At 37.1% G+C, this 284,854-nt stretch overlaps 28 protein-coding genes across 37 annotated transcripts; 16 read left to right on the top strand and 12 right to left on the bottom strand.

Moving 5' to 3' along the window:
* On the top strand, positions 307-4,042 carry LOC18785271. The gene is made up of 6 exons (XM_007217880.2): positions 307-920; positions 1,328-1,545; positions 1,768-1,944; positions 2,027-2,182; positions 2,604-2,880; positions 3,434-4,042. Exons 1-6 carry the CDS (start codon positions 536-538, stop codon positions 3,664-3,666), a joined length of 1,446 nt encoding a protein of 481 aa, XP_007217942.1. The 5' UTR covers positions 307-535; the 3' UTR covers positions 3,667-4,042.
* LOC18786023 (protein BPS1, chloroplastic) lies at positions 8,476-9,420 on the top strand. Its single transcript, XM_007218647.2, has one exon. It carries the CDS (start codon positions 8,476-8,478, stop codon positions 9,418-9,420), a length of 945 nt encoding a protein of 314 aa, XP_007218709.1.
* On the bottom strand, positions 9,643-15,452 carry LOC18787465 (agamous-like MADS-box protein AGL15). Its single transcript, XM_007219412.2, has 8 exons — positions 14,680-15,452; positions 12,915-12,990; positions 12,110-12,174; positions 11,928-12,027; positions 11,751-11,792; positions 11,242-11,283; positions 10,955-11,127; positions 9,643-10,074 (listed from the first exon to the last, which is right to left on the bottom strand). The coding sequence occupies exons 1-8, from the start codon at positions 14,859-14,861 to the stop codon at positions 9,990-9,992; spliced, it is 765 nt and encodes a 254-aa protein (XP_007219474.2). The 5' UTR covers positions 14,862-15,452; the 3' UTR covers positions 9,643-9,989.
* Positions 19,416-22,514, bottom strand: LOC18786153 (methyltransferase-like protein 13). 4 transcript variants are annotated; one of them, XM_020558623.1, is made up of 8 exons: positions 22,200-22,514; positions 21,243-21,356; positions 21,074-21,142; positions 20,930-20,949; positions 20,790-20,842; positions 20,618-20,648; positions 20,436-20,520; positions 19,416-20,103 (listed from the first exon to the last, which is right to left on the bottom strand). In XM_020558623.1, the coding sequence occupies exons 1-8, from the start codon at positions 22,381-22,383 to the stop codon at positions 19,898-19,900; spliced, it is 762 nt and encodes a 253-aa protein (XP_020414212.1). In that variant the 5' UTR covers positions 22,384-22,514; the 3' UTR covers positions 19,416-19,897. The 4 variants fall into 4 exon arrangements, with proteins under 4 accessions (XP_020414212.1, XP_007220926.2, XP_020414214.1 ...); XM_007220864.2 differs by having other exon boundaries at positions 20,436-20,517; XM_020558625.1 differs by lacking the exon at positions 20,618-20,648 and having other exon boundaries at positions 20,798-20,842.
* Positions 43,080-50,146, top strand: LOC18786304 (putative disease resistance RPP13-like protein 1). Its single transcript, XM_020556905.1, is given in 5 exon segments — positions 43,080-43,399; positions 43,888-46,239; positions 46,242-48,232; positions 48,766-49,095; positions 49,582-50,146. Coding segments are annotated over 2 exon segments (4,224 nt in total). The 5' UTR covers positions 43,080-43,399; positions 43,888-43,928; the 3' UTR covers positions 48,155-48,232; positions 48,766-49,095; positions 49,582-50,146.
* LOC109947194 lies at positions 50,268-59,592 on the bottom strand. The gene is made up of 4 exons (XM_020556908.1): positions 59,087-59,592; positions 51,577-51,701; positions 50,630-50,755; positions 50,268-50,542 (listed from the first exon to the last, which is right to left on the bottom strand). Exons 1-4 carry the CDS (start codon positions 59,129-59,131, stop codon positions 50,494-50,496), a joined length of 345 nt encoding a protein of 114 aa, XP_020412497.1. The 5' UTR covers positions 59,132-59,592; the 3' UTR covers positions 50,268-50,493.
* LOC18785694 (S-adenosylmethionine synthase) lies at positions 63,794-65,559 on the top strand. The gene has a single exon (XM_020556907.1). The coding sequence runs from the start codon at positions 64,587-64,589 to the stop codon at positions 65,394-65,396; it is 810 nt and encodes a 269-aa protein (XP_020412496.1). The 5' UTR covers positions 63,794-64,586; the 3' UTR covers positions 65,397-65,559.
* On the top strand, positions 70,221-75,708 carry LOC18786853 (putative disease resistance RPP13-like protein 1). The gene is made up of 4 exons (XM_020556904.1): positions 70,221-70,579; positions 70,693-74,971; positions 75,047-75,121; positions 75,398-75,708. Exons 2-4 carry the CDS (start codon positions 70,734-70,736, stop codon positions 75,444-75,446), a joined length of 4,362 nt encoding a protein of 1,453 aa, XP_020412493.1. The 5' UTR covers positions 70,221-70,579; positions 70,693-70,733; the 3' UTR covers positions 75,447-75,708.
* Positions 77,959-83,389, top strand: LOC18784747 (putative disease resistance RPP13-like protein 1). Of its 2 annotated transcripts, XR_002270140.1 has the most exons (3): positions 77,959-78,269; positions 78,464-82,770; positions 82,995-83,389. XR_002270140.1 is itself a non-coding variant. In XM_007220245.2 (2 exons), the coding sequence occupies exon 2, from the start codon at positions 78,469-78,471 to the stop codon at positions 82,690-82,692; it is 4,224 nt and encodes a 1,407-aa protein (XP_007220307.1). In that variant the 5' UTR covers positions 77,959-78,269; positions 78,464-78,468; the 3' UTR covers positions 82,693-83,389. The 2 variants fall into 2 exon arrangements, 1 of the variants encoding a protein (XP_007220307.1); XM_007220245.2 differs by having other exon boundaries at positions 78,464-83,389.
* Positions 83,662-88,469, bottom strand: LOC18785843 (protein RETICULATA-RELATED 4, chloroplastic). The gene is made up of 8 exons (XM_020556906.1): positions 87,618-88,469; positions 87,313-87,381; positions 86,130-86,261; positions 85,989-86,042; positions 85,855-85,899; positions 84,706-84,845; positions 83,939-84,064; positions 83,662-83,850 (listed from the first exon to the last, which is right to left on the bottom strand). Exons 1-8 carry the CDS (start codon positions 88,176-88,178, stop codon positions 83,802-83,804), a joined length of 1,176 nt encoding a protein of 391 aa, XP_020412495.1. The 5' UTR covers positions 88,179-88,469; the 3' UTR covers positions 83,662-83,801.
* LOC109947081 lies at positions 95,728-98,858 on the top strand. Its single transcript, XM_020556493.1, has one exon. The coding sequence runs from the start codon at positions 96,324-96,326 to the stop codon at positions 96,924-96,926; it is 603 nt and encodes a 200-aa protein (XP_020412082.1). The 5' UTR covers positions 95,728-96,323; the 3' UTR covers positions 96,927-98,858.
* Positions 101,875-106,374, top strand: LOC18787128 (50S ribosomal protein L1, chloroplastic). Its single transcript, XM_007218145.2, has 7 exons — positions 101,875-102,404; positions 103,009-103,188; positions 103,288-103,342; positions 104,611-104,738; positions 105,525-105,608; positions 105,729-105,854; positions 105,941-106,374. Exons 1-7 carry the CDS (start codon positions 102,045-102,047, stop codon positions 106,073-106,075), a joined length of 1,068 nt encoding a protein of 355 aa, XP_007218207.1. The 5' UTR covers positions 101,875-102,044; the 3' UTR covers positions 106,076-106,374.
* LOC18785750 (structural maintenance of chromosomes protein 5) lies at positions 107,265-124,277 on the bottom strand. Its single transcript, XM_007220526.2, has 30 exons — positions 124,072-124,277; positions 123,345-123,522; positions 123,106-123,259; positions 122,258-122,331; positions 120,908-121,057; positions 120,725-120,829; positions 120,065-120,210; positions 118,607-118,718; positions 118,342-118,497; positions 117,870-117,991; positions 117,639-117,783; positions 117,485-117,550; positions 116,019-116,147; positions 115,830-115,928; positions 114,316-114,481; positions 114,081-114,226; positions 113,781-113,844; positions 113,561-113,685; positions 113,336-113,413; positions 112,099-112,171; positions 111,740-111,843; positions 110,534-110,650; positions 110,370-110,447; positions 109,457-109,556; positions 109,298-109,352; positions 108,720-108,768; positions 108,549-108,636; positions 108,379-108,451; positions 107,794-107,897; positions 107,265-107,694 (listed from the first exon to the last, which is right to left on the bottom strand). The coding sequence occupies exons 1-30, from the start codon at positions 124,107-124,109 to the stop codon at positions 107,633-107,635; spliced, it is 3,156 nt and encodes a 1,051-aa protein (XP_007220588.1). The 5' UTR covers positions 124,110-124,277; the 3' UTR covers positions 107,265-107,632.
* LOC18786154 (RNA polymerase sigma factor sigD, chloroplastic) lies at positions 126,696-130,346 on the top strand. The gene is made up of 5 exons (XM_007219139.2): positions 126,696-127,544; positions 128,100-128,330; positions 128,397-128,537; positions 129,107-129,307; positions 129,983-130,346. The coding sequence occupies exons 1-5, from the start codon at positions 127,074-127,076 to the stop codon at positions 130,259-130,261; spliced, it is 1,323 nt and encodes a 440-aa protein (XP_007219201.1). The 5' UTR covers positions 126,696-127,073; the 3' UTR covers positions 130,262-130,346.
* On the bottom strand, positions 142,579-146,231 carry LOC18787370. Its single transcript, XM_007218730.2, has 6 exons — positions 145,815-146,231; positions 144,495-144,572; positions 144,304-144,403; positions 143,852-143,994; positions 143,130-143,329; positions 142,579-142,704 (listed from the first exon to the last, which is right to left on the bottom strand). Exons 1-6 carry the CDS (start codon positions 146,124-146,126, stop codon positions 142,686-142,688), a joined length of 852 nt encoding a protein of 283 aa, XP_007218792.2. The 5' UTR covers positions 146,127-146,231; the 3' UTR covers positions 142,579-142,685.
* On the top strand, positions 148,009-151,943 carry LOC18785250 (receptor-like protein 12). Its single transcript, XM_020556484.1, has 2 exons — positions 148,009-151,526; positions 151,609-151,943. The coding sequence occupies exon 1, from the start codon at positions 148,029-148,031 to the stop codon at positions 151,224-151,226; it is 3,198 nt and encodes a 1,065-aa protein (XP_020412073.1). The 5' UTR covers positions 148,009-148,028; the 3' UTR covers positions 151,227-151,526; positions 151,609-151,943.
* LOC18786085 (cinnamoyl-CoA reductase 1) lies at positions 154,490-158,150 on the top strand. The gene is made up of 6 exons (XM_007218621.2): positions 154,490-154,696; positions 155,204-155,373; positions 155,751-155,942; positions 156,419-156,581; positions 157,306-157,492; positions 157,772-158,150. Exons 1-6 carry the CDS (start codon positions 154,579-154,581, stop codon positions 157,908-157,910), a joined length of 969 nt encoding a protein of 322 aa, XP_007218683.1. The 5' UTR covers positions 154,490-154,578; the 3' UTR covers positions 157,911-158,150.
* On the top strand, positions 169,549-173,126 carry LOC18785930 (cinnamoyl-CoA reductase 1). Its single transcript, XM_007218284.2, has 6 exons — positions 169,549-169,806; positions 170,197-170,366; positions 171,028-171,219; positions 171,798-171,960; positions 172,160-172,343; positions 172,702-173,126. Exons 1-6 carry the CDS (start codon positions 169,689-169,691, stop codon positions 172,844-172,846), a joined length of 972 nt encoding a protein of 323 aa, XP_007218346.1. The 5' UTR covers positions 169,549-169,688; the 3' UTR covers positions 172,847-173,126.
* Positions 179,611-182,320, top strand: LOC18787580 (tetraketide alpha-pyrone reductase 1). 2 transcript variants are annotated; one of them, XM_020556492.1, is made up of 6 exons: positions 179,611-179,769; positions 180,021-180,190; positions 180,347-180,538; positions 180,688-180,850; positions 181,169-181,355; positions 181,893-182,320. In XM_020556492.1, the coding sequence occupies exons 1-6, from the start codon at positions 179,652-179,654 to the stop codon at positions 182,038-182,040; spliced, it is 978 nt and encodes a 325-aa protein (XP_020412081.1). In that variant the 5' UTR covers positions 179,611-179,651; the 3' UTR covers positions 182,041-182,320. The 2 variants fall into 2 exon arrangements, with proteins under 2 accessions (XP_020412081.1, XP_007219354.1); XM_007219292.2 differs by having other exon boundaries at positions 179,612-179,769; positions 181,896-182,320.
* Positions 182,975-198,987, top strand: LOC18786067. Its single transcript, XM_007218219.2, has 12 exons — positions 182,975-183,123; positions 193,246-193,415; positions 193,501-193,692; positions 193,847-194,009; positions 194,133-194,319; positions 194,521-194,659; positions 196,209-196,401; positions 196,853-197,022; positions 197,497-197,688; positions 198,130-198,292; positions 198,555-198,741; positions 198,843-198,987. The coding sequence occupies exons 1-12, from the start codon at positions 183,006-183,008 to the stop codon at positions 198,985-198,987; spliced, it is 2,019 nt and encodes a 672-aa protein (XP_007218281.2). The 5' UTR covers positions 182,975-183,005.
* Positions 186,766-192,858, bottom strand: LOC18786176. 4 transcript variants are annotated; one of them, XM_020556486.1, is made up of 4 exons: positions 191,806-192,858; positions 190,853-190,916; positions 189,932-189,997; positions 186,766-189,478 (listed from the first exon to the last, which is right to left on the bottom strand). In XM_020556486.1, the coding sequence occupies exon 4, from the start codon at positions 189,472-189,474 to the stop codon at positions 187,876-187,878; it is 1,599 nt and encodes a 532-aa protein (XP_020412075.1). In that variant the 5' UTR covers positions 189,475-189,478; positions 189,932-189,997; positions 190,853-190,916; positions 191,806-192,858; the 3' UTR covers positions 186,766-187,875. The 4 variants fall into 4 exon arrangements, with proteins under 4 accessions (XP_020412075.1, XP_020412076.1, XP_020412077.1 ...); XM_020556487.1 differs by lacking the exon at positions 189,932-189,997; XM_020556488.1 differs by lacking the exons at positions 190,853-190,916; positions 191,806-192,858 and adding an exon at positions 190,290-190,840.
* Positions 205,676-211,767, top strand: LOC18785533 (tetraketide alpha-pyrone reductase 1). 2 transcript variants are annotated; one of them, XM_007221029.2, is made up of 6 exons: positions 205,676-205,840; positions 209,844-210,013; positions 210,094-210,285; positions 210,718-210,886; positions 211,139-211,325; positions 211,427-211,767. In XM_007221029.2, exons 1-6 carry the CDS (start codon positions 205,723-205,725, stop codon positions 211,569-211,571), a joined length of 981 nt encoding a protein of 326 aa, XP_007221091.2. In that variant the 5' UTR covers positions 205,676-205,722; the 3' UTR covers positions 211,572-211,767. The 2 variants fall into 2 exon arrangements, with proteins under 2 accessions (XP_007221091.2, XP_020412080.1); XM_020556491.1 differs by having other exon boundaries at positions 205,677-205,827.
* Positions 211,840-216,675, bottom strand: LOC18784578 (pentatricopeptide repeat-containing protein At3g46790, chloroplastic). Its single transcript, XM_020556485.1, has 7 exons — positions 216,219-216,675; positions 215,295-215,408; positions 215,044-215,181; positions 214,610-214,714; positions 214,402-214,524; positions 214,140-214,235; positions 211,840-213,988 (listed from the first exon to the last, which is right to left on the bottom strand). Exons 1-7 carry the CDS (start codon positions 216,477-216,479, stop codon positions 212,111-212,113), a joined length of 2,715 nt encoding a protein of 904 aa, XP_020412074.1. The 5' UTR covers positions 216,480-216,675; the 3' UTR covers positions 211,840-212,110.
* LOC18786774 (notchless protein homolog) lies at positions 217,753-226,348 on the bottom strand. Its single transcript, XM_007217891.2, has 13 exons — positions 226,036-226,348; positions 225,385-225,466; positions 225,159-225,248; positions 224,635-224,760; positions 223,904-224,031; positions 223,544-223,743; positions 223,109-223,172; positions 222,030-222,140; positions 221,159-221,296; positions 219,946-220,088; positions 219,813-219,867; positions 219,143-219,199; positions 217,753-218,454 (listed from the first exon to the last, which is right to left on the bottom strand). Exons 1-13 carry the CDS (start codon positions 226,180-226,182, stop codon positions 218,371-218,373), a joined length of 1,425 nt encoding a protein of 474 aa, XP_007217953.1. The 5' UTR covers positions 226,183-226,348; the 3' UTR covers positions 217,753-218,370.
* On the bottom strand, positions 234,099-238,318 carry LOC18785478 (bZIP transcription factor 17). The gene is made up of 2 exons (XM_020556892.1): positions 236,114-238,318; positions 234,099-234,883 (listed from the first exon to the last, which is right to left on the bottom strand). Exons 1-2 carry the CDS (start codon positions 237,963-237,965, stop codon positions 234,438-234,440), a joined length of 2,298 nt encoding a protein of 765 aa, XP_020412481.1. The 5' UTR covers positions 237,966-238,318; the 3' UTR covers positions 234,099-234,437.
* Positions 252,136-262,578, top strand: LOC18786791 (alpha-N-acetylglucosaminidase). Its single transcript, XM_007218861.2, has 19 exons — positions 252,136-252,707; positions 253,576-253,649; positions 254,408-254,619; positions 255,000-255,121; positions 255,746-255,831; positions 255,956-256,050; positions 256,252-256,333; positions 256,625-256,731; positions 257,750-257,780; positions 258,243-258,360; positions 258,831-258,881; positions 258,990-259,099; positions 259,265-259,367; positions 259,611-259,709; positions 260,020-260,130; positions 260,710-260,957; positions 261,294-261,531; positions 261,893-261,971; positions 262,086-262,578. The coding sequence occupies exons 1-19, from the start codon at positions 252,498-252,500 to the stop codon at positions 262,319-262,321; spliced, it is 2,412 nt and encodes an 803-aa protein (XP_007218923.1). The 5' UTR covers positions 252,136-252,497; the 3' UTR covers positions 262,322-262,578.
* On the bottom strand, positions 263,211-266,682 carry LOC18785582 (probable glycosyltransferase STELLO1). Its single transcript, XM_007220181.2, has 3 exons — positions 264,775-266,682; positions 264,067-264,193; positions 263,211-263,988 (listed from the first exon to the last, which is right to left on the bottom strand). Exons 1-3 carry the CDS (start codon positions 266,463-266,465, stop codon positions 263,515-263,517), a joined length of 2,292 nt encoding a protein of 763 aa, XP_007220243.2. The 5' UTR covers positions 266,466-266,682; the 3' UTR covers positions 263,211-263,514.
* Positions 267,925-275,771, bottom strand: LOC18785878 (polyamine oxidase 1). Its single transcript, XM_007218970.2, has 10 exons — positions 275,144-275,771; positions 274,808-275,057; positions 274,321-274,458; positions 273,980-274,041; positions 273,667-273,821; positions 271,891-272,034; positions 270,723-270,872; positions 269,408-269,662; positions 268,720-268,801; positions 267,925-268,600 (listed from the first exon to the last, which is right to left on the bottom strand). The coding sequence occupies exons 1-10, from the start codon at positions 275,193-275,195 to the stop codon at positions 268,371-268,373; spliced, it is 1,518 nt and encodes a 505-aa protein (XP_007219032.1). The 5' UTR covers positions 275,196-275,771; the 3' UTR covers positions 267,925-268,370.

Below are 284,854 nucleotides of genomic sequence, written 5' to 3'. Positions count from 1 at the left end.
GTTGGTTTTGAGACCTATTGTGGAGGTGATGAAATATAACCGTCCAAAAGTATTTATGTGTTCAAATATACACTGTTCTTCTCGGTGTTGGTATGATGTAAGTGCAGGTAGATGATTCTATTAATTATAAAATTATAAAATGTTTCGGATTTTAGAAGTTTTAGATTAAAATATTTAGAAAATTAAATCACGAGAGTCCAGTAATACATAAATAGTTGTATTTTGAATGGTAGAAATTTTAGTTTAGTATGGTCGGAGATGGCCTAAAAGTTGGATACTTTTATCTAATTTACCCAAAATTAATTGATCCCTTCTCCTATCTGGCTGGGCAAGGGAGATGTCAAAAATATCAAACATTAAACTGTATGTCCGACCCATTCCCGTCGGCTCAACTTTCTAACGCTGAAACTACACAGGAGAACAAAGGAAGCTCAAAACTTAAATCAGTTCAATCTGAAAATCCCTAATCTCCCCAAATTTCAGTTCCAATTCCAATCTTTACTTACCCAATTCTCGCAATCAACGCCATTGTCAAATGTTCAACAACAACAGCATATCAATCTCAGTCTCCGATGACGAACCGGACGAACTCGGCAGGATGCGAGTCCGAGTTAGAAGGAAGCGCAAGAAACCCGGCCACCGACTCAAGAACGAGTTCTTGCACCGAGTCGTTCGGAAGCTCGTCAGATACTGGGCTCTTCTAATCTTTCTCCCAGCCCTTGGGTTGCTCCTCTACGAGGCATCGAGGATCGGGAGGAAGCCGAGGTCGGTGGCCAACACAGAACTCGGTGCATCAGAAAAGTCGACCTTGGTGGACTCGGAACTCAGTAACGTCACGAACCCGAGTTTGGAGAAGAAATCGGACGGGAATTTGAATCGGCTTGATGCTACGACTCGCGTTGTAGGAGGCGTTAGGCAACGTAAGTCCTCAGTCTTTTGTTTTTTTTAATTATATTCGTTTTTCAATTGTAAGATGCGTAAACGAAATTGTGCTAAGAACAAGATTTTTTTTTTTTTTTGGGGGGGTTCTTTTAGAATATGATGAACGATTCTGCAATCTGCATACTGTTATGAGTTAGTTTCTCTGTTTTCCTACTGAAGTTGTAAGTTTCAGTTAGTGTAAGCTAGAATGGTGCCTTTTAGATTAATTTGATTGTTAATTATCATCACTTACTTGATACCGACATCAGTTTAGGATTGGGAGAGGCTGTGTTTTAGTGGAACTGATAATTGGGTTGTGTATTTTACTGTGATGGAAATTTAATTTAGCCAAAATTGGAATATTCAAGCAGTTCGATATGTGATGCAAATTTGTGGATAATATTAGGTTGCTTGAAGATCCTATCTCCTGAAGAACTTGAGCATCTGGAAATTCCTGTGCGTGAAGAGGCCAATAGTCCTGTTAGTAAAGTGTTATACATATCAGAGAACGATACTCCATTCTTAGGAGGGAACAGCACTCTGTCTCAAGAGCACACAGATGCCACAAGATTTAATTTATTTACTGGAAGTCAAACTCTAGATCAAAGATCGAAAACGTTTAAGGTTATAAGCTGCATCTTTGTTTCTAATCCTTGAACTGGTTTAGTAGTATATTTGGTCATTGTCATCTTAAGGATAAAGGTTCACAACAAGGCAACTTCTTTCTTTGGATTTTGATATGGTGCTATTTTCATTTTGAAGCATGTCAAGGCCTGATTTTAAACAACAAGATAATATTTTGTACCATCAAGCAGTGTTCATATTTTAGAAATTTGTTGCTCACAGGTAAATGAAACTGTTAGTATGAACTGTGGTTTCTACAGTGAAAATGGAGGGTTTAAGATCTCAAATGAAGATAAAGACTACATGCAAAGTTGCAAGGTTGTAGTGTCCACATGTGCATTTGGTGGTGGAGATGATCTTTATCAGCCTATTGGAATGTCAGAGGAATCACTTCGAAAGGTTTTTTTTTTGCCCTTTTCAGTAAAATATTACTGCTTGCTATAGAAGTTCTCTGTTTTTATAAGGTAATGAATGAATGCAGGTTTGCTATGTCGCATTTTGGGATGAAGTTACTCTAAGTTCACAGGAATCAGCTGAACATAGAATTGATGGCTATGGATTTATTGGAAAATGGCGCATTGTGGTTGTTAGGGATCTTCCCTTCGCGGACCAAAGGTTAAATGGAAAAATCCCAAAGGTAACAACTTTTAGAGTTGGCCTATATTATTATCTTTTCACTCTATTATCACTCAGTGTGCTTTTGGTTCTATTTAACACAATATATCCTGATCATGCTACTCTCTTTTCATGTGTCATTTTCTTTTTTGTTTTTGGCAAAAAATTGTGTTTTTCATTATTCATTATCTTTTCACGTGTGACCTATTTTCTGTAATTGCTAGCTTTGTTCTGTGTTCTGTGCATTAGCGAAGTCGAGTCAATTATGTTAATTTAAGCAGAAGAATATTAATCAAAGAGACGCTGATCTGTTCTTCATAGTACAATCAGTTTAAGCTGAATGTCAAATATCCTTGAATTCTTATTACAAGTACTAGTCTAATATCACATATAGGTGTGTGTGAATATCTATCTGAGACTTCATGTATTTTTTCTGGTGTTAGATGTTGGCCCATCGTCTTTTTCCTCATGCAAAGTATTCCATTTGGGTAGATTCAAAATCCCAATTTAGGAGAGACCCCTTAGGGGTGCTTGAAGCCCTTCTTTGGCGTTCAAATTCTGTACTCGCAATCTCAGAACATGGAGCTCGCAGTAGCGTTTATGATGAGGCGAAGGCTGTTGTCAAGAAAAACAAGGCCAAACCAGAAGAAGTTGAGGTGCAGTTGAGTCAGTACCGCCATGATGGCTTACCAGAAGACAAGAGGTTCAACGGAAAGAAGGGTATGCTTCTCATTCCTTTGACTTGCGTAGACATCATCTCTCTAATGAAATATTGATATTTATGATCCTTCATAATTGTATTAAGCTCTTTTGCTTCTTTGTTGACTGTTTTATTTTGAAATAGGAGTAGTTTAGCCTACTGCCTACCTAATTCTGCATAAAAAGTTTACTGTCTGTTGGGTTTTATTGAGTGCAAATGTCTTAAAATGTTTGAGAAGTAAAAATCAAACTTTCAAATCAATGTAATTATTTAATTTCTGTTATCAGTTCTGTTTTTAAATTTTGTATTCGACCTTTCATCATAGTCATAAACTGATGCCAGTCTGCCATCCTTGACATCAGTCCACTTCTGATTCATGTTTGCCCAATCTGTGAAAGTGGGTTATGAGCCCTTGCCCGCAGTCTGCTGCCGCCATTCTTATTTAGATACTTGAGTTAAGAAATAACCATTCTTAAATATGAAAAACTCCATATCTATGGCATGCAGAAGCCTATGATCTCAATGTACTGCATTTTGTTCCGATGCTGAATCATATATTGATGACCTGTGCAGCTTTAGCCGAAGCATCTGTTATTGTGAGGGAGCATACATCATTGACTAATATGTTCATGTGCCTCTGGTTCAATGAGGTGGTTCGTTTCACTTCTCGTGATCAGCTGAGTTTCCCATATGTATTATGGCGGTTGAAAGTGCTCAAGAACATCAACATGTTCCCTGTATGCACCCGGAAAGATCTTGTTAATAGTATGGGCCACATACGAAAGGCTAAGCCACTAAGAAGTTGATGGTAATTGGGTAGTACTTCGACTTCTCAATTATTGAATAGGGGTGTGCTGGGGCGGTCAGGCACTAGTAAATTCCTTCATTTGTTTGTAATGTCAATTGGTCGCTTACATATTTGAATTTCTGTTCATAAAATTTTACAGGAAAAATGGATTTTAGCTTTACCATTGGTTGTGTAGGACTTGCATGGACTTGAATGCCTGAGTTGTGCTTTATGGGTCTTAAGGTTAGCGTTTGAACATCTATTTTTCTCTTTCCACATGACATGGTCTTGGTAGGGAATATGTTTTGAATTGTAGGTGTAAAGGGTACGGAACCTACCCCGACAATCCATAGTGAAAAAGAACAAATATTTTGTCTTGCAAAATGCCACATTGTTCATTTCCTTTTCAAGTTCGAAAAGGCTCTGAATTGCCCTAATTGTTGTAGCCAAATCACACCAATGAAATTATGAAATATTTGTTGTTCATAATCTCTGTGTGCTAAATCGGCATAGACTTGTACATTTGGGAGGAACACTTCGGATTTCTGGGATTCATAAAGTCGTTCTCGTGAGGGTTGCTTTGGAGGCCAATATGAGGGACAAGAAGTCAATAAACTAAAAGAACTCAGCATTGAATCTTACTTAGGTACAAAATTTCCAGGCTGGTTAGGACATCAATCTTCCTCTAATCTAGTGTCTTCAACTTCTCCACAGCAAAAATTGTCGGTTCTTGTCATCACTGGGGTAGCTACACTTCCTCAAAGAGCTTACTTATTTACGGGTTAAATGGAGTGGAGTCAATTGGTCCCGAGGTTTTCGGTAACGGTACCTGCACATTTGAACCATTCAGATCTCTTCAAGTTTTGAGCTTCTACAAAATGGAGTGGCAAAAGTTCATATATGGATGTCGGTAACAAAGAAGGTAGAGCTTTTCTTAATCTTTCTAGGCTGTGTCTGGCAAATTGTCCCAAACTAATCAGGACATTACCATTAGCCCACTTCCCAAATCGTTAAGAGCTCAAACTGAGTAACTCTAGGATTATGGACTCCCTTACTATTTCACAAAAACCTACATGCCCGAAACTCCATTGGCTCAGTTTCTTGGAGATATCTCTGTGTCCCATGTTTCGAGTGTTTTCCCTGAGGGAGGGCTGCATGCGCTCAACTTGACAACCTTAAACATTTCTGGACGCAAGATGTTGAGATCACTGCCACAAAAGATGCACATCCTTCTTCCATCTCTTGAGTCTATGCGCATACAAGATTGTCCAGAACTGGAGTCATTTCCTGAACGAGGACTGCCACCAAACTTAGAATCACTTTGCCACTACAATCTTTCGAGTCTTAAGACTATAGATGGCGAGGAGTTTCGACGCCTCAACTCTCTTAAAACATTGTAGAATTGTGAGATGCCCTAAGCTCCAGTGCTTGCCAGAAGCAGGGCTGCCCGCATCTCTTTGGCTATGTAAAACTTCGCAAACGTCCTTCACTGCAACAACGTTGCGAAAGAGAGAAAGGGGGGACCTGACCAAAACTATATGCGATCAGGATCTGATTTGACATGCTAATGTCGAGCACTTGTTCTGTGGTATGTGCTAGAATATAGAGGAAAATGAGAGTGAGAATGAGAGTGAGTGTGAGATTGAGAGAGAGGATAAGAGGGAAGGATGGGAGGAAGGAGTAACAAAAGTGAAAACAAAAACTTGAAAGTAAAAATAATTTCAAATAGATTTCAGTTTTTAATTTTCGTTTTCACTTTTGTTACTCATTCCTCCCATCCTCCCATCTCATGATCCACGTCATGTTATTAAGGAAATTGGCATGTTATTAAGGAAATTGGCTTTTGATTTGGTTCATTATACTCATTTGAATGCATTAGCTTTATATGAAGTGGGATAATGAAGTTTAAAAAAAAAAAGTGGGCATCCTTCCACTTCCCCAAATAATTTATATAAAAAATTAACGAAACATATGCTTCTTATGTAGTTTTAGGACTATGACACGCTATTTTTGCAAGTAGCATTTTCCTGTTATAATATATAATTCTTTTTATTATTATTTAATATAAGTGATAGTTTGAACTACAAGAAGGAGGGGTTTCTCTCACATACTTTTAAAATTTCATGAGGATTTGAACATGAAATCACTAATCTGTAAGTCAATGTCATTTTTCACTCGACTCGTTGACTTGTTTGGTCTGATAATACACACTGTTTGGATATGGTTAGAAATGTAATCTAGATCTTTTGGGTAATGACAGGGATTAGGTTTAGTTATAATATTTGTTCGTTGTTTGGATGTTTTTTTTCAAGCCATTTAATTTTAGAACTCAACTTGGACCCAATTAATGTAAAAAGGCATGGGATTGGTGCTAGTAGAAAATACAATTTGGGATTGGCCCCTACAAATAGTGGCAGGCAGTTCATTTAGATGAGTAATAAAATAATTAATCTTTTTATAAAATAAAATAAAATAAAATAAAAAGTTCCGAAAAATATCAAAATAGAAGATAAAATGCATTTTGACTAGTCAGAAATTGCAAATTCGAGGAGACCACTAGTGCAAGCTACGTTTGTTACGGTATGGATGTGGCAAGAGTGCACGTCTGCACGCTCCTCTTCCTCCGGTGACTGCAGCGACCAGAAACAATACAAAACCGCGTTGTTGACAATTTGAATTACATAGGGCCTGGCTGGATTCTGGAAACTCCTCGAGAGTTTGTAGCCCGCACGTGTTTTTATAGGTGTACGTAGTTCACTATAATGTTTCTATAGTTGACCACATTTGCTACCAATCTGACCAACACTACATCCACATATCATGTAGTGTATTTTCACACAAACTATCAAGATGCTATGTGGGTTCAAACTTAAGATTATTAGTCTGTAAATTAATATCGTTTTTTACTTGATTGGACTTCGTTGACTCATGTAATGTATATCTTAATTGCAGTGGCAGAGCTCGTAGCTTGTCTTTAGGGGGGCCAATACTGTAGTTTCAAGGTTTTTTAGCTTTATATTTCAACTGATATAGCAGCAAGTATTTAAGAGTTATTGATTTTTTTATGGAGTTTGGGGGAGCCACGGCCACTGCAAGCCTGTATGTGGCTCCGCTCTTGCTTAGTTGCATAAGATACGTGTATTATATATGTATGTATGTATTTTCATATATATTTTAATAATACATATAATATTCATATATTATACACGTATTTTCATATATTATTAAAATAAAGACTATAAACTACAAATTGCAAACAAATATTAAAATATATAACGGCTGAATTTTTCACAGTATTATTTTCCAAAATTTTGTCAAATAATACACGTGTGTATTTTCTTCGAACTGTTCTCATGGTTTTTATCATCTACGCCTGAAACTTTTCCTAGGGTAGTAACAAAATCGTACATCTAGACAAACCGGAAATGGGTGGGGAAAAAAAAAAAAAAAAAAAAAGATGCCCCCAAGCCGAGGATGTTTTACTCACCAGCTAAAGTGCAACAAAAGATGGATGACAAACAACAGAAACGACCTGTACAAAGTAAACACATTATTTTGACCCCAACAAAAAAAGTCGTACCGTTTCATGGCCAATGTTTTTGTTTTTACAAACAAGACCACGTACGTACGTAGTTTTGAAAATAAAAAAGACAATGACGGTGTGAATTTGCTGATCATGATTTGAGACAGGGGTGCCCAAAGCACTATTCTAAGGCATTTACGGTATCCAAAACCTTATCATATTGCCAGACTAAAAATTCTCTTTCTATCTTAAAAGAAAAAGTGGAAAATAAGCATAGGATTCTTGTTGATGTTGTCTGTGCTAATACTGAATCTGTGTCCAAAAATGATGTCATTTCCAGATATTTATGTCATTTGAGTTTACTTTAGAGTTTATATGGAAAAGATAATACTTAAATAAAGGGTTTATTATATAAAACCCTTAAATTTAAGGGTCATTTCAAATTGGTGTAGACTTTCCTTTTAGGTTTGTCATGAGTTTGTATATGATTTTATTGGATATCAATTTAAAATGACTCTCATAGTTTGGGAGATTTTAGGTAATTAACTCTTAAATAAAAGTTAAGAGAAAAACATAGAATCACACACCAATAGAGCTATCAATGGGTCGGATCCGGATATGAATTTAGTTATTAACATTTCGTTGGATTATCGAATCGGATCAGATTTAAATTATTTTTTTTGTATCGGATCGGATCGGCTATACACAAACTTGTCTAGTTGTATTTGTCTTTAGTTAATTGGAGGAAATATCATGTTCGATTCACATAAATGGTGAGGAAGATATGTATTTGTGATGATTTCAATATTTAGTTAGTTGGATAACAACCGTTATAAGAGTATTTTGTAAATATCCCATCATTTGTCAAAAAATTAAGAAAAAAAGGATTTAATTTTAGTCATAGATAATGCAACAATGCATAAAATAAAAGCAGAGAATCTGAACTGCATTTGTTCATCCTTGTTTACGCAGCTTACAGTTGTAGGCAACAAGGCCCAAGTGGACCCAATTGCCCACAAACGTGTATATCAAGCACCCAGGAAAGTACACAATTAGATAAGCACATTTGACCGCCGACATTCCCCCCGTTTTTTAATTTTCAATTGGGCATGGTGGAGGATGCTTTGCTTTGTCTTGCACACGCACCTGGTTTTGCTACTCTCTGTGTCTATCTATTAAGCTAACGCTAACACGCCATGCGGACTTTTTCAAACCAAACCAAACTTGTATATAAAGCAAAAGTCTCCAAAACAGAACACAAAACAAACTTCCAATTCCAAAGCTCCTCATTGTATTGCATTTGCAATGATTCTTTTGGTGCAAAAGTTTGATAAATTTTACTCTAAACTGGAGAATTTCCATCACCAAAAACACAACCACCAATCACAAGCCTTAACAGCATCTCTGGAGGCTTTCAAATCCCATGTTTCAAATTGCTTGAACAAATTGTCTTTAAGTTCAAAATCTGGCTTAGAAATCCCATCTTTTTCATGGATTCAACAGTGTTTTGAGCTCCTACCCATTATCAACCATGCTTTTGCCAAGCTAGTTGTGGCCATAGACTATCCTGTGAGCAAATGGGAAGCTGCTTCTGTGGATGAGTATCTCAAATACAGTTTGAATTTGTTGGAGCTTTGCAATTCCATTAGTTCCTCTTTGTCTCATCTTGGGAAGGCTAGGCTTTCACTAGCTCATGCTTTGAGCCTTGTGGAGAATTCATCACTTTCTTTGGCTTTAAAGCATCTGAAGCCAATCCAACCAAAGGGTTTGAACAAGGAACTCAGATTCCAAGGAAATGAAGAGATTGGGAAACCAAGGTGTCCCAATATTAGCAAGCAAGCTGTTATTGATCAAGCTTTGGTGGTTATGCAGGGTATGGTATTTTGGGTATGTGGGATTTTGATGTCTGGCTTAGTTGGGGAAGCCAAGCCATACTTGGAGATGAGAAGTTCAGGTGGAAGGTTTGTTGATTCATGGCTTCCTGGATTGGATTTGAGAGCAAGTGAAGTAATTGTGGAGAGAAATGGTGTTTTGAAAGAGGTGAAACAGCTTGATGATGCAGTGGCTGGCCTTGCTGCTGCTATTGGAACTGGAAAAAGCAGTGATGAAGCAGCTGAGGAATTAAAGAGAAGATTAGAGGTGTTTGAGAAGTTGGTGGAGGGTTTTGGGAAAGAGGTGGATTGTCTCTTCAACAAGGTTTTGGCTGGGAGAAATCAATTGCTCAATGGCCTTGGACAGCAAAAGCAGTAGAGAACAATTGTATAATTTAGTCTGTACAGAATATTGTTGTATGTTTATTGATTTTACCTTTTTTTTTTTAATCATTGTAATCATGTATTCTTTTTCCACATAAAAACATTTTGAAAAACCAGAGTTTGTTTTGTATATAGCAAAAATAAATTAAAAGACTTAACCTTGCTGCATAATTTGAACCTTTCACTTTCAAAACAATGGCTGAGATTTAACGAACTTCCAAAAGTACTCTAGGTACTCTAAAATCCGACCAAGGAGAGCTACAATTTGTAAATATCCAAAACAGATTACATTTTCATATTATTTTTTTTAATTTTCAGGCCTCAAAGCAAATTACAAAGGAAACAAGTATAACTAACTAGAGCAGCTTCCTCTCCATAAGCCAAACCTCCCAAGAAAGGAACTTCTATGTCTTCACATTGATGATTTCGGGTCACCTACGGATTCTACCTTCTCTTTTACAAGTTACTGACCTTTCGACGAAAGCTAATAAGCTACACTCTCAACTGTATGAAATTCATCTCTAGCATCTGTTGATTCTATGGCAAAGAGAACCTCAGAAACAATTACAGGGCTAATTGGCTCCCTGAGTCATTGGAGTGAGCTTCTCTTTCTGGAGCCTTCCTCTTGCCATAAACATCACTTGGCAGCCTGGCAAAAGGACAGTAGATGTACAACCAACAGAATATGATAACAATGTTAATTTTCACTTGAGAAACTTGTTTTACATCAACTGTAAAACAAGAAATCATAGGAGCAAATAAATTTAAAGTTTTCTTAACAGGGCTGGGGTATATTTTGGCTGGCCCATCCTAACCACAATCCATCCCCAAAATTTATTTGAGGCCTTTTAGTCTCAATTGTACAGTTGGGCATATTTATTTACTTATATTTTTTATTTATATAAAACCTCGACGATACGAAGAAATTTGTTGAAATAGATAAAGGATACATGAAGAAAGAGGAACAAAAAGGACAAAACCCCTCTAAGAGAAGCTAAATAAGATCATAGCAAAATAAAAGGCTACAAAATCAAGTTAACCTATAGCTAGGGAGCCCTGTAAGGTCCTGTGAAAAGGCTGTAGTTGCAAAAGAAGGAACAGAATCCCTCCTGTGGGAGCCAGATTAGTCCACCCTGTAATCAGCCAAACAATATGACTGTTTTGTCATAGATGAGTTCTACTCTTTGAAAGAACATCAAGCACATCTAAAAGATACTATATAGTTTGACCATATTGAAATTAACATTTGAGTTGTTTACATTAGTTTTCTAGTAGTAATCAATTTTACTTGCAGTATGGATGAGTACTATATATTTATTTCACCAGTAATAAACTTTTAACACTTTACTTTGCTTCCCTCTACCTCTCCCTAAAATTTTCCATGCTCTGCCACTGCTGAGCAATGGGCTAGGCAACTAGGAAATATTATCTAAATCTATTAAGTAGCCTAGGATGCACAAGAAACAATAAGCAACAACAGTTTTTCAGTTTATTTGAAGGTTATTTTGTTAATAAGGAAAGAATAGTACCCTAAATGCAAGGTGATGTCAGAATCTCCATTCTCAAATGCAAAATTGCTGACCAAATCTGGGCTTGTGACACCATGGTGTACAAGGGATTTCTCTTTTTCCACAGGATAATATTCCAGATAAGATGGGACTGCACGGTCAGTTTGTGGAAATAAACACCGAAGCTCCTCAACCTACAATATAAGAATAGGCCATAACAGATACATTACATAATATACAAATCACTCACAGGGAAGTAAATGTCAGAAACTGATCAAATTTTCATTAGCAGGAAGAATGTTGTTTACCTGTCTGCGCAACGTTTCATTCTCAAGTATAGCACGCTGTTCCTGGAGGAAACAAATAGCTGAAAATTAAATACCGGGTAAAAGTGTGCAACTTAGTCTTTTCTATACATACGAGTGTAGATGCAAGGTCATTGTGCAACTTATACCTTAAAGCCAAGCTTTTAAAACCAGAACATAAGTATATAAGGAAAAACTTTACATTATAGATTAGTCACTCTCTTCCTTTTCCTGTCACTTTTCATTGTCATATCCCTTTCTCTTTTTCTTTTTTCTTTCCTTTTGCTCTAAATCATTGTGATTATCCATACTTCAAAGTAAAAGTAGCTTAATCGAAACAAAATAGTATCTTTAGTAAACTTCAAGAAAAATTGCAGCTTTCATATGTTTGCAGAAATGAATTTTCTTCTTTAGTTCTTTAGAAAGTGATACTTCAGCATAAACTACGCAGTGCTGCTACTACAGCTTTAACTTTAAAAAAGACTAAAAAATTGGGTTGTGCTTCCATGTACCTGTACTCTTGATTGCTCTAGTTGCTCCACTAGTAATTGCTCCTGAAATAGTAGAATATATATTCAGGCCTTTCAGATTGCAGGAATTAGTACATGTTACAATCTGCAACATAATCTGGCATCTCTACTGAATATCTGAAAGGAAAAAAAAAATGAAAAAGGAAAATATAATAGAACCTTCCTCTCCTTCACTGACAATAATCCTTCATTTAATTGCTGTTCTAGTTGCTGCAATTCTTTCAAGCTCAAACCAGTCAAGTCCTTACCCAATAGCCTTCTACACATTCAGAAAAAATATAATTATTACGTGTAAGGATCTCACAGTATTCCAAAAATAGAAGAATTGAGTAAATACATACACTTGTTTCTTTTGTAGCTTTGCAAATTCATCCTTTAGAACATCCAGCTCCTTGGAGTCTTGCTTCTGAAAAGAAAGATAGAATTATCAATAGAATGCTGAATCCTCAAAACTATGATCGTGGAAAGAAAAAAAAAAAAACAAAGTATGACAAACAGAAAAGGTTCTCAAGGAAGCAATTAAAACTGTCCTAGGTACTGTTCAGACTTGAATCTCAACTAAAATCATCTCATGCAGACCAAAACTTCATAAAATGAACATTGTGTGTCAATAATCTTTTTCTAATATACTTCATTGTTTTCACAACTACTGCAAAAACAGGGTATTACTCATACACTATTTACATCCTTCTGTCGTTTTATGAAATTACAGTAACTATGTCGCTTCACTCTTTATATATGTCACTATATTTAAAACTCATATGATCAGCATCACTATTTCTAATACCTATACAAAACTAAATGTCATTGCCAGCAACCGGACAATTCTTAAAACCTTTCATAGCGTTATATCTCCAATACAATCCACGAAGGTCAGAATAACTTCTGGAAATATTATGGGAGGTCCTTGCTCCAAGTGAGGTTAACATAATTTACCTAGGGAAAAGAACAATTTTGAACATATTAAACATATTCACTAACATATATTTCGCTTTGTCCATACAGGTAAGACTGACATGCAACAGGAGGAAGAACAAATTACCACAGGAAGAACCAACAAATTAACAAACTTGTCCATCTTAAAATTTGTGTTACAACATAAAAAATCAACAAGTGTCGAGTATATAAACTTGTTGAGCAGAATACCTCTGCCTTGCATTCTTCTGCTGCATCCTCTGAAGAATCTAAGCACTTGTTATACCTTGAAAGAGTTCGCTTCATACTACAAAAGTACGAACAGATCAACATCAGCAGTGTTCCACTCAGACGAACAGAGAAAATTTAATTTCAACTTGCTTTATCACTTCATTTACAGCAATACTTCTAAGTTGTTTTTTGGTCCAAGGAACTGGTAATAAACCACTGAGTTAATGCTTCTTCTCAAGCTAGACGCAATATCCAAAATGCTTTTGCCAAAAAAACTAAAATATTGTAGAAAGACAAAAATGGGTCCATAGAAACCAGAAACAATATCCATATTGTAATCCAATCAGTTAACAAAAGTTAGTTGAGTCTTTAATTCATGTTTGGAGAAAAAGTGTAGGTCATCTCCAGCGGAAGAGCAAAGGCTTACAAGAGTAGAGATAGAAAATTTCCAAAATGTAATTACACATGAGGACTATTAACTTTCATTCAAGTGATCACCTTCTATACAATTAAGGACTGTCAAACAGAGAGAGAAAGAGAGGAGACTTGCTTCTGCAAAGTTAGCAGGGCATTAGAGAATACAGACAAATTGAAACAAAGGATCATGTATTCTTTTTTGGTCAATTCCTACATTTGGGGGAGGAAAAATTTGAACTATGGATTCTAGAGAGGAATGACACCAATTGGCATTTGACTTCTGCTTAATACGGAGTCATCAATTGGTATAAAGAAGGACACAAGACAAACTAAATTCAAGCCTTTTGATAATACCCCATGCCCACTGGCTTTCAGGTATTTCCACCACGCCAAGACTTCAGAAGTCATTCTAATATCCCATTATGGAACAATCTAGCTGACCTTGCCTTGGACAAGAGAAAAGAGCATCTGAATATTCCAATCCCTACAATCAACCACTGTCCAGCTTAACAAGATGCACAAAGGAGCAACAACCAAACAGGGGAGTTCCAAGAAATGGCATTTCCTTTTAAATGCAGTGGAGTGTTTATGATTCTGCTAAGGGTGTGAGTACTAGAGCGACCAGAGTTATCAGTAATATAAGCTGAAATTGGTCTTCTGATAGTTCTGACTGATCAACTGGTTCTGAATTAAGCACCAGCAGCACTAGTAGCTTACCAAGGTTCATTTCAGAGTCAATTAAGCATCAGCAATACTAAAAGAGTCGAAAAAGAAATCGATCCAACATCATAAAAGTTAGAACAAAAACCACTTAAAATATACTTCCAAACATGAACATGTTATCAAGAAACTCAATTATTTGCATAATTACTTCAAAAGTTACTCATGAGAAGACCACATCATAGGTGAAATCGCCCCCAACTTAATAATTATAAATAAACAAATTGGCACACAACGTGGAGAACATTTTATATAAAAAAGAAAAAAAGGAAAATGAAGTACATACCTAAAAAAGAATAAGAGGAAACGGAAACATGAGCATCCGCTAGTTTGTAAAATAAAATAAAAACAATAAAAAAAATGAAGAAAAAAATGTAATAGACATTGAAATTTTTGAAGCCAAATAAAAAAGGGAAAACCCAAAACCCCAGATAAATTCCTAAAAAGTATGCAGTCATGAGGAAATTAGGTGAACCAACTAAGGACAAAAGCTTTATCAAGCTTTATCAATAAACCATCACAGAAAATCAGAAGAAACACATGCATGAACCTCAAAATTTCAGAAGAAAGAAAAAAAAATTGGTAATTTGTGCCCAAAAGAAAGAAGTATAAAAATTCAGATACATACCCAGCACTGGAAAACTCAAAAAGCTTTCCAGTATTAGAGAAGATAATAACAGCAACCTCAGCATCACAAAGAATAGCCAATTCTTGAGCCTTTTTGAGCAACCCAGCACGTCTCTTTGAGAATGTGACTTGTCTGCTATTAGCATTCTCAATCCTCTTGATCTCAATCTTCCCCCTACCCATCTCTCAGAACCCCAAACCCAAACTACCCAAATGCTCAAAACCCACAAAGGAACCAACCACAGCCGAAAAACTTAAATTCCAATTCAAAGTCTTTCTGGGTTTTCTCTGTGTCGGTCTCCCTCTCTCTCTCTAAAAGAGTGCTATTTCCCTCTCTAGCCGTTCTGAGGGTCCTTGGGAAAGAGACGGGTTGCCAAAATTAGATTGGGGAGAAGATAAAGGGGCGTGTGTGAGAGAAAAGAAAGCGTTTTTGCCCCAAATGGCGAAAGCTCGGAAACGGCAAGTTTGCATGGCTCTGTTTACTATTTAGAGTGGTTGCATGACTCTGTTTTGCCACATTTGGAGTGTTTTGGGTGTTAATGGGTCTCTTTGTGGGACCCACTTTTCCTTCCTTTTTAAAATTGTATTTGAGTTTCTTTTAGTCAGTCTGGCTTTTGTGGGTCCCACTTTTACATTTCAAAATTATTTTTATTTTATTTTTCTATTTTCCTTTATTTTATTTTATTTATTTATGATTATCTATGTGCTATAAACATGGTAGTTTAATGTTGCTGCTAGGTATAGTAAATCAAGTGGCCAAAATTAGAGAGAGAGAGAGAGAGAGAGAGGCAGGCAGTAGGCTTATTTTGTGTTCTTTTCTGTTTCCACATTTAGAGTCCCATTGGCAATTTTTGCAATGGGTCTGTTGTGAAACCCACTTGCCCTTGGGCATCTAATTCTCTCTTCTTTCAATTTGCCACATTAAGAAGTTTCTGGTTACATTTAAGTGATACATTTAGTAAAGCCACTGCCAATTTTAGACAAGGGCATTGCCTAATTTGTAAAAGCACTTTTGCTGTTTTTGGAAGGAATGTCAGGACTATTGACTCTTCTTTGCTGTCATGAGCAAATTGGGAAGGGTCTCATGACTCATTTGGGCTGCAAAAGATTTTTTTCCTTCCCATAATTAAAGTGATTTTATTGCTATATATAGGTTAGGCCTAGAGAAGGGTTGTCAAAAACTATTCCATATTTGTATGTAGGTAGATAGGGTATGACTGTAAATTTGCTTGAGGAAGAGTGCACCATTTATGTCTTGGAATACAGGTGAAATGGCTCTTCTAAGCCATGATTCATAGTGACCCACATTTTTAAGAAAGAAAGATATTGAATTTGGATTGGTTCCTCAACCTCAAAGTAAACTTGCACATATCCATAATGGAATTATTTTTACCATTTAAAGAAAAGTTATCAAGAATGTCTTCCACTTTTATTTTTTAAAATTAGGAGTGTATGATAACTATTTTGGAGTACCAACAACAATTTCTTAAAATCTATTTAAGTATCCAACTTTGATAGGTCTTAATTTAATTCTTGGCTTGAGATTCATCACTTAAGATGGCGATTACCGAGTAAAAAAATCCTCTAATATACGGCGATTACTGAGTTAAAAAATCCTCTAATATCTAATTATGGACACTCACGCATAGAAATTACCAAATTTAGCAACTTAGGCTTGAAGGTCTAAGAACAAATATTTGATGACTAGGTCTAAAGCGGACGATAATATCAAATCACAAAAATAAACAAGATCAAATCTTAATATTAAGAAAAGAGTTGGCCAACGGGCCAAATGAAAAATGACATTGACTTGTAGTGTGTGTGTGAGAAAGCCCCCTCTCCTTGTAGTTTAGGAAAAACACTTGCATGAAACAAGGACAGCAACTGTGTTATCTCTAGCTAATAACGTTATGACACACATAATAACTTTTCCACGTGGCATAGCATTATTGGTCAGAAATAACAAAATAGTCATATCCCCAATGCAACCAAGTTTTTCTCGTAATCTAAACTTTCAGTTCTATTCAAAATATTAAGAGAAGAGTTGTGATGATGATATTGCCTAATAATATATCAAGTCTGAGACCATCCCCCAATAAATTCACATTTACTTTTTGTATTTATCTATAGTTTATTAACTTGTATTATTATGATAACATTTGCTGTTAATCATCATATAATTAACATTAATCATACACTCATTGCTTTAAACAATTTGTAATAAATCTAAAAATTAAATATAATGTGGTTTATTAGTGGGAGTTTATAGTGATTAAGAACATTTATAATAGATCTAGGCCATTATGGTTAAATTTTCCAATAACCCAAAATTACCCTCATTAAGGAAAAAACTTTCAACACAACTATCTCATGTTAAGAGGACAAATTTGTAAAACAATAGCATATTAAAATGCAAATGATTACAAAATTTAAAAGAAATAAAAGTTCATGGCCAACAAAATTTCAGCCAATCTTATTCATATTGTTTCATAGAAAAACTTGGTTTACAAAGACGTTGGGTTAAAATGATCCAAGACGTAAACTTTAGAAGAAAAGATTCTAGGTATCAAGTTGGGTTACTTTCCATTTCTTTCTTCTCTTCCCGCTTTGCTAGCCACCTACTTCATAGACCCATTTCTTTCTTCTTTTTTCAAAGAAGCATTTTCTCATTTAATCATCAAGATATAAATAGCAATCATATTTCTCATTTAAGTTGTTAGTTGAAAATAGAGATAAAAAAATTTTAAAAAAATTTTAAAAAAAAACGCAAAGAGAGAGAGAGAGCTTCAAAGGATCCCGTCGGATTCTCGGTGTTATATGACTTTTGGTGGATCTATGTCAATTTACACTGCTCATGGTAGATCCACTGCTCATTGATGTGTTGAGGCCTTGGAGTAACTAGATGACACTCTCTATGTCATGTCCCTAAGGAAGATTAGTGGTGCTTGGTTACCCTTTTGCTTTACTGATGCTGTTTCGGCTTTTTAATTTTGGTTTAATTTGTTCAATAAAGTTCAAAAACTCTATGAGTTGTCGGTATTATTTTTCTTTCATAATTCCAAAAATTCTATGAGCTGTCGGTTAGTGGCTAGTTTTATCTTTGATGTAATTAGACTAGATTCAAGACAACTATAGCGGTAAATAAGGGTTCTAGAAAAGTTTATTTTGGGAGTGATTCTCTCCATATCAGTTTCACTGGGACTGTTTTGCCCATGTCGTCGTCCTAATATTGGGATGGCCCCCTTTACAGTCTTTCCCTTTGTACTCTTTGGGGTCATTTGGCAGGGCAGAGTGTCATGGACTGGACTAAATCTTGGGACTGTTTCGGATTAGCTTGGATTGGCCTAAGTTGGATTAAGTACGGACTTACATTTGGTGTTGTGTCGGACTAAAAAATAATTCTTATAATATTTAAATTTAATTGGGGGTTTTGACCTAAAAGATAAATAAATGCTACAAAGAAACCCAATTCAAAGATTTATAACAATATTTGGCAACAACCAAAAAAAGGATTTAAAACAATAATAAAAAGAAAACAAATAAAATTCCGTTTTATTTTTTTTATTTTTATGAAGAAAAAAATTATGAAAAAAATTAAAAAAATTAAAAATATATATATAGTCCCCTTCTATTGAGGGATCACTCAAATAATTTTATTTGAGGGACGTCCTTTAGGGTACCCTACAATTTTTTTTTTCCAATGATCCAAACCATCTATTTTTTAGGTCTTCATTCATAGATCATCCTTACAAAAAATTAGACAAATTGGAAACCGTTTTGACATCCAATTGTGTCCTACAAAATCAATGAACATGGTGCTTCAAGAAAGTACTAAAATTTCAATAACTCAATTGAATGGTCAAATGATATCGGATTCAAGTGATTTTTTGTAGAGATGATCTTTGAACGTGTATCTACAAAATAGATGGTTTGGATTACTGAAATACAATCTGGAGTGGACCCTACAAGAGGTGTCCCTCAAATATGATCCCTCAAATATATATATGTATAATTTTTGTATATTTGACTTTTGACTTCAAACTCCAAAATATAATTTGACAAGTAAAAATTGCTTGTGATAAAGAAAGCATCACATCATGAATTATTAAACTTGTTTCAATATCAAAAAAATATCAAACATTTGTAAATTACTATAGTTGATTTTCCAAATGCAATATCAAATAATTATTGTAATATTTAAATTTAATTAAGGATTTTTATCTTAAAAAAATAAATGTTGCAAAAAAAAAAAAAAAAAACACCCCATTCAAAGATCTAAAACAATAATTTTAAAAAAACAAATAAAATTCTGATATTTTTTAAAGAGAGCGTTGGACTCACGTATTCTATTTAGTGAGCATGCTATTTAGTGAACCACCTTTTAGGCTCACTGTATTAGACGAGCGAGTGAAGCGCTTTTTTTTTTCACTATTGGACTATACAATCTCATTTAAGTTACTTCCGTCTCTTACAAAACAAGGATTTCGAGTACTATTTAACCAAATCCAGCCAAGTGAGGCGTACTAAACATGGCCTTTTTGTCCATTTGAACTAATAAACTTCTATCGCTTTTTATCAACCAAAAAAAAAAAAAAAAAAGTTTCTGCTTTGTAACCTCCGTTTCAGACAATACGTTTGGGCTTGATGCCGGCTGGCATCATAAGCCCTCCCCTATCCAATGCCAACGTTTTCTCCATTCACATGAACAAATGTATCAAACCAACAAACACAAATACGTGCAGGGGCAACCACCTTCAGTGGAGCATACAAGCTAATGTTTCAATCTCCTATGCCCTTCATTCCGAGCATCCTGATTGATATACAAGCAAGTCCACGATTGGAAGAATTTTCAATAAAAACTGGTTGTAAACTTGAACAAACTGGAGGATCGACACAACAATGCATTCTAGCAACCACTGACCAGCACGCCAAAACAACCATCACATACTCGTACAAGGGGGCTGAGCAAGAATGTTCCATGAACTTAATATCACACTTCTATTTTTGTAATTGTTTTGGTAGCTACTTACTGATACAATAAAAGAAATCAAAGATGGGGATAATGTGTCTATGGTTTCTCAGGAGGATTTTATTTTATTGGGTTTTTTGTTTTAGATTTTCATCCCAAAAATCCAGGCAGATACATTGAACAGAATCCTTTATCTGTCAGACACCCAAGGATGACCGTTATACCTTCATTGGTGCTTCACTCCAAGTAGCTACTGTAAGAGATCAACTGTCAATCCATAAGTTGTTGCACTACTTAGCTCCATATCATCCTTTTTACACACATATATAAAGTGACAATCTGGATCTTCCAAAACAAACTCAGCTGGAAGTAAGCCCTTCTCGGTGATAGGAATAGGTTCCAAATACGACTTTATTGATGAACTACAACCTTCAGGCCTTTGGAATCCTGGTCTGGCTGTGAAAAGATAGTCAAAAGGATAACAAAACAAATAAGGCGCCTCAATCATCAATTGTAACAACAATTAATGAATTAAAAGAAAACGTACAAGAAACAGGAGCAAGCAAAATCATAGCATCATCGTCTCTGTTGATTATCCAAAACAAGATCCCCCAAAGGTGGGTAGAAACATAGTTTAGAATGGACAAAAATCAACAACTTCAAAAGATTTTATGTGTGAATCAAATAACAAGGTGGAAGCAAAATCACTTCTGGAAAATGAATTGACAAATGATAGATATTTGAACAGGAAAATGGACGAACTAATATGACATGAAAACTAAACTTACGTATAATGTACAAATTAACTTTCCAATTGTACACTGGCCGGATCAAATGAGGCATCCTTACTGTAGGATCACCATAGGTTATCTGCTATGTGGCAGGTTAAGAACAGATTATGTATTTTGAGATTTCAACAAAAGAAAGAACAACGTAAAATATAAAGGCACATCTAAGGGTGCACAGTTACCAACAAATAGATCCCTCCAGGTTTAAGAAGCCTACAAGCAAAATAACAACTGTGATTAGTGACGGAATATAAAAGTAAACAATAATGAATAAATTTTAAAAAGAAAACAATTGTGTACTGATCCAGTAATATAAAAAATTGCAGCTGTCAATTGAGTCTTAAAGTCTACAACCTACTCACTTCCCCTAGCATTTGAGCAGCACTAATTGGAGCATCATTGCCACACTAGAAATATAAGAACAAATAAGAGATTAGAGTGTGTTTAAGTAATGACTACGAGGAGTCATAAGAACATCACAACAGACATCATACCATCAGTGAATCAAGAGTTCCTTTGACAGACCACAGGTGCAAAAAAGTGGTGACAGCAACACAGTTTTATTAAGACAAAAAAGAAAAAATTAGTCTACAGTATTGTGTATTCTAAAATGACTAAAACAAAGAAATGATACATACCTTTATCAATGACACCTTCAAATGATTCATCTGGGAAGACACTCATATCCCTAACATCCATTTGCATGTCTAATTGTATAGGAAACATGCCTAGAGTCTGCAATATTTACTAAAGATAATGCAGTACAAAATTGTACTGGTTTAATGAAGTAAGTTTTCAAAAGGATACATTTCAGCTGAGGTATGTGCTCATATTTTCTTTTCATCATGTCAATGGCCACTGATGAAATGTCAACGTTCATTATGTCTTCATATCCATCCGCAACCATGTCCTCAGACATAACTACAAGAGAAGATTTTTCCATCAGAATTTCACTCAACAAGTAGATAGTAAATATCTAAATCCAATGAAAATATAGATGTTATGACCTTCCTGATTAGAAAATGAATCATTTTTACATCAACAGTTCTTCGTCTATAGATGGCAAGGGCAATGCCATGTTTAGGGACGCCAAAGCACCCTAATTGCATCAGGTATATTATTACTTTTGACATCAATTGTCTAATTAGTGTGAGAGCAAATGATAAATTGTTACTTTTAGTTTCATTCCAGGGCCTAGACAGAACGCATCCCCTCTGGTGATTCATGTATCCATATACCAAAACGGATGGAACTATCAGAGAGAATGCGGGCAGGAGTAAAAGAGAACCTTAATTTGGGGAATTCAAGCTCAAGCACAACTGCCCAGAAATAACAGGGGGGAAATTGGAGTAGAACAAGGTCCAACCACTAAACCAGCAATAACCCTAAAACCCAATTTCTTTGATTTTGTCACAACTTCTCCATATTTCAAACACAGGTCAAAATTACCAAAAAGTAGCTAAAATTAAATGATGAACGTTCAAAACCACTGAAGTTTTGGGAACCAATTATACCCTAACAGAACAAACCGAAAAGGGCCCGGTTGTCAATGAAAAATATAAGAATGATTATCCAAAAAGCCCAACATCCCAAATCAAAAAATTTATTTTCCATCTTTTTTCTAAGAATTTCTTTCAAACCAAACAGAGCACTAATGCAGAGAAAGAAAGAAGCTCTAGAACCTGCGGATTAAAACTCTCAAAAGGGAATAGCTTTACAAACAAACAATGAAGAAAAGAGCAACGGAGAAAGAGGGTAAATTACCAGCATTGCCACAGCCGACCATGAGAACCCGAGAGGAGGTTGGTATGTAGTTTCGGACAAAAGGGCGGAGAGAAGAGTAGCGCTGGTACCAGTCGAAGGAGCCTCCTTCTTCGACATAGCGGGCGTCCCAATAGAGGGCGTCGCCATAGTTGTAGGTGTTGCAGCTCGACACGTCCTTGAACATCGTCTCTTCTCTTTCTGCTGCTGGTGACGACTGTGGTGATTTGCGTTCAGTTGGGTACAGTCGGCGATATGAAATTACGAAAGAGAGAGAGGGAGAGAAACGAAGGGGCAGGCAAGTAAGGGGGGGTTTTAGAAGGCTATTTTGGGATAAATAAGTCCTGTAGATTTTGAAAGACTATTTAAGAATGTAACGACTTATAAAATTTTTTTAAAAGATTTTTTATACTCAGGAATTTTTATGTTTGGATTTTAAAGATTTATATCATAAGAATTTATAAGATTTGAAAGGACCACATGAATTTTTTATTTGTACGGTGCTAACCAACTAACTTAGTTGGATGATGAGCAATGTCTAGTTCAATGGTGCACGAATTCTTTAGGAACAGCCTCTACAACCCAAGCTTTCTAAATGATGGTGGAATTTATCCTTCGCAAGGGTTTTATGATAGGTATGAAGTTATTAGGCTGCAGACACTTGGTTCAAACAATGGAATGGAGCCATAAATAAAAAGCCAATGAAAGTCAATTGCTTAAAGTTGTGGGCACTTGCATCAGCAATAACATAAACGGGATCAAATAGAATGGAACAATAAATAAAAGCAAACATTCAAAGTTACAAGAGTCAATGAAAAAGATAACAAAGGAATACAATTTTAACAAAGAAAAGTAAAATTCAATAAAGTTTTCCCAATCTTTTAATAGCCAATTTGATGTAGCTTCATGTCCTCCTAAGTAGCATTTCTCCACATATCTAAAGCTATGGTAGCCCTCCATGCATTAGCATTTTCTCTTTGCTTCTCTTGGGTTTGAACAATAGGTTCCAAATTCTCTTCTTCATGAACTGGTAATACTGAAGATGAAGAAGATTCGTCTATTGGTTCAATTGGAAATTCATCAGAACGACACTCTTTGCGAAGAAAGTTATGTAGTGCTACACATGCTAACACAAGCTCTGCTTGTGTCTTAAATGGAAATGGAGGCGCTGAATTAAAAATTGTGAACTGTGATTTAAAAATGCCAAATATCCTCTCGATCACATTCCTCAATGACGCATGGCGAAGATTGAACAATTCATTTTCATTTTGAGGGTCATTACCATGACCTGCAAAATCTTGGAGATGATATTGCACACCTCGAAATGGAGCTAAAAATTGACGCCGATTAGGAAATCCACAATCCACTAGGAAATATTTACCTAATTATATATACAATACATATAAAATTAGTATGAAAAGTTAAAAATATATATATTTATCATTTAAAATAAGTACTTACCTTGGGGCACTTTAAGTTCATTCCTCCTTGATAAAGCATCATTTAGTAGCTTTGAATCATGAGCTGAAGCCTCCCACCCGCTAAGAACGTACATGAATTCCAAATCAAAGTTACAAGCAGCTAATTCATTTTGTGATATCTTTCCATGACGATTACGATAACTACTTACATCTCGTCCCCTCACCATTGCCGGAATATGTGTACCATCAATAGCTCCAATGCAATCCTAAAATTATTCATATATCACAATAACCATATTATGAAAAATATATATTATAATAATAATATTATTATAATTAGATAATTATCACATACCTTGAAATAAGGGTAAAACCTTGTGCTTTCCCTTATTTTAGATGGCACAGTCGGTCCTGGTTTAGCCACCCAATCAAATGCTATTGAATTCAAGGCCTTCAAAATCTTGTGAAAATTTTCACTTGCAACGAATTGTGATCGACCAAATGTATTACGAATGACACAATATCGAGTATTTGGCCAACGATTTGTAGGAATGATGCAAGCATTTCTTCAACACAAATAAATCTTGTATCCTCCAAAAGTGTTTTTTCTCTAAGAATTGTGCATAACTTCCGGAATACATCTGGATACATTCTATATACTTGTCGGAAGATTGCAGGATCATCGTTCAATGCTTGATGTATATAGTCATATCCACTGCTAGTAATTCGTCGCCGAGTTAATGGACGTTCAATATATTCACCACGCATTATATTCAAAAACTGGTTTAGCACATGCATTACTGCATAAATTGCCATCACTGAATTGTAAATGGCTTCATAAAACTCATCATCTATATCTTCGTCATCCATTTCTTCTTCCTCTATGTCATTACCTTCATATATGTTCGGTTGTGACATTATGCGTATATAAAAAAATATACGAGACTGCAAAACAATAAAAAGAAGAAAATAGTACACATTACAATATAATAATTGCATAAAAAAGTGAAAGCCAAGAAGGAAGATATTGATGACATAAAAAAGTAAAAGCAAAGAAAGAAGGAATATTCTCTACTCCGGTAGTATTGTAAATAATAAATTGGGGTCCAATTTCAAGGTCTGTATATGGAGGCAATTCTGCTAAGCACAATATAAACAGGAAGGACAAAACAATATGTATGGGGCCATGACACAATAAAGTGGGATCAAAACAGGAAGGATCCGAAAATCAACAAAGGCAATAAGGCCATGACAAATAATTAATTCAAACCATCTAATGGTGCAAATGCCAATTTTGAATAACAAAATACCATATTCAAGTTTCATTGGAAGGCTATCCTATCAGGTAATAGGTTAGAAGAATCAAGAAAGGGACAGTATGATTATAAGTTTTAAACCACTTATTCAAGAAAGAGAATATATTCAAGTTTCAAACCGTTGACATCTTGTTATATTGCTTCTTAAACCACTTTATTCGGCTCAAATAATGATTATAAGTTTTAGGGAACCTAATTTTTGCATTAAGACGAGGAAGTATCACTCTTTCTACATTTTGCTTGCTAAGTGACCCATTAGCATCACGCAATCCACTATTGATAGCATCCACCAAGAGATGCAATAACTCATTGGTATCGTCCATGGTCCAAGATTCATAGTTCTCTTTCTCTTTGCCCTTTCCTTTGTTATTTCCTTGTTGTGAATCCCCCATTAAATTACTACTACAACATATGTAAGAAATTTATTAGTTATTTCACAAGAATACATATCATACCAAACAAGAAAACAAAAGAAAAGAATTTCACTCATGTTTCCTATTTTCTATTTCCTTTCTAACTTTGATAAACATTAATGGCAAATCAGTTGATAAATAATAATTGTCCATGTGTATGTGTGTCGGGTGTTATATCCATAAACGAAAACTGTTGTTATCAATTTTTTTAACTGTTGTTATATTCCTAAACGAAAAAAAATTGCTTTCAGGTACAACAATAATAAGCATATTGATTTCAACTAACTGCTTATTTTATTTCATTCTTGAGTGCTATTTTATTATTACAGTCATTGAAGAAATACAAACTATTATATATATTAGTTGGATACCAAGAATGAAAAGGAGTTCTGGAAAGTGTGTGTCCACATGTATTAAACCTAATTGTTACAGACAATAAACGGAAGATGCCAAAATCTAAAGTCTTCTCGCTGCAAGATGTCAGCATGGTTAATGGAAGTAGAAGTCTATAAAGTCAATCTCTTGGTCCTCGATACAGTTATAGAAAACGAATACAAAAATTTACCAGCAAAGAAAAAAACAAAGACAAAAACAAGACACAACATATAAACAATTTTTCTGTTCTGTACATAAAAACAGAAAGATGCCAATTGTTACAGACAATAAACGCAAGAAGACATAGCACAGACCATATACAAGCATGGCATATATTTGATACATACAATAAACGCAAGAAGACATAGCACGAGAAGGAAGCAATACCTTATTCATGAAGAGCTGTTTATCTTCACGAAGAATTGTTCATCTTCTCTCGCAGAGAGAAAAAAATCTCACATGAAAAGTCTGTTGGGTTATGGTGAAATTTTTTTTAGGGTTTGGTATTTATATACCTCACACTAAAAAGTCACACAAATTCCTTCTTTAAAAAAAATCCTTCGAAATTAGCAAGTTTTTGAATACCAAAAAACTTTTTGTTACTTGTTTAAAGTCTTGATTGAATACCACTAGATTTGGACACCCTCTTTAAAAAATCCTAATAGTCCTTATTGAATACCACAAGACTTGTTTAGATTATTTAAAAGTCTTAATTGAATACCACAAGACTTATCTATCCCAAAATAGTCTTTTAAAATCCTAATTGAATACAACCCCCCTAAGTGCGCTCTGTTTCGTGTTGGTTTTCAAGGCCGAGGGCTTTTGGGCCCTTTTGGTCCGTACAGTGTAAGTGGTGTCCGAATGAGAAATTCTCTAGGCACCCAAAAATGTTCTACTTTTTATTTAGGACAAACTACATAAAACCCTCTAATTTATATGGTCATTTTTAAGTTGATACCCGATTTTATAGAGATTTACCAGTACATACTCAACCTCATGGAAATCCTACAATTTCCCCCTTCCGTTAGCCAAACTGTTAGTGAGTCTGTTAAATGCTGATGTGTCAAAAGTGGGATCCATTTTTTGATGACGTGGACTTCCACATGGACCAAAAATTAATTAAAAAAATTATTTTACTGTTTAAATTATTTAAAAAATCTCTTTCTCTCTCTCTCTCTCAGAACCCAGAAACATCCCAACCATAACCTCACCCCCATCTCCAGCCATCATCGTCGCAACTCACGAACCCAGCCTCGTCGGAACCCCAGCCACCTCACAATCCACGAGCCAAGCCTCACAAGCCGTCTTTGTACCAGTTACATAATCAATCACCTCATCAGAGAGAGTTGTAAGGAGCAAACTTAGTAACGCCGTATCAATTTTGAGCCACTCCTGATAAGCTACAGTAATTTGAGAGGAAACACCCCATATAGCAAGAAGTGCAAATTTGGGAGGAAGAACAATAGAGCCATCAAAATACCCAAATAAATTGAATCCTTGCAGAACTGATTCAATATGACATCTCCATTTCATGAAATCAGCATCACTCAATTGCATAGTAATCAAGCCGAGAAGACCTCAATTTTGATTGAAGAGGAAGACGCCATTGTTGAGTTTAGAAGAAGGGCATTAAAAAAAAATTAGGGTTTTCAAACAGAAATTAAGAACGCAGAAATCTAAAGAGGAATAAGAAGAAATCAAAGAAGAAGAAGAAGAAGAAGAAGAACTGAAGTTACAAAAGAATGCAAAGCGAAAAATTAGGAATGGATCGAAAGTGGAAGAACCAAAATACGGGGAGTGGCCAGATAATCCTTACTATTTTCATAGTAGAGGTTATCTTAACCCGTCTCACCTGCTTTCTGTATTGCATAAGGGCATAAGCGAAGTTAAGGAATTTCCTTCTAACTAGTTGTTTGGGGGTGGTCAAAATTCATCCAATCTGGCAAGGAGGAATTCCTAGCGGCCGAAGAATTCTTAATAGCCGAGAATTCTTAGCCGCTGAAGAATTCCTAGCGACCGAGGTGCTTTCTCAAAAAGGTGGTCAAGGTCTTTTCTTCAAAGGCCATAGTGCCTTCTCAAAAAGGTGGTCGAGGTCTTTTCTTCAAAAGTCATGGTGTCTTCTCAAAAATGCGGCCGATGTGTTTTCTTCAAAGGCCATGGTGCCTTCTCAAAAATGCGGCTGAGGTGTTTTCTTTAAAAGCCGCGGTGCCTTCTCAAAAATATGTCCGGGCACTTCCTTTTGCAAAAATGGCCAGGCACTTCCCTTTGCAAAAGTGGTTGGGCGTATCCTTACAAAAGTAGCTCGGCGTATCCTTTGCAAAATTGGCCGAATGCTTCCTTTTGAAAAAGTTAGGCTCGGCACTCCTTAAATACCTTGGTGGGCCACTCTTTCTACAAAAAGCTGGGCCGGGGCGGATTTTCTCCTTAGGCACTTTGGCACCCTCCTAGCAACACTTAGGCAAGCAAAGTTGGGCTGAGGGAGTTGAAGTTCGGCATGAGGTATTTCCACCGGGGGAGTTGGAGTTCGGCGAGAGGTATGTCCGCCAAGTTCTCAATATTCGAATATTTGAGAACTCAAATATAGTCCAACGTAGGGCCAAGCCTAACATCCAAATATTTGGAGTTCCCATACCACCCATCTTGGCGGATGGTTAGCAAACTCTAGAATTCTAAAAACTCAAGGGGCACGAGGTTCCACTAGATGTCAAGATGAAATCTCCTAGGTCACGACCCAAGCCACGGATTCATGCCTAAGATTTTCGGAGGTCAATGTGCATGTGACTTAGGCCTCACAAGGAAATAAATCAAGGAGATTGTTGATAGTTCAGCGTATTCCAAAACAAAAGAGAATCAAGCAATTAGAATAATTCCACTAATGTGATCTCACGGATTCAAAGGGCTTCAAAAGGAAAGAATTTTAAAAGAATTGATACTTGGCCATTCAATGGCCAGCCCATGGGCCAACAGACGCCCTATATAAACTTCACCAAACGAAGGCAGAAGACACAACATCAAACAGACAAACCTACTTTTTCTCTCGCACTTTTCTTTTCCTAGACTTAGGATTTTATTTTCAAGCATTTAGTGTAGCAAGTTCTTCTTTTTTCTAGTGTAAATTTACTTTCTTGCAATTTAAATTATCTTGCCCTTCAAATTCAAGTCTATTTCAATTGCTTTACTTTTCATTGTTATTGAATTTTCTTTAAATTTAAATTCAAGTTTAATTTAGTTTATCGTTCTTATTTCGTTCTTGTTTATTTATCCCTTTGATCTATTTTATTACACTTTTATTCTTGTCTTTACATTTTACGCACTTACTTTAGGCATTTATCTTTAAATTATATTTAAATTTAAGCACCTTTACTTTACGCACTTATTCTTTGTTTCATTACGTTTTACCTTCAATCTTCATCTCCACCCAATCCACATAATTTGGTTGCTCACATAAAGCCTTGACCCCGAGATAGTGAAAGAACCTAGGCCGTGAGGAGGTTCCTTGCTCGGTCTAACAATCGTTTGATTAAAGTCTGATCTCGAACGCAACATATCCATCTACTCACATTCCATTCAAGTCCAAATTCTTGGCTTGGTGGTGGCACGCCCCGCACTCAAAAGAAGAAGGAAACACTAGTGGCTAAGAGTAAGCAAGTTGTCTTCATTTAACATATTTGTGGTTAAAGCGAGATTGCCGCCCAATAGAAATAGAGGCGAAATGAACAATGATAAGATCCAGTTAGAAAAGGAAATCCAATTAGAGATAAGCTGCCCGTGAGCATCATGGCATAGGTAAAAGGGACACTAAGCTCAATTTCCTGAGTTGCAGCGAGGCTGGGTTCGTGGATTGTGGGGTGCCTGGGGTTGCGATGGGGTTGGGATGGTTCTGGGTTCTGTGAGAGAGATATATATATATATATATTATAAAAAAATTAAACAGTAAAATAATTTTTCATTAATTTTTGGTTTACGTGGAAGTCCACATCATCAAAAAAGGGTCCCACTTTTGACACATCAACATTTAACAGACTCACTAACAGTTTGGCTAATGAAGGGGGGCAAATTGTAGGGTTTCCGTGAGGTTGAGTATGTAGTGGCTAAGAGTAAGCAAGTTGTCTTTATTCAACATATTTGTGGTTAAAGCGAGATTGCCGCCCAATAGAAATAGAGGCGAAATGAACAATGATAAGATCCAGTTAGAAAAGGAAATCCAATTAGAGATAAGTTGCCCGTGAGCATCATGGCATAGGTAAAAGGGACACTAAGCTCAATTTCCTGAGTTGCAGCGAGGCTGGGTTCGTGGATTGTGGGGTGGCTGGGGTTGCGATGGGGTTGGGATGGTTCTGGGTTCTGTGAGAGAGAGAGATATATATATATATATATATTATAAAAAAATTAAACAGTAAAATAATTTTTCATTAAGTTTTGGTTTACGTGGAAGTCCACATCATCAAAAAAGGGTCCCACTTTTGACACGTCAACATTTAACAGACTCACTAACAGTTTGGCTAATGGATGGGGGGCAAATTGTAGGGTTTCCGTGAGGTTGAGTATGTAGTGGCTAAGAGTAAGCAAGTTGTCTTCATTCAACATATTTGTGGTTAAAGCGAGATTGCCGCCCAATAGAAATAGAGGCGAAATGAACAATGATAAGATCCAGTTAGAAAAGGAAACCCAATTAGAGATAAGCTGCCCGTGAGCATCATGGCATAGGTAAAAGGGACACTAAGCTCAATTTCCTGAGTTGCAGCGAGGCTGGGTTCGTGGATTGTGGGGTGGCTGGGGTTGCGATGGGGTTGGGATGGTTCTGGGTTCTGTGAGAGAGAGAGATATATATATATATATATTATAAAAAAATTAAACAGTAAAATAATTTTTCATTAATTTTTGGTTTACGTGGAAGTCCACATCATCAAAAAAGGGTCCCACTTTTGACACGTCAACATTTAACAGACTCACTAACAATTTGGCTAATGGAGGGGGGCAAATTGTAGGGTTTCGTGAGGTTGAGTATGTATTGGTAAATGTCCCTAAAATCGGGTATGAACTTGAAAATGACCTTATAGATTGGGTAGTTTGTCCTTTTATTTATTTATTATTACTAGAAATACAAAGTATATTACTATGGAAAAAAAAAAAAGTCCCAACGGATATTAAAACCAAAAAACTAAGGGCCCGTTTGATAACTAATTTTATTTTAGTTTTTAGTTTTCATTTTTTGTGCCAAAGTATAGAAGAAAATGAGACTGAAGATGAGATTGAGAGAGAAGATGAGAGGGGAGGATGAGAAGAAGTAGTAACCAAAGTGAAAACAAAAATTAAAAACTGAAATATATTTGAAATTGTTTTCACTTTCAAGTTTTGTTTTCACTTTTATTACTTTTCTCTCCCATCGTCCCCTCTCATCCTCTCTCTCAATCTCATCCTAACTCTCATTTTCTTTTATACTGTAATACAAAAAATAAAAACTAAAAACTAAAGCTGAAATGGTTATCAAACGAACCTTAAAATTTTAATCAATATGACACAGGATAAGGGAAGTACCCAAATACAAATATGATTAAGAGTATGTCTTAAATTTACTAGAACGTCTGCTACCATAATGATTTCTCGAAGATTATGTGTGATTCTAACTGCTTAAAAGTTGGAAAAATGAACTTAAGTTCTTAGGCCCCATTTGATAACCATTTCAATTTTAGTTTTTAGTTTTCATTTTTTGTGCTAAAGTATAGAGGAAAATGAGAGTGAGAATGGGAGTGAGGTTGAGATTGAGAGAGAGAATGGTTGGGAGGATGCGAGGGAGGAGTAACAAAAATTATATTTTTTAAAAAAAAAAACTTGAAAGTGAAAATAATTTCACATAGATTTCAGTTTTTAGTTTTAGTTTTCACTTTTGTTACTCCTCCCTCCCATCCTCTCCTCTCATCTTCCCTCTTAATCTAATCTTTATTCTTGTACACCCTCTTTTCATCCTACACTTTAACATAAAAAATAAACACTAAAAATTAAAATTGAAATAGTTATCAAATGGGTTATTAAATACTTGAATGCAATCTTGAGGGAACTGAAGTTTGACATTGTAGAATTTGGATCAGATTTTTAGAATAGCCTTTAATTTCCATTTTTGGGAGGTGTCGTCGCTAAGCCCATTAAAGTGTTGCCCATAATGCTAAAACATTTAGGCAGCCAAAGTAAATATTTCTATGAAAAAAAAGTTAGTAACACTCAATTACTATTAGATGTTTGATTTTTCAATCAAGATACATAATAGTACTTGATAATTTGTTTTTCAACAAAAAATGAGTTTGTAACATATAGGATTATGTGTGTAATAGACACAAGTTTGCTAAATACTTACAACTTTCTCTTGTCCGAATCTAAAACCGAAACCACTATAAGGGGGAGGTGGTTCCTCACACACACAAACTACTAAGGTGTCATAGGGGTTCGGATTTGAGATCAATAATCTACAATTCAATGTCATTTTTCATTGGGGTAGACTTTTTGGCCAGCTTATATGCATTCTATAAATTTTAAAGATGTACTAGCAAATTTTAAACGAGGTCTTCCTTTATTATTAGGAAGCAAAAAAAATATTACATTTTTTTTAAAATTTTTCTTAATTACTTAAAATGACATGTATTTTACGGAAAACTATATAAAAAATACAAAATTAACTCAAATGTCTATGCCACTACTCGTGATGCATAGAAATTATACTAGACTTCATTGAAAACTCACTTTTCAGTTTTCTTATATTTTTTTTAGTGCTGCTAAATGAACTATAAAATTTATTGAGTACACAATCTAAGTACATCCTAATATTTTAATGGAAATGTATAATTAACTAAGTACACCCTATTTAACTACCAAAAATACCCTGATATACCCTAATACACTATCCCGGAAGTTATGGATCACATGCCTAATAGTAACAGGTTAGCAATGATGGTACTTTATTCTCTAAAAAAATTTCCACGTAGTTGCTGAACTACAGAAATTGTTGTTTGAAACTAGTCATATTGATTCACCTTGTGTGTGTTGTTTTGAGAATTATAACCATCCACTTTACCTGAATACAAACTGGAAAAGAAAAATTAATACTGTTATAAAGAAGGGCTACAATAATGTTTTTTTATTTATCAGGAAAATGAAATAAACTACAACCGGAGACTACGAGGGCACGCAGGCCCCACCAAGTCAAAATAAAACGAAACCGAACAACTTAGAGGAAGCCCACGATCCCACAGCCGGGAAGGGGCAAGATTATGGCCTAAACTAGCAACATCATCTGCAGTAAAATTAGCCTCCCGAAAGATGTGCTGAAAAGAAATATCCTCGCAATAAGAACTCAGCACCCAAATGTCTTGCACAAGGAGACTGATGCTCCAAGGAACCGAAACCACATTGTTGACATAATCAATGATAAGCTTTGAATCGCCTTCCACCAGGATCTTCCTCCAACCATTATGAATGGCATGGGCCAGGCCATCCCGAAGAGCTAAACACTCCGCAACTGTAATTGACACTTGACCTGAGTTTTTAGCGCCAGCTAATCGAACATTACCATTCTAGTCACGAATCACAAAACCCGTTGCAGCCAAATTACCACGCACCGAACCATCAAAATTCACTTTAATCCAGTCCAGAGGTGGAGGCTGCCACTTTATGTTAATTAACCCATTGGACTTCCGAGGAGGACATGAATTAATCTTCCAGTAATCCAACCCAATGCGCCTAGCCACAAGAAGGGCTCTAGCTGGGTGCGGCACAATATCTTTAAAAATACAATTGTTTCTAGCTTCCTAGATCTGCCAGCAAAGAAGGAGAACTTTGGATAGAACATTAGGGCCATCTGAAGCCTTGGTATGAGGTAGCAGTGTCACATCCCAGGATCGGCTCCGCCATAGCACGATGTTGTCCGCTTTGGGCCCCTCTTTCTACCCTCACGGTTTTGTTCATGGGAACTTACGAGCAACTTCCCAATGAGTCACCCATCCTGGGATTGCTCTAGCCCCCAACTTGCTTAACTTCGGAGTTTCCATAACTCCGAAGCCAGTGAGCTCCCAAAAGGCCTCGTGCTAGATGGAGGCGGGCATGTACATATAAGGTACATTACCCCCTTTCCGTTGGTCGATGTGGGATATTACAATCCACCTCCTTTAGGGGCCCGACGTCCTCGTCAACACACTCGCACCATAAGGCAGAGTGGCTCTGATACCAAATTGTCACATCCCGGGATCAGCTCTGCCTTAGCACGATATTGTCCTCTTTGGACCCCCATCTCTGCCCTTATGGTTTTGTTTATGGGAACTCACGAGCAACTTCCTAGTGGGTCACCTATCCTGGGATTGCTCTAGCCCCCAACTCGCTTAACTTCGGAGTTCCCATGACTCCGAAGCCAGTGAGCTCTTAAAAGGCCTCATGCTAGATGAAGGCGGGCATGTACATATAAGGCACATTACCCCCTCTCTGTTGGTCGATGTGGGATGTTACAAGCAGAGCCAACCACTCAATGCCATCAAAATTCTATTGAGCATCTTTGGGGAAAAAATGCATGCATCTCCAAATGTTCATTGCAAACTGACATTCAAAAATTAAGTGGTTAATAGTCTCCATATGATTCTTACACAGAGGGCATTCTAGATTGATATTAGGCAAATATTTGTATAGATGGCTTCAAACTTGTAGTCTTTTCTTGATAAGAAGCCATGCAAAAATCTTGACTTTGGGGGGGAGAGTTAAACTCCACATTTTCTTCAAAATGGGGGACTTTGGGTGACTATGCTTACCCTGCAATTGTAAATTGTAAGCAGATTTTATAGAGAACTTTCCATTAGGGTCAGGCCCCCAAATTAACTTGTCCTGCAAAGGGGCTAAGGGCAAAGGAATGGTTAAATTTTTTTCTATAATATCATCATCGGTCACTTGAGTAAGCTTGTCTTGTTGCCAAACCTGGTATTGAATAAAATCTGACACTTTAGCATTCAAATTATGATTATTTCTGAGAAAAACAGGAATTAAATCTAATAAAGGAAAAAGAAAGACCCAATTAGCAGTCCAGAAAGGGATGGATTGACCATTACCTACAATCCATCTTATACCTTTGTGAAGCACAGAGCGCGCATCAAGGATGGCTTTCCAAGTTGCCGAATGCACAGTCTTTTTAGCAACATCAAGAAACCCATCCTTCTTAAGGTACTTCTTAGTCACAATCTAAGCCCACCAATGTGAAGAATCAGTTAAACAGATCTAGCCTAATTTTGCTAAAGCGGCTTGATTAAAGAGGTCCGCAGATCGGACCTCAAGCCCTCCCAAATTTTAAGGCAAACAGATGTCTTTCCAAGCAACAGGGGGGACTTTAGTATTATTGCCCCATAAGAAAAGTCTACAACATGAGTTCATTTCCTTACAGACTTGCTTAGGACACTTAAAACACGAAAGCATGTGGTTGGGGACACCCGTAATACTAGCCTTAATTAAGGTTAGCCACCCCGCCCTAGATAAAGAATGAGCCTTCCAGCCGGCAAGTTTGGACCGAATTCTATCTATCATCATCTTGGCATTAGTAGGATCTTTCCAAAAAACAATATTATGAATGCCCAGATAACGACCAAGGGTGGTTTTATGTTGAATCTGCAAGAGGTTGCTCATAGCATTTCGAGCTTGAGAAAGGACATTACCAGAAAAAAAAGATGGTTGACTTATGCAGATTTATTTGCTGCCCTGACACTTTAGAAAAATTATCCAACAAGTGATTGATATTTCTAGCAGTGACAGCCGTGGACCTGGCAAAAATGAGACACTTATCAACAAAAACCAGGTTAGAGGAGAGAGGAGACCTACATTAGATTTAGGATTCTGAGCTAGCAAATTAAAGTGCCTTATAAAAGGCTCCATGCAAAGTATAAAGATGTAAGGAGATAGAGGATCGCCTTGACAAATTCCTCTAGAAGCCTTAAAATGGCCATAAGGAGATCCATTAATCAACATAGAAAAAGAAGTATTTGAAACACAATTCATAATCCGACCACACCAATTAATACTAAAACCAAATTGAGCCAGGAACCCTCTAATATACTCCAAATCAAGTAAATCATAGGCTTTTCCAAGGTCAAGTTTAACAGCCATAGCACCCCTAGAGCCTTTCTTATGCTTAAAATCATGGAACAATTCATGAGCAATAAGAATGTTGTCAAAAATGGATCTTCCGTGGCAAAGGCACCTTGGTTTTTGGATATGCACTTCGAAAGAATAGGCCTAAGCTGACTAACAAGGACTTTTAGTTATGATCTTGTAAGAGACATTGCATAAACTATTCGGTCTAAACTGGTTAACCGACTCTGGAGAGGCTACTTTGGGAATGAGGGCTATGTTAGTATGGTTAATGTCCTGTAAGGGAATGTTGTTTGAAATAAAATCATTGATTAGACTTTTCACCAAATGTTTAGTATTGTCCCAACAATTCTGGTAGAAAATAGCTTGTAAACCATATGGCCCAAGAGCTTTAAGAGGGCCAATACTTTTTATAGCACATTCTAATTCAAAATCTGAGACGGGAGCCAAGAGATTCTCATTATCTGAATTAGTGACACAAGGCTCAATCACTTGGAGAAACTCCGACATCAAGTGACGATTCAGGGGCTGCTCAGCCGTAAATCTAGTTTTAAAAGCTTGAATGAAAGCATCCAGAAGGGTTTCACCTTCAACCCAAAGGCCATTCAGATCCCTAATTTAAGAAATTGATTGCGTTTTCTCCTTATGAGGGCTTGGGTGTGAAAATATTTGGTATTTTTGTGCCCCAACTGGAGCCAGTTAGCTCTAGCGTTTTGGGCATAGAAAACCTCTTCCTGTTCAAGCAGAAGTTTCAACTCAGTGTTTAAGTTTAAGTCTTGGTCTAAGAGGAAAGGGTTAAAGGGATTTTGAGCCAATTGCTCTTGGATTATTAAAGCTAAGTTGTCTTGGGTGATTCTAAGTTTATGTAACATGTCTCCAAACACACTTCTATTCCAAGTTTTAAGTTGGTGCTTGAAGGTATTACAGCAGGTTCGAATCTGCTGGGCAGCATCTCCAACATAGGAGCAATTCCAACCTTGGGAAACGACTTGATCAAAATCCTTGTGGGCTAGTCACATGGTTCAAACTTAAAATCTTTAGGGATTCTTTTAGAGGAACGGTTACACTTTAGGAAAATGGGACCATGGTCAGATCTCACAATGGGTAAGTTTTGGAGTTCAGAATGAGGGTGAAGTCTCAACCAATCCGGGTTAGCAAGAGCACCGGTCTAATCTTTTGTAAATAATGGTATTGTCACGATGACCATTACACCAAGTAAAAGGAACACCAAAAGCAGTCATGGAAAACACTTCACAATCATCTATAAACTTATTGAAATTTCTTATGGCTTGAGAATTTGCAAGAGAACCACCCACCTTTTAATTTGAAGAGCAAATGTTGTTAAAATCACCAAGCAAAAGCCAAGGGTGATTAAACACTAGTTTTAAAGAAATAATATATCTCCACAGATTAATCTGTTTGGTTTTTTGAGGGTAAGCATAGATGAAAGTTGTGGTCCAACTTTTATTGGTAGTTAAATCTTGTAGCTCACAGTTTATGTAATGCTCATAATAATTCAAAATACTTTATTAAAGATAGTAAGATTCCACATCAAGATAATCCCCCTACATTGGCCACTAGAGGGGATACAAAAATTACAGCTAAAACCCAACCTCTGGACCAAGCGATCAGCCTGATCCTGAGAGGCCCTGGAATCTAAAATACATAAAACATCTAAGCAAAGAATACTAATATAAAATAGGGTTTGGATAATAAAGCCATGTCAGGCACTACCTCGGCTATTCCAGACTAACAGCTTCATGGATTGGGAGTGTAATCTTCACGGTCAGCTGGGCGAAAAACACCGAGAATTTTGACACTTGGCTTTGACTCCTCCGAAACTTCTTCAAAGAGCTCTCTAGCTCTCTTTTTAGGGCTCTTAAAAGCCTTACAATTGGAAGAGCTATGCTCCTCCAGAGAAAGGCTCGGCTCCGAAATCACCAACTTTCCTTTATCTACCCCACTAGGCCCCTCGCCTTTAAAGTGGACTTTGGGGAATGGAACAGAGTTCTCATCAGCAATTCTAATACCTTTCGCCACTTCCTTAAAGGATCTGTCATCCCTTATGGCTCCTTTGCCTTTTCCTTTTTGACTAGACACCACAGTCCAACCCACCTTTCTTTCCTCAGTATTCTGCATGTTACCTTCCTCTACTTCCTCATCATTCTCATTCTTATGAATGTCTTCTACTATAATGGGTTGAGGAAAAACAAAGATCACATCGTCTTGCAGATCCCTCCTATCTTCCTCATCCAACACCAAGTCCCTTGGAAAGAAACTAGGTTCATTGCTCAGCTTCTCCACTTAGAGGCAATTTTTGTTGGAAGTCTTGACAAGGCACACATAACCCGGACTTTTTTTTTTTGCTACAATAAAAACAGATTGCAAACAGGACCTCATAACTGATGTATATACGAGTTTCTTTTGGGTCATCTCCCAGAATAAGACACATCTTTAAGGGCATAGTTAAATCAGCCAGACACGAACAAACATACTTTGTTTTCCCATCATGGAAGCTTGGTCAATGCAAATAGGGGTCCCAAGGATGGAGACCAAATCACTTAAAACTTCAGGATCTTTATAATGTAACGGCGAGAAAGGAATTCTCGCCCAACAAACAATAGAATCAATAGAAGCATGAAATGGAGAGAAGTCAGGTCTCCACCTTTGTAACGCAAAAATTTGACCTTGGACAAACCAGGGTCTATGCTTAAGCCCAAACTAAAGATCCTCCTCAGCACCAAACTCAATCTTATACCAGTCTCTACCAATGTGGTCAACAGAGACTTCTTTTTGCAGGTCTTTCAAGTAGCTTTTCAACCTATTCCTAATGGCCCTCCCAGGAACAGGGACGCCAAAGACTTTCCCAACAAAACAGAGAGCTTCAAAATGACTATGCACACTAAAAGCTAGAGCAGTGGTGGATACCCTAGTTTCGTTATTTTCCATGGTGAAGGTAAAAAGACCTTTGTGAATTATGGAAGGCTTACGGGGAGGAGTTCTCCTAAGGTTAAAAGGGGATCGAGGACTGGTACTACGAGACCTAGTGTGAGAAGAGCTGACAGTCAGTTGGGGATTCATAGTGACACAAGAACACAACTTAAAGCAGAGATTGTAGAAGCAATGAGAGACTTGAAAGCAGATAAGCAAACTCTTCCAAACAACAGTATAAATAGGGAATGTACGTAGGTAATAATGATTAACCCAAAGAAAAAACCACCAATGCATGTAAGGGATTATAAGTGAAGAAGAAGGAACTTCCCCCAATTCTTGAGACCTCCACCTGGCAGCAGTGCATGCCTCAAATCTCCGCTGGGTAAGCTCAAAACACTGGCTCTTGATGTTCTCCATATAATCCTGACCAATAAATTAGGCTACCATTAGCTTAAGCATGCAAGAGTAATGATTAATCATTTTTATCAAATAATTCAAATAAGAGACATGATTGTTTCCTTTCTGAGTGTGAGTCCTCCAATCGTAGCTTCAGACTATTCCTCTTCTCCTTTCTACGTCTTTTTCTTTTTCTTTCTTTCCAGATCCCCAAATTTTTTGGTCCTAACCATGCCCTAGTTTCTTTGCCTTATTTTCCTCTCTAGTGCGTCTCGGCTACAACAATGTTGAAAACTCATCTCTTTCATTGGAAAAATGCTCACCATTTATCTATTGGAGACAAAAATTTGAACCGTTGCCCAACCAATGCCTCAGCCTTCTTACTATTGCCTACATAATTAATACAAAAGTGTTTATTAATTATGCTTATTCTTACTGTCAGGCTGCAAGGGCCCTTCAGCTTCACTCTGGGGCGATTGGAATGCTCCACATTAATGCTTTTATTAAAATTAATGACCCCTCTTTGCACCTATGCCAATGAGTTCAGTTTTCCTATTACCATTTTCCTGTGCCACCCTGTTTCTTCCTTATTTTTGTGACACCTGTCCTCTCTCACTTACCATTAAACTAACTCTGTTAACTTATCATTGAATTAAAAAACATTGAAACTACAAAAGCAAAAACCCAGCAGCCCAGCAGCCAACGACAAATCACCCACCCAACTCAAACAGCTGGTCACCACAACCTTCCCACGTTCTCCACCCAACCCGGGGCCCCCCGCGCCCGCGCCGCCCCCCCCCCTCCCCTCCCTCCTCTTCTCTCTCTATCTGTTATGGTGAAGATGAGCCCAGCAGCCAACGACAAATCACCCACCCAACTCAAACAGCTGGTCACCACAACCTTCCCACGTTCTCCACCCAACCCGGGGCCCCCCGCGCCCGCGCCCCCCCCCCCCCCTCCCCTCCCCTCCCTCCTCTTCTTTCTCTGTCTGTTATGGTGAAGATGATTTGAGGAGAATCAATTGTTTGTTTTTGGGAGGAAACGACTCTGGCAAACATCCAAAGGCTCCAAGGCTGAAAATTTGAAGAACTGAAAGACCTAAAAAAGAGACCTTTCAAGATTTTCCAGTATCGTTGAGGCGGAGAGGATGTGGTCGTTTGGAGAGAAAATTTTGATTTGGTGAGGAAGGGAAAGCAAGGGTCACGGTTGATAATGCACTCGAAGTGGAGATTAGGTGGCTTAATTCAACAATCTTGATCTGGTTTGGCAATTTTAAGAGAGATAAAGGGAGGCTTGGGATGGTGGGTGCAAAGGAGGTTTCCGCTGGGTTGTAGAGAAGATGAAGACTTAACAGAGTTAGGTTAATGGTAAGTGAGAGAGGACAGGTGTCACAAAAATAAGGAAGAAACAGGGTGGCACAGGGAAAATGGTAACAGGAAAACTGAATGCTCGCTGCATTGTTCGCCGTGGGTGCCAAACAATACTAAAACTTCTCTATATTTAATTATGGTTGAATATGGTGAGTAGGGGTACTTATTAAAATTATATTTTTTTCAACAATTTAATATATCTTTTTTGGTCATTTTATATGAGGGTAAATTAGTAATTCAATAAATAGATTGGTAATAAAGTGTACTCAATTAATTTTAAGGTTTGTTTAGCAGCACTTTTTTTTTTCTTTTTTTTTAAAATGTAGGCAACTTCCTATGGCTCTCTACCGGGTTGAAAAAGGACCATCAATGCTCGTAAAATATTGCTTCTAAATCTCCAAATTCATCATAAATATCTTATTATTTTTTCAGATATTCTTGTTTTCTTCAATTTAGTTGGATTTTACAACAATGTATGTTTCCCAGGTGGGTCTCTTTTTCATCTACAGTTGCTTCAAGAGAGAATCCCCCAAGCTAAACGACAACGATTTATTGTGTACATGGTAAATCCATCTTTATTTCCCTTTATGATATATTTTAAATTCAGGAAATGGGAAGACTTAAAAAGGCTCTTCCTTAATAGGCACTTGCAAACATGCGATCGAAGTTTAGTAAAAGAAAGTACTTCATTTCTCACTTGGTTTGCCGTGTAATATTTTGTCATCTCTCTGCTCAGAAAACTTTTAGCCATATTTTTCTTTCTTTTGTTCGCTTGACTTCAATGTCTTTCCAAATTCTTTGTGATGTAGGAGGAGATCTGGAGCAATTATAGTGGGAAGAATTTCACATATAGGAATTATAAACAATTACTTTTATTATAATTGATTTGTAATTATAGGAATACCGGTTTGACCGGGATTATTTATTTTCTTTTTACTTATTGTAATTACTTCCTAGATAGGCTTGTATTTGTATCACTATAAATACTTATAAGAAGAATAGAAATATACTTAATTATTCATAACCCTAAATTCTATTTGAGTGATATATCATTGAGATTTTTGGGTTGCTTGATTAAGTTTGAAGCACAGAGGATTATTTGCCAGATTTATATTAATTTATATTTTTTTAAAAATAAGTAGGATATTATTTTCTTGATATGATTTTAACTATAATTTTTATTATTTTATTGTTTGCTAAGTTGTAAGAATATTCTAGAACTAAGGCTTCCTACATATCATTTCCTTTCTATTCAAACCCACTCACAATCAAGGTTGAAATGAGTAAGTTCCATAACCCTCCGTTTGGATGAAGGAAATATCAATTTCTACTCTTCAATTCCCGACTTTGAGCTAAATCTCAAGTTATTTTCCTCTATCCAAACATAAGGTAAGAGAAATGTATTTATCTTAGTTCTACTTCTACTACAACCGTTCTACTTTAAACCATAAAATAGGTGATGTTTTATGCAAGGTCCTTATTTTGCTGGACATCTTGCATCCATATTTGTAATAATGGTGGTATGTGATGCTTCACATAAATAACTGTTGTTGGAGACTATATATGATGAAAAGCTTCTCCATACCCAGAAAGGCTACAAATGGTTGTTTTTTTCCCAGAAATTGTAATCAGTCATATTGACACCACCAAACGGCTACTAATATTTCTTGCTTTTACTTATTTGTGTTATCCATACGTACTTTACTTTGGAGGAGACTTGGTGGACTAAAACGATATTAATTATGAGGAAATTCATGCACAGTGCTCTTAGGGCCCGTTTGAACTTCCATGAGATGAGAGTAAGGGAGAACGCAAATATGTGGCTGGACAAAAGCAAGTGTGTGTGAGTGAGTTTAAAAAAAAACCATGTCAGGATCAAACATAATCAGACAGAAGGAGGCAGCATGAGCTGGGGCTGGGCCATTAGAATAGACTAGACACACTATTGATTCAAAACTCAATTATCAACTTCTACTTTTCTATGTAGTGTGCTAATTACATTCATACCCACTTGATTCAGAGTGGATCATTCATTCCCACAGCATCGCTAATTATAACCTATAAGATCGCACATTGAAAAGGAATCGATTTGGAAATTATGAAGAGAATGAATGATTTTGTGACTTGATCAAAGTCAATGTGAAAGTCAAATGTCAAATGTCAAAGGTAAAACGGTTGACCCGATACTTGACACGGTCAACCAAGAATGACCGGGACCAACACTCGTTAGACGAGTGAGTGATTGAATTAGTCAAGTCACTAGAATCATTAAATTGATTAGATTAATTTAATTATTCAATTAAAGTTATGAAACTTTAATTAAAGGTCCCATATGACTTAGAAATTCAAAAGGGATTTGACCATATAGACTTAGACACATATGTGACACATTATAGGATTAATGTGTTGAACCAAGATAGCAAAATATAACAAAATTTTCTTATAAGTAAATTAAGGGTGGACATTAATGTCATAGCCTTTATGACTATATAATTAAACAATGGAAAGCACGACTGTGTGAATCGTTATGGTAGTGATCCAGAATGCAAATAATCAAACACAGAAATTTCTCTAACTTTGTTGTGGCATCAGATGACGAACTTTATCTTCTTCTTTTGTTTTGTAGCGCAGACTTTGTTTCAGAGTCTTTTCCATCGTAACATCTCATACTCAAAATTCTCAAACCCATAAGTTTCATCCATCCCCTTTCATATATATTATGTCTTGGTTCTGGCTCTCTTGATCCCTTTGGTTCTAAACTTGTGTTACTGTGTATTGCCTTTGAATTTTCCTTCTTGTGCATTGCGACACCTTCGGTATTTGGTAATTCGTGAAGAAATCTGCTGCTGATATATACTTAAACGGCAGGTACTTCTGATTTATTCTGTTTGGTGCCTTTCGTTTTTTGTTTCTTGTATTTTATTTTATCTGCTCAGAATTCCTGTTTTCACGACAACAGAGATTTTTATTCTTTTTTTCCAAACCGATTTATGATTTTTATTAAATAAAAAAGGCTCCCTGTCATCGACGGTGGCAATATAAAGCCCCAAGCCACACTGGCAAAGTTGTTTTATTTGGGTTTGCTTAGATACATGAATCAGCATGTTGATCAATTCTCTTCCTATGTAAATTGAATTACCCTTTATATTTTTCATTTTATTTTAGGAATTGAAACCATCTTTCTAACAAAAGGAAAAGAAAAAATGAGAACCTGAATTGTTCTGGCCAAAATAAATAAATAAAATGAAAAAGGAGCACCTAGTATTTCTGTGATTTTTCCAAACGTATGTGCATGAATATAAATCAGAGACGTGGACATCTCCTTACGTTTTCTTTGATTGCTTGTTTCTGTTCAGAACTCTTTCAGTGCTTCGTCTCCCTGCTAATTCAAGAAACAATGGGGGAGGCTTATCTTGTGGCATTGCTTCAAGTGCTGGTTGACAAGTTGGCGCATCGTGAGGTGTTCAAGTACTTTGGACTCATAAAGGGCGTCGACCAAAAGCTGCAGAAATGGACTGCCACCTTGTCTGCAATTGGAGCTATTCTGAATGACGCGGAGGAGAGGCAACTAATTACCGAGAGCAAGCCGCTGAAGCTTTGGCTGGATGATCTCAGGTACTTAGCTTATGACGTGGAAGACGTATTGGACAAATATGCTACTAAAATGCTCAAACGGGAGATAGAGCTAGGACATTATGCCGGCACCGCAAGAAGGGTCTGGAACTCAGTTCCTAATGGTGTTTTCAACTACAAAATGAACTCAGAAATACAGAAGATTACTGAGCGTTTACAAGAGATATCTCACCGAAAGGACCAGCTTAGTTTGAATATCATTACTGGGATGACGTCGTCCACTAAGGCACGTCAAAATTTACCTCCCAGTTCCAGTCAACCAGATGGACCTGTGATTGGAAGGGACGAAGACAAAAGGCAGGTCGTGGAATTTCTGTCGAAACAAGAGCGTGGTGCCGTCAATTTCGATGTAGTTGCCATTGTTGGTATGGCTGGAGTCGGAAAGACAACACTTGCTGCACAAGTGTTCAATGAAATTGATGCAACCCAGCAATTTGAACCGGCTGCTTGGGTATGCGTGTCTGATGACTTCAACCTAGAAAGAGTGACAAAGAAAATTTTCGAATCAGTCACATCCCGGCACTGTCCTACAGAAGATTTCAATCAGGTTCAACAGTATCTGCATAAGGAATTAGCTGGGAAGAAGTTTTTTATTGTTTTGGATGATGTTTGGGGCACATGTAGCTATGGTCTATGGATGAAACTGCAGTCCCCATTTCGCGATGGAGCAGCAGGAAGCAAGATAATTGTGACAACGCGTGACGCAGAAGTTTCGAAAATGATGGGAGCTGGCACTCTAGTTCATAATTTGGAGCCTATGTCAAATGACGTTTGTTTTGAAGTATTTGAGCAGCATGCATTCAGGAATGTTAACAGAGATATACCACCAAATTTCGAGTCACTCAAGGAGAAAATTGTTGCAAGATGCAGTGGATTGCCTTTGGCTGCTAGGACTCTTGGCGGCCTTTTACTTCGTAAAGAGATGAATGAATGGGAGGAAATATTGAACAACAAATTATGGAGTCTATCAAATGAGTGTGACATACTTCCGGTATTAAGATTAAGCTATCACTATCTTCCTTCACATTTGAAAAGATGCTTTGCCTATTGTTCGATACTTCCAAATGACTATCAATTTAGTGAGCAGCAATTGATCCTTCTGTGGATGGCAGAGGGTTTGATTCAACCACAACCAGAACATAATAAGCAAATGGAAGATTTAGGAACTGACTATTTTCAGGAGCTCTTATCGAGGTCATTATTTCAGAAATCAAGCAAAAACAATTCAAAATATGTAATGCATGACCTCATTGTTGGTTTGGCACAGTGGGCAGCAGGAGATATTTGTTTTAGATGGGAGGATAAGCAGAATAGCGATCATGTACAACTTGGATGTTTTCCAAAGGCCCGCCATGCGTCCTACATTTGTGGTGACTATGACTATGATGTGGTTAAAAGATTTGAGGCATTTTCTGAAGTGAAACATTTGCGGACCTTCCTGCCTCTTTCTCATGGTTATCCTTGCCATTGTCTAAGTCGTACGGATCCTTTTGTTTTGTTGCCAAAATTGCAATACTTGCGGGTGCTTTCTCTCAATGGCGATAATGTAACAACCCTCTATCTCATCAATATTGGTAAATTGAAGTATCTGCGGTATCTTGATCTCTCTCACACACAGATAACAAGTTTGCCTAAATCAACTACCTCTCTTTACAACTTACAGACATTGTTATTGGAAGGTTGTCATTATTTGAAGGCACTACCTAGAAACTTAGGGAATCTAGTGAATCTGCGTCATCTCAATAACTCAGATGTAGGTTCACTGAAAGCAATGCCTCCGCAACTAGGTCGGTTGACGAATCTACGAGCTTTGTCTAATTTTGTGGTGGGTAAAGGTAGTGATCAATCGGGTATAAGAGAGATAGGGTCCCTATTCCATCTCCGAGGGACATTGCGCCTCTCAAGATTAGAGAATGTGATTGATGCTGAGGATGCACGGAGGGCCAACTTAAAATGCAAGGACAGACTTGATGAATTGGTGCTAGAATGGTCGAGTGACACACAAGAAACACAATTAGGTGTGCTTGACAGATTAGAACCTCATAGAATGCTCAAAATTCTCAGAATTAGGGGTTATGAGGAGCTCGTTTATTCTCTACTATGGTTGATGTAAGGTTAAACAACTGTGAGAAGTGCAAAATCTTGCCACCACTTGGACAATTGGCTTCACTCAAAATGCTTTATATTAGAGGAATGACTGCAGTGGAAAATGTTGGTCCTGAGTTTTATGGAGAGAGTAGCTTGCCTTTTCCAGTACTAGAGGATCTTAAGTTTTCAGATATGCACAACTGGAAGAAATGGCTTCCTTTCGCACAAGATCAGGTTTTCCCTTGCTTGAAGTTGCTTTCTATCACAAATTGCCCTCAATTGGAGGGTAAGTTGCCCGAGAACCTTGATTCATTAGCAACACTTGAAATTATTAAATGCGAGGAATTGGTGATTTCAATTTCCAACTATAAACAAATTGGTGCATTAAAAATCGACAGTTGCAAAGCGGTGGTGAAGACAAGTGGCGTTGAGTTTGAGTTATTAAATTCCTTGGAACTTTCAAATATTTCAGAGCTGAGGTTCCAAACAGGGGAGTTCACCAAAGGATTAAGGAAGGTTGCAAAATTGAGGATTGGCGGATGTGAGGAGCTGACATCTTCACTGAAGAATGAGGATAGAGTATTGCAACACTTGATTTCTCTTCATCGTTTGGTTATTGAAGGAAACTCTTCCCTCCTTGAAAAGCTGGGAAAAGAAGCAGAGGAGTTGCTGCAATTGCAAATATTGACTTGCAAGCTTAAATATCTAGAATTAAACAAGTGTGCAAGTCTTTCGAAGGTACCAGAAGGGTTGCATCACCTAACGGCTCTTCAAGACCTTGAAATAGTTGGATGCTCAAGTCTGGTTTCTTTTCCAGATGTTGGTCTGCCTCCTTCCCTTGAAGTCATAAGCATTCGGATGTGTGATTTGTTGCTGTATTTCGCAAAATACCAGATTCCCCCAAATCTAAGAAGAATAGAGATAAGGAGGTGTAAAAGTTTGAAATCATTAGTAGAGAAAGAGGAGGATAGTTCTTCGTCTTCCTCTTCTTCTCATATTTCTCTTGAGCACTTGGAAATAGGGGGATGTGAATCTCTAACGTCGTTATCATTGAGAGCCCAGTTGTTTCCCAGGGCGCTTAAATGCCTTGACATATCCGATTGTGGAGAGCTGCAGTTAATAACATCCGATGGGTTCTCCCACGACAACACTAATTATTGTCTTGAATATATTAGCATCAGTTTTTGCCAAAATCTGAAATCCTTACCGGAGGGCCTATGCCACCTCACAAATCTTCGAACTTTATATATTCATGATTGTGGGAATCTGGTTTCCATCTCGAGCCTGAGTGGTGAGGGTTTGCTTTCGCCAACAACAACAGCCGCCTCCAGCCTGAGACAAATCAACATCGAAAATTGCAACAAATTGGACATGTTACCGGACATGCTCAATCTCAATTGTCTTCAGCAATTTTCTATTGATTACGGTGAAGGTTTAGATTTCACTTCCTTTCCCCCCAACCTAACATCACTTGAAATCAGCGGAATCAAGAATTGTAAGCCACTGTGGGAGTTGTTGCACAGGCTCACCTCTCTTACATACTTGGGGGTCGATGGCGAAGACCCATATGTTGTGTCGTTTCCACCCGAAGGTGATACGGATATGGATATGGAGATGCTGCTCCCCGAATCTCTCACTCATCTCTCAATTGGGGGCTTCCCAAATCTGAAGAAACTGAGCAGCAAGGCCTTTCAATTCCTCACCTCTCTTCAATATCTTCGACTGCAGAATTGTCAAAAGCTGGCATCCATTCCAGAGGAGGGGCCTATTTCACTGAGGGAACTTCATATCATTAGGTGTCCTCTGCTAAAAGATAAATGCCCTAATTATATCATTGGGTTTGAAATTGAAGGACGATACCTGCCCAATTTATCCCACATCCCCCGCATACATATAATTTAGATTAGAAGAAGGTTTGAAGATGATGAGAACCCATACCTACACATGGACATGGTCAACTCCGACTCTCACTCTCCCCAGGTACTTCAAATTTCAAACACTATCAACACTTTCCCTTTACTCTTTATGGTGAGACTCCTTTTCTGGCATATTATTGCGAGTAGTTTATAATTTTTTTAATGTCGGGGGATCCCTGTACTCAGATTGTTATAGCTCAGATTAAAAAAATATAATTGTACAAAAAAGAAAAAAGAAAAAGAAACAACATTGTTATAGCTCAAATTAATATATATATATATATATGAGAGTTAAATAATCGTACTGTTAATTATAGGGTTCATTTGGACAGGAATTTGGGAAGATAGAAGTGTTGAGGCTGGAATTAATATATAACATGAAGAAGAGGAAGAGGAAGTATAATTTATATAAAATATCAAAATCAACAGCACCAATTGGTGGTTTTATTTATTAAAAAAAAAAAATGAGTAATTTACTTATTTGCTGGTTCTGGTTCTTGCTTTGTGCTATTGTACACTCTTGACTTCTTCAATCACTATAATGTTCATTTTCTCACTAAGGCATGACCATGACACATTGCTATTTTGGTATTTCAGAACTTAGTTTCTCATCCATAAGAATAAATACAGGAAGTGCATTTAAGCCAGATTAGATCAACAAATTCACATCACTTCAAGATGACCGTCTCCCATCCTGACTGGGGATTCCCCAACCTCCCACTGCGATTTACTCTTTTTAAGGCCTCGATAAAATTGGGTGGAAAATATTTATCCTGGACCCAGTCCTCGCATGATGTCTGGTCCAGTGTGAGAGGGTTGAAAGAAGGGACTGCCTCTCTTACTTCCGGAGCTGCAGGGTGAAGAGCTGTGAAAAGGACTGGATAGCAACAAGGTCATTTCATATCGTGGTAACATCAACTGAAGATGGTAAATCACTACCTTTCTGTTGCAAGTTTCAGATGTTTAATATTTTGCCATTTGGTTTGCCTTGTAATATTTTGCCATCTCTCTGCTGAGAAAACTTTTACCCATATTTTTCTTTCTTTTGTTTGGTTGTATACAATGTTTATGTTTTTCATAATTCTCTGCCTTTTATTCAACTTGTTAGGTTTCTTAATCTTAACTTAAGATTTGAACCCTGACCCCTGTACAATCTTTAGAGGACTTGTAGAGCTAGCAGTTTTTAAAGGACATCAAGTAACCAAGTGTTGTTCTTTGTTCTTTTAAATAGAAATATCGACTGAACCTGCCAGATACTTGTGACAAATTCTTGATATTTGCACTGAGATATTATATGTGCAACGAAGCTTCATCTTTATTTTGATGATTTACCAAATTATCTTTTGAATCATGCTGAAAAATACAAGTGAGGTTGCCGTGTTCTGTTTAAAGAATGTGCTTCTGAATTGGCAGGAACGCTTTCAATATTCAGATGCTATATACAGCTTACGGAAGCCGATGTTGTGTTGTGCCTGAATAGTCTTCAAACTCCCATCCCTTCAAGCTTCTCAAGAAACTGCTGCCGGGGTTTTCTCTCCAGATGTTTTGCTTGCTCCTTGATTCGAGTGTGACGCCTACAATGGTATTGTCCTCTTTGCAGAAAGAGTTGAAACCACCCATTGCTACTTTCAGCAGCAATGAGATATTACATATTCATATACAGAATTCTTATTCCATCCTCAATCAAATAAGATATGCACCCTTGCTTAGGCACTGAATTGTTGATGACCAATTTGGTTGTGCTGACATCTTCATTGTTTGTTGTTTTCTTTGTTTCTTTTGGCTCATTAGGAATTACTTATATTCTTTGGTGTTTGCATGTCATCTCAATTATGTTGGGTCTTAGACTCTTAGCCGATTCTGAATTTTTGTTCTCTATAGGATTATATGTTGAGCTGAGTTGACATGTTTATGCATGTCCTAACCATTTTTATGAGTGACATTCACCAGTAACAGTTAATCAATAAGATATTTTATATATGATGAATGAATCTACGGCCATCTGGATTTCAAATGGGGATAATATGACATTCTAAGAGTTCAATTATCTGTCTAGACTATTATAATCTATATATGCCAATATTTAAACAAAAATGAAATAAAGAAAACAAATGGGTTAATTGGCGAAGACCATGCTTGGGCTGATTGTCCACCCCACCAGGATGGAAGCATACAGGCGATATCTCTTGGTTGCTAGTTTATTTTCTAAATGCCCATCTCTTGCATTTTTATCGGAAGGTTACCGCACTATAATTTCATAAACAAAATCAATATCCACACAAAAAATAAAATTACTTACAACAATCATGTAATCTACCCTATGCTCTAATCTCGTATCTTTTGAATTCCAACCCACCTTGCATAATCAACCCAGCTGTTCCACAATATAAAGAATTATGAGATTTGAAGAGTAAAGCACACCAACTAACATGGTGAAATTGAAGGAGAACTCAGATCTTACATCAAGGACCCCAAGAATGTATTGCCAGTTCGAACAGCAAAGCAAATTGCACTGAGGATAATCTTGTGTTGGTATAGCAAGGGTTGTAGAATTCGTTGTTCGATTACTCCAGCGAGAACTTGGTACCTTTAAAACAAAAGGCATATTGAAAACGAAATGTAGACTTTTGTTAAAAAAGTAATCCCCACTTTTACGAACATAGAAAAATCTTGAATAATATAGAATAGTCTAGAATAATTGAGAATGAACAAACCAACTTAACAAAGTCGGTTGACTCCAAAATATCTTGATATCAAAAGCATGCTTTAGTATAAACTAATCAAAGTATTGTAATATAATAAACTAACCGACATAGCTGTAAAATAATAAACTAACCGACATAACTGTATACAAAGTCCGTGATTCTTCCCTCTTTTTTTTTATTTTTTTTGGGTCAACAAAGATACCATAAAAGTTAACCGGCAAAGGCCCAAAGGGGAGCCAAACCCAACCAAACAAACAGAACAGACATACCAAACCAAAGAACTAAAACAAGCCAAAAGAACTAAACAAACGAAAAACCACACAACAAAAGATTAAGCATCAAGCGGAGGGCAAGGAAGACTATCTCGAGATAAAATATGAACCAGAGAGAATGGAGGTCACACAAGCCACAACTCCAAGCACATCCCCTTCTTGGCAAGCGAGACAACGGCATTCGCAGACTGGTTCGCTTCACGGAGCACCCATGCCCAATTCAGATTTGTGAAATAGGCTTTAATAAACCTAATATCCTTAATGACAGGATGCAACTCCCAATTAAAGGAAGAAACATCCCTCTGAACAGAATTAATAGCCACTTGAGAATTAGATTCCACCACAACATTAACCAAATTCAACTCTTTAGCTCTCAAAAGACCATGTTTTAGGGCCAAAACTTCAACCATAAGTGGAGATTGGGCACGCACCTGAGCAACAAGACCCCCAATACAAGAACCAGCAATCTTCCGAATAATAACTCCAACTCCAGCCATAGCAGAAGCAGACTTCCAAGACCCATCAGTATTAATCTTAACATAAGAAGAAATGGGGGGTAGCCAATAAGAAGGATATGAAGAGAAGAAATTTGAATAGGCATACCCACTGACCCAAGAACTAGCTTCTTTGTAACATTCCAAAATTCTGACACCGCCAAACAAGCACGAGATCTAGTAGCTGCAGGCACAATTGGGATATCATTGTAAACAAATTTACATCGATCCTTCCAAATATGCCAACAAGTGAAAGCAACAACCGACAAAAGAGACTGCCCATCGATCCTTCCACATAGAATTGGGTGAGAACATACTCTCCCATGTCAAGAGACTGCCCAACCATCTATCCAAAGAAGTAAAACTTTGCAAATCCACACGATAGCCAATTGCACTTCCAAACCAAACAGACGCTATCCAAGGACAAAGGACTAGCATATATTCAATTGATTCAGGACTCTCCAAACAAATAGGACATAAATACGAAGAGGACAACTTACGCTTATAGAGATTTAAGAAGGAAGGGAGACTATTAGAGACCGCTCGCCAAAGAAATTTTTAGTCAGGGTTCTTTCAAAACTAGTAACATGGAAGGAACACAACAAAAATGGAGTGGTTGGTGTATTGCATAGTTGTAGAGATTGGATTTCACTCAAAACCCACAAAATGACTCCTTCCACCATATTATGACGTTCCCCAAGTTTCAAACTCAATCTGATATCGATTGGTCCACGAAATTGAACAATTTAGGTTCGTATGAACTTCGTTCTGAAATGGAATGCTTGGTGTATTGCATAGATCTGGAGATTGGATTTCCCTCAACACCCACCAAATGACTCCTCCCACCATATTACGATGTTCCACAAGTTTTGGACTCAATCCGATATCGATTGGTCCATGAAATTGGACAATTCAGGATCGTACGAAGTTCGTTATGAAATGTAGTGGTTGGTGTATTGCATAGCTATAGAGATTGGATTTCACTCAAAACCAACCAAATGACTCCTCCCACCGTATTATGATGTTCCCCAAGTTTTGGAATAGAATAACCCCATGTCTGTTGTCCCACGAAGGTATCGTAGAACATGTTTGATGCCGGTCCAGTGTCGCCTTGTTGGAGCAGAACTGTACCTTGCTAACAGATTTACTGAGAATGATATGTCTGGTCTGGTACATTGTGCTAGGTACAATAAAGCACCTATTGCACTAAGATATGGTACTTCTGGACCAAGGACCATTTCATCATTCTCTTTTGGACGATATGGGTCTTTCTTAGTGTCAAGCGATCGAACGACCATTGGAGTGCTAAGTGGATGGGCTTTATCCATGCCAAACCGTTCCAATACTTTCTCAGTATAAGTTGATTGATGCACCAAAATTCCATTAGCACTGTGCTCAATCTGCAAGCCAAGACAATATTTTGTCTTTCCAAGGTCCTTCATCTCAAATTCACGTTTGAGATAATCAACAGTCTTTTGAAGCTCTTCAGAAGTTCCAATTAGATTCATGTCGTCGACATATACTGCCACTATCGCAAATCCAGACTCTGATTTCTTAATAAACACACATGGGCAAATAGGATCATTTGTGTATCCTTCCTTCAATAAATACTTACTGAGACGATTGTACCACATTCGTCCAGATTGTTTTAGCCCATATAATGATTTTCTCAATTTAACTGAGAACATGTCCCGTGGTTTGTTTCTGGCTGCTTCAGGCAACCTGAATCCTTCTGGAACTTTCATGTATATATCTGTATCCAATTCTCCATACAAATATGCGGTAATGACATCCAGGAGTCTCATTTCAAGTTTTTCTGAAACCGCCAAACTTATTAGGTAACGGAATGTAATTGTGTCCATTACTGGAGAGTATGTTTCCACATAATCAATTCCAGGCCTTTGTGAAAAACCTTGCGCAACGAGTCGCGCTTTATACCTTGAGATCTCATTTTTCTCATTGCGCTTTCTTGTAAATACCCACTTGTAACCTACAGGGTTCACATTGGGTGGAGTTGGACTAATATGTCCAAAAACACTCCTTTTTTCCAAAGAATTTAATTCTGCCTGGATTGCATCTTTCCACTTGGGCCAATCTTGCCTCTGTGTACATTCATTAATAGAGCACGGCTCAATATCATCATCTTTTATGATCTTAGCAGCCACTGAGAATGCAAATATATCATCGATGATCATCTCATTTCTACTCCACAATTCATCAGTGGACGTATAATTTATGGAGATTTCTTGACTTTCAGGTACGGTTGCCACTCCAGGGGCACTTGTCTCACCAATGACGTTTTCCTTGTCAAGAAGTACATGTCCCTCTTTGGGGGCATTTGAATTATGAATTGTGGGCTCTCTATTTATTTCATTTGGATTCATTTTGTCCATCAACTTCCTCTTTCGAGGAATTGAATCCTTTGAGCCTAGTGGTCTGCCACGTTTTAGGCGTGCAGCAGATGAACCATTTGCTGGGACATTGCTTTGTCCATTATGGACATCAATCCGTGCGGGTGCATTTGCAGCTGGGATATGAGATTTCGTCACCTTTGCTGCATCATTAAATGCATCTGGCATCTGATTGGCAATACTTTGGAGGTGAACGATCCTTCTCACTTCATTTTCGCATTGAGCAGTATGAGGATCGAGATGAGACAATGTGGATACATTCCAGGATAATTCATGTCGTTTTTCAGGAATGAGTTTGCCTTGTTCTTTAGACACAGATTTTTCTCCCCCTAATGGTGGGAAGATTGTCTCATCAAAATCACAATCCGCAAATCGTGCGGTAAAAATATCACCCGTCAGGGGTGCCAAGTATCTGATGATAGATGGTGAATCAAAACCAATATAAATTCCCAATCTGCTTTGAGGGCCCATCTTAGTACGTTGCGGTGGTGCAATGGGCACATATACCGCACACCCAAAAATTCTTAAATGTGAAATGTTTGGTTGATTTCCCAATACGAGTTGTATTGGAGAACATTGATTGTTGGTGACGGGCCTCAATCGCACAAGCGATGCTGCATGTAAAATGGCATATCCCCAAGCAGAAACTGGCAACTTTGTTTTCATTAGCAAAGTGCGTGCTATCAATTGAAGGCGTTTAATTAAAGCTTCTGCCAAGCCATTTTGAGTATGCACATGGGGAACAGGATGTTCAATATCAATGCCTAGTGACATGCAGTAGTCATCAAAAGTCTGAGATGTAAATTCACCAGCATTATCGAGTCTGATTGACTTAATGGGATAATCTGAGAATTGGGCTCGTAATTTAATTATCTGAGCCAAAAGCCTAGCAAATGCCATATTCCGAGTAGATAAAAGACAAACATGTGACCATCGGGTAGATGCGTCTACCAAGACCATAAAGTATCGAAATGGTCCACATGGGGGATGAATGGGTCCACAAATGTCCCCTTGAATTCTCTGCAAAAATGATGGAGACTCAACATCAACCTTTGGTTGTGATGGTCTGATCACCAACTTCCCTTGTGAACAAGCTTGGCAAAAGATGTCGCTTGATAACATAATGTGTTTAGTCAACAAGGGATGTCCTTTAGAGTTGGTGATGATCCTGCGCATCATGGTGGATCCAGGATGACCCAACCTGTCATGCCAAAGCTTAAAAGCATTTGAGTCAGTGGACTCTTGGTCCATGACACTATGTGCCTCAATTGTCCGTATGGTTGTGTAATACAACCCTGATGAGAGCTCACAAAGCTTTTCCAGTATATGCTTTTGAGTATCACTGGAGGTAATACAAAGATATTCCATGTTTTCCTCTTTCTTTGTTTCAACATGGTAGCCATTCAAACGTATATCTTTGAAACTCAACAGATTCCTTCTGGAGTTAGGTGAATACAAAGCATCTGGAATGGACAGTATTGTTCCATTCGGTAACATAATTTGGGCTATTCCTGAACCTTCAATCAGATCTGCAGGACCTGATATGGTTGTTACCTTTACTTTTGTAAGCATTAATTTTGAGAAATACTTCCGATCTTGAAAGATCATATGAGTAGTTGCGCTGTCTGCGAGACAAATATCTCTGTCATAGCCTTCGTTTTGAGGGCATCCATAATTTGCATCCATGCCACCAAATAAGTAAAATAAGCTGGATTAATAAAGAAGAAAACATTACCACTTTTATTGTATTGAAATTTAAACAACACTTCAGCTAATACAAGTAGTATATTAAGGAATTTAATCTAATTCGGACACATAACCTTCATTCCCTCTTTCAGTAACAAAATCAGAAACACCTAGATGCGTCTTGTTTAGCTGACGTGATATTTCTGATGAGCCATCTGTGGCTGGCGGAGCATGATCAATGTAATTTATCTCCACTTTCCAGTTCTTAAGTGAAGCTTGATAGAGATCCGCCAAATGCCTGGGCGTACGACATGCGCGCATCCAATGTCCCTTTGCACCACATCTGTGACAAGGGCTTTCAACATTTCTAGGCACATGGCTCATATGTGCCTTTCCCTTATTACGGGATGCATTTTTGCCATTCGTGGATGGACCGCTCCTTGGACCTAAGCCCTCTGAACGAGCACCACGATTTTTTCTACTTCCTTACCAGTGGCCATGCTTGCCCCCTCGCCCACGTTTGTGGATACTGCCACGAGATGAAGTGGCATTCACTTCCTGAGATGCAGCATTTATTTCAGGAAGTGGTGCTGAGCCCGTTGGGCGAGATTGGTGATTCTTTAATAAGAGCTCATTATTCTGCTCACCTAACAAGAGGCAAGATACAAGTTCCGAGTACTTCTTGAAACCGCTATGTCTGTATTGCTGCTGAAGGAGGACATTTGAAGCATGAAAAGTGCTCAGAGTTTTTTCGAGCATATCCTCATCAGATATATTTTCCCCACATAGCCTCATTAATGAGGTAATTCTGTGCATAGCAGAGTTATACTCGGACACTGACTTGAAATCTTGAAATCTCAAGTGGGTCCATTCGTATCTAGCTCTTGGGAGAGTCATCGTCTTCTGGTGATCGTATCTTTCACCTAGAGCTTTCCACAGAACCAACGGTTCATCAACCACCACATATTCGCTCTTCAGCGCTTCATGGATGTGGCGGCGAAGAAAGATCATGGCCTTCGCATTCTCTTCAGGCGAAGCATCATTCTCATCTACAATTGTTTGTCCGAGGCCATTGGCTCGTAGATGAATTTTGGCATCCAGGACCCATGATAAATAGTTGTCCCCGGAAAGGTCCAAGGCAGCAAACTCTAGTTTTGCCAAATTTGCCATCCAAAACTTTAGGCTCGAGATCTGGGATATTAAGCCACTTATTAATAGGAATTTCAGGTCCTCATTATTCAGGTATATTAATTGATGATAAAAGTAAAGTGTTATGAATTTGCTGGTATGGACGATAAACCCGCACCACACTTTAAATAAATGTAAATGTGCGGTTAAGTAAATTCATAAAGTAAAAGTGCTTGTATGGGCATTAATTCTGCTCCATACATTTAAATAAAAGTAAAGGCGTGGACGATAAACCCGCACCACCCTTTTAAATAAATGTAAATGTGCGGTAAATTAAATTCATAAATTAAATTGCTTGCTGTATGGACGTTAATCCCGCACCATACTTTAAATAAATGTAAATGTGCGGTTAAGTAAATTCATAAAGTAAAAGTGCTTGTATGGGCATTAATTCTGCTCCATACATTTAAATAAAAGTAAATACTGTTGTATGGGTAATAAACCTACACCATACAGTAAATAAAATAAATATGAGGTAAAATAAATTTGCGATAAAGTAAAGGTGCATGTATGGGTAATAAACCTACACCATACAGTAAATAAATGTGGGGTTAAAACCACCACCGAATAAAATAAGAAAAAGTTAGTATTAGTAACGGTCTCCCACTGATAATATGTTTAGTATTACCAAGGGTCCATTTTTGTTAATGGTTAGTAATAGAGAAGCAGATAGATATAGTATATTATATAGTGTTGAGTTGGAAAAATTTCAGAAATAAAAGGAGAGACTATCGTGCTGATAACGTGTTATGAAATAACCTGGGATATGTGCGAATTCTGAGCTGCACGTAAAGTAGATGAGACACAGTATTTAACGAGGTTCGGCTACGCCTACGTCCTCGGAGAGCAGCAACAGTAACCTTTCACTATATAATAATATGACTACAATAGTGTTTACAATATGTGTGACTCACTGAATTTTCTCTCTGCTTACTTACCCTCTTATTTTCTCTTCTTCTTCTCTCTTCTTTTCTCTTCTCCCTTTTCTTTCTTTTCTCCGTTGGTTGCTCTTTCCATTGCAAGTGATATGCCTATTTATAGGCTAAGGTTTTGGTAAAATACAGGGAAGGAAAGTTCCTGGAAGATGCAAGGAAACTTCCTGAATTGATAAATACAGGGAAGGAAAGTTCCTGGAAGATGCAAGGAAACTTCCTCTGTGGGCTCCACCTTCAAACTTTTACAACAGGCATATCAAATATGACTTGATTCTTTCCTTTAACAAAAGGTATATCATTGTAGACAGCAATTGAAAACGAAATGTAGACTTCTGTTAAAAAAGTAATCCCCACTTATACCTTGAAGAACATAGAAAAATCTTGAATAATATAGAATAGTCTAGAATAATTGAGAATGAACAAACCAACTTAACAAAGTCGGTTGACTCCAAAATATCTTGATATCAAAAGCATGCTTTAGTATAAAATAATCAAAGTATTGTAATATAATAAACTAACCGACATAGCTGTAAAATAATAAACTAACCGACATAACTGTATACAAAGTCCGTGATTCTTCCCTCTCTTTTTTTATTTTTTTTGGGTCAACAAAGATGTCATAAAAGTTAACCGGCAAAGGCCCAAAAGGGAGCCAAACCCAACCAAACAAACAGAACAGACATACCAAACCAAAGAACTAAAACAAGCCAAAAGAACTAAACAAACGAAAAACCACACAACAAAAGATTAAGCATCAAGCGGAGGGCAAGGAAGACTATCTCGAGATAAAATATGAACCAGAGAGAATGGAGGTCACACAAGCCACAACTCCAAGCACATCCCCTTCTTGGCAAGTGAGGCAACGGCATCCGCAGACTGGTTCGCTTCACGGAGCACCCATGCCCAATTCAGATTTGTGAAATAGGCTTTAATAAACCTAATATCCTTAATGACAGGATGCAACTCCCAATTAAAGGAAGAAACATCCCTCTGAACAGAATTAATAGCCACTTGAGAATTAGATTCCACCACAACATTAACCAAATTCAACTCTTTAGCTCTCAAAAGACCATGTTTCAGGGCCAAAACTTCAACCATAAGTGGAGATTGGGCACGCACCTGAGCAACAAGACCCCCAATACAAGAACCAGCAATCTTCCGAATAATAACTCCAACTCCAGCCATAGCAGAAGCAGACTTCCAAGACCCATCAGTAAGAAATGGGGGGTAGCCAATAAGAAGGATATGAGGAGAAGAAATTTGAATAGGCATACCCACTGACCCAAGAACTAGCTTCTTTGTAACATTCCAAAATTCTGACACCGCCAAACAAGCACGAGATCTAGTAGCTGCAGGCACAATTGGGATATCATTGTAAACAAATTTACATCGATCCTTCCAAATATGCCAACAAGTGAAAGCAACAACCGACAAAAGAGACTGCCCATCGATCCTTCCACATAGAATTGGGTGAGAACATACTCTCCCATGTCAAGAGACTGCCCAACCATCTATCCAAAGAAGTAAAACTTTGCAAATCCACACGATAGCCAATTGCACTTCCAAACCAAACAGACGCTATCCAAGGACAAAGGACTAGCATATATTCAATTGATTCAGGACTCTCCAAACAAATAGGACATAAATACGAAGAGGACAACTTACGCTTATAGAGATTTAAGAAGGAAGGGAGACTATTAGAGACCGCTCGCCAAAGAAATTGTTTCACTTTCAGAAGGGTGGTGACTCTCCTATATATATATATATATATATATACACGCTTGTTACCTTGCAGCTTTGTAACTTTCCTCCTCCATTCAAATAAAATTTCCTTGTTACTCTTTCAAAAAAATTTCCATTCCGCATCAATCTATTGTCCTAAATACTAAAACAAACCATTCTCTAAACTCCTTCTCCTTTAAACTAACAACTTTCAATGGCAATAAAGCACACTAGAGCCTCAGAATTCATTTATAAGACTGGTTGGAGAGAAGCTTGTGCCTTTGTATATTATTCGGAGAAAAAAATTTACATCTCTATTATTGTTGAATGTTGATACAAAATTCAAATCAATGTAGATCTACCAAGCTCAAACAACCAAAGGATCGCTCCGTAAAGAAAGATCATTTTGATAGACATGGACATTTTCCTACGTGTGTTCAGTACAATTTGCTACTAGAGTTAGTTTTTCCCGCATGGCATGATGCTTCAGGGCCTTAAATAAGGAACCGCAAGCAGTGAGGTGTTACATATTCATATACATAATTTTTTTTTTATTTTTACCTCAATCCTCAGTTGGTTAGGCACTGAATTGTATATACCAATTTGATTGCGCTGACATCTTCATCGTTTGTTTTCTTTTTATTTCTTTTAACTCTGAATTTTTTATGTTCTTTTGGTGTTGGCATGTCACCCCATTGTTTTTAGGTCTTACGACTGGACTCTTAACTTTTGTTACCTAGAGGATTCTATGTTCAGTTGAGTTGACAGGGTTTATACAATATAGACATTCTTCTTCTGAAGTAGACATTCTTTATTTATAGAGGCGGAAAGAGCCTGTAATGATGGAAACTGCAACAAGACCTTTGGCTTGTGGTTCAAGGTCAACTGCTTGTTTGTTGATCTTAACCAGTTCATAGAGGGAATGATGGAAGGCTTCTGGCAAGAACCATCAGTTTTTCTTGCAAACCTCTCTTGATTTGACTCCTTTGTACTTGAAGACTTGGTTGGCAATTTGATCCTTCTCTGGATTCGGAGGCTTCAATACGGCTTGTTTTCTTGCTGGGAGATGAGGAGGTCAAGTCGTCATTAAATGTGATAATCCCATTCAGCCTCTCACGTGGGCGTAGAAAACACGTTTACCGATTTTTTAACCTGTAGTGCGAAACAAGGCTCTGATTTTTACAATTTGGGCATTCTTATTAATTTATTCAAAAAGGCCCGTTAGGAAGAGGATGACCTTTATAGAAAAGACAAATGCTAATGGTCCTGGCTTTATTTTTAAAATATTCTTTTAGCCATTTAGACAATTTTTGATCCATTTACCAAAACTGGGTATAAACACTTACAACAATCATGAACTGTGTTCATCTACCTGATCCTCTAATCTCGTATCTTCCCTTAAAAGGAATCTCCATATTGTACATTCTGCAATGCAAAACTTTTGACACGAGACAAACAATCTAGTGATGTACTAATAATAGTCCCATTTCTCTCACTGAACATATAATATTATAGAGTTTAAGATGAAATATACTTTCAATGGTAATAAAGCACACTAGAGCCTCAGAGCGGCAGAATAAATTTATTTATTATTTGGCAAACACTACTGAGTAAAGAAAGATCATTCTGACATGTTAAATAGTGTAGGTGATGCAATTACACACTTGGTTTGCCTTGTAATATTATTCCTAAGGCTATAATGTTGGCCCACTACGACTTTAATTTTGGATATGTAAAAATCAGGCCTAAAAAGGATATTTAATTTTGGATATGATGAGGGTGTCACATATAGATCATTGATGTGGACTTTTATATTTATCATATAATTCATCTGAATAGTAACTTTATTTAAGTTCAATTAAAATGATCATGTGACTGATATAAAAGTTCACGTCAAAGTTCCATATATGACATTCTTATTATAAAATTTCGTGGTAAACAAAACTAGGCTCAAACATGTTCATATATTGCCCATACAATTCGGTAATAAATTTATTGGCGAATTCAGAACGTGGTAGTTGGACAAAAGCAAGTGCGAATGAGTTGAAAAAAAATACCATTTCATTATCCAAAAGAGTCGGAAAGAAGCAACTGGAGTAGGGCCACTTGATTGAAAACTAAGTCATCAGTTTTCTACTTTTTTTGTGGTCCTTTTTTTTAATGTAGGGCCATTAGAGTAGTGATGGCAGTGATGCAGAATGCAAAATAATCATATACAGTAATTTCTTTAACTTCGGGGTCGGTAGGATAAAAAGTCTTGGGGAATGACTTTGTTTCAGAGTCTTTTCCATTGACCGAAAAGAAAAAGAAAAATGATATTTTCTCATCATAACATCTCATACTCAAAATACTCAAACCCATAATTGGTTTCTCTCACATAAGTTTCATCCATCTTCCACACTCATCCATCTTCATATATATTATGTCTTGGTTTTTGCTCATAATCAAGGTTGAAATGAGCAAATTCATAAACTTCCTTTTGGATGAAGACTTTGAGCTAAATCCCGAATTATTTCTTCTTTTCAATTCCCGACTTTAAACTAAATCCCGAGTTATTTTCATATATCCAAATGTAAGATAAGAGAATTTATAACCATTGATGTATTTATCTTAGTTCTACTTCGATTACAACCGTTGTGCTTTAAACCATAAAATAGGTCATGTTTTATGCTAGGTCCTTATTTTGCTCGACAGCTTGCATCTATATATGTCATGATTTGAGAGGTTAAAGCAATGCAAAACTTATGACACGACACGAGACAAACAATCTAATAATGTACTAATAATACTCCAATTTCTCTCACTAAATGCATATAATATTGTAGAGTTTAAAATGAAATGTACTTTCAATGGCAATAAAGCAGACTAGAGAGCCTCAGAGTGGCGGAATAAATTTATAAGACCGGTTGGAAAAGCTTGTGCCTTTATATATTATTTGGCAATGGTACACTATCATTAAATTAGAAACAGTCAAGGATTATAATTCTGAGTAAAGAAAGATCATTCTGACATGTTAAATAGTTTAGGTGTTGCAATTACACACTGGGTTTGGGTTTACCTTGTAATATTATTCCTCAGGCTATAACATTGGCCCAGTACGACTTCAATTCTGGATATGTAAAAATTAGGCACAAATAGGATATTTAATTCCGGATATGTAAATAAAGAGTTGTTTTACGGTGATGATACTATATATAGATCATAGATGTGGATCTTCATATTACTCACATGATTCATCTTAATAGTAACTTCACTTAAATTTAATGAAATAATCATGTGACCAATATAAAGATCCATATTATGAATTTTGCGCTGAAGAAAATTGGGCTCAAACAAGTTGATTTATCGCTCATACATTTAGGCAATGAATTTATCGGTGAATTCATAACGTGGTTGGACAAAAGCAAGTGTGAATGAGTTGAAAAAAGACCATTTCATTATCAAACAAAATGATAAGGAAGCAACTGGAGCAGGGCCATTAGACAAGCACTGGACTTGATTGAAAACTCAGTTCTATATTTTTTTTCCTTTATTTTTTTAATGTAGAAAACTTCCTATGTTTGTCTAGCGTGTTGAAAAAGGACAATCAGTGCTTGTAAAATCTTGTTCATATTTAATCTAATAAAAATCTCTATACCTCTTGAAAATATTGCTCCTAATTTCCAAATGGATCATTAATATCTAAACTAACCAAATGTAAGGGAATGATGAATTTATTGCCCTTGATGTATTTATCTCATGAATATCACTTTGTCATAAATATCTAAACTAACTAAATATCAATTTCACGGTCGTTGTCGTCCAAAGAAAGGGTTCATATATTCAGAATTGTTGTAAATCAGTTGCGAAGCTTCCCCCCTAGGAAGCTTCCTCTTGTATCATAGCGGTATGATGGAGCCCAACCAAATGCCTTCAAATAGGCTTCTTCATCCTTGTAAATATACACATTCAGAACAGATAGAACATTCAGTGAAGAGAGAAAAGATTCATCTCTCTTTCTCTCAATTCTCTCCTCAAATTCCTCTTTAGTTTATAACACGTTATCAGCACGAGTCTTTAACCGGCTGAGTTCTCTGATGAAACTCTTTTAGATAAACCAACAGCAGCAAGCAACAAATATCAAAATCACATCACCAGCTCTGATCAGTATTTTCAGAATCTCTAATTTCTTGATCCCAGAAATTGATCAAGACACCCAGTTCGAAACCAAGCCCCAAATTGCTCACCCAAAACCAACCCAGTTTTGTACAGAGCCACACGGATTGCTTGCCAGCGTCCTGCCATGCCACCACAGTGAGGCCCTCGACAGCAAAAGCGCCAAGCGCACCCAGCAAAGAGACCAAAGGGCATGATCAATTCATAGTCTCTGCATATTCTTGCGTCTCCCGTGCTCAAGATTCAGAGTGAATGGGGTGGACTATGAAGGAAGCTTGTTTTGTGTTGGAAATATGTTGATGTCAGTGCAAGATCACCAGCGCCCAGATCATCAAAACCAGCAACAACAACACCGGCGGGCAGAGACCACAACTCCCTCCTCTGCTACTCCATTGAAGACGACCTCACCTGCCTTGAGGGACTTGGGCAACAGCCACACCAACGATCCGCAGAAGAAAAGGCCACAAACCGATCTTTGACATCCGACCAAGCCATGAGCATGCACTTCTCACGTGACTGCGACTCCTGCGATGATGACGGTTTCGAGTTCGTCTCGTTTCAAAGTTCCGGAAGCCAGGAGGAGGAGGATGAAGACGATGCTGATGCTCTGCCGTCATCGTCGTCCTCCGACATGGGGATGAAGACGATACTGATGCTCTGCCATCATCGTCGTCCTCTGACGTGGATGTTCTTGAGGCAGAGTTGGCGGATCAGCTGGAGAAGACGAGCTGTGATGGTGACCTTGTGGACGGTGACATGCTCGACCTCCTGCACGCCGCATCTCCTTGAAAACCATCACCACCTCTAGCTGCGAGGACATCACCCTCGCCGGAAAACCTCCGCAGGCGATATGGCCGCCGAGTTCTCCAGCTGCGTCGAGTACGACCTCGGGCTCTCGAAGCGGGTGTTCTACGGCAAAGAGTCGGTTCCAGACCCGTCGGCGATGACCAGGTCATCGGAGTCGTACTTGCCGGAGGATCCGATGGTATACGCGGTCGTACCCGACCCCTCAGTCGTGGATAATCCGGACATTCCGAGCTACCAGCCGTACGTTCACGGCATGTGTGAGCCGCCGGCTTTGATACCTCTGCATATGCATGGGATAGCTATGGAAATCGAGAGCTATTTGGACACTTTCCTGTTTACTTCTGAGTCTGTGAATGAGGGACACCCTGATAAACTCTGTGATCAGATTTCTGATGCAGTTCTTGATGCCTGCCTTGAGCAAGATCCCGACAGCAAAGTTGCCTGTGAGACTTGCACCAAGACCAACATGGTCATGGTCTTTGGAGAGATTACAACCAAAGCCAAAGTGGACTATGAGAAAATTGTACGTGACACCTGCCGTACGATTGGATTTGTTCCAGATCATGTTGGCCTTGATGCTGACAACTGCAAGGTCTTGGTTAACATTGAGCATCAGAGCCCTGATATCGCTCAGGGTGTCCATGGCCACCTCACCAAGAGGCCTGAGGAAATTGGTGCTGGAGACCAGGGTCACATGTTTGGTTATGCCACTGATGAGACCACTGAGCTTATGCCTCTGGTTTGGTGCGACTGTGCTGAATGGATGTATCCCATATCTTCTTTAAAGATATTGACAGCACTTGTTCCACTCAAATTTGCTGTCTTGGTGTCTGTCCTCAGTGGAAGACAATGATGAAATTGATGTCTTTCCGCTCTAGCAGGCATGCCTAAAAAAAGTGATCAGCTTAGTGGAAAGCTTGTGAAAACCCACCGAAAAAAAAAAAAGAAAAAGAAAAAAAGAATCACTCAGCAAGGGCATAAGTGAAAGAATAAACGATAAGATTTCTGCTCCCTTATCTTTCCTATTATTTCCTATTATATTTATCTGCTTTTCTTTTACTAACTATTAACAAAAATGGACCCTTGGTAATACTAAACATATTATCAGTGGGAGACCGTTACTAATACTAACAATTTAATTTATGAATTTAATTTACTGCGAATTTACTTTACCGCACATTTATTTTATTTACTGTATGGTGTAGGTTTATTACCCATACAACAGTATTTATTTAAAAGGGTGGTGCGGGTTTATCGTCCACGCCTTTACTTTTATTTAAATGTATGGAGCAGAATTAGTGCCCATACAAGCACGTTTAATTTACTGCAAATTTACTTTACCGCACATTTATTTTATTTACTGTATGGTGTAGGATTATTACCCATACGACAGTATTTATTTAAAAGGGTGGTGCGGGTTTATCGTCCACGCCTTTGCTTTTATTTAAATGTATGGAGCAGAATTAGTGCCCATACAAGCACGTTTACTTTACCGCACATTTACATTTATTTAAGGTATGGTGCGGGATTAACGTCCATACAGCAAGCAATTTAATTTATGAATTTAAAGTTCGATTTTGTTATAATCGACACTTCAAGGAAGAAATATATTTTGTGAATTCCAGTTGTTAAGAATACACCGCGAAATGGATAATATCAATATAAACCTCAAATAATGAATTGAGGCTCCCCACATATTTTGTTATATCTGGGCCGGAAGCCCATGGATCCAAATATATGAGAGATCCTAAACTTGAAGTTGTGGGTATATAGTAGTTAATGCTCTTCACTATTATATTGCGATATTATCATGGCTTTTACTCAATTCACATTTCATGTCCATTTGAAAAGGGCAAATAAATTCTGAGTTTGTGCCCAGGCCAAAAGTTCCGGGCTACCATGCGATAAAATATGAAATTTGGGAGAGACAATGTGGTTATTTGAACCTATAAGGCATAAGGTTCCAAACCGTCATTTTGAAAAGACGTAAAAACCACAGGTGCAAGTTTAAGAATATGTGCCATTATTATAACAGGAACATACAACAGATAGATTTTTTCCACCTGCAATGAAGGTGCAGGCCCTGTAAAATCTATAAAAATACATTATGTTCTGGAAGCCTCTGAAGGAAGTTGAGTTGAAACGCAGTTGCTCCAATCAAGTTTTGCAAAGGCAATATCTATAAAAGGAAATATGGCTACTATTTTTCAGGATCCCAATATCTTCTCGGATCCCCATATTTCTCTTTTTCTTTCCTAGAGTCCAAAACTTCACGTGGCCTCTAATAATGCCTGTCGGCACTTTCGGCGTTTTCAAGTATTATTTTCAACGCCGATCTTGCTTTACGGATTTCACGGAACTACTTTTTCAAAGGTATCCTGAGAATCTCGCAATTTTCCTATGGTTAATTTGAAATTCACCGGTTCTACCTATTCATTGTATTTGTGTATAAATGTGTTACTAACGAAATTTTCTTTGTAAAAGACATCCAGTTTACTCCATACCTGGTGATGCGATATCTACTTGTTTTTCTTATCAGTAAGCACTTAATATGCCTGAGAAGCAAGACTATCTCTGATCATCCATTCAGGAAGCAAGACTATCCCTGATCATGTTTCTGCAAGATCAGGGAATTGTAAAGGCGGCCTTATGCTCTAATCTCCTGAGGTTCTTCTAGACTAGGAGATATGAGAGCTTATTGTCTGCTCCCACCAGCTTCCTTCCCTGATTGCTTACCTTCTCTTGCAATCAATATCACATTATTTTTGCATTTTTTCTCTTTTTATAACTCTCTGTTCATAAGAGATTTTATTTCTTTAGAATGAACATCTGAAGAATGAATCCATGAAGTAATCCTAACTATGAGGGTTATTTGTTTTGACAGAGGCAAAAGAGTTGTGATTTTTGCTCTTGCAGGATATAACTAGATCATCAAGCGCTACATTATATTTACTGGGCTGATATGAGCTTGAATGATACTTGAGAAAAAGTTTCTCCCACCTAAGGATGTAAGCAATACTTGTGTTATTTTATGCTTATATACCTATTTGATATTTTATCTTGAAAGGTAACCAAATGGGGAGATAAGTCCGTTCCAAAAGAATGGCTTGTATGTATCCATGAATTATTAACGCAAATTTTACAGATTGCAAGTTGGATACATTGATAATACACTGCACAGATTAAAGTCCCATAAGAACATAACATGGGTATAGCAGTGATCAATATGATGCACGCCTGTTGCAAATGATGTGAATTGAAGTCCCGAAAGGACAATCCTTTGACATGTCAATATTGATATTATGCACGCCTAATGCGTAGCAAATTATATGGGTTAAAGTCCCATAATATGGGTTAAAGTCCCATAAATTAATTGACATGTATGTATTAATCTGTGGCATGCCTGTAGCATGACAGATATATGGGTTCTAAATGTTCCAACTCCCTAAATGGAGATTTTCCACGCCCTACTATAAAATAACGCTCCATTGGAGGTTATAATCCACATTCTCACATAATAAAAGCCCTCTGCAGTGGCTTGGGTACCCAAAAGCAAAGAAATGCTTATAATTGATGCATGTGCATGCAAACGAGAATGGTGGGATCATGAATTGATGAATGACAATTTTTGGTTTTGGAGTAGCTACTCAAATCATCAATGGGCTGTGTTGATTGGAACCACGTTCAATTATTAAATGTCGACAATATCATTGGCCAAAATGGAACGAGGTAATTCCATTATAAATGAGAATGAACGTGAAAGAATAAACCCACAGTACGAACCCCAAATTTGTCAATACTGAAAGTTATACTTGGGTGTTCGGAATAAAAGGGAATATACCTACTTTGTATGACACAATGTTTCTGGCAGAAACAAGGAATGTTGGGTTTTCTCCATATTTATAGATTCAATTGTGCCCCTTTATTGCACATTTACGGAGACCAACATGTTATCTTTAAGGGTTATTAAATGCACGGAGCATATCGCCAGAAGCGATTCCCTAAAAGATGTATAAATAGATGGGTTAAAGCTATATAATGTGTCATAAAGCTTAATCCTTTTTAGACAAAATCCGTTGAGAGGATTGATATTGCATAGAGCAAGTCCCTAAAGGACATGTGCTTGAAGCACAAAATTTGTACTCAATATTAATATGCATAAATTACCTCAGTGAGTACATTGATTATCATGTGATTGCAACACATTAAAGCTTCTGCAAAATTCACGAAATATTTGTCTCGACTTAAGGATCGAGCATTGTGCCAACGAGATTCTTGCTTATACTAAGAAAGTATTGAAGCATTTTTATGAGGATTATCCGTTGGTCCTTAAATGTTTTTCCAGAAGTATACTAGACCAGATAGAGCTCAGCTCCACACTGTACTCTTTTTCCTTCATCCAGGTTTTTATCCCATTGGGTTTTTCCTGGTAAGGTTTTAACGAGGCAGTGTCGCTCAGGGGTCTTAGGGTATACTATGAAAATTTTAGTGGTCGCTTACTGGACAAAAGCTAGTCCTAAATTTTTCAGGGGGAGATATTCACCAGGGGGAGAAAGGTCTTAATAAAGACCTTCATACACTGTACTCTTTTTCCTTCATCCAGGTTTTTATCCCACTGGATTTTTCCTGGTAAGGTTTTAACGAGGCAGTGTCGCTCAAAGATTGACTCGCAGAAGCAGTGTCAACTACGATATTCAGAAAGCTGATCAACAGTATGACTTAAAGATATTTTGCCAAGCATCAGGGGGAGCGCACCATCAATAAAGATCTTCAAACACCGTACTCTTTTTCCTTCGTCCGGGTTTTTATCCCACTGGGTTTTTCCTGGCAAGGTTTTAACGAGGCAGTGTCGCACGCGCGTCAATATACACAGAATTTTATGTTACACATCATTATGTACTCTTTTTCCCTTTGACCAGTTTTTGTCCCACTGGATTTTTACTGGCAAGGTTTTTAACGAGACATATTCTGTATCATTTGTGGTCTCCAAGAGGGAGTGTTGTAAATCAGTTGCGAAGCTTCCCCCCTAGGAAGCTTCCTCTTGTATCATAGCGGTATGATAGAGCCCAACCAAATGCCTTCAAATAGGCTTCTTCATCCTTGTAAATATACACATTCAGAACAGATAGAACATTCAGTGAAGAGAGAAAAGATTCATCTCTCTTTCTCTCAATTCTCTCCTCAAATTCCTCTTTAGTTTATAACAAGAATAAATTTTATTGGTGAATTAATAACGGGGTTGGACAAAAGCAAGTGTGATGTGAGTGAGTTGAAAACAGAGTCAGACAGAAGCAGTGCTGCAGCTGCGCCATTTGACTAACACTAGACTTGATTGAAAACTCACTTATAGGAAGACTGCAGCTCTGTTCTACTTCTTCAGTCCAGATTTGTTGCTCACCTCATCAATGTAATGAGAGTGAGGGAGAACCTCATCAAAATTTAATGGTGAAAGATGTGAGTGAGTCATGTCAGAATCAAATATAATAAGACAAAGGACGCCCGGCAATTAGACTAGACACACTTATCAGCTTCCACTTTCCTTCTGACCGAAAAAAACAAAAAAAGCTTTCTACTTTTTCGATGTAACGTGCTGGTCGCAGCAGTTAAAGGAATCCAAAAATCAAACACAGTAATTTCTGTAACTCTGAGGAATTTGCATTGCGTTTTCTTTGTCTATCATACGACGAATGCTATTTTCTTCTCTTTTGTGTTTTTAACCCCAGACTTTGGTTCAGAGTCTTTTCCATTGACCCAAAACAAAAACACAAAAGAGATATCTTCTCATCATAACATCTCATACTCAAAATTCTCAAACCCATAATTACTTTCTTCCACATAAGTTTGATCCATCTTCCACACTCATCCATCTTCATATTTATTATGTCTTGGTTCTGGCTCTCTTGATCTCTTTTGTTCTAAAAGTGTGTAACTGTGTATTGCCTTTGAATTTTCCTTCTTGTTCATTGTGACACCTTCGGTATTTGGTAATTCGTGAAGAAATCTGCTGTTGATATATATCATATACTTAAACTGCAGGTACTTCTGATTTATTCTGTTTGTACGGCAGACTTTGTTTCTTTTAGTTTCTTGTATTTATTTGTTTTGCTCAGACTTCCTTACGTTTTCTTTGATTGCTTGTTTCTGTTCAGAACTCTTTCAGTGCTTCTTCTCCCTGCTAATTCAAGAAACTATGGGAGAGGCTTATCTTGTGGCTTTCCTTCAAGTGCTGGTCGACAAGTTGGCGCGTCGGGAGGTGTTCAAGTACTTCGGACTCATAAAAGGCGTCGACCAAAAGCTGCAGAAATGGACTGCCACCTTGTCTGCAATTGGGGCGGTTCTGAATGAGGCGGAGGAGAGGCAACTAATCACCGAGAGCAAGCCGCTGAAGCTTTGGCTGGGTGATCTCAGGGACTTAGCTTATGACGTGGAAGACGTATTGGACAAATATGCTACTAAAACGCTCAAACGGGAGACAGAGCATTATACCGCAAGAAGGGTCTGGAACTCAGTTCCTAATGGTGTTTTCAACTACAAAATGAACTCAGAAATACAGAAGATTACTCAGCGTTTACAAGAGATATCTCAGCAAAAGGACCAGCTTATTAGTTTGAATATCATTACTGGGACGACGTCGTCCACTACGGCACGTCAAAATTTACCTCCCAGTTCCAGTCAACCAGATGGACCTGTGATTGGAAGGGACGAAGACAAAAGGCGGGTTGTTGAATTTGTGTCGAAACAAGAGCGTGGTGCCGTCAATTTCGATGTAGTTGCCATTGTTGGCATGGCTGGAGTCGGAAAGACAACACTTGCTGCACAAGTGTTCAATGAAATTGTTGCAACCGATCAATTTAAACCAACTGCTTGGGTATGCGTGTCTGATGACTTCAACCTAGAAAGAGTGACAAAGCAAATTCTCGAATCAGTCACATCCCGGCACTATCCTACAGAAGATTTCAATCAGGTTCAACAGTATCTGCATACGGAATTAGCTGGAAAGAAGTTTTTAATTGTTTTAGATGATGTTTGGGGCACATGTAGCTATGGTCTGTGGATGAAACTGCAGTCCCCCTTTCGCGATGGAGCAGCAGGAAGCAAGATAATTGTGACAACGCGAGATGCAGAAGTTTCGAAAATGATGGGAGCTGGCACTCTAGTTCATAATTTGGAGCTTATGAAAAATGACGTTTGTTTTGAAGTATTTGAGCAGCATGCATTCAGGAATGTTAACAGAGATATACCACCAAATTTCGAGTTACTCAAGGAGAAAATTGTTTCAAGATGCAGAGGATTGCCTCTGGCTGCTAGGACTCTTGGCGGTCTTTTACTTCGTAAAGAGATGAATGAATGGAAGGAAATATTGAACAACAAATTATGGAGTCTATCAAATGAGCATGACATACTGCCGGTATTACGATTAAGCTATCACTATCTTCCTTCACATTTGAAAAGATGCTTTGCCTATTGTTCGATACTTCCAAATGACTATGAATTTAGTGAGCATCAATTGATTCTTCTGTGGATGGCAGAGGGTTTGATTCAACCACAACCAGAACATAATAAGCAAATGGAAGATTTAGGAACTGACTATTTTCAGGAGCTCTTATCGAGGTCATTATTTCAGAAATCAAGCAAGAACAATTCAAAGTACGTAATGCATGACCTCATTGTTGGTTTGGCACAGTGGGCAGCAGGAGATATTTGTGTTAGATTGGAGGATAAGCAGAATAGCGATCATGTACAACTTGGATGTTTTACGAAGGCCCGCCATGCTTCCTACATTTCTGGTAAGTATGACGTGGTTAAAAGATTTGAGGCATTTTCTGAAATGAAACATTTGCGAACCTTCCTACCACTTTCAGTTGATCATCCTTCAAATTATCTAAGCCGTAAGGTTACTTTTGATTTATTGCCAAAATTGCAATACTTGCGGGTGCTTTCTTTCAATGGCTATCAAGTAACTGAGCTGCCAAATTCAATTGGTAAATTGAAGCATTTGCGGTATCTTGATCTCTCTCACACAGAGATAGAATGTTTGCCTGAATCAACCACCACTCTTTACAACTTACAGACATTGATATTGGAAGGTTGTCGTTATTTGGAGGCACTGCCTATCAACTTGAGGAATCTATTGAATCTGCGTCATCTCTACTACTCATTTGAATATGCAATGCCTCCACAGCTAGGTCGGTTGACAAATCTACAATCTTTGTCTAATTTTGTTGTGGGTAAAGGTAGTGATCAATCGGGTATAAGAGAGATAAGGTCCCTATTCCATCTCCGAGGGACATTACGGCTCTCAAGATTAGAGAATGTGATCGATGCTGAGGATGCACAGAGGGCCGACTTAAAATGCAAGGAGAGAGTAGATGAATTGGTGCTAGAATGGTCGAGTGCCACACAAGAAACACAATTAGGCGTGCTTAACGGATTAGAACCTCATAGAATGCTTAAAAAACTCATCATCAAGGGTTATGCTGGATTAGAATTTTCAACATGGATTGGAGATCGTTTATTCTCCACTATGGTGCATGTACGCTTAGACAAATGTAAAAATTGTCAAATCTTGCCACCCCTTGGGCAACTGCCTTTGCTCAAAGAACTTTATATTACAGGAATGGCTGCAGTGAGAAGTGTCGGTCCTGAGTTTTATGGGGAGGGTAGCTTGCCTTTTCCAGTACTGGAGACTCTTGAGTTTGAGGATATGCAACACTGGAAGAAATGGGTTCCTTTTGTGGGGGATCGGGGAATTGATGTTTTCCCTTGCTTGAAGTTTCTTTCAATCAGAAATTGTCCTCAATTGGAGGGTAAGGTGCCAGAGAACCTTGATTCTTTAGCAAGACTTACAATTATTAAATGCGAGGAATTGGTGATTTCAATTTCCAACTATAAACAAATTGGTCGATTATGGATAGATGGCTGCAAAGCGGTGCTGAAGACAAGTGGGGTTGAGTTTGAGTTATTAAAGTCCTTGCAACTTTCAAATATTAAAGAGGTGAGGTTCCAAACAGGGGAATTCACCAAAGGATTAAGGAAGGTTGTAAAATTGACGATTGGCGGATGTGAGGAGCTGACATCTTCACTGGAGAATGAGGATAGAGTATTGCAACACTTGATTTCTCTTCATCGTTTGGTTATTTCAGGCAACTCTTCCCTCCTTGAAAAGCTGGGAAAAGAAGCAGAGGAATTGCTGCAATTGCAAATATTGACTTGCAAGCTTAAATATCTACAATTAAACTATTGTGCAAGTCTTTCGAAGGTACCAGAAGGGTTGCACCACTTAACGGCTCTTCAAGACCTTCAAATAATTGGATGCTCAAGTCTGGTTTCTTTTCCAGATGTTGGTTTTCCTCCTTCCGTTGAAGTCATAAGGATTGAGGAGTGTGATTCGTTGCTGTATTTTGCAAAATACCAGATTCCCCCAAATCTAAGAAGAATAAAGATAATGCGGTGTAAAAGTTTGAAGTCATTTGTAGAGGAGGAGGTGGGTTCTTCGTCTTCCACTTCTTCTCATATTTCTCTTCGATACTTGGATATACGGGAATGTGAATCTCTAACGTCGTTATCATTGAGAGCCCAGTTGTTTCCCAAGGCGCTTAAAAGCCTTCACATATCCCATTGTGGAGAGCTGCAGTTAATAACGTTCGATGGGTTCTCCCACGACAACACTAATTATTGTCTTGAATATATTAGCATCAGTTTTTGCCAAAATCTGAAATCCATACCGGAGGGCCTATGCCACCTCACCAATCTTCAAACTTTACAGATTTATGATTGTGGGAGTCTGGTTTCCATCCCGAGCCTGAGTGGTGAGGGTTTGCTTTCGCCAACAACAACAGCCGCCTCCAGCCTGAGACGAATCATCATAAAAAATTGCAACAAATTGGAGATGTTACCGGATATGGGCAATCTCAACTGTCTTCAGGAATTGAATATTGATTACGGTGAAGGTTTAAATTTCACTTCCTTTCCCTCCAACCTAACATCACTTGTAATCGGCGGAATTAAGAATTGTAAGCCGATGTGGGAGTTGTTGCACAGGCTCACCTCTCTTACAATGTTGTGGGTCGATGGCGAAGACCCATATGTGGTGTCGTTTCCACCCGAAGGAGACACAGATATGGATATGGAGATGCTGCTCCCCGAATCTCTCACTCATCTCACAATTGGGTGCTTCCCAAATTTGAAGAAACTGAGCAGCAAGGGCTTTCAATTCCTCACCTCTCTTCAATGTCTTCAACTCTGGAATTGTCCAAAGCTGGCATCTATTCCAGTGGCCCCGACTCTTTCACTTTCACAATTTTGGATCTCTGGGTGTCCAAAGATATTTTGGGTCATAACTGAGTCGCAAAGATCTTGTGTCTTTGGACCATACTGGCACAAAATATCCCACATTCCTTACCTAGAGATATATCCAACTCTCCCCAGGTACTTCAAATTTCAAACACTATCAACCTTTAATGGTAACCGTGAAATAATAAAGTGTCTTATTATGTTTCCCAGGTGGTTCTTTTTCATCTACAATTGCTTCAAGCGGGACTCCCCCATGCTGGACGACAACGATTTATCGAACAAATGGTAAATCCATCTTTATTTCTCTTTATGATATATTTTAAATTCAGGAAATGGGAAGACTTAAAAGGCTCTTCCTTTTAATAGGCACTTGCAAACATGCGATCAGAATTTGAAGGCAGAACATTTGAAAAATATATAGGAAAAGAAAGTACTTCATTACTCACTTGGTTTGCCTTGTAATATTATTTTGTCATCTCTCTGCTGAGAAAACTTTTAGCCATATTTTTCTTTCTTTTGTTTGCTTGACTTCAATGTTTTTTCAAATTCTCTGTGATGTAGGACGAGATCTGGGTCAATTATGGTGAGAAAATGGATATTTCCAGTGTGAATCGCTGAATCACAATAGGAATTATTGACAATTACCTTTATTATAATTGATTTGTAATTATAGGTATACCGGTTTGACTGGGATTGTATTTATTTCTTTTATTTCTTATTTTAAGTACTTTCTAGATTGGCTTGTATTTGTATCACTATAAATATCTCCTTATGAGAAGAATAGAAATATACTGAATTATTCATAATCCTAAATCCTATTTGAGGGATGTATCGGTGAGATTTTTGAGTTGTTTGATTAAGTTTGAAGCACATAGGATTCTTTGCCAAATTTATATTAATTTATTGTTTAATTTATATTTTAAAAATAAGTAGGATGTTATTTTCCTTATTTAATTCCGAATATGTAAATAAAAAGTTGTTTTACGGTGGTGGTACTATATATAGACCACATATGTGAATTTTTATATTAGTCACGTGATTTATCTGAATAATAAATTCACTTAAATTTAATGAAATGGTCTGCTATGATTAGTTTAGCCTTGCTTATTAGTGAAATTAATCATAATTATATGTGGCTGGACAAGCGTAAGTGTGATGTGAGGGAGAGTAAAAAACATCATGTCAGGATCAAACATAATCAGACAGAAAGGACGTAGCATGAGCTGGAGCTGGGCCATTAGAATAGACTAGACACTCCAATGATTCAGAACTCAATTATCAGCTTCTACTTTACCATGTAACGTGCTGGTGGCAGCAGTTAAAGGAATCTTTTTAGGTTTTTATCTTTGAGCTAGAAGCAAACCAGAACTATATATAAAAGCAAACCAGAATTATAAATAATATATAAATGTATATATTTTAGTTTGAAACGAAGTCTTGCTTTATTATTAAGAAGAAGAAAAATATTACATTTTAGTTTTTAATTTTTCTTAATTACTTAAAATAACATATATTTTAAGGAAAACTATATAATAAATAAAAAAACAAAATTAACTCAAAACCTACATTTTAAAGTATTTATCTAACTTCAATATCGAAGAGAGTGTGTAATTCTTTGTGTACAATTTCATTATTCAAGAGTGTTTGGACATTCAACAAAATCAGAGTTCTCAATTACTTCGATGAACCAAAATTGCACAAGTCCATCATGTTACGGTTGCTTGAACATTGAACTTGCACAATAGTTAGAAATTATGTATAAATAAAATAAGTATTAAAAAAAAAAAAAAAGTTTGATTTACTCGTGTATTTTTCTTCTTGGTTTTTTGGTCGGAAAAAGGTGAATTGGTAGCACATGTTCATTTTGCGTTGAAGAGAAGGCTTAAGAAGGACCTTGTACCTGAATTGGTTATGGAGCCAGTGGCGCCCTGAACGAAATAATTTTATGGTCTTCTGCAATTTCATGGTCGTTGTCGTCCAAAGAAAGGGTTCATATATTCGGCACTAAATTTTATTGGTGAATTCATAACGGGGTTGGACAAAAGCAAGTGTGATGTGAGTGAGTTGAAAACAGAGTCAAACAGAAGCAGTGCTGGAGCTGGGCCATTAGACTAACACTAGACTTGATTGAAAACTCACTTACAGGAAGAATGCAGTGCTGGAGCTGTTCTCCTTCTTCAGTCCAAATTTGTTGCTCACTTACAGGAAGAACGCAGCATGAGCTGGGCCATTAGACTAGACAAACTATTCAAAACTCAATTATCAGATTCTACTTTTCTTTTTGACCGGAAAAAAAAAAAAAAAAAAAAGCTTTCTACTTTTTCTATGTAACGTGCTGGTGGCAGCAGTTAAAGGAATCCAAAAATCAAACACAGTAATTTCTGTAACTTTGGTGTCGGCAGGATGAAAAGTCTTGGGGACTTTGTTTTTATTTTTTATTTTTTTTACCTCAATCCTCAGTCGGTTAGGCACTAAATTGTATATACCAATTTGGTTGCGCTGACATCTTCATCGTTTGTTTTCTTTTTATTTCTTTCCACTCTGAACTTTTTATATTCTTTTGGTGTTGACATGTCACCCCATTGTTTTTAGGTCTTATTAGACTTTTTGTTGCCTAGAGGATTCTATATTCAGTTGAGTTGACAGGTTTATACAATATAATCTCACAGCAGGATACATTATAAGTACCTTCCAGCGATCTTGTAGTGTGAGGATATATATGGCTGATTACAAATCTAGGTATTTAGATGACATTCTAAGAGTTGGATTGGTCATTTAGACTGTTACAGTCCATATGTGTCAAGATTTAACCAAAAAGGAAATGCGAAAAAAAATATGTGAATTTATAGCCATTGACGTATTTATCTTAGAGCCCGTTTGAACTTCCATGAAATGAGAGTGAGGGAGAACCAATATGTGACCAACCTCATCAAAATTTATTGGTGAAATTAATCATAATATGTGGCTGGACAAAAGCAAGTGTGATGTGAGTGATTTTAAAAATAAACCATGTCAGAATCAAACGTAATGAGACAGAAGGACGCGGCATGAGCTGGAGCTGGGCCATTAGAATAGACTAGACACTCCAATGATTCAAAACTCAATTATCAGCTTCTACTTTTCATTTTGACCAAAACAAAGTAAATAAGCATTCTACTTTTTCTATGTAAAGGCTGGGGAATTTGCATTGCGTTTTCCTTATCTACAGTCTTTGTTTCGGAGTCTTTTCCGTCAACTCAAAATTCTCAAACCCATAATTAGTTTCATCCATCTTCATATTTATTATGTCTTGGTTCTGGCTCTCTTGATCTCTTTGGTTCTATAAGTGTGTAACTGTGTATTGCCTTTGGATTTTCCTTCTTGTTCATTGCGACACCTTCGGTAATTCGTGAAGAAATCTGCTGCTGATAAATATCATATACTTAAACTACAGGTACTTCTGATTTATTCTGTTTGGTGCCTTTTGTTTTTTGTTTTTTTTTAGTTTCTTGTATTTTATTTTGTCTGCTCAAAATTCCTTTTCTTTATTGCATTTCTAATTTAGCTTGTTTCAGTTTATGCATTTCTAATCAAGCTGCTTCAAGAAACAACTCCTTACATTTTCTTTGATTGCTCGCTTTTCTCCAGAAACTATGGGAGAGGCTTATCTTGTGGCATTCCTTCAAGTGCTGGTCGACAAGTTGGCGCGTCGTGAGGTGTTCAAGTACTTTGGACTCATAAAGGGCGTCGACCAAAAGCTGCAGAAATGGACTGCCACCTTGTCTGCAATTGGAGCGGTTCTGAATGAGGCGGAGGAGAGGCAACTAATCACCGAGAGCAAGCCGCTGAAGCTTTGGCTGGATGATCTCAGGGACTTAGCTTATGACTTGGAAGACGTATTGGACAAATATGCTACTAAAATGCTCAAACGGGAGGTAGAGCATTATACCGCAAGAAGGGTCTGGAACTCAGTTCCTAATGGTGTTTTCAACTACAAAATGAACTCAGAAATACAGAAGATTACTGAGCGTTTACAAGGGATATCTCAGCGAAAAGACCAGCTTAGTTTGAATATCATTACTGGGACGACGTCGTCCAGTAAGGCACGTCAAAATTTACCTCCCAGTACATGTCAACCAGATGGACCTGTGATTGGAAGGGAGGAAGACAAAAGGCAGGTCGTGGAATTTCTGTCGAAACAAGAGCGCAATGCCGTCAATTTCGATGTAGTTGCCATTGTTGGTATGGCTGGAGTCGGAAAGACAACACTTGCTGCACAAGTGTTCAATGAAATTGATGCAACCGAGCAATTTAAACCAACTGCTTGGGTATGCGTGTCTGATGACTTCAACCTAGAAAGAGTGACAAAGCAGATTCTCGGAGCAGTCACATCCGGACAGTGTCCTACAGAAGATTTCAATCAGGTTCAACAACATCTGCATAAGGAATTGGCAGGGAAGAAGTTTTTAATTGTTTTAGATGATGTTTGGGGCACCTGTAGCTATGGTCTATGGATGAAACTGCAGTCCCCCTTTCGCGATGGAGCAGCAGGAAGCAAGATAATTGTGACAACGCGTGATGCAGAAGTTTCGAAAATGATGGGAGCTGGCACTCTAGTTCACAATTTGGAGCCTATGTCAAATGACGTTTGTTTTGAAGTATTTGAGCAGCATGCATTCAGGAATGTTAACAGAGATATACCACCAAATTTCGAGTCACTCAAGGAGAAAATTGTTGCAAGATGCAGTGGATTGCCTTTGGCTGCTAGGACTCTTGGCGGCCTTTTACTTAGTAAAAAGATGAATGAATGGGAGGAAATATTGAACAACAAATTATGGAGTCTATCAAATGAGTGTGACATACTTCCGGTATTAAGACTAAGCTATCACTATCTTCCTTCACATTTGAAAAGATGCTTTGCCTATTGTTCGATATTTCCAAATGACTATGAATTTTGTGAGCAGCAATTGATTCTTCTGTGGATGGCAGAGGGTTTGATTCAACCACAACCAGAACATAATAAGCAAATGGAAGATTTAGGAACTGACTATTTTCAGGATCTCTTATCGAGGTCATTATTTCAGAAATCAAGCAAAAACAATTCAAAGTATGTAATGCATGACCTCATTGTTGGTTTGGCACAGTGGGCAGCAGGAGATATTTGTTTTAGATTGGAGGATAAGCAGAATAGCGATCATGTACAACTTGGATGTTTTACGAAGGCCCGCCATGCGTCCTACATTTCTGGTTGCTATGATGTGGTTAAAAGATTTGAGGCATTTTCTGAAGTGAAACATTTCCGAACTTTTCTACCACTTTCAATTTCAGAGTATTATGAATCGAGGTTTCTGAGTCGTAAGGTTACTTTTGATTTATTGCCAAAATTGCAATACTTGCGGGTGCTTTCTCTCAATGGCTATCAAGTGACTGAGCTGCCAAATTCAATTGGTAAATTGAAGTATCTGCGGCATCTTGATCTTTCTTACACACACATAACAAGTTTGCCTGAATCAACAACCACTCTTTTCAACTTACAGACACTGATATTGAAAGGTTGTCGTTATTTGAAGGCACTACCCATAAACTTGAGGAATCTAGTGAATCTGCGTCATCTCAATAACTCAGATGTATATTCACTGAAAGCAATGCCTCCGCAACTAGGTCGGTTGACAAATCTACAATCTTTGCCTAAATTTGTGGTGGGTAAAGGTAGTGATGAATCAGGGATAAGAGAGATAGGATCCCTGTCCCATCTCCGAAGGACATTATCGCTCTCAAGGTTGGAGAATGTGATCGATGCTGAGGATGCACGGAAGGCCGGCTTAAAATCCAAGGAGAGAGTAGATGAATTGGTGCTAGAATGGACGGATAACACACAAGAAACGCAATTAGGCGTGCTTGACAGATTAGAACCTCATAGAAAGCTTGAAAAACTCATCATCAGGGGTTATGCTGGATTAGAATTTTCAACATGGATTGGAGATCGTTTATTCTCCACTATGGTGCATGTACGCTTAGACAAATGTAAAAATTGTCAAATCTTGCCACCACTTGGGCAACTGCCTTTGCTCAAAGAACTTTATATTACAGGAATGGCGGCAGTGAAAAGTGTCGGTCCTGAGTTTTATGGAGAGAGTAGCTTGCCTTTTCCAGTACTGGAGACTCTTGAGTTTTCAGATATGCACAACTGGAAGAAATGGCTTCCTTTTGTGGGGGATCGGGGAATTGGTGTTTTCCCTTGCTTGAAATTGCTCTCAATCACAAATTGTCCTCAATTGGAGGGTAAGGTGCCCGAGAACTTTGATTCATTAGAAACACTTAAAATTATTAAATGCGAGGAATTGGTGATTTCAATTTCCAACTATAAACAAATTGGTCGATTATGGATAGATGGCTGCAAAGCGGTGGTGGAGACAAGTGGCGTTGAGTTTGAGTTATTAAATTCCCTGGGGCTTTCAAATATTTCAGAGGTGAGGTTCCAAACAGGGGAATTCGCCAAAGGATTAAGGAAGGTTGCATATTTGAGGATTGGCGGATGTGAGGAGCTGACATCTTCACTGAAGAATGAGGATAGAGTATTGCAACACTTGATTTCTCTTGATCGTTTGGTTATTTCAGGCAACTCTTCCCTCCTTGAAAAGCTGGGAAAAGAAGCAGAGGAGTTGCTGCAATTGCAAATATTGACTTCCAAGCTTAAATATCTAGAATTATACAAGTGTGCAAGTCTTTCGAAGGTACCAGAAGGGTTGCATCACCTAACGGCTCTTCAAGACCTTCAAATAATTGGATGCTCAAGTCTGGTTTCTTTTCCAGATGTTGGTCTGCCTCCTTCCCTTGAAGTCATAAGGATTTGGGAGTGTGATTCGTTGCTGTATTTTGCAAAATGCCAGATTCCCCCAAATCTAAGAAGAATAGAGATACAGCGGTGTAAAAGTTTGAAATCATTAGTAGAGAAAGAGGAGGATAGTTCTTCGTCTTCCTCTTCTTCTCATATTTCTCTTGAGCACTTGGAAATATGGACATGTGAATCTCTAAAGTCGTTATCATTGAGAGCCCAGTTGTTTCCCAAGGCGCTTAAAAGCCTTCACATATACGATTGTGGAGAGCTGCAGTTAATAACATCCGATGGGTTCTCCCACGACAACACTAATTATTGTCTTGAATATATTACGATCTGGAGTTGCCGAAATTTCAAATCGTTACCGGAGGGCCTATGCTACCTCACCAACCTTCAAACTTTAGAGATTTATCGTTGTGGGAGTCTGGTTTCCATCCCGAGCCTGAGTGGTGAGGGTTTGCCTTCGCCAACAACAACAGCGGCCTCCAGCCTGAAAGAAATCTACATCGAAAATTGCAACAAATTGGAGATGTTACCGGACATGTGCAATCTCAACTGTCTTCAGGAATTGAATATTGATTACGGTGAAGGTTTAAATTTCACTTCCTTTCCCCCCAACCTAACATCACTTACAATCCGCAGAATCAAGAATTGTAAGCCGCTGTGGGAGTTGTTGCACAGGCTCACCTCTCTTACGAAGTTGTGGGTCGGTGGCGAAGACCCAAGTGTGGTGTCATTTCCACCCGACAGTTACAGGGAGATGCTGCTCCCCGAATCTCTCACTAATCTCTCCATTGTGGGCTTCCCAAATCTGAAGAAACTGAGCAGCAAGGGCTTTCAATTCCTCACCTCTCTTCAATCTCTTCAACTCTGTGATTTTCCAAAGCTGGCATCTATTCCAGTGGAGGGGTTGCCTATTTCACTGAGGGAACTTAAAATCATTAGGTGTCCTCTGCTAAAAGATAAATGCCAGCCTGGAAGTAAAGGACGATACCTGCCCAAAATATCCCACATCCCCCGCATAGAGATATGGGATTAGAAGACGGTTTGAAGATGATGAGAACCCACGCCCACACCCACACATGGACATGGTCAACTCCGACTCTCACTCTCCCAGGTACTTCAAATTTCAAACATTATCAACACTTTCCCTGTACTCTTTATGGTGAGACTCCTTTTCTGTCTTATTATTTTGGTGTTTCAGAAGTTGGTTTCTCATCCATAAGAATAAATACATGAAGTGCATTTAAGCCAGATTAGATCAAAAAATTCACATCACTTCAAGATGACAGTCTCCCATCCTGACTGGGGATTTCCCAACCTCCCATTCTGAATTGGCAGGAACGCTTTCAATATTCAGATGCTATATACAGCTTACGGAAGCAGATGTCGTGTTATGCCAGAATAGTCATCAAACTCCCATCCCTTCAAGCTTCTCAAGAAACCGCTGCAGGGGAATAGTAAACTCGTATGGCTCATGCTCTTTTTCTCTCCGGATGTTACAAAGGATAATCTATTCTAAATTTATATAATCAATGGGGAGGGGAAATTGAACTTTGGCGCAATGAGGCAAGCTCATTGCCCTGGCCTAACCCGCCTCTTACACAAGCAATGAGATATTACATATTCATATACAGAATTCTTATTCCATCCTCAATCAAATAAGATATGCCCCCTTGGTTAGGCACTGAATTGTTGATGACCAATTTGGTTGTGCATCTTCATTGTTTGTTGTCTTCTTTGTTTCTTTTAGCTCATTAGGAATTACTTAAATTCTTTGGTGCTGACATGTTTATGCATGTCCTTACCATTTTTATGAGTGACATTTGCATTACAAATGGGGATAATATGAATCTACGGCCATTCTAAGAGTTCAACTATCTGTCTAGACTATTATAATCTATATATGCCAATATTTAAACAAAAATTAAATAAAGAAAACAAATGGGTTAATTGGCAAAGACCATGCTTGGTCTGATTGTCCACCCCACCACGATGGAAGCATATATAGGTGATATCTCTTGGTTGCTAGTTTATTTTCTAAATGCATTTATATCGGAAGGTTACAGCACTGTAATTCCATAAACAAAATCAATATCTGCACAAAAATAAAATTACTTACAACAACCATGTAATCTACCCTAAGCTCTAATCTCGTATCTTTTGAATTCCAACCCACCGTGCATAATCAACCCACCTGTTCCACAATATAAAGAATCATGAGAATTGAAGAGGAAAACACAACCAACTAACCTGATGAGATTCAAGGAGAACTCAGATCTTACATCAAGGACCCCAAGAATGTGTTGCCTGTTCGAACAGCAAAGCAAATTGCACTAAGTATAATCTTGTGTTGGTGTAGCAAGGGTTCTAGAATTCGTTGTTCAATTACTCCAGCGAGAACTTGGTACCTTTAAAACAAAAGGTATATCATTATGCATGTTTCCAATAGTAACAAAAATAAATTATTATCATTTCTGACTAGCCTCAACTATTTATGAGCAATAATTAAATAGTAGTGTCATTGCCAAATAAAATAATAAGTCAATGAAATAATCAAGATATCTCTTAGTCCTTCTCTTAAAGATGGGATGCATGTTTCTTTAATCCCCCTTATCCAACCAACATCAATTATCTTACCTGAAAAGGAATTTCCATACGGTAGACAATTGATATATAGAATTTTTCTAAAGGCCAACATATATCAAAAAAACAAAGAATTATGTACATAAAGCTAAATACTGGTAAACAAAAGATTTCCTTCTTCAAGGTGTCTTTTGCAGATCCTTACTTTGCTGCAGCACATCTTGTATCCATTTTTGGAATAATGATAAGCATGTGTCCTTTCGCATAAGTAGCTGTTCTATTTAGAGAGGTTAAAGAGTTTCTTTTTAAGACATTTTTATTCAGTCAGTCTTGAAAACTTTACTCTTTAAAATACCAAGTTTATTCAGTCAGTCTTGAAAAGTTTGTTAATGGTCTATGCTGACAGTTCATGAAGGTTAAAGTACATAATAAATAGATTACTTAAATCTGCAGAAAACCTGTGTACCTTAGATTGCTAGAAACTGCCATATAAACTCCATAGGCTACACTAGTTGATAATATGGGAACATCCTCTGCTTCACCAGCGAAAGATTTGTCGATAGCTTTTCGTGCATTAATCAATGCATTTGTTACACCCGTACCAACCTAAAAGAAATTGAAAATTTGTAATCAGTCGTATGACACCAAACGGCTACTAGCCTACTGAAACTGTCAACCATATAACAAACTCGGAATTACATAACATCATGACACCTGTATAGCCATTACATGAGTGGGAAGCAGATTTCATATGTGCATTCTGTAATGAAAAACTTATAACACGAGACAAACACAATCTAGTAATGTACCAATACTCCCATTTCTTTCACTAAATACATATTAGAGTAGACAGCAATTGAAAATGAAATGTACTTTCAATAAAGCACACTAGAGCCTCAGAATTCATTTATAAGACTGGTTGGAGAAGCTTTTGCCTTAGTATATTATTTAGAGAAAAAAATTTACATCTCTATTATTGTGAATGTTGATACAAAATTCAAATCAATGGAGCTCTACCAATGGTGTAGTTTCCCTTTGCCAAAATGTATAGGTTGAAATTTAGATAAGCCAATCAACAAAATTCAAATCAATGGAGCTCTACCAATGGTGTAGTTTCCCTTTGCCAAAATGTATAGGTTGAAATTTAGATAAGCCAAGCTCAAACAACCAAAGGTACACTATCATTAAATTAGAAACAGTCGAGGATTATAACGCTCAGTAAAGAATCATTTTGATAGACATATACTACAGAAGTATCCTATGTGTTCAATACAATTTGCTAGTATAGTCAGTTTATGTGGCTGAGCAAAAGTTAATATAGTTTTTCCTATCATGCTTCAGGGCTTTAAATACAATATTCTCATTAATTATATTTTCCTTGCTCATGATGTATGTTGTATAAGTGTTCCAATACAACATGCAGAAGATACTTTAGGGTTAGTATTGGAGACCCTATAATATGACAAGAATATAAAGAACCCAGGCGTTCATCAATGTTTTAATGGTTGATGCAATGTTAAATTAAAGCGTACATGCTCTATAATATAATGAATTAGTTACAGAGGGTTAAATAGGTATGGAAAGTGTTTGGTTATTGCTGAAAATTTTCACTCACCAGAGATGCACCAGTCCCGACTGCAAATAGTTTAGCTCCATTTCTCTGAATAAAATATCAAAATACTATAAACTCCAATGCACATACCACTATTAGACATGAACGTGACTGCTAAACTGTTAGATAGCACATACCACTATTGCACCTATTCTCTGTAAGAGTGAGTAAGATGTTCCAGCCAAAGCTACCTGCAGACAGGAGTGATGACTTGCTTGTTATAGTCCTATGACAAAGTGGCAACTTAAAAGACCAAAAATAATGAAGCAAGCACTAACCTGAAAAGCATTATCAGGACACCCATAGAAGAACTTAGCAAGACGCCCCGCACTGACAGTAAGAGGAGGTCGAAGTGAAACAGTAGGAGCAGGAAGCCAAACAAGCATAAAATCGGCTATAATGGCCATCACCTGAGATTTAAAAACAAATATATTAACAGTAAGGCTGCAAAAAGGTGCAACAAATAGAAACCAGAAACCCAACAGATAAAAAGGGCAGAAATAGATAGCATGAAATGGTAAACGAAACACATCAGCTATCATCAAAATTAAGGAAAACTTCCAATTGTTACAAAGTTGAAGAAGTGCTGCAGATCTTTTGCACACCAAGCAACACAAAGTTTAACATATATGAAAGCTTATGACTAGAAAAGGAACTTTCCTTTGAGATTAAGAAGCCTTCTGAAAGTATGGGGAAGTAATCAAAGAGTAAACAAATTTAAATGATGTACATTGCACCAGGTCCTACTAGTAAAATGCAATTAAATGATAAGCAATCCCTGCAATTTATAACTCTACTTCAGAAACACAGTTGATATTGTCATTGCAACCCCATTAACAAATTCTAAGTCCAATTTCCAATTGAAGCAAATAATTTCAACCAGTCAATTAACTAAAGTTCCCGCAGAGCAGGCTCAGTTTTAGAGCACAGATAGCAGAAATGCCAACCAAAAATAAATAAAAGGATCATACAAATATAAAAAGATACCTAGAATCAAGTTGCAAGGATGCAAGGAAAGAAAAACACAACAGTGGAAACTGAGGATCCTACAATCAAGCAACTCCTATTCAAAGGAAAATGACCAAAGACACGAATACCATTTAGTGATTCTGTAATTGGAAGCACACAAATTGCATATAAGGTTGCTACCAAGAGTTGGCATTGAGCTCAATGTGCCCAATGATAGTTTTCTGCATCCATTCCAATTCACAACCCAAAACTCAACTGAAAGGCAGATTTTCAGAGTTCAACTTATTTAATTTTAATATTTATATCATATGACATATCCCAGATTCCGACAGTGTTTCTTGCTGTTACACTGTCGCTCAGCCCAATTATACAAACATCACTTGTATAAGCTGCTCATCTATGAAGCTGATGAAAATTACTTAGTTTGTAGGCAATAGTTTTCCATTCTGCAGCACAACATAATCAAAGATCTTATTTATATGTGAGGCGTACCACATCCGCAAAAACAAAATCCAGCTCTTTGGTAAAATTTTCGCGGCGCCGCTCTAACTCTGCAGCAGTCTGAAAAAGGAGCAACATGGAAAGAGCTCAGCTTACACCTAACTGTACATAGCATATACTCTCATTTGTATTTGATATTCAGAAGTTAAAAGATATCCAATGCATAACAGAGACACCATTTCCATTGAGGCGCCAAATAAGAATTGTAGATGCCAAAGTATGGATCAACGGTCAAGATTTCACCTTTTCTATAACTTTATCAGATTAGAAGTTAGCAAAGTAGAAGAATCACAGACCTTGGTGAATATTCCAACACCACACTCTATAGCAACCTTAGTCAAGAACAAGTCATCCGCAAGCAACCGCTCCTTAAACCCATCAAACCCAAGCAGCCACCTGAACACCGCCGACTTCTCCAGCTCAAAGAACCTTCTCACAATAGACCCCGGCACACGGCCCGCCTCTATCGCCGCCGCCAAGTCCTTGGGCAGGCTCTCCGACGACCGCCCCGCCTCCGCTATTGCCGCCACGGCCTCCACCTTGTTCCGCTCCCGATCCTCACCGCCGTCATCACCGCCACCGTTGTCCTGATTGTTATTGTCGTTACCTCCGCCACCTACCCCGCCGCCAGCAGGGGGCCCACCGCCGTATGCGGCGGATGAGCTGGCGATGAAGGAGAAGCGGGTGAGGCGGGAGGTGGTGAATGAGAGGGAGGGAGTTGTGGTGACTTTACTGCGGGAAATGAGAGTGAGAGAGAGGCTTTTTGGGGATATAGAGAAATGCTGAGGGTTGTTTGGTGAAAAGAGAAAGAGAGTTTGGGTAGTGGAGAAGTTGGAGAAGCTGGTGACTGCTGCCATTGTTGGTTCTTGCTTGCTTGCTTGCTTTCAGTTCCTCCCTCTCTCTTTCTTTCAAGAAGCAGAGAGGGAATGTTGAAGTTAGAAGAGAAGGGGCGAGTGTGAATTTAATTCAGAGAATTGGGTTGGTGTGATTTTGGTTGGGGGAGGAAGAATGGAGTAGATGATCGATCACACGAGCCTTAACAGACTCTTCCTGCGTCTTCCTGTCCTCACATACGGTCTCTCTCTCTCTCTCTCTCTCCAACTGGTCTTGGTCTTCTTCGTGTTTTATTTATTTATTTTTATTTATTTTGGTTTTGATGAATGTTCTGAAGACTTTTTTTGTGGACCAAAACAAGCTAATACCAAAATGAAATTATAATTTATTCTTTGCTCAAAAAAGAATCATACATTGGAGTCGTTGTCATCCCATATTTATTGTGTAAACTGGATCAAATTAGTAAGTCGATGTAAAAATTCTCTTTTGAGTAAATCCGGTTAGCATTTCTCTTGAAAGTTTATGGCACTTATTCTTTAAATAAGAAAATAAGAATAAGTATTAAATTTGGAATTTTAAAATTTCAAGTTCAATGTGTTTTCAATTAAACATTTGTTGCAATGTAGCAGCCTCAGCTAACTCTCTCAAGAATTCTCTTATAATTAGTTCAGTGTTTTTAGGCTTTGACTAAAACAGCACCAATAAAATGAGGTATGTGCACTGATGCATAACCTTTTTTTAAAAGTGTTTTTTTTTTTTTTGGCCAGAATTGGCTATAGGCGCCGTATTGCCACTAGTGTGTATTGAGGTGGCATATTGCTCCTTCTTTTTTCTTTTTTTCTTTTATTTTTTATTTTTTTTATTTTTTTTCTTTTTAAGGTGGCAATTGACGCAACGTGACAATTGATTGGCTAAATTTTAGCATAAAACATGTAACTCTGAAATCCACTAAGAAGATATGAGAAAACTTCAAGGTTTATTTGATAAACTAGATAATAAAACATAACCTAACCACATGTAAAATATGCTTAAATACTCCTAGAAATCTTAGAAATAACAAAGAAATTAAAATAGAAAAATAACAAAGAAATTAAAATAGAAAAATAACAAAGTTTCCAAAAACTGTAAAAACTTTAAAACTGGATTTCGGGCTACTAAACTATCTCGGATGCCGGAAAAAGCCCATATATCACAACAAAAGCGATGAGTTTTACTCGTAATGTCGTTCCCTTCAAATTGACTAGTTTTTTTAGCTCGGGGACCAAATCTGCAGCTTATCCGATTTGCCCTTGCACGCGCATCGCTCCAGCTCCTCTTCGATGGCTTCCGCCATCTGTTATACATCAGTCTGTTCCACTTCCAAGGAACTCGACCCCGAGTTATCATCAGTATAAATTGACTGATTGTCATGGAACTCATGTAGATCCGCAACATTGAAAGTGCTCGATATACCCATAGAAGAAGGAGGATCCACGACATAGGCATTGTCGTTTATTTTCTTCATAACTTTATAGGGGCCATACTTATGAGGTTTCAGTTTGTTGTAGGTACCAACTGGGAAACGTTCTCTCCTCAAGTAAACCATCAGGGAGTCTCCTTCCTGAAACAACTTCACACGGCGTCGCTTGTCAGCAGTGGCCATAAATTTGGCGTTGGTTCTCTCTAGATTTTTTGTCACTTCTTCCCTCACAGTCTAAACTTGTTAAGCCATATTTTCAGGAACTACACTAGTCTTCTGGGCTCTTGGAAGCTTGACCAGGTCAACCACATGCCTAGGCACCGAAGTGTAAACAATGGCAAAGGGTGATTTTCCTATGGAAGAATAAACAACACTATTGTAAGCGAAATCCACTTGTGGCAATGCAACATTCCATTGCTTCAGTGTGTCTGCATAAATGCTCCTAACCATGTTTTTGGGTTTTGTTGGTAACCTCAGTTTGACCATCCATTTACGGATGAGCGGTCATACTACTATTCAAGTTTGTACCAAACATCCTCCGCAAGGTTATCCAAAAGTGGCTAATGAATTTGGTGTCACGGTATGACGTAATAGATTTAGGAACACCATGCAAAAGCACAACCTCCTCGAAAAATAGTTTGGCTATGTTGAAAGCATCCGCAGTTGTCTTGTAAGCAATCAAATGCACCATCTTAGAAAAACTGTCAACCATAACAAAAACAAAATTGACTCTTCGTTGTGTACGAAGGAGTCCCATAACAAAATCCATAGACAAGTCTTGCCAAATATCATCAAGGACATGGAGAGGCATATAAAGACCAGTATTTTGGGACTGCCCTTTATATACATGACAACTGTAGCACTTCTGCACAATGGTGCTGACATCTTGCTTCAAGTGTGCTCATTAGATAAATCATCTTAAACCAACTCCTGAAAATCAATTAAAATTTTATTTACCTCTCTAAGGCAAGACACACCCTCTGGCAAGACAGCCAACAACCTATTCAAATACGCAGGGTACATGACATTAGCTTCTTTAATATCATCCTCAAAATCTTGCTTGTTGTTCGACATCACTCGAAAACTAGCGTTCTTTGGCTTCTTTAATTTTCCAGATTCATTGACAGGAGGCATAGAAATCTTGTGGGAACCCTAATTGAATAAATGCACATTATTACGTCTTTTATGTGTAACATCTATATCATACCGCAAAGGATGCCCTAATAATATATGACTAGCATCCATATCAATCATGTCACACAGAACTTACTGTTTGTAATGCTTGCCAATGGAGATGGGAACCTTGCATACTTCTGTCATCTAAACCATCGGTCATTTCTTTACCCACCTCAATGCATACGAAGACTCATGCATCTATGTTGGCAGCTATAAATAATCGACCAATTTCTTGGACACAATATTATCACAACTGCCATTATCCATGATCACACTACACACTCGATTGTCAATGGTTCAAAGTGAACGAAAAATCATGTTGTGTTGCCCCCTCCTGTTCTGCAACACTGAATTGACCATTTCATCACCATCCTCATCCACAAATTCTCCTTCGTAATTTGCATCAACATTACCTTCCTCATCTCCATCTTCAGTCACCTTAGCTAGATTGACTTGCTTGTTACGGGTTGGGCACTCATTGGAGTGATGCCCTGGTTTGGAACACCTGTAACCAATATCATTCGTCGGCCTAGCATAAGGATTACTCCTTTTGTTGCGATCTCTTCCCCAATTTCTATTACTACCTTTGTCGTGTGGGGTAAAATTCTTTTGCTCATCACTCTTCACATGAACTTGCTGCACACCCTTGTTTTTCTTCATGGATGAAGCAGAGGATTCATAATTGCTTTTCTTGATACCACTAGTACTCGACCCAGGACGCTTATCTTTCTCTAGTAGTTCGGCCTTCAATGACATATTTTGTGCCTCATGAAATGTCCATAAAGCCTAAAGCCCAATTTTCTCATGCAAAGAACTTCTCAACCCAGTAATATACCTAACAACCATCTAACCATCTGTTTCCTCCAATTATTAAGCTTAGCCAATTCCTCCAATTATTAAGCTTAGCCAAACGCAAAAATTCCTTCGTATATTCAAAAACAATCTGATTGCCTTGGTAGAATTATGGTAGAGCCGATGCAAGTACTGCTCATAATCGGCAGGTAGGAATCTCCCCATCATCTTCATTACTTGCTTACCTTGGCGCTACCGTGATTTTTGAAGCTGGCCCCACCATACAGTCGCACTACCCTTCAGAAGAAATGCGCTATCATCACCATCTTCGTCTTTGGAACCTCCATAATCTTAAAGAAATGCTCCAACTCTACCAACCAGTCAAGAACGTCTTCAGTATGTATGTATTAGTTACGATTATTCTGATTAGGTGATTTTATGGGCTGTTCCTGGAGTCCTCCTTCAAACTCGTCGTCACTCTCAAGGAGAGGACGTCTCTCAACAATAGGACGTTGTACGCGGGCACCTCAATTAGGTCGTGGAGGGTTTTAGTTTCCCATGCCCAACAATAAACGCTAAACCTCCTCCACTACCTCAGAGAGGGTCTCAAACTCGGCACGAGTAACAACTTCCCTTATGCCATAGATCCTATCACCTTTATCATTGGGCCAGCTATACTTGCTATGATGCCAAGTGACGCAACGTGACAATTGATTGGCTAAACCATAGCCTAAAAAAATTGATTGGCTAAACCATACCCCATAAGGATGCTAGATACTTATGCTGGAACTCGAGTGAAAAGTAGTGCCCTTGCTTCCTCCCACGCCTTATGACCAAGTCAAGGAACAATTGCACATCCAAAGGGAGTCAACAAATTGGAGTAAGTGTACCATGTTGTTACTTTTTCTTTTTATACCATTTTATTAATAAGAAATACAACGAACAAACAATGGCTAAGAAAGCCACACCATAAAACAATAAAAAAGACAAAATAAAATGAGTAAATAAATCAGACTGGTGGCTTTCTGGGGTTTACGGTCCTTGTAGACATAGAGAGAGATGGTTTCTTAGAGCATGAGAGAATTTGGGAAGTTGGAAGCTGAAAAAAAGAAGAAAAAAAGGAAGTGAAAGCTAACTTTAAAAATCTAGACATTTTGGAGGAAATAGGTGGGTTGAGGGAGGATGGGGTGATTCAGAGGAATGTTTTTAGATGTAAATTTGAGGATTATGGTCTCTTGTGATTGAGAAGGTGGAGAAGCTTCTTCAGAGTTGGGAAAACGTTTTATTGTGCAGAGGGGTGAAATTTTCAAAACTAATCTCAACAACCAATAGATTTCCTAGATTATTCAGGCTGTCTAGTCACCATGGCTTGTCCAGTATAGGAATTCTGACTTTTTTCCTTATAGTTGGGCCTTCGGATTGTGGAGAAACCTTAGAGAGATCGAGTTGGAGGAGTTATCTAATTTGTTGTGTTTGTTGGAGGATGTGAGATTATTTCCTCAAAGAGAGGACGCTAGAAAACGGTGTTTGGAAAAGTCTGGTTCTTTCACTTGTAAATAGTTTTTTAATCTTTTAATGAGTCCCCCTAAGGTTTTCTTGTGGAATCAATCGGCACTACTTTTCACATGTAACTTTGGAATCCACCAGGAAGATATAAGGAAACCTCAAGGTTTATTTGATAAACTGAAATAACGAAACATACCCTAACCACGAGTAAAGCATGTTTAAATACTCCTAGAAACCCCAGGAATAACGAAGTTTCCAAAAACTGTAAAAACCTTAAAACCAAATTTTGGACTACTAAACGATCTCGGATGCCCGAAAAATCCTATTCATCATGGAGAAGAAATGAGTTTTACTCGTGACGATGTTCCCTTCAAATCGACGGGTCATGGGCCCGATTTTGAGTTTGTTGCCCAAATTTGCAGCTTACCTAATTTGCCCATGCACGGGCGTCGCTTTAGCTCCTCTTCGGTTGTTTCCTTCATCTGTTCTACATTAGCAATTGTCAATAAAACGTAAAGTGTTTACATCGTAGTCAACCGAGCGCATACGGTAATGGGTAGGGTACTGAAAACCACACATGTCGAAGGTTTAACCATAACAACTATGTTGAAGGACTGGCTCCCAACAAGGGTCACCATATAAACCCTCTATTCAATTGACTAATAGAATAACCTACCAATCGAAATAGGATAATTTGCCCCCCATCGATCTATAGCACAAATCAACCAAGACACGAGTGGTTGTACCCCAACTACACACCAGTCTACATGCCGACGATATATGCAAAGAGACATGCCTTCGACAATTGATGAGATTGCCACGTCGACTTCAGAACACGTGTCTCCAGAACAGTGATTGACAAGAGTCTCACATCGAAGAAATATGCAAACATCACACACCCTTTTGCTTATTATTATTTTTTTTTAAAAGCACTATTTCAAAGACATGAGGTAACCAATTTTTACCCCAATCATTACTCACCTAAAATTGTCTTAAATACCAAATTTAAGCTGATTTAAGCATCGAAGTGCTTTCAGCAGGTTTCACCAGTACAAATGTCTAACCGATCTTGACAAGACCCTCCCCGAATTCCTCAAAACTCGGGACGAATCCTATGGAAGTTCCGACATCGCCCAGATGCCAGGCCCACTTACTAAAACTATAGCCTCCCTTCCCAAAAAGAAATAGGGCACGAGGCTTTCTATCGAAATTTTGGCAAAGTCTCCCCTATAAATTGGACTTTTCCCAAAATTTCTCAACCTGTGAAAGCATAGTTTATAAACACCAACTGGCAGCACACACAATGTAATAACACACAGTTTACAAACAAGACTTCCAGCCTTCAAATAAATCAAGGCAGAATAACTAGCACTGCTCCGATGCCTAAGTCAGTCTTTTCCCACAACAAAGGTTATCCAAAAGTATTGTAATCAAGTATGGAGGAGACTCATGTTACCATTTTTTAGGCGGAAAGTACTCCCTTTTATATAGGGAAAGTTGGACATTTTTATAGTCCTTTTTCGATGTGGTACTGAGGAGTCACCAATGTAGTGGCATCTTCTAAGTGGGCCATTGGTGGTGGTTTGATGTGTATCTCTCTCTTTTGGGAAAGCACGCGTTAGTGGAAGATTTGGTGGGCTTTTCTAGGCGGTTCTATTCTTGTACGCGGGCCTCTAAGGAGAGGCGCTAAGGTTATATGTACTATGTTTTTGGCCTCGTAGGCCTTAACTGGGCTTGGTCGGCCTCTACTTAGGCCTCCTCATACATGGGTAAGGTAAATGTTGGTTTTGGGTCTCATTACCTACTCAAGTAATTTGGGCCTTTATTTCTTGGGCTCTTTTTGGTAGGCCCTATGAATATTTGGTATCAACAACTGCCAAAGAATCCCTGAGGCATGATATCCGAATATCAATCCCCTTAGAAGTTGTATCCAATTTTGGACATCAACAATTTAGAGCCTTTTGTGGGAATCGTTACTTGACTTCCCACTCCTCTGCTAACCACACTAGACTCCTCGCTCATTAGGCAGTTTCGCCTCCCTGACACCCTACCTCCTAGAATCCCGATGTCGAGTGATGCTAGCCTCAACACTCAGCTTGCGACGCCTCATCTTGAATCCTCCATGAGGAAGAGGACTAATGAGGTCGACTTACAAGCTCAACTCGACCAATTGCGTGTAGACATGACCAAGGTCCAAGAGCACAACAATCAGCTGCACGCCCAAAATACTGATTTGAAAGAAGACTACCGCCGATTGACCACGAAACGAGAAAAAGCCCAACGATAGTTAGCCAAGCACGCAGAGGCTACCAAGTAGCGCTTGTACAAGTAGCACACTACACACATTGTCATTCACATTACCATTTTGTTAATGAGATAGAAAACGTGAGATAGAAAGGCCAAAAACAAACTGATAAGAACAAAATCTATGTAAGGCAAAAACAAAAGGCTCAAGTAATTCAACCCCCAAAATTGGAAGGCAAATGTTTATATATAATGTTTTTTTTTGGCTAAGTCCAAAAGGCTCAAGTAATTCAACCCCAAAAATTGGAAGGCAAATGTTTATATATAATTTTTTTTTGGCTAAGTCCATATCTGCAAAATTAGAAATCTTTGGTCAGTAATAAAAGAAAACCTGTTGTAAATATATTAAGTGGAGCCCACCTGAAGCTTCCTTGAAGCTTCCTCCTTTCTCATATTGTATATACACCTCAATACAACAATCAGAACATGGTGAAAACATAGATTGAGAACTGATAGAAATGAGAATCAAAATTCAGTTCGGATACCTCCTCTCTGTTTCCCAAATTCTCTCCTCAGTTTTCTTTGGTTTTATAACACGTTATCAGCACGATTTCTCTATCTCCAAATTCAGAGCCTTAACGCTCTCTCTCTCTCGCTCTCGTTTCAGAAACTGAAAATTAGCTCCATCACATCCGCAGATATCAACCCATTTTTTTTTTCAGAGAGAGAAAGAAAGAGAGAGAGAGGAGAAAGTAAAACCATGAGAATTGATCAAGGCACCGACCATTGAATTGATCAAGGGAGGCCAGCTTCTGTCTCTAAGAAAAGAATAAATAAAAAAATAAAAAATATAAAAAAAATATAAAAAAAAATTACAGCCCTTGTAATTTTGAATTTTGTGAGTCATGTTTTTCTTTTTAGAAAATCTTGAGAACTCAACAGCCATCACAGATTCATGGAGTCGGCGTAAGCTTGGGTCCCGAGCCCATCCATGGAGTCGGCGATCGGAGAAGACATAGCCAAGGCGAAAGGGGTGGATTTGGTGGTGGTGAACCCAGTTTTGGTGCTTGGACCACTTCTGCAACCAACCATCAACGCCAGCATCATCCACGTCCTCAAGTACCTCACAGGCTCAGCCAAGATTTATGCCAATTCTGTGCAGGCCTATGTGCATAAATCTGTTGTCACTGACCCTGGTGATGATGATACTGTTAACCCCAGACCCGGTACTCTTCGCCACGCTGTCATCCAGAACGAGCCTCTCTGGATTGTGTTCAAGCGAGACATCATGAACACAACTACACAAGACTCTGATACCACCACAAGCACCACTGCCTCTGCAGCAGCCTCTTATGAGGCTGCCCTTGAAGAGGCCCCACCACAACCACCGTCACCACCAGCTGCTGCTGCTGCATCAGCAAAAACAGAGCCTCCCATGGCTGCTTGCTACAATAGACAACGCATGGAGACACAACTGACGACGAGCAGCTCCGCCGGTTCTGGTGGACGAGCTGGGAGAGGCGTTGTTCGTACCAGTTGTTGGAGCAACTTGAAGTTTTGCAGCCACTCTGGAAGTTCCTTAGTGATGAGCTGAGCCCTCTTGATCAGATGGATACAGAGCCGTTTGATCCACCATGCTGCTCTTAGTGATGAGCTGAAACATTGAACCCCTGCAGCAGGCTCATATTTGAGGATGCCCCTCCTCCTTAATATTCCTTCCAACCTCTTAACAGAGAGAAGAAGGAATGAACAGGGGAGATCTCGGAAGAGATTTTGGAACCTGGGGCCGTACAACCGCCCACGTGATCGCACGTGCGAGACATGAAGCCAGGAATTAAGGCGATGGCGTCCTCTTCTCTCTTCGTCTCCCAATCACCGAAGTGAAGCCCAGTCACTCCCACGTGCTCGAGCCGTCCTTGAACGACTGCCATGGCTCAGCCTTGCTTTGATCTTCAGATGGGATCAAGTTCAGCTTCATGGGCTCCTTTGGGTGGTGCTCTGTTTTGGAGCAGATATGTTTGAGCATGGATCAAGCACCAGAGCCAGAAATCCAAGCCAAACATGAACAAGTTTTATTCGATGAACTCGGACGACTCGCCACTCCGCTTCCACTCCCCGATCCGATCTGACGCTGGCGAACTCGGCCAACTCGTCCAACATACCAGAGTCGAGCATTTCGTCCACTCGCTTGCACAGCTCGGAAGAGACAGAACCATTGAACCCCGGTTCGAACACGCTCGGGTCTGGCTCCGATAAGGCCCGCGACACCACAAGGCCTGGTTCCGGTATGGGCCGTCGGCTGCGCCGGACTGATGGGTCCCAGTGAGCAAGCTCGGCCGCCTCCCCGTGGCTCCACTCAGACCTTGCTCATGGCTGTCGACACTAGCAATGATGCTGCTTGGGTCCAATATAACGGCTGCGTTGGCTGCGTTGACAGCCTTCCTCAAACACAGACCTTTGGCTCCTCTGATTTCTCACATATTTTCCCAAACTTTCATTTGGGATTTGTTTAAACCCGATTTCATCATCTGGGTTGGTCTCACCGAGGCTCCGTCAACTCTCTCCAGGTTGATGGAGACACTGGTGACGGGCTGAGTGCAGATAGAAATGAAAACTGAATGAGAAGACCTTCGTACAGATTTTCAGTGGGAGGAGCAGCGCCCATTTGGCTGCTGTGAGTGCTGCTTACCATAGCATGTATGGGAGTTCACTGGAGAAGGCTGTGAAAAAGGAGACTGCTGCCATGGCAGTCTATAATATCGGGTTTCCTTGCAGACACAGCAGGTCCCGTTTGCACGGGTCCCTTTGATGTTGTGAAAACAAAGCTGATGGCTCAGAGCCGAGGTGTGGATGGCCAGATGAAATAACAATTAATTATTTCTTTTTCTTGTTTTTGCTTTTGCTTTCGGCGGTAGACAAAGGCATACAAAGATGAATGGATGATGGCTGGCACCAAGATGAATGGATGATGGCTGGCACCAACTCGATTTAGTCGAGATGCTGTCGGGTATCATGGGTTGTGCTATCCTGCTGCACATGCAAAACCACCCACCGAAAATAAAGAGATAAGTACTCTGCCTTAATCTATTTCCTTCAATTAAATACATTATTAAAATACCTACAGATTTTAATACTCCTGACCAGTTTAGATTGCTCAAATCACCAGTATTTGTAAACCATGCATTGCGGGAGTATTTTGTCAAGTTGGATAATCTGTTTTCATAAAGGAAATCAATGTTTTTAAATGTAAGGATAAAACTTTTATTGTTATTTTTAAAAATATTGATTGACACTTCCTAGTGGAACTGTGGCTTGAAAGATACAGTTATATTTTACCGCATGATCAATAATGCTAGGATGTTGTTATGCTAAAAATAAAAAACCAAAATATTCATGATGAATTTGCCCGCTTGTTTTTTGTTAGATGCAATATGATAAAGCAAGAATACTTATTATTTCTTTTTGCTTTCGGGCTTTTGTTTTCATCATAATATATAGGCATATGCCTGAAATTTCTCTTTTGATATTGATATGATATTTTGATTGGATTGCACTTTCTGGTTCATTTATTTCTAATCCTATCCTTAGGGAATAATCTATGGTGGGGTCTGTTAGCCCAGATCGGATTGGACTTGAAGGTCCTTGATTCCTGACATGTAAATAAGGACCTGGGGTTCCTTAATGATGTAACAGTACCGTATTGGTTTATAATGCCGTACACATGGATGATAACTGTACTGGCAAATGTACTGTATACATGAATAGTACCGTATACATGAATAGTGACGTATGCATAAATATTTACCATTTTGGGTAAACTATCACTATTCAAAAGGGAACCTACAGTTCCTTAAACTCATGGATGAGCAATTAAATGAGATGCCAGAAGTTCCTCAAAATATGGACAATTATGTAAGGGCTTGAAGTCCCGAAATATGTACAGAAAATTGCAAAAATGTCCATACCATGAGAATATGTGGATTTGGCCTGAAGTTCAAAATTTAACAGTGTTGAGAACCTGAAGTTCCAACAATTAAATGGACAACCCTTGAGGTATTATTGCAAATTGTGGTATGCCACATATTTCTTTGGCATAAGAAGATGATGAATTTAATAAAGTTCGATTTTGTTATAATCGACACCTCAAGGAAGAAATATATTTTGTGAATTCCGGTTGTTAAGAATACACCGCGAAATGGATAATATCAATATAAACCTCAAATGATGAATTGAGGCTCCCCACATATTTTGTTATATCTGGGCCGATATGAACTTGAATGATACTTGAGAAAAGTTTCTCCCACCTAAGGATGTAAGCAATACTTGTGTTATTTTATGCTTATATACCTATTTGATATTTTATCTTGAAAGGTAACCAAATGGGAAGATAAGTCCATTCCAAAAGAATGGCTTGTATGTATCCATGAATTATTAATGCACATTTTACAGATTGCAAGTTGGATACATTGATAATACACTGCACAGATTAAAAGTCCCATAAGAACAGAATATGGGTATAGCAGTGATCAATATGATGCACACCTGTTGCGTAGCAAATGATGTGGATTGAAGTCCCAAATGGACAATCCTTTGACATGTCAATATTGATATTGTGCACGCCGAATGCGTAGCAAATTATATGGGTTAAAGTCCCATCATATGGGTTAAAGCCCCATAAATTAATTGACATGTATGTATTAATCTGTGGCATGCCTGCAGCATGACAGATATATGGGTTTTAAATGTTCCAACTCCCTAAATGGAGATTATCCACGCCCTACTACTAAATAACGCTCCGATGGAGGTTATAATCCACATTCTCACATAATAAAAGCCCCCTGAAGTGGCTTGGGTACCCAAAGGCAAATAAATGCTTATAATTAATGCATGCGCATGCACATGAGAATGGTGGGATCATGAATTGATGAATGACAATTTTTGATTTTGGAGTAGCTACTCAAATCATCAATGGGCTGTGTTGATTGGAACCACGTTCAATTATTAAATGTCGACAATATCATTGGCCAAAATGGAACGAGGTAATTCCATTATAAATGAGAATGAACGTGAAAGAACAAACCCACAATACGAACCCCAAAATTTGTTAATACTGAATTTATACTTGGGTGTTCGAAATAAAAGGGAATATACCTACTTTGTATGACACACTGTTTTCTAGCAGAAACAAGGAATGTTGGGTTTTCTCCATATTTACAGATTCAATTGTTCCCCCCCTTATTACACAATTACGGAGACCAACATATTATCTTTAAGGGTTATTAAATGCACAGAGCATATGGCCAGAAGAGATTCCCTAAAGATGTATAAATAGCTGGGTTAAAGCTATATAATGTGTCATCAAGTTTAATCCCCTTTTAGACAAAATCCGTTGAGAGGATTGACAATTGCATAAAGCAAGTCCCTAAAGGACATGTGCTTGAAGCACAAAATTTGTGCTCAATATTAATATGCATAAATTACCTCAGTGAGTACATTAATGTGATTGCAACACATTAAAGATTCTGCAGAATTCACGAAATATATGTCTCGACTTAAGGATCGAGCATTGTGCCAACGAGATTCTTGCTTATACAAGAAAGTATTGAAGCATTTTTATGAGGATTATCCGTTGGTCCTTAAATGTTTTTCCAGAAGTATACTAGACCAGATAGAGCTCAGCTCCACACTGTACTCTTTTTCCTTCATCCAGGTTTTTTATCCCATTGGGTTTTTCCTGGTAAGGTTTTAACGAGGCAGTGTCGCTCAGGGGTCTTCGGGTATACTATGAAAATTTTAGTGGTCGCTTACTGGACAAAAGCTAGTCCTAAATTTTTCAGGGGGAGATATTCACCAGGGGGAGAAAGGTCTTAATAAAGACCTTCATACACTGTACTCTTTTTCCTTCATCCAGGTTTTTATCCCACTGGGTTTTTCCTGGTAAGGTTTTAACGAGGCAGTGTCGCTCAAAATTGACTCACAGAAGCAGTGTCAACTACGATATTCAGAAAGCTGATCAACAATATGACTTAAAGATATTTTTGCCAAGCATCAGGGGGAGCGCACCATCAATAAAGATCTTCAAACACCGTACTCTTTTTCCTTCGTCCGGGTTTTTATCCCACTGGGTTTTTCCTGGCAAGGTTTTAACGAGGCAGTGTCGCACGCGCGCCAATATACTTGGAATTTTATGTTACACATAGTTATGTACTCTTTTTCCCTTCGACCAGTTTTTGTCCCACTGGGTTTTTACTGGCAAGGTTTTTAACGAGGCATATCCCATATCATTTGTGGTCTCCAAGGGGGAGTGTTGTAAATATATTAAGTGGAGCCCACCTGAAGCTTCCTTGAAGCTTCCTCGAAGCTTCCTCCTTTCTCATATTGTATATACACCTCAATACAACAATCAGAACATGGTGAAAACATAGATTGAGAACTGATAGAAATGAGAATCAAAATTCAGTTCGGATACCTCCTCTCTGTTTCCCAAATTCTCTCCTCAGTTTTCTTTGGTTTTATAACAAAACCAATTTTGTTAAATTACTTTTTGAAAAAATAATGGAACAATTTTATTCATGTTTTAATTTACTATTGCAGATGGGACCTATGGTCTACCATCAAACAGTAGACAATAAAGCCACCTCTTATCTCGAACTTATATGGATAGATAGCAATTTTCCAAAGGCTTCATTTGCAGAGACAGAGAGCTCCAACAATGGCTACTAGTACCACACCCTCATCCCTCATGCTAACGTACGCCTCCTCCTCTGTGCACCCACAAGACTTCACTCCGTCGCTCGTCTCCTTCAAGCCCAAGCCGCTCTTTAAAACTTTTTGTCTCTGCCCACTGGGTTTGAGGCCTAGAGAGAGAAGACCAAGCAAGTGGGTCAATTTGAGTTTGTTAAAGGAAGCCAAGTCTGAGCCTTACCCTGTCGCAGCGGCTGCTTTGACTGCTGAGGCAGAGGTGGCTGAGGATGTGGCTGAGGATGAAGAAGTAAAAGGCGATAGTTCTGTTACTGTTGCTGTTCCAAAGCCCAAGAAAGGGAAGGCCGCATTGCTTTTAAAGAGGGACAGAGTAAGTCTTTTCGTCATTATCTTCCGCTAGCTTGGTTTTCCCAATTTTTTGGGGCGAAATTTGTTTTCTTTTTTGGTTATCTTGTTTGTGTGTCTTCATTAAGGCTCTAGGATTTAAATTTCAGAAGTTATTGCATTTTTATCGAAACAAGTATGCCCAATGATTCTTGTATTGTTCTTTTACCTTTAATTCTTTGTTGTTGAAGACTATCGATTTATCTAGAAATGGGATTAATGGGTTTTTTCTTTCTTATCACTTCAAAAATTGTGTCAGAAAAACGCTTCGTTGAATTCTTTAAGGAAATATAGTCACTTACTTATTTGTAAGTTATGCTTCTTCAGATTCTAAAAGGATTGATTGAGTAAAGTAAGGTCACGTTATTGTCTTGAAAAAGATACTGGTTCTACAAATATAATACATACATTCTTCAAGTTTGATGGTTTTTCTGTTGTTAGTATAATTCTAAAGATTGAAGAAACCCCTAAAGTTATTTTTTGTAATTTGGTTTTAGTTTATTTGTATTCGTGCAATGTCCTGTTCTTACATTCTTCCAAGATGTCAGTAGTGATTCAAACGCTCAATTGTCTTCTGTTCACAATGTCAGACAAGGTCCAAAAGATTCTTGGAAATTCAGAAATTGAGGGAAACCAAAAAAGAGTATGAGCTGCAACCAGCAATAGCTTTACTGAAAGAAATGACCAATACAAAATTTGTAGAAACTGCTGAAGCTCATTTCCGCCTCAATATTGACCCAAAATATAATGACCAACAGCTAAGGGCAACTGTGAGTTTTCTGATCTTGTTAGTCAGAAATATGTTTAGGCATATCAACTGCTTAGCAGTACATTATATTCTTTCATGTGTTATGGAATTCTTGTCCTAGGTAAACCTGCCCAAGGGAACTGGACAGACTGTTAAAGTGGCTGTTCTTACTCAAGGTAGTTAGTCTCTCAATTTCTCTTTGTAGTGTTGTGCTTAATGGTTAAAAAGTAAATATATCTGTCATTTAGTATGAGCTAAGGAGATGTGTTATGTAAACCACTTATTTAGGATACAAGTTGGAAATTTCAACCTATAGAATGAAAAGTAGAGGAGCATAACTGTGCAAACAATTTCCGCATTAGCATGTATTAGCTAGGTCTATTATTCTTGAAACTGCTATCTGAATTCACTATAGGTAAATTGTTCTGTCAATTAAGCCTACAAGGCAAGAACAAGTAACACCTTTACTGAGTGGGGTTTTATTCTGATTACGCTTTTACCTTGGTTGAAAAGAACAGAAGAAATGCTTGCTTGGCTGAATCTAGGCATCTCTAAATGGTTTTCATCTTCTGTGAAGGGGACTTTATGCAAATGAATTAGTTGGAGGGGGTATAGTATTCCCATTTCTTCAATGATCTGGTCTTGATATGATTGATGAGACTTTTTCTGCCACTAATCTTAGTGAATTTCCTATACCTGTCGGTTTCTAACTAGTGTATCACACTCCTTTTTGAAATTCAAATTGGATTGGAGCATTATCATTTCTATTGTAAAGCCTATTCATAATATTTTTTCTTGTAAGTCAATTTATTGTATTCTTTTTTCTTTCTTTTTTTATCCCTGATGACATGGCAATCTCTTAGTCATTTGGTCTAAAAGTGGTTAAAATTTACTCTTAGGAATTGTAAGATTTTCTTACCGCATTTAAGAAAAAAATGGAAGTAGTTACTGAGGATGTTGGAGATGTTGCACTTTCTTGCTGTAGCTTATAATTGGCTCTAGTTCTGTTGCCTGTTGATTTTTCATGTTGGTTGTTTGTATTTAATTTTATATAAATACAGATATATGGTTTCTGTAGATTTAATCCGGTATGAAAAATATGTGCTATATCTACAAAATTGCACCTTAGGTATTTCATTATTAGCTGGTATAGATTAACCTCAATAGACGTGTGCAGTAGTTTTTGAATGATACCAAGATTATGTATGCCTTATACTTATCCAAAAGTCTAAAATGTTCGTGTTCTCATATTTTTCCTTTCATATTGTGCAAAAATATTCTTATTCCTTAAGCTTTTTTGCTCCCCCTCAAGCTCATTTTATATCACAAGCATCCATGTGTGCGGGTGCACTTGGGGCTCCTGTGAGTTGCAATAATTTTAAAACGAAAGTTTTTGGTTTTCATAGTATTTCATGTCACAGGTTATCTTCTTTAATATCTACAGGTGAAAGGTTTGACGAAGCAAAAAGTGCTGGAGCAGATTTGGTTGGTGGAGATGATTTGATACAACAGATAAAAGAAGGATTCATGGAATTTGACAAGTTAATTGCTTCACCAGATATGATGCCCAAGGTGTTGCCTTCATTATTTTGTCTAATCAATATATATATATAGTCTCTATAATATATAACAGTGTCTATTTGACAATGAAGTATGGTAATCATTTTCATTTTTATACAGTACAGTAGGCATCTGGACGTTGGGTAAAAGCTAAAATACTGTGGTCTTTTTTTTATTTTTGGTCAACAAAATTAGAGTTTATGATTGAAATGAGGACTAGTTTTGCAGCAGAAAAAGAAACTAGTCAGTTGAAATCTAAATCCTGATGAATATTTTTTGGTTGTATTCAGCATCCATGTTTATTTTTGTGCAAAATCCTGTGATGTCCCCCGCCACCCCACCCCCACAATGCCTTGTACATTTGTAGCATACAATGCTCTCACTTGTTTCTTATGCATTTATGGACAATAATACGATGCCTGTCATAATGGTAATTTGTATTGATGTAGTAAAGTTCATGTTATTCATAAGTGAAATTAAGAATAAAAAATTTGCATCAAAATACGTCTCATAATCAGACACGCATGCCACAAAACTAAATAATTAAAAGTAAGAAAGGAAAAACAATATGTGCTGCCCGCTTTTCCTTGTGACTTGTTCTTGTGGAGTGAAAAAGGTGACTTCTGTTAGACTAACTGGTTTGGTCTGCTTTTATTGCTTCTACCAGCTTGGTGTCTTCAAAGTGCTTAACTTCGACAATTTTTTACTTTCTATTTTGTATATGCTGTATCTGTGCTTGATAATGGCTGGATATTATGATATTCAGTTACATTTAATTGTCTTTGATGTTTATCAAAGGTCGCTAGTCTAGGAAAGATTCTAGGACCACGAGGGCTCATGCCAAATCCGAAAGCTGGTACTGTAACGCCTAATATACCTCAGGTATGATTTGGATTTCAATGTTTTAGTTTTCTACTTATGTGGATATTCATTCTTACCCTGAACATTTAACTGGTTCCTAGCTACTGTATAAAATGACCTTACTCAAATTCTCTGTTTCAGGCCATAGCAGAATTCAAGCAGGGGAAAGTGGAATACAGAGCAGATAAAACTGGTATAGTTCATTTACGTTTTGGAAAAGCTGACTTTCCTGAGGAAGACCTTCTCGTAAACTTGCTTGCCGCAGTGGTATGTTCTCCTTAATTTCCCAATACCCTTGCTGTTGGAATTGCATTCACTTGCTATGAAAATTTTATTTATGCTTTACCTGACAGAAATCGGTAGAAACAAATAAGCCACCAGGTGCGAAGGGTGTTTACTGGAAAAGTGCACATATATGCTCATCAATGGGTCCTTCGATTCGGTTAAATATAAGGGAGATGCTCGATTTCAAGCTTCCAACAAATTGAAGAATATTAACACCTGTACTTGTTGTCTTTAAATTGTTCATTCAGCCTCTTAGGTGCCACTGTCAAAACTTTGCGAATGTAGTTTGTAAAGATGGTAGGAGAGTAAGGGGATGAAGAGAGAGAGAGGGTGACCTTGATGTTGTATCTTGGTTGAGACTGTCCCATAAAGAGAGCATATTACAGTCTCATCTACCCTGAGTGAGAGTGAGAAAGGCCATGTACTAATTTTGTGATCAATATTATCAACTCATCACTTATTTTTATTTTTTTTAATCAATGAGGGAGATTTTACTGTCGTGTATGCATGGTTGGAAGAAAGGGGGTGTTCTCCAATTTGCCCCGCTGCGCAGTGCTGTTTTCCCCTTATATTAATTTGTTGAAAACGGAGATTAGTTTGGGCGTGTTAAGCACATTGACAGATTAAAGAATTTAAAAAGTTTGTGCACTTTTGAATTAAAGAATCTATTTCAAGAGCATTTACGTATGTGTTCAAGGTCTAGGTTTGATTTTCTACTCTCTAAATATCGCCTTTATTAAAATAAAATAAAAAGAGGAAAAAATATTTTAATTCAGGGACTAGTGCTCCAATTGACTCTTTTGTTTAACGCGTACATCACTCCCTTTAATAGTGGATGAAGATTCAAGTGCAACTATGGTCCTTTTACTTTTAATTTTGCAAATTGCAATAAATAATTATATTATATCATAGTAAAACACGATTAGTAAACAAGGTAATTTTCTGTCGACCAAGATTAGTGTTTCTCTTCCTCAAGCTGTAGGCCCTCCTTTGTGACCAAACTGTTCTGTTAACCAAGTAACGGTCAAACTCTTGGGACTTCTTTTCTACCTGTTTTTAACAGCCACCAGTTCTACCTTGATTAATTAATAAATAAATGAACAAAAGTTTCTTCCACCTGGCGTTTGCCCATGGCAGCCACCAATTCTACAGCAAATTACTTGCGACCTTAACTCCACGCGGGGAGAGAGAGAGAGAGAGAGAGAGTACATTTCTACAGATTCTCAAAAAATTGAAATTTAAATGAGCATTTTTACACCAACTGCCTCGATTTTAGTGAGTTTATTTTTACGGGCATTAACTTGAATTTCAACACAAGATTATTATCTTCCCAATCACTGCTAGGCCTCTTCAAACAATACCAGTGTGATAAAAATGGGGAAAGTTTGTTACTCCAACGGATAACCATGCAAGTTATATAGAAGTGACATGGAAACATCACGAGGCTTGAAATACCAAACGTTTATTTTATGTTACACAAACAAGATACTGGATATTCATTGACCATCGATATAAGCATAAACGAACCATCACGCCTCCAAAATATAATGCTTTTTTGGTTTTGCTTATGCCTAAATCTAATCCTTGCTGCACAAATACAAGGCACTCCCTATGAACAGCCCTAGAGCCTCATCCGAGCAACCACAATAAAACATTTGTGAAAATCATCTGTACAAAAGGGTAGAAACAATTTACACAGGGATGATCATTTTCAAAAAAAATTCCTGATTGCTCCCCATTTCAAAAGGTAATTGTTATTTTCAGCATTGGCTTTTTCCTACTAAGCCTATGACATTTCCCCAGCAATCACCCTGGCTCCAGACTGAATTAACAAAAAAGAAAGAATTTTTTGTGAGTACTTGATAAGTTTCAACATATTAATAGATAATACTGACTGTTAACTCTCGAGTAATGTTTTCACCTTTTGCTGGCTGCTTGATCCAGGGGCCATTCATTATGTTCAAAATGCTGCATGCTTCACTGTAATCCAGATCTGGTAGCAACTTCGGGGTAAGCAAGAAGCACCTGAACAACATGGGACAGAAAGCAAAACTTAAGTTACTTTTTACGATTGGGAAGTCGGGCATACGAGAAGCAGAATGTGCCTTGTCAACTACAAATTATACGGCAAGTCATATATTCTCAATTGCGTCATTGCTTACACAATCTTGCAATTCTTTCGCTCACATTAGCAGCAGAAACTGTGTTGTTAACCTAAATTAAGTACCATGTAAATGATCATGTTATCCCTCAGCACTCTGGTGCAAACAGCAACACCATTTAAGGAACAGCTAAATGTGACGTACACAATGAGACACAGACTACAACAGAGCGTTATTACATACGAAAGGTTGGTGATTATAGCACCCAATACTTGTACAAAAAGTTTTGTTCTTATTCTCATTTTGTTATTGAGCACCTTCTAAAACAGATCAAAATAGAGAGAATTTGCAGGCACAAAAAATATAGACAGATAATTATCGCAAATTATGCATGGTGCTCTTACTGTGGTGTATTTGGTTGGGATGCTGCTCTTACTAATTGCTGGAACATCTTTCTCTCATTTATAGGATCCATCCCTGAGAAAATATTAAATGCCGCAAATATTTTTTCTGAGATAGATGGAACTTGATGTGAGGAAAGAAAAAGCAACAAGCAATCTGTTGTGCAACCAACCTTGATTTATCTCATCAACCACCCTAAATGGGCAATTTGTAAGGTCTTGAAGAGAAACAAGATAAAGTATAGTTGAAACTGAACGCTCCTACAAAATGGGAAGTTTGAGGCACAATAAGGTAAAACTGTTGTATTTGAATCAAGAACTCAAGAATATAGTTAGTGTAATACCCCTCCAGATTGATGGTGGGCACTGAGAACTTGTAGCTGCCCTGCTTGTCTGATGACCATAAGGTCAAAACAAAGTTGTGAGCAGTAGATGCGTATTAACCAGAATTTCACAAAACAAATCAAAAGCTGTGAATTCATAGCATCTTAGTGGAATAGCAGAAAATTTAAAATCCAGCTATTATTTCCTATGGTAGAATTTCATTGAAGCAGGATATCTATACTATATGTGTCAAAGTAACTGGATTGGAAAAGAAAAGCAGGCAGTTAGTGGCACTTGAATACCTCTAACGAGCTCAGTTGGTGCAAAGGTTAAGTTTTTATATATCCTTCACACTATCTAAACTATCCACTTTCCAAATTCTAACAAAAAAGTTTCAGATTTAGTTTCTTTTTCTCGAAAAAGTAATTCATAACTGAACTGATGCTTAGTTTTGGACACCAACATCAAACTTCACAAATTTTTCAAAAAGGGGGTTTTCACTTCTCTATATTTAAGTAAATGAAAAAAATAACTCCCATAAATTAAACTTCCAAATTTAAATCTCTAGTAGCACCATGAGAGTATATAAGCAGATCACCTGAATTTTACTTTTATAAGTATGCCAAATTGATCAAAGTCCATTTCATGCTCATCTGAGAAGAAACGTTAAATAAAAGGGGGACGTGAAACAAATAATAAGACATTTTCTTCCACACAAAAAAGAAGACATTTTCTAGAAATTGTAATACTGAGGTACCCAATGAAACTTCCCCTGCAACAGCCATTTCTTTGAAGTTCCAACTGAAAGTCTCATTTATCTGAGCAACAAGGTTTCTTAATGTTGGAAGCCAAGTTTCCTACAATAATTTAAAATTAGGACACTAAAAAAAAATCCTCATTAAAAATATACTGATGAAAGTAGGCAAATATGCACAGAAACATTCAACATGAAACAGAGAAATAAAGGGGGGAAAAAGAATACAAAAGTACTTTGACACTGATGTCTAGATTTAAAACCCTTCATCACCATTGTTGATCTAAAAAGTTATTCAACTTGACCATCTTGGTAATACAAGTGAGGACTGGAAATGTGAAAATTTGTTCAATGCCTTTGGAATTTGTTGTTTGTTGCAACTAATAAATTGTGGCAGCACAAAAGAACCGCAATTTCAATGGAGAATGTAAACTGCATACAAGCTAACGTCAAAGACCAGAACTTAGGTGAATTCTAAGATACTCGAAGGACAGATTGTTATGGTATGTAGAATAAGAACGCAAATGTGATACCCACTTAGCCATAAACATGAACAGTAGGTGTAGTGTTAAACAAACGTTATGGACTGCTTCTTGAGAAGTTTAAATGTGCAAGAATACTTCAATTATCCTTTTATATGATTAGCATCCATCATATTTCCTTTCAGAAGTGGCAATAAGGGATGTTTACAAGGATATTCTGGATCGGATCAATTGACTGGAGATTATAATTCATTAAGGAGCAGTACATTGTGGTGACTCTGGATAGAGTGGTTACAGCGTGAGATCAAATGGCCAAAATTTAGTGTCAGATGTTCATCTAGGAGACCAACAGAAACTTACAAAAAAATAATTAAGGTAACACGCAAGCTTCACTAACCTCTGATTTGACCCAAAAAAAAAAAGGCTCCACTCACCTTAAGATTATCTACATCAGCTATACATCTCCTAAGCTCCACTTTATCTGCTTCCAACTTTTTTGCCTTATCTTCTATCTGCAATATAATTGCAATTTCCGGTGAGGAAGTTAAGAAGAAACAAGAAAAGAAATGAAAAACTAGCAAAGATGGCAGATAATTACCTGGCGCTGGCGGTCTTCATATTCTTTCAGTATATTGTGATTTAGGAAAAGAATAGAATTAGCTTGAGAAATATTTTCCTGGATAGCAGCCTCCAATTCTTCAATTGTAGTAGGCATCTAGACATAAACATGTAAGATACTATGTCACATTACTCATACGATTAGAAGCAATAAATAGTTAAATTTGAATAACATAATAAACCCAGAAAGAGGGGAGAGAAGAGACAGAAGACAGAAGACAAGATGTTTTACATGGGTTGCCCATTAGGCCCATGCTCATATGCAAAGAACATAAATGCTATAAGCATAATATGAAGTGCAAACGTTGAGGCCCCTGTCAAATTCTACTTGGCTCAATGTTTTGATACTTACTTTCATACAACTTTTACAGATCCAAATAATGGCTTCCTACTCCATATGTAATTTCACAATAAACATATATACACAGATGTATATGTTGTCACTCTGATATATTTCAATATCTTGAAGAATGACCAACTGGAATTTCTAAGCATTGGATGCCACAAAACAGGTAATGACTGATGATGCAGGACGCGTAGGACCTAAATTTATTAGTTTCCTAATGTATTTGTTAGTTTCCTAGATTCTCTAGTTTTCCAAATTCTAGTAGGATTTCTACTTTTCCAGATTTCCAGATTTCTAGTTTTAAGCTTCCTATTTTATTTGGGTTAGGATTTCTTTTTAAGCAATGGATTTTGTTATCCTATTATGTCTAGGTTTTAGTTTGCTATAAATACCCACAAGTAGTTCTTTAAAATTCAGATTTGAATGTTGAGTAAACCTTTTCCTAGAACTCTCTGATTTCATCCCTTCGATCTATATTTCTTCTCCTCAATCTCCGATATTCTTATTTGTTCTACTGTTTCTGTCCTTTATCTCGTCTTTTCAATCTCTATTTCTTCTCCTTGGCCTCTTATATTCTTATCTGTTCTATTGTTTAAGTGCTTAATCTAACACCTATGGGCTGTACTACATCAACTGAGCACCTGACTTAAAAGTTTGGGGGTTTTTTAGTAACAAAAAGTTTGAACTATTGACTGCCACGCCCCTCCCCCCCGGGGGGCCACAGAAGTTCTTGCAAATGATTTTTTTTTTTTTTTTTTGGTTACATCAATTAACTCATATATTACAAGGCATTAAAACAGAAGTTATCTTTCATGTCTAGTTAACTCATTATATAAAAACCTCAAGAAATGCCTTCTCGAGTTCTGGAGTGATCCTGGCAATTAACTCTGCATTCTTCTTGGCAACTTCAAGTTGCTGTCGGAAATCCTCTACTGCCTTCTTACCTGGACAAGAGGCAAAATGGTAATAAGCAGCATTTCCTAAATTATGTTTTTTATGTCATTTGTGTGTAAGGACCAAGGTTTGGACATTTAGGTGACCAATTTAATATTCTGACTATTTTTAAGACAAAAGAACTAAAGTAAATTACTTTTACAACACAATAAAAAAAGTAAAACCAAAGTTTATGCACAAATCAAACAGTTCAAAGCAAGTTCTAGCGATGGACAAGTCTCAAAGAAAAATGAAAAGCTACTCACACTCCTCAAGATGCAGGGCTGCTTGAAGAGCAACTTTGTCATGCTGCTTGATATTGACCTCCATTTCTTTAATCTAACAAATGAGAAACAAGCACATATCAAGTAATTAGACTGAAAATATATGTATAATGAAATATTGTATAATAATAACCTTACAACAACAGAAACATGACATCTAAAGATATTTAATCAAGCAAAGAAATAATTCATTAGAACAATACGAGGAAACTTTCTTTGCTTGAAAAAACAAATATTTGAACTACTCGGGCCTAAAACTTCAAGAAGGGAAAAACAAATCCACTCATTGTTACATACTACCCATAAAAAAAAAGTAAAACATTAAAAAATAAATAAATAAATACATTCACTTTAGTTTTATGATTGAATTTTAATAGACTTCCCTTGCCTACTTGTGGAGAAAGATGGAGAGACTAATTTACCTTGCATTTAAATAGCCATGCAATATAAATATCTTGAGTTTAAGAAACATTGTCTAACAGATTGCCTGAACAAAATGAGCAAGAAACCCTGTTTCGTTGGAACACCACAAGAGGATCCATGCCAACATGACAGAAGAAAACTACAAAGATGGTGTCTACCTTACCACAACTTTCAAAACTCATAAAAGAAATCCGGAAAAATATATCCTATCGAAATTCATGCCAAAGCCCACTTCCTTGGATCTCATATATCCTTCCTAAATTTGTCAAGGATCCAAACAACATTTTTGCACTCACCCCAAATCATCATCAGCAATTAAACCACACACATACCCCTTTCCTGCCATATGAAATAACAAAATACAGGTATCTAAAGCAAATCAACCCAGAAGAAAAGTATTCAAAGTTGTCAACATGGTAAAGCAAGCCCAACTATGAACTGGCAGCAGCTATTGGTACATTTCTGGATGCAAAGGATATCCATAAAAATTTGACAGTTTCTCTTACAAAAGCTGAGATAACAATGGACTAGTAAGCCAACATATGACAAAATCTATTTATCAGGAAACAGAAAAAAAAACGCATATCTACTGCACAAATAGATAATAGTTCCTTCAGTTGTTAAAGTGTAAAGAGAGGAAGAAAAGACTGTCGGAAAAAAAAAAAAAAAATTCATATTTCACAACCTATCAATGGGACTTTCAGTAAACTTATTTATAAATTTGGTAGGTAAACACAGCATGTAGGAAACGGGTAAGGGCTCGAAACAGCATGTTCCGGACCATCATAGAAATTACCTTTGCATCAAACTCAATGACCCTCATGTGTTTTTCAGCAAAACTCTGTTTTAAAGAAACAGCCTCAGCAAGTAGACTCTGAAAAATAGACAGAAAAGTTAAAAGAATGAAGTAACCAAATCCTGAAACCAGTATTTCTGTGCCAGACATTAGTGTATGGCTTAATTTAGATTTAAATCTTGTCGCCATCAGAATATCATAACAAAAGTTTGACCAAAACCTGACCTTAATTTCCATCACAGAATGGAATCGGTCAATGTTATGTTTTGCAGCTTGTTCATTGAGCTTTGCCATAACAGTATCCAGGTCATCCTCTTTCTCCATAGATTCTAATTTCCTTCTCCTTTGTACTGAAATCACCAGAGTTCGTTCCGTATGTAAAATAAACAAAAGAAATGAATTATAAAGCTTCTCAAATAGCAAATTTCTAAATCATTATACTTACCAATACGGTTTTCCATTTCGCGCCGTTTTTTCTTCTCATCCTGTACAATTCTGATAATCCCCTCCTAAAAGAAATATATTATGATATTCTGCATAAGTGAAGGAATTGCATGTCTAACCGAACCCAGTTAATAAAAGATTGAAGACTATACCGAGATGTTCCCCACCTCCCCCCCCCCCCCCCCAAAAAAAAAAAAAACACAAAATGCTTGTACAAGAAAGATTAAATTATTGGCAGTATTACTGTATAGGTTATAAATAATAACATTAATGTCATCTGTTGAAACCATTTTCAACATACCCTCTGTTTCTGAAGTTTAGCTGCTTCCTCTTCTGCTTGTCTTTCCTCAATCTGAAGCGATCTAACGCTTTCCTGTAAAGCCGTAACATATTCTTGAAGCTCCATTCTTTTGGATTTCAGTGACTCAACTTCCCCAGTCTCCAAACCTGAAAGTGAGAATTGAGACTTCAAAGTTTTTACCAGTGAAATATTTGGATTGTGTTAATAGATAAAAAAAAGGTTCGTAGAAAGATACCACACAAAAATAGTTGAGAACGTTTCACTGGTTCTACACTTCCAGAAACATGACCGCCATATCTAGATACTGACCACCGATAGTGATTCTCTGGAGTCCAAAAATCTAATATCCCCAACTTTGAAACCTTATCAGCCTTCTGATCAGTTTCCTTGGACCCAATATACTGAGGAAAAAAAAAAGGAAAGAAACACAAATACTGAGAAAATGTGTGTGTGTATATATATATATATATAGACATACAAGTTAAGTCAAAATACTAAGTACTAACTGACAATTTCAACTTTCGAACCTCATAGGGTTGACCTTAGGGGTTGTAATTGGTGTAAAGGTGCTGTGTCATTTCATGTTTGTGTAGTAGACTACCAGTAAATCCTAATGCAACCTGTTTAATTAATCGTGTCAAATTACTCTCAACATACCCACCCATTTATTAATCATGTTGTGTTCAGATTAACCCACATATATTATGAATTAAAAACTTAAAAGTTACCTCAATTTCTAACCAAACCAATCACTTATACATAAGTTATAGAATAAAACCCAATTAATCCTGGGAGTAATAAGGGTTAATTTCAGTTTGGTACCCTGAAGTTGTACCCTTAAGGCATGTTTGTCCATGGACTTTCAATTTTAACAATGCAGTGCCCCGGTATTGAAAATTTGTTGCAATGTGGTTCTGTCGTCAAATTGACTGTTAAAAAATCTGTTAAGTGCTGACATGGCGCATGTGGAACCCACTTTTTTGTTTAATTGAAATAAAATATTATTAAAAACTATAATTAAATTTAATAAATAATTATTAAATATTAAAAAACCGAAAAAGCCAGAAAATAGAAAAACTATCGCTCTATCACTCTCTCTCTCTCTCTGGGAAAAACTCAATTGCTCAAACTCCACTGCCGCTGCCCAGCTCCTCCCCATTGTCTTTTAATAATATTTTATTTCAATTAAACAAAAAAGTGGGTCCCATATATGCCACGTTAGCACTTAACAGATTTTTTTAACAGTCAATTTTTACAGAACCACATTGCAACAAATTTTCAATACCGGGGTATTGCATTGTTAAAATTGAAAGTGCGTGGACGAACATGCCTTAAGGGTACAACTTCAGGGTACCAAACTGAAATTAACCCTAGTAATAAACCAATAGAAATTATCCGATATAAAACGACCCATACAACACATACTAAGAAATAATAAAAGATAGTAATTCTTTCATTTAATACAAGTAAAACAGGCTTATCATGGCAAATTCAATCTCCACATGTTTGACACTAACCCAACCTGTGTACTATTTGTGTTACCCAATCATGCCATATAGGCATTTGTGTCAAGTAAGGGTCAACCCAAATCCATTAACTTCTTGTCAGGTTCGACTCGTGTTACAAGGTTGTGTCCAAAACTTCCATCCTAGTTAAAATGACCAAACGCCCGTATGTTTAACACATTATTTGTAGATTTTATAACTTGTTTGCCAAAATACTAGGAAAGAGTAAGCTTGGGAAGCATACCGATCTATCCAAACCAAATTGGCTAGTCAAAACCTCCTTCACAGCAGTAGGAGCACCAAAGACTTGGTCAAGCCGTGAATAGATGCCCAGTGCACTCATCTGCTTAAGAGAATAGAAGAAAACAAAAATAAAATAAAATACTAAGACTAGTTCAAATATTATATAAAATACGGCACCAGCAGCACATACCTCCTCAGAAATTTGAAAGGCTTCTGTCTGACAACCTCCATTTCCCACATAATTTAAAACCGGAACATCAAATGGCTTCAGATGTTTTACCAAAAAGTCCCGATCATGAGAATCTTGAGTTATGAAAGACTACGAAACAAGAAAAATAAGATCAACAAATAAGGATTTTCAAGCCAATGAATAAATAGGTGTTTACATAATATGAGGTACTTTTTTTTTTTTTTTTTTTTTAAAAAAAAAACATAGCACCACCCAGTATCAAAAGCTTATCCGAATTACAATTGCACAAGTTACTGGCACATAAAAGGTGAAATCCAGCCATAAACGGCTAGGAGCAGGATGCACATCCACCCATGTATACAGAAACACACACACACACGGGGATATATATATATAGACAGAGAGTAAAAAAGTATGAAAAATTGACTAAATTCTGATAGGAGATACCGCTGCCCAAACTTAGGGAAGGAGTTAGTTCATGTATAAAGTTAATCGATGGCTTCATAGGTTTTTTTTTTTTTTTTTGGGTCGATAATGGAATCATAGGTCTGAGCAGTGCAAAGTTAAGGTTTAATTCCTGGTTCGAAGAAGCATTGGGGAAAAGGTTTTTAGCACAAATGTATCCAGACTCATCTACGAGGTCTCATCAGGTGAGTATGGCATGTCAATAGATCCCAAAACTATGCATTAGTTAAGTTAGATTAGCATCTTCCCCTCAAATTTTTAAAAATTGTATACAAAACTTTCCAGCTATTGTATCGTGTTCTTTCTAAGACCATTAATCTACTTTCCCTTGTGTACAGTGCACCCTTCTCGAGCACTTGAGGTCTCCAGATTTACAAAACAAAAACGTTGGTCAGATACCTGATATAAACCTTATACCAAACAAACTTGAAAATGCTTAATTATCTAGGAGTCCAGAAGCCTGATATTTGATGTTAGGCAAAACATTTTTGTTATGAAAATGTTAGGCAGGAAATTAACATGGCTTGGTGCATTCCTAACGATTGTTTGGCTTTGCTTTCAACCAATTTTGATGCACTGGGGAAAGGGAGTAAAGCCAAAATCCTTCGGAGTTACCTGGTGCAGGCAGAACAAAATATGTTGTTTACAAGGGGGTGGGGACGACCGAGTTATGGGACAGAGTGAAGTTTTGGGCAGCTTTGTGGGCCTATGTGACTCCTGTCTTTAAGGATGTGGTGTATGCTTCCATCATGAGAGACTTGAAAGTAGCTATTATGTGATTTGAATCTAGGGCTTTTTGTTCTCTGTTTTTTCTGTGTTTTGCTGTTCGCTGTCTGTTTTTCTTTTAAAGCTCTTGTTTGTGTTGTTCTAGGCCTTGTGGATTTTTATCCACTTGTACATTCCCTGTTCCTATTTGAATATATGAAGTTTCTATTCAAAAAAAAAAAAAATGTTTGGCAAAATATAAAATAGTGAATCTAAAATAACAGAAATATAATTACCTTCCAGATGTAATAAGGAACATGACCATCTAAGTAGTCAGCGTGAAGCCGATCTGACACATTAACCTGAATTTACACCCAGAAGAGCATTATCCTTAATTTGTTCAATCACATTCAGCAGTAAACACAACATTCTTATGTTTTAAATACATACCTCAAGCAACACTGGGCCATATACCTCCTTATTGAATTCATGACGGTGTTCTTGCAGCCAATTATAAGCATCAAATATCTTATCTGCTCCTGAATTTCGTAGAGCCCGTAAGAGTTTACTATTTTTATTTTCCATCTCCTTCAGCCTGAAAACGGTATAGTAAAAGAAAAGATAGTCAAAGGAACAGTATAAAGGCAATTGTACATCATTTAACCTTGAGGCAGATTTTACTTGTCCGAGCAGTTGATTAGGTGAAGTTTCTTTTGATTTAAAAGTTTTTCCTTCTCTGATTTCTGATTCCTCTTTTCATTTGCAGAAACTTCTAACTCCACAATTTGAGCACGTAATCTCATCTGATCAGGAATATTAACTCAGTCACAGGAGGGAAGAACTCAAGCACATCAAAAGTTTAATAACCCCACAAAAACAGTCCAGCATGTTAGTTTAAATTTTTTAAATAAAATAAAATAGATGTTAAATGATTGTTCCGAAGCAAAAAAGAGTGCTACATTGTAAACTAGATACTATTTGCACCAAGAAAACTTGACACCCCAAAAAAAGGGAATCAAAACCGCTTAAAACTGGTTCACCTAAAACCAGTTTCATCTGTGTTAACCAGTGAAAATTGATCCATGTATATTAGTCATACATACCAAGGACTGCCTGAAAATATTGACATTTTGACATTCAATTTGAAACTTACAATTTCATCTGTAGGAGGTTCATAAGGAGTCAGATTTTCAAGTTCTAGCTCAGCAGCAGCCAGATCCTCTTTTGCTTTTAAGATTCTTTGTTGACGAGATTCTTCTTGCTTCCTCAAGTCTTCCATTTCTTTGTATTTTTCTTGTACTAGCACCCCCTACCAATATGAGACAAAAATTGGAGAACAAGAGAAATTCAATTATCATTCTACATACTAGAGAAGCCTAAAACACCAATAAAGGGAATCCAGTAGAATTTTAACATACCAAACGGTTTTCTTTCTCCAAAATTTTCATGCGTTTGTTTGCATTCTCAGTAATCATTTTGTCTACTTTTTTACTCTTAGATTCCAATGTCGCTCTCCCTTGTTTTTGTTTCCTGCAACCAATAAACTAATAAGTATACCAGCACCTAAAATAGGAACAAGGTCATTGCAATGATATGGGCTGTATGTATGATCATGTGTGCACACCCCCACATCCTTGCAGAACAGAATTAAGGGAGGAACAACTTCTTAAACTCAACATTTTCCACAGGTTAAAAATACCATCATAGTTCATATCAATTAAAACTGGCAAGCACAACTTAGTGGTCGAGATAACAAAAGATTGTCTTGTAAGAATTAAATGACCAAAAATGAAGGGAGAGGAGAGGGGGGGGGCGAGAGAGAGAAGAAAACATAAAATAACAGAAATTTAAAATCCACATAAAAGATCACCTAGAAAAATGGGAAGGCACATTGTTACATACCCATTTTGGTGCAGGGCATTAGCGATAAGCCGCTGTCAAGGCTATATTGTGCCAAATCACAGTAGAATATGGATTCCAGGCAATAAACAACAGAAATCAAGGGAGATAAAGCAATACAATCAAATTCGGAACAAAGTTAATTGAGTTCCAGTGAAAGAAATCCAAGAGAAACTCTATAATCTGATTCTCTGGGATTATATTGATAAAAATTGAATACAAAAATCTTAGTAGAATTTTATACTAGGTTACAACAGCCCTGGTATTCTAACTCTTTAGAACTACTCAAGTAATATACAACATAAAATCAAAGATGACAAATAAGAAGATAATAAAATAACTAGTCCCCAAGTTAACTAGGACCCTAGCCTAGTTGTCTAGTGAGCCCAATCAGTCTTGAAAAGCCTTGTAGATGCTCCAGCATCACATTTGTTCTGAGAGCATAAGATTTTTGAGCTGCTAATAGTGTTAAACATGAGCTCCTCAATGGAGGGGCAATGTCAAAAAAAGATAAGAGTACATCATTCTAATATCCATATGCAAAAAGCTAAAATCAAGATCTAGCATATGGGATGAAACTCAGGCCTCTCCCATACAAAAACCAAAAATTAAAAAGTTGCCCACACACCCAAACCCAAAAGAGTAAATAAAATATTAAAAACTAACTTTACATTGTGAAAAAAGTTATAAGATTAAGCATTAGTACTCAAGTAGGAACTGAGTACACCACTACATCTCATGAAGAGCATATAATCAAATAACAGGATTTTTAGTACTTCAAAAAAATGTATGGCAAGCTTAAGTATGTCAAGTATCACAAAAATCTGTAACACACAAACCTCAATAAATCAATAAATGACTCTAAAACAAAAACAAAATATGTTGTTTCAATGGATCAGAAAGCTGAAAATCTAACTTAACTAGTGCATTTGAACATATTATGCACGACTATAATCAACTAAATGAAGTCACCATACTCAATAGGTTCTCTAAGATCATTTAGAGTTCTTGCAGCTTTATCCAACTTCTTTGTTGCATCCTTTTCCTGCTTCATAGCTTCCATGTATTCAGCCTTCTTCATGTCATACTTTAGCCATGGCAATTTCTTTCTCATGGTCTCAGCCTATAGATGACATCACCAAAAAAAACTTAATTTTGGTTGAGTTTGTGAGAAGCAGAAGGTTTTTTGTGCTTTTTTTTTTCTTTTTGTTGGGGGAACGGTGGTGGGTGGGGACGCGGTTTAGGAAGGACGGATTTTTTAGAACTAAGGGGGATGGGAGGAGAGTTTATGGGATAAAGTGGGTGTCCATTTAACCTGCATTTAAGTCAACCTTTCCATTTATTATGCTCTTAGGGGGTAGCAGCAACCAGCCAGGAATGTGCTAGATTTATCTATCTGTGTTTGTTTTTGAATCGGTAACTTATTAGGTTACTTTTCTTTAACTGTTACAGTTTTTGAGGTCAGTCCTGTTTTCTGGATGGTGAATTAGATTGTGTATTTGTACTGGCCCTCAGTGGATTTGTCCACTGCATTTTGTAAGTTTGACAAATCTTTTTTTATAAGAGTTTGTAACTTATCAGAAAATCAAATTGCCATTGAGTGCATGTATGATGATCAACAAAACCAAAAGGCAAACCTTTGCTAGAAGTTCTTCTCTTTGACGGACACGCTCAACATCTTTCTCTTGTTCAGCATTGAGTGCCTTCATCTGATTCAAAGTTTCTCCATTTTTTTCTACAGCCTAATCAGAGAAGTCAAATGTCTAAATAACAGGATAAAGTTTTATAAAATTGTATTACAGCGAAAATTAGAGACTCACTTGCTCTATTCTCTTCCATTTCTTGCTTTGCTCAATAAGCGCACGATGTTGGATCGGCAGTTGAGGATCACCTACTGCCTTTTCAGTCTCTTCTAGAAGTTGTACTGGAGTTAATTTGGCAAACTCAGAGACACGGTCTTGTGGTAAAAACTACACCCACCCAAACAAAAAAAAAAAAAAAAAAAAAGGATAAAGAGGAGGAAAAATGGTCTAAGAGAAGAAAAAGACAAAAGCACTGGCCAAAATTCATAATTTAGCTACAAACTTGTTAGCAACAGATTCAAAACTATCATAAATACAAGTTAAAACCACAACATCTGAAAGAAGACAAATAACAGGAAATGTAATCAACAGAATGATGTAGCGGCAAACAACTCAACCATAAGATAATCATTATATTTACATCCCTAGGCAACCTTTCTTACTTCAATACATTTTTACCCATTCTTTTCAACAGAAATTAACCAGAAAAATTTTGAATGATTGATAATCTTCAATGCAGATGGAAAAAAAAAAATTTCCCCAAGTATAACCAATACAAGTAAGCACACGCTCCAATCAAAATTAAAGGAGTGGCATTTGCTAACAGGACACAAGACAAAAGAAACTCTTAATTTAACTAGAACTGTGAAACACAAACAACGGGATGAAGATAAACTTAAAGATGAGGTCTCTTTTAAGTGGTCCTCTGCCTGATAGTTGTGTAATTAGACTAAATCAGTGCGACTTTATATTAATATAAGCAAACACTCCCCAGATTCTCAACTCTTTTAAGAATAAACTTTGCATCATTCCCATAATTTTAAAGACCAGGGCACCAAAAAAATTAATAAAGCATCAATCTTTTGAGGATATCAAATATAGAAGTTTCTATCATCTATTGCTATCCTTCCTAAGTAATTATTCGTCCAACATATACATTGCATCTCTACTATACCAAGAAACTTGCATAAGAAGGGGCTACTCTATACAAGGTATGAGGAACTGTTATTCATAATCCAAAAAAGTCATATTGCACTCTTTTTATATAAACTTAATGAATGAGTGAGTGAACTATGAGGAGTGCAATATGACTTTTTTGAAGTGTGCAACAGTTCCCCAAGTATAATCTTCAAAATGGTGCCTTCTGATAAATTTATTTTCTGTCTCTAAAAATTAAAGGCAACAAAGAATACTTATCAAGCTAAAAACTTTGACACACTAATGTACAAGAGCCCAGCAGCTTCGAAAGGAATTTAACTAACAAAAACATGTATTTGTATGCATATCAAAAGTAAAATTGCATTCAAACATAAAAGATTACAAAATTCATACATGCAATGCTGAAATTGTAATTTTAGAAAAACTCACTTGAGTTAAATTGTTGACTTGGATATTAAACCTTTGAATGATTTCAGCTACATCTTTTTTAGGCACCACTTTTCCTGAAATACAAAGAACGATAAAATAGTAGTCAAAGACTTCAGATTATTCCTCTGTCTTCTCAATAAAAACAATGGATAAACAACGCCTCTTAATATGGGTAGATAGCTTGTTTCCTCGATAATATAGGATGAGATATATATATATATATATATTTATTTATTTATTTATATATATATATATATATATAGAGAGAGAGAGAGAGAGAGAGCTGGACCAATTTTGTACTTTCTTCTTTCTAGATCAAGGCATATCATCCAATTTCCTACTTTATTGCATAATATTGGCAAGAAACTTTAAATAAAAACTCAGAAAAATGGAAAAAAAAAAAACAAGCACATGTAACATCAGGTAAAAGGAATGCTAAGTAAAGACACAGTATAGAAGCACAAATGTTGAAATGGAAATTAATGTATAAGATAGATTACAGAAACTACTAAAACCCAAGTCATAGCAATAACTATAAAATCATAATTCTATAAAGGACGGAGCGGGGTGAAACAAGCCAATGGCACAAATGATCCTCCTTTTTCAGGGAAAATGTAGGTTATTCTTATTCATGATATTTTAAGGGGTTACTAGTAACAAGTACACTAACATTTTTCTTCATGGCTAGAAACTACCTCAGGTTTCTTGCTCAAAAAAAGAAAAAAAAGAAACTACCTCACGTTTCAGCCTTGAGACATCACTATGTGTTGGTTCAAAAAAAATTGTAGACAAAATGGTTGAAGACTATAATTGATTTTGAGAATTATTCCACGTATTAAACTCCTTACCATTGTATAACCATTCAGATTTGTTATGTGTATCAATCTTACGCATAATAACAATATGCTCCTCTTTAGAATTCCCTCTCAAGGTAATTTTAATATAACCGGATGCCTCCCCACGCTTCACATATGCTCCAACACTGGTCGCCCTCCCAAGTAACTGCACTTACCAAATTCCCCATTTTTATATACTCTTACGAAAAATTATGAAATGTAATAACATCTGTTACAAGATATTAACTAACCTGAGGCTCACCACCCAGACCCAGTGCTATTGCACACACGAGAGAGCTCTTTCCGGATCCATTTGGTCCAATTACAAGGTTTAGACGAGACCCCGGTTTGCATTTTAAGTCATCAAAGGTCATAAAATTATGGAGCTCAATCTCAGTTATGCTTCCTGGCATATAGTCATCTTCACCCCTGAAAGAAAGCGAAGATAATCGTTAAATATTCATGTAGTTGCAGATCAAAACAAGAAAACAAACGAGATAAAATTTCACTTTCATCTTTTATGTAGAATATAAATGGAAATTGAGTATACAGTATATACTCTCGATTTTAAGACAAGGAAGTCAATTCAACATAACCACATAGATGTCTTGTTTCTGCATAGACTTAGGGTCTCTAATAGGTCCCAAATGACAAAATTTTAAATCTTTACCACTGTACTACATTTTTTTCAAGACCAGACATAAGCATTTAACATTGTAGGGGTGACTTCCATAATCCTCAGCTTAATTGCTTAACATAATAAGAAAAGACAAGGAAAATAATCAAATGTTTATTTAACATAAATCATCATTGAAGAAGACACAATTAAAAAAGCAAACATTAATTTTTTTGGTAACCAAACAGATAGTCAAAGAACAAATGCAGTGAAAACGACAAAATCCTAATGCTAAACAAGATTGACAAACAGAGTACCCAAAAGAAACGTTAAAATTTTCAATGTTGAACAAATCTCCGTACCTTGTAATCTTGGGGCGCTTTGCGCGAGGCTCGGCCATTGTCGAACGTTGCCGCGCTACTTTCTGATGTTTTTGAGTTCTAACTTTCTGATGTTTTTGAGGTCTATCTGAATTCTGAAACCCTAGGTTCTAATCGATTTAGGACATCGGAGTAAACGCTAGGGCTTAGAACTGAGAGAAGAAATGGCGCCAAAAGGAAAGGTGGGTCTATGACTACTATGTCATGGAGAACTTCACTCGGATCCTGAGGTTTGTTCTTATTCCAACCTTACCTCACATGTTTGATTTATTCCAATAGCACCCCTTATTTTTAGATTTTTTCTATTTAAACCCTACACTTTTCTTTGTTCACCCTAATACTTAAATCACTAAGCTCTTAAGTTTTATTATTGTGTAAAAACACAAAAAAGTCATCCAACTTAATAATTAACCCTAATACATCTATATCCACCACTCTTCATGTTAAGTTTTAGAAAAACACACACATATGGGCACTTGTAACCACTAGAGGAACCTCTCGAGCTTGATCTCTTCTAGTAAGCTCACCATTGCTGTGTATGCCACTCTGAGAGTTGATTGGTTTTTGGGAGAGAGAGATCAAAGGGGTTTTAACAAGTAGTAGCAACAAGTGTTTCTATGCTCTCAAAAAGAAAGCACCAAAGCCATTGCCTAAACTTTTCTTTGCATACGGGATGTTAATGTTGGTAATGGAAGAAAATGAGGCAATTGGGAAAGAAAAAAATTATATCTTTTTAACTTTGAACCATGCACAACATCATCCACTGCTTCTTCATCCCTAATTGATCAAATTCCAGTTACATTCACCCCAAATATATATAAAAAAAAATATGAAAACAAATTGAATATACAAAACAAATTCGGTTGATTTTATTTTATATAACAATTTGGGAAAGTGTTTTGAACCCTAGCAAACCCTGGCACCCCTTCCATATCAATTTAATGTAAACATTTCTCTATCAAAACCTCCTAGTTCATTCTCAAATTTTTGGCAAAATAAATAATAATAATAATAAAAAAATAATGCTACTACACATTTGACAACAATGTTTTTATCTCTTTGAGTAATGTGAGGTTGAGGTGAACTTAGAGTGGTGTGAGATTGATGAGTTTTTATTTTTATTTTTTTTTGCTGGGTGTGTATTTAAGGGTAGTTTAAGAAGATAGTAGAGTTTTATTAGAAATTGTGAAAATTCGAATTAGAAGTTGAGGTGAACTTAGAATATGAGGTGAATAAAGAGAAATGCGGTGTTTAAATAGAAAAACTCTATTTTTATCCTATTTGGCACTGGATTATTTGGGCTAAAAAGTGATTTCTTCCAAATTTTTTGAAGTCCATCTTGTTTAGTAATACATAGAGGCCCTGTTTTGTTACACCTCCCAAGCTTGAACTGGCTTTGACTGACTTTTTATCCCACAGGGACATAATTGATTACTTTGAATTTTTTTTGTTTTGAGTCAAAAGGCGATAGCATTTTATTCGAGGAAAAGGATGGAACAAGTACAAAAATTAAGCTATGTCTTAGAGGATCAGGTGAGTGTCTCTACACCCAATGAGCTTTTTGGTCTTCAGCTACGAAGTAGCTTACCCTCTCAACTTCAAGCGGGAGAAGGATCCTTGAATTTTTTTAAAGCACAGTCTATTTGCTAAGAAAAAAAAATTCACTTATTGTGAATAATTGCTGTGAAGAGAGGAGAGATTATAAAATACTACAATAGTACGGTCATGTGGTACATCTTGTACACGTGTTATAATATAAGTGGATATTTATAGATATTATTCCCTAAAAATGGGAGGAGGGGGAACTAAACTATGTTGTCCACTTATATTACAACACGTGTACAAGATATATCACATGGCCGTACTATCGTAGTATTCTATCATTTCTCGTGAAGAAAGTAATTAAGGAAAGCTAGTAATAAAGTGCTTTCATTTTTTGATTATGCGGCAATCAGTTTTGGAGATGCGCTAGCATTTAATCAAAAATTCAAAATTTTTAAGAATAACCCCATATGTTGTCATGGTCTCTCTTCTCCTCAACTTTCCATCATTCATCTTCATCTCATCTCTTCCACGTCCTCACTCCATAGCTCACTCTTCTCCTTCTCTTCCATTTGTTCATTTGACATAAACAAAAGTTAAGAACAAAGTTGGACCAAATTGAAATTTTGTGTAGAACCCAGTGAGAAAAAAAGTAATTAATTCATTTTTTATTTATAATTTTATTGGAATTGAAAGCCATTAAATGTAATGGTTATCCAATTATGTCAAAATTAAAGGCGTTGGAGCATTAACAAACATGCTCCTTATTTCTTAGCTAAAATTTAGCTAAAAACACAAAAAAACTATTTTAGGAGCTCTCTATAAAATTTAAACTTCAATTGTGCTTTCTAGTTTAGGGAGTCATAAATGCTATAACTCTTTTTTGATTGGTCCATCTCTATTATAAAATAAAATAAAAAATAGTTAGCATTAAATAAGGTTTGAAATACTCATTAAATAAAGGTTTGAAATACTCATTAAATAAAGTAACATTAAATTATAGGGAGCCACTAGGAGTCATTTCTCTTTCCTCAGATTTAGGAGCTCCTAGAATACTCTATATTTTAGGAGGTGGATAGAGAGCATGGTTGGAGTTTTATTTTTCCAATTCCTCCCCAAAATTTGTTTTCAAAGGTGATTTAGAGAGGTCATTATGAATACTCTTATTATCCCAAATCCTGGAAAATTGAATCAACGTATTGGAAAAAAGAAGCCAAAAAACTAAAAATAAAAACACTGACCCAATGATTGGGATTCAATGACGTCCACAGAAACCAAATCCCCTCTCCCTCCAGAAGCCTTGTCTCGCTCCCACATAGCAAAAGCACAAATATCTCTCAAGAAATAAAGAAAAATAAAAAAGAAAAAAAAATCCAACTTCCTGCCACAGCTAAAAATGAAAAGTCCTTTACCTCACTGACTCACAGTTCCCTCGACTCTGTATGGCCATCACCACCAGCATTTGTTCGTCACCAAACCAACCACCAATTCTCCCAACACTTTCACTCCCAACCATCCCATTCACACCACTCAAAACCCACCACCCTCTCCAACTCCACTTGCCTTTTCCCTCTTCTTCCTCCAAATCTGGTGGCAATTTAGTCTCCAATGACGCATTGGCCATTGCAGCAGCTGCCGAGGCACTGGTCCTGGCCCGGGCTGCCGTGGAGGCGGCCATAGACGCTGTGGCGGTGACGGAAGACATTGGTGAGGTTTGGAGTTGCTGGGAGAGTGGGAATGAGAGTGGTGGACTGGTGGCGAGGAGGAAGAGGAGGAGGAAAAGGAGAAAAGGGTTGGAGGCTTTGGATGAGGAGATGAAGAGGGATGTTGAAGATGGAATGGTGTCATTTGGGTTTGTGAGATATGAACATCTGAGCCCAAGAGAAGAAGCAGAATGCTGTCTGAGTCTCAAGGTATTCTTATTTTGTAATGATTCTGTTTTTACTTTTTACTATTACTTGTTGAACCCACTTATCAGAATTACACATTTGAATTTGGTTTTGTATAGCTGATGGGTATTCTTCTATTTCTATTTAGATTTCTCTTTTTAACAGAGTCTGCAATATTTGAAGTGTATTCCACATTGCTCTGCTTAGATGACATTAACTATAGTGTTTCATACAACGTACCTTTCAATGTTTAAAGGTATATGGTCATTGATCAGTGATCACTACAATTAGCAACTTTCATTGTTCTCTAGTTTGAATTTTCTTCAAATCTTATTGCTCATTGTACGTGACGCAACCAAGAGGACTAAATTGGTGCTGTTGTAGAAATCTTATCTGTTCCTCTGAAAAAACCCCCTTTTCTACTAATCTTTATGCATGCTTTGGTCCACATGCTTTTCCTTCTACTTTTAATAGTAGTGTATGTTGTTTTAGGACAGTTATCAAATTACTTTTCATAGGGGGCGAGAGGGGGCGTGGAACTACTACTACGATTCTATAATTAACCTTTTAATGATACAGGAGGGAGCAAGACTAGAATCAGAAAGGTTCAGAGTTGTAGAAGCTCAAAAGCATGAGCCAACCTCAAAACAGTTGGCCAAGGCAATGGGAATGAAGATGAGAAGTATAGATAAGGTGCTTTGTAAGAGAAGAGAGTCACAAGAAAAGATCATCAGGAGCTACCGGGGACTTGTTGTCTCTGTTGCCAGCAGTTATCAAGGGAAAGGATTAAGCTTTCAAGACCTCATTCAGGTTCCTACACCGTTCACTCCTATTTTCCCCAAGTTGTCGTAAGAAACTAAGTATCTATTTTAGCAGGAAGGGAGCATTGGTCTTCTTCGAGGGGCAGAAAAGTTTGATCATGAGCGAGAATGGAAGTTATCAACATATGTGTACTGGTGGATTAGGCAAGCTATTATCAGAGCCATAGAAAACAAGTCTAGAATAATCAGATTACCAGTAAGAAGCTGACTTAATTAACTATTGTTCCAAAACAGTTGTTTATTTTGTTATTGTACTTCTTTATCTTGGCCTAATCACTGAGTTTATATAATTTTTCAGTCCTAAGTAGAATTTGTGCCTTTCCTTTTATCTTGCCTACTGTATACATCATCTGGTGCTTTGAAACCGTTGTATGTCTGAGCAGCAAAAGTTAGTTGAAGCTATACATATATGATGAACTATGCTGTTGTGCTTTGTTTGCATTTTTTCACCAATTTCCGTTACAAAAACTCATGGGCTGCTTAGTGGAGAAGATGAATTTCAAAATTGTTCTAGATATTTGTCAAAGATGAATTTAATTGAATTCAGATGCCAGGGTTAGTGGAGAAGTTGATTGGCTTTCAGGTTGAGGTGGTCTTTTCCATATAGATGGTTTCAAAATCTGTTGGGGATGGTCTAATTAGTAAATTTAATGATTTCCTTTCCCTTCACATATTTAAGTTATCTTTTATACAGCTCCTGGGAGGTAACTGGTAAAAATACATTGAACAAAAGATTACAGAAGTATGGTTAGTTTATTTGTATAGGGACACGTGTGCGGCATGATGGCAAAAATCACAAAAGCTCAAAATTCCTTGAACCAAAGATTTCAGCGGCTGCCTAGCCATGATGAAATTGCTGAAGTGATCAAAGTGAATGCTTCAACCGTAAAGCTTGTTTGTGAGAGGAGCAGACCCCCAATTTCATTGGATAGAGTGGCAACTGTTCGAGGTTCCATGACACTGCAGGTTTGTGTCTTGAATCTTGTTTTCATGATTTCTTTCACATCTTCTATTAGCAGCTCAAATGAGAGAGCTGATTTTGATAATTCATATATTTTGATAATTTTTAATCTCAGATGTAAACTGTAAGTAGGGGTTCTATGGTCCTCATTTATGACTTATAAAATTTTGTTAATGCTCTTGAGTTTCATGTTTCGATATTGGACTAGGAAATTACGAATCTCCACTTTGATTTTGCTCCTAGAAAGGGCTATAACTTGATTAGCTGCACAAATACATGGTTCAGCGTTTGTATAACTGAATTAAAGATTGCTTGACAAGTCAGGGAACTAAAGGCATAAGCTTAGCCCCAAAGCTGGAAAAGAAAAAGAAAAACTTCATTAGACTAAAGGTTTTACAAGCTTTAAAGGAATATTTTAAGTTTTAACTGTGCCATTCAGCATAAGGAAAAGTCATAAACTAGTTTTAGTTGAGAATCGAGACTTTATACCACTGATGAGCCTGATGGATATGGTCACAGGAAATTGCTCTGTATAAAGTAGCAAATTTTGATTTCTTTGTACCCTGTTTATTTAATCTTCCTTCCTGAGGAGAACTTCATGAAAATATGAAGATTAGGCAAAATGTGTCTGTTACGATCCATTAATCAGTCTTAATTTATTAGTTCACATTATGTTGCAGGAGATCATACAAGGGCCAGAGGAGATGATGCCAGAAAAGATGCTTATAAGGCAGCTAATGAAGCAAGAGGTCGAGAAGCTTCTGAAGACGCTGAGTGATAGAGAAGCAAATGTATTGAGATTACACTTTGGACTCAATGGAGAGAGCCCTCAGTCTTTTGAGGAGATAGGAAGACTGTTAAAGCTTTCGCGGGAGAGGGTTCGACAGATAAATGGAATTGCATTATCAAAATTAAGGCAGACTAGTATTTTGGACAATCTAAAATTGTATATTGTATAGTTTTTCTATCATGTTATGAACTGATAAAGGAAATAGAGAAAGGTAAATAGCATGACGAGAAAAAAGAATATACCTTTTTTAATTGCATCAGTTGTTTGATATTAGGTATTGAAGAAAAAGAAAGAAGAGAAAGGGTTTTCTATAATTCTGGGATTGCTGTAATTCTTTTTTTTGACCAACCAAGTTCTTTTGTTTCGTCAAAAGAAGAAAAAAAAAGATTTCTGGCTTAGTCATGTGGATTGCTTTCTGAAACTTGGGATCCAGCATGGTTAAAAACTCCATCAATTGCTGGTATTGAAACCAAAATTTTGTTAGAAACTCTAATTATTGTTCTTGATAAAGGATTCATTTGCACAATTGCAGTTCTGTTGCAGTTCTACAGGCCTCATATTAACCTTTAAACTGATAAATGTTGGGAACTGTAGATCAAATTATACACTCATGCCACATCGGATAAATCACCATCTCACATTGGGGAAATCTCTTTAAATTGCATACGACATTTCGAGATAAAATCACAAACCTGAACTCTATAAGGTGGTTAATTTGGGACAAATTGTTTTAAGATAATCTACCTCGAGACCTTCAAGACTTGGGATCTGATTCCCTTAAGTTGCACACATTCAACACGAAGGGTCAGGCCAATGATAGAACTCAAGCATTGAAAAATCAAGAGTGCTGCTAAACGAACCCTAAAATTAATTGAGTACACCTTATGATCTAAGTAAACCCTAGTATTTTAATCAAAATGTAAAATTAACTAAGTACACCTTATTTAACTACCAAAAATACTCATGGTACACCCTAATACACTTTATCACAAACACCAAACCCACCTCGCTGCCAAACTTGCTGCTTAACCCGCCAAAGTTACTGAGGTTGATTCTGTCAAACCACTATGGAAGAACAGGCAGAAGCTGAGGGTGGAGGATTCGGGGATTGCTGTCTTATTTGGCTTGGAATGCTTTGCCTGGTTTTGTTCTGGTGAGATTGTAGGTCGATGATTTACATGTTAATGGTTACCATGTCTAGGTTATGGGCTTGATCTAATTAGTTGATTTTGTTTTCTATATTTAGCTTCCTTGTTATAAGAGAGATGAAACTCAGAAGATCGAATGTATTAACCCATCAACATTAGAAGGAAGATATATAAGTTAAGACTAGCAAAATATTGTATATTCCTTAAATCAAGTGGTTCCTAAATGCCTTTATCATTTTTGGTGAAAAAAAAAAACAAAATAAACGCCAAAAAGGAACGAAAGAAAATTTTGACGGCATATCTCCCAGGGTCGTGATCAACTTCTTTTGAGCCAGTCTTTGGGGTTGACATGGTTGTTGCCAGTGGTACAAATTCTATTATTGCATCTGTCATATCAATTATAAACGAAAGAGTACAGCCAAGGGCGGCACTCGGCCCAATTCTCAATGCCCTGAGTTTATACCATGAGTTTATAGCCATTGACATAACCTTCACGTTCCTGCAAGATTGAATATTAGTTGTAAAAACGAGAAGCAAAAGAAAAAAAACCATTCCTTAATGTGGCTATGGAGATGAGAGCGATTTTGTAAAAGCTTGGTAAATATCATATCATCTTACCTTGATTTTAAGATTCATTTTCGAGCATTTAGACAGGGAAAGTTGAATATAGTGTACTTATTGAAATTATTTGTTTCACAATTCAATATATCTTTTTTAGTCAATTTATATTAGGGCAAATTAGTAATTCAATAAATACTTTTGGTAGTAGAGTGTATTTAGTTAATTTTAGGATTCGTTCAGCAGCACTCAAAATCAAAATGATTGAGCTGTGATTCTTTCTTTTTTCTTTAACTTTCAATTTTGACAATGTTTGTATTTTATAACTGTTTAAACTTTGTTTTTTTTTTTTTTTTCCATGCACTTCTTTGACATTGTTCTTTCAGTTGCAAACACAATGAGCTACTCAGCCCTCCTTATGAAGATTATTTGAAACGCGCCACAAGTGATATTTTATTGGAAGATGTATATTCACTTGAATGTGTAAGCTAACATTGTTATATTATAGATCGGTGCACTACATACTAAGTTATATCAGGTTTGATAAGAGTTTAAATTAGGTTATACCTTGAGGCCCAAAACCTTGTGAATTAAGGGAAGTTTTGAAGCTAATTAAAGGGTCCTATTTATTTCCTTTTGCGTGAACTGTTGCTTGATGGGATTGGAGTGTTAGTCAAGTCGGTTTTTGGTCATGAGTAGAGACGACTTGACCTAGCCCTATATAAGCTTAAGACTCTACTCTCGTTAGACATGTTCTCTAAACTTAATCTCATAATAAAGAGAGTTAAAAAGGTCTCTGAGAGAGAGCAAAAGTCTTTATGTTACATCCCGGGATAGACTCTGCCGTAGCACGATATTGTCCGTTTTGAGCCCTCTTCTCTGCCCTTACGGTTTTATTTTTGGAAACTCACGAGCAATTTCTCAGTGGGTCACCCATTCTGGGATTGCTCTAGCCTAAACTCGCTTAACTTTGGAGTTCCCATAACTCTGAAGCCAGTAAGCTCTCAAAAAGCCTCGTGTTAGATGGACGCAGCATGTACATATAAGGCACATCCCCATCTATCCGTTGGTCGATGTGGGATGTTACAATCCACCCCTCTTAAGGGCCTGACGTCCTCGTCGGCACACTCGCACCATAAGGCATAATGGCTATGATACCAAATTTTCATATCCCAAGATCGGCTCTACCTAGGGATGGCAACGGGCCGGTTAGGGGCCGGGTATGGCAATACCATCCCCGTCCCCGCTCCCCATCCCCGTCCCCGTCCCCGCCCCAATCCCCGGTTTAGGCTTTTCGGGGAATCCCCGTCCCCGTCCCCGTCGGGGAAGTGTCTCCCATACCCGCCCCAATCCCCGGTTTTTAATAAGATATTTCTTGTTAAAATAATTTCTCAATCCAAATATTTAGAAACTTTTTCAGTAAGCACAATAAATCCTTCTAGTCTTAAATTAGAAAACCAATCCTAAAGAAATATTAACAATATCCTGTTATCAAATAAAACTTCACAATTTCAATGAACTCTCCTACGCTCCATCATTCATAGCTTTAATCAAAAAACAAAGATATGTTCTCTGTTTCAATGGTAGACTCCTACAAAAAAATAATAATAATAATAAGATAAAACATTACAATTATTTAAAAGAAAATGAGAAACTGGCCAATATAAGAAAAATCTATTTAAAAAATTAAAGAGAGCTATTAAATATAAGAATGTTACCTCTTCCTCATTATTATCAACTTCTTCATCTTGAACGGTAACTCTTCTAGCTTCCTTCTCATTAGGGCTTGAAGCTAACAGTATAAATAAAAAAAATTATTAGAAAACAACAATAAAATGTTTTACTTAATATGAAAAATATAAGCATAAAAATATTTCAATACCTCTTATCTCACTCCATAACCAATCGCGAGCGCACATCAATGCCTCTACTGTGTTTGAATGAAGCCGGCTACGATGAGGGCTTATAATCCTTCCACTAGTACTAAAGCAAGACTCTGAAGCAACTGTGGATACAGGAATGGCCAAAATATCTCTAGCAATATCATGCAAAGTAGGATATTTGATCCCATTTGATTTCCACCAACATAATATATCAAAATCATCATCATCATTCCTAGGTAAAAGAGACTCTTCTAGATAATGATCCAACTCAGATTTAACATGTCCATGGGTAGTGGAGTGAGAAACAAACACATCTAATTGCTTTACCAAATCAAGTTTAGGCATAGATGGTCTAGATGACGAAGTAGGAATCAAAGATTCAGATTGCACCTGTTGACTTTGTTGAGATCTTGACTGATACTCCTTGACCAAGTCATAGAGAATATCTTTATATTTCTTAATCTCTTGAGCTGCGTTGTTTGAATATATTAGAGGGCATAAAAATTCAATTTGTTTCATCTTATACCTTGGATCCAAAATACTTGCAACTCCCATCAAACCATGCATTGTATCCCAATACTTCTCAAACTTTGTTTGCATATGTAATGCCATTGCTTGCACCTCTTCTTGTTCAGAACTAAGCCAATCATAAATTGCTAATCTAATAGCACAAATATTCTTAAAGTAAAGATTGGCAGTAGGATACTTGGTCCCTGAAAAAAGAACAGTCACATCATAAAACATGGCCAACTTATCAACAAGCTCCTTTGTCTTTGCCCAATCACTTTCACTAGGCACTTCTTTGTACAATGGCTCACGGTGCTTCAAACGAGGAAAAACATCTTTGTATATCATTGCAGTCTTAAGCATGGAATATGTAGAGTTCCATCTAGTCTTACAATCAAGTTCTAACATTTTAGAGGTTGGAACTCTCAATTGCCTGGCCGCTTCAAGAAATTTCTCCTCTCTTTTTTGGGTTCCTAGCCAAAATGCAACACTGTACCTAATTTTCTCAATACTTTTTTTAATCACCTCTAAGCCATCTCTCACTACCAAATTCAAAATATGAGCACAACACCGCATGTGGAATAAACGTCCATCTAACATAAGTGAACTCGAGCAAATCTTATCTAACACTATCGCAATCATGGAATCATTTGTAGAACAATTATCTACAGTTAAGGTAGACAACTTACGGTCAAGATTCCATTCGAACATGCATTCCAATAAAGCATCAGCAAGTACCTCCGCCGTGTGTGGACATGGAACATATATAAACCTATAGTAAAACCCAAATAAGTCACAATCTAATTATTTTTTAAAAAAAAATAGGATTAATAATTCAAATAAGAAAAGTATATTACTTTTACCTTATTAGTCGGCTTTGTAAATTCCATGCATCATCAATGAAATGTGATGTGATAGTCATGAATCCTCTCTTTTGATTATTCGATGTCCACATATCCGTTGTAATGGCAATTCTACTTCTGTTGGTGTCCAACAACTTCATTGTTTTCTCCCTCTCAACTTCAAAAACCTTAAATATGTCCTTCTTGATTGTGTTTCGAGAACACACCTTAAATAATGGTTGCAAAGCATTGGAATACATCTTGAATCCAATATGATCAACCATGGATAATGGATACTCATGAAGAATAATCATATTTGCAAGTGCCTTCCTGGCATGGTCGTGGTCAAAATTATAAGTGCCAAGTTTGACACTCCCATCACTCAACTTTGTAGGATTCAACATTGATTGATCTATGGTTCTTTGTCTTTTATAAAGACAAGACTTTACATGATCAAGTAAATGTCTAGTCCCATTCTTGCTACTTGCGCCTAAGATATTCTTACAATGAATGCACACAGCTTTTATTTGACCTCGAATTTCTTTCTTTTCAAAATGTTCCCAAGCAGGAGATCTACCTTTCCTTTTATTCATAGCAGCTTGAGTTGAAATTGTGGCTTCTGTGTCGTTATTTTCAGTTACTGCAGGATTGCTATCATTTTCATTTGGTGTAGGGTTGTTATCCTCCTCAATTTGGGTTTCAGGAACTTGAGTCTCTTCATTGTCGTCACTCATCTAGGAAAAAAAAAATAAAAATTATAAAGACTGATACATCAATTGGAAGGTAAAATATCAAACAACAAGAAAAGAATTAGTCATGACAAAAAATATATTCTCAAAAGGAAAAGAATAAAGAATGCATATAAAAAAAAAAGGTATAGCTTTTATTAGAACAAAGCATGCATATCAGACAAAGAATAGCTTTTATCAAATCAAAACATGCATAGGCCTTGCAGTCGAAACAACAATCACTTTGTTTCAACTATTGTCTATTGTCCTAAACCCCTTCACCGCTACAAGACAGCCGTCATTTGATTTGCCTTTGTACACACTACCGTAACCCCCTTGTCCTATTTTTTCTTTGAAGGAGTTGGTCGCTTTCTGGACCTCCAAATAGCTTATACCTTATAACTTGAAGTGGCTTATAGTTCATGAGAAAGGCCTCAACAGTTTGACGATCTTGGCTTTGATTCTTCCAGAAGAAGATATATCTCTAGGATATATAAACTCTAGTATTCCTGACTTATTCACAGAGAGTTTGGCCCGCAAAAAATCTAAAGAATATAAACTAAAACAATATAAAATTATCAAATCAAAACAGCTTTTGTGGTGTTAAAGCTGTAAAACAATATAAAATTATCAAATCAAAACAGCTTTTGTGGTGTTAATTGCTTATAGACAATATAGTAAACAATATAAAAATTGTCAAAGAGAGAGAACCTTATTGCTGACAGTAAACTTGATGTGCAGTACTTGCTCATAGAATTTGAGAAGATAGCAGCCGTGTAGGAGGAAGGAATAAGGAGCGACAGACAGATAGCGACTCTCTAGGTTAATTTTGTTTATTATATTATATTAATATATATATATATTAATTATAAATAAATATATTACTTATCGGGCCGGGTTCGGGGATGGGGATGACAATCCCATCCCCGGTCGGGGATTTTGCAAATTCGGGGATCCCCGTACCCGGCCCCGATTTCCCCCCGAAAACTCCCCCCGTTAGGGCCGGGGACCCGACGGGGACCCGACCCGACGGGTATTATTGCCATCCCTAGCTCTACCGTAGCACGATATTGTCCGCTTTGGGTCCCCATCTCTACCCTCACGATTTTGTTTCTGGGAACTCACGAGCAACTTCCCAGTGAATCACCCATCATGTGATTGCTCTAGCCCCAACTCGCTTAACTTCGGAGTTCTTATGACTCCGAAGTCAATGAGCTCCCAAAAGACATCATGCTAGATGGACGCGACTTGTACATATAAGGCACATCCCCCCTCTCTGTTGGTTGATGTGGGTTGAAGTGTGAATAAATATATTGTTAATATTTGTAATAAAGTAGTATCAAAGTAACAAACCGTATGATTTAATATAATTTTATATATTATAATGAATAAGGATAAGTCGTCTTCTTGAATCTTAAAATATTCCTTTCCTATTTTCCAAACAATCCACCCCCCCTTAGGGACCCGACGTCCTCGTTGGCACACTCGCACCACACGGTAGAGTGATTCTGATAACAAATTGTAGCATCCCAGGATCGGCTTCGCCATAGCACGATATTGTTTACTTTGGGCCCCCCTCTTTGCCCTCACGGTTTTGTTTCTAGGAACTGACGATCAACTTTCCAGTGGGTCACCCATTATGGGATTGCTCTAGCCCCAACTCGCTTAACTTCGGAGTTACCATGACTCCAAAGCCAGTGAGTTCCTAAAAGGCCTCGTGCTAGATAGAGGTGGGCATGAATGTCTTCTATGTGTTTAAATTTGTGTGAAAGATCTTGAACACTTATGTAGAAAATATAACAGTTGGTTTCAGAGCACATGGTTACTCAACACACACTGAGATCGTTTTTCAAGCATGCCTGTTGCGATTTCTTTATCCATTGATGCCATGACTATTTTGGTTATGTTTAAAATTTTGCTGACAGTTTAAACATGTTTCTAAATACTATGAATATCAAAGAATATGGAAAAAGCATGTTTCAATCAAAAATTTAAACCCGTTTTTAACCTGCTAGATGACCTTAAAACCCTAAAAATGGCCTTACTATGAATATTTTTAAATACAATGAATATTATTTACACCATTCCCTATTCAGAAATGTATTTTGGGTTAAAAACGAACATTGAAAACTCTAAAATACTGTTCACAGCAGAAACATTGTTCACTGCAATTTTAGGGTTTTATCTCATATTGTGTTTTGTTTGGTTATTTTGTGCTAGATAGGAACTTGCTTTCGTTCTGAGATCAACAAATTTTCCATAACAAAACTAGATCTTAAAAATCAACCCTAAAGAAATAACCAAAATTGAATCATACCTAAATTATTTGATAAGTTTCTTCAATAAATAGAATATCTATCATGTAATCTGTTTATGATGGCATAAGATAACACGTAATTTGTTGTAAGCTATAAGTAATCTCTTGCCACAAAGGTGTGATACTTAATTAAGGAAGCTTGTATTTATTATTTGTTAGTTTTGTGAATTAAAGTTAAGCTGAAAAACTATTTTCTCTTAACAAATTGAAAATCAGTTTCTTAGGAAGTACTTAAACTTTCTTTTTCAAATCCTTGCATCATCGAATCCTTACTCGATCAATTTCTTATAAATTAAAACACTTACTGGATCAAACTTCAAAAGATGGAAGTTTCATTTTTTGAAGTTATTCTCGGAATGAATGAGATCGATTATGATCTCACTGATGATTATAAGCTAGCAGTTCCGTTTATGTATCTTATAATATGACTCCAAAAGCTTAGGAAAAAGGAGACACATTCGGCGTTTAATAGGTGCCACTCATGTTAACTTATTACGAAGAGAATTCTAGTAAAGAATATAATGGAGCTAATTAAGAAACGAAACGAAGATGAATTGGAGCGAAAAAGGGTTGAAGAGCAGCGGCAGCGTTAACCTTATGGAGGACCCATAAAGAGGTACAATGCTACAAGGGACAGTCTTAGAATCGTCGTAAAGTTTTGGATGTTCATATGGAATAGAGAGCAAGTAGATGTGGAAGCCATTGGAGTAGTTAACCTAAAGTTGGATTCATAATTTATTTTAGAATAGGATGATGTAGTTTTAGTACCCTAAAAGAGGAGGAATTTAATTTTTGTTTCAAGATTATCGAGACTTGGTTTTGTTCTTAAAGTTCCAATGTTTTTGCTACTGGTTTTCTCTCAAATGGATTATACTGCCTCAATTATAATAAATATGGTGAGGTTTTAATGGCTGAATCGAGTGAGAAAAGGATTAGAAGTGAGGGAACATCCACTGGGTTATGACATAGACATTTAGGGCCCATTTCAAAAGAAAGAATGAAAATTCTTTTTAAAGAACAAGTCTTGTCGTCATTGACTTTCAGTGATGACGAGATTTGTATTGAATGTGTTAAAGGAAAACTCACGAAGACAAAAAAAAATGTGCAACTCCAGTAGTGATTTTTTAGAGATCATCCACGCAGATATTTGTGGACCATTCCCTCATCAAACAATTGATGAAAATCGATATTTCATTATTTTTATAGATGACCATTCTCCTTTTGGTTATCTATACCGCATAACAGAAAAATCTCAAGCTTTTGAGATGTCAAAAAAAAAAAAAAAAAAAAAATCAAAACTGAAGTTGAAAGACAACTTGAGAAAAAGATCAAAATTATGAGGTCAAACAAAAAGGGTGAATAGTATGGATTTTTTGATGAAGAAGGAAGACACGCTGGACCTTTTTTTATAGGGTATCTACAAGATAATGGCATAGTTGCTTAATACACAACACCAAGAACTCCGCAACAGAATGGTATGGCTGAGAGAAGAAATCAAACCTTGAAGGACATGGTTCGTAGCATGATTTCCAAAACTGATTTGCCTAAGCATCCTTGGGGAGAGGTGATCAAAACATCAAACGACATACTTAATAGAGTGCCCATCAAAGTTCATGCCTAAGACACCTTTTGAAATTTGGACTACAAGAAAGCCTAGCTTGTGACATCTTCATGTATGAGGTTGCAAGGCTGAAGCTGGAATCTATTACCCTCAAGAGAAGAAGCTTGATCCTAAAATGATTAGTTGCCATTTTATTGGTTATCCTGCAAGGTCAAAGGGTTTTAGATTTTACTGTCCAAATTATAATACCTAGATCATTGAGACTGGTTGTGCAAAGTTTATAGAGCATGATGAGAATGCCACTAGGAATGAAGATTTTAGTTTCAAAGAAAAATATGATGTAGCTGTGATCGAGAATGATGAACAAGATTTTACACCATTATTCCTTTAAGTGAAACTGTATTGGAACCCCCTCAGTTTGAAGAACGAGTTGATCAACAACAATAAGAACAAGCTGTCGAAAATCCTAAACCAGATAATCAACAAGAACTAGTGCAACCGAGGAGATCTGACAGACCAAGAAAACATACAACAAATTCAGATTATGTGTATTTACAGAAAGCAGATTTTGACATTGGAGATGAAGCTGATCCAACAAGTTTTAAAGAAGCTATGGAGAGTCAGAATGCATAAAAATGGAGGGAAGCAATGTTAAATGAACTCATAAGCATGAAGAATAATCTGTATGAGAATTAGTTGAACCTCACATTGGTAGCTTGAAATGAGTATTTAAAACAAGGAAGGATAAAGATGGAAAAAATCGAAAGATTTAAGGCTAGATTGATAGCAAAAGGATTTACCCAAAGGGAGAGAATTGACTACACTGAAACGTTTTCTCTAGTTTGCACCAATGATTCTTTCCACATAATTATGGCATTGGTGGCGCATTATGACTTGCTTTTACATCAAATGGATATAAAAATTGCCTTCTTGAATGGTGAACTTGAAGAAGCAAATTTTATTAGGCAACCTGAAGGGTTTGCAAAGGAGGAAAAAAAGCATATGGTTTGTAACTTGATAAGGCAATTTATGGACTAAAGAAAACAAGCAGAAATTGACATAAGTATGTGTTCTGGACAGAAAGTTCCGTTTAGCTAAAGGAGATTGAAAGAAGAAGCATTACCCCAAGAATAAAGAAAAATAAGTTGAGATAAGGAACAAGTCATACGCTTCTCTAGTTGGAAGCTTTATGTACGCACAAGTATGTACAGGGCCAGATCTAGCCTTGTGCATCAGCAAGATGGGGAGATTTTAGTCAAATACGGGAATGCTATATTGGATAGTTGGAAAGAAGATTCTAAGGTACCTATAGAGAACAAAGGTTTACATGTTGATTTACAGGCACATAGAGAATTTGGAGCTTGTTTGGTTATGCTGATGCGAATCTGGAAAAGGAGAGGATGATTATATCTCTATTTCATGTTTTCTTTTCAAGATGGCAGGAGCAATTGGTGCTTGGAAAAGTGCTTAATGATCTGGTGTTTCGAGTTCAACTATGTTTTCAGGATACATAGCTTGCTATGAAGCCACTTCTCATGCAATATAGCTAAGGAATTTTATCAAAGACAATAAATTGGTGGACTCAATTTCAAGACCAATGCAGATATACAATGACATCACTGCGGTTGTTTTTCACTGTATGAACAAGAAGATGTCGTCTGGACTTCAGCACATTGACAAAAAGTATTTAATAGTGAGGTAGAAGATAGTACACAAACTAGTCAGGTTTGATCATATCAGAACTCAAGATACGGTTGCAGATCCATTTACAAAGTTTTTGCTTTCATAAGCTTTTCTAAGACATGTTGAGATCATGAGATTATTTCCTAGATTTGATGGTGCAATCTAGTGGGAGTCTTGTTTCCCATTATGATAGTTTTCTAGTATGTCTAATTTTGCTCTTTTCTGGATTGGGGATTTGCATTTAAGGATGTTAATTTGGTTGACAATTTGGATTATTGAATAATTTCTACCATTTCGGCTATTTAGCTGTTTAAACTTATTATGCATTTTGTTTATGCATGTGAGTTTATGGTCTCTTTGAGATACTATTGTTTTTAATAACATTGCGGATTGACTCTTGCTAAGTCATAAGGGGTATATGTACTGAAAAACATAAAGATTCACATTACATATCAGTACATGTTAAGGTTCGAGTTTGTAGGTGCTCCATGTGGTTTGAGATTGCATTATGTGATTATAGATGTTTTTAATAAAGGAGAATAGTGCTTGTCTATAGTTCGCTTTGTCTAATCACTTTTTATTGTAGCTTGAAGTGAAGGACTTAACTGTTTTAAACTCATGGCCAATAAAGATGATTAAACTTTTGCAATACACTTGATCTAGTGGGAGAATGTTATATTCCTATTTAAATCGGTGCACTAGATACTAAGTTATATCAGGTTTGATAAGATTTTAAATTAGGTTATAACTTGAGGCCCAAAACCTTGTGAATTAAGGAAAATTTTGAAGCCAATTAAAGGGGTCATATTTATTTCCTTTTGCGTGAACCATTGCTTGATAGGCTTGGAGTGTTAGTAAAGTCAACCCTTGGTGATGATTAGAGACGACTTGACCTAGTCCTATGAAAGCTTAAGACTGCTATCGTCAGACACATTCTCTAAACCTAATATCATCATAAAGAGAGAGCTGAAACAGTTTTTGAGAGAGAGCATAATTCTTTAGCCGTTCGTATCTTTTGCTTGTGTTGCTGCTGCTGCAATTGAATGAGTTCTGAGATTGTGTACTCAAGAAAAATGGTGCTAGGTATATCTTCTACGTATTTCAATTTGTGTGAAAGATCATGAACACTTACATAGAAAATCTAACAAACGTTACATTATCTGCTATACATAATGTGTTCGAAAGCCTTACTCTTGTGTAGATTATGAAGGATGTACAGAGAAGCAGAATACAGGAAAATACAGACAGAAATAGCTCAACAGATCCAAACCAGTGGTTATCTTGCTCCTCTCAAACATCTTTACCAGAAGAATCATGACAATTACGTGTCCCACTTTCGTCTTGAGCTCATCGAGTGAGCTAATTTTCATCCATTTAGGCCTTTCCTACAGAATCATCCAGTTATCTTGGTAATGTTGTAAACAGAAATACTAGAAGCCAAAAGTGGAAAAGTAAAAGAGGGAGAAAGAAAACAAAAATGCCATCTACTCTAAGGCTTATTCATCACTAAGCAATTCAAGCTGATATTGAAGAAAATGAACAGAAAAACATGGCAGTAATAAGAATTTAAATATAGAAAGCTACAGAAAAGATTTAGCGAGTTCAACTTTTATTAAGTATAATATTCTTGTGTCTCATCTGATGACACAGTGCAGACTTAGTAGACTAGTGCCTGATATTTTTGTCCAGGGATTATAAGTTAGAAGCATAGCTACTGGGATGTTTATTGGAATATGCATATTCACTTGAATGTGTAAGCTAACATTACATTATCTACTATACATAATTTGTTCGAGAGCCTTACTCTTACTTGTGTAGATTATGAAGGATGTACAGCGATGCAGAAGACAGGAAAATACAGACAGAATAGCTCAACAGATCCAAACCAGTAGTTATCTGCACCATCTTGCTCCTCTCAAACATCTTTACCAGAAGAATCATGACAATTACGTGTCCCACTTTCGTCTTGAGCTCATCGAGTGAGCTAATTTTCATCCATTTTGGCCTCTCCTACAGAATCATCCAGTTATCTTGGTAACGTTGTAAACAGAAATACTAGAAGCCAAAAGTGGGAAAGTAAAAGAGGGAGAACGAAAACAAAAATGCTATCTATTCTAAGGCTTATCCATCACTTAGCAATTCAAGCTGATATTGGAGAAAAATAACAGAAAAGCATGCCAGTAATAAGAATTTAAATATAGAAAGCTATGGAAAAGATTTAGCGAGTTCAACTTTTATCAAGTACAATATTTTTGTGTCTCTTCTGATGACCCAGTGCAGAATTAGCAGACTAGTGATTGATATTTAGTTCAGGGGGAAGCACTCATAACTCATCGTAAGCATGCTCAATTAGACGTTTTCCATTTAAAGGTTGCTGGTGAACAGGAGCAGAATGCCTGAGAAATAAACAGATTGTATATATACTAGTTCTGATGCAATTAGATTATGTTAGCATCTATTAATATCTGTGAAGGTTTGAGAATATATACGTGAATGCCGCATATACATGCAAAGGAAGGAAATTAAGATTACCTTCAGAGCAAACATTCCAAACAAAGAAGAGCCCTTAAGAGCACGATCATTATTGGAAGGCACATCATGAGGGACATTACTGATAAATAATCCATATAATCCCATACCAAATATTAACATGACAGTCCCAGCAAGGTAAACATCTGCATCCCAGAGATAATCATAGATCAGTGTATCAACATAGAAGGCTGTAATGATTACTATAAACATAGAAATATCAACACCTCTTCCCAAAAGGCAAAGGTGGCCACACAATGAGTTTTACCATGTTAAGAAAGGACTAGTGTTTTTTCCTTAAACAGAACTTGTGATTTTTTCTTTGGCACAAAAAGTCATGATATTTGAAATGTATGTTAGCATTCGAAAATCATATTCGAGAAACAAACTGAACTTGAAAAAAATACTTGCAGAAAAATAAAGAAATTATACAAAGAGAATTCTGAAAATTCTACCAATAGCTTCAACTAGTCGTAGAACCATATGTCCAGTGTGATGCCCTTTGACACAACTAGTCCAGTAAACTTTATATGCATCCATAATATAAACGCAACCCTGAAAGTCGAATGTAGTATGAGTATGCGCAGAGCAGATATATTCATAAATTATGAGTATGTACAGATACAAAATGATTGAGAGAAATTACATTGAGAAAGCACAACAACGAACCAGCCAAGGAACCTCCAACAGCAAAGAGTGCCAAAAATCGGAAGTCAAATATTGTCTGTTCAATAATAGACATGTAAGAAACGATCAGAACAGATATTTTATATGGTAAAAAAATTTTAAACAGGTAAAGAAGAAAATGCACAATTGTCTTTCTTATTGATAGACTGACAGTTGATAAACAGAAAACAGAACATTGATTCTTTTTCAAGTCATTCATAAGAAGTGACTAAGAGGGATTGACTTCAAGATTCTGAATGAAACTAGAAGTTCAGTTGCATCATTAGTACTGTGGAAGCAAAATATCTCACCCTAGGTTAAATAATTAGGCCAATCAATTTGGGAATTATTTGACCTAATTGGGAGTTACCTAACCTAATTGGGAATTACCTAACTTAATTGGGAGTTACTTGAATTAGTTGGGAGGTTACCTAATTCAAATTGGATGTATTTGATCCTCGCTTTAGGGATTTGGTTAAATCCCTAATCCCTAAATACACCAACCTCACAAACTACACCAACCCCGCCAACCTCGCCGAGGCCCTCTATGAATACTTGTTGAGGTACGTCTGAATTCCCTCACAAACTTTAGCCACCATTTTCTTTCTCTCTCTCACACAAGGCTCCGGCCACCACACACGGCTCCGGCCACCCGGTTTTCCTTGAAACACTCAACCTAACTTAGGCATCAGAGGACCTTTGACCAACACCCCCGGGTGTGGTCCTTTTACTCCGATCCGTTCTGCAGGGAGAAAGAGAAGCGGAGAAGACGAAGAAATCTTAGGCGAATATTCTTGTGGGACGAAAATCGCTCCCACAAGTACCCTAATATATTGATTCTTCTTATTGCTCAGGAGCAATCTGTCAAACAATTAATCTGCAGACTTGATGCTTAAAATGTAAATAGGAAACTACTTCGCTTTATTTGACCAATAGGATTGTTTCTAAATATTATTCATTAAACCCAAATAATTCATTTGTCACATGAACCGTACCATATGAGCCACATAGAATATTAAAAAAATATTCTTACATAAAATGCCCATAATTTAGTATAAAGTACTAGTTAGTCAAATTTTATAAGAATATATTCCCACATTTTTCATCTATTATCAACCGATAATAACCAAAAAAAAAAAAAAAACTACTAATTCCTCCAAACTATTCAAAAGCCTACTCTGTCACACCCAAATCCCAAAAACTCCCAATATTCCCAAATGAACATCTGAACATATTTATACCAAATAAACAACCGTTATTAAGCAAGTATAGTGACTGATCAAGTTCAAATTCTAGTTACCCTTTCAATTGAAGACTCCGCAGAACGGGCAAACCGAACAAACGGGTTGCCGTTGGCCAGGGCGTAGTTGAAGCCAGGTGGTTCCGGGGGCCTAGAGGACGCACTGGTGTAAGGGTTTGGAGAAGTATCATTGGAGGAGGAGAGTATGGTTTGATTTGGGGTTGTTGATTTTGAATCTGGGGATGCTGGGGAGCTCAGAGAAGAAGCAATGATGGGATGAGAGAAGTGCTTCGAGCTGCTTGAAGGCCCGCAGTGGCGGATTGAGGTGGAAAGGCAGAGGGTGGAGGTGGAGATGGAAGTGAAGAGAGCCATGTTGGAGAGAGAGAGAGAGAGAGAGAGAGAGAGAAGGGAGGGGTTTGGAAGAGGGAGATATTTTAGTTGAACTGCTGAGAATTTTCTGTGCCATTGGATGGCGGGTAGTAACGGTAATATGGGGACGGAAGTGGCGATCACGCGTAGAAAAGGGGCGTGGAACTTTTGGGCTAACGCTGGATGGACGGCGGAAGGAGAAGTAATCCACACAAAACAAACAAACGGAGGCATGGTGATTGGCACGTGAACGTGCCAAATTTCACTTTTGATTACTGTAGTCGGCTCTATTTTGGTCTGTGCACGTTCAATTTTGAAATGACCCTCTAGTTTGGAAGAAAAACTCTCATGTAACGGGAATAACACTTTTTGTTATATTTGGCCAATAACACAATAATATGTAGGATAGTTTTTATTATTATGTGTCATTGTGTTATTAGCTAGAGATAGCAATGCTATCCCCGTTACAAGAAAGTTTTTTTCTAGTTGATTTATTTATTTATTTACATTATAAGCGATTGAAGGAGGAGAATTTTACCCACAAACATTTCTTGTTGTGTGGGAGTTTCGAATTTCTGCCCACAAGACTTGAGGCTAAAGGGTGGGAAAATCAATCATGGGGTTCAAGAAGATGGGTACGCTGACCAATTTCGGAAATTTTTTCTTTTCTTGATTCAAGCGATAATCGAATTTATAGGAAGAAAAATCAAACTTGGGTGTAGCTAATTGACTAGACCCCTAAGTCTTTTTAGGGTTTTTTTTCTTTTTCTTTTCGGTCTGATAAGTCTTTTTAGGTCCGTTAGTTGTCTAACATGGTATGACGGTTTGGTTTGTAAGAGGTCTTGGGTCTGGAACCTCCAATCCTCATTTCCCCTCTTCTTTGTTGGTTCAATTTGCAAGTGTAGGATTCACCACAAAAATTTGCGAAGTGTTAACAATCAGAAAGCCATGGAATGATGCTTATTTTCGTTTGGGGAGGATATCATACTTCATCACCAGTATGGCCAGGTACCTATTAATTTGCACAGTCAAAATTTCTAAACTCTTCTATGTGGACAAGAAAAATTAAAAGTTATATTTTCTGATCCAGCAAATGGAAAATGATTTACAAGAGAGGGTACCCTATTCTTTATAGCTCAATAATTCCACTGCTTAATTTCATGTATTTTTTTGCAGTTGCATAACTCGTGTTCTTAATGCTTTAATGCTTTAGATGTAATGCATTTTTTTTTTTTTTTTTTTTTTCTCCCTTAGATATTTGCTAGGTGGAAATAGAACACATAGTTGGGCTTACTCAGAAAAGTACAAAGTACTAAGATATTTGCCAGGTGGAAATAGAACACATGGTTGGGCTTACCCAGAAAAGTACAAAGTACTAAAACAAAACCAACCGATCACAATGATTTTCATAGCATAACATAAACAACTTTTTTAAAAAATTACAGGAATTGCAAACTGGCCCTACAAAACACCCCAAAATGAAAAATACTTTAATTCCAGTCCTGCATTATAATAGTACTTACAATCACAAGCAATTAGCAGTCATGACACTCACGTTGTGGCCGCTACATTGACTTGGTGTCGAGGCAACTCTCCTTAATTTGAAAGTCAGTAATTAGTAGGACCAATAATGATGATGTTTTATATAATCAGGATTAAGGAAAGCTTTTGCTATGTTTCAAATTTGTGAATTTTATAAGGACACATATTTGACTGTTGGGAACTGGTTTGGACGTTTCTTGCAATTAAATATTTATAAGTTGAATTCAAATTGTTCCAATCTTTTCCTCTGGTCTTTATCCATGAAACTTCACTTTGTTTTTTTAAACTCTTCTGAAGAATATGAAATTAGTTTCTTACTTAGCACGCAATTGAAGATTATAAGTTGAAATCTCATCATGGTTCATGGCTTACAGTGTTTGCTTGTTGAGAATTGAGTTTATGGAAACAGTTGCAATGGTTCAAATAGTGTTATTGCTAATTCTCTCCTTTACAATAACAGAGTTTGCTTTTAGTAGTGATGCTCGGGTTATAGGCTGTCTAGAAGCAGAGAGAGAAGCGCTTATTGACTTCAAGAATGGTCTCGAAGATCCTGAAAACCGGCTTTCATCCTGGAGAGGAAGCAACTGCTGCCAATGGTGGGGGATACACTGCAACAATACAACTTCAGCTGTTATAGCAGTTGATCTCCATAACCCGCATCCGCTAAATCCATTAGATGATTCTCCTGGCAGGTATGGATTCTGGAACCTTAGTGGTGAAATTAGACGATCACTGAAAATACTCCAGTCCTTGAAACATTTAGACTTGAGCTTCAATACATTCAATGGAATTTCAATTCCTGCATTCTTCGGTACCATGAAGAATTTGGAGTATCTAAACCTGTCACATGCTGGGTTTAGTGGTGGAATTCTTCCAAATTTAGGGAACCTCTCTAGCTTGCAGTATCTTGATGTGTCGTCTAATTTTGTATCTGTTGATAACCTTGAATGGATGACTGGTATGAGATCTATGGAATATCTCAATATGAATGGAGCTGACCTTTCAATGCTAGAACCAGAATGGATTGAGACCCTTAATAAACTCTCGTCCTTAACTGAATTGCATCTGTCGGGTTGTGGCTTGTCTGGTTTAATTCACTCTCCCAGAGTTATCAATTTTACTTCTCTTGCTGTAATAGAACTTGATTTTAACGGCTTCAACTCAGAGATACCCAGTTGGCTTGTCAATATCAGTAGTCTTGAAAGTGTCAGTATAAGCTATTCTGGCTTGTATGGAAGGATTCCACTTGGTTTCAGTGAATTACCAAGTTTGAAGGTTTTGGATCTTTCCGGGAATGAAAATCTAACAGCAAGTTGCTCTCAGCTTTTCAGAGGAGGATGGAAAAAGACAGAAGTTATTTATCTAGCTTCCAATAACTTACATGGTAAACTTCCGGCTTCCTTTGGCAACATGACAGCTCTCACTCATTTTAATCTTTTTGTCAACAATGTCGAGGGTGAGATCCCGAGCTCCATCGGTAAACTTTGCAACCTAAGAGATTTTCGCATATCTGGTAATAACCTAACAGGATTACCTGAAGTCCTAGTAACAGGGAACTGCAGTTCTAGGACTCCGCTGCCTAGTCTACAGTACTTTGATTTGTCAGTCAATCAATTGGTCGGTAAATTGCCCGAATGGTTGGTTCAACTTGAGAATCTTGTTGAACTAACTCTGTCCTATAACTCACTCTCTGGTCCCATCCCTTCTTCATTAGTTTCATTACCAAGCATTTCCACTCTGGATCTTGGACATAATAAACTAAATGGGACTCTCCCAGATAGTTTGGGAAAACTTTCTCAACTGTCTTTGTTTGATGTTTCTTTTAATCATTTGACAGGTATTATAACCGAAACACATTTTTCGCAGCTCAGTAACCTGACATTCTTACATCTGTCTTCCAACTCTTTAACATTAAATGTCAGTTCAAATTGGATCCCTCCATTTCAAGTCTGGAATCTTGATCTAGGCTCATGCCATTTGGGTCCATCATTTCCTGCTTGGTTAAGATCACAAAAGGAGGTCAAGTTTCTAGATTTCTCCAATGCTACGATTTCAGGTTCCATTCCTAACTGGTTCTGGGAAATCTCATCTAACCTTTCACTGTTAAACATTTCATTCAATCAGTTAGGAGGTCAGCTCCCAAATCTGTTAAATTTTAATCCACATGCGGATATTGACTTGAGCTCCAACTTCTTCGAAGGTCCAATTCCTCTTCCAATTGTTGGTGTTGAGTTACTAGATTTATCCAACAATGGATTTTCAGGTCATATCCCCAAGACCATTGGGGAAACCACGCCAAACTTGATCTTCCTCTCTCTTTCAGGAAACCAACTAATCGGTGAAATCCCAGCATCTATAGGCAGAGTTCTGCTTCTAGGAGCCATTGATCTTTCAAATAACATGCTAACTGGAAATATTCCACCTAGCATAGGGAACTGTTCTAATCTAAAGGCTCTAGACCTTAGCAAGAACAATCTATCTGGAAACATTCCCAGCTCCTTAGCTCAGCTGAGAATGCTTCAAACACTGCATCTAAGTGACAACAAACTCTCTGGTGGTCTTTCACAATCTTTGCAGAATTTGTCGAGTTTGGAGACACTGGATATTGGAAACAACATGCTCACAGGAAGAATTCCACCATGGATTGGGAAAGGTTTTGAACATCTGAGAATATTGAGGTTGAGGTCAAATGCATTTTTTGGAGAACTTCCGATGGCGCTATCAAATATAAGTTCTTTGCATGTCCTGGACCTTGCAGAAAATCAATTCAATGGAAGCATTCCAGCTAGCTTTGGAGATTTCAAAGCTATGGCTCGAACGCAAAACATGAACCGCTATCTATTCTATGGGATGTACAGGGGCAGGTACTATGATGAAAGCTTGATTGTGAACTTAAAAGGCTCGCCTCAAAAATACACCAAGACTCTCTCCCTTGTGATCAGCATAGACCTCTCTGGAAATAATTTGAGTGGAGATCTTCCTGAAGAAATAACTAAACTGTCTGGTTTGGTTGTTCTGAACTTATCCGGAAACCAAATAAGCGGTGGCATTCTGCAAGACATTTCAAAGTTGACGCAGTTGCAATCGCTTGATCTTTCTAGTAATAGGTTCTCAGGTCTTATTCCTCAAAGTTTGTCTTCACTTTCATTCCTGGGGTATCTAAATCTGTCAAACAATGACTTCTCTGGTATGATCCCATATACAGCTCATTTGACAACTTTTGATGCAGCCTCTTTTACTGGAAATCCAGGCCTTTGTGGTCCTCCGCTTGTTGTAAGCTGTCCGGGTGCTGATCCCGGCAAAGGAGGAAGAGCTGGGGAAGATAATGACAGTGGCAACAGCTTCATTGATAAGTGGTTTTATTTGAGTGTTGGATTGGGATTTGCAGCAGGTCTTCTGGTTCCTTTTTTCATTTTAGCAATCAGAAAACCTTGGAGTGATGCCTATTTTGGTTTCGTTGACAAAGTTTTAGAGAGAATATCATGTTTGAGAAACAGAAGAGCGGTACATCACAAGACCAGGCGTCCTCACCTGGAGCTAACCTGTCTTTCTTTTCTTTGAGTTTGGTGCTTCTGATTTTATACTCTTTATCTTATGTACTATTTGAAGACTTTGATTTTAAGTTTTCTCATCTGGAATTAACTTATGTAGCAAATGAAAAATGGTGAACAAGAGTGGGTTGTCTCCGAGTGCAATTCCTTGCTGCATTTCATCCATAAGGACTAGAAAAATGAAGTATTTTATGTGTTGTAGGAAGTCGAATTGAGTCAGTGGTAGTCCCACTGGAGCAGCTCAAGTCCTCTGATTTTACTGATCAACAAGAATACGATGCCTGCAAAATGAAATAAAGGAGCTTTTCTGGTAATGAACTTTACTTTTGGACACACACATGCACAATGAACTTTACTGTCTTTGATGGCATTTTGTGTTATTTGTTTTATAGGAAGGTGATGTTGTTGCCGTCGCTGAGAAGGTGAAGAAGAACAACCATGTAGTAAGAAAGTTGGAGAAGCGTCAACAAATTTGCACCCTTGACCAACATATTGAAGAGAAATTTGGTCAAGGGTGCAAATCTGCTGAGCAATTTTGACAGCCCTCTAACAGTTTCAAGACATAGTTATCGCTGAGTCAAACTAAAACTTACACATTTCTGATTGTTCTGGTTGGTGATGAAATAAGGGGATATGTAGACCCTGTCTAGCTTCATTCCCTCAACAACCTCTGACTTATTGTCCAATGTTTTCCCATTCTGCAGAAATTAACATAGTGTGAAGCTTACATGTTTTGGGTATCATTTGGGAATAAAAAACTAAAATAAAATTATTTGCCCTCCAATATATTTCTGTAAAATTTCATAAGACCCGTACATACCTCACTTTAAAACAACAATAAAAAGAAGCTGTTATCATCCAGATTTCAGCCTTTGCAATATGGTAACTACACTAATATACCCATGACAAATCTGCTAACTAGAAACAGACATAGGCAAATAAAGTCACATACTCATAAGCACAGCCACTGTCCAGGTCATGATGAGATACAAGCCAATAGACGACCACCACCAAATTGCTATTCAATATGGGGTCAAGGGTGCAAATCTAAGACTCTTTTACAACTTTAATAGTGCATGGTTGTTCTTCTTCACCTTCTCAGCGACGGCAACAACAACATCACCTTCCTATCAAACAAATAACACAAAATGCCATCAAAGACAGTAAAGTTCATTGTGCATGTGTGTGTCCAAAAGTAAAGTTCATTACCAGAAAAGCTCCTTTATTTCATTGAGTGCTGCTAAACGAATCCTAAAATTAACTGAGTACACCCTACTGGAAAAGTATATATTGAATTACTGATTTACCGTAATATAAAATGACCAAAAAGGATATATGGAATTATGAAACAAATATAATTTTAATAAGTACACCCTACTAACCGTATTCAACCATAATCAAGAGATTGCTTGTCCTATTGTGTTTTTAACGAAAGATGTGGTGATTGCAAGAAATTGGAATTGCAAAAAAAGTGTCAACAGTTTTAGTAGAAGCATAAATCCATATGAAAAGTCAAAGATTTATAAACACTATTAAAAAAATCAAGCTGAAAATCAACTATAAAATAATGCTAAAAGTATTAGGGTGTATCAGGAGTATTTTTGGTAGTTTTATAGGGTGTACTTAGTTAATTTTACATTTTAATTAACATATTAGGATGTACTTAGATCATAGGGTGTACTCAGTTAATTTTAGGGTTCTTTTAGCAACACTCATTTCATTTTGCAGGCATCATATTCTTGTTGATCAGTAAAATCAGGGGACTTGAGTTGCTCCAGTGGGACTACCACTGACTCAATTCGCCTTCCTACCTGTAATGAGTACATCAAACACAAGGCTTGATTAATTACAATTCCAATGCAGACGATCATTCACAAAAGTTTGAAATGACCCATTATGAAATTAAACATTCGTGAAACATTTTGCATTGTCAGTTTTATCAGATTGAACTACACTTAGTGAAGAAACAATTTTTGTTTTAAAGTAAGAAAAACCAAAATCCAAAACTGGCCAAACTAGTAGCAAAATTAAGCTCCATATCCATCCCATCATCACAATTATCACAATTATCACAATGATAAAAATCAAGCATTACCCACCAAACAAAATCGAACCCATCAAACCAAATCAGCACTTATCAAGAGCCTATTATCCTACTATTGTATTCAAATGAGCTTTTTTTTTTTAATCTAAAAGAACATTTTGCTCTGCAAAGTTGTGTATTTAAGGAACCTATTGCTCTGCATTTGAAGTTTTTTATGCCACTTTTCAGCATAGGTCATGCACTTCAATAGGAGCTTTTCTGAAAAATAGTAAAAAGTTCACAATTTTAACTTTTAGCCATATTCACTCAATGCACACACAGCCCAATTGTATAGTGTCATCTGCTCTGTACTCCTTTTCATCAATTCATGATTTTGTGCAAGGAAATAAAAAGAAGTAAGAACCCCTTGAACATCATCCATGGCCGCATTTGAAGTTTTTTATGCCATTTGAAATACCCATTTATTTACTTTAACACTAACCAAAATCATAGATATGAAACCAATATCAAAACCATATCAGATGACCCAAAACAAAAACCCATCACCCAATCCTTAGCTAGCAATAATGAAATACCCATTTATTTACTTTAACACTAACCAAAATCATAGATATGAAACTAATCTCAAAACCATATCAGATGACCCAAAATAAAAACCCATCATCCAATCCTTACCTAAAATCACAATCACAATAAAGAAAAACAAATTAGGATAATCTGAAGCCCAGATCATATATCTCATCAATTCCAAATCCTAGACTCTAGAGAAACCCCTAAACCAATTTCATACAAACCCATAAACCATAAACCAATTTCAGAGCGACCTCTAAACCCTAAACCAATTTCATACAAATCCATACACCATAAACCAAATTCACAAAAACCCCAAATTTCTAAGAAAAAGAAGATGAACAGTACCTCGTGGATGTGAACCGTGGAGTTAAGCTTCTATGGCTGAGGGAGGAAGACGACTGTGTCGGAGAGAGAGAGAGAGTTACACGACAGAGAGAGTTGCGCAAGAGAGCTGAGTGACAGAGAGAGACGGGCTGAGGAGAGAGAGAGCCAAGAGAGTTGAGAGAGAACTCAATTTTTGAAAAATTGATATGGGTGCAATTAGTTTACAATAAATATGTATTTATAAGTGGTAGTTTTAAAATTTTGGAGGACGGGTGATATTTTGACAAAAAATTATAAAACTAGTGGTATTTTGAGCTATTTCCCTTAAAAAAAAAAAAAAAACCAAGATGACGTAAAATTATCAGAAAACGATCATATAGATTTCCACAGAGAGAGAGAGAGAGAGAGAGAGAGAGAGAGAATGAGTGGAGCAGAGAAGGTGGTGAGTGTAACCGGAGCGTCCGGTTACATAGCTTCGTGGGTGGTGAAGCTGTTGCTGCAACGGGGGTATACCGTCAAAGCCTCGGTTCGTGACCCAAGTTAGTCATCAGTCTCACTTCACTCCTTTGTTTGATAAATAGTTAAATACCCATTTCTTCTTTTTCTTTTTATTTCAATTGATTGCAATCGCATCCCTTTTCTGATTAATTTGATGATCGCTGAGCCATTTGTGTTTATAGGAAGCTTATGGTACTTTATTTGGCAAAATTCTAGTTTATTGAACAATGTATCAGGCTTGATATGTTGGGTTAGTATATTTTACTAATAATGCTTGAATATTTTCATCAAAGTTGGTAACTTTTTTAGAAAATTTGTGTTGGTTTCTGAAATTAATTAGTTTGATCACCATGATTTTGTGTGATTAGGACCTTGATAACTTGATTAGTTTAGCCACCTCAAGTAAATATTGGTAGTATCAAACTAATCCCCAAGAGTTGATATATAGATGTTTAGTTGATTGGGAGTGTTTTGATTGATATCACACGATCTTTTGTTAAGGTAGGGTTTTTATGGTTTATGGGGTTATTCTCTTGTATATGCCACAGATGATAAGAAGAAAACAGAACACTTACTTGCACTGGATGGAGCTAAGGAAAGGCTTCAGTTGTTCAAAGCAGACCTACTGGAAGAGGGATCTTTCAATTCCGTAGTTGAGGGTAGTGAAGGTGTTTTTCATACAGCATCCCCATTTTATCATGATGTCAGTGATCCGCAGGTACATCCTGTATCACTTTAACTGCTCTGTTGCTTATACATTAATTATGATATGTCTGCATTTGATTTCAAGAAGTGACCGATTTCTGTTGCATTCTTGCTGGATTTACTGAAAGTTTATGATATTTTGATGTTCTATGCTGTGATTTTGTTGAGGTAGTCCGTCTTTCATAGATTTATTAGTATACAGTTATTGTTTTAAAGTTAAATTCTTTATGCTAAAAAATGTTCACCGGATGCTAACTATAAGTTCTCAGTTGCAAAAGGAGCTAAGTGCAATGGTCTGCTATTGGATACTTTGCATTCAATTACATCTTATGTGCACATTCTAAAATCAAGACCCTATAGGCTGCCTCTTTAAAAGTTTTCTTTTGTCAGGCAGAACTAATTGACCCTGCTCTGAAGGGAACGCTTAATGTCCTTAGATCGTGTGCTAAGGTGCCATCTATCAAAAGGGTGGTTATAACATCCTCTATGGCAGCAGTTGCGTTTAATGGAAAACCTCTTGCTCCTGATGTGATAATCGATGAATCTTGGTTTTCAGATCTAGCTGTTTGTGAAAAGTTAAAGGTTTGCACACTTCTCATGCTAATTTTTTATGATGGAATATCTCTTCTATAGGTTCTTCGTGAACCTCCATGTGAAGATGTAACTGGTTTATGTATTTGAAATATCAGATGGAATTATTCCCCCGATTTTTTGGCACCTGAGATCCAGTCTTGTTCCGAATTTTGCCCCCTTACCTTTAGGATCATGCTTTGCCTAAGATATCTCAGTTTGTTTTTTACCTTCTTAGTGAGCCTACATATGAACACTTTTTAGGATTCTTTAGCCAGTATTGCCGTATTAAGTGGTGGATGTAAATTGAAAGACATAATTACATGTCGTGGCGCGGTTGATGCTCATATAGATTTATGTTTTTTTCGGTCTGGTTGTTAGCATACCTCTTGTAAATGACTAATTTTTATTGTGTAAGAGTTAAATCTTATAGCTTTCATGCTTTAAATACATGTTCATTGTGTTTATTAAGACTTTTTCTTCATCAGCTTTGGTATATGATTTCAAAGACCTTAGCTGAGGATGCTGCTTGGAAGTTCACAAAAGAGAACAGAATTGATATGGTTGCGATAAATCCCGGATTGGTGATTGGTCCTCTCTTGCAGCCAACTCTGAATACAAGTGTGGAGCCTGTTCTAAAGCTCATAAATGGTACTCCGAAGCCTCTGGATTATATGATTTTATTATACAATCATTCCTCATAGAAATATATGAAGTATCATGATTTTAGAGATTTACTCTTTCTATATAAAAGATATAATCATACAAAATGTAAGGCTGAAATAAGCCACGTGTAGTGATCTTAGAATAGCTAGATGTGTGGCTGAGATTCAAGCTGTTGTGTGTGAATCCAGCTAAGGCTAACGGTTATGTAGTACACGCCTTGTGTGCTCATTCAGATAGAAGAAATATACATTCTCTCTCCGCATTTTTCAGAGTGAGAGAAGCAGAGCATTTCATCATTCTGCATTTTCCTCATTCTTCTATTCTTCTCATTTGTCTTGAGCATTTCATAACCCAGTAAGAATGCAAAAACACTAACTAAGTTATAGCATACGCATGTTTACTCATCTAAACTAAGAATCCTTGAATGCTAAAGTTAATTTAAATTTCGTGTATAGAATATTTTTTTTAAGAACACTCAGAATTCTATTAATGAAAAAGGAAATTTAAATCTGTGGATAAGCAGTCCACAGCAAAAAAGATGAAACTAAAAGGGTTCCTTCTGAAAAATCCTTGTACAAAAACTACGAACACGAAAAAATTGCTTCAAAATCCAAGACACAAGGTAATGCTTCAATAATTCTTTTCATTATCTCTGTGATAACATACAATCTGCTAAGAAATTCTTATTGCTGATGTTTAACTGATGCAGGTGCTGAAACATTTCCAAATATAACTTACAGATGGGTTGATGTTAGAGATGTTGCCAATGCTCATATTCTAGCCTTTGAGAATGCTTCAGCTAGTGGGAGATATTGTTTAGTTGGAAGAATAGCACACTGTTCAGAGGTCGTGAAGCTTTTGCGTGGTCTCTTCCCTGCTCTCAAGATTCCAGAAAAGTAAGTTGCAAATATAATCAAATTATAGCATGTTACTCCTGTCCAAGATATCTGCATCAACCCTAGAGATAGAGGAGGAATTCTTTGGTCAAGTTTACCATATTGTTCTAGCCTAAGAAATCCATGGCCATTCATATTGTTCTGTTTAACATTGATATGATAAACAGACTCAGTAATATGAATTTTTCTTCATAAGTGCTAAATTGCGAAACATAATATTTGGACTTTAAGGTTTGAAAGTCCAAACTTCAAAAATTAATGTCTATGTGTTCATGGCAGATGTGCAGATGACAAACCTTTCACACCAATTTACCAAGTTTCCAAGGAAAGAGCCCAAGCCTTGGGTGTTAAGTTTACGCCTCTGGAGGTAACATTGAAAGATACTGTGGAAAGTTTGAAGGAGAAGAACTTCTTTTAATCATGGAACTCATTCGAATTACCGTCGAGACATTAGAGCTCAGTTTCACTTATGGAAAGTATGTTAGGCCAATTCTCAACAAAAGTCCTTGTCTAAGAGCCCTTTACATTTTCGACCAAAAAAAAAGAAGAAAGAAAAGCCGTTTACATGAAGTTTTATTAGTCACCTAAATGCAGTAATGTGGAACTTGTTTCAACTGCCTTTTACTTATTGCGAGTTTTAAACTTTGAAGTGACTCCATTAGATGTTCTGCTCAACCCACGCCTTTTCCTCTCGAGGGACTTTTAGTGCGGATTGATGATCTAATTGCTGAGCTCCAAGAAAGGCAAAACTGAAAGTGACTTATTCCAGAAGAAATTTTGACGGTTTATTATTAGGTGGATGTTATCTTCTAGAGAAATTTTTTAAAAAACCAAACCATCAGATAAGCTTAAATACAACTTGGACACATTTTTACTATCAAACAGACAAATAATCACCTCAGGGGAACGTTTAATTCAAATTGGGAATATTCGACCAGGGTGTACATTTCCCAATTCGAACCAAACCATGACCCGGCCACAATTGGGTATATGGCTCCAGGTGATGTACTGTTACTAGTTTAATTTTCAATTTTATATATGTTGTCCTTCATTATGAACAAGGTGCCCTTATGATTTTCCTTCATATATAACTAAATTCACATATATAATATTTCGGAGTTTGGAATGGAGGGAATCATTTCAACCAGAGATGTCATGTGTATAGTTTCGGTATTGTACTAATGGAGACATTCACAAGAAGGAAGCCAACTGATGATATATTTGTTGGGGAGATGAACTCAAAGCAACTGATCAGTTCTTTGGCCAAGTCAGACAAGTGTCCTCCTACCAAATAAGGACTCTGGCATGTTTTTCTTATTCAGAGGAATTTGTGATTCAAGACTGGGACATGGATTTGACTTGGATAAACCAAGGAAATAACAAAATCAACATCTTACAATGGAACATGGAAGGCGCTGTAGCAGTTGTTTATTATTTTAAACCCCGCAGTGGACATTTTTTTAGATCATTTGAAAGCTATTTAAACTTTGAACTTGGCTTCCCTTCCTAAGCCAATTAGTTTCCTCTACAATTGCACACATCTTCTCCAGCAACAGTCAATAAGCAATCCAATATTCCAATGGGGAGACAACCTGGTTTCCTCTTGTCAATAATAACGTTGCTACTGCTGTATATAGCTACAGGCCCAGTAGCAGCACAAATTACCAACTTCACCACAGACCAGTCTGCTCTTCTTGCTCTCAAATCCCATATTACTAGTGATCCTCACGACATTTTGACCACCAACTGGTCCGCCAATACCTCCATTTGCAATTGGGTTGTCGTTACATGTGGCGTACGCCACCTTAGAGTCACGGTGTTGAACCTTCCTCTCATTTCTTGCTGAGCTGCGCTTCAGAAATAACAGTTTCTATGGTACATTGCCCCATGAATGGGCTCGTTTGAGACGATTGAAGTTGATTAGTCTTGCATTCAACAAATTTTCAGGAACCATTCCAGCCTGGCTCAGGTCTTTATCAAAACTTAAAATCTTCGATTTGCATAGTAATCAGTTTTCAAGTTGGATACCCGCTACTATCTTTAACTTATCTGCACTGCAAGTAATTGATCTGGACTGTAACTTGCTATCAGGTAATCAGTTTTCAAGTTGGATACCCGCTACTATCTTTAACTTATCTGCACTGCAAGTAATTGATCTGGACTGTAACTTGCTATCAGGTAAGTGTGTATCAACCATCTAGAAATCTATATGATCGACCATTGTGTTTTACCATTTTGTTATATGATCGACCATTATCTAGGAATCAATCATTTCTACAACTTGGAAATCAGAATGCCAATCCACCTCCCAAATATATGTAGCCCTTTCTCTAATGCAAAATATTACCAAAAAATGTGATTATTTTTCAAATACAAGTGATAGTCATAACTACAAAGGGGGAGGAGGATTTCTCACACACACACATTATCAAGGTGTCATGGGGATTCGAACTTGAGACCACTAATCTGTAAGTTAAGGCCATTTTTCATTGGGTTAGATCCCGTTGGAAAAAATGTGACTATTTTAAAAGCAGCTAAAACCCACTATTCCTACCTTTATTTTTATTTTTTATTTTTATTATTATTATTTTTTTGGCTTTTGCAAAGTTTAAAAACTTTTATGTTTGTACCATAGCTGACCTTTCCGGCTCACCGATAGACCGGTCAAAGGTATGAATCGACATAAGTGACCGATTCATCACAAAGCATAGTCGTCATCCGCTGATCGGCTTTCTCTCCCGGAAGCTCCTAAGACATAATGATCGGCACTCCCTGCCTATTACACGAAAGGATCTCGAAAAGTCCCCATTGATATTTTGCGAACTTGTGTCAACCTCAGAGGGCACTCCCACGAGTCCCTCATCGAAACTAAGTACTAAGAGCATCTCAAATGGTCTCTATAAATAAGACCCCTTGCCTTGGACAAAGGGTAAGATCTCTCAGCTTGATTTACGCTATAAATACTTGCTAAAACAAAGAATTCTCACATACTTACGGTGTGTTTGGATGAGAGAAATAAACTTGGGATTTTGACAAAACTCAGAATTTCTAAATTGACATGAACCAATTTCCGTGTTTAGATAAAAAAAACATAGAAATTTAGAAATTCTGCGTGAGAAAAAACATGGAATTTGGAGATCATAAATCCCAACTTTAAATTCTATCTAAAAGTCGTCATTTGTAAAATCCCAATAGAGATTGAGTTTTAAAAAAAGATAACTTTACAAATAAAGGTTAAGTTCCGTGTTTTAAATTCATCACCCAAACAAGAAACTTTACAAATTCTAGAATATTAATTTCCGTCATTTTAAATTCCGTCATTTATGAAATCCTTTGTATTTTTAAATTTCCTCAGCCAAACACACTGTTACTTTGCCATCGGAGGGTCTTGGGCTGGTACCACACCGGTACTCTTGACCTCATCCATTATTTCTTTTCTTAGCCTAGAGCGAAGCATCATACCTCAAAGTACTGAATACTCACACCAAGGGTCCACTAGGCTGAATCATCATACCACCTGTAAGTTACCTCTTTTTCTATCTGTTTAGTTTTAGGGTAAAAATTTTAAATTAGTTCTCTTTAAAAAAAATTATTTATTTATTATTCCTGTGGCACAATGACAGGTAGGATACCAAGAGAAATAGGGAATTTAACAATGTTGAAGATTGTATACCTTGACTTCAACAATTTCGAAGGTATACACTAGTTGACCTTACCAAGGTCTAAAATATCGATGATATCGGAAATATTGGTAGTCCAAAAACATGGAAATTTCGATGGAAATATTGGGATATTATCGATATCGATAAAAATTGAATAAAAACCACGGAAATTGTAAGAAAAACTTGGAAATTTTTATTGAAACTCTGGAGAATGTTTATTTAGTCAATTATCTATTAGTTTATCACAAAAAATTAGAAGGAAATGCATTGCATGATGGATTTAACTGATTTAAGTTGATTATACAGCAAGCGGGCAAACACTGTGAGTTTAAAAAATATGTAGTAATTAATGAAAAAAGATTAAACACACCATAATCATTTATATATAATGATTTACTATAATATTTTACACTTTATACATTGCATGGTAAGATATATGAGTGACTTAGTACTACATAGAGTTCCTATGAGGTTCAAATTTTTCACTAACTTCATCATCTCTATGTGTAGAGTAAGTGTATTGTGAAGAGTAGTCATCAAATGATAAATCCCCAAAATAGTTTTGCATGTAATTGTTAACATGTCACCCATATAAATATAAATATTTGAGCATATTATCACAAAAACATAAGTGATATGGTGGTTAAGGTGTTGGAGGAGTAAAATGGGAGGGGTTCATTGTGCTTTTTCCTCCCATTTTTCCCTTTTTTTTTTTCTTTTTTTTTCCTTTACATCGATATTTTTGATATTTTAGCGATATTACACCGATATTTTGACAAAATATTGCTGAAATGTGAGCGAAATTATCGACATCGATATTTTCTGATATTATCGTCGATATTGTCGATATTTATACGATATGTACATGGATATATTCCGAAATATCCGTGATTCGAAAAAACCGAAATATCCTCGATATTTCGTCGATATTATCACTATTTCAGACTATGGACCTTACTACATGATCATAGGGGTTGGGGCCTGCTGGCTATTAATTAATGATCTTGAGTTTAATTGATTATTTTTCAGAAATTCCAAACTTGAGTGGCAGCAGAGATGAGGTGAAGGAGTTGTCTATGCAGAGAAATGGCCTTAAAGGGCCTGTTCCTACATATGTCTTCAACATGTCATCTTTGACTAGTTTGGTTCTACATGGCAACAGCTTGAATGCCTTCATCTTCCTAGTGTTGAGGAGTTGCATTTGGCTTACAGCCAGTTTGATGGTCCACTTCCATCCAAATTCTGGCAGTGCAAACAGCTTCTTATATTATCATTAGCTATAAACAAATTCAGTGGAAGCATTCCTAGGAATATTGGCAACTTGTCCCAATTAACGGAGCTTGAGATTAGCTCAAACAATTTGACAGGTATTTTTAGTGCAACGTCAGTTCTTTTAATTATGTCAAAAGTCACCTGTGGTTCATGCATATGTTAATGTAAAGTAGGTCTAATTTTGTTAATTTTATCTATTTGCATGTTGTGCTTATATAATATTTCAGAGTTTGGAATGGAGGGAATCATTTCAACCAGAGAAGTCATGTGTATAGTTTCGGTATTGTACTAATGGAGACATTCACAAGAAGGAAGCCAACTGATGAAATATTTGTTGGGGAGATGAATTACTTCGAGATGCTGCAATTGTTGAAGTTGTTAATGCCGATTTACTTGGGACAGAGGAAGATGGTGATTTTGTGAGCAGGAGGGATTGCTTACCATCCACTATGAGATTAGCTTTAGCTTGTTGTACAGAAATGCCGGAAGAGAGGATTAACATGCAAGAAGCTCTAGTCACACTCAATAAAATCAAGATGAAGTTTTTAAAGGACTGGAGGAGTGCATGAATGAAGTTCTTGTAATGACGAGAGAGCATGAAGTTATTGTTGTGAGGGGAGATATTAGGTTTGGATTTCCTGTAAGTTCTTTGGCAGGTCCATATCCTCCTATCAAATAATTAAGGATAGGAAAGTAAACATAAAGTTAAGCAGACATTCTGCATATGCAATCTCTCTAGAAGATATACCAAGCAAATTGTTTATGAATCTCTGGCTTCTAGAAGATATACCATTTGTCTGTATTAATATATATACACACATAAAGGATTCAAAAGAAACGAATTATTAAGAAAAAAAAACGTTTTTCTTGTTCAAATCCCATATCACCAATGGTCCTCACAACATCTCTTGAGCGCCAATTGGTCCACCACTACCTCCATTTGCAACTGGGTTGGCGTTACTTACGGCTTACGCCACCTTAGAGTCACAACTTTGAACTTTTACATGGATCTCACAGGCACCATTCCTCCCCACCTAGGCAACCTCTCATTTCTTGTTGAGCTGCGCTTTAGAAATAACAGTTTCGAGGGTACATTGCCCTACGAATTGACTCATTTGCGCCGATTGAAGTTGATTAGTTTTGGATTCAACACTATTATGGGAACCATTCCAGCATGGTTCGGGTCCTTCCCCAAACTTCAAGCCATTGTATCAACCAACTATGTAGAAATCTATTGTTCATGTGGATCATTATGTGTTAACATCTTGTTTTATATTAATCTATAAGACAAGCTTGATTATCACCTTTTTTTTTGGGGGGGGTATGGGGTGGTGGTGTAGTTGGGGGAATTTGTATCATATATGCCTCATTTCTGGAGTTTTTAGGCTAAACATTTGTCACGCCCCAGACACGGGGTTTGTGGTGTTAACTATTGATATTAAAACAGTTAGTGGAAACCCCCGTGCCTGTGAAAAAAAAAAGAAAAAGAAACATGAGTTTAAAATTAAAAGACGAGGATGAGCACCAAAACTCTCTTGAAGAAAAAACGCGCAACATAAAGGACTCAAAATGATTAATGGTTTGCAGTAAAACATGTTTGATGGATAGCATTAGGATTTTATTTACTTGTTAATTAACAAACAAACACACACACATATATATGTATGAAAATCACAATTATCCAGCTTCTATTTATATAATCTATACAATACATCTTTTACTAGTCTTAGTAGTAGTATACATTTATAAAATAAATAAATAAAGCAATGTTTTTTTTTAATCATAGAAAAAAAAATTACCAGGAGAATCCCCTTGGGATTCCTAGAGCCTGAACATTAAATCAGAAGCTATATATTATTAGTTTTGCCCTATGATTAAAAAAAAAAAAAAGAAGTTATATGTTAATTTATATTTTGGAAATATTTTTCAGAAAAACCATGCTTGATACGTGGGTGTCTGTATACAATATATATAGATATAGGCTTAATATCACAAAACGTCCCTAAGGTTTACGAAACTATCAAATTGCATCCTTAATGTTTTTTTGTGTCACTCGTGGTCCTTAAGGTTATTATATGTGCAATCACAAAGGGTCCCTGCCGTTAGGTTACGTCAAAAACTCCGTTAGTTTGTTGACGTGACATATATATCACAAAATATCCCTAAGGTTCACACACCTATCACAAATGGTCCCTACGAAATTTTTTAATTTTTTAATTTAAAATTCATAAAATTTTGGTTTTTTTTTTAATTATTTATAAATGAGAAAACCATTTATAGAAGGATTTTAATCTTGAGGACCATTTATGAACCCTAAACTCTTAGTTTTTTAATTTTTTAATTTTATGAATTTTAAATGGTTTGTTTAAAACTCCATTAGTTTGTTGATGTGGCATATATATGGAGCCCACATCTCCAATAATATATTGTCACATGTATTTAAAATATAATATATATTTAAAATAATTTAAAATTCATAAAATTTTAAAAAGAAAACCAAAATTTTATAAATTTTAAATTAAAAAATAAAAAAATTTAGCAGGGACCATTTGTGATAGGTGCGTGAACCTCAGGGATGTTTTGTGATATATATATATATATGGTACGTCAGCAAACTAACAGAGTTTTTGAAGGAACTTAACAGCAGGGACTATTTGTGATCACACATACTAATCTTGAGGACCACAAATGACACAAAAAAAACATTAAAAATGCAATCTGATAGTTTCATAAACCTAAATGACGTTTTGTGATAATAAGCCTATAGATATATATATATATCTATATATATTTGTATATATAATTGCTACAATATTAAGGTCTTGCAGTTTTGTGTATGCATGGTTGATGTGGTAAGAAATGTTATTCGTTCCCATTAAAAAAATATATGGCCTTGAGTTTGTTTTTAACTAAAGAGAGAGTATAACCCTAGCCTCTTTTCTCCCAAAAAACACTCTACAACTGTTTTCATTTTGAGGGGGGAGGAAGCTACTGTTCTTCCTCTCCTTTCTCATCCTCTCTTCCTCCCCTCTCCCCTTCTCCCTTCCTCCCTTTTCCTCTTTTCCCCAATTTTCAAAGACAAAAGGTTTCCCCTATTTGTCTTTGTTTTGTAATGATTTTCCTCCACTTGAAGGATGCGTCTCGGTATCAAATCTCCTCCAGCATTTCAATGTCGGATCTTTACCACATCCTTCTTGTTTCTTCATGTTTGGAATAAGTCACAGAGACTCTTTGCTTTCTGTGTAGTTTTCACCTCTCCTTTTATGAGAGTTTTTGACCTCTCCATTGTGACAGCTTTCCACATCTCTTTTGTTAGATATCTGCCCTAGAAGCCAATATAAAAGTGAAAAATTCTAAGGATATAATATAATAAATACAATGGGGCGTGAATATTACTTCAAGATACATAATGTACACAAAGTAACAAGTCCATGGATAAATATATAAATGGAAAGTCGTCTAAAGAAGTTAGATTCACGAGACCTTTCCCTCATAGGAATATCCTATCCTAAAAGTCCCTGGTCATAGGATCACAAATTGGACAATGGTGACCCACAAAGACTGGTACACACTATTGGGAGGATAACTAGTCTCAAGTCATTCGTGTGGAGACATTGAGACAGGTGTGTAGGGGCTCTATAGAGGTAGAGTTCACTGAACGCGATCAAATCAAGAATTATTGTATGGAAGTCTTACTCACAGTCTCTAACAAAGAATTCTAAGTTGCGATAAGACAAATTAATCCTCATACTTGAGACATCACAGTTGTCTTGTGTATGAGTTATTTGTCTTTAAGATCACTATACAATTGTATCAAAAGGATGTGACTTAAATGTGTGCCTTAGGATACTCAGCATGTGCAAAGATACATGTAAATGTACAACAAGGAATCTGTACTCTTAGTAAGAAGAGAGAATACTCTAAAGATATGATTCGTTGAATCTTTGGCCAAAGTATAGGATGAGAATTGATACAAGAATGTTTGCAATACATCCAAGTAAATCATTTAATCCATAAATGTCTTGTTAGGGATTTGACACGAGTTAACCATATCCCAACAAGACAACATAGAGTATTGTGTTAGAGAATGACCAAATTGTATTGCAATCACAAACTGACTAGGTTCTCTAAATGAATTCGATCTAACTTGGGTAACCCTGAAATAATATTAGGTGTCACTCATGGTTTGTGAAAGATCTTTAAGGACTAATTATAATTAGCCGGGAGAATTGTATTGAGGGATACAATTCACATTCGTTTTAGAAGATTCTTACCCACGACCTCGCTAATGAGGACCTATAAGATCGCACATCGAAAAGTAATGGATTAAGAATTAAAAAGAGAATAAATGATTTTGTGGCTTGGTCAAAGTCAATCTCAAAGTCAAATGTCAAACTGTTAACCCAAGACTTGACACGGTCAACATAAGCTAGACAAGTTAGTGACTTAATTTATTAAGTCATTAAACTAATTAAACTAATTAGAACAGTTTAATAAATTAATTAAAGCTATGAAATTTTAGTTTTGGTCCTACATGACTTAAAGATTTATTGAAATGGACCATATATAGTTAGACATATGTGTGATACATTATGAGATAAATGTGATGGACTTAGATAGCCCAAAAAGAGGCCATTGTAAGGGGGTGTGGCACATGTGGATTAATGTTCACATGTGTCACAAGGTGTGATACATGTGGCCCCATAAATAGAAAGCCATAGCTTCACAGAACCTTAGGGTTTTCAAGTTAGACATTTAAGAAGAGAGGAAACATCAAGCCTTCCTACCTAGTCTCCCTTGGCCAGCCACTCGGAGAAGAAGATGCTAGCACCCATCTTCTCTCCAAGCTTCCTTATTCTCCTATTATCTTCCATTCTTGGTGAAGATTCTTTTAGGAGGTGCATCCTTAGTGTGCCTATTTGGAGATCAAGTGTGGAGAATCAAAATCTAAGGGACCAATCTCTGTACTTGAACACCATACTTGGTTTCAAGATTTGCTCTAAGGGTATGTGCTCTTTCAACCTTCTCTCAATAGTTGAATTACAGAGTCTTTGGTGCAAATTTTATTTTCATATTAGATATGCATGTGCTAGATGATTTGTTCTCGTTGTGAAATTTAGGTTTACCAAGTTAATCAAATTTTAATGCTCGCAAGTATACGAATCAAAGATGGTATAGCTAAGTAAGCACAAATATCATCCCACAAGGATTGATTTAATTCTTAATATTCCTACCAATTAAACTGAAACTAATTTTATATTGAGAAACTTTAATGGATGAAATTGATTTGAATTTGTAATTGAGAAAAACTAAAATTAAAGAAAGCAATTAAAACTAAATACAAAGTTGCACGACGCAAGGGATTTAGGAAAAACAAGAGAGAAAGACACTAGAGCATCCGATTTCACCTTAACCAATCCTACCCAATCCCTTAGCCTATCTATTCCAAGCAATTCCCCTTATTGATGATCAATTTTCCTAAATTATTCAATGGCCATGGCATCTGGTCACATCAAAAGTATCTTTACATGCAATTCTCTATGGCATCTAGATGAATTCGACACATAAAGACCCATTAAGCTCTATGGAAATTATGTAGCGATCACACAAACTCTAACTGCATGGCATCTACAATTAGTCATTCATAGTATCAATTGCAAGAAGCAGAACTCAAGTTAAGTATGACATCTACTCTAACTTGCATCACACTAATTCAACTTAGATGCTGATCAGACATCCAAACCAAATTAAACAAATTAAGCACAACAAACCTAACTAAGAAAATTAGTTCCTCATAATCATAATTGAAATCATAATAAAAAATAGCATAAGTTTAGAAAAACCCTAGACTTGAGCCTTTCTCCCCTTGCTTTGCCGTCAGCCTTCTGCAACTTTTGTCAAAATCCTTGATCTCTTCTTCACGGAAATATTGTCCCCCCAACAATAAGGAAGCATCCCTTATATAGTCCAAGGGATAAAACTAATAAAATAACCTAACTAAAATACCTAGCCGACGTGGACTCAAAATCCTTAACCAAAAAGGAGATAATTCATATATAAAAATCAATCTAACAAAAAAATGTTTGTCTTCCCACATTAGCCCTTCACACCCAACCACTTGCATTTGGATTCCAAGCCCAGCTTCCTTCTCTTGAGTTTGGGTGCCATCCATCATCAACTTTGCATAGGCCCATTGAGATGATTCCACCAGAATTTCTCTATACACCCAAAACTGCACTTTTTTTTTTTTTCCCCATGTATTTCCAAAATTGAGCACCAATAAAACAATTAAATTTAGTGCAATTAACCAATCCAATTATACAAAATCTAAGGGAAATATTTATCAAAAAGCTATATAAATATCCACACATCAGTTCTCCTATGTTATAATTGAGAATTTGAAATCCCTACCCAATATATTTTCCCTTCATCCTTTGTGAGAGTTTTATTTGTATTGTTATAGCTTGGTTTTTTCAAGTTTTATCTACTTTTGGTTGTTCTGAATTTGTACTTTTAGTTGGGATGCCTATGATAAAGTTTCTTCAATTCTACGTGATCATTAGTGGATGAACCCTATGTTGTCTTAATTTTGATGTTAGATCGCTCTGTTATTGTAATAGCCCTTTGTGACTAGTTTGTATTGACTTTTTTGGCTGAATTAAGAATGCAATCCCAGAATTTAAGGGAAAAAAACAAAAAGAAGAGAGAAAGCAAACCCATGAAATCAGTGCATATGTATGTGCATTTTTACAAAGATACTTTTTTCATAAGAAATTGGTTTTATTGAAAATTAAAACTATATCATATTTCATTAAATATCGGTAATATTTTCGATAATACTTCAATATTTGTCGTTTTTAGTGACTACCAACATTAGATAAAATGATATTTTGCTAATATCCGTTACTGAACATTTTATCCTCATATATCAACAATTCGAATAATTTATTTTTAAGTATTTATTCAAAAGTCATTCTTACAAAAAATTAGCAAAATTAGAAACCATTGAGTTGCGTAGTTGTGACTTATACACATAATAAATTAATAATTTATCCTTTTCTCTTCACAATAAAATTCTATTTTTTGGTCAACACTTATCGTAAGCAATGACGGCCATTCAAAGCGAAGACTGAATTTGCCTCCAATGTGCCTAATCTTCTTTTGCCTTCTTCACGATAAAATACACCAACTGAATTTGCCTCCAATGATCCTAATCTTATTCTGAGCCTGGAGACAGACAAACAGACACAAAGCGAGATAGGATGAGTGGAGCAACAAAGGTTGTTTGTGTAACAGGAGCCTCCGGTTACATAGCATCGTGGCTAGTTAAGCTCTTATTGCAACGAGGTTATACTGTCAAAGCTACTGTTCGTGACCCAAGTTAGTCTTAGTACTTGCTTCCAAGTCTTTTCTTTTCCCTTTTTCTAAACTTGATCATATCTATGTATACCAATAATTGTCATTTTCGAATTCTGGGTTTTGTTTGTTTTTGTATTCCAAAAGAGAACTCTAGTATGTAGTCACTTTCTGATCTCTTCATCTGGAGTGTCAAGTCATATGTGTTTTCGTTTGAAATGACAAAATGTGTATCCAATTTAAACTTTTTTGCGTTTTTTGTTTCTTGGGGCTTTGGTGGCCTAGCTCAATTTCCAATTTAAGCCCCAGCAGTAACTGCAGTCGGTCTTTGCCACTTTGCCTTGTGCACATATATTCCATTTCAAGTGCTTCTTGTGTTTTTATTCTCACTTGTTCTGTTTATGTATGCCACAGATGATCCAAAGAAAACAGAACACTTGCTCTCACTGGATGGAGCAAAAGAGAGGCTTCATTTGTTCAAAGCAGATTTGATACAAGAAGGATCTTTTGACACTGTAGTCGATGGATGTGAAGGTGTTTTTCATACAGCATCCCCTGTACAATTTTCGGCTACTGACCCACAGGTTTGTCCCTTCACTTCATACTTCAAATGTTCTACCATTCTCATAATAGTCTGTTGCTTACAGGACTTCTTTTACCAAGTGTATGTAACATGGCATTCATGCATAATTTGTAAATTCGACTGGAGGGAACCGTACTTTGTGCATCTTGAGTCTTTAACAATAAGGAAAAAGAAAACTTGGTTGCATTAGTAGTTTGCTGAGACATGTCCGAACAAAACAAGAAATTTCATTGGCAACTTATGCAGGCAATGCTCACTAGCCATTTCAGAATCATTAGCATATCAGGATGAAAAGTGTAAACCAACTCATATTATTTGTTTCGTGCATCTTCTTAAGAGATTCTTTTAAGATCTTTTCCCTCACTCCGAATAGACAGCACTGATCTTTATCGTTTGCTTTCATAGTTTAGTAATTGGCTGCTTCTTTCCCATATTTTTCATCAGAGACAGGGGAGTGGGACTAGATTCCTGGATAGATTCATTTGGTGTTTCCAAAAAAACCTATTTGAATTTGGGTTTTGATGTCTAGCTTTAACAGATAGGTTCCATTTCCCTGTGTGCAGGATCATGCGTTTGCGGGTTTCTATATGTATTTAGAGAATCAACATACTTCTAATACTTTTTATGTGAAACCATAATGATTCTTTGTCTCCACAATTCAGGCAGAAATAGTTGACCCTGCAGTGAATGGAACACTCAATGTTCTCAAATCATGCGTGAAATTTTCTACTGTCAAGAGAGTGGTTTTAACATCTTCTATGGCTTCAGTAATGCTGAGTGGAAAACCTCTGACCTCTGATGTGGTAATTGATGAAACATGTTATTCAGATCAAGTTGTTTGTGAGAACCACAAGGTGTGTATAATGTAGGCATGTTATTATCCTTCTCCAAATTTAACTTTTGATTCATTGTTAGTGTGCTATATTTCCCTGTCAATGGAAACAGGATCTAATCTTGTCACCTTAACAGGTGTCTGGTTTCAATTATAAGAATACTTCTTCATTCTTTATATTTTCCACTGTTCTTTACTTATCCTACAAAAGCAGCTTTTAAGTTGTTGTGCATCTTCCGGCATTCAAGGTGTCTCACTGTTTGCCGCACCTCATTTTGGGCATTTTTTCGTTGGAAATCGATGCTCTTTTTCATAAAATTAAGAATCTTTACAATTTTTGGGAACCAAAGCTTGCACAAGGGCATTCTAGCTATCAGCATTAAACTATATCATCTGTGTTTTTTTCTTCCTCAGAAAAAAAAGAGTACAGAACATTAGGTGTATGTAATAAATGTATCCTACTCAAAGTCTGCCAAATCATTCATCTCAATCTTTAAATTATATTAGAAATATTAAAAAGCTTAATGTAAGACAAAGCAATACATCTTGGTTTTGCATGAACTACAAGCTCGATATAATCTTCCTTTTGCATTTGTTCAGCAATGGTATATGCTCTCAAAAACTTTAGCTGAGAAGGCTGCCTGGGAATATGCTAAAGGAAATGGGATTGACTTGGTTATAATGAATCCAGGGTTTGTGATTGGTCCACTCTTACAGCCAACTCTTAATCTCTCTGTGGAGCTGATTCAGAATCTCATAAGTGGTACGCTTCAGCAACTTTCTTTTTTATCAGTTGAGGCAGATAGCATGGAAAGTGGAGATCCAGGCCTTGTCCCAGCAAATTTACTAAATTAGAATTAGATGTGTCAAGACAGTAGCTTAAATCTGTCTGAACTTATCAACCTGTTGCTTCAAGTAACAAATAAATTGAGTTGATTGTTTTCTCTCTCTCTTTTGCACAGGCACCCAAACAACACCTGTTTCAAATTACAGATTCATTGATGTTAGAGATGTTGCCTCTGCTCATATTCAAGCATTTGAAGTTCCTTCAGCTGCTGGAAGATATTGTTTAGTGGGCCATGTTGCAAGCGTTTCCAAGACTCTGAAGATTTTACGACAACTTTATCCCACTTTGCTTTCTGAAAAGTAAGCTATCATTGATAAAATGCCACAAATTGGTGCCCGATTGCCATTAATTCAGATTACTTTCTTTATCCCACTTAATGATCTACTCTGCTTAAATATATCAGTAATAAATTTTCTTTTTCTTCTCAGATATCTTGAGTAACTAAACCAAATGGCAGTGAAAATTATTATCTTTCACATCAATCTGAAAACTTACCTTTTCAGATTTGAAGAATATCACATATAAAAACAGAGAAGAATCTAAATTACATTTGGACTTGCAAAACACCAAATCTACACCAGTTAGGAATATCCTCAAACTCACTGAATGTGGCATATTTCTATGGGAATTTTTTAATCTATTTTTTGTTATTGGCAGATGTGAAGTAGGCGCTCCTCCGGAGCCAACATATCAAGTATCCGTGGAGAAAGCAAAAGGTTTAGGAATTACTTTCCTTCCTTTGGAAGTAAGTCTTAGGGACACTGTTGAAAGCCTGAAGGAGAAAGGCTTCCTCAAGATTTGAATTATGCAATTGATAGCAACTTGTTATTTTGCTGCACAAGTTGATCGAATATTGACAATTTGAACTTTGTTTTCTGCTGAAGTACTCCAAAGAGATGCTGAAAATTATAATGTTCCTGTTAAGATTTTCTTAAATTAAGATAGCCCCAGAGTTGACTAGACATATGCACTCAGAAGCTGCTTTCAGATTTTATACATAGCTCAATCTTCCTGCATGTAAATCATTTGTGAAGTTTCAAAATGACTATGTGAATAAAAAAATAAAGTTCAACTTGTTTTAAGGCACTCTTTTGTTGCAAATGTTTTGAATCAATCAACTTTAGAACATCTTGTTCAGAAGTCTAAAATTCAATTCGATTTTTTTTTATTTTTATACAAGCGATATTCTACTTTAATATAATCTAAACTATAGGAAGGAGGACTCAAACTCGGGTGCAAAGTGGAGATTACATCCACTCTAGCCAATGTAGCTAAACCCATGTTTGCAAAATTCATTTCAAATTTAAATCGACATATTCTAAGTTTCTAGCATGAATAATTTTACAATGTAATACAAATGAATATTTATTGAAAAAACTAACATGAATTCTTCCAATTTGGTGAAGTTTTTCAATCAAAGATGTCACTTGGAAAGATTCATTGATCTTCATGCCTTAAGCAAGAATCTCATGGATAATTTTCCAGAGGTCTTCAACTTGTTTGACAACAGGTTTGGATTCTACCATCTTGAAAACCAGAAATCTGTCTACACCAAATTTCTTGGATCCTGCATCTTTATTTTTATATTTTTTCTCAAGAGATTCCCAAACTTCTCTAGCCGTCTTGAATGCTGCATAAACATCATACAGTGTGTCATCGAGGCGATTCAAGATATACTTATGCACAGGAAATCAGATTGTGTCCATGCATCAATTGCAACATATATATATATATATATATATATATATATATAAGTTGGAATCAAATGTAGTGGTTACTTTGTGTTTGCTTGAGAAATACTTCCCTCCTCCATTCTGCAGTCAGCATCTGAGTTGGTTAGGCAAATGCTCCGAAGTTGCTTTTAGATCTTTATACATGGCTCAATCTTCCTGTATGTAAAGCACATCCACCTCTTTAGTGTTGCTTTACAAGTTTATCATGTGTAAATTTTCAGAATAACTATAAATAAAAAGTTCAAGCTGGATTTGTTTTACTTCACTGTCTTCAAAGAAATCTTAGTTAAGGCACTCTTAGTATTTCTTGCAAACATTTTGAATCAGTTAATTAAGCGCTTCAGAAGTTTCCTGTCTAGAAGCTTCTAACTCAAGCAGCCGGTTAATATCATGTATCTCTTTTTGAAATCCATTTCGACTCGTTTTGTTTTAAAATTTTGGAATTCCTGTAAAAACTGATTTGTTGAATCATTCCAACTTTGAGATGTCGATTGTAAATGAAGTGTTTGAGCCAAGGAGAATATGATGATCGATCCCTTTGTAGTAAAATCATGACTGCCAACATAGTTATCTTTTTTTCTTCTAAACAATGACTGCCATAACATAATTATTCTGAGCGGCTTATTCTGAGCATAGAGATATATAGACACAAAAAGAGAGGATGAGCAGAGGAAGGAAGGCGCTGTGTGTAACAGGAGCGTCTGGTTTCATAGCATGATTGGCTGGTCTTCTTACAAAGAGGTTATACTGTCAAAGCTGTTGAAGAATATATACAATTCCCACGTCGGAAACATGACTAAATAAAATCCAACATATAATGAATAGTTTCACTACCAATATCTCCGAGCCATTTTGGGATAAAACCCCATACCTATTGGACTTTGTAGGTGTTTTTCTTTTCTTTTCTTTTCGAGAAATGGAATCCATTCATAGAATCAAAATAGCGTATATAGAGCGACACAATACAATGGCCTCATAGAATCAAAATGGAATCCATTCCTGCATGTAAACCCCACACATATTAGGCTTTGTAAGTGGTTACATTGAGAACAATATCGGTGTTGTTAGTAGTGGATCACCAACCCGTCTCTCTGAAATTAGTACGTACAATTCTTTTTATTTTTTCATTATCAAAACTTCTAGCATATATTAAACAGCTCTTTCAATAGTGATCACTTTCAAATTCTGGGTTTTCTGTATTGTTTAGTTTTCAACTAGACTAAGAATTAGTTGGTGCCCCGACCTTCCTAACACCAAGAAAATAAATAAATTCAGTTATCAAAGAAGGTAAAATATAGTGCTGCCCTTACTATGTTATATGATTTTAGTAATTAGACCAAATCACTAGTTCTTTTTGTGTATACCACAGATTATCCAAAGAAAACAGAACACCTAATCTCACTAGAGGGAGCAAAAGAAAGGCTTCAATTGTTCAAAGCAGATTTATTAGAAGAGGGATTTTTTGATGCTGTAGTTGATCGATGTGAAGGTGTTTTTTCACACAGCATCTCCACTATTTTCATCCACTAACTCACACAGGGACAAAGCTAGAATTGTAAAGTTGGGGGGCCGAAATAGAAAATACAAGTATATCAAACAAATAAAAATTCAAGAGTTACATGTTAGAGCTAAATATTTCTAATTTTGTCATGTCTAAATTATAAGTTGTTTATAACTAATTCTATATGTTAAATAATATATTATGGGGTTAATTGCGGTTTGGTACCCCACAACAATTGTACCCTTAAGACATCTTTGTCCATGCACTTCCAATTTTAATAACGTTGGGGTATATTTTAACAATGAAGTACCCTACATTGAAAATTTGTTGCAAATTATCTAACCATTATTTAAGATAAATAAATATAATTAATTAGTATTTACTAAGTAATTAGGAAATTAATTAAAATAGTTAAATTCTAATTATTCATTAAATAAAGAATAATTAAAACATAAATATTAGTTAATATAATTAAATAAGGCTAGGATATTACTTAATTGCCAATATTAAACTAAACAAACGAATGTTGTATAAATAAATAAATAAAAAAACAAAGTCCACAAATAATTAATTACTATTTATTAAGTAATTTATAAAATTAGTAAAATATTTAAATACTAATTATTCACCAAAGAAATAATAATTAAAACGTAATTACTCATTAAAGCAATTAAAAAGGGCAAAGATATTACTTTATTACAAAAAAAGAAAATCATTTTGTGCAGTATAGCCGAGCGGCTATTCGGCTATACTCGTTAAATATATTATAGTATTTAACAAGTATAGCCGCGCGACGATACTTTTAAATATATACGAATAATTAAAAGAGTACAGCTGCGCTATACTTTTGAAATATTAATATATTTTAACAGTATAGTGGCGTGACTGTACTTTTAAAATATTCAAATATATTTAAATAGTATAACCATGAGGCTATATTATTTAAATATTAATATCAATTTGTTATCATCAGGAATTAGATTATCCTGTGAGATGCAGAGTTAAAAATGAAAGTCAATCAATAATCTTAACTTTCAATGAATAAATCAATTACATCATTAGCAAGGCTTCAATATTATATGATCTGAAGAGAAGTTAATTTAAAATTTTTTACTGAACAAATAAAAACAAGAAAAAGATAAAAATGACATGTGTTGATTCAAGTGGAAAGAAGCTTAATAGGCCGCAAATTCAATAACAAATCACTTTGTTCTAATTCAACCTCAAGATTTTCAGAATCTGAAGCATGGTTTTCAATGTTTGACTGTCCAAATTATTTAAGATAAATAAATAACCTTAATTAGTATTTATTAAGTAATTTATGAAATTAATTAAAATAGTTAAATACTAATCTATATATATATAAAACAAAAGACAGAGAATGGTGAAACATTCAAAATACCAGAAAATGCCCTTGGTTAATTCAAACATTAAGAATTAAAATTATTAATTAAATGAGGATAATATGGTAAATTCATATTTTTTTTCATATTAAAAAAATTGAATTAAAATTAGATAATAGGTCCTATTTTTATAGAACATAACAACCCATATTATCTTTTCTTAATTCTAAAAATAAAATAAAAAATAAAACCAATTGGCACATGCGTGAGCGTGTGCCAAGGGGCTAGTTATTCATTAAATAAAGAATAATTAAAACATAAATAATAGTTAATATAATTTAATGAGGCGCCAGTTTGGCATTGCTGTGCTGTGAAAATAATCACTGTCAGATTTGCGAGAAATTTCAAAACTGATTCTTGCATAATTAGAAAATGAAAGCACCTCATTAGCTACTTTCCTTTATAGCTTTCTCTCATAGCAATTTTTAACAATAAGTGATTTTCTCACAGTTTACCAAACAGGTTGGGCTTCTAAAAATTTTTAAAAAATCACTTATCACCCCAAATAAGCAATGTCAAACGGACACTAAGATATTACTTAATTGCAAATATTATTAAACTACACAAACTAATTTTGTATAGAAACTAAAAAACAAAGTAAACAAAATAATTCATTACTATTTATTTAGTAATTTATGAAATTAGTAAAATATTTAAATACAAATTATTCACCACAGAAATAATAACTAAAACATAATTACTAACTGGCCTCTCCACACGTGCTTCCGCGCCTGCGAGAGACATTTTTTTTTTAAATTTAAATTTATTTTAGAATTAAAAAGAATTAAAAAAGATAATGGGTAGTTGTGTTCCATAAAAATAGGATCCATTATTGTTTAATATGAAAAAGTTTAAATGTACCGTATTATCCTTATTTAATTAATAATTTCAATTCTTAATGTTTGCATTAATCAAGGGCATTTTCTAGTATTTTGAATGTTTCACCATTCTCTGTTTTTTGCTTTATATATATAGATTAAAGTAATTAAAAAGGACAAAGATATTACTTAATTACAAAAAAGAAAACCATTTTGTGCAGTATAGCTGCACGGCTATATGGTTGGAATATTAATATATTTTAAAGAGTATAGCCGTGCGGCTATACTTATACTTTAAAAATATTCAAATTTAAATATCATAGCCACGCAGCTATACTAGTTAAATATATCGAATATTTAACGAGTATAGCCGCGCGGCTATACGGTTTAAATGTTAATATATTTTAACAGTATAGCCGATTGGCTAGACTTTTAAAATATTCTAATATATTTAAATAGTATAACTGAACGGCTATACTATTTAAATATTAATATCACTTTGTTATCATCGCGGATTAGGTTATCCTGTGAGATGCTGAGTTGAAAAATAAAGTCAATAAATAATCTTAACATTCAATGAATAAATCAATTACTTCATTAGCAAGGCTTCAATACTATATGATCTGAAGAGAAGTTAATTTAAATTTTTTTAATGAACAAATAAAAACAAGAAACAAGATAAAAATGACTTGCTACATTCAAGTGGAAAGAATAACTTGTAAACGTCAATTGAAATATACCTGCTTAATAGGCTGTAAATTCAATAACAAATCACTTAGTTCTAATTCAACCTCAAGATTTTCAGAATCCGAAGCATGGTTTTCAGTGTTTGACTGACCAAATTATTTAAGATAAATAAATATACTTAATTAGTATTTATTAAGTAATTATGAAATTAATTATAATAATGAAAACATAAATAATAGTTAATATAATTAAATAAGGTTAAAAATGAAATCTAATCCTAAAATCTATAGAAAAATTAAAAATAAAATAAAAAAGCATCGAAATCAACGTGCACCAACAACCCGCAGCCACCATCTTCCCCAAAATCGTCTTGACTCTTGTGGTGCAAGATTCAAATGATTCTTGTGATGCAATTTTGTTTCTAATCTATGCAGATATACCAGATGTAACCGATTCAAATTATTTGTCTACTGATGTTAGAGATGTTGCCTCTGCTCATGTTCAAGCATTTGAGGTTCCTTCAGCTACCGGAAGATATTGTTTAGTTGGACACGTTCCACCCATGTCCAAGGCTCTCAAGATTTTAAACGAACTTCATCCCACTCTTTGCCCCACCTGAAAAGTAAGATATAATTTGCTAGTAGCGCTAGCTTATAATTATTCGTGCTTCTACAGAGAAGTATATAGGTTGATGTTTGGCTATCGCATATAAAAGTATTTTTTTTAAAATCAAATGTAGTATATGAATATTAGATATTTATCACATGTATTCTTCATGTAAAACAGAAAAAGAGACCGCAAATTAAAACAAATTATAATGTAGCTTTTTTTATTTTTTATTTTATTCTATTTGTTGCTATTTTATTGCGTATGATTCTGCTATTCTTCTTATTTTCTGTTTTCCATATGCTAGCAAAGAATTTTTCCTTCTGATTTTTTGCTTAGGAATGAATTAAGTTTATTATTGAAAGTCACCCATACCGTCAAGTTTAGTATGTAAGTTTTGTCCAATCGGTTTTTGAAACCTGGAACCTTCACTGAACGTATACAAAGATCATTGCGACGCAAACCAACAAACTATGTTTGCTGATGATTTATTTTCTCCAGTTGTGCTTTTAATCTATTCATTATTTTCTCCAAGTTATGCAAGACGTACCAAGCTCGTTTCTTTATACATTTTTTTATATATATATAAAAACACAGGATTTATGGATTCCATGTAATGCAGAAGTTCTGCTGCACATGGTCAGATAATAAAATTGTAATGAAAAAAATATTACATAATCAATCAACAACCCTTACGTTGCGCACTTGTTCTTTGTATTTATTCGTTCTTGAATTGGAAGACCTTTTTTAATAAAGTAATATATAGTCACATCAACATCAATGTCTTACACAATAATAAAAGCACAAAATATAAAACTTCAGATCAGAGGTTACACAGAGAGAGAGAGAGAGAGAGAAGATGAGGGGAGGAAGGAAGGTGGTGTGTGTAACAGGAGCATCTGGTTTCATAGCATCGTGGTTGGTGAAGCTCTTATTACAAAGAGGTTATATTGTCAAAGCCACTGTTCGTGACCCAAGTCAGTATTTTACCACTTTTTTTTTCTTTCTCTAAACTTACTCTAATATACTTCAAAACAGGTATTGGAATAGTTTTCATTCTAAAACTTTTTGTTTTGATGACAACAATAAAAACTTCTGGGCTTTGATTGCTATTTTTCATTTATTTTTTGCTATTATAAAATTTTTATTGGACATGAACTCTTATTTTCTTTTTGTATTTTCAATTAAACTATTGTTGTACGTATTTGTATATATGTGCATTTTACAGATGATCCAAAGAAAACAGAACACTTACTCACACTTGATGGAGCAAAAGAAAGGCTACATTTGTTTCAAGCAGATTTGTTAGTTGAAGGATCTTTTGACCTTGCAGTTGATGGATGTGAAGGTGTTTTCCATACAGCATCCCCTGTAATATTTTCTTCCACTGACCCCCAGGTTCATTCCTCCCACATATACTTCAAATACCATTCTTGCTTGCCGATTGCTTAATTACATTTGTGTATTTTCTTAGAGAATAAAACAGAACTTCCAAATGTTTATATATTTTTTTTAATGTAAAAACTACAATGATGCTTTTTCTCCACATCTCAGGAAGAATTACTATACCCTGCAGTGAAGGGCACACTAAATGTTCTGAAATCGTGCGTAAAATTCCCGACTGTCAAGAGGGTAGTTTTAACATCTTCAATGGCTTCAGTTCTGAACAATGGAAAACCTTTGACCCCTGATGTGGTAGTCGATGAAACATGGTTTTCAGATCCACTTGTTTGTGAGGATTTGGAGGTATGCAATTTATTCTTTTGTTGCAAGTATATATGGATCCAATTTTGTGCATCAGTAGTTGCCTTCAAAATTGCTTTAACGGCTCAGTTTGTTTTAAATCAATGAATTTTATTCAAATCAAGAACTACCTTTTCTTTCTATATGTCCAGGCATGGTATTTTCTTTCAAAAACTTTAGCTGAGGAGGCTGCTTGGAAATTTGCTAAAGGAAATGGGATTGACTTGGTTACACTAAATCCGGCATATGTGATTGGTCCACTTTTGCAGCCAACTCTTAATGCCACTGTGGAAATGGTTCTGAATCTCAAAAAAGGTACACTTAGGCAAAACTATCTTTTTCACTTGCCGCAGGCCAGTTTCTAGCAACCAAAACTTAATTCATTTTTTAAGTAGCTAGGAACGTCTATTGAAAACTGATATCTAATTGTTGCTTATAAACATAACAAATAAAATTTAAAGCTTTAAGTCATTTGAGAACAAAATTAATCTGTCCATAGCTTCTACAATTGTAGTTGCATACTGAATTAAGGCAATTAACTACTTTTTGAATTCTTTAGATGATTCTTGTGATGCGCTAACAATCGATTGTATTTCTTTTTATTTTTTTGTCTTCTGTTTGTTTTCCATGCAGATATGCAAGAAGCAAACAAACCAAATTATATATCTACTGATGTTAGAGATGTTGCCTACACCCATATACAAGCATTTGAAGTTCCTTCAGCTAATGGAAGATACTGTTTAGTCGGACATGTTACACCCGTTTTCGAGGCTTTGAAGATTTTACAACAACTTCATCCCATTTTTTGCCCACCTGAAAAGTAAGTTAAGCTTGCCAAATGCCACAATTTGGGGATATTGTCAGTAATCAAGGTTTTACTTATCCCACATTGCTCCATTAATGCTCCTTTGGTGGCTCTGAATGGACAAGATCGGGAGTGAACCTAGTCCCGTCTCATACAACTCAGGAGATGACTTGTTGCTTCTCCAATTTAATAAGTGCAGTCCGGATTGTTAATTAAGTTCATTAAGCATGAAACTTTAAAAAGTTAATAGTTCATTTTAATTGGTCTTGTCTTGTCTAGCCCTAGAAACTTTTTTTTTTTTTTCCTCATACAAGCGATGGTCTAAACTACAAGGGGTAGGGGTTTCTTACACACACTATCAAAGTGTTATGGGGATTCAAATTTGAGACCAATATTGGTTTGCAAGTCAAAGCCCTTTCTCATTCAAGTCTAGCCTTATAAAATACTGCTTTGGATCAAATTCCTATTTTCCTATAAGTTAAATATATACATCACCGGTGAAATACAATGTGGCAAATTTCTAAGGGAAATATTCGTTTCTTTCCTTGACAGCAGACTTGAGGATGGCAGTCCTGCTGAACCCACGTTTCAAGTATCGCAGGAAAAAGCAAAAAGCTTGGGAGTTAGTTTCCTTCCATTGGAAGTAAGTCTTAGGGACACTGTTGAAAGTCTCAAGGAGAAGGGCTTCCTCTCAAGATAGAAACTTCCTAATTTAATGCACAAGTTGGTCACATTTTGGCATTTTGTAGTTTGTCTTCAGACTGTTCTCATTGTCTCCAAAGGGATGACGAAATTAGTTTTGATCTTGTTCAGATTGTTCTCATTGACTAGGCAAATTCTTAGAAAGTTGCTTTCAGATCTTTATATATGGCTCAATCTTCCCGTATATAATTATCCCTTTTGTCTCTTTTTATAAGTTGATCATTTTTTTAAATAACTATAAATAATTAAAAAGCTCAAGTTGGCATTGTGCTGCTTCACTATCTTTAAATTAATTCTCAATAATATTGTGTCTATTTTAATATTTGTTCCAACTATTGTGAATCAGTTAATTAATTAGTGCTCAAAACGATCTTCTTTACACGCCTCTAGCTTGGGAACCTTAGACTGGCCTGCTAAATGGCCGGACTTGGAATGGCTCTCAAACTCTTAAAACCGGCGCTATAAATATAATACAATATAGTGTGTGACAAAGTACATGGTCTGAAAATATGAAATATTTGAGGTTAGATGGAAAAATGGTAGTTGGTGAAAAGTGGGAGAAATGTGACATAAAATGAAAATTAAAAGCTACGGCTGCTAACCTTATAAATATATTTTTCTCATTCCACGAATCAATGCACACAAAGACCTTCTGTAATGCACAAGTTCTTAAAACTACAATAGGCAAATCTCCCCCGCATAAAAAGTACTTTTAATAAAATTGTAGAAAAATGATAACCGACGACCACATCCGTTGTACTTTATCTTTCCATTTTTGTCGTTGTTGAGCAGCCGCCGACTTGGACATCTCTAGCTGACTTTGCCTCCATGGACATTTTTGTCGTTGTTCAGCTCATTTCTCTAACCCTGAAAGCACACCAACACCATATATAATAATACTAAAAGCTTCACATATATATATATATATATATATAGAGAGAGAGAGAGAGAGAGAGAGAGAAGATGAGCAGAGAAGGGAAGGTGGTGTGTGTAACAGGAGCGTCTGGTTTCATAGCATCATGGCTGGTGAGGCTCTTATTACAACGCGGTTACACTGTCAAAGCCACGGTTCGTGACCCAAGTCAGTATATATATCATTCCCTAATATTTTCTTTCTTCTTTTTTCTTCATTAAAATTTGCTCATATAATTATTTGCAATTCTTAAATAACATATAGTATTCATGATTCTTCAAATCAAGGTATATATTAACTACGGGTGCATGTTGGAAAGAATATTTCCATTTTGGCATCACATATAATTGGATATGAAATTTTAAATTGTGAATAAACTTATGATTCAAAAAATAAAAAATAAACTTATATTCAAATTGAAACTTGGAAAGTATCCAAGAACTATTTTTTTTGGTAAACTGGAAAGGAACACAACAACAACTAAAAAGAATTAGAACAAACTAATCTAGTTTTCGCTACACCAAGAATATCATCAAGGAGAAGAGAACCAATCCAAGCAGGAGCTTCGTCAAAATAAAGGATACCCAGGTCTAAGTTGTAACTCCAGTTTGCCAAACTAGCCACACAATTTCCGAAACGTATATTCAGAAAATTTTAATTTCCTATTCGAAATAAATTTACAATTTAATTTTAACAAATATTCGGTGTGTGTTTCACTAATTCACAAGAGATTTGCGGTGCATGTAACAATCAGAGTACATAACATGTGAGTGTGGGTGCTAGAAATTAAGTCAAATTATTACATTTAGTGCATAGTGACCTTTCTAATTAACGTCTAACTCTTATAAATCTTAAATGGTGAACTATAAACTTAGTATGACTTGTTTGGTATTCAACTTGAATTCAACTTTTTAAACTCAAAAACAGAATTTGAGTCCAAAACAAAGAAAACCTGTTTGGTAGCCCTATTTTTAAAAACTCAAACTCAAGAACAACTAAAAAGACCACAATTATTAAAAACAAAAAATATATGTTTTTTTCCGTTTTTTTGTAACAACCCACAAGTTCTCAAATTTTTAAGATTTGAAAATAGTTTTCAAGTTGCATACCAAACAAGTTTTTGAATCTTAAAAACAGATTTAAGAACGGGTGGTGATTTTTCCACTCCTCTTTTGTCCACTCACTTCCTTTTGTTTTTTTAATAGGTTTTACTATATTAAAAAAGGGAGTGTAAATGGACAAAAAGATGAGTTGGGAACATACAATTTTTAACAAAAGGAGTATAAGCGGATAAAATAGGAGTGAGAAAATCAGCTCCCTTAGAACTCCTTGTTTTTAAGAAAAATCAAAGTTTTTGAGTTCCCTATTTGAATAGGATACCAAACGCCCCCTAAATGTGTTATTGAGTTTTGTGTTGACATATTGTCACATGATAGGTTACACTTATACCATATTCTCTACCACACAATATAGAGAGAAATTTTGATATTCCTCATTCTTTTTATTTCTTTATTTCTATCTCTCTCCTCAATTTCAGTAAATGAAAAAAAAGGAATAAGTAAATTATTGTCTACCAATGCGAACTACATTGTGGATTCTATCGCTCATTGAGTTGTGACTAGAGGTGTCAAACGAACCAAGTCGGGTTGTGCACGGTACGAGGCCGATCTAATTAAATATGGCCTGGCACGACACGAGCCCAATCAAAGTTGGGCCTGACACTGGCCGACTCGATGAATCAGCTTATTAAAGCCCCATATATTATATTATAGTTGTTTTTAAAAGAAAAATAGTACATCATAATATTAAATTTGTGCCCATTTTTTAAGTAACATATGTTAAAGATTAATGATTTCTTTATAAATTAAATAATGACACTGTTTTTTAAATTTCAATCTTTTAAACCAAAACAATAGTCTAGCCCTTAGGGCATATCGAGTTTTTGAAATTTCAATTTTAATGTAATATATAAGCTAATGTTTTATTATTATTTATAAATAAACGTGCTTGGCTCGGCCCGTTTACTAAGTGGGTTGGCTCGAAGTCTTAATGTCCGACTCTAAAGGGGCCTGTTTGGTCCGTTTTACACCTATACACTAACCAACCTACATCCATGTTCCTATTACATAATGTTGGCATATGTCTATACTTGTGCCATAAGCACTTAGAGCATCCACAGTGGTGGGGTGTATAATAGGGCGTATCTTAAATATACACCATTTGTGATCGGAATCAATCGCAATGGGGAGGTGTAAACAAGTGTAAATTTGCATAACCATCATGAGATGCAAATTTAGATGTACATGTACATCTTTTTTTACATCTCTTGTAGGTATGGCCCTGTTGAAAAGAGGTGAGATAAAGTGGAGAAAAGTTAGCAAAAAAGTTGCTGGACCAAAATTCATATGTGGGCCCATTTTTTGGTTGTCATCTTCCCCCATCTCCCCCCTCCAAAAAAAAAAGGCTACATTGTTGGACCAACAGCTTTAATTTTAAAAAATAGCCAGCTTTAATTTTTTTTGGATGAAATCATATCTTCTCCTAATTTAAATATTTTTAGGTCTATTTGTTTGAAAAAACAAAATTAACATAATACATAAAAAATTAATTTTATAAAGTTAACGCAAAATAAAAATTTAACACAAAAACGAATTAAGACAAAAAAAATCAATTATACATCTTTAGATTTACATATTTCTCATTGAAGTAAAAACTACATTTACAACCCCTGAATGTATAAAAGGGGATGTAAAAGTGGCTTTACACTCTCGAAATGACACCCCCGAAAATACACCCCCCACTTTAGATGCTCTTAAGCTTCTTCACCAACCAAACTACAAATTGAATATCATAGAAGGCAGCGACCAGTAGAAGCAAAAAATAATAAAAATATAAAAATCTTAGCCTATAATGGTATATGGAATGAACAACTGGATTCATAATGCTTTCGGGTATCACCAACACAACATATAGGTAAGTGATCATTGCCAATATGATAGTGAAACACATAGCGGTTGACAAGAGCCACATAAATAAAAGATGCTTTAGATAAGATCCGCTAGCAAGCAGAAGGGTTACTATCATAGAAGCAAGAGAAAAACTTCTGATGACCAGGGTGCATATCCTAACACTACAGTTCCAACATAACATGGTTTTTCTTAGGAGCAACACACATCTCCTCGAATGTTATGGCTACAAGGGTATACTGATGCAATACTTTCCAAGCTGCAATACTCTTGTAGCCATGGCCATCATCATGTTTTTTGTTCTACCGTCGTTGTTTTCTGGTCGTCTTTTTCCCTTTTTGTAGTAATGTATCATTAAAATTTGTGTTGAAGTGGTCATCATCGACCGAACTAAAAATAATTAAGCTCACTTAATCAAAGTATATAAAAGGCTGAAGTACCATGACTTCCAACTGTAAATCTTAATGTGATGAGAGGAGAAGGATGAGCCAAGAAAGGAAGGCGGTGCGTGTAACAAGAGAATATAGTTTCATAGGATCATGGCCTATCAAGCTCTTGCTAGAATGAGCTTATATTGTCAAAGCCACTATTCATGACCCAAGTCAGTATATATATATATTATGACAGAACCAGACCCAAATTCCACTTTTGAATATGAGCCGAACCGTGTGCGTGTTCGATACCTGGCGAGTGTCGGGCACACTTGACTAAATTGCCCGTCTAACAAAATCGAAGTTAACCTCAAGTTTGACTTCTGCCTAAAATTCGGCAAAGTCTCCATTGTAAATAGTCGTTTCCCAAAAATCTTCCACATGTACAAAATGCAATTATAATCCCAACCGTTCAGCAGCAAGTTCCAAATCATAAGTAGGATAATTCAACTCATGCTTCATATGCGCCTTTTGAAATTTAGAATATACAAGCATATCGTTTATGAAAACAATCACAAAGCAATCCAAGTAACGTCGGAACACTCTGTTCATGAGATCCATAAATGTTGCTGGCGCATTAGTCAGCCCAAAAGGCATCACCAAAAATTCATAATGACCATATCTTGTTCAGAAAGTAGTCTTAGGCATATCCTCTTCTCTGATCCGCACTGTAACCTTATTCAATTGTCTACAATCAATACATAACCTCATGGATCCTTCTTCACAAATAGAACTGATGCATCCCAATGAGAGAAACTGGGTTGGATGAAACCCTTGTCCACCAACTCCTGCAACTAAGTTTTCAACTCCCTTAATTCAGCTGTTGCCATTCTATACGGTGCCTGAGAGATAGGGTTCGTCCCTGAAACGAGCTCAATGGTGAACTCGATTTCCTGATGAGGAGGTAATCCAGGAAGATCCTCAAGAAACACATATGGAAATTCCTGTATCACCGGAATATGCTCCAACCTCAATCCATTATCCCGGGTGTCAATTACGTGAGCCAAGTATCCTGAACACCCCTTTCTGAGCAACCGTCTCGCCGCCATAGCTGATATAAGGCAAGATAGAAGAACCCTACGCTCACCACAGAAAGTCACCTCAGGTCGTCCAGGACTATGGAGTACAACCTCCTTCCGAAAACAATCAACCAAAGCACAATGCTTTGCTAACCAATCCATACCTAGAATAACATCCAAATCCACCATATCTAAAGGAATTAAATCTGCCTTCAGAATTACATCCATTACCAAAACCATGCTACCACTGTACACTACGCCAACTGTAAAGACATCTCCCATGGTTACAGAAATAACAACTTCCTCACGCAAAGCCGTAAGTCTCACATTCGCATTGTGGGTAAAACTATGTGCAATAACAGAGTGCGTATCCCCGTGGTCAATTAGAACTCTAGCAAGAATCCCAAAAACTGGTAATATACCTATGATCACATCAGGTGACGTATGTGCCTCCTGCTAAGACATGTTGTATACGCATCTGATAGCTTTAGAACGTCCACTCTGCTATCTGCCACCTATGCTAGCCATACTGGTCTGGGCCCTACTACTAGACGAGGCCTCTACAATCTGTGATGTACTCTGTACTCTGCTCTGTGCACCCGTCTCCTGGGTTGGCCCAACAGAGATTTCTCTACTATACAGAAGCATCGGGCACTCCCTCCGAAAATGCCCCGACTGACCACAGTGATAGCACCCAGTGGTGCCCTGTTGACAAGGCCCGGTATGGAACCTACCGCATAAAGCACACTGGGAGCGATTCCTCCCCCTAAAAACTGGCTGCAATTGTCTCCCTGAACCTCTAGCTGTGCAACCTCCGGAACGGTAGTCTCCACTCTGTTGACTGCCACCTCTATTAGCAATACTGGTCTGGGCCCCACTACTAGACGAGGCCCCCACAATCTGTGATGTACTATGTACTCTCCTCTGTGCACCCATCCCCTGGGTTGGCCCAGAGAAGATTTCTCTACTCTGCAGAAGCATCGAGCACTGCCTTCGAAAATGCCCCAACTGACCACAGTGATAGCACCCAGTGGTGCCCTGCTGACAAAGCCCAGTATGGAACCTGCCGCATAAAGCACACTGGGAGCGATTCCTCGCACTAAAAACTGGCTGCAGCTGTCTCCCTGAACCTTTGGCTGTGCTATCTCCGGAATGGGGTCCAGAACTCTCGCTCTGGTTGGACTCTCCGCTAGAGCAGACTCCAGTTCGAAAACCTCCACAACTACAACCACTGGACGATCCAAAGCTAAAACTATCTCGCTTGGATGATCCCTGACTGGGACCACCCATGTCATACTGTCGTTTGCGGAAATCACTTCGTCCCCGGACAATCATCTGACTGCTTTCAATCAATGAGGCAGACATCACCAGATCTCCAAAATTAGCCAGACGTTGTCCCACTACGATGTCATGGATGGATGTCTTTAATCCTCTGGTAAACAGCTGACACTTCTTTCTTTCATCCGCCACAAGCGGTGCACAGTACTTGGACAGTTCATTGAATTTCTTCTCATACTCTGCCACCGTCATAATGCCCTGTTCAAGTTGAAGGAACTCCTCCATCTTCATATTTTGGTAGGCTAAAGGATAGAACTGCTCAACAAAGGCAGTCCGAAAAACTGGCCACGTGATGGCTGATGGGTCCTGATACTGTCTTCTGACTGACTCCCACCAGTACCTTGCATTTCTGGAAAGGAAAAAGGTAGCCAGAACCACTCTGCGCTCATGTGGGACATCCATCACATCCATAATTCTTTCCATCTCTATCCATTCTTCAGCCACGGCGGGATCACCATCACCATTAAATTCCACTGCCCCTATCCTTCTAGCCTGGTCTGCATATGTCAAAGATGCATCTCTGGGTTCCCCGGTCCTAGATAAGGCCTGGGTCAATAACTCCAGTGTCTGCTGAAAATTTGGATCAATCGGTGGAGTGGGCATCACTGGTACAGTTCCTGCCGAACCTCCTACGTAAGACTGCTCAACCTGTTCTGGTACCGGACCCGGAATCGGAGGGTTCTTCGATTCAAGAGAAGGATCTCGTCCTCTTAGTCGGGACGGCCGTCGAATTCCCCTATGAGTGCCACCACGTTTAGGGCCCATGATTCTGTCACAAGAAAAATAAATTCATTAAAACAGGAATGCACACAAGGTGCGCAATCTACAGGAATTTAAACCTAATGCTCTAATACCAAGTTGACAAGACCTGACTCAAATTTCACTTTCGAATCTAAGCCGAACCATGTGCGTGTCCGACACCTGGCAAGTGCCGGGCACACTTGACTAAATTGCCTGTCTAACAAACCGAAATTAACTTCAAGTTTGACTTCTGCCTAAAATTCGGCAGAATCTCCCTTATAAATAGTCGTTTCCCAAAAATCTTCCACCTATACAAAATGCAATTATAATCCCGACCATTCAGCATGCATCAAGTTTACATTCAAGCAATCCAACAACAGAACTATGTGGCCTTGGGTCTTACAGAAATCATAGGGCAATTTCAAAGCAATACTAATTACTTTAATTTACAGGAATAATTCGATTACAACAGAAATCCTACTTAGTGGTAAGGATGAGTGAATAGTTGTGACTGCCCTGTGGTGGCGCTCTGGTACACGACTACTGCCTGGGGGCGCAAAACATTTAAAAATATGAGTGGACAAAAATAAAGTTTTGGAAAATAGAATATGAACATACTAACCCCACTGTTAAAACATTTAGAAAAATTCCATTATCTCAATATTCTATATTCGTAATAAAATTCAAGCATGCATATCTACATACATATAACTGATCAAGCATTCAAACAAATCATCAAAAACGTTTGAAAGCATTGTAAAATATTAATTCATTTCCACCTAGGTGTACCCATCATATATCCGTCAATTCCTTAATTTCCGTTAATTCCCACATTATACCATTAATTCCTCGTCTCACAATTTGTGACACGTCCTCACGGGTCTCGGTGACACAAAGTCGACCCGAGCCACATTCCTCACAGGATTCAGGGGACATTTAGTCAACCTGATCTGCATTCCTCGCTCTGCACAATTCAGGCTTCCCCGAAACTCATGGGGCATTGTCAAATGCGCACTGACTCAACCAAAGGCAACTGTAATGTCAGTTGACATTATTATAACCGAAGGCAACAATTTATCTAAAGGCAACATATTATCCAAGGTAACATTCATTCCGAAGGCAACATTTATTTCGAAGGCAACATGGGTACCTTTGGTGGTTTTTAAAAAAAAAAAATTCCTGGAAAATCATAAAAACTATTTCTCATCCATCCTTAAATTATGTTGCCACTATACTTCCTACTTTCCAAGCCATGCTCAACTTAAATATACACAGAATATAATAAAAATATTCGAAATCAAACAATCAGGCTTGGAAAGTAAAAATTCATAACAACTCATTCAAGGTCAAATAATAAAACTTTAATCGCATAAAATCATTTATAAAATAAAAGTCCACTCACTGAGCGTCCGAGTTCGCTTGACCCTTAGAGGGTCCCTCCTGCGGGTCAACTGGTGCCCGAGTACCTATTTATGCCATTACAAATATTAAATTAATAAAATTATTCAACATAAATATTTAATCCAAAACCCTGACCTCGGCTTCTAAAAGTGCGTGTACTTATTTCAAGACCATTCCTATGCCCACTTAAACATTTCAGACGATTAGAACGGTCCGAAAAAAGCCCTAGACTCGATAAACGATAAATTTGCCATATTGGTCAATCCGAGACCCCGTGAGGTCCACAACGTCCAATTATCAATCCGAGAGTTCCTATAGGTTCCTCACATTTAAATAACCCTATCCTGCAAGTCTGGTCTGATTCGGACGGTCGGATTGCTCACGATCGTATGATCGGACGGTTACGACTTATTTAGCCCTAGGGTTAGCGATTTCGGAGTATCCGAGACTCCGATTCACAATCCGTCAAATCCTATATGATCCTAGAAATACAAGATACAATATAAGTGAATTTGAGCTCGATCCAAAGGTCCAAACATATCAAACCCGGATATCGCACAATCGGGGAAATCCGTTCGAGGCTCAAACGATAACCAAATTGAAATTCGAGCACACCTACGCGCTCATGACAACCTAGGGATCATTTTAGGACAAATTGTGGCCCCACAATATTTCCCACGCGCCGCCGCACGCGCCGGGCGCGTGGGTGGCTTGATCAATTCTGGCGGTCGGAAAACTTCAAAATCGAGGGCCAAGATTCCTACCACAGGTTCAGGACGTCGATTAGAGCCACTTTTGTTCTGGGACCTACCTCAAAAAAGACCGGAAATGGCCGGAATGTCAAATTGAAAACTGGCCAAACTTTGGACCGTGATTTGATCTACCTAGGCTAGAAATCGTTCCAATCCTACCCAACCATCAGCTAGAGCACGAAAAATAGGTGAGAAACCATACCTCACTCGTCGGAAACAGTTGCCGGAGGAGGGAGAACGAGCGGCTGGAAATTTCGAACGGAAACCGGGTGGTTTTTGGCAGATTCCGGCGAGCACAGCAAACGGCGGCAGCTTAGACTAATCGGGAAAGGACGGGGGAAGGAAGGCGTTTCGAACCGGTCCGGTCTCGTGGCTGGTGGTTCAGCGTGGCGGCGGCTGGAAGGAAAAAACCAGTCGGCTGCTACAGTTGGGGGGGGGGGGGGTGAAGGGGATCGCGGGACGGAGAGAGAGAGAGAGAGGGAGAGAGAGAGAAATCTGGTTTTTAAAACCAGTTTTGAAAAATTACGGTTTTGCCCCTACGTAAGTTTTGATAGTATATTTTTCAATACAATTCGGATTTGAGTTTACTACGTGTCTACGGACTCGTCTCGACGTGCTCTACGCAATGGTACAATTGAAATTTTCAAATTCCTTCCCGATCAAAAACTCAACTTTTAACCTAATAAAATATTATAGAGGCAAAATAATTTTTTATCAGAATAAATTAATAATTAAAAATTGATTTGGGATCAGGTTGTTACATATTACATATTTCTTCACCGTTAGATAGAATGTATGTTGCGTATTAAATCTTCCAATACATTTAATAAATGCAATCCAACAACAAATATTAGAAATATGTAATCAATTATTCTCTCCCTAAACTTGGTATCAAACTAATTACCTGCTTGCTAATCATTTCTTTTTCAAATTTTTTTTTTTACAGTTTTTTTTTTCATTTTTTTTAATTTTTTTAAAAGTACTGAGAACATGTTTGGTAACTTTTTTTTCTTCAATGATTTTCATCTTCAACTTCTTGGTTTTGATCACATCAACAAAAACTTGTGAGTTTCAGTCGTTGTTTTCATCTATAATCATGTGATTAATGTTAGACAATTATGAATATGGATTAATCTCGCAACACATGTCATCATCTAAATGTCTCTAACAAGTACCATGATAGAAAACCATTAGGTTCCAAAAACATAAGCTATCAAAGAAATGTGAGTGAACAATATTGTAGATCAAGCCAACAGTGTACAAGTTTTTTTCTCCACGCTCATGACCAGCATAAATAGAGAACACCCTAGTGTTGGCTAAGAACTTCTTAGTGAGTTTAATATGTACCATAAATGCAATCAAATGACTGTGATTATAAATCCTTAACTGCCTTTCACATAAAATCCTTAATGGACCATCTCCCGATTATATATATGTCAAAAACATGGTTTTTAAATGTTTTCATGAGTTAGTATTTTTACCATTAGGATTTATACTGGAAAGATAATAAGGTTAGAAAAGAACTTTGGAAATAAACAAAATATCATCACCCAATAACAATAAATTAATAAATGGAGCATATGTATGCAGAGGCCCTTTTGATGAACTAATTACTTTTGCATTTATGCCTGTGATGCCACAGATGACTCAAAGAAAACAGAACACTTACTGGCACTTGATGGGGCAAAAGAAAGGCTGCATTTGTTCCAAGCTGATTTGATAGAAGAAGGATCTTTTGACGCTGCAGTTGATGGATGTGAAGGTGTTTTTCATACAGCATCCCCTGTTCTATTTTCAGCCACTAACCCTCAGGTAGTATATAATAGCATTCATCCCTTTACTTTCATTTCTTATAGAGTTCAAAACTGAAATGGTTCTTTTGTCTACACAATCTCAGGCAGAATTAATTGACCCTGCAGTGAAGGGAACCCTTAATGTTCTAAAATCGTGCGTAAAATTCGCTACCGTCAAGAGGGTAGTTTTAACATCTTCTATGGCTGCAGTCATTTTCAATGGAAGACCATTGACCCCTGATGTGGTGATTGATGAAACATGGTTTTCAGATCCTCTTGTTTGTGAGAATTTGAAGGTAAGTGTGCAGGCTTCCATGCTTCTTATCTTCTTCCAAGTTACACCTTTTATTCATGAAATTCATTATCATTTGTTATTTGGCATCTTCTGTTGCTTCAGTCATGGCAATATATCTTGGTTTAGTATGAACTTCCTTTCCTCTCCATGTCCAGGAATGGTATTTTCTTTCAAAAACTTTAGCTGAGGAGGCTGCTTGGAAATTTGCTAAAGGAAATGGGATTGACTTGGTTACCATAAATCCATCTTATGTGATTGGTCCACTCTTACAACCAAGTCTTAATGCCACTGTGGAAATGGTTCTGAATCTCAAAAATGGTACACTCCACCAACCATATTTTTCTTTTTCTTTTATCTTTTCTTGTGATGTTGGATGATTTGAACTTAGCTATTCGACGTTAGACGATTCTTGTGATGCAAGTTTGTTTCTTTTCTATGCAGATATACCAGATGTAACCCGTTCAAATTATTTGTCTACTGATGTTAGAGATGTTGCCTCTGCTCATGTTCAAGCATTTGAGGTTCCTTCAGCTACTGGAAGATATTGTTTAGTTGGACATGTTATACCCATGTCCAAGGCTCTCAAGATTTTACATGAACTTCATCCCACTCTTTTTCCACCTGAAAAGTAAGTTAGAAATTTTAAAAATGCTACAAATTGGCCAAAAATATTAAAAATTTCCAGTATGTGGTTCAATCTTCACAATACTGCTTTAAGATCAAATTCCCGGTTTTCCTATTAGTTAAATGCATTTTACATCACTGATGAAAATGCACTGAATATTGACAAATTTCTGAGGGGAAGATTTGTTTGCTTCATTGTTGGCAGATATGAGGATGGCAATCCTTCAGAACCCACATATCAAGTATCACAGGAAAAAGCAAAAAGTTTGGGAGTTAATTTCCTTCCGGTGGAAGTAAGTCTTAGGGACACTATTGAAAGCCTCAAGGAGAAGGGCTTCCTCAAGGTTTGAATTATGCAACTGACAGCAACTTGCTCATTTGCACAAGTTGATCGCGTATTGGAAATTCAAGTGTTATTTTTCTTTTTCTTCTGGTAAATTTATCCCAAGAGATTGTGAAAGTAATATTGTTCATGCTCAGACTTCTATCTGCAATTGCCCAGAATGGTCAGGAGTCGCTTTTAGCTCTTGATAGCTCAATTGAAGAAACCCTTGTTTGAAAATGAACCAAACCAAGTAACTTTTCATTTCTCTGGTGTACACCAACCAAAGTGCCTTTAATTTTTCTGTTTTCTAATAACAATTTCTATTAGCTTTTCATTTGTTTATATGGCCTGATTGTGTTATGAATTAATCATGTATGTTATTATTATCCCCGGTAATAATAATAACAAGACTATAGAGTTTGAAAATCACAATAACATGTATAGATCTCGACAGAGTATGCATCTTTTCACCTTCTTTATTGTTTTTAATACAAGCAACTACAGGAGAATGAAATTTCTCATATTACACACAACTAAGATGTTATTGAATTCGAACATAAGATATCTTGTCAAGTTAAGACATTTTTTCACACCTCCTTTATTATATATGGAGTATAAGCATAAAATGCAGAAAAAAAATCATATAATATAAAGCTTGTGGCCCCATCAAACTCTACATCTGTCACGCGTAAAGAGAAACTTACCTACCCACACCAACTAGTGTGATCCCATCTCATTTAGGAGAGGGACAAACTCTACACATCTGTCACGCCTAGAGAGAAACTTACCTACCCACATTAACTACAGTGATCCCATCTCATTTAATCATTTTTACTAGGTCTCAAAATATTAATTCCCAAACCCTTTTTTTTTTTTGTCGGAACTAAAGTTGCTGCCTGCCAACTTGCCAAGGGAAAAACTCAACAAAGTGAAAAGCCCAAAAATCCAACTCAACCATCCAAGAGAATAATAATTAAGGGTTCAACATTAAAATACCACAACACGACGAATAAATAATTATCAAAACCCCTCACACAAAAGAAAAACCAAGAAATATATATAGCCAAGGGTTAATCCTGTAGCAAAAATCCTCTCAATTATAGGCTTTATTGCACTTCATCATCTAAAAATTTGAATCGATTTGTCATCTCAATTAAAATTTTGTTACAATCTGCGTACCTAGGATAAACTTAATCCGTTTTTTGATTTTAAAAGTTTAATGCACTTTGACTTCAAGGTTTTTTTTTTTTTCGGTTATTTTTGTTTTAAAGTGAATAGTATATAACCAAAAAATGATGGCCAAAGAGGGTTTAACGACGGAACCCCACAGCGACGAAGAACCAGCCTCCAAATCCCTTCACAAAATTGGCACTTAAAAAAAAAAAGTGGTCGTGAGATTCCACATCCATCCCACTTTGACCTCAAGTTGCCGTGGCCTCGAAAGCCCCATTAAGTATACAAAACTACTTGCAATTATGTACACAGTTTTTAAAGACGTGTATTATTGGCCCCAAAAGAGTAAAAGCTAGCTCACCTCTCTCCCTAAACCACCAGTCACGAACTAAAATATTCAGCTCAGTTCTCAAGTACATAAAAAACTGAAGCGAAAACTTCCAAATATAAAGCTTCTTCTGATCAGGAGGATGAACGAAACAAGGAAGGTGGTGTGCGTAACAGGAGCATCTGGTTTCATAGCATCCTGGCTGGTGAAGCTCTTACTGGAACGAGCTTATATTGTCAAAGCAACCGTCCGTGACCCAAGTCAGTGTATTTATATAGATATGCCACTACTATTTAATCTCTTCTCCCTTTTTCTCTCTCCCGAAAAAAGGTTTTTCTTTGGAGATTTTCATTTTCAACTTCTTGGTTTTGATGACATCAACAGAAATTTCTGGATTTCAATTATTGTTCTCATCCACGATCATATCGAAATAACACTTTTCTTCAGATCCAGCCTTATCATCATGTGCTAAAAATATGTCAAACTAGATTTTGGACCCAACACCATGAGGAGAGAGGAGAGAGGAGAAGACAGAGTGAATATTAAAGAGGAAAACAATTGTGTCAAACTAGATTGAATGAGAGTTGTATCTCCCTAACATATAACTAACTCTCTAACTGTATTCCATAACAATACAATTAGTGACTAATCTTGTACGGTGAGACCTTTTTTTATGAACTAATTACTTTTGTAATTATGCATATGCCACAGATGACCCGAAGAAAACAGAACACTTATTGGCACTTGAGGGGGCAAAAGAAAGGCTCCATTTGTTCAAAGCAGATTTGTTAGAAGAAGGATCTTTTGATGCTGTTGTTGATGGATGTGAGGGTGTTTTTCATACAGCATCCCCTGTAATACTTTCATCCACTGACCCACAGGTTCTGGCATTCATCCCTTTACTTTCATAAATACTTCAAACCTAATTGACTACTCTTGTCTTCTTGATAAGGGATTGGACAAGCCATTGGACATTTTTAAATATAACAATGATCACCTTTTTAAAATAAAAAAATACAAGCTATATTGGGGAAGGGGGAAATCGAACATAAGACCTTAGGTGCAGGGTAGGCGCAGGGTAAATGTTCTTAACCACTGACCTACAAGCCCCTTAACGATGATCACCTTAAGGTTACAACAATGCCAAATTTCGAGTCCAATCCCTTAGAAAAACATGAACAAGCGAAACTGTGATTGATTGCAACCTAATGTGAGCTACTTGACCAAATTAGAAACCGTTTGAAAATTACAGGGACTAGATGTCTTGTGATACAAATTACATTTCCCTCTTTGCAGAATCAACATACTTTTTTTTATGCAGAAACTGAAACGGTTCTTTCTCTCTACATTCTCAGACAGAATTAATTGACCCTGCAGTGAAGGGAACCCTTAATGTTCTAAAATCGTGCGTAAAATTCGCTACCGTCAAGAGGGTAGTTTTAACATCTTCTACGGCTGCAGTCATATTCAATGGAAGACCATTGACCCCTGATGTGGTGGTTGATGAAACATGGTTTTCAGATCCTTTTGTTTGTGAGAATTTTAAGGTAAGTGTGTAGGTTCCCATGCTTATTATCTTCTTCCAGGTTACACTTTTTATTCATGAAATTCATATGCATTTGTTGTATTTTACATGACATTAACTAGATTGAATTTGTCACATTTACAAGTATCTGCATCCAATTATGTAGGAGATGAATAATTATCCTATCTTTCTTCTTTCCTTTTATTCTCCCCTGTTCTTCATTTGTTCTACAGAAGTAGCTTCCAAGTTTTTGTCCATCTTCTTGAGCTTAAAATGTCCAATTATTTGCATTAAACGATCTCAATTGTTTTTTTTTTGTTTTTGTTTTTTGCCATTAAAAAAATAAAAAATAAATCAGTTGTTCATGTGATTCATTGCATTGAGTTATGCTTAACATAGAACAAGGCAGGAAGTATATCTTATCTTGGTTTAGTACGAACTTCTTTCTCTTCTCTATGTCCAGAAATGGTATGTTCTTTCAAAAACTTTAGCTGAGGAAGCGGCTTGGAAATTTGCTGAAGGAAATGGGATTGACTTGGTTACCATAAATCCATCCTTTGTGATTGGTCCACTCTTACAACCAAGCCTTAACATCACCGTGGAGATGATTCTCAACTTCAAAAACGGTACACTTCAGCAACTATATATGATTTTTCTTTTTCAATCTTTGCTTGGTTAGAGCAGACTATGATGGAGAGTCAGAATTAACTTAGTTGAGGCAGCTAGCATAATGATTGTTGAGTGTCAAAACATTTTCTTAGAGTAGTAGGTATGTTTATCGAACGTTAAGGTAAAGAAATGTTGGTTCGGGTAACGAAATAACATTTAAAGTTAGTCATTTGATGTTAGATGATTCTTGTGATGCAAGTTTGTTTCTTTTCTATGCAGATGTTGAAGATGTAAACAGTTCTATTTATTCATGTAGTGATGTTAGAGATGTTGCTGCAGCTCATGTTCAAGCATTTGAGGTTCCTTCAGCTAATGGAAGATATTGTTTAGTTGGACATGTTACACCCATGGCCAAGGTTCTGAAGATTTTACATGAACTTCATCCCTCTTTGTGCCCACCTGAAAAGTAAGTTATAATTTGCAAAATGCCACAAATTGGCAATTTTCTTTTTCGAATATGACAAATTTCCAATGGAAGGAAAGATTTATTTGTTTCATTGTTGGCAGATATGAGGAGGCCAATCCTTCTGAACCCACATATCAAGTATCACAGGAAAAAGCAAAAAGTTTGGGAGTTAATTTCCTTCCACTGGAAGTAAGTCTTAGTGACACTGTTGAAAGCCTCAAGGAGAAGGGGTTCCTCAAGGTTTGAATTATGCAACTGAAGGCAAACTTGTTCATTACACAAGTTTATCCAAAGAGATTGTGAAAGTATTATTGTTCATGTTCGGACTTTCTATATTTGTCTGCATTTGCCCCCAATGTTTCAGCTCGACTGAAAATGAATAAAAATGAAGTAACTTTTCAATCTCTGGTGTACCAACCAAAAGTATCTTTAATTATCTGTTTTATAATAACAATTTCTATTAACTTTTTCTTCAATGAATTTTATCCAAATAACTTATGGCGTGCTTGAATTCGATGAAATGAAATGAAATTCTTTATTAATCCACAATCGGGGTTAAATTTGAAAATTACAATAAACACCATATGAAACATAAAATTAGAAAAATCATTTATTGATGAGGATTTCAAAGAACATGTATAATTTTTAACAGAGTGTTCCTATTATACAGTATACACCTTTAAGATCTCTATAACCTCAAAAACCTCTCTCCTTTAGTTATTAGGGGAAAAATAATGAAAGAAACGAATAATCGCCTGCAACTACCAATAATCCCCACATGAACAAACCCCATCACGGAAATGGTGAAAGTGATTCACATCTTGAACCAGAATCTTTCTATCGGCAAACTTGGAAATGAACTTTGTAACATAGTGACAATCCTCGCATAACCTCAAGTTCTTAGAAATCCGAATAGTTTCCCCCCTTTTGGTTTTTATGAGTCCAAATGTAACTGCTAATTTTTCACTATGGCCTAATACTATTCGTTCCTTCTCTTCCTCATCAAGATCATATAGGACAACTTTAGTTTGCTGCTTATATCCTCTGTCCTTCATCTCTGTTGACAATTCAGCCAACAATGCATGGAGCTGCTCCATCTGTGGGTTAAACTCATCAACCGAAATGAAATGTGACTCGGTGATACTCTATGATAGACCATGGCTTCAAAAATTTGAATTGCCGTCTTTAGTTTTATATTTTTTCTCAAGAGATTTCCAAGCTTCTCTAGCCGTCTTGAATGCTGCATAAACATCATACAGTGTGTCATTGAGGCCATTCAAGATATACTTCATGCACTGGAAATCAGATTGTGTCCATGCATCAATTGCAGCATATATATAAGTTGGAAGCAAATGTAGTGGTTACTCTGTGTTTGCTTGAGAAATACTTCCCGCCTTCATTCTGCAGTCAGCATCTGAGTTGGTTAGGCAAATGCTCCGAAGTTGCTTTTAGATCTTTATATATGGCTCAATGTTCCTGCATATAAAGCACATCCACCTCTTTAGTGTTTGCTTTACAAGTTTATCATGTGTAAATTTTCAGAATAACTATAAATAAAAAGTTCAAGCTGGATTTGTTTTACTTCACTGTCTTCAAAGAAACCTAGTTAAACATTTTGAATCAGTTAAATAAGTGCTTCAGAAGTTTCCTGTCTAGAAGCTTCTAACTCAAGTAGCCGGTTAATATCTTGTATCTCTTTTTGAAATCCATTTCGACTCGTTTTGTTTTAAAATTTTGGAATTCCTGGAAAAACTGATTTGTTGAATCATTCCAACTTTGAGATGTCGATTGTAAATGAAGTGTTTGAGCCAAGAGAATAGGATGATCGATCCCTTTGTTGTAAAATCATGACTGCCAACATAGTTATACTTGTTTCTTATAAACTTAATAGTATATTTTATTTTTTCTGGTCAATGTTAATAATAAACAGTGACTGCCATAACATTCTGAGCTGAAGACTGATGGTGACTCCATAGACCCTAATCTATCGCTGACATTTTTAAATAAAAAACACCAACTCAAGAACCAAAGCTTATTCTGAGCTTAGAGATAATAGACACAAAAAGAGGGGATGAGCAGAGGAAGGAAGGCGCTGTGTGTAACCGGAGCGTCTGGTTTCATAGCATCATGGCTGGTGAAGCTCTTATTACAAAGCTGTTGAAGAATATATACAAGTCCCACATCGGAAACATGACTAAATAAAATCCAACATATAATGAATGGTTCCACTATTAATATCTTTGAGCCATTTTGTGATAAAATCGAACACCTATTGGACTTCGTAGGCCCTTTTTTTTTTTTTTTTTTTTTGGAGAAATGGAATCCATTCATAGAATCAAAATGGAATGCATTCCTGCATGTAAACCCCACACATATTAGGCTTTGTATGTAGTTAAATTGCGAACAATATCGGTGTTGCTAATAGTGGGCCACCAAACCGTCTCTCTGAAATTAATACGTACAATTCTTTTTATGTTTTCATTAACAAAACTTCTAGCATATATTAAATAGCTCTTTCAATAGTGATCACTTCCAAATTCTGGGTTTTCTATATTGTTTAGTTTTCAACTAGACTAAGAACTAGTTGGTGGCCCCAACCTTCCTAACACCAAGAAAATAAATAAATTCAGTTATCCAAGAGGGTAAAATATAGTGTTGCCCTTACTATGTTATATGATTATCCAAAGAAAACAGAACACCTACTCTCACTAGAAGGAGCAAAAGAAAGGCTTCAATTGTTCAAAGCAGATTTATTAGAAGAGGGATTTTTTGATGCTGTAGTTGATCGACGTGAAGGTGTTTTTTCACACAGCATTGCTAAAATATGAATATGGTTTGAATGTATTAGGTTTTTTTTATTCTTCTCCATAAGGAGGTATATATAAGAGTTTACATATAGGCTTTATAAGGAATTAGATACAGTAAAGAATTAGGAAAGTATCTCCTAATTGTACAATGATTTATCAATTATATAAAAAGAAGGAAAGTAAATCTCTTAATTAATCAAGGAGAGTGAGTCATGAAATACTCTGCCACAAACAGCTTTTCTTAAGATATCTGCCAGTTGATCTTCTGATTTTACGAATGGTAGGCGGATGATCTTCTTCTCAATCTTCTCTTTGATAAAATGTCTATCTACTTCAACATGTTTGGTTCGATCATGTTGAACTGGATTATGGGCAATGTCAATGGCTGATTTGTAATCACAATGTAATTCCATTGGCTTTCCTGGCTTGAAATCCAATTCTGTCAATACTCTTCTGATCCACAGTAGTTCAAAAACTTCGTGAGCCATTCCTCGATACTCTACTTCTGCACTAAACCGAGAAACCACATTTTATTTTATTTTATACTCTGCCAAGTGACTAGATTACCTCATACGAAGGTAAAGTAACCTGAAGTAGAGCGTCTATCAGTAATAGAGCCAGCCCAATCAGCATCTGTGTATCCAACAACTCCAAGATCTCCATTTTTTGAAAACATTAATCCTTTTCCAAGGGCTGACTTTAAGTATCTTAAGATTCGATCAATTGCATTCCTATAAGAAACACTGGGTGAATACATAAACTGACTAACCACACTCACAGCATATGCAATATCTGGTCTTGGAGGACGTATAAAAAGTAGAACCTTTGGTGGTGGTGATAGAAGAGGAGTTTGGGTAGCCAAGTCAGCAGGATTGGCCGCATGCTTCTATGAGTTTGCTATAAGATGGAGAATCGTATGGGTTCCTGACATTGCAGCGGAAGTAAGATGTGATATGAGAAGATGAGGAAGGTGATGTGAGAAATTTGATGTAGGAATTGGATTTAAGAGGTATGTGTATAAGATTTGAGGGTATGTGTTTAGGGATTTGGATAAGAGGATTTGAGGACTTTAGATTTGAGGGATTTGGATTTGGGGAAAAATATGAGGAATTTGATTTAGGGTTTTGGATTTGAATATGAGAAATTTGATATAAGGGTTTAGAGACAAAACAACTTATCTTCACTCCCCCTCTCCCCCTGAAGAGAAGGGGTCGTCAGAGTAAAGAGATTTTCAGTATCTTCAGGGGACTACGTCAATAAACATATCATTTTCACTCCCCCTCCCCCCTTGAAGTGGAGGGGAGGAGAGCACTTAAATTTCAAGAAGAATGCAAGCACAGGTCAGAAGAGAATCTGGCTCTGATACAATGCTAAAATATGAATATGGTTTGAATGTATTAGGTTTTTTTCATTCTTCTCCATAAGGAGGTATATATAAGAGTTTACATATGGGCTTTATAAGGAATTAGATATAGTAAAGAACTAGGAAAGTATCTTCTAATTGTTCAATGATTTATCAATTATATAAAAAATAGGAAAGTAAATTCCTTAATTAATCAAGGAAATAAATCTCCTTGATTAATTAGGAGACTCACGTCAACAAGCATCTCCACTATTTTCATTCACTAACCCACACAAGGACAGAGCTATAATTGTAAAGTTGGGAGGGCCGAAATAGAAAATACTGGGAGAGGAGAGAATTGGTTTGGTGAGCAAATGAGGCTAGGCGTTTTAGAGTTTACAAATAAAACAGGTTAATGGGTCTGATACGGGTTGACATGACCCGTGACACAACCTGTTTAATAAACGGGTTAGACATGTATTATAATGGGTTAGCGGGTTGATTCAAAACCCACTCGTTTAATAAATGGATCAAAACGAGTTGACCCGAAATTGACTTGTTTTTTTATCATGAGGGTTGAACCCTCTAATTTCTTATGCGAGTTTCGAGTCGTATATCGGGTCGTGTCCAAATTTCTAAGGGAAATATTCGTTTCTTTCCTTGACAGCATGCAGATTTGAGGATGGCAGTCTTTCTGAACCCACGTTTCAAGTATTGCGGGAAAAAGCAAAAAGCTTGGGAATTAGTTTCCTTCCATTGGAAGTAAATCTTAGGGACACTGTTGTGAAAGTCTAAAGGATAAGGGCTTCCTCAAGATGGAAACTTCATAATTTACTGCACAAGTTGGTCACATTTTGGCATTTTGTAGTCTGTCTTCTGCTGAACTCCAAAGAGATGAAGAAATTAGTTTTGTTCTTGTTCAGACTGTTCTCATTGACTAGGCAAATTCTTAGAAAGTTGCTTTCAGAGTGATATATATGGCTCAATCTTCCTGTATATAATTATCCCTTTTGTCTCTTTTTACATTTTGATCATTTTTTTAAGTAACTATAAATAATTAAAAAAGCTCAAGTTGGCATTATGTTGCTTACTATCTTCTTTTGTTTTTTTTTGGTCGAATATGTTGCTTACTATCTTTAAATTAATTCTCAATAATATTGTGTATATTTTAATATTTGTTCAAACTATTGTGAATCATTTAATTAATGAGATATTTAGTCATATACTTATTCTTAGCACTAAAATTATAATAAACTCTATACCATTTAATTTCTATAAATAAACCCAAAAAAAAAACTCAAAAAATAACAACTTGCCCTATTGAATTTAATTTTGATTATTAAATTACTTTGATCCCCTATTGATTGTTTTTGGTTTTTTTTATGAGGCTTTGGGGTTAGGTTTGTTTTAAGAAATCAATGGCAGTTTTGTAATTTAAAAGAAGTTAAAAGCACTTTTGTTATGTTGTAAATAGGCTTTTGGTGTGTCTTTAAAGTCCATTTCATATAGGGCATTTTTATAATTTGGGCTCCAATATTGGATATAATAGTGAATCTCCCTTGATTAATTAGTGCTCAAAACGATCTTCTCTACATAACTCTAACTCAAGAACCTTAGCCTGCTTGCTTGCTAAATGGCCGAACTTGAGGCCATCTCTAGTCATAGGGATAAATGTAGTCCATGGCTAAAAATTTAGCTCTCCAAAATATTAATTTTTTAAAGAATAGTGTAGAGCTAAATTTTTCCACCTCCAGCCATTCAGGGCTATATTTTAGAGTCCTTCATATTTTATTATTTTGAGAAAAACTATGGTACAACACATACATTCTACAACTATGTATTGTTTAATTTAATTAAAGTACTATTTAGAGACAATATTTCATGACCAAGAATTTTTTATAATTTTTTTTAAACAACACTTAAAACATTTGAAAAGGTGACTACATTTTTTTTTATTTAAAAAAAGAAGGGTTTCAATGGTTTGACATCCAACGGTCATGACTAATAATTTTTTATAATTTTTTTTACTAATTGAAAATATTTAAAAAGGCTTTTAAATATATATATATATATCTAGCTGACATCATCAATGAAAAGCACATGCATGGAGCCCACAAAAAATTTAGCCTAGGACTAGGCCAAAGCTGGGCTAAATGTGGCCTGGTTGGAGGGCTAAAGGGTCAAATGTGGCCCTCCAAATTTGGCCAAAATTTTATTTAGCCTATGATTGGAGATGAGTGTTGCATTATTTTAGGTCTATATTTGAGATATAGTCCATGACTGGAGATGACCTAAAGTGGCTCTCAAACTCTCAAAGCGGCCTTGTAAATATAATACAACATGGTGTGTGACGAAGTACATGGTCTAAAAATATGAAATATTTTAAGTTAGATGGAAAAATGGTAGTTGGTGGAAAGTGGAAGAAATGTGACAGAAAATGAAAATTAAAAGCTACGGCTACTAACCTTATAAATATATTTTTTCTTATCCCACGAATGAATGCACACAAAGATCTTCTGTAATGCACAAGTTCTTAAACTACAATAGGCAAATCTCCACCACATAAAAAGTACTTTTAATAAAATTGTAGAAAAATGATAAACAACGACCACATCCGTTGTACTTTATCTTTCCATTTTTGTCGTTGCTGAGCAGCCGCCGACTTGGACATCTCTAACTGACTTTGCCTCCATGGACATTTTTGTCGTTGTTCAGCTCATTTCTCTAACCATGAAAGCACGCCAACACCATATATAATAATACTAAAAGCTTCACATATAGAGAGAGAGAGAGAGAGAGAGAGAGAGAGAGAGAGAGAGAGAGAGAGAGAAGATGAGCAGAGAAGGGAAGGTGGTGTGTGTAACAGGAGCGTCTGGTTTCATAGCATCATGGCTGGTGAAGCTCTTATTACAACGCGGTTACATTGTCAAAGCCACGGTTCGTGACCCAAGTCAGTATATATATCATTCCCTAATATTTTATTTCTTTATTAAAATTTGCTCATATAATAATTTGCACTTTCTAAATAACATATAGTATTCATGATTCTTCAAATCAAGTTATATATTAACTACGGGTGCATGTTGGAAAGAATATTTCCATTTTGGCATCAAATACAATTGGATATGAAAATTTAAATAGTGAATAAACTTATGATTCCAAACAAACAAAAAAACGAAAAAACTTATATTCAAATTGAAACTTGGAAAGTATCCAAGAACTTTTTTTGTGTGGATAAACTGGAGGGGATAAATCCCGAACACAACAACAACTAAAAATAATCCGAACAAACTAATCTAGCTTTGGCTACACAAGAATATCATCAAGGAGAAGAGAACCAATTCACAAGAGATTTGCGGTGCATGTAACAGTAAGAGTACATAACATGTGAACGTGGTGTTAGAAGTTAAGTCAAATTATTACACTTAGTGAATAGTGACCTTTCTAATTAACATCTAACTCTTATAAATCTTAAATGGTGAACTCTGAACTTAGTAAATGTGTTGAGTTTTCTGTTGACATATTGTCACATGATAGGTTACACTTATACCATATTCTTTACCACACAATATAGAGAGAAATTTTGATATTCCTCATTCTTTTTATTTCTTTATTTCTATCTCTCTCCTCAATTTGAGTAAATGGAAAAAAAAGAATAAGTACATTATTGTCCACCAATGCGGACTACATTGTGGATTCTATCTCATTAAGTTGTGACTAGAGGTGCCAAACGAACCAAGTCGGGTTGTGCATGGTACGAGGCCGACCTAATTAAATATGGCCTGGCACGACACGAGCCCAATCAAAATCGGGACTGACACTGGCCGACTCGATGAATCGGCTTATTAAAGCCCCATATATTATATTATATTTCTTTATAAATTAAATAATTACTTTGTTTTTTAAATTTCAATATTTTAAACCAAAACAATAGTCTAGCCAGCCCTTGGGGCATATTGAGTTTTTGAAGTTTCAAATTTAATGTAATATATAAGCTAATGTTTTTTTTATAAATAGATGTGCTCGGCCTGTTTACTAAAGTCCAATTTGGGATTGCTGTCATTTTTTAAAAAAAGTTACTTTTGTTGTACTTTAAAATAATTAGATGTAAAGTAAAGCATGTTCATGTTTGGTAAACAATATTTTTAAAGTGCTGTTAGTACAAAAAATAATATCAAAACTATTTGGTAAATTTTAATATAAAACTATTAAAACTGTGAATAATGACTAAATTAGACATTTAAAAGTGTTATGTGCTAATTATTTGGTGGTAGTGGTGGTGGTGAAGTGAAGGTGGTGGTGAAAGAGATGGAGGTGAAGGTGGTGGTGGTTATGAAGGTGAAGTTGGTGGTTGTGGTAGTGGTGGCGGTGACGTTAGCAGCGTTGTGGTGGTGGTGGTAGAGGATGAGGAGGAGGAGGATGTGGTGGTGGTGGTGGTGGGAATGACGGTGGTTGTGATGTGGTGGTGGAGTTGGATATGGAAGTAGAGGTAGTGTCATTTTTTAAAATGAATTATGGTATTTTGTGAATTTAAAATTTTCATTAAATGTTCATCGCTACTTCTTTTGAAAGCAGTTTTGAAAAGCAACCCAGAGCCTGCTTTTAAAAGCTGATGTCAAACGGCCACTGCTTTTAAAATAATCGAGATATTTTATTTTTACCAAACACCTTAAAATATTAACTTTAAAGTGAAGCATATTTTTGGCCAAAAAAAAAACAATTTCAAACGGGACATAAGTGAGTTGGCTCGAAGTCCTAATGCCCGACTCTAAAAAGGACGGGTCGACCTGTTTGACACCTCTACTCTAAGCAACCTACATCCATGTTCCTATTACATAATGTTGGCATATGTCTATACTTGTGCCATAAGCACTTAAGCTTCTTCAGTTCAGACCAACCAAACTACAAATTGAATATCATAGAAGCCAGCGACCAGCAAAAGCAAAAAATAATAAAAATCTTGGCCTATAATGGTATATGGAATGAACAACTGGATTCATAATGCTTTCGGGTATCACCAACACAACATATAGGTAAGTGATCATTGCCAATATGATAGTGAAACATACAGCGGTGGACAATGAAGGAAGTTGAGGTTCCACCCCAAAACCAATTGGCAATGGGGGGAGTAACCCAACTCCTTATAAGCCCTTGCTAGGTTTCTCAACTTTCCAATGTGGGACTCTTTACCTTCACATTCTCACACGCCCCCGCACGTGTGGCAAATTTTTAAGCCTAACACGTGGACAACACATTTTGGGTGACGTGGAGCACGTGTGGCCATTGGGCTTTCACACGTGGGCAACTTGCTCTGATACCATGAAGGAAGTTGAGGTTCCACCCCAAAACTAATTGGCAATGGGGGGAGTAACCCAACTCCTTATAAGCCCTTGCTAGGTTTCTCAACTTTCCAATGTGGGACTCTTTACCTTCACATTCTCACAAGAGCCACATAAATAAAATATGCTTTAGATAGGATCCGCTAGCAAGCAGAAGGGTTACTGTCATAGAAGCAAGAGAAAGACTTCTGATGACCAGGGCGCATAGCCTAACACTACAGTTCCAACATAACATGGTTTTTCTTGGGAGCAACACACATCTCCTCGAATGTTATGGCTACAAGGGTATACTGATGCAATACTTTCCAAGCTGCAAACTCTTGTAGCCATAGCCATCATCATGTCTTTTGTTCTACAATCATTATTTTCTGGTCGTCTTTTTTCTTTTTTGTAGTAGTGTATCATTAAAATTTGTGCTGAAGTGGTCATCGACCGAACTAAAAATAATTAAGCTCACTTAATCAAAGTATATAAAAGGCTGAAGTACCATGACTTCCAACTGTAAATCTTAATGTGATTAGAGGAGAAGGATGAGCCAAGAAAGGAAGGTGGTGTGTGTAACAAGAGCTTCTAGTTTCATCGGATCATGGCCTATCAAGCTCTTGCTAGAATGAGCTTATATTGTCAAAGCCACTGTACGTGATATATATATATATATATATTACATATTTCTTGACCGTTGGATTGTATGTATGTTACATATTAAATCTACCAACACATTTAATAAATGCAATTCAACAGCAGAGATTAGAAATATGTAATCAATTATTAACTTAAATACTTATTAGAGAATAATCCTATATACATATATTATACTTCATTTCTTCTCCCTTTCTCTCCCTAAACTTGGTATCAAACTAATTACCTGCTTGCTAATCATTTATTTTTCAATTTTATCTTTTTTACGGTTTTCGTTTTTCTTTTTCTTTTTTCTTTTTTTTAAAAAAAAAAACAAATACTGAGAACATGTTCGGTAACTTTTTTTTTCTTCAATGATTTTCATTTTCAACTTCTTGGTTTTGATCACATCAACAAAAACTTGTGAGTTTCGGTTGTTGTTTTCATCTATAATCATGTGATTAATGTTAGACAATTATGAATATGGACTAATCTTGCAACACATGTCATCATCTAAATGTCTCTAACAAGTACCATGATAGAAAACCATTAGGTTCCAAAAACATAAGCTATCAAAGAAATGTGAGTGAACAATATTGTAGATCAAGCCAGCAGTGCACAAGTTTTTTTCTCCACGCTCGCGACCAGCATAAATAGAGGGCACCCTAGTGTTGGCTAAGAACTTCTTATCTCGGCCATCTATTAGAAGTGTTAGTGAGTTCAATATGTACCATATATGCAATTCAATGACTGAGATTATAAATCCTTAACTACCTTTAATATAAAATCTTTAATGGACCATCTCCCGATTGTATTTATGTCAAAAACGTGGTTTTTAAATGTTTTGAGTTAATATTTTTACCATTAAGGTTAGAAAAGAACTTTGGATATAAACACAATATCATCACCCAATAAAAATAAATAAATGAAGCATATGTATGGAGGGGCCCTTTTGATGAACTAATTACTTTTGCATTTATGCCTGTGATGCCACAGATGACTCAAAGAAAACAGAACACTTATTGGCACTTGATGGGGCAAAAGAAAGGCTGCATTTGTTCCAAGCAGATTTGATAGAAGAAGGATCTTTTGACGCTGCAGTTGATGGATGTGAAGGTGTTTTTCATACAGCATCCCCTGTTCTATTTTCAGCCAATAACCCTCAGGTACTATAGCATTCATCCCTTTACTTTCATTTCTGATGGAGTTCAAAACTGAAATGGTTCTTTTGTCTACAAAATCTCAGGCAGAATTAATTGACCCTGCAGTGAAGGGAACCCTTAATGTACTAAAATCATGTGTAAAATTCGCTACCGTCAAGAGGGTAGTTTTAACATCTTCTACGGCTGCAGTCATTGTCAATGGAAGACCATTGACCCCTGATGTGGTGGTTGATGAAACATGGTTTTCGGATCCTTTTTTTTGTGAGAATTTTAAGGTAAGTGTGTAGGTTCCCATGCTTATTATCTTCTTCCAAGTTACACCTTTTATTCATGAAATTCATATTCATTTGTTGTATTTACATGACATTAACTAGAATGAATTTGTCACCTTTACAAGTATCTGCATCCAATTATGTAGGAGACGAATAATTATCCTATCTTTCTTCTTTCCTTTTATTCTCCCCTGTTCTTCATTTGTTCTACAGAAGTAGCTTCCAAGTTTTTGTCCATCTTCTTGAGCTCAAAATGTCTAATTATTTGCATTAAACGATCCATTAAACGATCTCAGTTGTTTTTTCAGCCATTAAAAAAAATAATAATAAATCAGTTGTTCATGTGATTCGTTGCATTGAAGTATGCTTAACATAAAACAAGGCATGCAGTATATCTTGGTTTAGTACGAACTTCTTTCTCTTCTCTATGTCCAGATCGCGAAATGGTATGTTCTTTCGAAAACTTTAGCTGAGGAAGCTGCTTGGAAATTTGCTGAAGGAAATGGAATTGACTTGGTTACCATAAATCCATCCTATGTGATTGGTCCACTCTTACAACCAAGCCTTAATCTCACTGTGGAGATGATTCTCAACCTCAAAAACGGTACACTTAAGCAACTATATATGATTTTTCTATCTTTGCTTGGTTAGAGCAGAGTATGATGGAGAGTCAGAATTAACTTAGTTGAGGCAGCTAGCATAATTGTTGAGTGTCTAAACATTTTCTTAGAGCATTAGGAATGTTTATCGAATGTTAACGAAATGTTGGTTCGGGTAACAAAATAACATTTAAAGTTAGTCATTTGATGTTAGATGATTCTTGTGATGCAAGTTTGTTTCTTTTCTATGCATGCAGATATTGAAGATGTAAACAGTTCAATTTATTCATGTAGTGATGTTAGAGATGTTGCCTCAGCTCATGTTCAAGCATTTGAGGTTCCTTCAGCTAATGGAAGATATTGTTTAGTTGGACATGTTACACCCATGGCCAAGGTTCTGAAGATTTTACATGAACTTCATCCCTCTCTGTGTCCACCTGAAAAGTAAGTTATAATTTGCAAAATGTCACAAAATGGCAATTTTCTTTTTCGAATATGACAAATTTCTAAGGGAAGGTAAGATTTATTCGTTTCATTGTTGGCAGATATGAGGAGGCCAATCCTTCTGAACCCACATATCAAGTATCACAGGAAAAAGCAAAAAGTTTGGGAGTTAATTTCCTTCCACTGGAAGTAAGTCTTAGGGACACTGTTGAAAGCCTCAAGGAGAAGGGCTTCCTCAAGGTTTGAATTATGCAACTGACAGCAACTTGCTCATTGCACAAGTTTATCCAAAGAGATAGTGAAAGTAATATTCTTCATGTTCAGACTTTCTATATTTGTCTGTATATGCCCCCAATGTTCAGCTCCATTGAAAATGAATTAAAATGAAGTAACTTTTCAATCTCTGGTGTACCAACCAAAAGTGTCTTTAATTATCTGTTTTATAATAACAATTTCTATTAACTTTTTCTTCATTGAGTTTTATCCTAATAACTTATGGCCTGCTTGAATTCAATGAAATGAAATTGAAGTCTTTATTAATCCACAATCTGGGTTAAATAAGTGGTACAAAAAGGAGTATAGAGTGAGAAAATTACAACCATCACCATATGAATCACAAAAATAGAAAAACCATTTATTGATGAGGATTTCAAAGAACATGTATAATTTTTAACAGAGTGTTCCTATTATACAGTATACACCTTTAAGATCTCTATAACCTCAAACACCTCTCTCCTTTAGTTATTAGGGGAAAAATAATGAAAGAAACGAATAATAGCCCGCAACTACCAATAATCCCCACATGAACAAACCCCATCACGGAAATGGTGAAAGCGATTCACATCTCGAACCAGAATCTCTCTATCGGCAAACTTGGAAATGAACTTCGTAACATAGTGACAATCTTCGCATAACCTCAAGTTCTTGGAAATCCGAATAGTTTCCCCCCTTTTGGTATTTATGAGTCCGAATGCAACTGCTAATTTTTCACTATGGCCTAATACTATTCGTTCCTTCTCTTCCTCATCAAGATCATATAGGACAACTTTAGTTTGCGGCTTATATCCTCTGTCCTTCATCTCTGTTGACAATTCAGCCAACAATGCATGGAGCTGCTCCATCTGTGGGTTAAACTCATCAACCGAAATGAATGAGTATATCTTCCTTTTAACTTCAATCCAACTCCGACCTGGGACCTTTTGTAGTTCTCGAGCTTCTAAAAGCTTCTTCACTCTTTTTACCTCATCCCACATCTTGGCTTCAGCATAAATATCAGCTAGAAGTACATAATTCCCAGCATTCCTAGGCTCAAGCTCAAATAGCCTTTTACTTGCTCTCTCCGCCAGCTCAACATTACAATGTATTCTACATGATCCAAGAAGAGCACCCCAAACCTTAGCACCTGGTTCAATCCGCATATCTTCTATGACTTTGGCTGCTTCATCGAACCGATTGGCACGACCAAGCAGATCCACCATGCAAGCATAGTGCTCAACGCTGGGATATACTCCATGTTCTTTTACCATAGAATTGAACAACATCTTCCCCTCTTCAACAAGACCTGCGTGACTACACGCGCCCAAGACACTAACGAATGAAATGTGACTCGGTGATACTCCATGATAGACCATGTCTTCAAAAATTTGAATTGCCTTCTTTCCATATCCATGAACGCCATAACTTGAAATCAAAGAATTCCATGAAACAACATCCTTCTTATTCATCATGCTGAAAACTCGTTCGCCCAAGTCAAGCTTACCGCATCTGGCATACATTGTGATAAGGGTACTCATAACTGGAAGGATTGAATCAAGACTTCTTCTGAGGATATATCCATGAAGGAACCTCCCCTGCTCCAGAGCAGTAAGAGCTGCACAAGCTTGAAGCACACTAACCATTGTCACAGAATTGGGTAACAAATCATGGGCCTCAAGTATCATTTCCCGAAACAGTTCCAAGGCTTCATAAGGCCTCCCATTCTTTGCATAGCATGCAATCATAGCACTCCATGAAACTACATTTCTAATCTGCATCTGATCAAACACACTACTGGCATAAGAAACACACCCGAACCTCGCATACATATCCAACAAAGTGGTCATAACATGAACATGTGCCCCATATCCATGCCGCAAAATATGTCCATGAATCTCCTTCCCTTTCTGGAGGAATGAACTCAAACACTCTGAGACAACACAAGCTTTGATTGCATACGTATAAGTAAAACGATCAGATGAAACCCCAAGTGCATTCATTCGTTGATACAAATCTAGTACCTCAGTTCCATGACCTGCCAACGTAAGTGCTCTGAAGAGTGCATTCCACATATAAATAGTTCTTTTACGAGTTTTACCAAACACCTTACGTGCATTGTCAATAGAGTCCAATTCTGAGTACATCTCTATGAGTTTGGTAGCCAGAAAAGGGTCTTGGTCCCACCCACCTTCTACAAGGTGGCGATGCACGTCAAGCCCATCAGAGAGAGATTTATGGCGGGTGCAAGAGAGTATTAAGATTTCATAGGTCTGTTGGGACGGGTTGGGCTCGTGTGGGAGGAATTGCAGGGCTTCTCTGAGGTTTCCTTGTTTACATAGAGACTGTATTAACTTATTTTTGTTCACATCAAGCTTCTGAAGCTTTTCAACAATTCCAGCCTCATTACCCTGGAAGCCAATATATCACTGAGTATTCAATTGAGAAAGCACAAGGGAGAATTTGAAAAAACAAAAGGAAATTCATGCTTTTGCATGATACCAAGAATAATTCAATGAAACAGTGAAAAATATAACATTTGGAGGAAAGTGAGAAACATACCTGACCAAGAAGAAACAGGCTAAAAGCTTCCGCAATTTTCAGATCATTACCTTCTGATGCAATAAGACACTCACATATAGCTTTAGCTTTGTCAATCTGCACAACAGTATTACTGAAGTTAACAAAATAGAACAAGCTACATGACTTATTTTTCTCTTGTTTTGGAGCATAGAGTAGACTGAACTGACAAATGCCTTGTTAAATCGTTCGATACTGGAAGAAAAAAAAACATGGAAAAGCACACAGAAGTTGTGACCATAACCTGAGATAACAATGATATTTTCTCAAGAGACTTTTTACTCCTTAGAAGACACTGAGCACGAGCAAGAGCTTCAAATCCTTGGGACACCCTGTTCTTTTCAAACCCAATCTTTGCAGTTGCGCACTTCAAAAAAGCACCTAAGATAAGAAAAGGAGGTTGCAACAAAAAGGATGGTACAAGATCCTGACCTCTTTCTGAAATTCCTTACCTCAGCTAGTGCCATAGAAAGAAGAAGATCGTGAATATATGGCTTGGCATCTGGATGCCGAACAGCTGCCTGACCAATATCTTGCACAAGCTTTACTTCACCAACCTGGATTGGAGAAATCTAGTGATGTCAATCTTACAAAACCATAAATGTTCTTTTGTTTTTTAGTAAAAACAGGATGCAAAATTTCTAAACATTAGAAATGGGAGGATACATTTCACACTCAAATTCAAGGTTTCACGATGAGTTTCACTACAAACTACACTAAATCAATTTCCGAATAGAATTTAATCACTATTCAACAAGTGTTTAAGAATATTTCTTCAAGTCAAATGAAAAATTAGTTAAATAATTATATATATTCAAACCAAGAACTGAAAGCTAAAAACTAAGCCTGCACTAAACCAAGTACATCGTACGAAACATAGCTGTACCTCTTGAAGCAGGCAAAGAACAGCTGGCAACCATGCCCAAGGGATTCGAAGGGAAGATTTAGGTGGAACCTTTCCCTTATAATTACCAGAATATTCTGGTCCAAAAATAAGCTTTTCTCTCACATCCATTAAGAGATCCTGGAAAGAAACCGAAAAGAGGAGAACAAATTAAGACGCAAGGAAGAAAATTTAATTTTAGGATTTAATAAGATTTACAACAAAATAGCTGTCAAGTCCCTATTCCACTCTACCTGGCGAGATTTAACAGCATCTATGGTGTAACCATCATCCATTTGAGCAGTCTTCATATCCATTACTGATTTAACAACCTCATCTTTCTCAGCTTGATCAGGAACACCAATAAGCTGCAAGTTGATTCTGTGGCATTAAGTTACTAAATGCAGAATAATAAGAAAGTTTAGAAAATATGGATATGTTATCACAACGATGCATTTCATAATCATGTTCCCACGAGTAAACATTACACAAATTTCATATGCTATATAGACTCTGAGAACTACTATAAGGATGGCTGCTCAACAATTCAAGCTCACTCTGTTGCACACGTAACTGCAGAGGAACACAGAATATGGGAAATAGGGGAAAAGGAATTAATGAAATTATAAACGTAGCCAGACAAAACATCAATTTACAAACCTATGATAGGAGCACATTGAATCTAAAAACTCTAATAATTTCATTATTGGCCACAGAATTAGACATCCAATCTGTAAATGCAATGACACAATTGTAAAAGAAATTAAAGCTCGTAGTATTAGCTAATGGCATCCAAATCCCTATTTCACTATACAATTACAACATAATAACCTTTTTGAAAATATGAATTTTTGTGACACATGACCAAAGACATGGAATTGCCCCATATGGGCAAGTAGAAAAAAAAAAAACACAGTTCACACCAGAGCTTTACTGCAATTCATCAACTGGGCTGAATAGCCACAAGTAAATTCAAAACAAATGGCAAGAGTGAATAATTTAGTCCAAACACAAGCTCACCCTTCTTGTATTGCTTAGCTTAGTGCTTCAAAAACAGAATCGCATTACAAGCATGCTTAACAGCACAAAACAAAAAGCAACTAATTCAGTACCCAATTAACCAAACTGCCACACTAAACAGAGACTGATTAAAGATAATAGATAAATAAAGCAGTGACCTGGTGATAGGTAACCGGGATTTCAACAGTGGCCTGAGCTGGAGCATTGTGGACGATGAGGGTTTGAACTGCATTCAGCGTCCAAGGGCAGGTGAGATTACCATTCTTCCTCCTTGGAACCCTAGAAATACAGATTCCAGAGCTACTTGCTGTTCTGGAAAACCCCCAAGCGCAGACCTTGAAATCTTCCTTGGGATTAATGGCTCGGCAAAGACCACACCGAGATGGAATGCCGAGCAGGGCGTGAGCCAGAGCAGCCATGACCCTTTATTGGTGATGAAGAAGCATTGAGCTTCAGCAAACTACATTCACTGGCTAGGGTTTTTGGGTAGACAAGAAACCGTTGGCTGTTTCTAAAACCCTCCCCTTTGGATTGCGTTTAAACCCTTTGCTTTTGTTTGGGAGTGAAGACTGCTTTTCTGTCGATAGGGTTAGAAGTTAGAAAAGTGGGACCACGCATTACTTTCTCTACTTTCACTTTGCAAAATTTCACAAAATATCCTTACTTATAAAAACATTAAGAAATCGGAAAATAAAAATAAAAACATAAAGAAAAAGAGTAAATTTGTTTGGGAAATGGAAAGCCGTATAAATTACTTTCCCACAAAAAATAGAAGTCTAACAAAAATTTAAGTAGAGTTTTTATGAAATTCAATCAAATTTTATATTAAAAAAGGCATAAAGAGAATTTTCAATAATAAAAAATTAATTGGCATGCGCTTTAAGGTCAGTTTTTACATTACAAAAGAAATATAATTTTTCCAATTTTGTTAGTGTATTTTCTTTTTATCTTTCCATGTTTGCCTTTGTTCCTTATGTCATTAGTTTTTATTTGGTGTCAATTTTGTTGACACGTCCAAAATGATGACAGTTTAAACTAGATGGGGAAGGGGGTTTCTCATAAACACACTATTAAAGTGTCATGGGAGTTCAAACGTGAGACCACTAACCTACAAGTCAATGTCATTTTTCACTGGGTTAAATCCAGTTGGCAGGGGTATGGTTTCTTTATTTAACCTTTGTTTGCTTCCATATGTGAATTAAGCTCTCCAATGGCCCTTTCCGTAGTAGCTTCCGGCCTTCTATGAATGACATTGTTGAATAAACAAAATATATATGAATTAATACCCGAAACTACATCATACTTTTATGGGTTATCTGTAGCAATGGTCCCTCAATTATATTCGGAGTTACATTTTGGTCACTCAACTCAATTGAGCGACCTCTACAGCTAATATTTGAGTTGAGTGACCAAAATGTAACTTCAAGTATAGTTGAGTGACCATTGCTATGAATAACCTTACTTCTATTGTCTTTCCCTTTGGGGCCGAAGTAGCAAGTACCCCAGCATTTTTATTATCCTATAACAGCTTTACATTGTCATCGCTACTCATTTTAGAAGGCATAAGAGCACACAGTTTTCAGCCAATTATAGGTTTTCCGGCGTCCTGAAAATTGTAGTGTAGGCCCCAGAATGGAGATGACAAAAAACAGCTACAATTTCCAACAAAATATCCAAAATTTACGAGGAGCATTGCAACACGAGGGACGACTGACCAGTTCAATTCATACAAGATGGAGATGATACTTCCATTTCTGTTTTACAGGATTTGGTCCATGTTCTGAAACCCCTAAGCCAACGTGCAAAACCATTCATGTGTTCATTTGCATAAATATTTCAACAAAAGCCGGCCTCACATTCGGCATGACAATCATCAATCGGATTATTTTAGCTAAGAAATGTGGAAATCTGTTGCAGGGATACATTTCCTGATTACCAACTAAAAATTGACATAAGATATTTGACCAGGAAAATGAATAAAAGTAAAAAAGAACAAAACAAAACTTTACGGCGTGACTCTAAATAAGAAAAAGTAACCCACACTCATAAATTGGCTGCCTCGCTATTCCACCTCAGACAGCAAGCAGAAAAGCTCACCCCAATGGATAAAAAACTTTTATGCTGATTCAGGAGCTTTTTCTTTCAAAAACCCTTGTGACCGATACTTGAATTCCCAATTCTTGTTCATATCCCTTTAGTCGTGCAGTATACTTGTATGTATATCATACCAAACACTTCAATGCTCAATTATCACCATCATGTAACATTTCCATTATGTAGTTGCTCGTACTTTGGCCTACCACGATTAGTCTAGCCCATCCATAACTTCAAAACTCTATCCTTGCCACCAGAAACTACCTTCTCACCATCTGGACTCCAATCAACAGCATAAACCTTTCAAAAACAATTCACATTTCAAAAACAGGTTACAATATGCCAATACAACGAGGGCACGATCACCACGTGTGTAAAGCTTGTCACTCGTGCATGGGATAGTTTATTTCATGCAATATCAAAGAAAATTTAGAAGAAAACTAGAAATAGAAGAATCCAAAAATTGTACAACCGTTGCCTAGAGTGAAGGTCTATTGATTTAGTAATAGTCTAAAGTTTGGATATGGATATCTATTTTGTTTGTCTTCATAAATTTGTGGAATTAACTGTTATGCCCTTATATAAGAAGTTGAATGAATAATAAGGGTCATCAGACAGAAATCCGGAGGACTTAGGTTCCCTCAAAGTAGCCGAACTTGTGTCTACTTCTATTGAGTTTTGTGAATATTCAAGACAGGTAAAGCAAGACTGGTTTACTAGTGCAGGCCTTTCAGGTATGCACGGGGTAATCTAATTCATGTAATATCTAAAACGCATTTGAGTAGAAATAGAAGACTTGCGCAAGTCCTTTAGCATTTGCTTTATGTGAGGAATACATCAATTGATTTAGTTGACATCTCCTTGTAGTTTGTAACTGGTATCTGTTTTGGTATCTTCTTATATGTCCATGTCACAATTCTCCCCCAAGCATTCTTCAATAAATGTAAAACAATAGATCAACTGCCTTTGAGGTGAAGGGAAAACATACCTCATCTGCATGTCCTGGAAGGTCTTGTTTTAATTTCCGTGTCCTGATATCCCAAACCTAGATGATCAAATAAATTTCATTCACAGGTCAAGGGATGCAACCACGAGAAATTCTACCATTAGCAAAAGTGCATAGTACCCCAAGCAAAGTAAACAATAAAACGGAAAAAAAAAAAATTATCTGAATTTAGTTTCCCAAAAGCTGGGAGTTCATATTTTGATGAAAAATTCAATAATCGGGGAATTGAAAATAAAGATCAAGGTTGCCAATAATGTTTGCGTCATGAACATGTACATAACCACAAAATACCTGGTCAAAGCTAAGAAATCCGCCTTAGAATGGCAAAGTGACTATAGGGAAATTAAAAAAACAATACTTTATTTGTCTGATGTATGAAACAATATTAGGCTGGATATACAAGCTTAAATTACTTAGATGTCATGCAGATAAAAACTCATATAGCTTACATACAAACTGAGATTTAAACCACTAGTAAGATTTGAGATGATTCTTTTGGTGACCTATACAACTATCAAAATGCAAAGAAATCGCATTTCAATTATTTTCCCCATTTGCAATGTGAAATCTAACAACCTCACTCCTTCGGTCAAGATCCCTTATCACCACTATAAAATAAAATAAAAAAGTTCATTTTGAGTAAATGTTTTACCTTCAGAGTGGAATCTTTGCTGCCACTTAAAAGTAGCCTGCTGTCTGCCGACCAGCTGTGAAGTAACATGCAATGTAATAATTAGCCACACAACATAAGCAATTATCCAAAAAATAATAATTCCAATTCAGACCTGATCTGGTAGACAGGGCCAACATGGCCCCGGAAAGCTGCAACAAATTTTCCTGTAGTACCATTCCATAACTTGACAGACCTATCAAATGAGGCACTTGCTATCCATTGCCCATCAGGTGAAAAGTAAACGTGGTTTACAAGCTGTTGGCAAAAAACATTTTCAAACATCCCTTATAAAGCTTAAATGATAAAAATTGGAACTTCATATGTTGGCTTCAACTATCATCTTATCATAAACATGAACATGAGAACACATAAAGAACAAACAACACCAGAACTATATTTATATATATCCTCCATATTGTAAATGAGTAACCGGTAACCATAAAGAGCAAGCACTAATCAGAGTTCTAAGTTCAAAACTGATACCATGAAGATAAATCATGCATATTATTAAAACAAGCTGCCATCTGAAAATTGGAGATCAGTTCATCTACTGTGAAAAAAAAGATTAGCCTAAGAATTGCACCCAAGCTAGACTCAGTATAACAGATGGAATCAACACCTTCTGCTGATTGGCATGACATAGTATAAGTGGCAGCGAAAAGTGGTGAGAAATTAAAAAAGGGCCTTTTGGCTCCTCATTTTGAAAACAGTTTTGGGTTCTAAAATCATGGAAAACAGAAAACTGTGTGAAAACATGCTACCAAAGTAACCAAACAAGCTCCCACAATTATTTTCAGAAAACTAGTTTTTTATTCTAAATAAAATATCCCTAAAATTCTGTGACGAGAACACCCAAACAGAAGCTAAACATGTACTTGCCCCAAAAGAAAATTTGCTTCCTCCATCTCATCAAGACTTGACCAATTACTCTTCCAACCAAACAATTACACTGCACAACGCAAAAGGGTAACTACCTTTTTCTGAAAAATAGAAATATTTTTTTGTGTGAAGTCAGCCAAAATGTTTTTATTTATTTATAAACATTGCATTCACTCACAACAATAGATACAGAGACAAATATACATACATATATATATCTATATATAGAGAGAGAGAGAGAGAGAGAGAGAGAGAGCGATAAAGAAAGAAAGAGAAAGGGAGCAACGTAGGAAATTTTAGTTGCAATTGTTATTTTAAGCCATAACTCATAAGTACACAGAAGAACGCAAGTTGGAAAACTAAGATAGTCCTGCGCCTCCTAAACAATGATCAACAACTTGGACTGCAATTCAAAACGGAACATGGCATTACAAAAATTATTTTACCTGTTGATGACCTGTCATGCGAGTTTTCGGGTGTTTGCTGACAAAAGGTTCCCATAGAAACATTGTAAAATCATCAGATCCAGAAACCAATCTTTCAGGGGCATTGCCTTTCATTTTGTTATACCTTTCCAAGGCTACCTATATGTCAGTAAATGAAAATATAATTAGTTCCTTGGAGGGGAAAAAGAGGAAAAATGTTATGCAGGTAAATCTTCCCAGAAATAGCCGCTAAACTATTGTCACAAAACAATACAAACAGTTGGATAAAGTAGTGGAGAGAGAGAGAGGGAGAGAGATAGATAGATAGATAGACAGATAGAAAGATAATCATATCAGGAGACATTTTCCTCTTAGCCAGCTAACTGTAACTTAATAATCACAAGAAGGATGTGTGGCACTGAAAGTAATTACAAGCATGCAAAATAAAAGCATAAAAAGAAAACTTTATTCAAGCTTAGTGAGTTCTGAAAGAATCAGCATCCTAAAAATCCACAATACACACTTCTTCAATACTGCTATTCCAGCTTAACAACTCTTCAATCGAAGGTCAAGAATTTGCAGTTCCCAATTAAAGAAGAATGCAACAATGGAGATCAAAAGAAAACATTTTTTAAAAACTATACTCAAGATAAGACTTGAAGAAACCAAACACCACCAGATACAACAATACACTATCTGCATTACAAAAACGAACAGATATGATCTAGACAACCAAACCTGAAGCCTTTCCCTCAACAGCGAATAACACCCCCACCCCCACAAAAAAAAAAAAGGAACTACAGTAAGCACAACAAAAATTGGATGGCATTGATGCACATAAAACGAATTACAATTTCAAAACAAAATGTAATGTTTGTGAAGGAATGCGTACTTTCTTCATTTCCTCTGGAGATGAATATTGCTTGCAGGTGTGATCAAAGGCTCCAGTACGAAGAACATATTCAGTACTCAATGCAAGAGAGTTAACCCAATGACCATGACCCTAAACCGTAGAATATAAAGATATCAAGATCATGAAATGTAAAATATTAATAAACAAGATACATGAGCATCAACAAATTAATTTCAACAAGCGCCATTGACAAGGAATATTAAATTAGACAAGATAAGCATCTCTGACCATAACTGATTAAAAAGAAAAACAACAGAACAATTGAATTACAAAATCATGATCTAGAATTCGAAGCTTGAATTATTATTAAGAAAGACAGACAATAGCTAACACAGACATGACACACACAACAGTTCCTTATAAAAGAAATCTGAAAACCTTTAAAGGAAACATCATGAATAACAGCCTATAAACCATCATAAAATAAGGTCTGAAAGACTGGAGGGAAAAGATTATAATTGAAATCCTCAAAAAAAATCACTAGACTTCAATCAAGAAGCACTTATCTAACACAACCAACAAACCATAGACATGCCATACTAAATTACACAAGATAAGCATATTTCTGATCATATTGATTAAAAACAATAGGAAACAAACAAATAACAGAATAACTAAATTACAAAATCATGATTTAGTATTCGAAATTTGAATATTAATAAATAAAAAGATAGACAATAGCTAATACAGACAGGACACAGACAACAGTTCATTATATAAGAAATTCATGAAACAAGGTCTGAAAGAAGAGAGGGAAATATATTATTGTTGAAATCCTCAAGAAAACCACTAGAATTCAGTTAAGCACTCAGCAATATCTAATACAAGAACCAAATCAAATCAACAAATCTCGAGATCAACATAAAGCATAGAGAAATAATGTAAAGGGTATGGAAAGAATTCTATTGACATGAGACTACACCAAACCACTGCCTGGAGAGGAAAATAAATTAGGTATTCACAATAACAAAATTGCATATTTACAAAAGCGACCAAGTAATGAAGCATAAATCATAGTAACTGAACTAACCATGAACCAAAAGCAGTGTCTTACTTACCTTAAGTTCACGAATTAGCTTCCCCTGTGTAGTCTCCCAGACTTTGATAGTACAATCCTGGGACCTGTGACAGTTAAGATGGAGATATTTGTTATAAATCTGTAGAGAACTTCAGCTCAATAATGTTTTCAAAACTACATGAGCTAGTAGTATTGTTATCTCAGAAATCTTGACCCAAGAATCTTTTTCAAATGAACAAATTCAATAATCTGTTCAAATCGACTCATCCGATTATTTCTCTTTCATTTCTAAGTAACGAGATCATGAATTAAAACCAATTGGAGGGTTTTCTTACAACACAAGGGAACATGGTGTAAATAGATTTCAACATAAGTCGAAATGACTAGTGAGTGCTAATAACAATTTCCTTTTTTCATTAAAATAAATAAATAAATTTGTTTCATTATCGTTGCAATAACTAAGAAAAAAGCATACCCTGTATATATAACACCATCTCCCCCCCATTTTACACACGTCACTGCAAGTGTGTGGCCACTAAGACATATAACAGATTTCCTCAATGTAACATCCCATATGCGTGCATCACCATCTTTGCTAGCACTTACAAAGCGTCGACAGGGAGAGTTCAGGTGGACTGGTTCCCAAGAGATTCCAGTAATCCATTTCTTATGGCCCTAAAAAATTAATGGAATAATATTTCATCAACCAAATATCCACGAAAACAACAAAATAGAAAAGGTGTGTCCTCATATGTGTCAGAAACAACAAATTACAAAATGTAGCAATCAACTGAGAAATTTAAAATGATTAGTGATTGAAGTATAGAAACTTTACTATAAGCGGATTGCCTGATGGCTTCCCAGTCTGTGGATCCCAACATTGGAGTTCCCCGGCTTTACTCCCACTAACAAGATGTTTACCATCAGGTGACCATGCAATGCAAAGGACCCAATTCTTATGTCCTGAATAAAATAAGGTGTACTTTCATTGTGCAAATAATAGAAAGGTAATAACGATGAGGGGGTGACAATCCTCTTAACTTATAAATTTATGTGGGAAAAAAAAGGAATAATAAGGTTAAAATTTCACTAAGGCGTGACATATGAAGATGACTTCTACATTATAATAAAGTATTTTTAAATGTGAATCATCAAAGAAAAAGTTTAAAATGACAAAAAGATGAAATAACTTTATTCTCACTTATTATGCAGCACACCACAGCAAGCATAAGTGTGCTTTCACCCTAAGAACCCACAGCATGTAAAACTCCCCATCTAATATGGTCTATGTGACAAAACCTTAAAATAAAAATAATTAATTTCATTATCCATCCTGCTAAAAATAAAATAAAAAATCATTATCCATCCTGCTAAAAAAAAATCATTATCCATTTCTAGTCACTACAGTAATCCAGGAAAATATTTTCTCAAATATCCAAGTTATATGTAATTTCCTTTTCTTTTTTCTTATTTTGATACACAAATTTTTTCTGCTGTCTTGTATTAGTGTACAAAAGTTCAAAAGGTACAAAACTAGGAAAGTGATATGAAACTCAGACTCCAAACCTGTACATGTGTACAACGGTGTCTGAGTACCAAGGTCCCATAGTCGGACAGTGGTATCACCAGAACCACTTGCCAACTGTCGGCCATCAGGACTAAAAGCAACTGAAAGTACAGCTTCATTGTGACCTGCAATGACAAAACAATAGCTTTGATTCAATAATAAACAAAATAAAATTCAAGCTGCACATTAGTAACAAAAATTGGCATTTAGTGAGTCAATCCGGAGAAAGGTTGACCACAAAAAAAACAATTAATCAGGTCCATTATGAAGCCTAAAAAATTATTCGGTTCAGAGAGCTCTGAACGTTAGAATAACATATATCACAAACACTTGTCCAAAGAAAAGTTTTGAAAAAGAAAGACAAAAAAATGAAACATTAATGTTAAAATATTACAATCATAAAATTACAAACTAAAATTGGGTGGTGGGGGGTAAGAGGGAGTGTATTTAAAGAGAAAAATCCATGCTATTTAGCAATAAATGCGTCCTTAGTGTGACATGGATAGGAGAGAAACACCCATACCAGCAATTGTTGCCGAGCACCGATGAACAGGACGAATTCGGAAAATAGCTTGTGGTTGATAAACTATTTTCAGTACCTTCTCAACAGAAACTGCCAAGGTTTTTCACCAGAAAAGTGTATGAAATGAAAAAGTAGCCCAAAATCTTTAGTTGTCAAAATTGTTTAAGATATACACAATTATGGAAGATGAAATGTTAACTGATACTTCTGTCATGATTTAACTAACTTTTATTCTTCTCCGAATATTTTCCAAGTGACTCAAGAAGTTCCTGATCTGATATATAGAAAGCATAAGGCAGCTTGTCCTCCTGAACAAACACAAAATGCAGACGTCATTACTTATGTGAGCATGTAAAACCACCACACTAAGAAGCAGGATCCACAACAATGGCCATAAATCATTGCTTGCTAATATATTTTGTATTATACGAAACGAACCCATAAAACTGTAATTCTTGAGGATGCCTGCATCACTTATAAATGACGCATGTGTCTATGTCACATTTTCTTCTCAAAGAAAAGTTCTTTGCAACAACAACAGCAACAAAAACTGCTACAATCCTATCAGTTCAAAAGAAATATATTTGTCTTCAATTTGTCTTAGTAATTTATATTACTAACTGACATTCTACAGCTTTAATCAGGTGAATTTGAAAACTTCACAATAAGAAGAAGAAGAAAAAAGTCATAGTACTCTTTTTTTTCGTCTCTTTTTTAGGTTTGAGGGGAAGTGGTTTCTTCAAATGGAACCTAAGGTGTAATACAGAAATTTTAACTAAATCATAAAATTAAATTCAACATAGCCGAATTTTTCAACAACCAAAAAAAGCAGTTAAAGAGACAAAATTTTACAAAGAAGAGCTGAAAATGAGCATACGTTGTTGAGAAGCTGATTGACGATTTGTTGAAGGTGTTGCGGGCCGGTGTTTTGGGGAAGGTACACGGAATTTCCCAATGGCGTCCCTTCTGGGTCCGTCAGAAGGCACATCACATTCTTCCCCTCTGGTTCCACCTCCATGGTCATTGCTTCTGAACTCTCAAATTCAAAACTTAATCTTCTATACAATTGAGATTTCAGGGGTTAGTATTTTGGTTTGGGCACTGCAAGTAAATTGGGGACGAGGGTTTTAGGGTTTATGCTACAAATGGGTTTGTTAGGGTTTTAGTCGTACTGATTTTCTCTAACGCGCGGGATGTCAAGTTGAGGAGGGATAGATGCGGGGAGGGCCTTAGTAGCCGTTGGATGAATTTTGTGGCTCAGATTAAAAGAAGAAACTTAACAGGTTTAATGATAATATTAATAGAGTGTTGCTAAATGAACCCTAAAATTAACTGAGTACACCCTATGATCTAAGTGCACCTTAATATTTAAATCAAATTATAAAATTAACTCAGTACACCTTATTTAACTACCAAAAACACTCATGGTACACCCTAATACACTCTATCACACAACACCTAACCCATTCATGAGTCCAATTTTACTATTACCAAATGTCATGTGCCAACATGTTTCCCTTCTATTTTTTTGACATGTGGTAAACCACTTAACAACACTTAAACCTGTGAAATCGACCTCCCATCATCCCCCACCCAGCCAACCTCATCCTTCCTCCTCCGACTTAAGCCATCTCGCATCCAACCCAACCCTACCACCACCGCCCTTCTCTCTCTCTCTCTCTCTCTCTCTCTCTCTCTCTCTCTCTCTCTCTCTCTCTCTCTCTCTCTCTCTCTCTCTCTCTCTCTCTCAGCCCAACTCCACCCTTCCCCTGTTTATCGCCAGCCAACCCAAACCCGACGAGCATAAGATTCTAATAAGCCCGTAATATCGTGGTGTAACCCATCTCCCTTCAACTAGTGGAAGAAGGAAAATTCCACAATGGGTTTGTTTCTTAGACTATTAAGGTTGCTATCAACCCCAAAGGTATCTAATTAAGAAGAAATAGGTTGTATTGGAGTTGTTGGAAGTTGGTGTTTCTAGTGCAAACATCAACATTATTGTCATTAGATTCATCAGAGGGTGAGGAGCTGGAGTTCTAATGGGCAAGTGTAAGAGCCGTTTGGGAATATGCTCACTTGAAACCACCAACACCGTAGATGAACATCAAATGATTATTGTTTTGGGTGGGTTGAATGCATTAACCAAGTCTAATGGACGAACGCCACATACACATGGAAGATTCTGACTTATTGCAAAAAATTTAGAGCAAATAAGATAATTTGGATGAGAGAGAGAGAGAGAGAGAGAGAGAGAGAGAGAGGGAGGGAGGGAGGGACGGTGGTGGTGGGGTTGGGTTGGGTTGGATTCATAGCGTTCAACGTCGCTCCATCGAATATTAAGGTTGAATATGGTGAGTAATGTGTACTTATTAAAATTACATTTGCTTCACAATTCAATATATCCTTTTTGGTCATTTTATATTATGGTAAATTAGTAATTCAATAAATAGTTTGATAGTGGGGTGTACTAAGTTAATTTTAGGGTTCGTTTAGCATCACTCTATTAATAATGCCATTTGCTTGCGGTCCCTCTCACAAATGGGCAAAAATAATTGGCTTATTTATTGATAAGCTTTACCGAAAATCTTAATTTGTCCTTTACGGGCATGTTTGGTAGGCTTCACTAGACTGAACTGGGTTAAATAGCACTTAAAACCCATGTTTGGTAAGAAAGGGACTAACTTAAATGAGACTATACTGTCCAACAGTGAAAAAAATGGCTCACTAGCTCCTCTAATATAATGAGTCTGAAATGTGGTTCACAAAATAGCACCATCGCTAAATTGAACAAGCGAGTCTGGCACACTGGCCTGGCGTTTCTTCCCTGACGCCATTCATCATTTTCTCTTCCCGCAACTTCTCTATCTCAACAAAATTGAGGTTGAAAAACTGAAGCTCCAAGAAGTGTATTTTCTTGATTGAAAAAACTGAAACTCCAAGATCTGATTGGACCCAACAACAAAAAGAAAATAACGTATTTTTAGAATTTCTTCTGACCCAACTCTGGAAACCCCTCTCCTCCAACTCATCGTCGTCCATTGCACTGCCCCCAACCCAGCAACATCAATGGCTCCCTCTCACATCTCTGCCCCCAACCCCAGCAACATCTATTGGTTTATTAAAAAAACCCATACCCATATATGGATTTGGTTGTTGAAGAAAGAGAGGGGAAAGAGAGAAAGAAGGAGGAGGAGAAGGGGGCTTGGTTGTCGAATGAACAAGAGGGAGAGTGGGGGAGAGAGGACGGAAGGGGTGGGGTTTGGGATATTTGTTTTGGTTTAAAAATATTGAAAATTAACTTCTTTAAAAAATATAAGAATTTGATTTATTTTCTTTTTATTATTGTTTTAAATCTTTGAATTGGGTTTCTTTGCAGAACTTATTTATTTTAAAGTGAAAATTCCTAATTAAATTTAAATATTAGAAGAATTATTTTTTAGTTCGACACATCACCAAACATAGGTCTTCACTATTTTTACAATCTAGCTTCTTAGTCCGACGTATCACCAAACGTAGGTCAGTACTTAATCCAGCTTAGGCCAATCCGAGTTAATCCAAGACAGTCCTAGGATTTAGTCCAGTCCATGACAGTCCGCCGTACCAAACGACCCCACATTTTTAATTGGGTCAATGTGCTCTATGTGCTTTCATTTGTGTGCCACGTTCACCCGTTCGGTCAATTTTCTCAGTAAGAGCACCTCCACCCCAAAAGTCAAGGCATGGTTTGACACTATTCACTTGAATAGTGGCAGCCTTGCCTTTTTTGGTTCCACCCCAAAGGGCAAGAGCAAGGGCAAACATTATTTACTTTACTTTATTTATTTATTTTTTTTATACTTAAACCATTAATTTTGATAAGCTTTTTGGTTGCCACCTGTCAATATTTATTATAAAATTCTCACCTAAAAATTCAGATAACATTTTCGGATAAAATTTTCAAATTACATTTTCGGATAAGATTTTCGGTTGCCACGTGTCCATATTTATTATAAAATTCACATCTCACTCATCATACAATCGAAATACCTACTCACTCATCATGCAATTGAAAAACTCCCGTACTCATAGTCCGACACAATGAAGTACAAGGACGACTCAATCATTGGCGGAGACAATTTCATCGGATCACGACGTGGGGAAGCATTTTCCTTTGGAGGACGTAATAGTGCCATTATTTTCGACACGGAACACACAACTGGAACCGACTACAGGCATTGTTCACTTGAGGAGCCATGTGAAATGGTTTTCCTCTTTTTTGTTTTCCTCTGAATAATCTATTTAAAAATTAGCCTTGCTGCCGATGCCACTGCAGTTGCGCCTCCTGCCAAGGCCTGAAGGCCTTGCCTGCCTTATGTATTTTAATTATTTTTGGAATATTGATGCTTACCTTTGATTTTGTATGAACACTTGTGGCAAGGTTACCTTGACATGAGGCAAGGTTGCTTTTATTTTTTATGATATTAGATTTGTTTTCATTTGATCACTTGTGTTGGTAAAATGATAGCATGCGATAAATAGGAATGAGCCGAAGTCAGGCGTTTCATTAGATAGATGTCTAAAGGCAAAAGGTACATAGTATGCTAGTCTGAGGACTAAGATAAGTGCCGAAGCAAGAGAAAACAAAAACCAACCTTGGACACAAAACAAAAAGTGTCCCACGATCATTTATAGTAGTACTTAAGGTGATCAGTGTTCTAAGGATGAGGCAAAGTCTTGCCCTCGGGATCACGAAGCTGATAAGTGCCGGGGTGGCAGACTTCAGTAACTTCATAAAGGCCTTCCCACGTAGGTCCCAAGGTACCATTGGTAAGGTTTTTGGTGGCCAAAGAAACCTTGCGCATTATCTAGTCGCCCAGCCTAAAGGCACGGGGTTTCACTCGAGAGTCGTAGTACTTGGCCACACGTTGTTTGAAGGAGGCATTGTGCATGCTTGCCTGGTCACGAAGTTCTTCGCTAAGGTCAAGGTTTAAGGCCAACTGTTAGTCATTGGCTTTGGCATCGTAAATGGAGGTTCGGTATGTGGGCTAGCCAATCTCCACTGGTGCCGTAGCTTCGGTACCAAAGGAAAGAGAGAGAGACATTTCTCTTGTGGAAATATGGAAAGTGGTGCAATAGGACCAGAGAACCTCTGGAAGTAATTCTACCCAGCAACCCTTGGTTATGTCAAGTTTGGTCTTTAGAGTCTTCTTGATGATTTTGTTCACAGTTTCGACCTGGCCATTGCACTGAGAGTGGGCTAAGGAGGCGAATCAAAGACGTATCTAGAGGTTGGAGCAAAATTGCTTAAATTTTGCATTGTTAAATTGTCGGCCGTTGTCTGTGACAATGGAGTGGGGGATGCCGAAGCAACATACGGTTAGACGAATGTTTCGATGCAAGCTACGGTGATGGTGACTAAGGCTTCAGCTTCAGTCCACTTGGTGAAGTATTCTATAGCAACAACCTCGTACTTGACCTGGCCCTTACCCTCAAGCATAGGTCTAATGAGGTCAAGTACCCATTGGGCGAATGGCTGCACCAAGTTGATCGCTACGCACTATGCTCGTGTCATGGGTGGTAGGGAACTTCAGCATCAGCATGTGTGTGGAAATGAAAACCCTTATTTGTGGCAAGGCATGGCGTCTGAGGATGACATTGTAGGCTGTTGGACAATCAACGACTAGGAATGGAGTGGTGACCGTTGCTCGATGGGGTGCTGAACCAATAGAGATAGGGAGGTGAATGCTTCCAATGGGTTGAACAACATCGCTAGAGAAGCTCACAAGAGGTGTGATGCTTCGGTAGGGCAAGCGAGTAGCGACTTGGAGTTCGTTGAAGGCATTGGCAAACATCACACTAACTGAACGACCCGTGTCCACCAGGATACTCCTAACGTCAAAGTTAGAAATGTCTGCATAGATAATGAGTGGGTCGTCATGGGGGAGAATGACACCACGCTCCTCCTCCTCGCTGAAGGTAATGGGGGCCCAGATTAATTTTTGCTTATTTGGCAAGCGTCCCTACTTAGTACTGAAGGTCTTGTGCGCATAGGAAAAGTAGACATAATGCTTGATGAAGTTATTGGAGGTTCCGGCTAATGTAGGACCACCACTGATGGTGGAGATCATGTTGATCTGCCGTTGATGAGGGTTAGGTTGAGGTGGGAGATTGTGCACATATTTGTCCAGTTTACCCTCACGGATGAGACCTTCAATGATGTTGTGCAAGGCAACGCAAGATTCAGTATCATGGCCACTGAACCAGTGAAAACGGCAGAAGACGCCTGTGTTCGGCATAGGTTTGTTGGTCGGTCTCCGAGGAGGAAGTTTGGGTATGATGGGTGCCTCATGAACTAGGCCGTTCTCGTAGGTGTTGTTGAGAGTGGTGAATACTTTGAACCTGGTCTTGGGTGTGAAGGAGAGTGGGGCACGTTCATTTGTCCTTGAAGGGTTGCTTCCGCCAGACTGTTGGTGGTTACCGTGTCTGCTACGCTTGCCACTACTAAAGGTATGCTAGTAGCCATCCTTCCTTTTGGGGTGCTGGGTACCCCGATTATCTGGAGTGGGAGCAGAATGCTGAGGTGTGGCTGGGGTAGGTGTCGAAGCAGATAGGGGATCACCAAAAGTGCTACGTGTCAAGGTGGCTGGGCCACGTTTGGAGTTAAAGTACTTAGCCTTTGCATGGACCACGACCTACTTCATTAGTTCGACGTAGGTGTTCCATGGGTTGCTGTGGACCAAGTAGTGAAAGTTGGATTCGCGGAGACCACTCTTGAAAGCTCCAAAGGCAGCTCGATCGTCGGTATCCTGGCAACGGGAGTACTCGTGGCTGAAGCGGGCCGCATACTCCCAAAGGGATTCGTCCTCACCCTGCCAAAGCATATACAAGTCATCCGCGGAGTACAAGCGATCAGTTTGGATCATAAAGTAGTCAAGGAAGGTCTGCTTCAGATTGTCGAATGAGTTAATAGTGCGAGGGTTCAACCGATAGAACCAGTTCAGAGCAGCGTCACTGAGGGTAGAAGGGAAAAGGAGACACATCCCTTTCGTCACTGAGGCCCCTTGCACCCGAGGGCGGACTAAAAAGAGTGGATATGGGTGAAAAGGATCCTCCGGTGCTAGTGTAGAAGGCAATGCGGAGCGGCTGAATGTCCCTTCTCCTGGTGATAATTGAGGATACGTTCAGTAAAAAGGCCAGGGCATGGCTTCGCCAGAGGGGCTGGTGGCTGCGGTGCTGCTCACTCTCAAGACGTCGGACTTTCTAGAAGAGAAGCCTCATGATCGGGTCGGCATAAGGGAGAATACCAGGTGCTAAAGGCTGGGTTGTGGGTGGACAGAAGGTGGGCAAGCTTCCTAATCCTCGAACGCGTCGGTATGGTAGGTCTCCCAATCTTCAGGGCGATAAGGCTCCCAATCGGCCTAGTCCCCCGCACCCTACTCGACGGAAAGGTAGGTGGGCTTCGGCAAGGGGCCCAGGTGCGCCACCCGTGGATCATCAAGGTCGACATGAATATGGGTAGGCTTTGGCCGAAGGTCTGAGAGACGGTCCCCGCAATCCTTGTAGATTTTGGTCGGTTCATTGGGTCAGTTCTTCCGTGGGGAGATGTGAAGGAGTCGCAACTTGGTCATCTCCGGATAAAGGTGGCATTTGCCCTTGCCTGGCCTAAACTGGATTGGGGCACTGTGACCGGAAATCACTGGCTGGTTCAGCTGGGTATGTTCAACATCCTGGGAAAGGTACTGCTGGGCGCCCTGGGAGTGAGTCTTTTCCCAGTTACGCTTCAGGGCGCGACAGTCATGCTCCAGCTCTACATTCTTGGTACGAATATGTTTGTATTTCTTCGACATCTTGGCAACACTGGCACGGAGGTGCTCCACTTCTGCCTGGAGATTGACATCTATCAAAGGTTTCTTTCGGGAGGTATCCTTGCGGGGGGTCTGGTGCTGGGTATCGTGGCTGGCCTCGCTCGGCATAGCAGAGTGTGGGGTGAAGAAGAGGCAACGGGGCCTAATGGGGGAAGGAGCTAGCGGGCTGGTAGAGGGAAATGGGATTCAAAAGTTGATTCCCACAGACGGCACCAAATTGTTGATACTCTTTCTGGGAAGGCTAACTTAGAGAAGTAGAGGATCTTAAGCAGAGAAGAAGGTGAGGACCTTCGGAGTGGGAAGAACCTGCAGAAGACAAGGAGGAAGAAGCAGTCGTCAAGCTTCAGACATCGGTGTAGTGCCTGCCGAAGGCTCTCCGATGCTTAAGTCAGCTATATGTGGTAATTTTGGCAAAGTAACAGTAAATGTGAGAAAATAGTTACCCTTTTTACTTAGGTACTGTTCCCTATTTATGGGGAAGTGAAAATGGGAGTTTTGCATAAAGTTTCGATGTTTCACTTTGTACAAGTTGCTGTGGTGGTGACACGTGTCCTTGGAGATTAGGTTCGGCAGTCGGGAGCTTCGGCAGGTGTCTGCCGCTTCGGAAGAGTGTATTCCTTCGGCAGTTATGTCAATCACTTCCTAGGAATTTGTCTGTGTGTCCTTTTGGGATATTTCAGCAAAGGGAGAAGGCGCGTCCTCCTTGGTACTAGTCGTTTTGATGCTGGATATGCTCAGTTGATTATGGTGTAAACACAACTACCACTTTTTTAGACTCTTTCAGAGACCAAGGGGAACCAAAGAAACGGCCTGAAGAACCACACATAAGATTCAAAGTCAAACAATCTACCCAAAAACATTTAAAAAACAAAACAAAACAATGGTTGAGTTTGTAAGAGAATGTGTTTCTGTTTTCGACCCAAAAAAAAAACACACAGAGAATGTGCGGGTGTGCGTGCGTTTGTGTCCGCCTACACTTACACAGTGCAGATGAAATTGGCACTGCCAAACAATTTGAAACTAACTATTTGCTTCAGGCAACAAACACTGCAGGAAAACACGAATTTTATTTTAGACTACTTTTCACCCTTTGTTATAAAATAAGCATAAATTTGATCATCATCCATCATGAATATAGCGCTGCATACATAACATAGTCACTCCCTGATCCCGGGCCGTTTGAAAAAGAACATAAAATGTCATTAAAATGTCTGTTTAGGGGTTTCAGGCGCACAGAACCATACGCACACACTAACACTAATGATACAGTTATTTGAAACATTGTTTTCTACCACAACAAAGGCATACAATCCAACCTCCCAAAGGAAGTTAAGGATCTCATAGGAGCAGTTAATTCTTCTGTTATATACAAAACTGGGAGCTTCTAAAATTAGATGTAGTTGTCATCTTAAACTCCAAAACCAATTCTCCATGTTCAAGTAGTCACAAGGTGAGGACCAGATCGAGGGAGCACGCATGAGTAGGTGACATACTTCACACTGTCTAAAAGCACCACAACGAAAATGCGGGAAAGTGATTTCGGTTTGATCATGCCATCCACGTCAATATCACCAGCCTCTCTAGGATCAACAAGAACAGAGACAACCATGGACGAAGATACAGATCTATTACTCGGCAGGCTGTTGTTTGGTGGATTTCTTGTCACATTTTCTTCAGTAACATTATGATTGGATCCAGCAAGGGGAATTGCGAGACCACGGAGGATCCTCCTATTCCTTCCCCTGTTAAGCTCTGTAGTATTCTGACGGTGTTCAGAAACATTGGAAACTGAAGATGCAGGAATTATACCTCCTGAAGGGGAAGCGGCAGAGACATCAAACTGGAACACTTCAGTGCACATTCCCGAACTCAACATTGGTCCTGCAGAATATATATATGAAATCAGTAATGAAGTTTGTAACGAAATGCTTGATATGAGCAACAACAAAGGAAGGGCAATGGACAGTAAATCTACAAACCAAAATGATACAATAAAGGGCACTAGAAGCAAGCAGCAGATGCAAAGTCATATATCAATGCATCCTGCAGTTTACCAATAAATCCTCCAGATTATCTTGAAAAAAACATACAGTTCATCCTCCAACCTGTGAAACTAAGAATTTATTTATTCCATATAAATACTACTCAATATTAACCATTGACTGGAAAAATCAAAATAATTTGCAAGTTCAAAATTCCTATTATGAAAACATGTGCATCAGTGAAATATTAAAGAGAAGGAAAACCAAATAATTCGAGAGAAATATACAATCATTAAAAATGGAATTGGCTCCTCAAAACACTAATACTCACAAATTATAAAGATATACATATGTATTAATTGACGGAAGTGATGCTGACCACAGCTTGGTTAGAAAAGAAATATTTTGGAAACCAAAGATTAAGCCCATTGGCCAAAATCTAACAATAAGGCTACATTCGTCTTAAAATGAAATGCCCATGATAGTCAGTCAATAAAAATAAATAAACATGTAAGTTAAGTGTCAATCTAAGATTTTATGTCAAGTCTTATTAGGAGCAGTTATTTGGGTCTTAGGAAGGTACAGCTCTTACTATTCAATGAGATGTTGCTGTGCTATTTAATTTCTTTAGTTTTTAATGAGATACTCACAAGTTTTTTGGTATTTTAGTAGTCTTTGGGAGTTGTACTTGAAGCTAAACATCAAGGGCCAACTTCCACTTTATAACAATATACTTGATTATATCAACTAGCTCATAGCCTCACAAAATATTTTAATTATACTACAAACAAAGTCGATTTTACTAATTTCAAAGTTCATGTACCTTGCAAAAAAACCAAAAGAAAAGGTTCAATTTTTTTGGTTGAACTAAAAGGTTCATTTTACAAAGCCTCAAACCAAGTAATATTCTGTTACTCGCACGGTTGCACTTACTATTGACTACCTATAGAGTTCAAAGTCTGTCACCAGACTCAGCTACACAACTATTAGCCCTCGTCAGTGATAATAGCTACTTGATCTAATAAAAGATGAATGTAAATTTGTCAAGAAAGCAAACAAATCATAAACGTGTTAGGCATGCACTAAGTACAATCTAAAGTACCAGAGACACCAGACACAATATTATTACCTGCAAGACCTTCGCGGAACCACTGTTGCAGTTTACCATCAGCTGCAGTTGACTTCTTATGGTCCTTCGAAACATCAGTCGAACCAGCTGTAAGAGCCTTGTGTGGTCCAGCAGAATTTCTGTATAAGGGAGAAACTCTCCCTCTGTTGCCTCCAGCTTCAGGAATAGCTAATGCTGAAACTAAATCTTTAGACACAGCCAAACCAGTCTCCCTACTATTTTTCTTTTCAGAATGCCCATGGGATGCCATGGCTTTCTCACTGGCCAGGACCGAATGAATAATCAAGTTTCCATCAATCTTGACAAGCCTATCATTTCTTGGAACATACAAAGAAGCAACAAGTGGCTCGCCACTAGTATTGCCCAGACGAACAAATTCATCACAAACTGGTATTGGTTGTGACCCTTGTTCTTTCTGCCCACATTCCTTTTCTTTCCGCATATGACCCCTCTCATGATGAATTTTGTTAGAGATATCAAATTTGCCCCCAGATATTCCTGAACCTATATTTTCTTCAGATCCATTCAAATTACTATGAACTGTTAGAACCCTCACTCTGCTTTTATCATAGAACCTATCACTAACATAGGCAGACCCACCAGGACCTCTGTCCGTTACACCACCAAAATAAACATTCACCATAGGAACAAGTCCACCAAAAAGCAAGATAAAAAACAACAGACCCAGAAAACTAATGCTAGCAACCTTCTTAGTTTTACCCTCAGTCTTCTTAGTTTCCGACTTTTTGGACTTGGGCGCAGCCACTGGCTGCTGGGATTTTAATCGAGGAATGGGTACCAAAAGGCCCTGGGACCCTTGTGGCTTCACAACATAGGGCGAATAGGGCATCCATGGATAAGCCATTGGTGGCATGGGCGGATGAGGGTGCATCCCTGCATGTGGTGGTGGCGGGCACATGGCGCCGCTACCACTGCACAATTGCTGCTTCAAGGTGGCATTTTCGGCCATAACATATGAAATCCTAGTATTCAAATCAGCAATAGTGGAATGCATTGCCCTCACCTTATCCTCAAGCTCCTCGACATAATGCTTCTTCCTCTGCCTAGAAAGCTGAGCACTCTCTCTGTTCCTCATCAACCTGGCCTTCCTCTTCTCTTCCTCATCATTCCCATTCGCATTCGCATCCACAGAAGCGTTGTTGTTGTCTGACCTCCGATATTTGGCACTTCTCGACTCCACGTTGCCTTCGTCACTCACTTTCTTCCTTTTCACAAGGCAATTTTTCGTAATTTCGTCCTCCATCTTAACCTTCTCATCATCCGCATCAGAAATGGCATTGGACGAAACAGAATTACCCGAATTTCCAGAATGCCAAGTGGAGTTAACTGCCTCCGAAATCCCAGAGCCCTGAGACGACACAGCCCCACCGGAATTTTCAGGCCCGCCGGAATTCTCAGGTCCATTGGAATTTTCAGAAGACTCGTTTGATGAGGGACAATTCAGAAACCTGGAGACATCGGAACCCCCCTTATCATCGCCGGAAATTGATATTGCGGAGCTACCCGATTCAGGAGACCCCGAATTCAACGCAGTACCGCCGGGATCTAAGCCGTCGGGGATGAGGAAGTCATCGGCTTCCGATGGGAGGTAGAGGTTGTCCAAGTCGTCGAAGGTGAGCTCGAAGTCGCAATTGTCATCGGAACCGAACCCAAATCCGAGATCGGACATGAACGTATCGGACGGCACGGTGGCCATCCCGTCGTCCGATGAGAAAAACTGTGGGTCGAGAGGAGGGATCGCCAGGCCGTCCAACTCCGCATTGAATTTGAAATCGCCATGATCCAGATTAGCCGAGTTATGGTCAGCGTCTGGAGCCGAGGGCAGTGCCATGTTAGGGTTTCACAGAGGTTTCTCTGGGAATTTTCTGAGAATTTGGGGAGAGAGAGGTTTCTCTGAGAATTTAGAGAGAGAGAGGTATAAATGGAGAGGAAGACCAAAGAATTAAGACGTGACCTTTTTCTGTCGAAATTAAGACGTGATGAGAAAAAAGAAGAGTAACAAGAATTAAGAAATAAATGAGGGGGTTTTTTTTTAGAACCCACACAGTGTGAATTGAGTTGCCTTTCTTGGAAAGTATATTAAATAAATAAATAAGCTTTTAATTCATGATTTTTTTTTGTTTTTTTTTGGTTACCAATATTACAAAGATTCTTAATCCAGAAAGAGAGGCCACGTGGCGAGGGAGCCTGTCTGGAAACTTCCTTTTTCTTTGGTTGACGAAGACGGGTCTTTTTCTTGCTTTGTAAAAGGCAAGTTATAGTGCGCCTCTTGACTCAAATTGTTGAGTCTTTTCAACGCAAATGGAGGAACTGGTCCATGGTTGAAGGCGGAAGAAAAGGAAAAAGTAGAGGAAATTTGTAACCCCTCTTCATAACTGAAGAGTTCTTTTGTTTTATTATTTTTATGAACTCAAGGGAAAAACCAAAACAAACAACCCAAATTACTCTTTAGTAGACCACATCACTTCGAGCAAACGTGAGTTAAGTGTTTATAATTAACTATGATCAGTGACGGATTCAAGAATTTTTTTTATCAGGGGTTAACATCTAAAAGGTTTTTTTAAAAAAATTTATATACAAAATAGACTCAAAAAAATAAAACGATAATATTATCATTCATAATTAATAGAAAAAAATCACATTACAATTGTCTACGACGAGTTTTTATATTCTGAAAACGTTGCATTGTAGTTTCATTATCAATACAAGCATACATGTCTTTCTCAATATAAAAAAGTAAGCTATCACTCAACTATTGATCTCCTATTTTGTTGCGAAGTGGACCTTTCACAATATTTATAGCAAAAAATGCTCTCTCCACAAAAGTTGTTGTAATTGGTAAAGTTAAGACTTACGTGAGAAGCAAATAAACATAATTAAATGCTCTATGCACCCTTTTCTCCACCATTTTTCTTGCAAGGCTACTAATCCCTTTCAATTGAGAAAAATCGTTCCTCGTACGTACACATATGATGAATATAAATCCCAAGTTGATTTTCAAGTGTCAAGAAGTCTCGGGGAGTAAAATCTTGTGTATAAAATTCAGCAAAAACGAAGTATCTTTTGTTTGTCAAAAACTATGAATGAATCATCCGAACTAGAAGTAGTTGATGAGAACTTTCTCTTAAAGTATCGTTCCATAACTTTCTATTCAAAAACCATACACCCTCGGTTATAAAAACCGAGTGCTGCTATTTCCACCCCTCTGTCCTATTTCCCCACCCACCTTATCTTTTCACCCATCATATAAATTTGAAAAAACACAATCATATAGTTATAAATTAAAGAAAAAGGTAAAAAATAATCCACCCCAACCCCACCTCCCCAAAGCTGCCCATCGTCCCTATGGAAAACAATCATCTCTCTGTAAGGTTGCACAGAAGTGATAATTGGAATTAGATCGAAATTGGAGTGAAAGAAGAGTGCATGTAAAGGCAACCAATGGGAAGCACAATTTGGAATTGCAGTCAATTTGTGGTCTGATATCCAAGAAAGACACTGAAGATATATACTATGTCTAACCCACAATCAAAGAGCTATTGCCAGCAACCTTCTTCCCAAAAAAGGTACCATTTAACTAATTTCTTCAACCATTTATGCAGATTCGTTGTGGGCTTGTTAGATGGCATGAGATGTTTGCTGGGGTAAATAGAACCCCCATATAACAAAGAAGAAGTTGAAGAAAAGCTTTGCTGGAAAAGAATTCAATCCCATTTCATCTATTTTGTACCTAGTATTTTTCAAATTCGAGGAAAACGTCGTTGGTGTTGGGTGAAATAGAAATGACGTTGGCCTTTTGAAAATGTTTTGTTTCAAAGAGAAAGGGTAAATGGTCATTTTACAAAAGGTAAATTTATTTTTAAAATTTTGAAATAAAGTGGGTGGGGAAATATGACAGGTGGATGGAAATAGTAGCACTCTAAAAACCGTTAAAAATTATGTTAACTGCTAATGTGGCAAAACAGGGTTTTAATTTTAAGCTGATGTGGCACAAAAAATTAATAAATTGAAAGCACAATTCATAAAATATTTATAAATTTAAAACTAAAACCAAAAACCAAAATGCCAAAATTTAAAATAATAAATAAACACAGCCCCTAAACCCTAATGGTTTAAAACAAAAGCATAAATAATAAAATAACTAAAAAACTAAAAAATTGACAAAAAAGAAAACACAAACCCAGCTATACCCAACCCCACCCACATCGCAACCTCCTCCATGCCCCATCATCCCAAACAACACACACACCCCCCCCCCCCCCCCAACACACACCATTCATCAGCCCAACAGACCCCCGAACCATCCCACCAACCCCCTGCTAACCCATTCTCTCCCTATCTCTCTCTCTCTCTCTCTCTCTCTCTCTCTCTCTCTCTCTCTCTCTCTCTCTCTCTCTCTCTCTCTTCCTCTCTTCCTCTCCTCCGTCACTCCATAGAAACCCATATCTGAATCTGGGGTGGAGGTTGAATCTGGGAACGTCATAAAGGATGGCATGTGTGAGCCATAGGGGTATTTTTTTTGGGTGATGTGAAGCTGATAATTGTGGTTCGGTTGGATTCTCCGTAGGAGGGAGATGGGTTTTGGGATTGGCTGTCGTGATAAATTTTGGGGAGAAAGAGAAAGAGAGAGGGGTTTAGATGGGTCCAGGGATGGGGGAGGTTGGGCGATGAAGGGTTTCCTTCTCTCTCTCTCTCTCTCTCTTCGTCACTGCACACACAACCCAACCCCATAGTTAGACTAAGACCATCCAAATGCAAAGAGAAACAAATCAAAATTAGTTCCTATTGAAACAGAATTCAAAATGAAAATTTAATTAAATTCAAAATTAGATGAATAAAAGAACTCATATTTGAATCCTCTCTTTCTATCCCTCCCCATCTCTCGCTCTCCCAGTCTCTGCACAAATAACCCAAATATGAGTATAAGATTGTTTTTATTAGGTAGGGCTTATATTTTAATCGAGTTGGCTTGATTTTCCGAATTCTTTTATGTGAGAGAGAGCGGGATTGATGAAGGGGATGGGTTTCAAATCTGGGGTGCGATAGGGTCATTGGGCAATGGTTGGCATCGGAGTGTGGTATGAGATGGTGGTGGGATTTTGGAAGTTGGGTTCTGGGTTCTATGGGTGGTTTGTTTTTGTGGGCGGAGAGGGCGATGATGGTGTGATCGATCGGAGCACCAGCCTTGATGAGGATGGTGACAGATCTGGATCGTTGGATTGAGAGGACGAAGTCGCAGGGATTGATGGAGGTCACCCTTATTGTGGGGACGGGGATGGGATGAGGATGGGATGAAGATGGTTGTTGGCGGGGAAGAAGATTAGGAAGAAAGATGAGTTTAGTTTTTATTTTTATTTATCCTTTATTGTTTTTTAATTTTTATGTTATTTTATTTTAAAATTTTATTCATTCAAAAAATAAGAATTTTTTTTATTAGTTTTTTAATCTATGTGGATGTCACATCAGGTTAAAAATGGAATCCAATTTTGCCACATCATCAGTTAACAAATTTTTTTAACAATTTTCCTAACGGATGGTGTATTTTGAAAGATTCCATGAAGTTTGTGTACTGGTGAAACGGGTCAATAAACGTTGGGTATGAGTTTGTAATGACCCCTATAGTTTGGGGGGTTTATTGTAGTTAATCGTATTTTAATTAATCAAAAACTCTAATTTATTCAAACTAATCAACACATTAATCAATCTCATCAAAGGATAAAAAGATTAGGAAATATGATAACATGCTTTCAATTTTGAGGGCAAATTTCAAACCAAATTGAATTTGGGGATAACTTTCTTCTTTGTTATCGCCACTAGATGAGGAGATTGTCAAATTGGATGATGGTTGGGTAGAATTAGGGGTTGGGGTTGGGGTTGAGGATTTAGGGTTTGAATGAGAGAATTGTGTTTAAAAAAACCCATCCCCAAATTACTTTTATCGGGGTAGCAATTGCTGCCTCTGTTTGTTTGTGTTTTTTTTTTTTTTTTTCATTTTGGCCAGGTTATAAAAAAATAAATAAATTTTTTTTATTTTAAAATAAAAAAAATAAAAACTTAAGTTGCACGAAAAAAGCGTTGGGTGCTACGCGCGCCTCGCTGCTGTGTTGTGCCTTCTTTGGGCCATTTCATCAAGCAAGTTCTGGGCAATTTGCAGGGGTCAACTTCTTGGCCTTCCGCAGTGGATTTCAGGCTTGCAATTGACTCATGTTGCTTCTATGTGGATCCATCCCTGGCTATGATTGTACACATAATTTGATCATATGTTGTCATTCTTATACATAAACACTCAGTTCTCTCAAATGTGGCACTTCATTTTGAACCTAAGAAGGACTTGACCTCAATCACTTTAGGAAATTTTCGTTGGATATACAAACCATTTCATGATTACATTGCATTAAACTTGTCTTGATTACTTAATCAGAAAAACTTTTATTATGTAACTGTTTGGAGCCAGATTTTGCATGCCTTATTGATTCAGGGTTTCATGATTAGTCAAGACCCGATTTGAAATATAAAATCCCAAGTTCTACTAAGGATTGAGGATCACTCAGCTTGGCCCAAGATGAATTAATAAAGTCATTATTGAATAGGGGACATTAAATAAGAATCCTATATCAGATTTTTTTTCTTCCAATGAAGAAACTTAAATGGGGATGTAATTTGAAAGGATAATTCAAAAGTGATAATAAAAGTATTCTAGGAAGATTTTATGCAATCAACTAAAAGAGATTGTAAAAGGCACAAATGAGATAGATGAAAATAATTAATAGGTTATGATAAAATAAATAAATGTAACCGTCCCTCCCTTCTCGTTTGATTGGAAGGTTTCACTTTCATGACCATGGTAAAGATGCACAAATTTGGCTTGGTTGGTTGTTGTATGACTTCGAGTTTCTTTCTATGCTTATTTCTCCAGTGGTATTTCTTTCCCACACTTGTATGTGGGCAATAAGGTTTAGAGTTGCCTTGGAGGTCATTCACAGTAATTTCGAAATTCGGGCTCTAATGTGAACTTTTATCCTTATATGATTCATAAGAGCATGATCGAAATCTCTACTATCGATCATACTTAATGATTTGGTCAAAGACTTCCAAATCATATCGCTAGAGCATTCTCCCTCTTTATTGAAGGTGGAGATCCTTCATTCTACATGCACTTACCTCCATGGATTAATCATGAACTCCAACCATACCATAGAGTCATGTCCTCGAGAGAACTCAACTATTCAGTATGATCTAAGGTCCACAATGCTTCCACAAGACAATCTTGGTGCATTGGGTTAAAGACTAACTTACGTTATTGCAACTATAGAGATCTTATTTGACATGTAAGTAAAACTTCCATACAAGATCTCTCAGTTGATCATGTTCACTCTCTAGCGAACACTCATACACTCATCTTAGTGTCTCTGCACAAATTACTTGAGACCAGTCATCTTCCATGTTGAGTAGATATAGTGTATGCCAGTCTTTACGGATTGTCAATGCTCAATTACAAGCATATGACTATGAACGCTTTGAACAAGAATGAAGCTTGGGATTTAGTCCTTTTACCAGGAGGGAAGAAAGTTGCTGGGTGCAAATGAATGTTTACTTTAAAGCATAAAGCTGACAGTTCCATTGACCTTTACAAGGCTAGATTGGTAGCAAATGGTTATACTCAAACCTATGGAGTTGATTACTTAGAGACCTTTGCTCCCATAGCAAAGCTCAATACTATGCGTGTACTCTTGTCCCTAGCTGCTAATCGTGACTGGCCCTTGTTGCAGTTTGATGTCAAAAATGTGTTCCTATATGGTGACCTCAATGAAGAAATATACATGGATCTTCCTCCTGGTTTTTATGTGACCTGCAAGGAGGGTGTTGTATGTAAGTTGCGAAAATCTTTATATGGATTAAAGCAGTCTCCAAGAGCATGGTTTGGTAGGTTTGTTGCATTTATGAAGAAATTTAGGTACGTACAGAGTAACTTGGACTATACTTTGTTTATAAAGCGTCATAAAGGTAAATTGACAGATTTAATTATTTATATTGATGATATGATTGTGACTGGAGATGATCAAGCAGAAATACAAAATCTTCAGAAATACCTGGCTTCCGAGTTTGAGATGAAGTCATTGGGTGACTTGAAGTACTTTCTTGGGATTGAAGTTGCCAGATCCAAGCATGGTATCTTTATGTCCCAAAGGAAGTATGTTTTGGATTTATTTGCAAAGACTGGAATGTTGGATTGCAAACCAATTGATACATCTAGTGAACAAAATCATAAGTTGGGGTTATATCCTGATCAAGTCCCTACTGATAAAGAGCATTATCGACTTATGGGGAAATTGATTTATTTAGCTCATACACGTCCTGATATTGCATATGTAGTGAGTGTAGTGAGTCAGTTTATGCATTCTCCTATTGAAGATCATATGGGTGCTGTGATGCATATTTTGAGGTATTTGAAAGTAATTCCTAGCAAGGGGTTAATGTTTTTCAAGCATGGTCATACAGATGTGAAAGAGTATACAAATGTCGATAGGGCTGGTTCAGTCACTGATATAGGTTCTATGTCAGGGTATTTCACATTTTGTTGGTGGTAATCTTGTTACTTAGAGGAGTAAAAAGCAAAAAGTGGTGTCTCGGTCTAGTGTCGAAGCCGAGTTTCGTGGGATGGCTCAAGGTGTGTGTGAGTCACTATGGTTAAGGAGATTGTTGGGAGATCTTGGCCTAGAAACCCATGGACTTGTATTGTGATAATAAAGCTGCAATTGCAATTGCTCATAACCCTGTGCAACATGATCGTACAAAGCATGTGTAGGTTGATCGGCATTTTATTAAAGAGAAGTTGGATGCTAAGATTATTTCTTTTTCGTTCATACCATCCGAGTATCAGCTATCATATATTCTTACAAAAGCTGTGTCTACTACTATCTTTCTCAACTCATTTGAAAAGTTGGGCTGCTTAACATCTTTGCTCCAACTTGACGGGGAGTGTTTGCGAGATTCTAATTCTATTAGGAGATTTATTTCCAATTCTATTATGATTTTATTTCTTTTTCCTTTATACAAATCTTGTGTAATTAGGAGTTTATTTGTTTTCTTATATAACCCTATTAGGGTTTACACACTTGTATTATAAATATTTCTTTTAGAGAATGAAAATATTATACCCCATATTGTTTGACTGATGACATGGCAATAACCCAATGGGGCGATTAGTTTTTGAGGTCAACACTAATGTGGGAGCAAATTTCCCCACGAGAATATTCGGTTCGAAAGATTCCCTTTTCTTCTTTGCCGCCTCTTTCTCCCTGCAAAATAGAACAAATACGGGGACCACACCCGGGGGGTGTTGGCCAAAGGCCCTCCGATGCCTAAATTAGTTCAATTGAATCGTATAGGAAACAATAGCTAATAGGGTACAGAGATATGTTTATAATATAATCGGGCGGCCGGAGCCTTATGTAAAAGAGAGAAAGAAAGAGAGAGAGAGAGAGAGAGAGAGAGAGAGGGGAGGTAGCTAAGCTCTGTGAGGGAAGATCTCTACAGAGGTTTTAGCAGTAGTTCTGACGTCTTTCATCCTTGTGCATAACCAAGTATTTATAGTGGTCTTGGAGAGGTTAGTGGGGTTGGTGTAGTTGGTGAGGTTGGTGTGGTTGGTGTATTTAGGGATTATGGATTTAACCGAATCCCTAATTAAGGCGAGGATCAAGTAACCGCCAATTTGATTAGGTAATTCCCAATTAGGTTAGGTAACTCGCAATTAGGTTAGGTAACTCCTAATTAGGTCAAATAATTCCCAAATCGATTGGCCTAATTATTTAACCTAGGGTTCAAGTTTAATTTAGTTCCCACAAATGCCCCTCCAGCTTCTGCATGGCGCGTGGTGGCATGTAGGAGATGTGAATCAACTATTGGGCTGTCCAGCTGTAATTGGGCTTCCTTCTGTGACTTGGGCTCTTTTTGTAGATTGGGTTCCCAAATAGAGTGAGCTTTTGACTGTTCTTGGAGTTAGGTTCCTAGTAGGAACGGGCTCGTGATTCCTTCTTGACCTAGGATGCCCAACCTGTGTAAATGCATGGCTTTTCTTCACTCTTCTTCACATCGCAAACTTAATTTCTCTACTTTCTAGCTTCAGAGAGATCTTGGAGAATTTGTACTGCTTGTCGAAGAGAGGAGTCGCCGTGCATCATAAGGTAAGTTGAGCATGTATATTTCTTTTTTCTTTGTCTTTTCTTCTTTTTTGCTGTGAAGGCCAGCTGGGGGAAGTCCGGCTAGTTGTTATCGTGACATGCAATGGTTGGCAGTGGGCGGCAGCTGTGGTGGAGCAGGTACGCGCAGATGGACCAGCTCTGTCTATCATCGCAAGTCTGAGCTAGAGCATGCTGGGCCTCGCACATTGCAGGCCACGTTAGCTGAGCAGGTATCGGGAGGAAGTTGGTGGTCTGCCCCATGCTCAGGATGTTTGAGAGATGAAAGCATAATGGTTCAGACTTGGATAACCTGCTGGCTGGGCAGGAGGAGTGTTCTACATGACTTTCCTTCAAAAGGAAAGGCTGATGTCAAGTCTTCAAAAAATGAAGCTGCGACTTCGCTGGCGAAAGATGTGTCCCCGTTGAGGAAGAAGCCAAGGATCCCTTCTGCTAAGAAGACTCAAGTAAGAGCGGTTTCATCGTCATCTGCCAAGATCAAACATCTCGTTGGTGTAGATAGCAGGATGGTTGGTGGTATGCGCGGTGTTAGGGGTGTTCTACTCAAGCCTCATGCTGACAAGCTTGAAAACCATGATCTGCTTCTTGGAACAGCTCGTGCCTGATCTCGTTCTGCCGAGCGTCAAAGAGATGCAAATATTCCTTTTTGAAGTTCGAGTCATTTACATCAGTCAAAGGATGAAGATCGAAGTGGGAAGTTTGCTCATAATCCAATTGCTGAATCAACTTCACACTACTCTTTTGGAGGTGAGGTTGGCGGAGGCTAAGAAGACGAGAGAGTCATCTGCCTGTGCGAAGGGATCTTCAATATCGGCGGTTGATCCCAAAGTGAACAAGTCCAGCCCTGCTAGGGATGCATGCGTGTTTGACATGCTCAAGACGAACTTTCTATCAAACCAATCCTCCTGTGCTGAGTTGGTCTATCACATCCGTTAGGCCAGTGATCTTGGCACCTTCTTGAGTATTTCCTTGGAAAAACAAAGGGAAGCGACATTTCATCTGCTTCAAAAAGGATTGGTTTTTGCTGTTGAGAATATCCAGAATTCATCTGTTGTTGCCCCCTTTTCTGCTCAGCTCAGCGAGCTGGAGAAGAAGAAGGCTGAACTGGCCAGTAAGCTTTTTGCCAAGCAGGCCTGTTATGAGAAGAAGACGTCTGATTTGAGGGCGATGATATTGAAGCTAAAAAGCTCCCTTATCGAAAAGAATTATGAGGTTAGCTCTTCTGCTGCTGACTTGGCTAATCGAAAAGATGCCTTCTTTCGTCTCGAGCGCAAGAAGGCTGATATCTCGCTTATCTATGACAAGCTTCTGGCTAGACTTCGCGCTCACCACAAGTCTGCAGAGAGATTCAAGTTTGAAGCCACCATAGATGCGTACAAGTTGGGCTACTTGCACTGCACAAATGGGATTGCTTCCTTCTATGCAATTGAAGATGATGACATTGAGGCGCTCTGCTCGAACTTGTTCCTTGTGAAAAGTGAGCAGGTTAATGTGGTGAATATGGAAGGACCGAGGAGGCGATAGCTGAAAAGGATGGAGCAGAGGAGGACGTAGCCAATGAGATGACAGCAGATGTTGCGGAGCAGGCAGGTAGAGCTGCTGAAGGCGTGGCTGATCAGGCAGATGCTGAAGAGGCTGTATATCATGGGTTTCCTATCGACGTCTCAGAGTAGATGAAGACTTCTTTATTTCTTTCCAGCTTTTGTAGTCCGCTTTCTTGTTTAAAATAATTCTTTTTGTTGAACTTAGCCGGTTGGTCACTTTGCTATGGAAATTTCAGTTGCTTTTTCTAACTTCAATTCGCATAGTGATAGTGTCTTGTGAATTGCTTGAGCGTTTATGGCTTGTGGCATGTCCGGCTTACGTCCGGTGACGTGTCGATCAGTATGACCCATTTGGTCTACTTCTGAAAATGTGTCGACGAGAGTGGTCCGTTTGGCCTACGTTTGGAGACATGTCGATGACTGTGACCCGTTTGGCCCACCTCCGGAGACGTGTCGATAAGAGTGACCTGTTTGGCCTACGTCCAGAGACGTGTCGATGAGAGTGACCTCTTTGGCCTACATCCGGAGACGTGTCGATGAGTGTGGCCCGTTTGGCCTACGTCCGAAGATGTGTCGATGAGAGTGCCCCGTTTGGCCTACGTCCGGAGACGTGTCAATGTGTGTGGCCCGTTTAGCCTACGTCTAGAGACGTGTTGATGAGAGGGGCCCGTTTGGCCTACGTCCGGAGACGTGTCGATGAGAGTGGCTCGTTTGGCCTACGTCTGGAGACGTGTCGATGAGAGTGGCCCGTTTGGCCTACGTCCGAAGACGTGTCGATGTGTGTGGCCCTTTTAGCCTACGTCCGGAGATGTGTCGATGAGAGGGGCCCGTTTGGCCTACGTCCGGAGACGTGTCGATGTGTGTGGCCCGTTTGGTCTACGTCCGTAGACATGTCGATGAGTGTGACCCATTTGGCCTACGTCCAGAGACGTGTCGATTGCATTTGTGAACACTCCATTGGAAAGAATAGCTTGAACATGTATTGATGTCTACGTGACTACATTGCTTTATTGAACAAAAGAGATGAGTTGCAAAGATAACATCAAAAGTAACTTGTCTTCAATTGAGGTGAGGGAGGCCTGGCCGCCTGCTTGGAGCTGAACTGAGCTGATAGGCGAGGAGCTTCGTGGATAGTACCTTCGGAGGTGATGGGCATTCCGTTGTCTTGGAACTTCCTTCCCTTAAAAGATGATGTCAGGATCGTCTTCCATGACTGGGTAGCAGGTGACAGCTTGGGAGACCTTCGCTTGTTGCTTGCATGATCTTTCTCTTATGCTGCTCGGTGGTAAGCTCGGGCTCTTAAAGTCGGCTAATATCGTGTTGATCCGTATGACTTTTTTCGTAGAGGTTCGTTGGCAGCCGCGTCACGATCTTTGATTTGCTGGATAGCCCCTCTTGCGATGAATTCCGTGCAGTGGCCGTTTCTGACCAGTTCTTCGAGGTACTTTTTCTAAGCGAATCAGTCATTTGTGTAATGACTATGCCCTTCTTGGAATTTGCAGTATCTACTAGTATCCTTCTTAGCCGGGTTTCCCTTCAAAGGCGATGGTTTCTTTAACCAAGGCATGTTCTTTACTTTGGCTAGGATCTGCTGTATCGGAATAGTGAACTTGGTGTAGGTCTCAGTTGTTGGAGCACCTCCCTGAGGCTGTAATTCGCACTTGCCCCCATCCTTGTCTTTTATCATGTCGTTTCTTTGGCTTACCGGCTCAACCGGTTGATCGGCTTGCTTGGCAGCTTTCTTTGCGGTGGTTTGGTCATCATCCCAAAGTGCATAGCGCTCTGCTGTCGCGAAGACTTCTACTAGTGTTTGGCAGGGAGAGATGGTCAGCTCGCGATACAACTCACACTCAATTGGCAAGCCCCTCTTGAAGGCCGATGATGCAATTCTATCGTCACATCCAATGATGTTTGCCCTTTCTGCTTTGAACCTCTTGATGTAATCTCGGAGGGATTCATCGTCCTTCTTTTGCAGGTTGAACAGGTGGTCAGGGTTCTTCTTGATCGTCCGGTAAGAAGTGTATTCTTTGATGAAGACGTAAGCTAGCTCCTTGAAGCTGCTGATCGACCCAGATGGCAAGGTATGGAACCAGTCTTGGGCTGCTCCTTGCAAGGTCATTGCAAACACCTTGCACATCAGCGTGTGGTTAGCCTTGTAGAAGATCATGATACTTTTGAAGTGCTTTAGATGGCTATCGGGATCGGAATCCCCTTTGAAATGCATGAATGAAGGCGTTATGAATCTCTTCGGGTGAGCAGCCTGCTCGATATCGAGGGTTAAAGGCATAGAGTTCACCTGGTCCATCTCCTTACGTAGTGAATCCTCAAAGTTTCCTCCGATCTTCAAGTATCGAAGTCGGTTATTCACGAGCTTCTCGATGTCTTCTACAAACGTTGCTAGTCGGCTACGTTGGCGACCTTCATGATATTGACTGACTTCCTCATTGTCCTCCGAGGGTCGACCTTCTCGCCTGCACTGCCAAGGTGGCGCGTTGGTGAACTGTGCTTGTGAAGGATTCTCTGTAGCTTGTTGGTGAGAGTCGATTCTTCGTGGGTGAGCAGCGGAGCGCCTTTCTTCATGATCCTCATTGTGAGGGTTATCCAGTTGTCTTCCCTGGGGGCCTTGCTTTTCGTGAATGCTCCTCTGCGAGCGGATAGCTGAGCGTATTTCTTCACGATCCTCGTTGCGATGGTTGTTTGGCTGACCTCCCTAGGGACCCAGCCTTTGATGTACATTTCCCTGTGGGCCCAGGCGGGCATGGATGTCAGGTCGTGGGCCTAGCCTCTCGCGCATGTCGTTCCTTAGGCTCAACCTAGATGGGTGACTTCGTCTGCTCTGAGTGTGGCTCGCGGATGCTTGCAACATGTCGGCAGGCCGATCACGTTGTTGTCCCTCACCTTGTTTGCTTACTCCTGCTCGACCTGCTTGGTACCCGTCGTGCTGCCTACCATCGCGTTCGTCCATCCTTCTCTCTTCGCCCGCTTGTCCAAGGCCAAGGTTTTGAACCAAGCTTATTTGGTTGAGGAGTTGCCTCATCAGACTGCTTTGGTCGTCCATTCTCTGAGCTAGCTGGCCAACTCTCAGACTAAGGTCTGCTTGACTTCGTGGATCGGGAGGAGAGAAGTGTGTGGAGTGTGGAAGCAATGAAGGGAATGCTTGAAGTTGCTCCAGGACCGGGCCTAAGTCGGCGGTGGTAACGAGCCCGCCTTGATGGGAGGTTCCACCATATTCGGCGGCGGTGGCCGGTGCGGTGGTCTCAGCTGGAGGTCCGGTAGGTGGCACGGTGGTGAGAGGTGGTGGTGCCACCATGTCGATAGCGGGATCGTGGGTGGAATGGCTTTGGGCCGTTGCGGATCTAGCCATCACGACAGTTTTGCCTCTCGTCTTCTTGCTTCCAACCATGGTTGTTTGGAAGGCTTCAGTGGATTAGAAAATAGGAGGAACAGATTCCTTGAGCACGCGTTGAGTATAACTCATGCTCTCAATGAAAGCACCAATTTGTGGGAGCAAATTTCCCCTTTCTTCTTTGCCGCCTCTTTCTCCCTGCAAAATAGAACAAATACGGGGACCACACCAGGGGGTGTTGGCCAAAGGCCCTCCGATGCCTAAAATAGTTCAATTGAATCATATAGGAAGCAATAGCTAATATGGTACAAAGATATGTTTATAATATAACCGGGCGGCCGGAGCCTTATGTAAAAGAGAGAAAGAGAGAGAGAAAGAGGAGGTAGCTAAGCTCTCTGAGGGAAGATCTCTACAGAGGTTTTAGCAATAGTTCTGACGTCCTTCATCCTTGTGCATAACCAAGTATTTATAGTGGCCTTGGAGAGGTTGGTGGGGTTGGTGTAGTTGGTGTATTTAGGGATTAGGGATTTAACCGAATCTCTAATTAAGGCGAGGATCAAGCAACCCCCAATTTGATTAGGTAATTCCCAATTAGGTTAGGTAACTCCTAATTAGGTCAAATAATTCCCAAATTGATTGGCCTAATTATTTGACCTAGGATTCAGGTTTAATTTAATTCTCACAGCTACCATTAGAAGGGTGTGAATATAATTATAGAAGATATAAAATTCCAAAAGAATACTCTTCAAAATCTCTAATGTCACTTTAAATCGAAAAAGAATTAAAGTTTTTAATGAGAAAATGTGAAAAAAAAAGTGAGCGATCTTTGAGTGTGACAGTCACATTATCACGTTATGTTACCATTTCACTCATATTATATCATGTTATATCTATCAACCCTAATAAAACTACATAACCATCACACTAAAAATTTCTTTAAAAAATGGACGGAAGAAAAAAAAGAAAGGAGAAATTACACACTGAAAAAAGTTATGTGGTACTGTCAGCATGAAACCTCCATGTGGAAACAAAGAAAAAACAAAAGGAGCCTTGTAATAAACGATGATCCATGTTAGCTGAAGCATAAAATATTGACTAAAAGAAATCTTATGTAATCAGTAGAGTTGATTCTGAAGAGTGAATGTAGATTTTAGGCAGTAAATTCATGGACATCAATAAATTACTCTGGTTTTAGCAACCAAAATGAAATTTTACAAAATTGAGCCGTTGATCACCCACTCTATCCTCTGAAGCACAACCAGAGCAACCAAACCATGCCCAATTTCAAAACCCAGTTGCTGATTTTGATTCTTGTACTTGTACCAATAGTAGCTCTATCAGAACCAGAAGCAGTTGAGGCTTTGCTGCGTCGTCTCGACTCCAAACGGTCGCCTGCTTCAGTTCAAGAAGCTGCAGCTAAAGCTGTTCTCAAAAGATTGCTTCCTACCCATGTAGACAGTTTCGACTTCAAGATTTTCAGCAAAGTACCATCCTTTTTCTCTTTTATTTATTTATTTTTCAATCGTTTAACATTGGATTCTGGTTTTGACTTTCTGTTCTGTTTTATAACTGCTTCATTTCAATTGGGCATTTCTATAATTTACATTACCAGCTTTATATTCAAGATTGTCACCAAGGTAAGTCATATATTTTGTGTTTTAATTTTTGATCAAATTTGGTCTGTACTTCATTTTCTGCTTAATTACTGCTTCTTTCCGACTGGATTTTCTTCAATTATGACGTTTTATCTATATTTTCTGTTTGCTTATCCAGTTTCTTTTCAAATATTCTAGACTGGTTGGATGTTCCTTGATCACATTTCCCATTTCTCTGGCCTTTCCTTGTGATACTCTGTTTGGTTGCTGAGAAAAGGCAGCAAACGAAAACAAGAAGTAGAACGTTTAACTTTAGATGTTTCGTTAAAGGGGGCTAAACATAGTCTTCAAAAAGTTAGTATGTGTATCAGTGTATGCATTGTTCAGTTTATGATCCATCTCTATATGGCGGTACTATATCTTTGCTTGTTGAGAAAAGATAGAAAAATATGAAATTATAAACTAGAGTTTTCATCATTCATGGTTGAAATGACTACTGTAGATATAATAATTTCATCATTTATACGTGTTTGAGGTTGTTTACTTCTATATAGCTACTTGCCCTCCTTTAGACTGCTTTATGTTCTGATGCTTGATTGCCCGCAACTTCTGCTTGGAAATGCAGTCTTGCATATATATATATATATATATATTTTTAATTATTTCTTTTTTGGTCTTCATTCCTTTTATTCATCGTTGACTTCAGTAAAATGTTTGATCTAATAAACATTCTGACTGTTTGAAATTTGTATATCAGGAGGCTTGTGGTGGACAGAGTTGCTTTTTGTTAAACAATAACAACCTGTCAAGCAGACAGGGTCCTGAGATACAGTATGTTGAATATTAGTCTTGCCAAATATAGTAACTTTTTTCTTCTTTTTCAGTTTTAAAATAAACTTTTAGAAAAGTATTACCTACAATGCATTTTCTATAATGTTTCTTTAAATTTTCCTTTACAAATAATATGCTTAGTATTTGCCCATTTTTTATCTTAAAAATTTCTGGTTTATACTGATGTGCTTGCATATGAATTTTAGGCTTATGTTTTGTCTTCAATTTGTTGTAAAACTTGTAACCAACAAAACTTTTGAACTTGGAAAAGTTTAACAATGTAGCTCTTGTCATTCCTTTCTTTGAATTCATAGCAAGGAGGTATTGTGGACAGGTTATACTTGGCTCTCAACATTGTTCTGAACTTGTTCAATATTGATTCAGCGTTGCTTGAAATTTGATTTGATCTTATCTATTTTAAATTTCTTATGAAATTAAAATTTCATCAACCGTTACTTCCTATTCCATAAGAATACATCAGAGCCAATTACAAATGGGATTAACACTTTGTGACTAAACATTTTCATTTTTCACTGGTTCCTTAGCTGTCATATTTTAAATTGGTTGCATTGACAATATGAATCTATTGTTTATCTCCTATTAAGTGTACAAGGATAAATTGATTTCAAGAGCTAGATAGCCTAAAACTCAAAGACTTTAAGATATCAAGCAAGATAAAAGAGAACAGAAAGATAAAAAAAGAGAACGTGATTCTATCATAAATTGTAACTTTTATGAAATGTTTGGTTCGCTTCTAGGATTAAAGGGACCACAGCAGTTGAAATTGCATCTGGACTTCATTGGTATTTGAAGTATTGGTGTGGTGCTCATGTTTCTTGGGACAAGACTGGCGGTGTTCAGGTAGTTTCCATACCGAAACCAGGATCACTGCCTCGTGTAAGAGATGAGGGATTGAAAATTCAACGACCAATCCCATGGAACTATTACCAAAACGTTGTCACATCCAGCTGTGAGTAATGACTCTTTGTATCTTTTTTTCACTTCAATCAGATTGTCTATATATTGTTGTACTGTGGTTTTGGGTCCTTTAGAGTAAAAAAAGGCAGCTGATGCACGAGGCTCCTGCTAATGCAGAGTCTAGGCAGGCAAGACATACGCAGCCATACCCTTGTTTCCAGAGAGGTTGTTTTCATGGCTCAAGCCTCACTGAGTTTGAGAATAAAACCAAAAAAAACAAAACAAAAAAGTGATGAAAAGTGAATTAAGAAACTAAGAAAGTCTACTTAATTTGCATTAAAAATTGACTTCAAATTTAATACTCTAAAATAGGTGATATGTTCTTGGCATTGGAAAATCAATTACCTTATGTGATATTGCAAATTTTTGCAGATTCCTTTGTTTGGTGGGATTGGGAAAGATGGCAGAAAGAAATAGACTGGATGGCTCTTCAGGGGATTAACCTGCCTTTAGCATTCACAGGGCAAGAATCAATTTGGCAGAAAGTTTTCATGGTAAATGATAATTGATCTTACATATATAAAGGCGTTCATCATATTCTAGGCCTCTACATTTTATATCTTGCATCATGTTGCAACTTTTAACAAGTTTTATAACTTGATTATGGGAACACGAGTTTCTTAATTAGCACATGGCTTCTATTTATAAAAAAAAATGTAACGTAAAACCTTGAATATTCAACCCAAGAGACACGAAAGCTTATGTTTGTCTGTTAAGCTACAATGTATTGCACATATGTTCGTTTTGTTCTGTGCTCATAATGTTTTTGCAACACAGCTAGAATACAAAACAGAAGTGAACTCCCAAAACTAATAAGCATTTCTGGTTCTAAGTTTCTGAACATAGCCTTGTATAAGCCCTTGGATGTTTATAATATAATTTCCTATCTGACAGATGCTTCTGTAGCTGAAACAGAGTTTTCTAACTCTATAATGACAGATGTTCTATAGTGGCAGATGATATTTGTGTGATCTCAGAATTAATTTTATCTTCTGTTAAAGTTTTTGCCTTGTCTAAACAATGCACATATGCTTTCCAAGTACATAAACACAATTTTGTCGGCTCATCATTCTTGTCATTAGGCTTAAATACCTTTGACTAGAATATTCTTGTTGTAGGATTTCAATATTAGTAAGGAAGATTTGAATGATTTCTTTGGTGGACCTGCCTTCCTTGCATGGGCTCGCATGGGAAATTTACATGCGTAAGTGGGGCTGATATTAAAATCTGTCATATATATAAGATTCTATTACTCATCGTGTGGATGTTGCTTGTGCACCTCATTGTGTGTTCTTGGTTAAAAGAAGCTGACAGTATTCTTATCACAGGTGGGGCGGGCCTTTATCACAGAATTGGTTAGATCAACAATTGGTTTTGCAGAAACAGATACTAACTAGGATGCTAGAGCTAGGCATGACTCCAGGTGATGAAAGTTCTCTATGGGAAAATAGGAAATTACCCTCAAAGATAATTTTTTTTCAATTGATGCTCTCAACACCAGTGACACACTATTTTACATGTCTCTTTTAAACAAGTATTGTGTTTAAAGAGGTCTATGTACACACAGACCACAAAGTCATTTAGATAATATGGCTGCTCATGTGTAATCTCTTCTTTGCTCCAGTGTTACCATCTTTCTCTGGAAATGTTCCAGCAGCTTTGAAGAAGATATATCCTTCAGCAAATATAACCAGACTTGGAGACTGGTATGCGATGTTTTACTTTACACAAGTGCTATCATGATGTCACTTTATATAGGCCCCAAATTGCATAGCTTTGTGTGACTTGAAGTTCTCTGAATTCCTACAATTACTTCGAATCACATCACATGACATGGTTGGAACAACTAACATCAGGATCTGCATTTCATACAAAACCCTCATTTTGACTTCCATGTTTGAAGTTGGAAAAACTTCCCTTTCTTGATGTACTATATTTTGGAAGAAGATATGCTATATGTTTCTGTTGAGGTTTTCCACTTTTTTTGTTATGATTAGGAACACTGTTAACGGTGATCCTCGTTGGTGCTGTACATACCTTCTTGATCCTTCTGATACTTTATTTGTTGAAATTGGGACGGCTTTTATTAGGCGACAAGTTGAAGGTGTGCTTCATGTCCATTAGCTATAAATTAAAAAATTGCTACAGTTTTTAACCATTAGATTATCAACCAAGATTGTATCGTTTTCTGTAGCATCTTTTAAATATTTAACTTGTTATGCAGGACTGCTCATAGCAGGAAAGAACTATGTCAAAATGTTTACTAAAATTGGCAAAAACACATGTATCTGATCTCCACATAACCTTGTTCATGCATGTTCAGCTTACATATGGACATTATGTAAACTTGTTAGTGTAAGTGTGTATACATGCGGAATTTAGGGTAAAAAACATTTTTGGTCACTAGGTTTAGGCCCGAAAACAATTTTGGTCACCACGATTTCAATTTTCTCAATTTCATCATCGCACTTGAAGTCGTCAGCAATCAAATCCAATTAGTTATTTCCATAAGTTTGCTGCGTGCGTGCAGGGGCATTATTGCCTTTTCGCCCCAGCCCAGCTATCACACTGGAAAACAAAAACTTAATCTTATGTATTTAGCTTAACAAAAAGGGAGGGCAGGTGTATCCTTGTATTTTCTTTTCTTTTCAACTTGTGCATCTCTGGTGACTCAGTAGATCGTCACTAAAAGGCAAACTGTTCAACTTCCAAAAAGCACAAAAACTCACATCTTGCCATTTCTAATTTTAGCACTCTATTGGCATCCAGGATTCGAGAAACTTGGATTTTCTTTTAGAATTTCAGAGTTATTAATATACAATTTCCAATCAACCTTTCAGATAAGACACATACTGTTGCTTTCAAACTTGTTTGAGTTCTCCAAATAAAGCACTTTTTTTTTATATGCTTGATCAAAATTATAATGTTAAAGTTCATTTGTGCATAGATAGATAGTTGCCCATGCAGGATTTGACAGACGTGACCTAAACATGATGTCTCCAGTTTCTTGTTTTATTTTATGTTTGTGTGAAAGTAAGGCACATTGCTTTTAGTATATCGGATTAATGCCTGGTCATAATTATAATTTTTCACGGTTTACATTTCATATTTATCTTTTACAGAATATGGGGATGTGACAGACATCTATAACTGGTAATTTCTCTCTTTTTTTAATTATTTATTTATCTTGGAGTATGCTATATTAAAACATCTCATTTTCCAACTCAAACTACTTTACCTTTTTGCATTTAGTATTTATTCATTTAAAGAAACTAGTGCTGTTGGTAGTTTTCAATGAATTATATGTTTCTTAGTAATGCCTCTTTGGGCACAGCTTCATGGTAAAGGGTAATGCATCTGCTTTTCTGGGGCAAGTTCTAGCTTCAAGCCTAGGCCATATCCCTTGTGCTTTCTGAACCACATTGCCTAACTGTTCTGCAATTTCAGTCCTGTGTTAAGCAGGCCGTTTGTTTCTTTTTTAATCTTTATAACCAGTTGAAACAGAGCTCTTCTTTAACATTTATCTTTCCAAACAAGTGCAAGTCTTCCTTGCATATTATTAGTTTGTTCAAATCTTGCATACTAAGTATGTACATTATACTATGCTTAATGCAGTGATACTTTCAATGAAAATTCTCCACCTACAAATGATCCAGCATATATCTCATCACTTGGAGCTGCTGTGTATAAAGCAATGTCCAAAGGTGATAAGGATGCTGTGTGGTTAATGCAAGTATGTTCCTAACTTCAAACCACTCCTCCCGCTTCCAGCCTACTTAAAATGAATTTAATAGTTTCTATCTTATCCACTCATTACTTAATTAATACTTAATAATCCTATATTGAACGAAAAGACCTGAATGATTTCAATGATGTATGAATTTGGCAACAACTGGTATTCGTCATGTTGATAAATTTGCCTGTCAATTTGCTATACAGTGTTTATTGAAAATTTTGATTCCCTTCTAGGATTTACTCGCCACAGCTGTAATTCAATTGCAAGCTGCACTATCTCCATTTGTTAACATACGCATATATGCATATATATATGTATATATATTTTTCTAACATGACCAATTTATTAGTTACAGACCTTGACAATTCTCAGTTCGCTGTGTATTGAGTTTGTGAACTTTGTATATGAGCAATTTTACTCAGTTATGGATAAAATTATTCAAAGTTGACAGTTATGCCATTTTGTAGGGTTGGCTCTTCTATTCGGACTCCTCTTTTTGGAAACCACCTCAAATGAAAGTAGGCATTTAGATTGTAAATAAAGATACAGATTTTATCATACTATATACACGCAAAAATCCCCATTGTTTATTCCCATTGTTCTTTAACAACTTAAGAACAATGCAGGCTCTTCTACATTCTGTGCCGTTTGGAAAAATGATAGTTCTCGATCTATTTGCGGATGTGAAACCAATATGGAGAACATCATCTCAGTTTTATGGAACTCCTTATATTTGGTAATTGGCTCTTCAATTTGTCAACTGTTATTTACATCTTGATTGAGATGTTTAATCCTCAAGATGCATCTCTCTTAACTCATTTGTTAGCATCCGCTTTTACTTTATGTTTCAACACCTGTAGTCAAAATGTTTCTTACTTGCTCAAATACTAATGTACATTAGGTGTCTCTTGCACAATTTTGGTGGAAACATTGAAATGTATGGCATATTGGATGCGGTTTCTTCAGGTCCAGTTGATGCCCGAACTAGTGAAAATTCTACTATGGTATGCCAGATACCTTGTACACATGTCCTATTACCGTGAAGGACTTCTCTTTTAAAATTATAGTTCAAAGTGCCAGTATCTTGCTATCCACACTCCATAAATAAGACTCTCTGACCAATGTTTTAGTTTTATTTTTATTTTTATAAAATAAGACGGGGAATGAGAATCATATTTGATATTTTTATCTTATAGAAAATTACTTATTTTGAGGCACACTCAAGTAACTTGTCGATATTATAATAGGTTGGTGTTGGCATGTGCATGGAAGGAATTGAGCACAATCCAGTTATTTACGAATTGACGTCTGAAATGGCATTTCGCAGTGAAAAGGTTCAAGTTCAGGTAATTATGAGTTTTTAAATGCTATGCAATAAATCGATTGGTTTTGGATGCTTTTAGTTCCTCTTTTAATTGGGTAAATCTAAATATTAGTTTTTCTATGCTAGTTAGAATAAAGTAGTTTCACATTGGCTATTTGCAACTACAACCTGGAGTCCCAGACGTAGGTGTACACGGTAACAACTCATGTTCACCTACAATCAGCATGCTGCAAGTGCATGATGTAATTAGGATGAGTAAACAGCCTTATGCTGGTTGATGATTGCTGAAATTATTTTCTGTACACATGCAATTAACTCTTTTGTCTTTGCAGGATTGGCTAAAAACCTATTCCCGTAGACGCTATGGTAAAACAGTTCATCAAGTTGAGGCAGCTTGGGAAATTCTTCACCACACAATTTACAATTGTACAGATGGAATTGCTGTGAGTTTTTCGATAAAATTGATCCCGTGCCTATATGACTTTTATTTCCTTAGGAACATAATCTTGGAACACAGGTCAAACTATGAAGGGGATGCATCATTATGCTGCCCTTTGGGAATGGTTATCTCAAGTATTCTGATACTTTTATGGCATCACACAGACTGAGAATGGGGGGTGAGCGGGGGAGCCATGCTTTTATCCATTTATTAGTTATTGGAGAGACGCTATTTTGTCCCCATGTTATCCTTCACTGTTTTACATAAAGTTTTAAATACTGATGTGTTTAAATGATAGAGAGTCTTCCTTTTTCATATCAGTTTTATGTTACCTCAGGTTGTTGCTCGAGAGAGAGGGGGTTTATGGTATAGTTATTGGATAGACGCTATTTTGTCCCCATGTTATCTTTCACTGTTTTATATAAAGTTTTAAATGACTGATGTGTTTGAACTTGGGATTGATGATAGAGATTCTTCCTTTTTCATATTAGTTTTATGTTGCATATGGGTGATGCCCTCAGGTTATGGTTGTTGCTCGAGAACAAAAGTACTATGAATGATATGGACTTTTAACTTGTCGCAGGACCATAACACAGATTTCATAGTCAAATTTCCTGACTGGGATCCATCGTCAAATCCCATATCTAACATTACCAAACAAAACCAGATGCAAATGCTCTTAGCGCTCGATAGAAAGAGAAGAGTTTTACTCCAAGAAACCAGCGCTCATTTGCCTCAGGCACATTTGTGGTATTCTACACAAGAGGTGGTCAATGCTTTACGACTATTCCTCGATGGTGGTAATGATCTTTCTGGAAGCCTAACATATAGGTAAAGGCAAACCTAATAGTTATGTTGTGATATGCTTTCTTTCCATCTGCTGCTCTTATTTCCTGTATGAATCACATGATAACTCTAATTCTTTTGAATGAATCCTTTGTTCCCTGGTCGAAATATTTGTTTTTATTTTGTTCTCCTTAACTTTGTAGCGTGCATGCTAAATTGTAACCAATTTATTTTCACTTTCCTTCCAGAGCTTGTTAAATACAATTTCTTTATCAACTAATCTTTTTGGCAAAGGAACTTAACATATCATGTTCATGATAGGATTTTTCCAAAATAAATAAAGCATTGGATCATTCCTAACTATTCTTAGCACTGCGACAGATATGACTTGGTTGATTTAACACGGCAAGTACTGTCCAAGCTAGCGAACCAAGTATATGTGGATGCAGTGACAGCTTACCAGGGGAGGGATGTGAAAGCATATAGTCTCCATAGTCGAAATTTTGTTCAACTCATAAAGGATATTGATGTACTTCTTGCTTCGGATGATAACTTTTTACTTGGAACCTGGCTCGAAAGTGCAAAAAAGCTGGCAGCTAATCCTACGGAAAGGAGGCAGGTGAGAACAAACTTGCCCCTCTCTGGCCTATTGCTTTTTGGTTATGAGAGTTTTCTTGAGGGTAATATCGCCCCATCTGCAATTAATTTAGACTTAGCAGCATGGTGCAACAACACATTCAAGTATTTTGAGGTCTGCTAAGCTACACATTTTCCTTTTCCCACTTTGAATAAATCTATTTTAGGCTTATGCCTTCTGTATGACCAAGGGGGAAGGGTCACCTTGTCTTTTCTGCTTGGTTTGTCAACATTTTATTGCCCTGCTGAACATCAAGAATTCAGCCCAAGTTGCGCATTTGGAAAGCATGTAGACATAAAGTAATATAAAAATTACTGATAAAAATTCTTTTTCTCTTTTTCAGTATGAGTGGAATGCAAGAACACAGGTGACGATGTGGTTTGACAACACAAAAACCAACCAGAGCAAGCTTCATGATTATGGTACTCTTAATTTCAATGTCACATGATGTAACTTGAAACTTTGTCACATTTTTCTTTTCCCCTCTCTCTCTCTCTCTCTCTCATATGTAACAAAGAAATTTTCCTTGTCACCAGCAAATAAGTTCTGGAGTGGGCTATTGGGAAGCTACTATCTACCACGAGCTTCAACCTATTTTAGTTATTTGTCAAAAAGCTTGAGGGACAATAAGGACTTTGAAGTGGAGGAATGGAGAAAAGAATGGATATCGTTGTCAAACGGTTGGCAAGCAGGTACCGAGCTTTACCCAGTGAAAGCAAAAGGAGATGCTCTTGCCATTTCTAGAGCATTGTATAAGAAATATTTCAGTTGAGAAAAATGGGGTTTTATTATGAGACAGGGAAGGAGTTATGTTGTAAAGTAGCCAAACCCGTCCAGATGTATTCTTTACTCGAAGAGCCCTTCCCTTTGCATGTTGCATCAGTAATGAACTTCTTCTTTTTTGGTAGACATCAATAATAAACTAGGGTCATTGTTTATCTCGAGCATTGATGTAATAGAGGTTATGCAACCATGTAACGATATTAACAGTGGAAATTAGAGGAAGAATGCTAGCATTGATTCGCAAAAGTTGAGGCAAATATATCAAACCACTTACATCAATCAGCACTGGAAAATCTGGAAGAAAAACCTTAATAATAGCAGCTAGCTATTAGCAATTAAGGCTGTGTTTGAGAGTGAATTTTACAGTGCCAAAAGCTGGTTGAAATGTGAAAAGTGCTGTTTGGGGTTATGTGCTTGCCTAGGAAGGAAGCATTCTCATGTTTTTGTAAATAAAGTTTTACTGAATGAAAGCAATTCTTACTCCCGAACTCGACAATTGAACAATTATTGGATCATGAGAAAATGACAGGTGATTCTATGGCTGACACCCAAGAATTGCTTACGGATAACGAAGAATGTCCATTGATGTTCATAGAATCACCCAAAATGAATTGATTACAAGAGATGGGTTTCCCTTTCTATACTTGGTCCCCTTCATATCTCAATTCCTAAATGCTTATTTCACGTTTCCAACAGTGTTCAGGACTTACCTTTGTTTTGTTGAATCTTTACATAAGGGATGACTCTTCACGTATCTCAAAATCTCTAGGAGACAATCAGGTGTTATAAACTGGAGAGTACAGACACTGAAAATTTTCACTATAAAAACGCTACTTGATCAACTTCCAAGGCTGGTGTCGGAAAACTATGAAGCAGTAGAGGAATGATTCTTCTAATAAATGCTTCTCATTTGATATATCCACGGCTCAAATACAATGACTGAATCATACAGATGAAAGAAAATTCTGTACAGAATAGAAAAGTAAAAGCAGAAGAAACCTACCTGAACAAACTGCATGACATCCTTTCCCCTTACCTCAAAATTTCCACAACATATAAAGATGAAAAGTAAATAACCAAGTTCACTAAAGTATTAAGTATTTTTCTACCCTTCAAGTGCCAATCTCTTTGGGGATGCCTCGTATATAATGGGAATGGTACAAAGTTTAACTTTTCTGTACTTCAAAATAGCTCCATTAGTAGAGGGTCACCTGTTGCCATGAATCTTATAAGTTCGATGAAATCTGACTCACTGGAAACGGTCCATGGGTGTATGGCTGGGGCTTGAGCAGAATAAATGTTTGAAGAGTTGCTGGATGATGTCTCTGGCTTATAAATCATTGTATTGAGCACAGAGTCATATTTATGAGGTAAATCCATTGCCATGAAAAACAGGGGAACTGCTACCTTATTATGGATTTCAAATTTTCCCACAAGTCCTACAAGATCTACAAAGTCCCCAACAAATTGTCGAGGAATATAGAACACCTCAGAGCTGCATATACTGAGACCCTGCTCCCTTGTGCTACTCTCCTTGTAACTGACCTGTAAATGAACTGGCATAGTGCTGACAACTTTCTTTACCATGTCTGCTTGTTTTGAAAACCATTCGGAGTCTTTACCATAGATTGAGGCTGTAGTCCAAGACCGATGAACCTGGAAGAGATAGGGAATGAACGAATCAGTCGGTGTTTGTCTAAAATACAGGGTGTTGTACTTGGGAATTTGCATTACCTTGTCAGTGATCCACAGCTTAGTCTTGTCTGCTTGCAGTAAATTCCAGTAGTTGAGAATGGTATTGTCCTGCAGGAACAAGAACCCTTCCGCACTGGTAAACCTGTCAAATATTTTGGGAAGATACCTGCATGTCATTTCAGAATTGTAAGGACAGCATAATACACATTAAAAATGATGAAAATTAAAGTAAAGGCGGTGTTCAAATTGCTAACGATTTACCATATTACAAGATCGCCTACAATTACAACCTGAATAAGTTGGTGCATAGGATGTAACTTTGACTTTGAGTCATTTCCAAGTCAATGATTAAAAAGAGACTGACTATTCTAAGAATTTGAATAGGTTTCTTTTCCTCAATTCTTATCAAGTATATTGTTTAAAAAAAAAAAAAATAGATATCAAGTATAATGTTGATTCCTAAACTAACTAAAAAGCTATAGTTCTATATCAAATGGATGTTCCGATGCAGATTAAATTGAATAAACCAGAAGAAACAAGACAACAGGGAGGGCCAATCAGATAAATCTTAGCAGAAGACAACCCAAAATCCAAAAAGCATCATCAGATCTAATAAAGACACAGATATCCGTACGCACACGCAAAGAAAATAACCAATGCAATCTGGTCTTGCCAAAAGAAAAACCCACGAATGTGTGGAAGTTGGCATTGACAACAAAGAAACCACGAACATTATCAACAACTTACTTATATACTTGGTCCAGAGTAGCTTGCTCCACAGCTAAATCTGTTTTAGCACCGTCCGACAAAATCACCACACTTTTAAATACCCTGCCATAAAGCAATCTCCACTCCAACGCAGTCCGCTCCACTGGCCCACCGACAAACATGATCAAAACAACATTGCCAAAAAACTTCCTCCAGCGAATCAAATTCCCTATCTCATAATTTACTGTCTCTGATTCCTTAACCCCAAGATGCACAGAAGGTAGTTTTTGGGGAATAAATTCCTTCCGGTCTGCAAGACCAATGGCTGTTCTCGGCTGATCCAACTTTATGGCCTTCTGCTTTGGCTGAATATACCCGACAGCAACCAGGTCTTGAAGCCAAGCTGCAGTGAACTTCACCTCCTTCTCAGTCCAAAACCCTTCTTTCGCCATCAAATAACTCAATTCCAAAATTTTCTCAAATAAATTAATCTTAGTAGATCTCCAAGTAACCAAGAACTTAATTAATCGACCCACATTTATGTGAAGATCCTTCTCTTCCATAAATGGGTATGACTCAATCTTATCATATCTATAAATAGTTGGAGGATAAACAACAACAAAACCACCAATCTCCCACAATAGTCTTTGTGCCCAATAACCCCTCAATACATCAGAAGCCATTGTACTAACCGAAACAGGAAGCATCAAAGACCAAAATGCATTAGAATGAAACAATGCATTAAAAGAATTCAGTGGCACCATCATACCTTGTGGTAAAGCAACTTTTGGAGCATGCTCATCAAACCTTATGTCAAATGCTTCCGAACCTGACCTCCTTGTGAAGTAAAAAACTGAATCAACATCTGGTAAGCCATTAGATATACCCTGTTGAATGTACTGCAATCCTCCAAATACTTCACTATAGAACTCCTCATGCCCAACTTCACCTACATTTTCTAAAGGCAATCCCCTAGGCCAAATTGACCGTTGCCCGAAATGAATGTATGGATTCACAACTGTTCTATTCGGATTTTCATTACTATACTGCAAAAGTTTCTCTTGCATTACATCCACATTTGACAATTTCAGATCAAAGTGCTCACCAAGATCACCATCAATCACGTCGCCACGATCATCAGCGTCGTATATCATTTTCGCACCGTGTTGGATAGCGAAAAGGTACCCAACAGTCTTCCTTACATAAGAATCATAAGGAAGGTAGTCCAAAATTCGAAAATCCAATTTGGCCTGGTCATCCATTGACAAATATATCACTCCCTTGAGACTCCAATCCACTGGGGTCCTTGAATTCCCAATTGCAAGGACTTGCCATCCCTTGAGTTTGACCAGTTTTCGAAGTGAATCAGAAGGATAATCCGAAACAGAGACCACAACCCATCTATCTGATCCGAAAGAAGCGTAATTGGAGGACTTATCTGAAATGGGTTTGATTGACTTGAAGCTAAGTTTGGGGAATTCAATGGGTTTGGGGATCTTGAGGTGGGATTTGTTGAAACAGAGGAAGGTTGAGGGAGAGTCATTGGCATTGTAGAGGAAGAAGAGGGCAGCAATGGTGAGGGTTAGGAATGAAATGGTAGTGATCTTGAACAGATTAAAGGAGACCCATTTGGGGAAAGTGAAGATTTTGGACTGAGGGAAGTGACTTTCTGTGAGAAGGGGTTGCTGGGGTTTGGAGGGTTTTGGGGTAGAGCGGTCTTGGACCAACATTTGGATCCAAAACTGCTCTGCTTTAAAATCAAAATCAAACTAGAAAAGGGTTTCAAATCCCTCGGCTTTAGGTTTGTGATGATTGATGGGTTTGAATTGAAGAGTTTGATCAATGTGTGTTCTAAAAACTCAGAGAGCTCAATTCAATACTGAGCTGTCTCTGTGCTCTCTACTTTGCCACTTGTACTATATACTTCAGTCTACACTCCTCGTCACTGAGAATTCTTTTTTTTTTTTTTTTTTTTTCTTCTTCCGTTTTTGGGTAAGCCACCGACACAACAAGGTACGACCATTTAGAGAATCTCACGCTCTCGGTCAAGAAATCAAATATTCAAAAGAAGAATAGGCAAGACTTGCAAGAAGGGTAATAGGTTGCTGAGTCCTTCGTTACCCCATTTCGTCAGTAAGTTAACGATTTTACTAATCAAATTGATGGCATTTGGGAATGGGGATACATAAATAAAGCACATAGAGCATATTAACTCAGTTTAAAAATGTAAAGGATAAAGTGATATTTTCAGTAAAACACAAAGGCACATCAATAATTACGCTAAAATACAAATATTGGAAGAAAATGGTTATTGACTGAAATGGTCCCTTAACTTTTACTCCAGTTTCATTTTGATCCATCAACTAAAATTTTCATATCAATAGTCCTCCAACTATCTATTTAGTATCAAAATGGTCCTACCATCAAATTCTATTAATTTTGCTATTAAATTTAGAATAAAATCGTTCACATGTTAGAAGCTCCCTCAAATTAGAACCCTAGCTCCATATGTGGAAGGGTGGGCTTCATGAGTGGCCGTGGGTGTGATGGAAGGAAAATATATATTATTCTTCTATCAAAACCAACCAACCCCTGTGAAATTGAAATATCAATAAAACAGATTTTTTACCCCAAATTTTTTTACAACAGACTTTTTTTTTTTTTTTTTTTTTTTTTTGTGATGCAAGGGTGGTGTGGACTTGGTCTGAGAGAGAGAGAGAGAGAGGTCATAGTGCATGGTGGGGTTTTGGAATGAAGAGGAATGATGATAATTTGGGTAGGGGTTGGCCGAAAGAGGGGTGGGGTGGTTGGTGATGGCATTGGCGACTGGGATGGTGGTAATGGATTGGGTTTTCATCTCTTTTTTTAATCATTTTAACTTTTTCAATCAATTAGAATTTGGAATGTCCATTCATTATGAACAAGATTTATCAACATTTCTTTTTAAAACTCCATCCTTATTAATGGTTTTATTGTCAAAGTTATTTGGAAAAAAAAAATAGAAGTTTATTGCAGGGAAGTATTCGTTTTAATTTTCAAATGTTTATTTAATTAAATTTTTATTAATGTTTATTCTATATGGATGATCTCACCCTTAAATTTAACGGTAAAATTAACAGACTTTGACTGCAGGACCAATTTAATATGTGGAGGACTATTGAAATGAAAATTTCAGTTTGTGGACTAAAATGAAACTTGAGCAAAAGTTGGGGGACCGTTACGTTCAATAACCCAGAAGAAAATGAGAAAGACTACTTTCTTCTTGTGAACTTAACATTCATTAGCAGTACAATTAGAGCCTAAACTACAGCCTTCTCCTCTCTCTCCACCCCCACTCCCTCCACAACTGACTACAGGAATCGACTATTATATTATGTATATTCTCCCAAATACCAGTTCCATTTGGAGCCAAAACCATTGCAACTTCATTGATTTCATCCCCCAAGTATACCATTATGAATCATACTACCACACAGACTTGCATTTTTCCCAGCTATGTTGCTCCTGTATCTCTCACTTGATTCAACTTCGTAAACGGCATCACGGATTTAAACAGAAATGATTTCAACTCCATCGTGTGAGATCTTTCTCAATGCTCATGTTTTTAACATCATCATCATCATACTGAGGTTTTTCTATAGGTCCACATAGTCATAATATAGCTCCGGGGCGCCAACTTTGCCACTTAGATACAATTGTCTAGGAATATCGCATTTGAGACTCGATACAGCATCGTTTTGCGTCAAACTTAATGAACCAGTCAATGCAAGCAAGGGTTCTAACAAAAATGTTTGATTCTCACTCTCAATACTCCTTTCTTTTTCCTTTTCTATTTCTTCCAGCAAAGCTTTACCCGTCTCAATACCTATTGATCATAAAAATCATCAAACACCAATGCCACAACACATACAAGATCACATTAGAATTTATGTTTATAATTTGAGGCCTTTAATCTCCCAAATTACTCTGAGAAGAATTGCTCACCTGCAAGGTATCCGCCATGGACATAGCCGCTATATCTCTCGCTTGTGTGTTCCCCACTGAAGAAGATGCAGCCTAATGGGGCCTGGACATAAACATAAAAGACGAAGAAAAGTAATGTCAGTTCGTTACAGAGCTTTTTATTAATCTGTGATCTATTTTATTTTCATTGATCAAGGAGCTCTGGTTAAAAAGATAGCAGATCAGAGAAAAAGGTACATGTTCTCCACATCTGCTGCAACCCAAATACAAAAACTTCTAAGGGGAGATACCTAAACTTCAGCGAGCAATACTATCGCTACAATTTTCTTTTACCGTTTTTCTTATATTTTTGTACAAAATTTTCTTACTCCACGATGTCACATACCATGTGGATCAAAATGATAAGTGTGACAAGCCACATAAGCAATGATATCATAGAGTAAAAGGTTTAGTCAAAGTTAGCAGATTCCAACTTACATTTAACAATCTTACAGGTCATCATATGCCTATAAATACATCTAAAGGCTCAGTTTATAAGTTGTAACCCCATGAGATCATTCTCCTTGACGCAAACCAGCTATACTCTATTTATTTATTGGTAATTAGAGCATAACGATTCAATCAATCATCTTTACGTACGCTAGCAGATATGTGAAGTAAAATTTGATCTATTAATGGTGAAATAGAAGATCAAAGAGAGAAGGCAAACCTTGATGTCACGAACAACTTGGCCATTAGAGATTACTGGGTAGTTGCTATAGCTGCCTCGCTGGAACCTATTGTTCCACCACCGAGGTACAAATATATCAGTAGCTTCAGGAATGTTGAGTCCAAACATGTCCCTAAGAGCCCCCATGGCTTCTTTCAATGTTTCCTTATCAGACTGAGCTTCCACACGCTTTGATTCCTCATTCGTCAACGTCACGACCAGTATATTGGATCCAGGATATGCATTCTCCATGTGCTGATAACATGGCAACAGATTAGCAGTCAGCTTGGAGAGAATATGATGAGTTAAAGATAATCCAATTCTAAACTTAAAATATACTATATGTATCAATCTCACATATTTTATTTGTCATAATATAAGTTTAGAATCTTTCTCCATATATCTGTCAAATAAATAGTTTTGTAAATGAAAAAGACAGTGACATCTCACAACTAGCCACTAGTTGTCCTTAAAATATATGGATTTTTTCCTAATAAAACGAAAGAAGATGATTTTAATATAATAGAGGTTTGAGATTTGATCATAATGTACAGTATTCAAATACTAAAAGCAAATGAACAATAGTTGGGATACTGATTGAGCTCAAAGCGAAACCAATATTGCCAGCTCTAAGAAAGTGACAGAGATATCTAGTTTGTTGATCAGAACAAGAAAAGAAATCAATATTTATTACCATAATATTGTAAATGGTGGTAGTTACAACCTAGCTCTGAAAAACACGCAATATAATGGACAAGGTCGTTTTCAAGTTTCAAAACTAAATACTGAGGTTATCTAAAAAGAAAGAGGTGCGGAGTTTATGTACTAACTCATTTAGCAATTTGTATGTACCCAGACTGGGGAAGCAGCAAGATTCTTATCAACCAAAACTAAAATGACAGTTTGGTTATACCTCATAACATGATATATATTTTTTTAATACAAGCAATATTGGGGGAGGAGGGAATAGAACATAGGACCTCGGGTGCACGGGTAAATGTTCTTAACTACTTGAGCTACACGCCCTCCCACCTATGATTTTACATATTGAAGGTTGCATTCAAAGCTCTTGTAGTGAGCAATCCTAAATTTTAAATGTTTTTCCAAGATGCATGAACCACAACACTTGAAATGAAAATTAAAATGTTGTCATTTATCGAATAAATTAAATAAGTAACAATGGCTTTAAAATATGACAGGCTAGTAGGAAATTCTGTGCACAACAAACTTATTGAATCTGTTGATCTGCTGGAAGCAACATGGAAATATCATATATATGTTAGTTGGCATCAACAATGACAAATATTTAACCAACCTGCCAAAATGTGTAGTAGCCTCTCCGCTCATGGGCATAGATGAAAAACTCTTTTCCTGGGCCACAAGGCCAGAACTTATAAGGGAACTTGAGAAAGATCTTTGTGTACACTATTACATCACATTTCTGTATAGCCTCAGTTTTCCACCTCTGTGACATATGTCAAAAGAGACTTTGAATGAGATGGCTTTCAGTCATAGAGAGCAAACATTAACTAGTTTTGTTACGTTAAAACAAAAATTACATCCTTGTCAAGTTGTCACCAAGAGTATTGGCCTACCTAAGCAGACAAAGCTATATCATGACATAATTGTAGGTCTTATACACCAGCGAGAAAACATAAACAGACCACAACTACACGATGAGATGACTTTATAGCATATAATTTGTACTACCAACTCCTTTCAAAGAAGCTGCTAAAATGTACGTTAACCTTTGCAAATGTTGTCACTTCACACCGTTTTTGGGTCTAATAGTTTACACAATGAAGGCACTAGCTAATTTTTTTTTCTTGTTTTGGAAAGGAATGAAGACACCAACTAATATAGTAAGGCAAATACTGATCCGCATTCACTGTTTTCTGATACTGATCCGCATTCAACATCTACATTTAGTAAACCAAGCAGCAAGGCCACCTACATTTATTTAACCTATCGGCAAGCCAATGGGTTAAAATTCTATGGATCATATAATCCATGGTATTGGCATACAAGAAACAAAACAGCTGCTCACCCATCTTCCTCATGCGTCTTCAACCGGTGAACCTTATTTAATGAGCCCAGCTATCCATAAATTCTGACTTTCTTCCAACTAAATTGCATTTAATACTGTGGACCAACTCCACCTTAATAAATACCAATAAACAAATAGTAAACTCCCATCTACAGGGACCCATATGCTAGGCACCTAGCCCTTCAGATTCCACCATATGTATATTGGACCAAGCAAAGTGAATGGGCAAAGATTCTCCCCCACTAGATGCAAATCAAAATCAGTGTGAAATGCATTATGAAAGAAAGAGAGAGATATTATATGCACACAAAAATCATGGTCCAATAACTGAAAGACACATCCACATCTTATGTCAAGAAAAGTTGTCTGTTATGGCAATTGGATAGTGAGCCTAGTGACATGAATGAAATGAAATAAACAAAGAGAAGAGACGTACGGGCAAAGGTGGATTGAAGGCAATGAGCTCGCTTTGGAGAACGCCAATGCTAACAGACAAAATCACGTAACTTGCTTCGTAGACGCAACCATCCTCCGTCATTACCGTAACGCCGTTTCTCGAGTGCTGCAACTCCCGAACAACCTGCCCCAAATCAAGCATGGAATCATCTTCATAAATGTATTAACAGTAAATAAAATAAAATAAAATAATCTGCCATAAAACAAAATCAACTTGTGAAGAGCCCAAGGCAACAACCTCATAAGATCCTGGGCAGTCAAACTAAGAAAAACTGTGCAATCTGAAATTCAGACCTATTTATCTCACAATGAATTTATAGTTTCTCAAAGGAGGTGAACACAACAGACCCTTTTTTTTTTTCCCTTTTTTTTTTAAAGCGGTAGAGACATTGCACTCATAATTACACTATAAGTATAATACAAATACAATCACTACAAAGGTTACCATCACAACTCAACAAATTCCAAAAAAATTTATCGACAACATTAAACTCGTATATTATTCTTATTTCTTATTTGAGAAAAGTAAAGACAACAAACCAACAAGCCCCATTAACTGGAGAAAAGTGACCACACCCCCTATTTTCATGATCTTATTTGAGCCGACTTGACATTTCAACTCAACGTTTATTGTTCATGGGTCATAAACTCAATAATGAACACTGTGCAGCGCAATGGAAACTCGCACTTTGGGCCCTACTAATTTATGAGTGATAAAAAGAGCTTTCAAAAGGTCACAAAGATCATGGCTCTTCATGGTTGTACGATTGAAATCAGAAATTATTGTTACAGAGTCAAATGAATGGCACTCAAGATAAAAGAAAGAAAAGAAAAGAAAAGAAAAGTTGAGTCCCAGCTTTGGCATAACACTTCAAAATATATAACGAAGGTCAAAGAAGCCACAATATCATTCGTTACGAGAAAAAACAAACCCAGTATTGGATATCATCATTGATGTCAGTAGCAAAACTAAAGAAATAAAGTCTTTGGAAAACTTGATAGGGAAGTGGTAAGTAATGTCACATTGAAAGAAAAGGCCAATGGAGTCTTTGGCCATTTAGCCTGTTAGCTTTTCTTTTCCTTTTTATGTTTTGGGTGGAAGATCCTTATCTACCACTTATTATCCATTACTAATAAAAGAAAGTGTAAGCGGACAAAAGTAGAAAAATTTATATGAAACTGGAATAGTACTGTGCAAAATAAGGTTATTTCTATTTCACACAAGTGTTTCTCGAATAAAAAAAAAGTAAGAAAATCAGCTCCCGATAAAAGGACGCCACCAAATCTTTTCTTGGAAACTTCAAAATTTGTTTCTAAGACGTGTTTATGAACTGCTCGACTTTACTATCAGAATGATGCAATAAAGATAACAAGATCCAATTCCGTATAAACCAAAACAAAAATATTAGTTGACCCTTTTAAGAAAGAAGGTGTAATTTGCAATAGAATAATGATAGTTATTATATCATAAGAGAAAAACAGCTTTCAGAAATGTCATTATCTGCAAACTCCCAAAGCCGGGTCAATCAATCTCAACAGCAAAAAGGAAATGAGCGCGCAGAAACAAACAAAACAGAAAATCAGCTTTTTCATCTCACACTTTCTGTTCTTTTATCTGTAATTTTTTACTCATATTCTGTCCCTATGATTGGGTAACTAAAAAACAGCAAAAAGGAAGACACCTTTCTTTTGAAAAATTGTTAGAATAATAGTAAAATGATAATAACATAAAACGTGAAGGATCAGATTCTTGTACCTTGTTGAACTTGAGACGATTGTCCAACAGTTTACCCTCAGAGGTGAAAAGAAATTCTCCAGCCATTTTGTATAGCAGATGCTCATACCCTCTTTCATCCGCCACTAAAAACTCTCGTTCTCCAAAGTCTTGGAATGTTGATATGGGCTCACCTTCTGCACACAAAACACATTTCTCCAATAATCAAAGTCAGAAAGTAATCCATTCATAATTTAGGAACAAAATTTCATCTGGCATTCATTTTTGAAAGACGACTAGAAAATCTCAGCAACCAAACAAAAAATTGACCGCGGAATGAGGTGTGAAAACTGACCTGGCATCTCAAAATCGTGCAGGATGAAATCAATAGCCAGCTCTATCGGCGTTTTTGGCGTACTAGAAAACAAAATTATTAAAAAAAACACACACACACACAAACCGTGACTATAATTAGAAGAAAAAAACATAATCAAAACCCAAATTCCTCAAAAGTAAAATAAAATAATTACGAATATCTACAAAACCAACACATTCCACAAAGGTAAATTTCGCGGAAAAAACCCAACAATAAAAAATAAAAAAAACCAAACAGGGAAATAAAACTAAATTCAAAATAGTAATAAGAAGAAGACAAAGCGATCGAGACATTATAATGAAAGAGAGAAGGAGACATACGAAGACGATTCGGCGGCTTTGGTGACGTCGCCACCACCATAGCAAGAGTCGGCTTCAGACTTCTTCAGCTTTTGCATCGCCGACTCCACGGCCTTCTTGTACGAGTCCGCGGCGATTCCACTCGGAAATATCTTCCCACTGCAGTACACAAACAAATTTTACTCGGCGAGTTATTTATATTGATAAAATGGTGCTAATTTACGCTGATGGAGCTAAAATGCAGCGCCAAAGCCCAAAGCAAGCAGTTCAACACCGGCGCATAATAGCGGCAAAACCAGAAAAATCTAAAGTGCGCTGTTAAGACCAAGATGCCGAGACAAAACGCCCGCGGCGGTGTTTAAACTCGAACTCGTTCGTTCACCAACGGAGCAAAGTAGCAAACGACGCAGAAATAGATGCGAGGGGTAAGCCGTTACGGTAAGCGCAATGCGCACACGGTGCACTTTAAGCAAGGAATTCACTAAAATGAATGAAACCGAATACGGACCTTTGATCGTAGATGTTGAAGCGAGCATTGCTGTAATCGGAGAAGAAAGTGCGGAGATTCGATTTCTGGGCAAGCTCCCAGACCGGGTTCGACTCTCTGCCTCCGACGCCGACTATCCAGCCGGCGCCGAGCTCCACCGACAAGCCTCCGAAATCTTGTTTTCGGATCCTGCCGCCGATACGGTCTGAAGCTTCCAGAATCACTACGTCCTCCACGCCGTTCTCGATCAAAACCTTCGCCGCCGATAAACCTTCAGAAAAAGAGAGAGAAAATGATAAGGACGAGAGAGAAATGAGAGTCAAAGTAATCAAAATCGACGGTGGCGATGAATCTCACCGGAGACTCCGGCACCGACGATGATGACGGAGGAGCGAGAAGGGGACTCCATGAGAATGAGAGAGAGACCGAGAGAGAGAGAGAGAGAGAGAGAGAGAGAGGTGTGTTGTGTATTTGTGTATTGTTGGCTAGAGAAGCAGAAATAGCGGGAGTCGGTTTATATAGTTTTTTTTGTGGGGTGGGGGTCCGGGGTTGGGATACTTCAGGTAGAGACACAGAGGAGAGAGATTTTGAGTTGTACACGAAGAAATGTGAGTACTTTTGTCTTTTCCATTTCCCTCTCTGGTTTGACGGGCATTGACGCGTCGACGCGGTAATCACTCACACGTTACGCACGTGATGTTTAACTGTAAAACTTTTTCTAGTTGTAAAATTTATGAGGGTGTTTTCGTCTTTCAATAAACAAAGTTAGTATTGAGTAGCTTTTTTTTATTTTTTTTTTATTTTTAGCCAGAGAAATTTTATTAAAGCCGAATAGATAAGTTTACACAATCTATACTAGCCTCTTGACACGCTTGTTCTTTGGTCTTTTTTTTTCCCTCTTTTTTTAATTAATTTTTTTTAGTTATGCAATATCATTTCTTCTTTACATCAGGTATAGATATTTAAAAATATAAATAAATAAAACTGAAAAGAAAACAGAAAAAAAAAAAAAATATATATATATATATATATATATATATATGGGTGAAATGGAGTGGGGAGTAAAGAGGAATGTGGATGGAGTAGGGGAGTAACTTCCTCCATATAAGTACTTAGGTGGAATTTATTTTTTATTTTATAATTGAGCAAATTAGTGTTTCATCATTTTACCCTTATTATATTAATTTGCAGTCTTTTAGCACTTTTGTTAATCAAGAGTATTTTTTGAACTTTTGAATATTTTATTCTTTTACTTTATAGATATAGATATAGATACATAAAAGGATAAGGCAAAAGGAAAGAAAAATGCCTTTAATGAAAGAAAAATATTTTAAAATAAATATATTTATTAAATAAAGACTAGCCTCTCTGCACGCGCTTCCGCGCATGCGAGAGGTTTTTTTAAAAAAAAAAAAATTTATTTTAGAATTAAAAAAGATAATGGATATTTGTGTTCCATAAAAATAGGACCCATTATCTGAATTTTCTTTTAATTTTAATTTTTTTAATACGAAAAATTGTGAATTTACCATATTATCCTCATTTAATTAATAATTTCAATTCTTAATGTTTGCATTAACCAAGGGCATTTTCTGGTATTTTGAATGTTTCACCATTCTTTGCCTTTTGCTTTATTAAATAAAGATAATATAGTAAATTAACATATTCTATTTAAAAAAAATAACAAGCCAAAGACCAACATCTTCAAACATTCCCGATACCGTCTCTAATTCTTGCTAGCTACAAAAGATGCAACGGCATGTGCAGCCCTATTGCATTTGTATGTGGCAAACGAAAACACAATCGTTCCCAACTTTTGATAAATTAAGAAATAATTGTGGCATAATTTATGAATGCGATCTCCTTATTGTTTGACAAAAGAAAAATAAATTTAGTTTAAAATAAAAAAAATTATGATAGGATATAAAATCGTTGTCGAATCCGTAGGATATTTAGTGAACACCTCATTATTTTTATTTTTCAATTATACCTTTATAATAGGCCAATACACCCATACAAGGAATTGATACACCCACACAGGCTAATACCACTATATTAATGGCATGTTTACTAATCCGTAATCAGATGAGGAAGAATTGAATTGAGGAATCAAAATTCAGATTTCATTAAAGTTGTTTACTAAACTATCTGAGTTCAGGATTGAAATAGTACTAATTTCTTATAAGCTGTTTACTAAATTATCTTGAATTGGAATTGAAACCAGTTTAATTACAAAAAGTTAATTGGTGCTTAAAAAGTGAGTTCAGTACGAGTATTATTGAGCAGGGCTTCTATTTTCAACCCAACTCGAATCAAACATGAAATTCACAAGTTAGGTTGACCATTATTTAACTGAATTAGTGAATGATAGGACAAGGTTACAAGAATAATAAATTAATGTCAAACATCAATAAGTTGATTCTATCACGACAAGCCAATACTTTAACAAATATTTTGCAGGAAGGAAATTATTTAATTAATTATGATATGTTGTAGAATTATAAGATTATTTCTCTTATTTTATTTAGTGGGGCCTAATCAACAATTTTCTAAACGTGAATTTTAAGCGCCCTCTCTCATCCATGAAAGCAAGACCAAAATCTAAACCCCTCTTCTCTAGAGAAAAAAACTTGGCCGCATACAGTATTTTGGTGTTTGGGGTGGGGAAGGTCACTCCTCCTTATCTCTCTACTTTCATCTTCTCTCTCTCTTTCTTTCTGGTGGAATCATCTTGTCGTACGAATACATCGGGTTATTTACCCCAATACCTATGGTGGGATTTTTTTCCTAGCCGATTTCATGTTAGGCTTTTGTCTCTCTTGTGTATTACAAGGTTTGTCTCACCCCTGGTTGTTCTAGGATCTTTTGCAAATTTGTGTAAATCTATCTTTTTTGGCCTATGATGCATTGACCTTGCAGTTTTGGGGTAGATGAGATGGATATTCATTAGATCTCTGTGTTGAGGGGTGGATCTATTACCAATTGGTGTTTTGAATTTAGAAGTGTTTGGGAAATGTTATGACCATCTGTCCTTGTGGAAGTTGAGCATGATTTTATTTTCCACTTCACCAGATGTAGTGGCTTTACAAATCCTCTTATGTCTTTCAATTCCTAGTGAGTTGAGTCTTCAAGATATAATATTATTTTTGCTTATTGTCTTGCAATAATTGTGTTTATTGTTTTTGTCTTTCTAGTGTTTGCAAGAACCCTTTGTGGGGCTATGTTCTTGTATTTTCCTTTCATTAATGAAATTGATGCGGGTATCAAAATTTAAAAAAAAGAGCCCTCCCATCCATAGTATTTTTGTCTTTGATTGAAATTAAAGAGTTTACATAACACTCAAATTTTGTAAAAATATTGCTTTAAAAGTAAATTTTTTTATTTTATGAAAATATTTTCTCTTTCCACATTCATATTTATCATATCTCTCCATTTCTAACTATTATAATAAATAAATAAATAAAAAGGAAATATGTTATGAGTTCCACCGGAATTTAGGATTTTTTTTTTTTTTTTTTTGGTTGAAACAACCGGGAATTTAGGGATGAATAACCATCAGAGAGCTTCAAATGAGAGGACATCCTTGTAGGGCTCGCCATGTATTGTATTTCAATTATTTGAATTGTCTAGTTTTCATATATTCCCTCAAAAATCATTTTTACAAAAAATCACTTGAATCTGAAAACATTTGACCTCTCAATTAGATTATTGTTTTTGTTTTTGTTTTTTGTTTTTATTTTGTTTTTAAAAATGGAATTTATTCATAGATTTAAAGTAGCGTACATAGAACGACACGAAACGGTGGCCTCGTTAAAACCTTCCCGAGGGACAAACCTTAGGGTAGGAAAGAGTATCACACATGTCATAGGCTAACAAAAGAGTCTGAAATAGTCACGCAGGACCAATGCTAGATGAAGATAAAATAAAACAGCAAACTGACACATAGACCTTCGACGTAAAGACCTCCGACGAGAACACTACAACATAATCCAACTGTCAAAAGAATCCTACTATGAAATTATAGTCCTTTACATAGCCACAAGACAGTGAGAACATCCGACAATGAACACAATACGCCAAGAAGAAAGAAAACAACCACTAAGCGCACCATCTCTAGCCACCTCTAATAGCAATTGATGATGAAAGAAGAGAAATTTGCAAGGAGCGACACAAAGAAGAGACTAACCGCAAATAGGCTAGGAAAGAAAATAAATAAAAAAGCCCCCAAGCATGTCGTATCATCTAAACACTGACAAAGAAGCCTTCTATGAAAACATAGTCCTTAAGACAGGTGGAGAATCAAAGATCAGTTAAGGGGAGAACGAAGAAAACACCACGCAACAATAACAAAACTGTCCTAGCCACTTAATCTAAACACGAGGATCATGTATAAGAGCATTTGCTGGATGCCAAGCCCATTGATGATGAAAGAAGAGAAATTTGCAAGGAGCGACACAAAGAAGAGACTAACCGCAAATAGGCTAGGAAAGAAAATAAATAAAAAAGCCCCCAAGCATGTCGTATCATCTCAACACTGACAAAGAAGCCTTCTATGAAAACATAGTCCTTAAGACAGGTGGAGAATCAAAGATCAGTTAAGGGGAGAACGAAGAAAACACCACGCAACAATAACAAAACTGTCCTAGCCACTTAATCTAAACACGAGGATCATGTATAAGAGCATTTGCTGGATGCCAAGCCCATGATTGCTCCAAGAACACATTAAGGAAGGCATCCAGGAGACTCCACTAGGCCAGTCTCCATAGGTTTGTCAAGAAGGACACCAACATCACCCGGATTCGTAGTTTCCATCTTAGAGTAACCAGTCAAACCAATAAAGATAGGTAAAAGGATGGTACCCAACAACCCTAGTTGCCAAAATCTTGGCCCAACACAGTGAAAAGAAGGATAAAAGCCATAGACCCTAGGTGAAGAGCCGCCCACGCCAAATCTTTGGACAACGGACGTTTTCTCCTAAAAGTAAGGCTTGAGATTGCAGAATGGACGACGAAGGGGGTATGAGGAAAGCCATCTCTACCTTGACCGCCGACCCCAACGAAGCAATTTGCAACATGATCATTGTTGACTTGAAGACTGTCGACACAATAGCATGAGTTAACTCATTGAAACCACCATACCAAGGCAACCACCAAAGATGCTGACACACCAAGGAGAAAGAGAACGACGAAACCAATGCCCAGGGTATGAGAGAGACAACAATGAGGCTAGCACCCTAGAGTTTAAGAGAGAAGTGAAGACATCGACTCGACGGGGAAGAAAAATGGCAACGACTTGATGTGGAAGAAAAGTGACTCGACGTTGTAAAGTCGGGGAGAGCAACGTCGGTGGTTGAACGTGGATGAAAACAAGCGTTAGGCCGAGGAGGGGATGACGGCTGAACATGAAGAATCTAAATCCTAATACTTGACGCACGGGGTCTCCTTGCATAGCAAGAGAGCAACCCCTAGATTGTTGTTATTATAGTCTTTTCTTAAAGCATCGTGGCCATCTATTTTGTTGGTCCCAATTAGATGTCTTAATAATTTTCAATTATCCTAATTTTTTACAAGGATAATCTATGATTGAAGACTTGAAAAATAGACAGTTTGGATCGTGGGAAAAAAAAAATTCATAAGGAACCCTAAAGGGTGTCCCTCAATGAAAGGGAACTGGAATAAGAATTATAATAAGAAGACGATGAAGACTTTATTTGACTTAAAAACATCGGAACTCAATTCCATAAATGTGATTAATCACTTACATCAAATGTTTTAGATTACACCATGTTGAAATAATGGATTTTATATTTTCGAATCACTAGGAAGACATTAAATTTCGGACATATTTCCAACATTATATATTTGACTTGTTATAAAAGGTATTTTGTAAATATCCTATATTTTATATTAAATATATTTATTTATTTCCTTCCTTAATTCTTGTAATTGTTTTTGCCAAACACTAGGAAAATTGCATTTATAAATGACGTCAAAAGCGTAATACAAATACAAAAGCCTCAAGGGTTAGAACAAACGCCTTTGAAATTCTACACCAAACACAAAGAGATATAATTACACAGTCTCGATCTCTTGGACCACAGGAGTCCAAGAGATTGTGGTCACCCACCGTTGGATATTAATCCAATGGTTGAAAAAAGTTTTTTAAAATGAGTGCAAGAGTGAGTGAACCGTTGAATTTACATCCAACGGTGAGTGACCACAAATTTCTTGAACTCCTGTGGTCTAAGAGATCAAGACTGTATAATTACGATATCAAACTTATATGGCACACATTCACTTAAAGCCACGTAGAGCCAACTTGATTTACAGTAGCAAATCAATTACATTAAAAATAGAAATTTTTGATGTAAATGGGAAGTCAACATGATCCACAAATCACTCCAACAAATAGTTAATCCAATTCCCATTTATTGTTTATCATGTTTTATTTCTTTTTATTTTGACTTTGGGCCAAAACAAAAATGTTGGAAATGATTAAATTCTTTGTTTTTGTTTTTTGTGAATTCCTCATTGCATTAAATTGCCTCTTGGCAAAGTCAACTTATCCTTGAGATTTGTACCCAAAAAAATATCCATATATAGAAGCAAGTTTCCACAGTCAATGTCATTATCTCTCTCAAAATAAGTTTTTTTTTTTTTTTCCTTTTCTAATCAAATTTGATTTAAAAAACAGTCATGGTTAGAAATTGGAAGCACTAAGGCTGATGAGAATAATGCACTCTAGATAGGTTTCAACAACCAAAAAAATAAAAAACATCACACAACCATGTGATGGCCACTTGGCTCTAGCTTTTTTTAGGCTTCCACAACCATACAAAAAAATATGCGAATTTTGGTATTCTTCTCTCTTTCTTGTGCCACCATTGCCACTTTCTCTCTCAACTTTGTGGTATATGCTGTTCAATTAATAACTTTACCTCCATCTTATTTCATGTTCCATTGCAAATTGGAACATTCTTCTTCCATTGGGCTTTGGCCCCTCCCCACTCAAACCAAAAAAGAAAATTGTTCTTCCCTCTTTTGTTTCGACTTTTTCAAGGGAGTACAATATTAATAATGTTTCTTTGAACACAGAATTTGGAATTTGTGCTATATGTGTAGAATGTGGAGAAAAAGGCAAGCAAATACACAGAGAAAAGAAACACAGGATATGTGCCCAAGTTGAAAAGCCAAATAGGTCAGATTGGCCAGTGGAGGAGTAACAAGTTTCTTACGAAAAAAAAGATTGTTGCATACAATCAAGTATTCAAGAACAAAATTCAAAGTTGGCCCTCTAGAATCATTTGATTGAATTGAAATAAACCTTTGATAGCAAATCAAGTGGAGAACAGTCAAATAAATACAATTAGAAAGCCAATCGGGTAGTGAAAAAGGATTTTAGCTTGCAGATAATGTTATCAGGTTTGAACCCCATGATACCTTGATATTGTGAAATTACAAGCTAAAGACATTATTGAGCAACATCCCAAAGTCAAAGACATTACGGAGCAACATCCCAAAGTCAATACTGGGAAGAAAAAGTAGTTGTTCCACTCATTGGGGGAATGAACTAGGTTTGTGTTTAGGGGGCACTTATAAACCTCAGTCTTGGGTTGATTTGTTCAAAAACCATACATTACGTCAATGCGAAGTATTTGCTGTTGTTGAATTTGACCCAAGAAAAAGAAAAGAAGAAAGTTGAACATGAATGGTCTCAGTGTGACGAAATATCAACTCATAGTCTTACATTTTACGTATTTCTAACTCTAAGGAAACTATTCCTATTTTTGAGCCTTACTAAGTTTATAGTTTTACATAATTTATTGATTTTCTCAGAGTATAACTTTTTGTTGTTGCCAAAATTAGGAAGGGGGAGGAGGGAAAACTCACACACACGGGTACCATGAGGATTTGAACCCAGGGCCACTTAGGAGCACACTAAAGGCCTGACCCAATGGAGAATGCTAGCGACATTCTCTCTAACCTTCTCTTTTAGACCTTCTCCATTTTCCTTTTAACATGTGCCATTCTCCTTACATTTAAAACAATGTCATTAATGTATTATACAAACTATCTTTTGTTTTCCAATTTTACTCTTATTATATGTATTGACTTTCATGTTTCCTTCAATTTATCCAAATTTGTTTCTTTTCCATAACTTCCTTACAACCTTATTAAAAAATTAAATAAGAAAAAACATCATTTTTTTTATGTTTACGTGGTTGTGGTCTTGAAGTGATGTTTTTCTTTCAAAATTGTTATTTACAACAAAATTATGGGCTTTATTACTCATATTTATTTTTCCTGAAAAAGAAAAAATATTTTTTTTATCTGAAAAAAAAAACATATATTTTCTTTCAAGTTTTCTTTTTATTAAATGAGGTGATAAGAAAGTTATTAAAAAATTTTGGATAAATTAAAGGGAACATAAAATTTAATACATTTAATAAGGTTAAATTTGGAAAACAAAAGATAGTTTGTAAGATTCAGTAATGACATTGTTTTAAGTTAAAGATAGTGACACAGGTCATAGGGAAAATGGAAAAGGTTCAAAAGAGAAGGTTAGAGAGAAGGTTGCTAACATTTCCCAACTTGTTTGTGGCTAAACAATGTGATGGTTAAATATATATATATTTTTCACATACTATATTTTTTTTTTTTGAGAAATTTTGGAATTGCATTCATAATTCAGCAAAATATAAATATATATATATATATATTCATTAGCCACCAAGTGTAACACCCCAACTCCAAATTAAACCCCTTATTTAAATTATTTAAATTATTTAAGAGAAATTACAAATTTACCCTTGAGATAGGGGTATTTTGGTTATTTTCTTATCCAGAGAGAGTTTGGGGCAGTGACTAATATTTTTGGATAGGTCGTATTGAGACGAGTTCATAGACACGTAGTGGGCTCGAATCGGAGTTGTAACGAGAGAGATATGGTCAAAAGAAACTCAGTGGCACAATCGTAATTATTTCAAAACGGAATTTTTATAAAAAATCAAATTTCTCTCTCTCTCTCTCTCTCTCTCTCTCTCTCTCTCTCTCTCTCTCTCTCTCTCGTGGTCTCTCTCTCCTCTTTCTCATGCGCGACGGCAGCCGGCCACGTTTTGGCCGGCCGTGCTCTCTTTCGGCCACTGATGATGACGGGACCGGTACCAAAATGACCGGACCGTCGTCCTCTTCCAACCCCAGCCGGCTCCCGCCTCCAACCGCCGCGGTTTCGCTGGAAAATAGAGAAGAAATGGCAGGTGTCTTCCGAACTTCTCCGCCGTCGATCTCCCTCCTCCGGCCACCAATTCCGACGAGTGAGGTATGGTTTCTCACCTACTTTTCATGCTCTAGCTACCTGTTGGGTAGGATTGGATCGATTCTTAGCGTAGCCAATTCGATTTACGAATTGAAATTTCGGCCGGTTTTGGGATCTCGATTCCGGCCACCTCCGGTCAGTTTTTGGGATAGGTCCAAGAACAAAAGTGGCTCCAAATATGGTGTTATACCTAGGGTAGGAGTTTGGAGCCGTGGTTTTGAGATTTTTCGGCGATGCGTTATCGCTTTGGGCACCCAGCGCTGCTGGCGCGTGTGGCACGCGTGGCCGAGGAGAGTGGAGTTGCACTATGTCTCGATGAAATCCTTAGGTTGTCACGAGTGCGTAGGATTTCGCGGATCTCAATTCGGACGTCGTTTAACTATCGAACAGACGATCGCATATTGCATGTTATCCTGGTTCGATATGTTGGGATAGTTGAATAGTCTCGAATATAATATATGTTAATTTAGGTATTTCTAGGATCGTGTAGGAATTCACGGATTGTGAATCGGAGCCCCGGATGTTCCAAATAAATAATTTAAAGTTTATGTTTTATAATAACCGTCAGATCGTGCGATCGTGAGCGATCCGGCCGTCCGATCTGGACCAAACTTGCAGGACGAGTGTCCTATACCTTATAGAACCCATAGGAACTTTCGGATCGGAATTTAGAGGACGTGGACCCCGTAGGCCCGTTTGACCAGGGTTAGGGTAGTTTGACCCTTGATTGACCGTGAGTCTCCCGGAGTAATC

The sequence above is a fragment of the Prunus persica genome, chromosome G2, assembly GCF_000346465.2.
Source record: "Prunus persica cultivar Lovell chromosome G2, Prunus_persica_NCBIv2, whole genome shotgun sequence".
In the NCBI taxonomy this organism is placed as follows: domain Eukaryota; kingdom Viridiplantae; phylum Streptophyta; class Magnoliopsida; order Rosales; family Rosaceae; genus Prunus; species Prunus persica.
The sequence above is the reverse complement of the archived record's forward strand: the minus strand, read 5'-3'. Positions and strand labels throughout refer to the sequence as shown.

Coding starts and splice junctions, on each gene's coding strand:
- LOC18785271 (XM_007217880.2), top strand. CDS start 536: ATGTTCAACAACAACAGCATATCAATCTCAGTCTCCGATGACGAACCG. Junction 921..1,327: donor TGTAGGAGGCGTTAGGCAAC/GTAAGTCCTCAG, acceptor GGATAATATTAG/GTTGCTTGAAGATCCTATCT. Junction 1,945..2,026: donor CAGAGGAATCACTTCGAAAG/GTTTTTTTTTTG, acceptor GAATGAATGCAG/GTTTGCTATGTCGCATTTTG.
- LOC18786023 (XM_007218647.2), top strand. CDS start 8,476: ATGATTCTTTTGGTGCAAAAGTTTGATAAATTTTACTCTAAACTGGAG.
- LOC18787465 (XM_007219412.2), bottom strand. CDS start 14,861: ATGGGTAGGGGGAAGATTGAGATCAAGAGGATTGAGAATGCTAATAGC. Junction 12,175..12,914: donor CAGAAGAATGCAAGGCAGAG/GTATTCTGCTCA, acceptor CTTTCTTTTCAG/AAGCAAGACTCCAAGGAGCT. Junction 12,028..12,109: donor AAGCTACAAAAGAAACAAGT/GTATGTATTTAC, acceptor CTGAATGTGTAG/AAGGCTATTGGGTAAGGACT.
- LOC18786153 (XM_020558623.1), bottom strand. CDS start 22,383: ATGTTCAAGGACGTGTCGAGCTGCAACACCTACAACTATGGCGACGCC. Junction 20,843..20,929: donor GAACTCTTGATTCACTGATG/GTATGATGTCTG, acceptor TTATATTTCTAG/TGTGGCAATGATGCTCCAAT. Junction 20,649..20,789: donor ATGCTAGGGGAAGTGAGTAG/GTTGTAGACTTT, acceptor TTTTGCTTGTAG/GCTTCTTAAACCTGGAGGGA.
- LOC109947194 (XM_020556908.1), bottom strand. CDS start 59,131: ATGCCTATTCAAATTTCTTCTCCTCATATCCTTCTTATTGGCTAC. Junction 51,702..59,086: donor ATATCCTTCTTATTGGCTAC/CCCCCATTTCTT, acceptor CTTATTGGCTAC/CCCCCATTTCTTCTTATGTT. Junction 50,756..51,576: donor TTGGGGGTCTTGTTGCTCAG/GTGCGTGCCCAA, acceptor TTTGTTTTAAAG/GTACCAAGTTCTCGCTGGAG.
- LOC18785694 (XM_020556907.1), top strand. CDS start 64,587: ATGGCCGCCGAGTTCTCCAGCTGCGTCGAGTACGACCTCGGGCTCTCG.
- LOC18786853 (XM_020556904.1), top strand. CDS start 70,734: ATGGGAGAGGCTTATCTTGTGGCTTTCCTTCAAGTGCTGGTCGACAAG. Junction 74,972..75,046: donor ATATATCCAACTCTCCCCAG/GTACTTCAAATT, acceptor TATGTTTCCCAG/GTGGTTCTTTTTCATCTACA. Junction 75,122..75,397: donor AACGATTTATCGAACAAATG/GTAAATCCATCT, acceptor TCTGTGATGTAG/GACGAGATCTGGGTCAATTA.
- LOC18784747 (XM_007220245.2), top strand. CDS start 78,469: ATGGGAGAGGCTTATCTTGTGGCATTCCTTCAAGTGCTGGTCGACAAG.
- LOC18785843 (XM_020556906.1), bottom strand. CDS start 88,178: ATGGCAGCAGTCACCAGCTTCTCCAACTTCTCCACTACCCAAACTCTC. Junction 87,382..87,617: donor GTGTTGGAATATTCACCAAG/GTCTGTGATTCT, acceptor CTCCTTTTTCAG/ACTGCTGCAGAGTTAGAGCG. Junction 84,846..85,854: donor TCGGGACTGGTGCATCTCTG/GTGAGTGAAAAT, acceptor AATTTCTTTTAG/GTTGGTACGGGTGTAACAAA.
- LOC109947081 (XM_020556493.1), top strand. CDS start 96,324: ATGGAGTCGGCGATCGGAGAAGACATAGCCAAGGCGAAAGGGGTGGAT.
- LOC18787128 (XM_007218145.2), top strand. CDS start 102,045: ATGGCTACTAGTACCACACCCTCATCCCTCATGCTAACGTACGCCTCC. Junction 103,189..103,287: donor ACCAACAGCTAAGGGCAACT/GTGAGTTTTCTG, acceptor TTCTTGTCCTAG/GTAAACCTGCCCAAGGGAAC. Junction 105,855..105,940: donor TAAACTTGCTTGCCGCAGTG/GTATGTTCTCCT, acceptor TTTACCTGACAG/AAATCGGTAGAAACAAATAA.
- LOC18785750 (XM_007220526.2), bottom strand. CDS start 124,109: ATGGCCGAGCCTCGCGCAAAGCGCCCCAAGATTACAAG. Junction 123,523..124,071: donor AAGCGCCCCAAGATTACAAG/GTACGGAGATTT, acceptor GCTTTCTTTCAG/GGGTGAAGATGACTATATGC. Junction 122,332..123,105: donor ATCTGAATGGTTATACAATG/GTAAGGAGTTTA, acceptor TTTGTATTTCAG/GAAAAGTGGTGCCTAAAAAA.
- LOC18786154 (XM_007219139.2), top strand. CDS start 127,074: ATGGCCATCACCACCAGCATTTGTTCGTCACCAAACCAACCACCAATT. Junction 127,545..128,099: donor AATGCTGTCTGAGTCTCAAG/GTATTCTTATTT, acceptor TTAATGATACAG/GAGGGAGCAAGACTAGAATC. Junction 128,331..128,396: donor GCTTTCAAGACCTCATTCAG/GTTCCTACACCG, acceptor CTATTTTAGCAG/GAAGGGAGCATTGGTCTTCT.
- LOC18787370 (XM_007218730.2), bottom strand. CDS start 146,126: ATGGCTCTCTTCACTTCCATCTCCACCTCCACCCTCTGCCTTTCCACC. Junction 144,573..145,814: donor CGGAGTCTTCAATTGAAAGG/GTAACTAGAATT, acceptor ATTATTGAACAG/ACAATATTTGACTTCCGATT. Junction 144,404..144,494: donor CGTTGTTGTGCTTTCTCAAT/GTAATTTCTCTC, acceptor TTCGACTTTCAG/GGTTGCGTTTATATTATGGA.
- LOC18785250 (XM_020556484.1), top strand. CDS start 148,029: ATGGCTTACAGTGTTTGCTTGTTGAGAATTGAGTTTATGGAAACAGTT.
- LOC18786085 (XM_007218621.2), top strand. CDS start 154,579: ATGAGTGGAGCAGAGAAGGTGGTGAGTGTAACCGGAGCGTCCGGTTAC. Junction 154,697..155,203: donor AGCCTCGGTTCGTGACCCAA/GTTAGTCATCAG, acceptor TATATGCCACAG/ATGATAAGAAGAAAACAGAA. Junction 155,374..155,750: donor ATGATGTCAGTGATCCGCAG/GTACATCCTGTA, acceptor TTCTTTTGTCAG/GCAGAACTAATTGACCCTGC.
- LOC18785930 (XM_007218284.2), top strand. CDS start 169,689: ATGAGTGGAGCAACAAAGGTTGTTTGTGTAACAGGAGCCTCCGGTTAC. Junction 170,367..171,027: donor TTTCGGCTACTGACCCACAG/GTTTGTCCCTTC, acceptor TCCACAATTCAG/GCAGAAATAGTTGACCCTGC. Junction 172,344..172,701: donor CCCACTTTGCTTTCTGAAAA/GTAAGCTATCAT, acceptor TGTTATTGGCAG/ATGTGAAGTAGGCGCTCCTC.
- LOC18787580 (XM_020556492.1), top strand. CDS start 179,652: ATGAGGGGAGGAAGGAAGGTGGTGTGTGTAACAGGAGCATCTGGTTTC. Junction 180,851..181,168: donor GGTTCTGAATCTCAAAAAAG/GTACACTTAGGC, acceptor TTTTCCATGCAG/ATATGCAAGAAGCAAACAAA. Junction 181,356..181,892: donor ATTTTTTGCCCACCTGAAAA/GTAAGTTAAGCT, acceptor TTTCCTTGACAG/CAGACTTGAGGATGGCAGTC.
- LOC18786067 (XM_007218219.2), top strand. CDS start 183,006: ATGAGCAGAGAAGGGAAGGTGGTGTGTGTAACAGGAGCGTCTGGTTTC. Junction 193,416..193,500: donor TTTCAGCCACTAACCCTCAG/GTAGTATATAAT, acceptor ACACAATCTCAG/GCAGAATTAATTGACCCTGC. Junction 194,010..194,132: donor GGTTCTGAATCTCAAAAATG/GTACACTCCACC, acceptor TTTTCTATGCAG/ATATACCAGATGTAACCCGT.
- LOC18786176 (XM_020556486.1), bottom strand. CDS start 189,474: ATGGGCCCTAAACGTGGTGGCACTCATAGGGGAATTCGACGGCCGTCC.
- LOC18785533 (XM_007221029.2), top strand. CDS start 205,723: ATGAGCAGAGAAGGGAAGGTGGTGTGTGTAACAGGAGCGTCTGGTTTC. Junction 210,014..210,093: donor TTTCAGCCAATAACCCTCAG/GTACTATAGCAT, acceptor ACAAAATCTCAG/GCAGAATTAATTGACCCTGC. Junction 210,887..211,138: donor GATTCTCAACCTCAAAAACG/GTACACTTAAGC, acceptor CTATGCATGCAG/ATATTGAAGATGTAAACAGT.
- LOC18784578 (XM_020556485.1), bottom strand. CDS start 216,479: ATGGCTGCTCTGGCTCACGCCCTGCTCGGCATTCCATCTCGGTGTGGT. Junction 215,409..216,218: donor TCCCGGTTACCTATCACCAG/GTCACTGCTTTA, acceptor ATCAACTTGCAG/CTTATTGGTGTTCCTGATCA. Junction 215,182..215,294: donor ATGCTGTTAAATCTCGCCAG/GTAGAGTGGAAT, acceptor GTTTCTTTCCAG/GATCTCTTAATGGATGTGAG.
- LOC18786774 (XM_007217891.2), bottom strand. CDS start 226,182: ATGACCATGGAGGTGGAACCAGAGGGGAAGAATGTGATGTGCCTTCTG. Junction 225,467..226,035: donor TCAATCAGCTTCTCAACAAC/GTATGCTCATTT, acceptor GTGTTTGTTCAG/GAGGACAAGCTGCCTTATGC. Junction 219,200..219,812: donor GCAAAGATTCCACTCTGAAG/GTAAAACATTTA, acceptor TTGATCATCTAG/GTTTGGGATATCAGGACACG.
- LOC18785478 (XM_020556892.1), bottom strand. CDS start 237,965: ATGGCACTGCCCTCGGCTCCAGACGCTGACCATAACTCGGCTAATCTG. Junction 234,884..236,113: donor GTTCCGCGAAGGTCTTGCAG/GTAATAATATTG, acceptor TATATTCTGCAG/GACCAATGTTGAGTTCGGGA.
- LOC18786791 (XM_007218861.2), top strand. CDS start 252,498: ATGCCCAATTTCAAAACCCAGTTGCTGATTTTGATTCTTGTACTTGTA. Junction 257,781..258,242: donor GTGACAGACATCTATAACTG/GTAATTTCTCTC, acceptor TGCTTAATGCAG/TGATACTTTCAATGAAAATT. Junction 261,532..261,892: donor ATCCTACGGAAAGGAGGCAG/GTGAGAACAAAC, acceptor TCTCTTTTTCAG/TATGAGTGGAATGCAAGAAC.
- LOC18785582 (XM_007220181.2), bottom strand. CDS start 266,465: ATGTTGGTCCAAGACCGCTCTACCCCAAAACCCTCCAAACCCCAGCAA. Junction 264,194..264,774: donor ACTCTGGACCAAGTATATAA/GTAAGTTGTTGA, acceptor AATGACATGCAG/GTATCTTCCCAAAATATTTG. Junction 263,989..264,066: donor AGCTGTGGATCACTGACAAG/GTAATGCAAATT, acceptor TATCTCTTCCAG/GTTCATCGGTCTTGGACTAC.
- LOC18785878 (XM_007218970.2), bottom strand. CDS start 275,195: ATGGAGTCCCCTTCTCGCTCCTCCGTCATCATCGTCGGTGCCGGAGTC. Junction 273,822..273,979: donor GCACGATTTTGAGATGCCAG/GTCAGTTTTCAC, acceptor TTTTGTGTGCAG/AAGGTGAGCCCATATCAACA. Junction 268,802..269,407: donor AAGTTGTTCGTGACATCAAG/GTTTGCCTTCTC, acceptor GTTTATGTCCAG/GCCCCATTAGGCTGCATCTT.